We start from the raw sequence: 270000 nt of genomic DNA, 5'->3' as shown, positions 1-270000 counted from the left end.
TTCTTTTAACTGTATTTTATCTTTGCTGAATCAGTCTGACATCATGTCGAGCTGTCTTGGTTACAGCTAGCCGTATGTCATGTCAGCCCCACTGGTTTGATGGTGGAGGAACAGCTCAGCTTCAATGTTTGTTCGTGGCTGAACATGCGAACAAGCACTCAGTTGCTGTTGTATCAGAGATGGACGGTCTGGTAGTGCGTTTCCTGAGTACGGAGTCGCCTGGCAAAGATTTAGAAGAATCTATGATCTCTGTGTGATTGCTCTCAGGCATACATGGCGAACATTCAACCTTTCAAGCCCTTTTGGGAAAGGATCTCTCCCTCCTACAGCCCTTCCCCCACGCCATCTCCTCTGCTTCCGCTCCTCATCCCAAATATTGTGTGTATACGATTCGTCTCGGTTCGTACAGTCAAACATCAGAGAGGAAACTGCACCGAGGGACCCCACCAGCCTCTCCTCTCTGAAGATGATCAGAAATCACATCTGTATTATTGATGCAGACGGTGGTGTGGCAATGGTGTCAGCAGAAAACCGACTTTGACCTACATTTTGTGGAAAGACTTCCCCAGATCTTGTTTAATGCTAACATCAGAGGATTTTGGTTTATGTCACATTGTTTATGTTACCCACCCACATGCTTTCCCTACATGGCAAGAACTTCAATCAGTGCTTCTCCAGATTGGCAGATGAAAAGGGTGGTGTTTGACACATCCTGAGAATGTCTTGGTTATGCCAAATCCCCAAGTGTGTGACTAACATGATTTAAGAAGCTTTTGAGCATTTCCTCTTACTGCATCTTCATCTGAGTCCCTTTGATTCCCCCCCCACTCCCCCACAGCCCTGCCCTCATTCCATGAATGTCATCTGCAAGCATCAACCCCAGTGTTTTTAAAAACAACAAATTTGATTCAGAAATGATTGCATATTATTATTATTATTATTTTATTTTTTTTTTTTGTTTTGTTTTTTTTTGAGCATGTAGATCTGGCACCTGTTTATCTTTATAAAACAGATAGTTACTGAGGTGTCTTTAGCATTTTTTTATTTTTTTTTTGTCGACGGGCTCTACCTTTTATGATCTTGTTTCTTGGCAAAGATTTCATGTGTGCAAGATCAGGTGTACTGAGGAGGACAGGGTCAGACCATGTGTAGGTGACTGTTGCCCAATAAAACCCAGATTGAGAGGGCAGATGCTCAGCAGCTCTAATCCCATTCAGTTTAACAAGCCCTAAAAAGGATCAGGCTGTGTGCTGCCCTGTAGACTGTTTGGAAATGAAGAGTTAATGCTGTAGCTTGGTGCCTAAACATATCTGGGGTGAGATGCTGCACCAGCGTGCCCGAGTGATGAGGTGCTGCAGCTGGCAGTATGTCCTATTTATGTTGGAGATGAAACGTTTGCAGAAAGTGTTTAACCGGAATATTCTGTAAGAAATCTGCATTACGCTGATAATTTGGTTGCAATAATATTGTGGTACACGAAGTGTGCATCTCCTGTGTTATCACAAAGGCATAAATGAGGAGTTCTTAAATGCTGTGTCTGCTAAATTATTCATCAGTCTTTCTTTCATTACACTTTACGATGACTCAGATGAAAGGAAAGACGAGAGGAGGAGCAGTTGCGGAAGCGCGTGAGATAGAGGAGCAGGGGTTTGTGGTCTTGACCTGACTGCTGTGTACTGGTATCTCCTGAGGTTGATGGGGAATCTTCCTCTGCTGCTGGTTTCCTACTTGTTCGGAGCGTGGAAGAAAGCCGCAGCCTTTGGTCGCAGCGTAGAGGTGACATTGGTGCAGCCCACTCCCCACACGTCTTATTCAACTTTTCAAGATCTCATTACATGCGGCAAGATCTCCTGTTTCTGCCAGTGGGGATTCAGAGAATCCTGAGTAGGATTGGCAGAGATATCTTTGGGTTTTTGTTGTAAACCCCAGTGGTGAAGAGTGGAGGCAGGGAATCTGAGAACAAACGGGAGAAAATGAGACTAATAAATGCTTCCTTTGGTTTTCTCTCTCTCTCTCCTTTAAGCTCCATGGTTGTACTGTTGGGAGACAGAGGTGCCTGACAGGAGACTAACTCCTCTTCAAGGATCAGCGAGAGCTAATATCACAGGTGAGTGTGTTAACACATGTTCACTGTATCAGACTGTATTTAATTTACTGTCTCACAAGCTAATACAGCTGTTGATGTTTCAACAGAAGAACACATTTGTAGTCTGTGAGCTGCCAGGGCTTGCTTCAAATTTATTTCATGTTGAATTCTAGTTATTAAAGAGTACTTTATTTCTGTGCTTTATCACAAATTTACAGCTAATTTTATTGCTGGCAAATTATTTGGTAAATATAGTTTGCTCCATGAAATTTTACAGATGTTGTGAAGCACGCATGTGCACAATGAGGTGTTCAAAGTCTACCTTATACCATGTGTAGAACAGTGTCCCCGCTGACTCTTGTTGACAAATCAAGTAAAAACACTGTAACTTTAACTAACATTAGTACTGGCAGCAGGCACAGTAGACCTGTTAGTGTTGTCTTACCTATCCAGTAGATGTGCAGTAAAATGTGAAAATGTCCACAGATTTTATTCTGAGTTCTTCCTAATGGACAGTGTGGTCACATATGTTTACTAGCTGTGTTTGCCGTTTTCTTTCAGTTGTACATAATTTTTTGGCGATTTCAGTCAACAGTGTTTATTCGGTTCTATGACAGACAAAGTTTGCCATCTCATGGTCGACGTTATCCTTTTGTGACACTCTCCTTTGTATATAAGGAAAATAATTTGGGGGGGATATGGAATGTTTCTAGATGACTTGCTGCCAAAATGTGTTAAATCTTTATTCAGTTTTTAGGAAAACTTTAACAGATTTTAGCTTAGCTTCAATAGCTTGCTGTGGTTAATTACCTTTTCACAGCGTAGCACTTTCTCAGCACAAAGCATTTGCTACCCAAACCATTACTGGGGAGAGTTGGCAGCATCACCTTACCAGAACATGGCACCTTTTCACACATCAGGTGACCACCAAAGCTAAAGAAACATGGAAGACGGGTGTGTTTTCCATGTTGAAATTAAATGTAGGGCCTGGAAGGTTTGTGTAGTCAATTCCATTATTCACAGACACTTTTGTGTTTTTTGGTGACTGTTTTGGTCTGCTTGTCATACAGATCGATGATATGTAACCTTCAGCAGTTACATAACATACTGTGGTGATTATAGTGGGACTGTTATGTGTCGGACGCGGGCAGAGGACCGGCCAGCGTTTGAAGGACCCAGTATAAAATAAGCAGAGCACGGTTCAAAGGATAACAGAATTTAATAAACATAACAGTGATGTGCTGAATTACAAACAAATAAGTGCGCGGTCTGGCGAGGTGGAAAGACGGTGCGCTCCCAGCAGCACAAACAGTCCGGAGCCAGAACAGTTCGGACCCAAGGACCCCGTCGACACCCCCCAGGTGGCCGCGACCAACCGAGTCTGTGAAAGAAGAAACCATCATGTGAGTCCACCACTCCACACACAGAGAGACCACTCAAAGGTGTACATAAACAGCAAACACTTCCTGGCTTAATCACCAATCAGCTTCCCACCCTGCAGGCATGGAACACCCAGTTCACATTCTCCACTGCAGTGGAAGCTGATTACACGACTAACATAACAGCTCAATATAATAAGGTGTGAGGGACACCACATTTACTGACTGTACTCATGTTAGTCACAAAACCTAAAGTACCTCAGAAAGTGTGCTGACGAGCATGAGACCTCACCCCCTCCTCTTTCACAGACCATGGCATCAAACCTGGTACGGTCGCTGCGTCCATGATGATGAGATGGCTCTCTAGACGACGATCTCACCCGTCTGGTCACAAGGTTGAGTCTCTGGCAAATACACACTGTGTACTCCAGACTTAAATGCAACCATGCCCCAATCCATAAAGATGCACCACAGCTGTGAGTCCTGACGAGCTGCACATGACAAGCTTCAGGTGATCAGGGTGAGGTCCTGATAACTCAGCCACACAGCCACTCAGTCCTGAACGCATGCCACCTGGAAGGAAAAACAAAAGACAGAACAGAAGACAGAAACAAAAGGCAGCCAGGCACCCCAGCCATACAACAGGGACCAATAAATCCACAAGCCAATGTAATTCACCAATATGAGCTACTTGCAGATAAATCGGTATTGCAGTTTATAAATGACAAAAAGAAACCGAGAGATGCAGAGATTATGGGATGCAGATATTTCAGTGTGCCTCGCATCACGGATACATTAATTTTTTTTAAAAGAAAGCATCTAGAACCTCCTAAACATAACATACTTTTTTATTATGAAATATTAACCTAAAAGTGCACAGATGCACATTTGTGTTGAAGTGCTGTCACCGTATTCAGTCCACTTTGCTGCCACCAGCAGCAGCACACAACGCCACCAAGCCAATTACAAAAGTTGTCGTTTTGTATGGAATACTAACAGTGTATTAACTGAGTGCAAGGTCTGCACAGGAAAATATCAGACCAAGGTGTTGACAGGAAACAGGGCTGATATTTTCTTGTACAGACCAAGTAAGCGAGGATAATAATTAATTATATGGCTGTTATACATATATACACACACACACATAATATATATATATATATATATATATATATATATATATATATATATATATATATATATATATAAACACGACCTTCCGGTGTCACCGACCAATCGATCCCCCTGCCTTCGCTACGCATGCGTCATTTCAGAGCATCAGCAGCGATCATCTATCTTAGCGACGGACATCTGAAACTTTTGTACAACAATCATTTCCACAGAAATTCAGCATTATTTCATAATTAAAGACGGCGGAGCGTGACAGCAGCACATCTGACATGCTGCTTCATATACATAATTTCGGAATGTCAGTAGCAATTCACCTATCTTTCTGGTTTGTATTGAAGTTTTCAATCTGTTCTTGATTATTTGGACCTGTATTTTCGTCTTGGAATTCATTTTGCACGCCCAGTTCAAGCTTGTTTGCTGTTAATTTCTCCATTTTCTTTGTTTGCTTTTTGTGTTGTTTTATTTTGTGCCATGAAAATTGTGAACAAAGTCGCAAATCTGATACATTTGTCATGGTAACAGTCTGATATGGAAAATATCAGACCGGAAGTCTGCCAATCAGAGTGTGCGTACCATCATAGTCATATAATAAGATTTCATGGATGGGATGTTTGCCAAATATCACAGGTTTGCTTAATTAATTTAATCCAGTGATTCATAACACATTGAAAAGCTCCCGTACATGTTCTTAAATGCAATATTCAGACTGCCTTCATGTGAGTTTACAGCCACCATCAGCAGCAGATGAGAATGTCTGCAACCTAATGACAAAAACTGACATTTCATATGAATTAATAAGACTTCACAGATGGGATGTTCATCAAATAGTGACACCGCCTATGATGATTTTAAAATCTGTACAGAGTGATGTTTCATGTCATTTGCGCTTAATCAAAAAAAATGCAATGTTGACAAAATATTGAAGGTAGTCTGGCGCAATGTTCAAAGGACGTCAAAAATACTTGCTAAACACAGAACGTTCATCCAACACAAATGTCGAAATGTGATCCATCCATCTTCCAGCGCTTAGTCCAATTAAGGGTCGCGGGGGGCTGGAGCCTATCCCAGCAGCCATAGGGCGCGAGGCGGGGTACACCCAGGACAGGACGACAGTCTGTCGCAGGGCCACAAACAGACAAACAAACACAGACACACCCACACACACACCTAAGGACAATTTTAAAGATTCCAGTCCACCTAACCTGCATGTCTTTGGATGTGGGAGGAAACCAGAGCACCCGGAGGAAACCCATTCAAGCACGGGGAGAACATGCAAACTCCACACAGAAAGGCCACGGGAATTGAACCCACGACCTTCTCGCTGTGAGGCAACAGTGCTAACCACTAAGCCACCGTGCTGCCTGAAATGTGATCCAATTTATTAAAAAAAAAAAAAAGAAAAATTATTGGAAAAAAAAGTTTACATTCACACTCTGTCATGCAGTGCTCCAGTGCCTGACTGAACTTGCTCTGCTTTCTTAGAGTAAAACTACTGTAAGTTAAATACTGTAAGGTACTTCATTTGAGTAAAGCTACTGTAAGTTAAGTACTGTAAGGTGCATCATTTGAGTAAAGCTACTGTAAGTTAAATGCTGTAAGGTACTTCATTCGAGTAAAGCTACTGTAAGTTAAGTACTGTAAGCTGCCGCGTTTGAGTAAAGCTACTGTAAGTTAAGTACTATAAGGTGCTTTGTTAGAGTAAAGCTACTGTAAGTTATGACATTAAGCAAATACTATATCCATCCAATCACAATGTTTTTAACCTTTTGAACATTGTGACCTATGCATAACATCAAATGACTTGAAATATAACATAATGTAAAATTTGCATCATATTTAACTTTTACTTAAATTGGTTCAAGTTTACTCTTAGAATAGATTAAGAAAAACCGTGACAAATCTTACAATAAATTCTATTTAAAAATAATATATATGGAATAAAATTCTATTTTTGATTATTATTTGATTATTGATGTACTTGTATTTTTATGCTGTGTTATCATAATACCTATGGCGTAAAATGGTCTTTAAACAACATTGATAATATCATTATTATTGTCGTTTATTATCATATTTTTTGAGGCATTATATTGTTTGGCAAAATTTATTACTGTGACAGGCCTAATTTACACTGTGAAAGCAGCATTAATGCAGAAATGTACATTGAGATTTTAAGAGCAACATCTCTTCCAGGTATGCCCATGCATTTTTCAACAAGACCATGCAAAACCACATTCTGCACACATTAGAAAGGCATGGCTGCAGAAGAAGAGGTTATTGTTACTGGATTGGCCTGCCTGTAGTCCTGATTTGTCCCAAATAGAGAATCTATAGAGAATTTAGAAACAAAAAATGTACCAATGACCCCATAATTTTGTGCACCTTAAGATGTGTTTGCGTGGGTGGCATGGTAACTTAGTGGTTAGCACTGTTGCTAACAAGGTCATGGGATCGCTTCCCACCTGGTCATTTCTGTGTGGAGTTCGCACATTATTTTTGTGTTTGCATGGGTTCCCTCAAAGTTCTTAGGCTTCCTTCCACTACCAAAGACATGCAGGTTAGGTGAATAAGTGATTCTAAATTGTCCATAGGTGTGCGAGCAAGTATGAATGTGTTTGTCCATCTATGTGTGGCCCTGCAAGAGACTGACATGCTATCCATGGTGTACCCCACCTCACACTCTGTGCCTGTTGGGATTAGGGCTGAAACGATTAATCGAGTAACTCAAATAATCTGTTTACAGAAAATGTTTCTTCACTTTGAGGCTTCATTAATGCTGTAGTATATACAGGGGGCCTGTATGTGGCGTTGTAACACTCCCACAACTACGAAGAATATGTGGCACATGTGCATAACCATGTAAGGAGCTAAACAATGTAGCAGCAGAAGCTAGGAATTTACAACGTAGCACACTGAGTAAAATAAACAGTTTTAAGAGAAAGTGGGTCTTTTAAAAGGCTGACCATCTGAAATAGACGTATGCATATTTAAAGCGGATCATTATGTTAGTGTATAGTTGGAAAAGAAAACATGCCGCTGTGTTTTGGTCCACTGGCTGCTCTCCACCTCTGACGAAGCAAAAGGATGCGCACTTTAAGAGAATCAACTCTTCCAAAAATGCCTGTATTTGGATTCCATCAGTTTTCATCAGCAGGGTGAACATGGATTTATCAATGTGGCTTTTGCAGAAAAGCTGCAGTCTGCAGCCTTTTTTCAAAGGCTACAATCATGTTCACACGCAGCCTGTGTGCTGACTGAGGATTTCATAGTCTGAGAAAGCTCCGAAACTCGTAACGACATGAAAAAATAATTACCCAGAAAAACAGAGGGAACACCCTAAATTTGAAAATCTGCATGATGCTGCAGCATCTAGTGCTATTGCTTAGGGAGAGCACTGGCGCTATTGATATTGTTGTTTAAAACTGCAAAAGTGCTTTTTGTCTGATTAATCGATGGAATATCCTATTCCAGAAATGTTCGATGGCTGCAGCCCTAGTTGGCATAGCAATGGAATGAGCAGCTATAGACAATGAATGAATGAAAAGTGTGTCTGCAGGAAGAATGAGACAAAATAACACCTGAAACACTTTATCGTTTGATAGCTTCATTGCTGGTATGGCAAAATCAGATTTTAATCAATCAATCAATCAATTTTTTTTTTATATAGCGCCAAATCACAACAAACAGTTGCCCCAAGGCGCAAGATTTTAATAAATGCCTTAGTGTCCCACCTTATTTTGGATTATGCTGCAGGCCTTAAAGTGTATATCACTGATACATAAAATGTCAGTTGAGCTGACTAGTCTAAATAAATAAAGGATTATGAAAATATTGATGTATTGCATTTTATTTTTGGTGTCATATGCCCTGAGAAATTAAGCCATAAACATTGGGAAATTAGCCTGATTTCACCTGCTGCTGATAAACACTCAAGCGTCAGACTGTGAGGAATGGTCTTTGATGACATCATGTAATTTTAAGCCCCCTCCAGGCCCTCTGTTGAAATGAACAGGGGGATTTTTTTTTTTTTTTTTTAATAATGTGAAATCAGTGGGGGTTTTTTTTGTTGTTGTTTGTACTTTGACGGTGAATATATTAAAATGGTTAAAACGTGTATTTTGCAAGGATGTAATCACATGACTAGTGTTGCTTATTAAGTGGACAGATTTTCCAAAGTTAATATTTTGAGGAGGAAAGTGGGAGATTTTTTTTTTTCTTTTCTTCATAGTGCATCATGTACAAACACCAGAAGTGAAGCCTAGCACAGCATGAGAATAAGCCATCTCACAATTGCGAGTGCGCATGCCTGGGAAGATTTACAGCACTTCTGGGTGAACAGTCACGGGACCCAAGCAACGGTTTGCTGCAGACTTAAACAATACAGCCGGAGTTTGCATGTCTGCTTTCTTCTTCACTACTGTCACAATTACCCATGTTATTACTCAATCTCGTGTGGCCACTTGTCCGTCTAAGAAGCAGATGCCAACCACACGGGAATGCATAACTAGTTAGCATGCCGGAGTCTCATTCGTTATTGGAATTAACCAGACAAATCACTCCACCAACTAAGAATGATGAGAATAAACACTGACAAGAGCCGGTGGGAGCCACAGAGCAATCAGTCTGTTCATCCTTTCCGTGTCCGGGCCAGGTGAGGTTTCCCCTGTTGAGACAAATTGATCCGCAGGCTCTTGGTGGTGCCCTTCCGTCTCCCCAGTCTTCCCAGTGGACGCTGCGCGGGGGGTCATGGGAATAATGCCTGAGAGTGTGAGATGGCTTATGGTCTCCAACACATGGATCTAACCACGGATTTTATCCTTTCCTTTCGTGTGGCCAGGAGAAAATTCTTAAAACATGTTTCCTCTCCCGAAAGTGTGAAACTGGCAGTGTTTGTAGTTTGCGCCGTGGCATCACATCACGCCAAACTTAAGTTATGATGCTACGTGCAGGACACCAGCGAGTCTCGCTGCTTCTGTGATCACGGAATCCAACAGAACATGGCGATGAGTGACTGCTGTTAATAGGACAACTGTGATGTGAACCACTTTCCAGCCCTTTCAATTGTTGGCTAAGCTGAGCTAAACTCATGGGAAAGCTAAGCTAAGTGCTTAGTCAGTGACAGCGGCAAGACTGGAAAAGAAGGTTGATGGTCGGGCGTTCTTTTTCTTTGGACAAAAGACAGCGCCACACAGCGGAACAGTAATTTTACATGAATTTGTGCGAACACAGTAAGAGTGAAATCAGAGATACCACTTTCACAGTATGTAATCAGTATTATTCAGTCTTATTGAGACGTATGGAATGTTTTTTTTTTTCTGAATACACTACGGTTTGCAAAGAGGCGGAGGTGGACATATGTTGATCGCAAAATACAAGAATTTTATTTGAAAGCCAAATTAAAGCCACATTCAAATCAAATCAATTTTATTTATATAGCGCCAAATCACAACAAACAGTTGCCCTAAGGCGCTTTATATTGTAAGGCAAAGCCATACAGTAATTACGGAAAAACCCCAACGGTCAAAACGACCCCCTGTGAGCAAGCACTTGGCGACAGTGGGAAGGAAAAACTCCCTTTTAACAGGAAGAAACCTCCAGCAGAACCAGACTCAGGGAGGGTCAGTCTTCTGCTGGGACTGGTTGGGGCTGAGGGAGAGAACCAGGAAAAAGACATGCTGTGGAGGGGAGCAGAGATCAATCACTAATGATTAAATGCAGAGTGGTGCATACAGAGCAAAAAGAGAAAGAAACACTCAGTGCATCAGGGGAACCCCCCAGCAGTCTAAGTCTATAGCAGCATAACTAAGGGATGGTTCAGGGTCACCTGATCCAGCCCTAACTATAAGCTTTAGCAAAAAGGAAAGTTTTAAGCCTAATCTTAAAAGTAGAGAGGGTGTCTGTCTCCCTGATCTGAATTGGGAGCTGGTTCCACAGGAGAGGAGCCTGAAAGCTGAAGGCTCTGCCTCTCATTCTACTCTTACAAACCCTAGGAACTACAAGTAAGCCTGCAGTCTGAGAGCGAAGCGCTCTATTGGGGTGATATGGTATTATGAGTTCCCTAAGATAAGATGGGACCTGATTATTCAAAACCTTATAAGTAAGAAGAAGAATTTTAAATTCTGTTCTAGAATTAACAGGAAGCCAATGAAGAGAGGCCAATATGGGTGAAATATGCTCTCTCCTTCTAGTCCCCGTCAGTACTCTAGCTGCAGCATTTTGAATTAACTGAAGGCTTTTCAGGGAACTTTTAGGACAACCTGATAATAATGAATTACAATAGTCCAACCTAGAGGAAATAAATGCATGAATTAGTTTTTCAGCATCACTCTGAGAAAAGACCTTTCTAATTTTAGAGATATTGCGCAAATGCAAAAAAGCAGTCCTACATATTTTCTTAATATGCGCATTGAAGGACAAAAATGACTCTAAGATTTCTCACAGTATTACTAGAGGTCAGGGTAATGCCATCCAGAATAAGGATCTGGTTAGACACCATGTTTCTAAGATTTGTTGGGCCAAGTACAATAACTTCAGTTTTATCTGAGTTTAAAAGCAGGAAATTAGAGGTCATCCATGTCTTTATGTCTGTAAGACAATCCTGCAGTTTAGCTAATTGGTGTGTGTCCTCTGGCTTCATGGATAGATAAAGCTGGGTATCATCTGCGTAACAATGAAAATTTAAGCAATGCTGTCTAATAATACTACCTAAGGAAAGCATGTATAAAGTAAATAAAATTGGTCCAAGCACAGAACCTTGTGGAACTCCATAATTAACCTTAGTCTGTGAAGAAGATTCCCCATTTACATGAACAAATTGTAATCTATTAGATAAATATGATTCAAACCACCGCAGCGCAGTGCCTTTAATACCTATGGCATGCTCTAATCTCTGTAATAAAAGTTTATGGTCAACAGTATCAAAAGCAGCACTGAGGTCTAACAGGACAAGCACAGAGATGAGTCCACTGTCTGAGGCCAAAAGAAGATCATTTGTAACCTTCACTAATGCTGTTTCTGTACTATGATGAATTCTAAAACCTGACTGAAACTCTTCAAATAGACCATTCCTCTGCAGATGATCAGTTAGCTGTTTTACAACTACCCTTTCAAGAATTTTTGAGAGAAAAGGAAGGTTGGAGATTGGCCTATAATTAGCTAAGATAGCTGGGTCAAGTGATGGCTTTTTAAGTAATGGTTTAATTACTGCCACCTTAAAAGCCTGTGGTACATAGCCAACTAATAAAGATAGATTGATCATATTTAAGATCGAAGCATTAATTAATGGTAGGGCTTCTTTGAGCAGCCTGGTAGGAATGGGGTCTAATAGACATGTTAATGGTTTGGAGGAAGTAACTAATGAAAATAACAGAACAATCGGAGAGAAAGAGTCTAACCAAATACCGGCATCACTGAAAGCAACCAAAGATAACGATATGTCTTTGGGATGGTTATGAGTAATTTTTTCTCTAATAGTTAAAATTTTATTAGCAAAGAAAGTCATGAAGTCATTACTAGTTAAAGGAATACTTGACTCAATAGAGCTCTAACTGTTTGTCAGCCTGGCTACAGTGCTGAAAAGAAACCTGGGGTTGTTCTTATTTTCTTCAATAAGTGATGAGTAGTAAGATGTCCTAGCTTTACGGAGGGCTTTTTTTTATAGAGCAACAGACTCTTTTTCCAGGCTAAGTGAAGATCTTCTAAATTAATGAGATGCCATTTCCTCTCCAACTTACGGGTTATCTGCTTTAAGCTGCAAGTTTGTGACTTATACCACGGAGTCAGGCACTTCTGATTTAAGGCTCTCTTTTTCAGAGGAGCTACAGCATCCAAAGTTGTCCTCAATGAGGATGTAAAACTATTGACGAGATAATCTGTCTCACTCACAGAGTTTAGGTAGCTACTCTGCCCTGTGTTGGTATATGGCATTGGAGAACATAAAGAAGGAATCACCATATTAAAAACCATATTAAAGACGTATTACATTTGGAGAAAAAAAAAAACAATGTCCTGGAGTAAGTCATGAAGTGAATGCAGGTGGCGTGACTTTCAGGCAGGTAATAATACAATAACATGCTTTTGGAGGGCAGTATGCATTTTCAGAGGCCCGACGTCCATGCCCAGTTGCCCAAAATGCGCGGAGGGACTCAGGAAATGCATACCGCACAACAACAGCATGTTATTTGCATTATTATCACTTACTGAGATACACAACACATGGAATCACATTAACAATACTTAATGTCATTTCAAAATGCACGACACCCAGCAAACGCGTACATCAAAAGTTGGCTCACTTTAACTTTTGTCATGTCAGCTGACGCGCGCTGCTCTCCAAATTTGCCAGTGTGTCCTTTATCAAGCTGGCTGCTTTGGCAGCTGTTCATTGTCATACTATCATGATAAAATCATCCGGAATATCCATATTGGGACCAACACACACTTCTCGCCTTTTCATCTTTTCCTCTGTGGACAGTTCTTGGGCTGCGCTTGCGTAGTCATTTGTTTACACACAGCGGGCGGGTATGCCGATACTCGTTCGCTACTGTGGGCGGGTATAGCCAGGTAGCGTCGACCTAAATCTTCACTACCGGCCTAGCAACGCCTCGGTAAAGTGATAATAATGCTCAGCACCCGAGTTTATGTCCCTTTTATGGCGAAAAATAGCTCTGAATCTGTGCGCGTTTTTCAGATGCCGTATGGACAATTCCATTTTTATCACTTACATCAGGACTTGCACAAGTTAGAGTTGGACGTAATGATTCATGATTTTGAATATAATTTAAGAGAGTGTTAATTGGAGTGTGATGTGCCCTTTAAATGCAGAAATGGATGGATAACAGATTACGTTGACTACATGAAATATCTTTGGTTCATTCTGTCTTCTATAAAATTAGTCAGAGTAAATGGATGTGCTGGGGGGAATCTGTATTCCCCCCTACCACACACACACACACACACACACAAACACTAGAAACTGTGAATGTCGCTGCACTTTGACGCTCACTGTCTGATTTAGTGTCTGTGTTTAGAGATTGCTGCATTTTGAGATATATAACAAATGCCTTCACCGACATTGACCTCTACTCTTATCTATTTGCTGGGAGGTTTGTTTTTTGTTTGTTTTGTTTTTTTCTTTTTTGCCTTCTTTCGTTTTGACTTTTTATTATGAGCTAACTGCGTCATTTTCCGTCTTCCTTTTGTTTATGTTTAATTAAAGGTTTTGCAAGTCTTCTGTGACTGACTGTTATCTTTGGTGCAGAAATAATATGCTGATAATCGCACTTAGGCCTAGACTTTATATTTGTTTGAGTTGGTACTTCCACCAAGGAGGACATTCTGTTCTTTGTGTAGTGTCAACCGAGCCCCAGCCTCCCCTCCTGTTAAAGGTAGTCAACAGAAATGGAAACTCTCGCAGGTCTGTTGAATGGTTGCTTGAGGCAAATCACTCCCCATAGAAACGCATGTTAAATTTTCTAACTTTACAGCACAAATAAACATGTTTAGAGCCTGGTCCCCTCCCCAAAAGTGCAAACCTCCGTCAACGCTAGTTTCCAGTTCCAATTCCTTGGAAAAAAACATTCAAGGTCAAAGTCATGTTAGAAGTGGCTTTTCATGAACTAAATTAGATGTGATCAAATGTCAGGAGTACATGTTTAGTTCACACACTTGAATCACTTTTTTTTTCTTTTCTTTTTTTTTTGTGGTGTTGTCAGGGTTTTTTTGGTTTCTGTATTCTTTTTCAGATAATTTTAACAGAACATTGGTTATCTCTGCTATGCACAATTTGTCATTTTCACTTTTTGCCAATTGGTTTCTTTTGGATAACTGGAAGATAGACAGGAATAAAATTGGAACCTCCATCCATTTGTGGTGGTGTAGATAAATCCATAACAAAAAATGAGAGTGACTGAGGCATTTTTGATTGAGATATAATGCAAAATGTACACCAAATGGGCTTTTCAATGTTAAATTCAAATGTCCTCAAAATCCACAATCCAGATCAGATCCAGATCAAACTTTGTTAGGCGATTGTGAGTGCCAGTCTGTGCTTCACTTTCAAATATGAGTGTGATTGGGGCGTGTTTGATTAATACAACCCCTGGCAATAATTATGGTATCACCGGCCTCGGAGGATGTTCATTCAGTTGTTTAATTTTGTAGAAAAAAAGCAGATCACAGACATGACACAAAACTAAAGTCATTTCAAATGGCAACTTTCTGGCTTTAAGAAACACTGTAAGAAACTGTAAGAAACCAGGAAAAAAAATTGTGGCAGTCAGTAACGGTTACTTTTTTAGACCAAGCAGAGGGAAAAATATGGACTCACTCAATTCTGAGGAAAAAATTATGGAATCACCCTGTAAATTTTCATCCCCAAAACTAACACCTGCATCAAATCAGATCTGCTCATTAGTCTGCATCTGAAAAGGAGTGATCACACCTTGGAGAGCTGTTGCACCAAGTGGACTGACATGAATCATGGCTCCAACACGAGAGATGTCAGTTGAAACAAAGGAGAGGATTATCAAACTCTTAAAAGAGGGTAAATCATCACGCAATGTTGCAAAAGATTTTGGTTGTTCACAGTCAGCTGTGTCTAAACTCTGGACCAAATACAAACAACATGGGAAGGTTGTTAAAGCAAACATACTGGTAGACCAAGGAAGACATCAAAGCGTCAAGACAGAAAACTTAAAGCAATATGTCTCAAAAATCGAAAATGCACAACAAAACAAATGAGGAACGAATGGGAGGAAACTGGAGTCAACATCTGTGACCGAACTGTAAGAAACCGCCTAAAGGAAATGGGATTTACATACAGAAAAGCTAAACAAAAGCCATCATTAACACCTAAACAGAAAAAAAACAAGGTTACAATGGGCTAAGGAAACGCAATCATGGACTGTGGATGACTGGATGAAAGTCATATTCAGTGATGAATCTCGAATCTGCATTGGGCAAGGTGATGATGCTGGAACTTTTGTTTGGTGCCGTTCCAGTGAGATTTATAAAGATGACTGCCTGAAGAGAACATGTAAATTTCCACAGTCATTGATGATATGGGGCTGCATGTCAGGTAAAGGCACTGGGGAGATGGCTGTCATTACATCATCAATAAATGCACAAGTTTATATTGATATTTTGGACACTTTTCTTATCCCATCAATTGAAAGGATGTTTGGGGATGATGAAATAATAATTCAAGATGATAATGCATCTTGCCATAGAGCAAAAACTGTGAAAACATTCCTTGCAAAAAGACACATAGGGTCAATGTCATAGCCTGCAAATAGTCCGGATCTTAATCCAATTGAAAATCTTTGGTGGAAGTTGAAGAAAATGGTCCATGACAAGGCTCCAACCTGCTAAGCTGATCTGGTAACAGCAATCAGAGAAAGTTGGAGCCAGATTGATGAAGAGTACTGTTTGTCACTCATTAAGTCCATGCCTCAGAGACTGCAAGCTGTTATAAAAGCCAGAGGTGGTGCAACAAAATACTAGTGATGTGTTGGAGCGTTCTTTTGTTTTTCATGATTCCATAATTTTTTTCCTCAGAATTGAGTGATTCCATATTTTTTTTTCCCTCTGCTTGGTCTAAAAAAGTAACCGTTACTGACTGCCACAATTTTTTTCCCTGATTTCTTATAGTGTTTCTTAAAGCCAGAAAGTTGCCATTTGAAATGACTTTAGTTTTGTGTCATGTCTGTGATCTGCTTTTTTTTCTACAAAATTAAACAACTGAATGAACATCCTCCGAGGCCGGTGATTCCATACTTTTTGCCAGGGGTTGTATATAATGTAAAAATATACATTAAATGGGGTTTTCAATGTTAAATTTAAATGGCCACAAACTCAGTAATCTGGATCTGATCTGGATCAAATTTTGTCAGTCGATAAAGGATACCATCCTACATGTTGACAGTTCTGAATTTTTGAAAAGTTGTTCAATGTTACATTGGGATTTTTCCTGATGTTGACACTTCACCTATAACCTTGAAAATTGAATAAGTTATTGCCTACCAGGATATGAATCTTGAGGAAAGATTTCTTAACAATATATGAAAATATAATGATATATGTAAAAGAAACAGGGGCGAAAACATAACCTCCTCCAACTTCATTGGTGGAGGTAAAAGTAAGTCCCTTCGGCTGCTCCCTTGTTTGCACTTGGGGTCGCCACAGCAAATCCAAGGTGGATCTGCATGTTGAATTGGCACAAGTTTTACGCCGGATGCCCTTCCTGACGCAACTCCACATTACATGGAGAAATGTGGCAGGGGTGGGATTTGAACCGGGAACCTTCTGAACTGAAACCAAGCGCATTAACCACTTGGCCGTAAAAAAAGCAAGACAGTTTTGGTCAATATAATTAGTTTCCTCCTTCATGACAATTGTGTGGTGGGTGATTCCCCCCTCTCAGTTTAAGCCATAAAGTTATTAATAATTGTGGTGTGGCCGCTTTGACTGACAGCACTATGACTGAGTTGGCTCCATTAGCAGAGGCTCCTCTCTCCTGTCAGCTCGACACGGTTGAGCCAAATGTTTGTTCTTTCTGAACATTTTATTCCAAATATCTGCAATAATATGGTTTACTGTGCTGTTAATTGTACTAATGGACCACCAAAGATGTTTGTGATCCAGTATTTCTGTTGTGTGACACTTTATGATTATTTAATTTATGTTAGCACTGTTAGCATCAGGTTAGCACAAATTAGCAGATACCTTGGTAACACTGGATGCACAGATGGCATTATGGTTATGTAGGCAGTGTGCTGGTCATTTGATGTAATTCCCACCCAAAAGCCTGCCTTTATGAAAACCATCACCCAGTCCACAAAAATGTCTGTTTCAAACAGCCAAACCAAAGTTAATCTGTTAGCTGTAGTTTTGCTTGTTTTAGAACTGCAGCTGGGGGAAAGACGCTCCCATGCTTAATTCATCCTACCTAATTCATGCTGGTTTTTCCCATGTGCCACCTTTTTGCCCATTTATGGGTTAACTGGGAGTTGAGCAGAGTGTAGTACTGCCTTGGTGGCGGTCTCCAGAGCCCCCTGCCCCCACCCCATTTGAGGATCAAAACTGCTCTTCATGATGTCACACAGGGTTTGTCAAGTATATATGCAGTCTGTGGTGGAGACAAACTAATGAACCACTTTCATGAAATACTGCAAATATTAGGGCCCCTTCACACATAGCACGAATGAAGCCAAATGGTGCACGAAGGAGGAATCGTATGCCATTCCTGATAAATTGGAGCAGCCTTTAATGCCTCGTGCACCTGTTGCCAGAACTATCTGCACACCAGTGGCTGAAAGACAGAGTGTGCCCTGCGAGTGCCCATTCGATCCCTCTCTCGGCAGGTGTCGGCCAAATTCCAGGTGCCACACACGAACATCCAACACCACTCGCGGAGCACTTAGAAAAGGCGGGGCTATTCCCTCAGCCAGCACAAAAAAAGTGATCAGGTGACTACTTTCGAGCTGGCTGTGAAAATTTTCAAGTGCCCCCCAAGTGTGGCGTTGCCAAGCAACACACGTGGCGTGCCAGAGTGTTGGCTCCCCTCTCAACACATGTGGCGTGCATGTATTGTGTGTGTGTCTCTGAACGGTTTGATCTGACTTGAAACTTGGCTGTAACACACTTTAGTAAATTAGAGACAGACTCTTTTGACCTCAGTACTTCAATCAGTGCCCTTGTAGTTTTATTGTTTTTACATTTTCCTTTTGAAATATTTTTTTAACTTTTTTTTTTTGTAACCTAAGATTTTTGAGTTTGTGTGTGTGTGTTTTGATTATGCAGAATTAAAAATTTTTTTTTTTTTGTCATTTTGTTTTGCACAACTACATGAATTTACATATTTTTCCTGCTCTGTGTTTCATCAAATGGCCCAAGCAGAGGGTCACCCCTTTGAGTCTGGTCTGCTTGAGGTTTCTTCCTCAAATCATGAGAGGGAGTTTTTCCTTACCACTGTCGTCTGTGTGCTTGCTCTAGGGGTTGGACAGGTTAGACCTTACTTGTGTGACGTGCCTTGAGTCAGCTTTGTTATGATTTGGCGCTATATAAACAAAATAAATTATATTGAATCAAATGTGCAGTTGTGTTTATGAGTATGGTTTGTATAATCAGGTTGGTTAAATGTAAATAAATGCGCACTGCACATTGTTATCACACTTTCAACTCGGAGTGAGATTCGTACATCACAGGCTTCAGGCCAGTGGGAAGTTACACACTGAAATGAGGTGTAATGCTGTTTATTTCTTAGTGCACTTGGATGTCTGCAGAATATTGCGTTGTTCCTGTGTTGGATAGGGGAGTGTGAAAAATCTGAGGGGACTGTTCCTCTCAGCAGTATAATCTGCAGAGCAGCAGCAGCGTTAAGTTGCCGTGTATGCCCCTCGTTGGCGTCTCTCTGTATCACGCTCTGACAGCACCAGTGTCTGCAAGTCTGGCAGCTGAGCTCTGTGGAAGGAGCATCATGGTACAGCAGGTCCACTGGGACCCGCTGAGCCTCTGCTTCACCCCGTCAATGGACCCCTGTGTCTCCCATCACAGTCTCTTAGACCACCATGATGATAACACTGCAGTTAACAAACCAGACTTCAGCGCGATCGCAGTTTTTTTTTGTTTGTTTTTTTTCCCCCTCTCTCTTTGTCCTTACAGTTGTTCTGAAGAAGTACCAATATGTGGCTTTTTTTTGTTTTGTTTTGTTTTTTGTTTTTACTGGAAGACCACATTTTTGAATGAAGATGGACTTTTTTTCTTATTATTATTCTTTAACAGTTATTTAACAAGAATAAAATTAATGGTGAGTTTATTTTATAAACAAAAGTAGTTGAAACAAGAGCAATCTGATATTTCTGACATCCGCTAAGGGTTGATGAGGACTCATAATAATGTGATTCACATTGTGACCCGGTATCACCGACCGAACGGTCCCCCCTAAAAATCAGTCTGCCTGCCTTCACTGTGCATGCGTCATTTTGGAGCGTGTGCAGCAATTAACTGATTTATTGCCTCGTTTCTGCTTAAAATTGTACTCCCCAATGACAGATATCTGAAGCTTTTGCACAACAATCATTTCCACATAAATTCACCATTATTTTATAATAAAAGATGGGGGACCGATCAGAGTCTCATAGCAGCACGTCCTTCACCCAAAGCAGTCAAAGGGAAAAATGTGATTATTAACCATCAGATGATAAAGTGAATGAATGAATTTATTCAGCACAGACAAAAATGACAAATTAACCTCACAGCAAAAAAAAAAAGAAAACAATCCGACAAGGCACCCATGTGACTGAAAGGATGTGGGCAGAAGCAAAAGCTTATAAACGCCCACCCCTTTAACCAAAAGAACAAAAAAATGTATATAATATGTATACATATATACACACCCATGATAACTGATACAAAATTTAAAGTAATCACTAAACTTAGATTTCCAAACAAACTTGCCAACAGCAGTGGGCCATGTACAAACCCAAAAAACCAAAACAAAATCGATAAACCTAATTCATCATGCTATAATAAGTAATTAAATGATTTTTGAAGAGCCTTTCGAAGCCAACCAAGTTACTGAGCGACTTTGTTATCCGGGCACAAATTCCAAATATTAACACCTTTAACAGAAACACAATGACTTTTTACTGTAGCTCAAATCTTCGGTTTTTGAAATAATAATGTTCCTCGCAAATTATGACTGGAGTCCCTCACTTTGAACAGGTCCTGGACATACAGTCAATCAGGTCCCAAAATTTTAAAATGTTTAAACAGACAAACAATGGATTTGTAGGCTCACAATCTGGTTTATTACTATTAATTCTTATGGCTTTCTTTTGTAGTAAGAATATTGAGTTTGTATTTGTTTTGTAGGTGGTTCCCCAAACTTCAATGTAATAGGTCATGTATGGAACTAGTAATGAATGATACAAGGTAACTAATGACCATAGTAGTATAGAGGTAGAGGTAGAGTTAGTAGTATTGTGCTTTGTACAAAATGGCAATGGCTTTTGACATTTTTGATTTAACATAAGTTTCATTTACAAGTTCAACTTCAATATCGTGCACTAGTAAATTCCTACAGAAATTCCTGGGTTTATTTCCAAATATGATACACTTAGTTTTACCAAAATGAAGAGATCATTTATTTGAATCAAAGCATTCTTTGACCTTCTGTAGCTCCCTCTCCATCAAGTCCAGGACCTCTTCCAAATGATCCCCACTACAAAACACAGTGATGTCATCAGCAAACAAAATGCAACTCACAAATTTTGAAACCAATCATATGTCATTAATATACAAAAGAAACAACAAAGGCCCAAGCACTGAGCCCTGGGACACCCCACAAGTACACCTCAAAAATTCAGAATTTATCCCACCAACATGAACATACTGATACCTATTGTGCAGATAACTTGCTATCCAATTGTGAGCTAGTCCTCTGATACCGTACTTCCACAGTTTATTCAGTAATAAGGTGTGATCTATGGTATTGAATGCTTTCTGTAAGTCAAAAAAAAAAAAGCTACAGTATATTGCTTGTTTTCATTTGCATTCGTCATATGTTCCACAAAATCAATCACCGACAATGAAGGAGTCCGCTTTTTTCTAAATCCATATTGTTGCTCAATTAGTATGTGATGTTTAGATATAAAATCACATTAACCTCTTAATAAATACTTTTTCCAAAATTTTTGAAAACTGAGGTAACAATGAGATTGGCCTATAGTTTGAGAAACATGTTTGTCATCAGATTTGAACAGTGGTATTACTTTAGCTATTTTCATTTTGGAAGGAAACTCCCAGTCATTTATGACAAATTACAAATATAAGCTAGAGGCTTAGCAACACAATCAATAATATTTTTTATCAAAAACATGTCAAAGTTTTCGCAATCTGTAGATTTTTTTCCTTTTAGTTTATGAACTATATCAATTATTTCATATTCATCAGTTTCTCTGATAAACATTGAATCCGAAGAGTTATTTCTTATTGTACTGTTATCCCAAGAATGTATATTAGAAGGAACTATTGAATTTCCCACATTAGCAAAATAATTATTAAAATGATCTACTATGGCTTCCTTTTCCTTAACAATTGTTTGAGTATTTGTGTAAAAATATATGTTGTTGTGTAGTCTTTGATAACTCTTTTATTTTTGATGATTTTGTTTAATAGCTTCCAAGTAACTTTAATGTTTGTTTGTTTTTTTTCCCCCAATAAATCACTATAGTACTGCCTTTTGCAAGATTGCATAATATTGGTAAGCTTGTTTTTGTATGTGTTGTATTTGCTCTTGGCCTGAAATGTTCTGAGTTTTAAGAATTGCTTGTACAAAAAACTTTCTTCTTACATGCATTCAGCAGTCCCTTGTGATCCAGGGTTTAGCAGCATTTCGCGCTTTACCAAGTTTTAACATCAATGGACAATGTTTATCATATAAATTGGAAATAATGGAGATAAATGATTCGTATGATTGATCAATATCCTCAGTATAAGTGTCACGCCAGTTTTGGTGCATTAAATCTGTTCTTTTTTTTTACAAACTTTATTTGGTTTTTAACAGGAATTGCACAGCCATACAACCATTCACAATGTGATACATATAAAACAAACCATACAATTCCCTTAGGTAATAAACAAACACACAAACAAACAACCTCCAATCGCTCCCAGGCAATAAGAGAAAATGATAAGGAAAAAAAAAAGGAAATAAAGTAAAACTAAAATACAAACTGCAATGCCCAGAAGAAAGTACAGTTTGTACCAAGGATTAGCCTGGGATAGAATGAAAATCAACTTGACCAACCAGTGGCTGCCAAATTTCTGCAAATTTGTCAGAGGAACCCTGTAGTGACATCCTAATTTTCTCAAGTTTAAGAAAATAAACAATGTCCCTCAACCAGTGTATAAAAGAAGGAGGTTGTGGTGATTTCCATTTAAGAAGGATTATCCTCCTTGCAATAATGGTCATAAAGGATAAAGAATTTTCTTGGGAGGAGGACAAAGGAGACGGCGCTGAAAAACCCCCAAACACAGCACTCTGAGGATTCGGATCAATTTTTCTGCCAACCACATCTGATATAACAACAAATACCTCTGTCCAAAAACTCCTGAGCTGAGGGCACAGCCAAAACATATGTATGAGGTTCGCAGGAGACTGTTGGCACCTATCACAGACTGGGGAGACAGTGTTATAGAATTTAGACAGACGAGCCTTGGTATAGTAAACACGGTGCACAAGCTTGCATTGAATAAGACAGTGCCTAGCACATATAGAAGACTTATGCACTCATATTAAAATACGTGACCAGAGCTCATCAGAAATAGCCTCTCCTATGTCCTCCTCCCAGAGGGCCTTGATTGAACTCAAAGACTTCAAGCAGATCGAAGCTATGCAATTATAAAAAATTGAAATAGATCCTTTCAGCCTAGGAATGGGCAGAAGCAAGGAGTCAAAGTCAGAGTCCTCAGGCAGCCTAGGAAAAGTGGGAAAATTACTACGAACAAAGCTGCGAACCTGTAAAAATCTAAAAAAGTGATGTGATGGAAGAGTAAATTTGGCTGAGAGTTGTTGAAAGGTAACAAAAACACCATCAATAAATAAATCCCTAAAAGTCTGAATGCCCAGGTTTGACCAAATCACAAAGGTTTTGTCTGTGAGAGAGGGAGAAAAGACATGATTATTCGCAATGGGAGCATATGGAGATAAGAGCTGTAGACCAAAATAACGCCGAAATTGGGTCCAAATCTTAAGAGAGGTTTTAACTACTCTATTCTTTGTATAAGCAACAGTCGAAGATTTAATTGGCGAATACAGTAAAGCCACGAGAGACACAGGTTTTGCCGAATTCATCTCCATAACAAGCCAATCAGGAGAGGAAGGACCACACCGAAGCCAGGCTAAGACCCTAATATTGGAAGCCCAATAGTAATATCTGAAGTTCGGCAGGGCCATCCCCCCGAGCGGCTTAGGTCTCTGTAGATATTGCCAAGACAATCTAGGAACCTTCCTCTCCCAGAGAAAATCTGAAACAAGAGAATCTACCCAACTAAAAAAGGAACTGGTTAAAAAAATCGGGACACATTGGAAAAAGATACAAAAAGCGGGGGAGAACATTCATTTTAACACAATTAATTTGAGCTACCAGAGACAACTTAAGGACCAGCGCTCAAAATCTTCTTTAACTTTCAACAATAAAGGAGAAAAGTTAGTATTAAATAAGTCCTCCTTTTTCTTTTTTTTTTGCCTCCTTGCTCTCGGCCGAGACTGTCGCATTTTTCTCTTCTCCCTCCCATTCGGGAGGGAGGACCCGACCTGTCCTGCCGGGACACATGTGATGAGTTACGTGATGGACAGTTGGAGGAAATGGCAGGTCATGTGCCTTTACATGCTGTCTGTGGAGGATGTCGAAGATGTGTATATATTTGGCATGGTGGTGACCGGGTTCCTGCTGTGTGGAGTGGGCATAGCGCTGGTTTACTGGACAATTAAGAAAGTGGAAGCGGCAATAAATGGCCCGTCCAGGCTGCCCCACATGATTGATTTGATTGGAAGGGCAGTGTCTGCTCAGTCGACGGGTGTTAACCGCGCGTTGGAAACCATCTCTGGTAGGATCGCTGCACTGGAAAACCGCATTGATCGTCAGTAATGACCACATCTCCTCTCCTAATTCAGATGTATTGGAAGCCACTCTGTCTCAGACTGTGGAATCTTTCAGGCGTCTGCTAATCTGGATTTTCATTCGGCTTCCCAAAACACAGCTGCACTTCAAGGCCGCTGTGATAAAAACCTCCTGGAGAAGAACAACGCTCATGCCTCACCCCCCCGGTCTTCCCCCACCCTCAGCTTCTCCAGCTCTGACGTTGACTGTGGACAGTGGACTGTTCAGGGCTGGGCCCTTCCTCCCTCCAGAACGGACGAGCAAGGCCGTTGATGGCGCCTAAAGGCGGCCTCCGGGTGTTCTGTCTGATAACTGGGCTCTTACAAATCTCGGTCGTTGTCTCTCGTCCTGTTGTTGTGTGTGATCATTGTTCATTGTGCTGATGGGTTTTTTCCTGCATTGCTGCTGCATGATTCAATACAGCAGCAATGAAGGTTTTTCTTTCCCAAGTCTTACCTTGTGTGTGCTTTTTATATGTGTTCATGTACCGGGCTGGCTTATGTGTGTTGTTGTGTGTGTCGTTTGTCGTCATGAGGCCGGTCATGGTTTGCTCAGCCCTGCTGTTGACCTAAGGCAGGACATACATCTGGAGCTGGTCCCCGGGCGCCTAAAGGCAACTTCTGCTCCTAACTGGCAATTAGGATGGGTTAAATGCAGTAAACACATTTCATTGTGCAGGGAACATGTTCCTTTGTGCATATGACAATAAAATTCTTTTGAATCCTTTGAATGTCTATGCATAACTTGAACTCCAAGATATGTGAAACTGTCATTGGCTACCTTAAAATGAAAGCCATGCAGGGGAAAAGCCCTAGCAGCTGAGTTGATAGGAAACAATTCGCTTTTACCCAGGTTCAGCTTATACCCCAACAACCGGCCAAAGTCCGAAAGCAGCTGCAAAGCAGCAGGAATAGAATTATGCAGATCTGAAACGTATAGAAGTAAGTCATCGGCGTAAAGTGAGACCTTAGCCTCCAAACTATGTCGTCGTATGCCCACAATAGTTGGACTCGAACGGAGCATGATGGCGAGCGGCTCAATAGCCAAGGCGAATAAAAGGGGACTCAATGGGCATCCCTGTCTTGTAGAGCGATGAAGGAGAAAGTACCCCGACCGAGTGTTATTAGTCCTAACTGAGACCTGTGGGTTAGAATAAAGCAACTTAATCCAAGACAAAAAAGCTTCACCAATTAAATCCGTTCTAAGTTTTGCCATAGATTCCTGTTTTTTTCTTTTTCTTTTTCTTTTTAAAATTTGTGATTTCGGTATGTTCAATTTTGTCAACTGAGGAATTATAAGCAACGGAGATTGGCAAGTGATCACTAATGTCACTAATAAGCAACCCACCCATTAAATTCCCAACAATGACTTTTGTCAGTATATTATCAATAAGTGTCTGAGTTTGTAGTAATCCTAGTTGGATGTGTTATTACTGGATACAGTCCCATACAAAACACAGAGTCTAGAAATTCAGCTATTTGTATTTGATTATGAGGATTTGGAAATTCTATGTTAAAGTCTCCACAGACAAACAAAAGCTTATTATTTTTAACTGAGTTGTACAATTCCGTCAATTTCTCCACAAAAGCACTTATGTTAGAACCAGGAACTCTATAGATGCAACTTATAAGTATGTATTTGGATTTTTCACATGTAATTTCCACAGTAACACATGAATGAATGAATGAATGAATGAATGAATGAAAACTGTTTATTTCGAACATTTGATACAACAACAATTACAAGATAGATCAGTAAAGACAACAACAAAAAAGTTCCTACTGTGTACCCAACATGTCCGAAAAGGGGTAGGGTGAAGCATCAGCTTATTTATCCCTACCCCTTCTTCCCCACAACCAGTAATACCCTTTGCCACATATACACATAAATTCCTACACACCTAAACCGATATCAATATATATATATATACATATATATACACATACACATACATATACACATCAACATACATACACATATACATATATACACATATATATACACAAACATAAATATACACCTACACATACCTACTTACATACAAAATACTATATATTTACAAGCCGAAGCAAAAAACAAAAACACCCTAACCCTCATTACCCTTCCTCCTCCCTATACCCAGAAAAAAACATATTTTTGTACCGCTGTTTGAACTGGTTCATGCTTGGACATTGCTTGAGCCCCACTCCCAATCTGTTCCACATCCTCACCCCACAGACAGAAATACAGAAACCTTTTAATGTTGTTCGTGCCCACTGATGCTTTAAATTAAATTTCCCCCTCAGACTGTAATCCCCTGATCTGTTAAAAAACATATTTTTAATATTTGCTGGAAGTAAATTGTTTATTGCTTTATACACAATTTGTACTGTTTGAAAATGAACCAAGTCTGTGAATTTTAAGAATTTGGATTGTAAAAATAGTGGATTTGTATGATCTCTATAGCCAGTATTATGAATAATTCTTATAGCTCTTTTCTGCATTACTGATAGTGATTGTGTTGTACCTTTATAAGTATTACCCCATACCTCTGCACAGTACTGTAAATATGGTAAAACCAGTGAGCAGTAAAGAATGCGGAGTGAGTTGTGGTCCAGAATATGTTTCGCTTTGTTTAGAACTGAAATGCTTCTTGACAGTTTACTTTGTATATGTTTTATATGAGTCTTCCAGTTTATCTTATCATCTGTTATCACCCCCAGAAACTTATTTTCATGTACCCTTTCAATATCTACCCCCTCGACTTGTAACTGAACCTGTATGTCTGTATTACAATAGCCAAATAACATGTATTTTGTTTTACTTAAGTTTAATGATAATTTATTTCTGTCAAACCATATTTTCAATTTTCCCATTTCTATACTGATCCTCCTCAGTAACTCCTGCAAATCCCCCCCTGAACAAAAAATGCTTGTGTCATCTGCAAATAATACTAATTTTAATATTTTGGAAACATTGACAATATCATTTATATAAATTAGAAACAGTTTTGGACCCAATACTGACCCCTGTGGGACGCCACAAGCATTGTCCAAGCATGATGATGTATATTCCCCCAACTTCACAAACTGTTTTCTGTTACTTAAGTAGCTTCTTACCCAGTGCAACACCAACCCCCTAATCCCATACTGTTCAAGTTTATTGATTAATATGTCATGATTAATTGTATCAAAAGCCTTTTTAAGGTCTATAAATATTCCAACTGAATGTAATTTGTGGTCTATGGCGTTTGTAATCTCCTCAACTGATTCTATTAATGCAAGTGATGTTGAACTATGTGCTCTGAATCCATATTGACTATCAGTAAGTAATTTATGTTTATTTATGAATTTGTCTAATCTATTATTGAATAACTTTTCTAATAATTTGGAAAATTGTGGAAGCAAAGAAACAGGTCTATAATTTGTGAAGTGGTGTCTATCCCCAGTCTTATACAGCGGCACAACCTTAGCTATTTTCATTTGATTGGGAAATTTACCGGTTTGAAATGATAAGTTACAGATGTATGTTAATGGTTCTACAATCCATTCAATGACCTGTTTTACCACCACCATATCAATTTCATTTAAATCGGTAGATGTTTTATATTTACAATTATTCACAATGTCTATAATTTCATTTCCATCCACTGCTGTGAGGAACATTGAACAGGGATTTCTTTCTATGAGATTATTATCCCAATCCTCAGGTTGGGAATCGGGAATTTTTTCTGCCAACCTTGGTCCAATATTTACAAAAAAATTATTAAAACCGTTGACTACCTCATCCTTATTTTCCTTCTTGACATTATTATCAATGAAATACTGAGGGTAACTCTGTTTTTTATTACCATTTTTGATAATGCTATTTAATATATCCCATATTCCTTTAATATTGTTTTTGTTATTATATAATATGTTACTATAATATTCCTTCCTACATACCCGTATAATATTAGTTAATCTATTTTTGTATTTCTTATATCTATTTTCTGCCTCTTTAGTCTTTAGTTTTATGAATTCTCTATACAGTGTATTTTTCTTATTACATGCATTTCGTAACCCTTTCGTCATCCATGGTCGAGCTTGGATTTTTTGTTTTCTGTAGTCTTGTTTAATTGGACAATTTTTATCATATAATGATGTAAATATTTGTAAAAAAGTTTCATATGCACTATCAACATCACTTTCACTGTATACCTTTTCCCAGTTTTGCTCCTGTAAATCCTTCTTTAGTGTGTTCATGTTTTCCTCTGTCCGCACTCGCCTGTATTTTATTTTCTCCTCTGGCTGATTCCGCCGATGGTTTCTATTATAAACGATGAAAACTGGTAGATGATCACTAATGTCATTGATTAATAATCCACTCACAGTGTTATTCTCAATATCATTGCTGAATATATTATCAATTAAGGTGGCACTATGGGATGTAATTCTGCTTGGCCTGGTGATTTTTGGATATAAACTCATACTGTACATTATACTGATAAATTCATCTGTTATTTTATGCTTATTTGGATTGAGCAGATCAATATTTAAGTCACCACAAATGAACACAGTTTTTTGATTAGTTTTTGAGAACATTTTTCCCATACAGTCAGTGAATGTTTCAATACTAGATCCTGGTGCTCTATATATACAGCTGACTAATACGTTTTTGCTTTTTTCTTCACATATTTCAATAGTTATACATTCTAATAAGTTATCAATCACAGTTGTCATATTGTCTACTATTTTATAATCCATGTTCTTATCCACATACACAGCCACTCCTCCTCCACTCTTATTTTTTCTGTTTACACAATTAAATTCATATCCATCCAGTTCAAAATCCATTCCTTTATCTTCATTGATCCATGTTTCTGATATAGCAATTATGTTAAATATTTTTTTAAACTGACTTAAATATTCTTTAATGTTGTTAAAGTTTGCATATAGACTTCTGCTGTTGAAATGGATTATTGATAATTTGTTATCCGTTTTAATGATCCGATTAAACTGTTCATCTGTATAATAGCAACAACTGTCATTGATATTTGAGAAGAAATTATTGTCCGGGTCTATATCGTGCTCCAAGTCCAGTACATTGTGGTCTGTGTATTTAAATGTTCTCAGTTCTACTTTTCCATGATCAGCAATCCTTTGAGTTATATCCTTCTTGTCTCCAGATGTAGATGAATAGGTAGTAGATGAATAGGTTCCTCTGGTCTGTGTCATGGTGTTGTGATGTGTTTGTGTCCTCATACCTTATTGGTCATATTTGTCCAGATCCTCACTTTAAGAAACACTATTGTTCATATTTGTCCAGCTCCTCGATGTTCCTTATTGCCATGACTGGACAACACATTCCTTTGTTGTCCAAAGAAAAGGACATATTGTGAACAATTTCATAGTGATGACTAGATCTAACATAGAGTGCCACACCTCCACCCCGTTTATTCACCCTATGTTATGTTTCGGACGCGGTCGGAGCACCGACCCAGCGTTTGAAAGGACCCAGCATAAACTAAGCAGAGCACGGTTCAAAAGGTAACAGAATTTAATAAACATAACAGTGAGTGAAGTGCTAAACAACTAAAAAGTCCGCGGTCTGGTGAGGTGGAAACACGGCGCGCTCTCAACAGCGCAAACGGTCCGGAGCCACAGCAGTTCGGACCCAGGGACCCCGCCAGGTGGCCGCGACAAACCAAGTCTGTGAAGAAAGAAAACATGGAGGTGAGTCCAACTCCACACAGAGAGACACAACTCAAAGGTGCACGCAATCAGCAAACACTTCCTGGCTTAAATCTATACATCAGCTTCTCACCCTGCAGGCACGGAACAACTCAGTTCAAATCTCCACTGCAGCAGAAGCTCATTAGACAATTAGTATAACGTGACAGCTCGATACAACAAGGTGTGAGGGACACCAAATCCACTGTCATTACTTCATAAAAGTCACCAAAACCAAATTACCTCAGGAAGTGTGCTGAAGAGCGTGAGACCTCACCCAGTCCTCCTTCACAGACTGTGGCGACAAACCTGGAGCGGTCTCTGCGTCCGTGATGGTGAGATTGTTCTCCTGACGTCGATCTCACACGTCTGCTCACAAGGTCGAGTCTCTGGCAATCAAACACTGTGCATTCAAGGTTTAAATGCAGCAATCTCTGATCAAGACAGAATACACCACAGCTGTGAGTCCTGATGACCTGCACGTGAAAACAAGCCTCAGGTGTTCAGGGTGAGGTCCTAATGCTCAGCCACTCAGTCCTGAATGCATACCACCTGGTGGGAGAAACAGAAAACAAAAACCAAGCCAGCCAAACACCCCAGCCCACAACAGTACCCCACCCTCACGGGAAGCCTCCCGGCGACCACACGGACCTGGGCCAGAAAAAACAAAGCCCCCCTCCAGGGACCATGGCTGGAATTTTGGCTGGGAACAAAAAACACCTCCTGCAGCTTCAGTTTCAGCTCCTTGTGCTGACGATCCAGCTGGGAAAGGCCCGTCTCCAGGAGCTGTGCGTTACTGTGCTCTGACGACAGCTCCATCATCAGCTGCTCAACCTGCAATGTTAATTTCTTCATGCAGTCATTGATCATCTCAATGTTGAGCTTCTCTAGTTCTTCCTTCAGCTGGATAATGCACGCTTCCAGCTGCCTCTTCTCTGCCAACAGGGAACTTTGTGCCGAGACTATCACTCTCATCCTGGAGCTCATCCTTTCTCACCCTGAGCCTGTCTGCAGTAGACTGCTCCGCAGCTGACACTCCAGTGCAGAGATATCCTTTGTTGACTTTAATGGTCTTGCCCTCTGTTTCATTTAGCAAACCTGTTAGTCTCCACCTCTGACTGCATCTTTGCGTTCATTCTTGTCGACTCTTACTTTAGTTGTTCACTTTGCATAATTTTGGCCAGGAGTTCTTGAACCTGTGCACTCAGCCTTCTTCCGACTGTGTGTTAAAGTCTGCTTAGTCATAAAAAAAAAAAAGACAAACACAAACAACCATACCAACCCCCCCCTCCCCAGAGGACCGTCCCATCAAACCCTGGGAAGAGGAGAAAAGAAAAAACACAACCCAAACTTAAGCTTGCAAAAAAAAAAAAACCTCTAACAATTTCATTTGCTGCTTCTTGCACAAAGTGATAAATGTGACTTGTACGCCGGAAAACCAAAATCATTTCAGTTTTGTTTCCAACTGAATCCCTTGAAATGTAAAGCTGTCTTGTCAAACCGTTCCAGCACCCTGAATGTTTGTGGATCTTTACTCTGCGTTTCCAGTTAGAACAAAAAAAATAAACTACATGCATAAGGAAAGACCCTATGCAGTAACATTTCTCTGGTACTGTTCTGCAGACCTTTTCACTTATCAGAAAAATGATTTTTAATGTAGTGCCACAACTAAGATAAGCTGACTGCATCCAGGAGAAACAAGTAAAAGTGCTTTTTACATTTCATTTTATTAAGAAAAATAATTTCACTAACATATAATGTTGTTTATATTTTGGACTCAAACATCAAAATGACTGGGTTACTTTTTGTTTTTGATTTTCTTGAACAGACGCAAGTTGTACTTGTGTCCTTATTTGTTGAAGATTTAAAAGCCAGTTGGAGTCTACTTAAAGCTTACACAGCATGTTCCAAAACACGGTTCTTCCTCCTTTTGGTTTCAGTGAATCTTGTGATGTTAAGTCAACATAACAAGGGAAACCACAGCTCCACAAACACCTCTTATATTTAGCATCACTTTTGTTGTTTTTCAGTCCCCACTGTAATTTTCACGTAAATGTTCATAATGTGTGCCTGTCTACCCTCCTGCCCAGAGCCGTAATGTACATTAGTGCAGAGAAAAGCTGGTATTTATAACCGCTCAGTAACGTTTCTACAGCCAAGGTCAAACGGGTGGCTAATGTCTGCTTCCGTTCTTAGATGGGCTTCATTGATCAGCCTTCCATTATACGTGCAGATTTGGCCCTGTTCAGTCAATCTCAGCTCAATAATCGCCCCACACTTTGAATGATGCTGTTTTTGTCCATGGAGATTCACAGGCCAATTGAGCTTGTAAACTTCCTGTAAACGCTTCAAAAACAGCTCAAGTTACACAAAGTCTCCACTGATTTCATTTATGATCCTGTGCATTATGTAGGACAAAGTCCCTCACTAACTCTATCGTCCTATACAGGTATTTTTGATGTATGAGCCCAAAATATATAAATATTGCACACATTGCTGGAAACCATAAACCTCAAGATGAAAAGGCTTGAAAAATATTAAAAGTACTTTTAGCTGCTTTTAGAATGCATTGTTTTTACAGAGCCAACACAACATGGCTCACCTGATGAACTAACCAGGAGTAAGACAGCTCACGTCTCATGCCTGTTCAGTGGTACACATCTGCAGTTCTGTGCTGGGGGTCCTGAAAAAACATGGTAAAGGTTAATGAGCTGCATTAATTATGTGAGTGAAACTTTCCTGTTATGCAGTTTGTTGAAGATTTGAGAGCAAGTTGTTGATGGGGCTGTTTTTTTTTTTTTTTTTAAAGGCATGAGCCTCCTTGAGTTCTCCTGAGTCAGGTCAGGTCTTGGAGCATGTTTTCAGGGCTTGACTATAACACTTTCCCACTCGACATTGGCGAATGTATGATATTATAGTGGTGCACCACGCTTCTTGCCCAACATGGCAAGTAATTTTTTTTTCCTGGGGTTGTAGAGGCATGTTCTCTTTATTGTTGTTTGCTTTATCGTTGTTGTTTTGTTTTTTGAGGGATTTAGGATAAATGAAACACGATTATCTAAAACTGTACACATTTCTGCTCACTTCGTCACATATGCGCTGTCATTGGAATGAGAAGGCAGGCAGCTCTGTAGCTGTGTTCAGCACAGAGCACACTGGGGATGTTACAGATCACAAAACCCACGGTTCAGATCAGCTACATATTTTAAGCTGTGTATTGCATAATTTTTGTCAGATCTGAAAACGGGTACTACTTTCCATTTTCAGGCATGAGAATGAAAAATCCTGAAAGTTTTGTGGTAGGACTGCAGTCAGGTCTGGGGTGAAACTCTAGTCAGGGGGACCAAGGGTTCCTTGGTCTGTTGGAAGTAGTTTAATGTATGTACACATACTTTGTTAAATTAGTTTATTTGGCATGGTGATATGACCCCCAACTAGCCCGGCATGGCAAATAACCTCTGGGGCGGTGGATGCAGCAAACATGCTGCACCCACCACACGATGGAAGGTCCTGGATGGCAACCTCCCAGTCAAACAACTGATCCATCTGCACTTGTGGGAAATAATCATCTATCTGCCACAGCCAGGTGAAGCATAGGCATCCTCTTGGCCTTCTCCTCAACACTGAGACACCTGGAGAAATGCACCACATGACCAAAATGATGTTCCCCACACTCCAGTCAACAGTATCTTTTAAAAAATTGTATACCAGATTACATGTCCTGTGAGACTTCATCACGGAGGCGCTGTTGCTGCGCCATCAGCTTCGTGCCGATGAATTTCGCCGCCACTCTTTTCATGGCAAAATCTTCTTTCACAGTGGAATGTGCCGAAAAAGTGCTGATGTCCACCTCTTCCGCAATTTCTCGGATAATCACACGACGGTCCCGCATCACCACAGCGTTCACTTTGGAAATGATCCGGTCGTTTCAGCGCGTTGATGCCGATCGGAGCGTGGCGCGCCCTCCACCGTTGTGCGGACGTCTTTAAACCGGTTGTACCGCTCCTTAATCTGTGTGATGCCCAGAGGATCGTCACGGAAAGCCGTCTGAATAATCCGAATGGTTTCCACCTGACTATTGCCCAGTTTGTGGCAAAATTTGATGCAGTCGCGCTGCTCCAGTCGTTCCGCCATTTCCTTGCAAAGAAAAAACGACGAGAGACTACACCCATCCTCGCAAATGACGCAACCAACAGGCGTGGAAAAAATCACGCATGCGCACGAAGGTTCAAGGTTGGCTCATGCAAGCACACGTGATTCAAATCCATCAGGTTTTTGAAAAAAATAAAAAGGTCCGATACTTTTCTAACAGACCTCGTATATTGATCCAAAATCATGGGCAGGGTTGGTAGCCAAGTTTGGATGCATTGTGGAAGGTTCCGGGTTCAAGCCCCACCCCTGCCACAGTTCTCCGTGTAATGTGGAGTTGCGTCAGGAAGGGCATCCGGTGTAAAACCTGTGCCAAGTCGACATGCAGATCCTCATTGGATCTGCTGTGGTGACCCCGAGTGGGGAAAAAAACGGGCAGCCGAAGAGACTTACTATTGATCCATAATCATGACGTAATATCAGGCACTGACTATTAGCTGCCTGAAAGTCACTCCGTCTGTCTCCAGTTACATTCCATTTCATGACTTACACCAGTACACAGTCAATTTGGGATGTTTTTGTCTACAAATGTAATATGGCTTTAATTTGGCTTTCAAGTCAAATTCTTGTATTTTGTGATCAACTTATGTCCGTCTCCACCTCTTTTAACTTGCGGTGTATTCGAGGGAATCACACGCGTCTCAGTAATACTGAATAATAATGATTACGTACCATGAACACGACGTCACTGATTTCACTTCTGTGTTCACACACAGAGCCATGTAGAATTATTGTTCCGCTGTGTAACGCTGTCATTTGTCCACAGAAAAACTGCATTCTTTCTCCAGATTTGCTGGCTCTTGGTAGCTTAGCTTAGGTATCCATTTACCTCATCTTAGCCAATAACACAAACGGCTAGCTGCTCCACATCACGGCTCTCCTGTTAACAGCGGTCACTCGTTGTCATGTTTGGTCTGACTCCGTGATCACAGATGCGGCTTCCTCTGCGAGACTCACTGGTGTCCTCCACATAGCAGCTTAGCTTATCATGGTGCGATGCAATGCGGCGGCACAAACACAACCAGTTCCACACTTTCAGGAGAGGCAGCAAGCTTTGTTTGAGTTCTCCTGGCCACACAAATGTAAAGGTCTGTGGTTAGATCCGTTTTTTGAAGACCGTTCTCGCGCTGTACTCGACTTAATTTCTGCAGTCTGTCCAAGATTCACTATTTTAAAAAATCAGTTTCAAAGCAGACATTTTGTAGTTTTAGGAATTGGTTAAATGAAGTCTTTGTGATGTTACATGACTGATTAATTAATAGAAACATGATGAAAAACAGAATCAGATGCGCCGGTGCATCAGTTGCCCTCAGAGGGTGATGAGCAATTTATCAGAAGGCACATGGGAGACTCGACCCAAAACTATTGTCTATTCCACTGCACCATGAAGGTGTGACTTGTGATGAAATGGATAAAACTTACACATGGACATGCAAGTTTATCTTTATAATGGCACTGAATGCAAAGGTCTTTCTTTAAGCATTCAAGTAGGGCTGCAGCTATCAGTTATTTTAGTAATCGAGTATTCTGTCGATTTTTCTGGCAATTAATCAAGTAATCAGCTAAAAAGTACTTTTGCATTTTTAAACAACATCAACAGTCCAGGGCTCTTCCTAAGCAATGGCACAATGTCGCTGCGCCAGCATGCAGATTGTCAAATTAGTGTATCCCTTTCTGTTTTCCTGGGTAATTATTTTTTCACATCTTTACAAGTTTTGGATCTTTCCTGATGTCAGGAGTTTAGCCAAAGTCTTGACATTTTGCTGAAATGGTAATGGGATGTGGCTTTCTGTTTTTTGTTTATCCCTACTTGTAAAATGTAACCGTCTTTAAGTTGTTGTTGTTGTCTTTGTTTTTGTTTTTTTTTTAAGGTTGGTGGACAGGGTCCCTACGTGATTTTTGTTTTTTTAATCTCTTTCTTTGCAATTCAGCAGATGCATTTCAGCTGGAGATTGAACATGCAAGCCTCACAGTCACTTTTTAAATTATTATTATTTTATTTAAGTGGCCGTGCTTGTGAAGCGTTGTATGTTGCCCAAAAAAGCAAAACAGTCAGTGCGAGTCTGAGCAAAACACAGAAGAAAGAGTGAACTTCTTCCAGAGACTGTTTGTCCGTGTGGCCGGGGACGGAGCTGTGACCCACCCGGTGTGAGGGGGGTGCTGAGCCCCTCACACCGGGTAGAGAGAGGCAGCAGCCGGCCACGGTGTGAATAGCCACTCCCCACATAGAGCGGAGAGCAGCCAGCGGACAAAACAGTGTTTTGTTTTGTTTTTTAAACAGACAAACGCACTGCTTCGCTTTAAATGCACAGTAAGTCTATTTCAGATGATCAGCATGGACAGTCCTTCTCCTAAAAGGCTTTATTTTTACTCTGTGTGTAGTGTTGGAAAGCTGTAGCTTTTGTGCTAAATTGATTAGGACTTACATGGCTATGTGCATGCTCTATGCTTCTTCTGCTTTTTTTCTGGGGACATTACAGCTCCACACACAGGCCTGGCATATATACTACAATGTTAAACGGAGCTTCGAGGCACAGAATTTGCCTCAAGTAAATCAGAAAAGACACGCACATCCAGGATGTATAAAAAAGGCATGCTGGATCAAAGAAGACAGATCAAAATGGAAAAAATGGAATTTGCCTCAAACATTTTTTGTACAACCCCAATTCCACTGAAGTTGGGACGTTGTGTGAAATGTAAATAAAAACAGAATATGATTTGCAAATCTTCTTCAACTTATTGAATACACCACAAAGACAAGATATTTAATGTTCAAACTAATAGACTTTATTGTTTTTGTGCAAATATTTGCTCATTTTGAAATGTATGCCTGCAACACGTTTCAAAAAAGCTGGGACAGTGGTATGTTTACCACTGTGATACATCACCTTTCCTTCTAACAACATATAATAAGCATTTGGGAAGTGAGGACACTAGTTGTTGAAGTTTTGTAGGTGGAATTCTTTCCCATTCTTGCTTGATGTACAACTTCAGTTGTTCAACAGTCCGGGGTCTCCGTTGTCGTATTTTGCGCTTCATAATGCGCCACACATTTTCAGTGGGTGACAGGTCTGAACTGTAGGCAGGCCAGTCTAGTACCCGCACTCTTTTACTACGAAGCCATGCTGTTGTAACACGTGCAGAATGTGGCTTGGCATTGTCTTGCTGAAATAAGCAGGGACGCCCCTGAAAAAGACGTTGCTTGGATGGCAGCATGTGTTGCTCCAAAACCTGGATGTACCTTTCAGCATTGAAGGTGGCATCACAGATGTGTAAGTTGCCCATGCCATGGGCACTAACACAACCCTATACCATCACAGATGCTGGCTTTTGAACTTTGCGTTGGTAACAATCTGGATTGTCTTTTTCCTCTTTTGTCTGGAGGACATGACATCCATGATTTCCAAAAACAATTTGAAATGTGGACTCATCAGACCACAGCACACTTTTCCACTTTGCGTCTGTCCATTTCAAATGAGCTCAGGCCCAGAGAAGGTGGCAGCATTTCTGGATGTTGTTGATGTATGGCTTTCGCTTTGCATGGTAGACTTTTAACTTGCACTTGTAGATGTAGCGACGAACTGTGTTAAGTGACAATGGTTTTCTGAAGTGTTCCTGAGCCCTCGTGGTAAGATCCTTTACACAGTGATGTCAGTTTTTAATGCAGTGCCACCTGAGGGATTGAAGATCACGGGCATTTAATGTTGGTTTCTGGCCTTGCCGCTTACATGTACAAAGTTCTCCAGATTCTCTGAATCTTCTGATTATATTATGGACTGTAGATGATGGAATCCCTAAATTCCTTGCAATTGAACGTTGAGAAACATTGTTCTTAAACTGTTGGACTATTTTCTCATGCAGTTGTTCGCAAAGTGGTGATCCTCGCCCCACCTTTGCTTGTGAACGGCTGAGCCTTTTGGGAATGCTCCTTTTATACCCAATCATGACACAAACCTGTTTCCAATTAACCTGTTTACCTGTGGAATGTTCCAAACAGGTGTTCTTTGAGCATTATTGCCCCTGTCCCAGCTTTTTTGAAACGTGTTGCAGGCATCCATTTCAAAATGAGCAAATATTTGCATAAAAACAATAAAGTTTATGTTTGAACATTAAGTATCTTGTCTTTGTGGCGTATTCAAATGAATATAGGTTGAAGAGGATTTGCAAATCATTGTGTTCTGTTTTTATTTACATTTAACACAACATCCCAACTTCATTGGAATTGGGGTTGTAATCGAATTATTAAATTTACATTCAAGGCACCTTGTATTTAACACTCTGATCACCAGTGGAGGACTTCCCAGTGTTTTGCTTGACATTAACGACAGTGGCAGCATGGTGGATTAGTGGTTAGCACTGTTGTCTCTCAGTAAGAAGGTTGTGGGTTCCAAGCCCACCTAGGGCCTTTCTGTGTGGAGTTTGCATGTTCTCCCTGTGTTTGCATGGGTTCCCTCCGGGTGCTCAGGCTTCCTCCCACATCCAAAGATTTGCGGGTTAGATGGGTTGGAAACTTTAAATTGACTGTAGGTGTGTGTGCGGGTGTGAATGTGTGTGTTCTTCTCTTCTCCCCCCAATAATCAGAGTAAGTGGGTATAAAAATGTATGGACTAAACAGTGGCTCAAAAGGTTCACTGAGATCATTTGATCTCAGTGAACTCTTAAAATTTCCTTTAAAGAGTTTTATATCAGCAAGTTGATTTTAGTGTCATAACAGAATGAACAAGATGACGTGGCACCATGGAAATGCAGCAAAATGTGTTTCACATCATTTTCAGTTTAAGAAAACTTGTCAGTGATGTGGATGATATTTTAGGCTCAAACATCAACATGTGAGAGTGATGGGAAAGTGACTTTGTGAATCTTTCTCACTGTGTGTACACTAGCCACTTGAATTTTCAGTAGGGGGCCAGGTAGAGATCAATTGAAGATTTACACAGGGGTCAAAATTTAAAATGCTCCAATCAAATTGAAAACTATACTACATTATTTGTCTGATCATATCTATTTTAGAAGACTCGTAAACACCACGCAAATGCCTCTAAACCGTCGCAGTAACTCACAAACACAAACTGCGTCATGCTGTTGTTGCTAAATTTTGAACATCTTGAAATTAGCGCCACGCTCAGAGACGAGCCTCGTTAACTGAAGATAATGCCTCTAAGAGCCTCTCAGAACCACGAAACTCCCACGATAGTTGAAGAAACCCTCTTGTAGCAAAGAAAACATGCTCAGGCCCATTATTTATCCTTCATTATTCGGTGGGACCCAGGCTTTAGTTACTATGTTACAGGGTAACATATGTCAGATGTCATAGAATCAAATGGAGGTTGACCTTGTTTGACCTTTTACTTTGGACATCAAGCATTCAACATAGTCAAAATTATTCAATTTATTAATCCTATTAGCTCAACCAATAATTAGCATCTTTTTTTTCTTTTTTTTTACTAAAATTAGAGCAACTTTAACTTTTGACCCCTATGCTGACCTTTGCTGTTTTTACCCCATAACTCCTGAACATTCAGTCATAGATAATCCAAACCATACCTTTTTGGAATTGTTATGATCAAACAAATAATGTACGAGTGTGTGTAGTGTAGTTTTCAATTTGATTGGAGCATCTTTTAATTTTGACCCCTGTTTAATTCTTCAATTGACCCCTACCTGGCTGCCTATTGAAAATTCAAGTGGCTCGTCGGTTTTTTCAAGAGTAATGTCTAAGGAGTATTTGTGCCGTCTTTGGCGCTTGTATCACAATTTGCAGGTTTGTTTCAGTTATCTGCTGCACTAGTATGTTTTATTTAATGATCATTAAAGCTTGAACAAGCTGCCAGCGCATAATGTCATGACATTACAGTTTAATCATTTCTGTGATTATTGTTATGTCTTCATATAAAAATTACTTTACAGCCACTTATATCTAAGGAAAGTATTTACCAGGTGTTTTGACTCACTAGAAAAGAAAAAGACATACAGTTACTGGCTGCATCATCTCTATCTCAGCGGTGCTGATCAGAACTGTGCTAAAATGATTGATTAATCACCAAATGAATAATTATTTAGCATTATTTTTTGTTATTTCATGATTTTGGGGGTGTTCTTTTTTGCTGACATCATTAAAAAAAATTCTGGCTTATTCAGGGGTCTGTACTATCAAAACTGATTTGTCATCATGCTGACTGTATTGACCAGTCCATATTGTGGTGCGCTGTCACACTGGTGATAACTACGGTACCGGAGTACCACACACACACACCCTGTTTGTCTGTCACATTTATTGCTCCTACAAACTGTGCTGGCTGCTGGTTGGACTCTCGCCACACAGGCTTGCTTATCTCGTCTGCTCTAATGACTCATTAAGGCGTCACTATAAGACATGTGTCCACATTGACACCCTGTTTCAGCTGTCTGCTGTCAGACACACACCTGGAGCTCTGCTCACCGGGCCGCTTCTCTGCCATTTGGCTTGCACTACATCTTGCTCAATGACTGAGGCAGTGCTTGGTGTTTGACCCACACGTGTTCACAGCGAGTCCAAGAAAATTAGCTCATGTACAACCCAGGAACATTGTACGATAGATGGATTAATGCTGTGCACACTGATTCAGTTATCCTCAAAAGTACAGTCGATACAGCGAGGTACAGTTGCCACCTCTGCTCTACATATTTACATGTCACAAATCATGTCAGCCACCAACTTCTACAATAATGTTGTCATGAAGTGTTGTGGCTGTTAAGTGTGAAATGGTGGTGATAATGTTAAGGTCACTTCTGCTGAGGAGGACAGAGTCTGGCATGTGAAGCAAAGTTTGGTTAAGTGGAGTCCCCACAGTTTGTTTTGGTGCATTTGTAGCATGAGATGAACGGAGTTTACTACAGTGGCATCATTCAGATGTGCTCAGCGGTGCTATATTTGACAAAATTACTTCAGATGGCTTCTTGTAACAATCTCTCATTGTTACCATTTTCAGGTGTACATTGTAACAATGTGCAGGCAGATTTTAGCTAATTAGTATTTAGTCATGGCACCGTGGTAGCCAAGCGGAGAATGGAAGGTTCCTGGTTCAGACCACCCCTAGCCATACTCCATCTAACATGGAGTTGCATCAGGAAGGGCATCCAGATTTATACCTAGGCCAAATTTTCATTTGGGGCCTGTTGACTCAAAGTAAAGTCTCTGACTTCCATGCAACATTATATAAGTGTGTCAGCCATGACAGCCCAACAACATCCAGCCCCTCTCTAGGAGTTTGGTTCCAGAGCCCGTGCTGTGTGTCTTGTTGAGCTTTAACTATTTCTACTTGGTATCGATCAACCTTCCACACAAGTTCAGGGTCCTTTCCCACTCGAGAGATGACATCCCCCTTTCCAAGAGTCAAGTATCACAACAGGGTGTCCGTCTGTGTGGGCATTTTCCCGCTACCCGTAAAGCAGTGCAACAAAACCCTTTACACACTCCCTGTGGGTGGTGAGTCCACATGGAAGTGACAGTGTTTTGTTTTTGTTTTTTGTTTTGTTTGTTTTTTGTTTGTTTTTTTAGGCTGAGCCTGACCAAGTCTCATGGTTGTAGACCCGGCCACCAGGGGCTTGGATATGAGCCAAGCCGCCACCCCGGCTCCTGAATTATATTGTAACCCATCTATCTAGCTGTGTATCATTTTATAAGGTAGAGATGTACAGCTCTGTTGACTACAGAGTAGGCATGTGAATCTCATCACTGACAACGATTCGATGCGCACCTCAATACACTACGATAATTTGATATGATACATATAGCAGTACATGACTATACTGACAATACGATGTGATGCGATTCACCCCTGTTCCCAATTCGATGCAATTTGATATGTATTTGATGGCGATTTAATTCCTCACAATGTGTAATGCGATTTGGTGTGATACGATGTGATTCAACATGACACAGAGAAATTATACCAAAAATTTAAATAGGAAATAGAAGCTGCAATTGAGTATGGTACTATGGTATTCTTCTTCTGATTCTACTAGAGGCGGAGGACTTGTTTTACTTCTTATAAGCAACACATTTACCAGATTCAACATTAAGGAACAGGAATCAGTTCACTCATATGTGGAACCTGTTTCATCACACTGTCAGAACTGGAACAGTACAGTAAACGGTTAGACAACATCACTCTCAGTGAGTGACTTAACGTGAGTCACTCATTGACAGAGTACCACCTTGCAAAAGTAATTTGAGATATTTTTCTCACCAGTTTTGCTGGAGCTTGGTTTACATTCTGAGGAATCTGAGTGGAGCAGTAGCAGCCGTATGGTTCAGCAGCACGGCATTCTTTACAAACAACCTGTGTCTTGTCAAGTTTCCCATCTTTTTTAAAAAAGCCAAAGTATCTCAAACGCCAAGGTGCATCAAAAACCTCTTCCAACCGTTTGCTGCTGTTCTCACATGACCTCTATGTTTGTTGTAGTAGAAATGTGCTTTCTGGTTTCATCCGTGGTAAAAACATGTGAATCAGTGATGGTGCATTCAGTGTGCCTCGGAAAAAAATCGATGCAAACACACAGCGAGCGATGCATCATGATTTTGCCCGTCAATTGAATCGATGTGCACTGAATGAATTGATACACTGGCATCGCACACGTTTGTATCCAGATACCGATTCGTATCGATTAATCTCCACATGCCTACTACAGAGCTGACTACCCCCCCCCCCCTTCACATTCATGGTGTCTGTACACTGACTCTTTGTCAAAATGTGAAGAAGAACAGATCAGCAACAAATAAATAAATGAAAATTGATATTTCTATAGAGCAACAATTCCTGAACATCAAGTCAAGTGTGGCCTCACCACATCCACGACACCACTGAACTGCCATAGGTCCTAGATGGCAACCACCCAGGCAGACAAATGGCCCATCCCCAAAGCTCTAAAATAACAATTTATCTGTCACATCCAGGTGAAAGGTGGGTGTCCCCTTAGCTTTCTCCAGCCACTGGGGTCCTCAAGGCTGTCCGACGTGTGTGTGGCTCATGCAAGGAGAAACGTACCGCATTGCCAAAATGTTGAAGCTGACGCTCCCCCACAGTGCCAGTGATGGATTACGATGCATTGTCCTTTCATTCAGTGGGGATGACCACCTTTCACTGCTCCTGAAAAATTGAGCTAAAATGTCTGTCGACCTCAAGTGTCGGGTTTGAGTACAAATTATTAACCCCACCTCCCCCGTGTAATCCTGTTTTATATGACATCAGTGGCCAAATATATTTATTTTGACATAACTAGCTGTCATCCTGTCTGGGTGGAGTTGTAGACTGTAATGTGTTTCACATTACAGAGTCCTGGGTATAAACACTGACACCACTGGCCCTCAGGTCCTGTGCAGCTCTTATTTGCTAATTAAATAGCATTGTGTTTTGTTTTTGTTTTTGTTTTTTTTGGTGATGTCATCTCAGCTGACTACCTGTCAGTGACTGATATTTCTCAACACATGTTTGTGATCAGTGTTGGCTGTCAAGGTTGTGACACTGACAGTTATGATGTCACCTTCTCTCTTGCAGATGATAACAATGTCTGATGAGATGGAACAGAGAACATGCAATGAGGAGTTTGGCTCAGATGAGGAGGGGGAGGAGGCAGACGTGGAGTCTTACCTGGAGGATAACAGCAGTGAGCTTATGGACCGACTGAGAGAGCTGGAGGTGAGACCGTCTGGATCGCAAGTTGTCTGTGAGTTACAGGATTCTACCTGGAGTTTGTGTTCTCAAAAAACTGTCACACAACAAAACGGCAACTTTTCAGGACCAAACTGACAGGGTCAGTTTAGGGTGGTATATCTATTCTAAAGTAGAAATGTCCCAAACTACTGAGTATTACTACTGTTGTGAGAGCAGATGTTCAGCTCATGTTATGGTGATCAGCAACAACATGAGCTCATTCTCTCTATGTATCATCAGGAATACAGACACACCAATACGTAATTTAAAAAGCTGAGTTTTTGAAATCAAAACCTGTTTATACAATAAACATATCCATAAAACCAAGAATTATTAGTTCAAAATAAATGTCTCTACTCAGAAAGCTACAATAACATTTAAAGGTTAATCACAAATTATGTACAAGATGGTAGAAAATTTCATCTTTGATTCAAGGGGTTTTTTTTTAAGTATAATATTGCATTCATGAATTATAGTCATTTTTATTTTTTATTCATTTTCTTTGACCTTATATTTAACCAGGAACAAAGAAACTGAGAACAATTTATCAGCTGAAAAGACCAAGAGGTGTCAGCAAAAGCAAGAAAAACACAGTCCCTCCATTTTCTCTTCCCATAAGTAATTGAACAAACTTCTTAATATTAATAGAAATAATCACTTTTACAGTCAGCTTCCTTTAAATAAGTTAGGGGACATTTCCAAATCACTGAATGTGTCTTGGACTCTGTTCACATCAATCAATAAGAAATCTAAACAGTATGGTATCTGTCTGGAGTAGGCAGTTCTCAGAAATGTGCAAGTGTGTGTGGGGGAGTGTGTCTGTATGTGTTGATTCTGTTCACTTGCTATTTCTTAAAAAAAATTAATAAAAAGCAGCTGAAGTTGTCATTCAGCTGAAGTCCAAATCAGGCCCTGTGTGGGGTTTTTTTTTTTCTTTATCTTACTTTTCTTGTCAGGCGGAGAATTCTGCCCTGATGCTGGCCAATGAGAGTCAGAGAGAGGCGTACGAGCGATGTTTGGATGAGGTAGGTTCGTGTCACACGATGGATTTATTTGTAATTAATGTAAACACAGTTGGTCAGCCAAAGTTAATGGACTTGTTTGCTGTACAAGGCCTAAAGAAGTAGAGTAAACTACTTCCTGTGCTTGATTCCAGCATGGAAGGTCCCTGGTTCAAACTCCACCCCTGCCACATTTCTCCATGTAATGTGGAGTTGTTTCAGGAAGGGCATCCGGCGTAACACTTGTGCCAAATCAACATGCAGATCCACTTTGGATCTGGCGACCCCGAGTGGAAAAACAAGGGAGCAGCTGAATGAACTTACTGTAGTTACCCTTAACCTTAGTCTGGCCATCCTCTTTGTTGCTGTTCTGGCTGTCCAACAAAGTGCAAACAAGTCTAGTGCAGAATAGTATGAAGGTTATTCCCTCTCTTGAAGTTTTGTCTTTCAATTTGAGAGCATGATTTATTAATTCCATTCGTTCTCTGACACCCACCACGTGCTCCTCAGTCAGATCTTCTTGTTTTGTGGTGGTTGGCATCCATGTTAATGGTGCATTACCTTTACCTTCTGCTCAGCTTAGACAGCTCAGATAACTATACAAGAGCAGCTTGTCAAGCATGTTGACTGTGCTATCTTGTGGCTGTAGATTATATAATACAGTATAATTTTAAAATGTAAGTCACTTCAAAATAGAAGTCACAGGACCAGCCAAACAAGTAAAAAACATGACACATAGTCCAGGAAATATGGCCATTTAACTAATAATGGCAGTTACAGATTTGACTCAGGTGTTTCATGCTAGAAGAGGTATTAACAAGCTGTCTTTACTGTTGTTAGGTGGCCAACCATGTGGTGCAAGCTCTGCTAAACCAAAAGGTAACCCAGCATTGAAATGTGTGCATCTTTGCATTTGCAAAGTGGAGCCACAGTGTCACTGACTGACTTCATATTTTGCTGCTTTTTGTGGCACTGAGCAGGATCTGAGGGAGGAGTGCATCAAGCTGAAGATGCTGGTGTTTGACTTGGAGCGACAGAACCGAGCACTCTGTGAGCTTTTTCAGCAAAAACTGCCCAATCATCCCACTGCTCACTACCAGGTAAATACTCATATCACAAAAAATATCATATTTATTCTCAACATGAAAACAACTTGGTCTATATTAAATGAAAATACATTTCTACATCATACATTTAGCTTGACTAAATCCATCATGCTGTGTACTCTCTCCATGTATTCAGCCCAATATTTCCCATTGACTACTGATTTTTTTGGGGGGGGGGGCTGGATACTATCCCAACAATCATATGGTGTGAGACGGGGTACAGCCTGGACTGGAGGCCAGTCTATCACAGGGCCAACCTATGATCATATACATATATCAGGGATTTTTGTAGGAAAATTTACCAAGGAGGTGACACCAGATGCGAAGGAGCAGAGCAACCAAGTGGGTGGGATGGCCTTCCCCCCACTTCCACACTGTGGAGCTTTTGAAAGTTTGAGGTCAAAATAGGGCATTCTGAGGGGCATTCTGGGATCTCTACCATGATCCAGTAGAGACCCCGAACATGCACCAGTACGAAAATCGTGGCAGAAGTGAGGGGTTCGTCCAAATCCCTCCTGGGTATGGGGCCAGACAACAGAGCTTGGGAGCTGTGTGAAATAGGACAGGTTTATGCGTTCTTACTGTCATTTTACCACGTTTTTAGTATTTTGGAAAGAAATATGGTGTTTATTACGAATAGGCTTGGTATTTCCTGGCATCAATGTTATGTATTTACGGAAGAATCGATCGCTGAGGGGAAGGCTGTATGCTAGGAATGACGCTTATATGCGCGCGCACACACACACACACTTAATTTGCATGTCTGAGGGCCCAGGGCCAGGCATCCACCCACCCCCTTTTTTTGAAGAAAATTGGTTGAATGCCCACCTGAAATAGATTTATTCTGTGACCCTGCCTCCCAAGGGAGGTGTTCCAGGCACATCCATCTGGGAGGAGACCCCGGGTAAGACCCAGGACTAGGTGGAGAGATTATATCTCCACACTGGCCTGAGAACGCCTTGGGATCCCCCAGTCAGGGGTGGTTAATGTGGCACGGGAAAGGGAAGTCTGGGGTCCTCTGCTGGAGCTGTTGCCCCCGTGACCCGAACCTGGAAAAGCGGTTGAAGATGAATGAATGAATGAATTAAAGGGCATACTGTAATGTAAAACAATAATCCAAGTATGAGTTTGTTTGTTTTTAATGACTAATTTGGCAAAGGGTACAAAAATTCTGCATCCAAGTGTACATGATTGCCCATCTCTCAGCTGCGGCTTGCAGTCATCCAGTTCAGTCTCACATTCTGTCAGTCTAGGAACTGATCTCAGTCTGTTCACCTCTGCTCACTGTTGTTCCAGCAGAGGCCTGACAGTGTAGCTCCTATTTGGCTGTGATGTGTACAATGTGTGTATGATTGGCTCTTGACTCTCTCGCTGCTTTTGATACTGTTGACCATAAAATTTTATTACAGAGATTAGAGCATGCCATAGGTATTAAAGGCACTGCGCTGCGGTGGTTTGAATCATATTTGTCTAATAGATTACAATTTGTTCATGTAAATGGGGAATCTTCTTCACAGACTAAAGTTAATTATGGAGTTCCACAAGGTTCTGTGCTAGGACCAATTTTATTCACTTTATACATGCTTCCCTTAGGCAGTATTATTAGACGGTATTGCTTAAATTTTCATTGTTACGCAGATGATACCCAGCTTTATCTATCCATGAAGCCAGAGGACACACACCAATTAGCTAAACTGCAGGATTGTCTTACAGACATAAAGACATGGATGACCTCTAATTTCCTGCTTTTAAACTCAGATAAAACTGAAGTTATTGTACCTGGCCCCACAAATCTTAGAAACATGGTGTCTAACTAGATCCTTACTCTGGATGGCATTACCCTGACCTCTAGTAATACTGTGAGAAATCTTGGAGTCATTTTTGATCAGGATATGTCATTCAAAGCGCATATTAAACAAATATGTAGGACTGCTTTTTTGCATTTACGCAATATCTCTAAAATCAGAAAGGTCTTGTCTCAGAGTGATGCTGAAAAACTAATTCATGCATTTATTTCCTCTAGGCTGGACTATTGTAATTCATTATTATCAGGTTGTCCTAAAAGTTCCCTAAAAAGCCTTCAGTTAATTCAAAATGCTGCAGCTAGAGTACTGAAGGGGACTAGAAGGAGAGAGCATATCTCACCCATATTGGCCTCTCTTCATTGGCTTCCTGTTAATTCTAGAATAGAATTTAAAATTCTTCTTCTTACTTATAAGGTTTTGAATAATCAGGTCCCATCTTATCTTAGGGACCTCGTAGTACCATATCACCCCAATAGAGCGCTTCGCTCTCAGACTGCAGGCTTACTTGTAGTTCCTAGGGTTTGTAAGAGTAGAATGGGAGGCAGAGCCTTCAGCTTTCAGGCTCCTCTCCTGTGGAACCAGCTCCCAATTCAGATCAGGGAGACAGACACCCTCTCTACTTTTAAGATTAGGCTTAAAACTTTCCTTTTTGCTAAAGCTTATAGTTAGGGCTGGATCAGGTGACCCTGAACCATCCCTTAGTTATGCTGCTATAGACGTAGACTGCTGGGGGGTTCCCATGATGCACTGTTTCTTTCTCTTTTTGCTCTGTATGCACCACTCTGCATTTAATCATTAGTGATCGATCTCTGCTCCCCTCCACAGCATGTCTTTTTCCTGGTTCTCTCCCTCAGCCCCAGCCAGTCCCAGCAGAAGACTGCCCCTCCCTGAGCCTGGTTCTGCTGGAGGTTTCTTAATGTTAAAAGGGAGTTTTTCCTTCCCACTGTAGCCAAGTGCTTGCTCACAGGGGGTCGTTTTGACCGTTGGGGTTTTACATAATTATTGTATGGCCTTGCCTTACAATATAAAGCGCCTTGGGGCAACTGTTTGTTGTGATTTGGCGCTATATAAAAAAATTGATTGATTGATTGACTCTCCTGTTCCAGGTCCAGGCGGGTCCCCTCCCAGACTACAATGCACAGCTGCACAATGACTCTGCCAAACAGGTGGAGCCAGCACAGACTGAAGCACAAGCCAAGGTGATTATTCCAAAGCAAAGCATTTCAGAAGATAAAGGGTAAAAAAAAAAAAAAGTGTGTACATCAGAGACCCTGAATGAGGCCACAGTCCCATCTGTGTGTGATGTCGTACCCGCTGGTACACTGACATTTGCTCTTTTCCACTATTGTGCTTGAACGCAGCTTCAGTTGCTAATCTCTCTTGCACTCATTTCCTGTGCATGTGTTTTCAAAGGTCTGTATGAGCTGCATTGTGTTGTTTGGCTCTTGCTGAATTGTTTGCTGATGGAGATCTCTTTCTGTTCAAAGGGAAATGGCTACCGCACACAACATGCCTCGCCTGGCCCGCGTGGCCCCGCCACCTCCATGGAGGCTCTTTCCCCCTTCTTTAAGAAGAAAGCACACATCCTAGAGGTCCTTCGCAAAATGGAGGAGACAGACCCTCTCAAGTTCCACCCCTCCACTGCTGGCATGTCTTTCTGTGACTTCAGCCAGGTGCTAATGTCTACAGAGGCTGTTTTGGCTACTGCAGACCCTCTTCCACTCCAGTGCAAATCCCACCACACACACTGCCACTGCTCCCACAGTGACACTGACACACAACAGCATGTCAACAGCGAAGGAGCAGTGAAGTGTGAGGGAACAAATGCCTGCTGTTTACACTGCAAGAGGAGCCCAGGAAGTCCTCCAAAGACATGCAACCATGTCTGTAGTCCTTCAGTAGCCAGCTCAGCCACCCAGAGCCACGTAGTTCCTGCGGCTGCTACAAGTGAATGTCACAGTAAGAGCAGAACTGCAGAGTTTGTTCCCCCGTCTAAACAACGTGTCAAGAATGATGGCCACCAGCAAACGGCAGGCACCATCAACCTTCCGTCTGTTAACAAAATAGCCGATCAGATGGTAGAGGTGATGGCAGTGGAACAGGAGCAGAACGACATGGAGAAGCTTCAGAACACCAGTGTCTTAAACGAACTCACTGGTTTCTGTCCCTCCTCCCACCTGATGAGTTCTGTGAAGGAGAGCGGAGAGATCTCCCAAAGTCACACTAACTGTGTTCCCGATGGCTCATCACTCTCCACAATCAACAATGCCATATCAAATGACCCCTCAGCTGTCCCAGACAAAGACACAGACCAAGAGGCCTCCTCTGTGAGAGCCGGGGCCTCTGTCAGCCCAAGCTCCTCCTGCCTCACCGATGTCAAAACTGCTGCCATTAACTCTCCATCCAAATTGCTAAAATTTTTGAAGATCCCCTCAATAGGGGAGAAGTCTCAGGCTTCAAACCCATCTGTCCGGCTGAGCCCCCAGCTCACCCGCAACTCCAGGATCCCCTGTCGAACCAATAACTATGAAGTATACCATTCTCCTGTTCCTACTCGCAGAGCCACCACCACAGAGAGGTGCAGGCAGCCCCCACCGCCACCCTCCAGGTCTGAGTCCTACCCAGCCACACATTCTGCTCCAACATCCCCACCACAGCATGAGGATGCTTCCTCCACACCAGCTAAGGAAATAATCTACAGCAGCCTCTCTGCACCTAAAGGCACAGCTTACTCCAAAATTGGCCCTGCTGCTCCTTCCTCCACATCCACCTCCTCACCAAAAGGATCTCAAATAGTCCCCCATTATGAAAACATCTGTGATATATCGGTGGCCTCAAGAGAAAAAGGGCCAACCCTGGGTCTTGAGAAGAGAACTACGCTGCCCTCACAATCAAAGGCAAACTGTGGTGAGAGGAAGCTGGTTAAATCACTTCCAGAAAGTGTCCTCAACACAAGTCCTCAACAAAAGCAGTCATCTTCCTCAACATCAGAGTCCACATCAGATGATGAAGAATATTCAGATAGTCCAGTGTGGGTAAACCACCGTGGCCTGCTCAACTCATCCGCTCTCAGCAAAGCTCAGGGCAGAGCTAACTACTCACAGACGACGGACACAAGGGAGGCTACTGTCACAAACTCTGAAGTTGCCCAGCAACCACCTTCAGCCAGGAGGAATGATTCCTCTTCCATTCCCAAGTGGCCTGGGACTGGTTCAGTGAGATCTCAGGTTGATTCTAGTCACCATGCCTTCAAAGACAGGCTGGCTGCACTTGGAAAACTGCGGAGCTCTGAGGATTTACAGGTCAATCTGAGGTCAGTGGATGTAGTCAGTGCACAATGCAGTGAGAGCAGTATCACCTACGGCGATGAACGCAGTAAGACCACAGAGAGACCTATAGAGCACCTCAAAGAGGAGCAGAGACATTCTAAATACACAGACTCTTTGGATAGTAAACCCAAAGGTGCTAGTAGTGGGTTAAAATACCCGGGGCAATCACATGTGTATGAACCCGGGGTGAAATCTTCTAGTCCTAATGTGGTTAAACCAGAATTGTGTGTGACCAAGACAGAAGTCTCCAAAAGTAAAACAGGTCTGCCTTCCCCCAACACAGATGCTCCCCAGGTGCTACGCAACAACATGAAGTGTCCTGGCTCCTTGAATCTGGTGTATAATATCAAACCTGGTGTCAGTCCCCACAGCAGCAACAGCCCCAGCAAAGTACCCCCCAAGTCACCCTCCAAACCTTGTCAGGGACCGTCCGTCCACAGAGGAGGGAAACCAACAGACGCCCCGCGTTACTCATCCAAATCAGAGGAGAGGACCAAGATCGGTGGGAAGGGGAAAAAGAATCCTATGTATGGAGACAGCCTCCCCCCTCCTCCTCCAAGACCTCCAACATCTGAAACCCATGGAGACAAGCCATTGCAGCCAGTCCTGAGCCTGCAATCTGCTATTGAGCAGAAGGTGATGAAAGGTATAGAAGAAAATGTTTTGAAGCTCCAGGAGCAAGACAGAGGAGGGCAAAGCAGTGAGGTCAAGCAGAAAGCCTCCAATGGCATCGCAAGCTGGTTTGGCCTGAAGAAGAGCAAGCTGCCGGCATTGAACCGCAAGACGGACGCAACCAAAGCAAAGGACGAGAAGAGGGAGTGGAAGATCAACATCCCTTCAGTGGGGAGGGATTCTGTGAAAATGGCCACCAGGTGCAAAGAAGGAGTGGAAGGTCTGAACATCTCCACTCTGATGGAGAAGGCAGAGGGGCTGAGGAGAGCGCTGGAGGAGGAGAGAGCGTATGTGGAACGCTCAGGCAGGGGTCACTCCTGTGAAGTGGTGATGGACCAGGCTCAGGGACAGCTGGCTGTCATGTACAGGGGAGCGCGCTCTGACAACTTTATGCAACAGCTGCTAAACAGGTGGGAACTGTACCTAACACTAATTGTAGCTTTTAATGAATCAATCCCTCCTGACAGATAAAATTGTCAGTGTTGGTGTTCCTGTGGTGTGCTGTAGGGTTTTCAGGTCTCAGTTGAATTTTTGTTTGATAAATGCAGAGTGGATGGGAAAGATGTTATCGTTCCACAACGCCGGCTCTCGTTTGATTGTAAGACCTCCAAGCAGGTGTTTAGTCAACAGAGTGATGTCATCACTCACACCACCAGCAGTGACGACATGGACAAGGTACGGCTCTGGTCACATTGCCACTTTTTTCCTCCATCTGTGTTGTTTTTGAAGTTATAAGATTTGGTATTTGCTGTAGGAAACGAGTAATTAGACAGAAGAGGATATTTGGCTGTATGCTGTGCCTCTTGTGCAACTTCTGAAATCCAACTATAGAAGACAGACATTGAATTATCTCCAGATTGTCTACGATCAAGTAAAATCTGACTTCTCTAAACAGTTTGGGATTCACTGTCCACTACAAATGCAGAGAGACTGGAATGTCCTTTTAACCAATTGGCAAAGCTTCTGGGGAAAACCTGGTCTTGTTAGGAGAGACGGCATCCATCCCACTTTGGATGGAGCAGCTCTCATTTCTAGAAATCTGGCCAATTTTCTTAAACCCTCCAAACCGTGACTATCCAGGGTTGGGACCAGGAAGCAGAGTTGTAGTCTTACACAGCTCTCTGCAGCTTCTCTCCCCTGCCATCTCCCCCAATACCCCATCCCCGTCTGACTTAGTGCTTAGCTCAGATAAGATAATTATAGTGGGCGATTTTAACATCCACATAGATGCTGAGAATGACAGCCTCAGCACTGCATTTAATCTATTATTAGACTCAGTTGGCTTTGCTCAAAATATAAATGAGTCCACCCACCACTTTAACCATACTTTAGATCTTGTTCTGACTTATGGTATGGAAATTGAAGACTTAACAGTATTCCCTGAAAACCCCCTTCTGTCTGATCATTTCTTAATAACATTTACATTTACTTTAATGGACTACCCAGCAGTGGGGAATAAGTTTCATTACAGTAGAAGTCTTTCAGAAAGCGCTGTAACTAGGTTTAAGGATATGATTCCTTCTTTATGTTCTCCAATGCCATATACCAACACAGTGCAGAGTAGCTACCTAAACTCTGTGACTGAGATAGATTATCTCATCAATAGTTTTACATCCTCATTGAGTACAACTTTGGATGCTGTAGCTCCTCTGAAAAAGAGAGCCTTAAATCAGAAGTGCCTGACTCCGTGGTATAACTCACAAACTCGCAGCTTAAAGCAGATAACCTGTAAGTTGGAGAGGAAATGGCGTCTCACTAATTTAGAAGATCTTCACTTAGCCTGGAAAAAGAGTCTGTTGCTCTATAAAAAAGCCCTCCGTAAAGCTAGGACATCTTTCTACTCATCACTAATTGAAGAAAATAAGAACAACCCCAGGTTTCTTTTCAGCACTGTAGCCAGGCTGACAAAGAGTCAGAGCTGTATTGAGCTGAGTATTCCTTTAACTTTAACTAGTAATGACTTCATGACTTTCTTTGCTAATAAAATTTTAACTATTAGAGAAAAAATTACTCATAACCATCCCAAAGACATATTGTTATCTTTGGCTGCCAATTAGTTAAACTGCAGGAATGTCTTACAGACATAAAGACATGGATGACCTCTAATTTCCTGCTTTTAAATTCATATAAAACTGAAGTTATTGTACTTGGCCCCACAAATCTTAGAAACATGGTGTCTAACCAGATCCTTACTCTGGATGGCATTACCCTGACCTCTAGTAATACTGTGAAAAATCTTGGAGTCATTTTGATCAGGATATGTCCTTCAATGCGCATATTAAGCAGATATGTAGGACTGCTTTTTTGCATTTGCGCAATATCTCTAAAATTAGAAAGGCCTTGTCTCAGAGTGATGCTGAAAAACTAATTCATGCATTTATTTCCTCTAGGCTGGACTATTGTAATTCATTATTATCAGGTTGTCCTAAAAGTTCCCTGAAAAGCCTTCAGTTAATTCAAAATGCTGCAGCTAGAGTACTGACAGGGACTAGAAGGAGAGAGCATATCTCACCCATATCGGCTTCTCTTCATTGGCTTCCTGTTAATTCTAGAATAGAATTTAAAATTCTTCTTCTTACTTATAAGGTTTTGAATAATCAGGTCCCATCTTATCTTAGGGACCTCATAGTACCATATCACCCCAATAGAGCGCTTCGCTCTCAGACTGCAGGCTTACTTGTAGTTCCTAGGGATGCACTGAGTGTTTCTTTCTCTTTTTGCTCTGTATGCACCACTCTGCATTTAATCATTAGTGATTGATCTCTGCTCTCTTCCACAGCATGTCTTTTTCCTGATTCTCTCCCCTCAGCCCCAACCAGTCCCAGCAGAAGACTGCCCCTCCCTGAGCCTGGTGATGCTGAAGTTTTCTTCCTGTTAAAAGGGAGTTTTTCCTTCCCACTGTCGCCAAGTGCTTGCTCACAGGGGGTCGTTTTGACCGTTGGGGTTTTTCTGTAATTATTGTATGGCTTTTGCCTTACAATATAAAGCGCCTTGGGGCAACTGTTTGTTGTGATTTGGCGCTATATAAATAAAATTGATTTGATTTGAACCATGTTACAGTGGAGGTTTCAGCTTATTACAAACTGCTTTCTTTGAATAACCCATAAAGTACAACCCCTGGCAATAATTATGGAATCACCGACCTCGGAGGATGTTCATTCAGTTGTTTAATTTTGTAGAAAAAAAGAAGATCACAGACATGACACAAAACTAAAGTCATTTCAAATGGCAACTTTCTGGCTTTAAGAAACACTATAAGAAATCAGGAAAAATAATTGTGGCAGTCAGTAACGGTTACTTTTTAGATCAAGCAGAGGGAAAAAAATATGGACTGACATGAATCATGGCTCCAACACGAGAGATGTCAATTGAAACAAGGGAGAGGATTATCAAACTCTTAAAAGAGGGTAAATCATCACGCAATATTGCAAAAGATGTTGGTTGTTCACAGTCAGCTGTGTCTAAACTCTGGACCAAATACAAACAACATGGGAAGGTTGTTAAAGGCAAACATACTGGTAGACCAAGGAAGACATCAAAGCATCAAGACAGAAAACTTAAAGCAGTATGTCTCAAAAATTGAAAATGCACAACAAAACAAATGAGGAACGAATGGGAGGAAACTGGAGTCAACGTCTGTGACCGAACTGTAAGAAACCGCCTAAAGGAAATGGGATTTACATACAGAAAAGCTAAATGAAAGCCATCATTAACACCTAAACAGAAAAAAACAAGGTTACAATGGGCTAAGGAAAAGCAATCGTGGACTGTGGATGACTGGATGAAAGTCATATTCAGTGATGAATCTCGAATCTGCATTGGGCAAGGTGATGATGCTGGAACTTTTGTTTGGTGCCCTTCCAATGAGATTTATAAAGATGACTGCCTGAAGAGAACATGTAAATTTCCACAGTCATTGATGATATGGGGCTGCATGTCAGGTAAAGGCACTGGGGAGATGGCTGTCATTACATCATCAATAAATGCACAAGTTTACGTTGATATTTTGGACACTTTTCTTATCCCATCAATTGAAAGGATGTTTGGGGATGATGAAATCATTTCTCAAGATGATAATGCATCTTGCCATAGAGCAAAAACTGTGAAAACATTCCTTGCAAAAAGACACATAGGGTCAATGTCATGGCCTGCAAATAGTCCGGATCTTAATCCAGTTGAAAATCTTTGGTGGAAGTTGAAGAAAATGGTCCATGACAAGACTCCAACCTGCAAAGCTGATCTGGCAACAGCAATCAGAGAAAGTTGGAGCCAGATTGATGAAGAGTACTGTTTGTCACTCATTAAGTCCACGCCTCAGAGACTGCAAGCTGTTATAAAAGCCAGAGGTGGTGCAACAAAATACTAGTGATGTGTTGGAGCGTTCTTTTGTTTTTCATGATTCCATAATTTTTTCCTCGGAATTGAGTGATTCCATATTTTTTTCCCTCTGCTTGGTCTAAAAAAGTAACCGTTACTGACTGCCACAATTTTTTTTTCTTGATTTCTTATAGTGTTTCTTAAAGCCAGAAAGTTGCCATTTGAAATGACTTTAGTTTTGTGTCATGTCTGTGATCTGCTTTTTTTCTACAAAATTAAACAACTGAATGAACATCCTCCGAGGCCAGTGATTCCATAATTTTTGCCAGGGGTTGTAGATGTGTGCAGCTCTAATGCAGTATTGTTTATTGGTAAAAAAGGATTTATTAACAAAAGGTTGTAGTCATGTTTGTTGTGTTCAGAATGGTACTTGTTTTGTATAATTTTGCACCACAGGACTAAAGGTTTATGGCAAAATAGGTTTTGAGATGTCACATAGAATCCAAGAATCGGACAGTTCTGATCTGAATGCAACATACTAGGTCACTTGTTCAAGTGGTTTCACAGACCATGTATCAGTGCAGATTTATTGCAGTTGTGAATGGCCAGACTGTACATTAATGCTGCCTCGAATCATTGCCATCTGAAATCCAGTACAAAGAACATGAAGTGACATAGTGACACTACGGCCTTGCTGTTCATTGGAAGGCCCATTTCAATAAAATGTCTGATTTCATCACTGATAAAAAAAAAAAATAATAATAATGATAATAACCACAAATGACTCACCCGTTTTTGTCCTGTACAAATCCTGTTCTTGTTCATTAAATGTGTTCCTTGTCAGCTGATGTCTGGCAAGTCCATGGGAAAGTTGTGTGTGTGTAATCAGACAGAGAACTTTCCCCATGGTTGCACGTTTGTTTTGTCCTGTACTTGTTCGTAGCTTGCCAGTGGAGGTCCAGTTGATGTTAATCTTTCGTGTCGGCAGCAGAAAAACCATCACGGTAGAATTCCGTTTGCAGTAGAAGAATTCCCTCTACAGTGGCAGACTTCAGGAGATGATATGAGGCGCAGTCATTTTTCAGTGATAACGACAAGGACATTTACTTCATTGAAACATTTTGCACAGCATAATAGATAAGTCGTTATTTCTGACTTTGCATTGCAAATCACTTTTTAACACACTGGTTTCTCCACTGGTGTTTGTTCCGTCCATTGCTCTTCTTCTTTGAATTCCAGCAGAAAGCAGCGACCAGAAACACTGTTGGCTTCTGGGCCGTGGAGTTCTTTTGATTTGCATTACAGTGTAGGCTTACTGAAAGAAAACTACAGAATTGCAGCACTGGTCCTTTGTTTTCTTTTTTTCTGATTAGTTGGTTCCCGGTCCCGTCTGCTCCCGTTAACTTTTTATCCTGTACCGTCCCAATCACGTGATGAATAGTAAAGTTGACTCCCATCCCGTGGGAATCCCACTGGAATTGCGTGACCCGTGGGATTCCCAAAAAAATGTCAGCCTCTACTGCAGACTTTCAAATTAGCATCATTGTCATGCAACTACTAAAGCGCACACTGATTACATAGTCACAGGTAAGGCGTGGAAGAGATGAGAAAAACATTGTGAAAACTCATTATTTATTGCTTTTATAACAATGTATTGGGGCCACAAAATTATTTAATTTTGGGTGGGTATTTAATCAACTTTAAGTTAGGGTTACCTTTTAACCAGGTTTGGGTATAAAAAGGATGGCCTGATGCTTAAGGAGGGTCAGTCCAGTGCACAGATATGGTGTTTACTAGTTTCCTGAATTGTAATTGTGAAAGGAGGCTGACAGATGGAATCAGACAGGAATCTCCATGGACTATCATGTTTGTGCATGACATTGTGATCTGTTGTGAGAGTAGAGAACAGTTGGAGACAAACCTGGAGAGGTGGATGTATGCTCTGGAAAGAAAGGAAATGAAAATCATAATGAGCAAGATGTGGTACATGTGCTTAAATGATGAGAGCCTCAACACAATGGTGTGGTCACACGGGGGTAGAGGTGGTGATGGAGGATAAACTTAAATCCTTGGAGTCAACTATTCAAAGTCACGACAATTGTGGTAGTGAGGTGAGAAAAAGTTGGGCAGGCAGGGTGGAGAAGAATAACCAGTGATTTGTGATAGAAGGGTATATGGAAGAGTGAAAGCAAATGTTTACAAGACAATAAATGGAGATGAGATGTGTTGTATGGCTTAGAGGTGGTGGTGCAAACAGGATATTGAGCTGATTGTGGCAGAGGTGAAGATGATGTGATTTTCCTTAGGAGTGATGACATTGGACAGTATTAAGTATGAACATGTAGGGGAGACAGCACAGGTAGGACGCTTTGGAGACAGTCTGAGAGTTGAAATGGTTTGGACATGTGCAGAGGAGGGATCCAGGGTATACAGAGAGAAGGATGCTGAAGATAGAGCTGTCAGGCAGGAGAACAGGAAGGCCAAAGTCATTAATAGATGTAATGAGGACATGCAGTTGTTTGGTGTGACAGAAGATGCAAAGGACAGGTGAGATGGAGACAGATGATCTACTGTGGTGACCGCCCCTAATGAGACCATCCAAAACAGGTGTTGTGAAAAAGTAGTCACCCTGTGATTTCACTGCTCGACTTGGTTTTTGTTATTCCGTGCAGGAATCAGGTCGAATTGGAAACGTGACATCAGATGAGAACATTGCAGACTCTGTTCACTCGCAACACTTTGCAGGTAAGAAGAATGTGCAGGTTTTTGAAGAAAACGTGGTGTTATTGTGAGACAAAAAAACAAAACTTTAAAATAAATGAACACGTGTGTGTGTGTGTGTGTCTGTGTATATGTATATATATATATATATATATATATATATATATATATATATATATATATATAGTAGTGTTCAGAATAATAGTAGTGCTATGTGACTAAAAAGATTAATCCAGGTTTTGAGTATATTTCTTATTACATGGGAAACAAGGTACCAGTAGTTTCAGTAGATTCTCACAAATCCAACAAGACCAAGCATTCATGATTTGCACACTCTTAAGGCTATGAAATTGGGCTGTTAGTAAAAAAATAAGTAGAAAAGGGGGTGTTCACAATAATAGTAGCATCTGCTGTTGACGCTACAAACTCAAAACTATTATGTTCAAACTGCTTTTTTTTAGCAATCCTGTGAATCACTAAACGAGTATTTAGTTGTATAACCACAGTTTTTCATGATTTCTTCACATCTGCAAGGTATTAATTTTGTTGGTTTGGAACCAAGATTTTGCTCATTTACTAGTGTGCTTGGCATCATTGTCTTGTTGAAACACCCATTTCAAGGGCATGTCCTCTTCAGCATAAGGCAACATGACCTCTTCAAGTATTTTGACATATCCAAACTGATCCATGATACCTGGTATGCGATATATAGGCCCAACACCATAGTAGGAGAAACATGCCCATATCATGATGCTTGCACCACCATGCTTCACTGTCTTCACTGTGAACTGTGGCTTGAATTCAGAGTTTGGGGGTCGTCTCACAAACTGTCTGCGGCCCATGGACCCAAAAAGAATAATTTTACTCTCATCAGTCCACAAAATATTCCCCCATTTCTCTTTAGGCCAGTTGATGTGTTCTTTGGCAAATTGTAACCTCTTCTGCACGTCTTTTATTTAACAGAGGGACATTGCGGGGGATTCTTGCAAATAAATTAGCTTCACACAGGCGTCTTCTAACTGTCACAGCACGTACAGGTAACTCCAGACTGTCTTTGATCATTCTGGAGCTGATCAGTGGGTGAGCCTTTGCCAATCTGGTTATTCTTCTATCCATTTTGATGGTTGTTTTCTGTTTTCTTCCACGCGTCTCTGGTTTTTTTGTCCATTTTGAAGCATTGGAGATCATTGTAGATGAACAGCCTATAATTTTTTGCACCTGCGTATAGGTTTTCCCCTCTCCAATCAACTTTTTAATCAAACTACGCTGTTCCTCTGAACAGTGTCTTGGACGTCCCATTTTCCTCGGGCTTTCAAAGAGAAAAGCATGTTCAACAGGTGCTGGCTTCATCCTTAAATAGGCGACACCTGATTCACACCTGTTTGTTCCACAAAACTGACGAACTCACTGACTGAATGCCACACTCCTATTATTGTGAACACCTCCTTTTCTACTTTTTTTTACTAATAGCCCAATTTCATAGCCTTAAGAGTGCCCATATCATAGATAATTGGCAAAGCTTCTGGGGAAAACCTGGTCTTGTTAGGAGAGACGGCATCCATCCCACTTTGGATGGAGCAGCTCTCATTTCTAGAAATCTGGCCAATTTTCTTAAATCCTCCAAACCGTGACTATCCAGGGTTGGGACCAGGAAGCAGAGTTGTAGTCTTACACACCTCTCTGCAGCTTCTCTCCCCCTGCCATCCCCTCATTACCCCATCCCTGTAGAGACGGTGCCTGCTCCCAGACTACCAATAACCAGCAAAAATCTATTTAAGCATAAAAATTAAAAAAGAAAAAATAATATAGCACCTTCAACTGCACCACAGACTAAAACAGTTAAATGTGGTCTATTAAACATTAGGTCTCTCTCCTCTAAGTCCCTGTTGGTAAATGATATAATAATTGATCAACATATTGATTTATTCTGCCTTACAGAAACCTGGTTACAGCAGGATGAATATGTTAGTTTAAATGAGTCAACACCCCCGAGTCACACTAACTGTCAGAATGCTCGTAGCACGGGCCGGGGCGGAGGATTAGCAGCAATCTTCCATTCCAGCTTATTAATTAATCAAAAACCCAGACAGAGCTTTAATTCATTTGAAAGCTTGACTCTTAGTCTTGTCCATCCAAATTGGAAGTCCCAAAAACCAGTTTTATTTGTTATTATCTGTCGTCCACCTGGTCATTACTGTGAGTTTCTCTGTGAATTTTCAGACCTTTTGTCTGACTTAGTGCTTAGCTCAGATAAGATAATTATAGTGGGCGATTTTAACATCCACACAGATGCTGAGAATGACAGCCTCAACACTGCATTTAATCTATTATTAGACTCTATTGGCTTTGCTCAAAAAGTAAATGAGTCCACCCACCACTTTAATCATATCTTAGATCTTGTTCTGACTTATGGTATGGAAATTGAAGACTTAACAGTATTCCCTGAAAACTCCCTTCTGTCTGATCATTTCTTAATAACATTTACATTTACTCTGATGGACTACCCAGCAGTGGGGAATAAGTTTCATTACACTAGAAGTCTTTCAGAAAGCGCTGTAACTAGGTTTAAGGATATGATTCCTTCTTTATGTTCTCTAATGCCATATACCAACACAGTGCAGAGTAGCTACCTAAACTCTGTAAGTGAGATAGAGTATCTCGTCAATAGTTTTACATCCTCATTGAAGACAACTTTGGATGCTGTAGCTCCTCTAAAAAACAGAGCTTTAAATCAGACGTTCCTGACTCCGTGGTATAACTCACAAACTCGTAGCTTAAAGCAGATAACCCGTAAGTTGGAGAGGAAATGGCGTCTCACTAATTTAGAAGATCTTCACTTAGCCTGGAAAAAGAGTCTGTTGCTCTATAAAAAAGCCCTCCGTAAAGCTAGGACATCTTTCTACTCATCACTAATTGAAGAAAATAAGAACAACCCCAGGTTTCTTTTCAGCACTGTAGCCAGGCTGACAAAGAGTCAGAGCTCTATTGAGCTGAGTATTCCATTAACTTTAACTAGTAATGACTTCATGACTTTCTTTGCTAACAAAATTTTAACTATTAGAGAAAAAATTACTCATAACCATCCCAAAGACATATCGTTATCTTTGGCTGCTTTCAGTGATGCCGGTATTTGGTTAGACTCTTTCTCTCCGATTGTTCTGTCTGAGTTATTTTCATTAGTTACTTCATCCAAACCATCAACATGTTTATTAGACCCCATTCCTACCAGGCTGCTCAAGGAAGCCCTACCATTATTTAATGCTTCGATCTTAAATATGATCAATCTATCTTTGTTAGTTGGCTATGTACCACAGGCTTTTAAGGTGGCAGTAATTAAACCATTACTTAAAAAGCCATCACTTGACCCAGCTATCTTAGCTAATTATAGGCCAATCTCCAACCTTCCTTTTCTCTCAAAAATTCTTGAAAGGGTAGTTGTAAAACAGCTAACTGATCATCTGCAGAGGAATGGTCTATTTGAAGAGTTTCAGTCAGGTTTTAGAATTCATCATAGTACAGAAACAGCATTAGTGAAGGTTACAAATGATCTTCTTATGGCCTCGGACAGTGGACTCATCTCTGTGCTTGTTCTGTTAGACCTCAGTGCTGCTTTTGATACTGTTGACCATAAAATTTTATTACAGAGATTAGAGCATGCCATAGGTATTAAAGGCACTGCGCTGCGGTGGTTTGAATCATATTTGTCTAATAGATTACAATTTGTTCATGTAAATGGGGAATCTTCTTCACAGACTAAAGTTAATTATGGAGTTCCACAAGGGTCTGTGCTAGGACCAATTTTATTCACTTTATACATGCTTCCCTTAGGCAGTATTATTAGACGGTATTGCTTAAATTTTCATTGTTACGCAGATGATACCCAGCTTTATCTATCCATGAAGCCAGAGGACACACACCAATTAGCTAAACTGCAGGATTGTCTTACAGACATAAAGACATGGATGACCTCTAATTTCCTGCTTTTAAACTCAGATAAAACTGAAGTTATTGTACTTGGCCCCACAAATCTTAGAAACATGGTGTCTAACCAGATCCTTACTCTGGATGGCATTACCCTGACCTCTAGTAATACTGTGAGAAATCTTGGAGTCATTTTTGATCAGGATATGTCATTCAAAGCGCATATTAAACAAATATGTAGGACTGCTTTTTTGCATTTACGCAATATCTCTAAAATCAGAAAGGTCTTGTCTCAGAGTGATGCTGAAAAACTAATTCATGCATTTATTTCCTCTAGGCTGGACTATTGTAATTCATTATTATCAGGTTGTCCTAAAAGTTCCCTAAAAAGCCTTCAGTTAATTCAAAATGCTGCAGCTAGAGTACTGACGGGGACTAGAAGGAGAGAGCATATCTCACCCATATTGGCCTCTCTTCATTGGCTTCCTGTTAATTCTAGAATAGAATTTAAAATTCTTCTTCTTACTTATAAGGTTTTGAATAATCAGGTCCCATCTTATCTTAGGGACCTCGTAGTACCATATCACCCCAATAGAGCGCTTCGCTCTCAGACTGCAGGCTTACTTGTAGTTCCTAGGGTTTGTAAGAGTAGAATGGGAGGCAGAGCCTTCAGCTTTCAGGCTCCTCTCCTGTGGAACCAGCTCCCAATTCAGATCAGGGAGACAGACACCCTCTCTACTTTTAAGATTAGGCTTAAAACTTGCCTTTTTACTAAAGCTTATAGTTAGGGCTGGATCAGGTGACCCTGAACCATCCCTTAGATATGCTGCTATAGACGTAGACTGCTGGGGGGTTCCCATGATGCACTGTTTCTTTCTCTTTTTGCTCTGTATGCACCACTCTGCATTTAATCATTAGTGATCGATCTCTGCTCCCCTCCACAGCATGTCTTTTTCCTGGTTCTCTCCCTCAGCCCCAACCAGTCCCAGCAGAAGACTGCCCCTCCCTGAGCCTGGTTCTGCTGGAGGTTTCTTCCTGTTAAAAGGGAGTTTTTCCTTCCCACTGTAGCCAAGTGCTTGCTCACAGGGGGTCGTTTTGACCGTTGGGGTTTTACATAATTATTGTATGGCCTTGCCTTACAATATAAAGCGCCTTGGGGCAACTGTTTGTTGTGATTTGGCGCTATATAAAAAAATTGATTGATTGATTGATATCATGAATGCTTGGTCTTGTTGGATTTGTGAGAATCTACTGAATCTACTGGTACCTTGTTTCCCATGTAACAATAAGAAATATACTCAAAACCTGGATATATATATATATATATATGTCCCAAAAAATCATATGTCTAGGAAATACATTTATGGCTAGATAGAAAGCTGAAAGGTTGACGTTTTTCATGCCAATGTCAATATTGGTGTAGCGACTTTATGCTAGACTGACAAAATGCAAACTCAGTCATTTTTGTTCACTGCAGTATGGTTAATCTTGGCATTTTCCTGAGTCTTGCTTGGCATCAACATAAACTTCAGGGTCTCTGCAAGTAAAAAAGAAACATAAGTGATTAAGTTTGTAGCATTTAAGGGTCAAACCGAGTGTTTTAAATGTTGTATATTTTTTGATATATATATATATATATATATATATATATATATATATATATATATATATATATATAAAACCCCTGGCAAAAATTATGGAATCACCGGCCTCGGAGGATGTTCATTCAGGTGTTTAATTTTGTAGAAAAAAAGCAGATCACAGACATGACACAAAACTAAAGTCATTTCAAATGGCAACTTTCTGGCTTTAAGAAACACTATAAGAAATCAGGAAAAAAAATTGTGGCAGTCAGTAACGGTTACTTTTTTAGACCAAGCAGAGGAAAAAAATATGGAATCACTCAATTCTGAGGAAAAAATTATGGAATCATGAAAAACAAAAAAACGCTCCAACACATCACTAGTATTTTGTTGCATCACCTCTGGCTTTTATAACAGCTTGCAGTCTCTGAGGCATGGACTTAATGAGTGACAAACAGTACTCTTCATCAATCTGGCTCCAACTTTTTCCGATTGCTGTTGCCAGATCAGCTTTGCAGGTTGGAGTCTTGTCATGGACCATTTTCTTCAACTTCCATCAAAGATTTTCAATTGGATTAAGATCCGGACTATTTGCAGGCCATGACATTGACCCTATGTGTCTTTTTGCAAGGAATGTTTTCACAGTTTTTGCTCTATGGCAAAATGCATTATCATCTTGAAAAATGATTTCATCATCCCCAAACATCCTTTCAATTGATGGGATAAGAAAAGTGTCCAAAACATCAACATAAACGTGTGCATTTATTGATGATGTAATGGCAGCCATCTCCCCAGTGCCTTTACCTGACATGCAGCCCCATATCATCAATGACTGTGGAAATTTACATGTTCTCTTCAGGCAGTCATCTTTATAAATCTCATTGGAACGGCACCAAACAAAAGTTCCAGCATCATCACCTTGCCCAATGCAGATTCGAGATTCATCACTGAATATGACTTTCATCCAGTCATCCACAATCCACGACTGCTTTTCCTTAGCCCATTGTAACCTTGTTTTTTTCTGTTTAGGTGTTAATAATGGATTTTGTTTAGCTTTTCTGTATGTAAATCCCATTTCCTTTAGGCGGTTTCTTACAGTTCGGTCACAGACGTTGACTCCAGTTTCCTCCCATTCGTTCCTCATTTGTTTTGTTGTGCATTTTTCGATTTTTGAGACATATTGCTTTAAGTTTTCTGTCTTGACGCTTTGATGTCTTCCTTGGTCTACCAGTATGTTTGCCTTTAACAACCTTCCCATGTTGTTTGTATTTGGTCCAGAGTTTACACAGCTGACTGTGAATAACCAACATCTTTTGCAACACTGCATGATGATTTTAAGAGTTTGATAATCCTCTCCTTTGTTTCAATTGACATCTCTTGTGTTGGAGCCATGATTCATGTCAGTCCACTTGGTGCAACAGCTCTCCAAGATGTGATCACTCCTTTTTAGATGCAGACTAACGAGCAGATCTGATATGATGCAGGTGTTAGTTTTGGGGATGAAAATTTACAGGGTGATTCCATAATTTTTTCCTCAGAATTGAGTGATTCCATATTTTTTTCCTCTGCTTGGTCTAAAAAAGTAATCGTTACTGACTGCCACAATCTTTTTTTCTTGATTTCTTATAGTGTTTCTTAAAGCCAGAAAGTTGCCATTTGAAATGACTTTAGTTTTGTGTCATGTCTGTGATCTGCTTTTTTTCTACAAAATTAAACAACTGAATGAACATCCTCCGAGGCTGGTGATTCCATAATTTTTGCCAGGGGTTGTGTGTATATATATATATATATATATATATATATATATACATACGTATATATATACATATATATATATACACACACACAGTTTCCATGATTTTCCTTTATAAATCATTGGTTGTTTGGATCAGCAATTTCAGTTAAATATATCATATAGCAGGCAAACACAGTGATATTTGAGAAGTGAAATGAAGTTCATAGGATTTACAGACAGTGTGCAATAATTTTTTTAAACAAAATTAGGCAGTGCATAAATTTGGGCACCCCAACAGAAAAAAAATACATCAATATTTAGTAGATCCTCCTTTTGCAGAAATAAAAAAGTAAAGTCCCTTCGGCTGCTCCCTTGTTTTCACTCAGGGTCGCCACAGCAAATCCAAAGTGGATCTGCATGTTGAATTGGCACAGGTTTTACGCCAGATGCCCTTCCTGACGCAACTCCACATTACATGGAGAAATGTGGCAGTGGCGGGATTTGAACCCGAACCTTCTGAACTGAAACCAAGCGCATTAACCACTTGGCCACAGCCTTTAAAAATGCATCCTATAGCTTCCAATGAGAGTCTGGATTCTGGTTGAAGGTATTTTGGACCATTCTTCTTTACAAAACATCTCAGGTTTGTTGGTTTCTGACCATGGACAGTCCACTTAAAATCACACCACAGATTTTCAATAATATTCAGGTCTGGGGACTGAGATGGCCATTCCAGAATGTTGTACTTGTTCCTCTGCATGAATGCCTTAGTAGATTTTGAGCAGTGTTTAGGGTCGTTGTCTTGTTGAAAGATCTAGCCCCATTGCAACTTCAACTTTGTCACTGATTCATGAACATTGTTCTCAAGAATCTGCTGATATTGAGTGGAATCCGTGTGACCCTCAACTTTAGCAAGATTCCCAGTACCTGCACTGGACACCTGGAACCACCTCCAAATTTTACTGTAGGTAAAAAGTGTTTTTCTTGGAATGCTGTGTTCTTTTTCAGCCATGCATGCCGCCCCTTGTTATGTCCAAGTAACTCAATTTTAGTTTCATCAGTCCACAGCACCAGTGGTGGTTCTACACTAAATTACTCCCCAGGCAAGACCCCCTCCGAGCCCCCCCACGGCCACAACATTGTGCACAAACAGCATTTTTTTTAAATGATTATTTTATTAATAATATTTTAATATTTATTATAATATAATATTTAATATTCATATTTAATAATTTAATTTTAATAATATAATTATTTTAATAATAATGTTTTAATAATATTTCAGCTTCTTGGCCACTGGAATGATTGTGGCTGACTTGAAGCACGGGGGGACGACGGCCTGGTTGAGTGAAGTGTTGAAAATGTCTGCGAGCATGTTGGCCAGCTGGTCTGCACATTCCTTGATCAGCCGACCTGGGATGTTATCCGGGCCTGTAGCCTTCCGTGCATTGACCTTCCTCAGGACTCTCCGCACAGCAGTGGTCTCGAGCCTGAGGGCCTGTTTATCGGTGTGGGGGGTAGCCCATGACAGTCTGTATGCCTTGCCACAGTTGTCTGGTGTTGCTGAGGTCATAGAAGAAAGCCTGGATGTTCTGTCTGTGGGCTCCCTTTGCTACCTTGATGGCACGGTTCAGATTGGCCCTCGCTGATCTGAGTGCCACAGCATCACCAGACTTAAAAGCAGCATCATGCTCCCTCAGTCTTGAGCGCACCTCCTTTGTCATCCAAGCTTTCTGGTTGGCACAATTTACTATTGTCTTTGTTACTGTGACCTCCTCCATGCACCACTGGATATAGACGCTGCATGCTCCTCCACATTTGTGTGCTGACTGTCTGTTGCCGCCTCCCTGAACACACCCAGCTCTGTGAACTCAAAACAGTCCTGCAGTGCAGACATAGCACCCTCAGGCCACAGTCTCACCTTCTTCGCTGCAGACTTTTCTCTGATTAGCAAAGGCTGGTATGCTGGAATTAACATAACAGTGAGATGATCTGAGGAGCCAAGGTGTGGATGTGGGGCTGCTCTGAAGGTTTTCCTGATGTTTGTATAAACCTAGTCCAGTTTGTTTTCCCCTCTAGTAGCAAAATCTATGTGCTGATGGAAATGTGGAAGAACAGTTTTCATGTTGGCCTGGTTAAAGTCATCTGGTGGACTAAATGAGACCTGCTCCAAAGACCTACAACATGATCTTGCTGCAGATAGTGTCTCTGTGCATCATTGAACTATACAGCGCACTTTGCACAAAGATATGCTGTATGATGCTGTAATGCAGAGGAAGCCTTTTCTGTGTACATGCCACAAACAGTCACTTGAGGTATGCTAAAGCACATTTGGACAAGCCAGCTTCATTTGGGAATAAGGTGCTGTGGACTGATTAAACTAAAATTGAGTTATTTGGACAATAACAAGGGGCGGTATGCATGGCTGAAAAAGAACACAGCATTCCAAGAAAAAACGCTTGCTACTGACAGTAAAATTTGGAGGTGGTTCCATCATGTTGTGGGGCCAGTGCAGGTACTGGGAATCTTGTTAAAGTTGAGGGTCACATGGATTCCAGTCAGTATCAGCAGATTCTTGAGAACAATGTTCATGAATCAGTGACAAAGTTGAAGTTGCGCCGGGCCTGGATCTTTCAACAAGCCAACAACCCTAAACACTGCTCAAAATCTACTAAGGCATTCATGCAGAGGAAGAAGTACAACATTCTGGAATGGCCATCTCAGTCCCCAGACCTGACTGTTATTGAAAATCTGTGGTGTGATTTTAAGCCGGCTATCCAACTGTAAGTTTATTATACATTTGTAACATGTATACAGTGTGCCAATGAAACACAAACATTTTAGATTAATTTCACTTATCAACAATTCAGCAGAGTCAGACCAGAAACGGTACTAAATTGCCTGAGGACTTCAGAACACAAGGTTGGCTCGGTCCCAGAGTGCCGCTTCGGGTGCTGATTGTCAACAGCACAGCTATACTAAAAAATTCTGGGGAGAACCCTGTAATAATAATTTTTAAAAAAGCCTACTGTGGCTTTGTGGGGTGTGGGGTTGGGAGGGGGCAGTGGAGGCAGGGTGGACCAATTTTTAGGGGTGGACCATTCGGTCTGCAACGCCGGTATGAAAGTGTTTGTGCAGATCATTTTTACATTTGGCATCTGGAAGCTGAAACATTTTGAGGTCTGAAAGTTGAGTTTCAGCTGCAAAATTGTCCCCTCACTGCGACACTGGATTGCACCTCGCCCCCATCCTCCACAGCCAGACAAGACTGGTCCTGCCCGCTGTCCCTGCCTGCATGACAGCTTGTAGCCAGACCGGCTGCAGAGCCCCTTGGATGGTGTCTGCTGGACTCGTTTGGCTGAAGCGCTGTTTCTCTCCGATCATATAAAAGGAAGAGTGTGCCATCAACCCCTGACAAGTTGTCTCACATATTGAACACTATCTGGCTCACAGAAACTAAATTCAGAAGGGTTCACCGTATTTTGAGAGAGAATGTGTCACACAATTTTTTTTAACTGTTCAAAATTCAACCGACACGAGAGCAATGCCCTGTGCCTCACACGAGGATAATGCAATCCCTCACACGAATTTCGGGAACTCCCTCATGAATGCTGTTGGCAGTCTGTCGCAGTTAAATACTTCCCTAAAGGAGTGTTAGCTGAAATCTTTATTGGTAAACTACGTAGTAAACGAGAATTAACAGACAACTGAATGTTAATAAATATTTTTGACATAAGCTTTGGCAAAATAGCAACAAACATACTCTCCCGCGCGCCACTAGCTTATGGCAAGACAACAGTGGGCGCTCTCATTTTGGCCGAACAACAATATGCAGTTTCTGTATTTTCTGTGTTAGTACACGGCCGACATGTTTGATGAATTTTTGTGCAAAACGTAGTTCCCAGACCTGCGATGACAGTGTGTTTTCATAGGTAACAAAAAAACATCAGGAGGATATTTGGCACAAGAACTTGTGTACAGTGGTCCCTCGCTACAACGCGGTTCACTTTTCGCAGCCTCACAGTTTCGCTGATTTTTTTATTTATTTATTTTTTTTTTTTACAGCGCATTGTGTTCTGCGTCCTCATCAGGCAGGCCGGTCGGCATCACCACAGTTGCTCTCACTGCCTCCGATGCGCTTACTGAGTCTGCGGGCTCGGTAAACGCCGCAGCGGGCCACTCACACCGCTCCCCTCTCTGCTGTGCGGAGTTGCGGCCAAAATCTGGCAACAGGTCCAGAGACTACGCTCGCTGTTTTGATGCAGAGCGCTCCAGCAGCCCGCAAGGATAGAATTCTTGTGGAAAATTCCGCAGCGCTGCATGGTCTCGGTAATCGCAGCCGCAGAGCTTCGTGGCCACTGAGAGAGGTTTGTATCTTTTTAATGACTTGGATTCTTTGCGGGTCCTGCATCCGTCCCGCAACTGTAACACCGGAGGCAGTGAGCAAAGAAAGAGTACGCGCATTGTGTTCTGCGTGTGTCTGTTTATAAGAATCTTCTTGCCCAGAAGAAAAAAGAGCACCAGCAACTACCCATAACTGTGTTCCTCACTCAGAAAAAGACACCTGTCCCGAGGTGTCACTCAGTGGAAAAATACGCGACAGCGGAGTGGCTCCAGGACGAAGACGTGCGATCAGAGTAACTGTGAAATACTGGTCAGTCACTATTAATAATTTCTTGTGTGTCCAACCTCGCAGGTTGATCGTTAAAATTCAGTTCATTAGTTCTAAAAGCCATCATAATTATTTATAGGAAAACGTTCTATTTTGATTTCTCAAACAAATGTTTGGGCCTGAAAACAGGTTTTGATCTTTCGTTTCATTCTATAATACTAGACTTATTTTTCTACTAAGGTTTGAACTTTGAGAGTGTTTACACAGGAGAGAAAAGTGAGAAAATGTTAATGCCTGTTTGAGAAAAGTGTATAAAGTGTGTAGTGAGGGGTTTTACAGCCTTAAAACATCTATAATAATTTTAAAAAATAACGCTACTTCGCAGATTTCGCCTATCGCAGGTTATTTTTGGAACATAACTCCCGCGATAAACGAGGGACCACTGTATCTTGTGTTTTTACGGCTAAATGATCGTATGTCAATACTCACACTCATCCAGTAGCATCTTCTCATGTCGGCAAAGTCAGCACTGGGTCAGGCGAAAGTCGTCCTGCGAGCTACCCCACAATGCCAAAATAGCAGAGATGTTGCTCCGAGAGCAGCACACTGAGCAGGGTGGGCAAGAAATAGTAGGGTATCATTTTCACCGGTGTGTGTCTGTGTACACGTTAACTCAAAAACAGCTGGACGGATTTCCTTCTGAAAACGTTTTGTACGTGTGTATATTTCAACAACCAAGAAGCCTAAATGGATGATGTAAAGCATATATTGATAAGCAGAATATTTTGATTGGTATGAATGACTTCAAAGAGAAATCATATGATAAAAACAAACATAGTAAAAAAATCAAATAAAAACATTACAGACATACGTATGTATATTTACCTGTACATTTATATTGTGGGGTGTAGAGCATGCACGGTGTACATTGGCTTCCTGATGTTTTTCATATTGTAAATATATAAATACACTCCAGTGAGTTTATAATTTAGCCTTGCCAGGCTTTCTGGTACTGACCTCTGTGCCGTTAATTTCTGTGCAGGTTCTGGTGCTTCCACATACACCCTAGACAGTGGCATTGGTACGTTCCCTCTGCCTGACTGCAGTAGTAGTGGAGCAGGAAGGGGAGTGTCCAAGGCAAGGGTCGGGGCGGAGCACCATTCCTCGGGCTCTCCAGGGAGAGCTGGGCGACGTGCTCGCACCCTGGACAGGGAGCTGCCGCCACAGGATGAGAGCATTGTGCCGCACAAGCAGCTGATACCCACAATTCAGTACAGCTCGGTGCTGGAGGGAAGAAGCTCAGCCGGCATTATCCATGAAGGTGCCAATAAAACTGCCCCATTAACACGCAACAGCTTGACAAAATCAGGTCATTCAGAACTGTGTTACAGCTACAGAATATCAGATAAACTGGAGCTTGCTCTTGTAGTGGATAACTTTCAAACATTTCAGTAACCAGCTTTAAATCAGTGTGGCCAATTGTCTGTGGCTAGACAGTTTTGTTTACCCATGTGTAACCCATGAATAACTCCATCTGCAGACAAAGAGGCCCACGGAGGCAACATGTTCTCCACTCGCACCAAGACGTGGACCTTCCCCAACCTGAAAACCCCAGCAGGTCCTGCAGAGGTGTACCTGGCTGTGGAGGAGGAGGAGGAAGAGGAGGAGGTGTCGTTTGGAACGCCGTTCAGAGGGGTAATGTGCTTAATGAGCAAGTACATTTGAATAAAAACTGCATGGAACATGAATGAAATAGACGCTTATTAGTCACCTGAGTAAGACTCAGAGTTGGATGTTTGATTGTTGTCCTTATGTGCAGTTGTATTCAAAATAACAGCAGTGTTTAAAAAAAAAAAAAAAAGGTGAGGAAACATTCAAAATCCTTACAACAGCTCTACCCCCCCCCCCCCCCCCCCCACACACACACATATATGCACTGGGAACACTGCACATTCTGTTCTAAATCAAAACAACCTAAAATTATTACAAATGTATCAAATTTATTACCCTACAGAAAGTAAAGAAAAAGGACTATTAGGCTGTTAAAAAAACAAAACAAAACAGCATCTGCATTTTTCTTTCTGTGACCCTTATTTAAGGATGAAGGCAGCAAATGTACATGCTGATTGTCGTGCATTTCTCTCTGAAAATTGGTCTAAAATGGGTCGTTCCAGACCTTGTTCAGAAGAACACTTTGTCAGATGACTCCCAAAACCTGAATTCAAGCCACAGTACACTGTGAAGACAGTGAAGCATGATGGAGCAAGCATCATGATATGGGGAAAGAAAAATGCACAGTATTTTTTGAACAGCCTAATATGCCTTTAGTAAATTTAAATTTTTCTTCATATTTTGATTTGGAATCTATTGTTTAGTATTCACAATGGATGTGTGTATATGGAAATATAAGCTATTATAAGGATTTTGAGCTTTACTCACTTTTTAAACACAGTATTATTTTGAACACAACTGCAAAAACAAAATGTGGCTTAAATATTTTTCATCTCTGCATCCTTTCAGAGCATGAAGACGGATGGATCCTCTTCCAGCCGGGGGGTTGACCCAGCCAGTCTACCTGTCCCTGCACAGATAGGCATCAGCCGCAGGGGAAAAACTCGTACTCCCAGTGTCCCTGAGATGAGCCGGGAGGCAGGGCTAGAGCTGCTTAGAGAGCGGCCAGAGGAAGCTCTGTCCCCAAGCCGCCCTCAGGTCCTAGAGACCCCCGAGTCGCTCAGCGACTCGCTGTACGACAGTCTGTCGTCCTGTGGTAGCCAAGGATGATCCATCCAAGGACGGTGGGGAGGAAGCACCTGCTGGTGAGCGTCCATAAGACCCAGCATCCTCCTGAACACATCTTGTCGTTTCTGGCTGCAGTTTCGCTGCTGACCTTTGAGTAACACATCAGAAACTGAGCCACAGCTCCAGTGCTGTCTCATTGTGTCTCAGTTGCAACTGGAAAGACGGCCTGATGGGCTTCTCCTCAGGATTTCCATTAACCGTAAAGCCAAAACGCCACCTGCTGGTTGGACACTTTTTCCACAGGCTGTGGAGCGCTCTCTAATGTGTATAGGAAAAGCATGGCCAAGCTAATCGTTAGCACAAAGACTGTCAGAAAAATCCGTGTTCAGCTTTTGCCCTCGTTGTTTCAGAGGGATCTTTGTTATGGAAGTGTTGACATACTGTACCACCACATCCACTCCGTTCCACATTTCACCACGTAATGTACCAAGGAGAGGGAAGGGGGAAAAGAGTTTGATTGCTAAATTGATGCATCACAGTTTGAAATGTATAAACATTTCACAACCGGTGAGGTTGTTAATGTTTAAGTCATAATACATTTGAAGGTAATATATACCAGCAATAATAGATAAGAGAAATGGCTACACTATTCAGTTATGTATTTGTATTATTTATTTTAAATGTACATCTTTTCTTGTCATTTATAATCTTCCAATGAATGTTGCTGTTTCTTCACCTTAGTATTAGATTTTGTTGCTGTTTGTTCCTTAGCTAATAGAAATCTTGCGCACCGACTGCTGTTTTTCAACTTTTTAATTAAAACATTTTGATTTATTTGTGCATTGCTTTTTGTAGTACTAAGGAACACTGTGCATTTCTGGAGTCACAACAGCAGTTATCTCAGTATGTTCAACACATTTATTTCAGCAAAAATGTATCAAATTATTAGTTTCAATTTTACATCAATAAAATAAATTCTTCACAGTATTGGGGGGGGGGCGAGGATGTTGACATCACATTTGGCAACCTAAAATCTAAACTGATCTTTTGAGATGTTTGAACAGATGGTCCTCCAACAACCTGAACACCAAGTGGTCTTTAATCCACCTGAGGAAGTGGGTCAGGGACGGGGGAATCTGACCATGAAGGAGTCTGCAGGATTTGCTGCCAAACAGTTGCCTCAGCCAGAGAAGTCATTAACTCGTCTGTGGAGTTGACTGCTGACTGGTTGGAATGAAAACCCACAAACAGCTTCACATCCCTCATGATGATCACACCTTCTTTTAAAGCAAAGCTATTAAAACTAGTAGTGACAACAAATCATCTGCAAGAAACTCAAAGCAGGATCTTAAGCCAGACCTGGTGACAACTCAGGGAATTCAGGAAGATTCTACCATAACTTCAAAGCATCAGTCTAGGAAGTGAGGAGCCTCTCATTCTTCTTTTATGGCACGAAACAGTAGATAAGAAAATAGTCCTGCTCTGAGAGCCTCCACTGGGGAACGCTCCCCCTACAGGCAGATTATGATCACTGCAGGATGCCCATATTCCACTCAGTCAACAGGCGCTCCAGCGAGAGTTAACCTTAAACTTACTACATTCAACCTCTGCAGGTTGAAAAGTAAAAGAAACTTCAATAATATAATAAGACCACAGAGTTAAATCAACAAATGAAGACTAAGAGAAAGCACCAAGTGCATCGTAGGGTGTGCCTTGATTCTGAAAATTCTGGCTACTGGAACATGCTCTACTTCTTCTCTTTCTTCTTTTCCTGAAACAGAAAAATAATGCTTTTAGCATAAATCATCTTTGTAGCATCACACTTTACAGCTGTAACACAATCAAAACATTAAACTCCACAGTACAAACACACATCAGGCCACACGGCTGATAAATCTCAGAGAAACATATTCTCAGAATAATTTGGAATAATTTTGTTTTGTGCACTTGACAAAATCAGAGGGGTGTATCACTGCATTACTTAGTACAGTGTTGTCAGTGATCAGCTGCAATTTTTACCAACAGAATCTGAAGATGCGGCTGAGGGTCCGTGCTGTGTTGTTTTGATAGAGTGCAATGTGTTGATGTGCCTGTAACGTCGGCATTAATTGTTCTTTCTTTGTGATTTACACCCTCGCTGGCTCCAGGAGCAATGATTTTAGAGAACGTTGGAACAGCATTGGCATCACAGACCAATATACCAGACGCTGGTCGAACACTTTGAGCCAACCGCCCACACCGCAAGTGTGATTCAGATCCTAGTTACAGGAAAACTAGCAAACTGCACAGCAGCATGTGTGTGGAGGAACTGTGACTGCATCACAGGGCTCATGAGATGAATTCGCATTACAGCAGTTCAAACTAGTTCCAAACTTCAGCCAAGTGTCTGTTGTGGGTCTGCACGACATAGCTTCAGCAGCGCCTTCATGACAGGCAAGAGTGCAATGGTGGCCTCGCCGGAGGGGTGATTAAACATGTCACCCAACAAGTGTTTTTCTTGCTTGATACAGCCGGTTAAAGTAAGTACTGAACACGTCACCATTTGTCTCAGTAAATATATTTCTAAAGGTGCTATTGACATGAAATTTTCATCAGATGTCTAACAATCCAAGTAATTGACATACAAATAAATCAAACCATAGCTGTCCATAAATTATGTGCAATAATGTGAAATGACAGGGAAAAGTACTGAATACCTGAAAAAAAGGTGCAAAAAGGCATAGAAAGCCAAGGCACCAGCTAAGATTTGTCAGTAATTAGAAAGCAGTCCTGTCCCCTTATATCAGTGCAAATATATTCAATGCGCATATTAAACAAATATGTAGGACTGCTTTTTTGCATTTGCGCAATATCTCTAAAATTAGAAAGGTCTTGTCTCAGAGTGATGCTGAAAAACTAATTCATGCATTTATTTCCTCTAGGCTGGACTATTGTAATTCATTATTATCAGGTTGTCCTAAAAGTTCCCTGAAAAGCCTTCAGTTAATTCAAAATGCTGCAGCTAGAGTACTGACAGGGACTAGAAGGAGAGAGCATATCTCACCCATATTGGCTTCTCTTCATTGGCTTCCTGTTAATTCTAGAATAGAATTTAAAATTCTTCTTCTTATAAGGTTTTGAATAATCAGGTCCCATCTTATCTTAGGGACCTCATAGTACCATATCACCCCAATAGAGCGCTTCGCTCTCAGACTGCAGGCTTACTTGTAGTTCCTAGGGTTTGTAAGAGTAGAATGGGAGGCAGAGCCTTCAGCTTTCAGGCTTTCAGCTTTCCTCTGGAACCAGCTCCCAATTCAGATCAGGGAGACAGACACCCTCTCTACTTTTAAGATTAGGCTTAAAACTTTCCTTTTTGCTAAAGCTTATAGTTAGGGCTGGATCAGGTGACCCTGAACCATCCCTTAGTTATGCTGCTATAGACTTAGACTGCTGGGGGGTTCCCATGATGCACTGAGTGTTTCTTTCTCTTTTTGCTCTGTATGCACCACTCTGCATTTAATCATTAGTGATTGAGCTCTGCTCCCCTCCACAGCATGTCTTTTTCCTGATTCTCTCCCTTCAGCCCCAACCAGTCCCAGCAGAAGACTGCCCCTCCCTGAGCCTGGTTCTGCTGGAGGTTTCTTCCTGTTAAAAGGGAGTTTTTCCTTCCCACTGTCGCCAAGTGCTTGCTCACAGGGGGTCGTTTTGACCGTTGGGGTTTTTCCGTAATTATCGCCTTGGGGCAACTGTTTGTTGTGATTTCGCGCTATATAAATAAAATTGATTTGATATCTTTGTATGTGTGGATTACTTGGGTTGTTACAGACATCTGGTAAAAATTTCATGTTGTCGATAGCACCTTTAGAAAAATATTTACATTCTTGAATTCAGAGGTTTGTTACTTGTTTATGTATTTACTAAACGACACACAGATGCTGCATGACATGCACACCGCTACTGGTCAAACTTGTGCACAGTCGGGTGGTTCTTGGAAATAAGACTTTACATGTAGGACTTTTATTGTGAAACATCAGAATGGGCCTCCTTTGTGCAGTATTTGACTGTGAAAGCAGCTCTGTGCAGCAGAGCGTCGCCTGGGGCAGAACTGTGCAAAAACAGCTGAAAGACAGAGATGTCCAAAAACAGCATGTCTGTTGTGTGGAATTAGTTTTGTAACAGAACGGGTGATGCTGACCAAAAACAGGCAAGTTGTCAAGTTGTTATACAATGCTTTTTTGTTTTGTTTTAAGTTTTATCTTCTGGAGGTTCTCCCACAGGATCACCCTTATTTGAAAATGAAGGATTCTTTGCAAACAGCTATTCAAGTTATGTGTTAAATTTCCTCTATTTTTTACTCGATGGCACAACATATAACCACACAGATGGAAGATAATAATATTCATGTCAGTTTTAGTTATCATGCAGGCTGAGTCTGGTGCCATGTGTCTCATATATGGGATCACATCATGACGTGTACTGCATGGTGTTACACGCACGTCATTACAGGCACAAACATGGGCTGTGGGATATATAATCATGCATGCTACAATAAAGCAAAGTTTAGCCAGGGAGGCCACGAAGTAAAGTTACGTTATTACCTTATCATTCATGGCGAGGATGACCATCAGTTTTCTAAAGATGGTGATAAAATCCAGGAACAAGTCCACACAGTGCCTACAAAAAGAAAGTTTGCATCAAACGGGTTTTTTTTTTGGGCCCTTCAGTGTAAAAATGGAGAGCAAAAGGCAGATGGGGTGTGGATGATGTTCTGAAAACAGCTGAGTTCTCACCAGATGTAGTCCTTATCTCCGCTCTCTGCTTTCTCAATGATGAGCTGAGTGTCAAACAGAACGAAACCGCACATGACGAGCAGGCCGAGGTACATGTGCACCTAAAACACAATCAAACAAACAGAGTGAATGTCAGCACAAACTGATGGAGGACACCAAAATGTCAGAGAGGAAACAACAGCTACCTTAAAGAGCATCACAGACCCAAAGAACATGTTGATCAGGGACATCAGGAACAGGACGGACAGACCCGACATTAGAGTGCCTCAGAGGAAATACATAAATGTCATCATCTGGCCCATCCTGCACACAGCCTCCACCAGACAAAGCTGGTTTCATTTCAGGACAAGAACATTATTAAAGCAGCTTTACCTCCGAGAAACAAGTAGCTCCGGCGTTTGGCGTAGAGCGCGCTCAGGGTGAAGCAGATGAAAATGACCGAGGTTCCCATAAAAGCTGTCACGATGATGCTGCCCAAAGTACAAACAGGTTCATTACAATCACAGACAACACGTGGTTGTGGGTTCTTGTTCTTACTTACCTTGGATTAACAGCAATGATGAAGTCCAGCGTGGGGCCGAGTCCGAGTCCTGTAGGGGGTAAAAAAAACAAAAAAAAAATTGCTTTTGGAAACTGTGGTGATAATAAACCCACTGACGACCTGTTAGTGTGAATTAACGCTCTGCAGCTGACCTGTGAGGAAGGCAAAGCCTGCGAGGATAGCCAGCCTCTTCTTCTCCGTCTCAGGGCTGTGAGGAGTCATGGCGAGCCACAACATCATCCCCACAGAGCCGAGCACGGACAGCACGCCGCCCTGACAACAACACATGCACACACTCAGCTGAAGAGACTCTTATGAGGACTGAAAAGCATCAAGTTAGATTTTTAGTTTCAGACCCATGCCATGCTAAAAATCACAATATCATCCTGTGACAGTAAGTAAAAAAAAAAAAAAAATGCGTTGAGTTGGTGCATTCACTTTTATTTGGAGCCCAGCACAGATAAACTGAACTGACAGATGGTGCTGAGTTGAAGGTGCACATCTGTGTAGCTGAGGTCCCACAAGAACACCACCACAAGATCAACAGATTCATCTGCAGATCTCAGACACTGGACTGTGTGAATGCACAGATTTGGAGAAATACATGAAACTATTTCTACACATCTTAGTGTAGACCACCAATCTGACCAATCAGAGAGAGGCCAGGTGACTGAAAACCAGCCGTCACTCCGCTCAAGCGGCAGAGAACCTTCTGTGGAATATCTCTCCTCACAGAGACTTCGAAAGGCTGCCTGGATTTTACATGTGGAGGTGACATGAAGCTGCACTCAGCCAACTCGGAACCTTAACTATCCAATTTCTAGATGTACAGCCCGAGCGCTGACAGAGACTCGGATCAGAACCAACAACCTCATCTTACAACGTCACCCAGCAACAGCTGAAGTCTACATTGTGCACAGTCAATAATCACTGGGAGCTGAATAAAGCAAATTATAGCATGAAAGAAAATATATACATCAGCTGATGTCAAAAAATTATGCCGTTCTCCAGTTACACAACAACAGGTTGTAAATTCTGAGTAAACTGTTTATGTTTGTTTGTCTTTACATCAAGTTGCCGGTGTTGCCAACTGAACGGTTCCCCCCTAAAAATCGGTCCACCCTGCCTTCACTGCACATGCGTCAATAGCCGCAGTTCACCGATTATCACCTCGTTTCTGCTTCAAACTGCACTCCAGTCATCATCTTTCTTAGCGACAGATATCTGCAGCTTTTGTACAACAATCACTTCCACATAAATTCAGCATTATTTCATAATAAAAGATGGAGGAAGCGATGAGAGCACCGCGGCTACACAAGCCACTAGCTGCTGTGTCCATAGACTGTCATTTCAAAGCGTCACAGATTATCGCCTCGTCCTGCTTAAAACAGCCTCGTTTCTGCTTAAAACTGACTTCACAATGATTTAAGAGGTTTTACCTTGTCATCTGATGATTAATAATCCCATTAATGCATTTGATCATTTTGGGTGTAGAGAGTTTGCCTCAGATGAGCTGCAGTGGTCCGAAATGATGCATGCGCAGTGGAGGCAGGGCAGACCCAATTTTTAGGGGGGACTGTTCAGTCTGTGACACCGATATAAAAGTGTTTGTGCAGATCATTTTTTCATTTGGCATCTGGAAGCTGAAACACTGAGGTCTGAAGTTGGTAGTTTCAGCTGCTATATTGTGCCCTCACTAGGGGTCTATACCAGATCATGGAATTATTGAAGTATCGGTATAAGATGTTCAGTACACATACTGGGTAATTCCTTCCACGTATGTTTGATATGTCAGCACTTGATGTGGCAAGCAGTCCGCTGCTTCTGCAGCAGCTCAGACTTGAAAAAGCAGTTTGCATCATCACTGTGTCTCACTGCGTGGTGACAACATAAACAAGAGCAGCACTAGGCATGGGCTGGTATGAGATTTGGACAGTATGATAACTGGGCAAAAATACCGCGGTTTCACAATATTATGTATACCTTTAAAAATGTGCTTTAACAACATTATGGCTATTTGCATATGAAGCGAGGGTGATTCAGGCGCACTAATTGATGCAATGTGTACCACTACGAGCACTATAACACTGCTAACTTTAGAGAAAATACCAAAATGATAGTCTCTCTTTTAGACATGTAGCATCTGCCCGTGGGAAACATGACTTACTTGCTTAGGGAGAAACGTGGCTGGAATAACGTCCGGAACTCCGGATGCTCTATACTTGGCCCATCTTCACCAGCAAAGTGCACGGAATATATATACAGTAGTGTTCAGAATAACAGTAGTGCTATGTGACTAAAAAGATTAATCCAGGTTTTGAGTATATTTCTTATTGTTACATGGGAAACAAGGTACCAGTAGATTCAGTAGATTCTCACAAATCCAACAAGACCAAGCATTCATGATATGCACACTCTTAAGGCTATGAAATTGGGCTATTAGTAAAAAAAAAAAAAAGTAGAAAAGGGGGTGTTCACAATAATAGTAGTGTGGCATTCAGTCAGTGAGTTCATCAATTTTGTGGAACAAACAGGTGTGAATCAGGTGTCCCCTATTTAAGGATGAAGCCAGCACCTGTTGAACATGCTTTTCTCTTTGAAAGCCCGAGGAAAATGGGACGTTCAAGACATTGTTCAGAAGAACAGCATAGTTTGATTAAAAAGTTGATTGGAGAGGGGAAAACTTATACGCAGGTGCAAAAAATTATAGGCTGTTCATCTACTATGATCTCCAGTGCTTTAAAATGGACAAAAAAAAAAAAAAAAAAACAGAGACGCGTGGAAGAAAACAAAAAACAACCATCAAAATAGATACAAGAATAACCAGAATGGTAAAGGCTCACCCATTGATCAGCTGCAGGATGATCAAAGACAGTCTGGAGTTACCTGTAAGTGCTGTGACAGTTAGAAGATGTCTGTGTGAAGCTAATTTATTTGCAAGAATCCTCCATAAAGTCCCTCTGTTAAATAAAAGACATGCGCAGAAGAGGTTACAATTTACCAAAGAATACATCAACTGGCCTAAAGAGAAATGGAGGAATATTTTGTGGACTGATGAGAGTAAAACTGTTCTTTTTGGGTCCAAGGGCCGCAGACAGTTTGTGAGACGACCCCCAAACTCTGAATTCAAGCCACAGTTCACAGTGAAGACAGTGAAGCATGGTGGTGCAAGCATCATGATATGGGCATGTTTCTCCTACTATGGTGTTGGGCCTATATATATCGCATACCAGGTATCATGGATCAGTTTGGATATGTCAAAATACTTGAAGAGGTCATGTTCCCTTATGCTGAAGAGGACATGCCCTTGAAATGGGTGTTTCAACAAGACAATGACCCCAAGCACACCAGTAAACGAGCAAAATCCTGGTTCCAAACCAACAAAATTAATGCCTCGCAGATGTGAAGAAATCATGAAAAACTGTGGTTATACAACTAAATACTAATTTAGTGATTCACAGGATTGCTAAAAAAGCAGTTTGAACATAATAGTTTTGAGTTTGTAGCGTCAACAGCAGATGCTACTATTATTGTGAACACCTTTTCTACTTATTTTACTAATAGCCCAATTTCATAGCCTTAAGAGTGTGCACATCATGAATGCTTGGTCTTGTTGGATTTGTGAGAATCTACTGAATCTACTGGTACCTTGTTTCCCATGTAAAAATAAGAAATATACTCAAAACCTGGATTAATCTTTTTAATCACATAGCACTACTATTATTCTGAACACTACTGTATTTGTCCACTTGACATGTTTGTGGGAGAAATTTCGTTGACCACAAGCACTACTCGAGTCCACCGCTTGTACTTCTCAGTGGTTTCAAAGATGGGATAAAGTTTATTCCTTCCATGTAATCCTTTGCAGGTATCTTGAATTGCTGACACAGGCCATAGCTACGGTGCTTTGTTGCCACCGTTTTTAGTCCACCAGCATATTTTGCATGTTGGACGACCACCTTCCTTCAATTTGTTGGAGTCTGCCTTTTTACGGTAGCCAAAGTAATCCCATAAAGCAGGGGTGGCCAAGTTCGGTCCTCAAGAGCCACCTTCCTGACACTCTTAGTTGTCTCCCTGCTCCAACACACCTGAATCCAATGAAAGGCTCATTAAAAGTCTGCTAACAAGTCTTTCATTGGATTCAGGTGTGTTGGAGCAGGGAGACAACTAAGAGTGTCAGGAAGGTGGCTCTCGAGGACCGAACTTGGCCACCCCTGTCATAAAGCCAACTTGGTCCTTTTAGATGGAGGGAAAAGTTCAGTGCAGGCTTCGCCTCCTTCAACCATGATGCAGAGCTTGCTAACGTTAGCTGCCTGTTTGTAAACACAGACAGAGGTGCGCACCAGGGGGAAGGGCAGCAGCGGCCACCTCCACTCTGCCTGTCAAGAATTCTCATAACCCGCTCATACTGTTGGGACGGCATAACGGAAAATTTTAGTGGTTCTGATACCGTGGCTTTTTCATACCATGGTATACCTTGAAACCAGTTATCGCCCCATGTTTAAGCAGCACATCCGCCTGTTTAACAATTGTTTTCTTTCAAAGTCTGTGCATGTCCTCTGGCTGTGTTAGCATGGCTTAAAGGGAAGCTAAAAAGAGCAGCACATACACAGCAAGTAAAAAAAAAAAAAAATACTAATGCCACTTACGCCCAAAGTCTTTCTAAGGATGGAACAAGATTAAAGCATGGATAAAACCTTCTTACTGGTCAGTCAAGTAGTGCTTTCTACATAAATACACAAGTTCTCCATTCTTAAAGCTAACTGCTCAAACCAGGGGCTCATCCAGATGGAAGATTTATGAAATAGCCCCCACAACACCTTTTGAGTAAAGGTCCACTTTTGAAGACATTTTGTAGTAGTAGTATGGAGGTGATGGTCTAGAGGTTAAGCGGTGGGCTTGAGCCCAAAGGATTCTCGGTTCAAACCCCCATCAATCTGGAAAAATCACTAAAGACCACTGGGCAAGGTCCTTAATCCCCAAGTTGCTCCCAGTGTGCGGTGAGCATCATGCATGCCAGCATGATGACATGTGGGTGAATGCGACAAAGCGCTTCTGGTGCAGATGGAAAAGCGCTATATAAATGCAGTCCATTTACAAATCATAATATTTTTAACAACTAAAATGTTTAACCAATGTTACTATGTTGCTAGGTTTTACTACAATTCTGAAGTGTAACTGATGAGCCATATAAAAACATTTACATTAACTTAGCTAAAGTGGGATATGAAGAGGTATCTCTTTCTTTTTAAATCAATGTCTATATATATATATATATATATATATATATATATATATATATATATATATATATATAACTGTATAAATGGTTCTGTTTAGGGTTCTAGCTTTAAAATCAGGTCAGTTGCCATAAATCTGAAAATGATTAAGGCTCTTGGTGTTGGTAATCATGTACAAAAAAAAAGAAAACGTAGGGTGTGATCACTGGAATGGGGTAAAAGCAGGGTGAAAGTGTGCAAAAAAAAAAAATACTACTACTACAACACACCAAGAATGCATTTCAATAAAATTAATAGAAGCGGTATTAAGCGCAGAATATTGTGACACCTATCAACTACTGAACAGCCAATGTATTCACATTGAGCTTTGAGAAACAATATAGAGTCATCGCACTTTGTGGCACAGTGTAATGCAATGACCTCAAACTATACGACTCAGCTGCCCAGAAGTCTCCGTTCCAACCAACCACAGCAGCAGATTTACATCTTTTAAAAAAAGGGCACTATAGCCTCAAAATTCATTCATTTTCTATACCTGCTCACTCTAATTAAGAGCCACAGGGACTGGAGCCTGTCCCAGCAGTCATAGGGTGTGATGTGGGGTACACTCTGAACAGGACCCCAGTCTACTGCAAGGCCACATGCAGACAAACATTCACACCTGCACGCACACCTATGGTCAATTTAAAGTATCCAATTTACCGATCATGCATATCTTTTAGATGTGGGAGGAAGCCGGAGCATTCGGAGGGAACCCACGCAAACAGGGAGAACATGCAAACTCTACACAGAAAGGCCCCAAGTGGGAATCGATCCCACGACCTTCTCGCAGTAAGGCAGCAGTGCTAACCATTAATCCACCGCGCTGTCAGCCTCAAAATTATATCACCATATTTCAAGGAAATTTGAGGTGAATTTATAGAAAAGAATACTGCACAACGGTGAAACTGACAGGCTTTCTGTGAGTTTCAGACATGACTGGGCTTGTGTAATCATGTGCTAGGGAATATAAATGCAAAGTTTTGACCTCTACTTTCTGCCTCTCCCCTGCGCTCTCCTAAACAGCTGACAGAAACAGGGAAATGTGACACAAGCAGAAAAAAACAAAACAAACAAAAAAACTCCACTAAATGGTCTCACAGGCAATAATGCAAGCAAACCAAGAGAGGAGAAACATTGCCAACCAAGTAATAGCACATTAAAACAACAAAGAACAAGAGCAGACAGCTTTCCGAACACCTACACCATCTTGCTACTCTCTTAAACTGTAATACAATCCCAGCTTTTTATATCAGAATTTGAAACTATCACATAAAATTCATACTGATACTACTCTGGACAGTATGCTATGGCACAGCCCTAGTATCGGTATCAATTTTGAAATTATAGTATCATGGCAACCCCTAGACTAAACAAAACCATGGACTAGTACCTCTGTACTCATCAAGGCTATGCTGGATTACACAAACAGAAGAAAGTATTCTTGCTAACCTCTTGAAAGCATGGGCAAAAAGACAGAATTGCATCAAGATCACCCTGACACTTTGTGCTTTATCAGTATGATTAATAAGACACAGAACCAGTGATTTGAACAGCTGATCATACAGATGTCTCTGTCACAACCTACATGTTTGTTTAGTAAGATTACTAAGTAGGTGCAACCTGACTCCAGAAAGGGCAAAGAGAGTGCAGATTCCTTTGTAATCACCGACTCCACCAGGTGATTTCATTGATGAACTCATCCCGTCTGCTGTTAATTGGTGAAATCACCAGGTGTAGTTGGTGGTTACAAAGAAACCTGCAGAGCATTAATCAATTTTCAATAACTTTTCCATTTTCAATAATCAATAACCAAAACTGACCTGATTTTAAAGCTAGAACCCCAAACAGACCCAGCTATGCCATACCTGTGTGTGCCCACAAGGGGCGATTGAGAAGCTTTGAGTCTGACCCAGAAAAAGTAAGGCATAGTTCTACATCTTCTGTTCTGCATTCTGAGAAACCAATATTTCTCAACACTGCACTTGAAAACTTCTCGAACTTCACACTCGAGTTGAAGTTTGAGAAGTCCCCGGCCCCAACATGTTGATGTTGGGGGCAGGGGCTGTTCCGTCATCTATGTCCTCTGGCTGCACCAATGGCCTGCACAGTGAGCAGTGAACAGTGTACTTATGTGGAAAGCTCGTCATGACTGATAGGTAGGAAGGTGCTGTCTGTGCTTTTTTTCCCTCAGGCATCCTCAGAAAGTGACTTCACATATTTGGAAGGGGGGAGGAGGGGATGCAGTGTTAGTATATGTATTTTTTACACTCACCATGGGTGTGGTGCTGCTGTTTTAGCTGCTGTTGGCTTCGCACTAACATAGCCAGATGACATGCACAGACTTTGAAAGAAAACAAAGCGTAAATATATTTGTTTAAAAAAAAAAAAACTGTGGTTGTGCTTCTTTTGTTCACTACATCGCCACTGCGCTATGAGACACAGTGAGTGAGATGACGCAAACTCTTTTACAACACATAATGGAACCAAACTGGGTCTTCAATGACAACTACAAAAGGTAGAGAAACAGTCCATCCCCATCTATTAAAAGTACCAATCAATCTGCCACAGTCAGGTGAACTCTGAGCATCCCCTTGTCTTTCTCCAGCCTCTTCAGTCCTCAACACTGTCATTCCAGCGATACACAAGGACCCAATGAAGAGCCGTAATACCAAAGATGACTATTTGTTGCGTTAGGTCACTGGTTAGCATCCAAATCTCACAAATGGCAACAATTCACAACTTGGCCAGAAATGCCAAAACAGTTAAGTCTATCAAGCAATGTGGAATAATCAATAATGCCAAACTAGAGCTGCACCAATTAATGAACTGTTTCGGCAGAGGAGGTGAGGCACATCTTTAAGTCTGTGAACACTAGGAAGGCAGAGGGGCCTGATGGAATTCCAGGAAGGGTGGTTAAAGACTGTGCCCACCAGTTGGCAGATGTCTTTGCGGATATTTTTAACAGCTCTCTCTTTAAAAGGTACTGTACCAACTTGCTTCAAAACAGCCACCATCATTCCAGTGCCTAAGCAAAGTAACATCAGAACCATGAATGACTACAGACCGGTGGCCCTTACTCCTATTGTGGCTAAGTGCTTTGAGAGGCTGGTGATGAAGCATTTAAAATCTGTCCTTCCCCTTAATCTGGACCAGCATCAATATGCCTATAGGGCAAATAGATCCACAGAGGATGCTATCATCACAGCTCTCCATACAGCTTTAACACACCTCGACAATAAAGGTGCAAGTGTGAGACTGCTTTTTATAGATTACAGTTCTGCTTTCAACACAACTGTACCCAGTAAGTTGGTCACAAAGCTCCTCAACCTAGGCCTTAGCAATACCTTATGTGCATGGATTAAGGATTTCCTGTCTGACCGCCCACAGGCAGTCAAACTGGGTCCACATCTATCCTCCAGTCTGTCTCTTAGCACGGCGCACCACAAGGCTGCGTGCTAAGGCCGTTGCTTTATTCGATCTATACATATGACTGTATTCCCACCCATCCCTCAAACATGATAATAAAATTTGCTGATGACACTACTGTGGTGGGACAGATCTTTAACAGCAACGAGGCAGCCTGTAGAGATGAAGTTGAAAGGCTAGTTGAATGGTGCACAGAAAATAATTTGACCCTGAATGTCAAGAAAACCAAAGAGATCATAGTTGACTTCAGGAAGTGCAAGGATGACCCCTCTCCCTTAACCATCAAAGGTGAGGTAGTAGAGAGGGTCTCTTGTTTGAAATTTCTGGGCACCTGGATCACTGAGGATCTTAAATGGGAAGTTAACACATCTGCTGTGGTCAAAAAGGCACTTCAGAGGCTTTATTTTCTACGAGCATTGAAGAAGAACAACCTGTCGGCTGAGCTGCTCAAGGCCTTTTATCATTGCTCCATCGAGAGTGTTTTAACCTATTGCATTACAGCATGGTTTGCAAACTGTTCTGAAAACAACAAGAAATCCATCAGACGAGTCATAAGAACGGCAGAAAAGATCACTGGTCTCCCTCTGCCCTCATTGGATGATGTTTTTAGGACTCGCTGCCTCCGCCGAGCAAGCAGTACTCTGCAGGATGGAACACACCCCTCACATCACCTTTTTTCTTTGCTTCCATCCGGCAGGCGTTATCGGGCCTTCAAAGCCCACACCACAAGGCTGAAAAACAGCTTCTTTCCTCGAGCTGTTACAGAACTGAACAGACACGCCCAAGCTTCAGTTGAAACAACTGCATTATTCTAATTAAAATAAGGACGGATATGTGCAATAATTGTTTTAATTATTTTTTTAATTTTAGGTATATTTATTACTGTTTTTATGCTATTTAAGGGGTTTTATTAAGTTGGGTATTTTTACTGTTAATTGATGTTTTAGAGGGATACGTGCAATATGGGACATGTGCAGCATGGGATAAGTGTAATATGGGATAATGACAATGTGGGATTAGTGCAATACGAGTTATGTTTGTCTCCGAGCTTGATTACTTCTCTACAAGAGTCAAGACAGAAGTCAGACTACCAGAGCAAGAATTTTAGCTGAGGAAGCTTCTGCGATTAGAAGCGAAACCTCCTCGCGTCAAGCAACCCAGTCCAGTGGCAGATTCAAGCTTCTCTACTATGGAAATCACCTGAACAACTGAGAGCCTTCACAGAAACATTACTCAAAAATGTAATTGATTGATGATTTGATTACAAAAAATTAAAAAATGTCTGCAGCCCTAATAAAAAGCTGCACCACAGTCCAACAACAGCAGGACTGAAGTGATATCTCAGTCCATCGCAGCTGGAAATCATGCACTTCAGTCTGTGCGGTTTCTGTATAATACATCCTCAATTTAGACTGTAAATACTGTTATGGGAAAAGTTACACAAGTTGCTATAAAAAAATTTTTTTTTTCAAGAAATGTATATTCAAAACCCATTTGTACTTAGCCTATAATCCAGGATCAAGGCTAGATTTCTTCAGAAGAGGTTTAAATCATATTTATAAAACATGAAGAAACAGCGCTCACTGTAACAGATTAACAAAATGCAGCCTAAAGATGGACACAAATGCTTAAACAATTTAGCTGGTATTGGATTAAAAAAAAAAAAAAAAAGTGTTTTTAGATGCTATCAACTCAAAAGTCATAATGGCAATACTGGTTTCTATGTTACCTGAAAGAGACGCGTGACAACATGGACATAGGATCCAGCTGCAGCCACTAACATGCAAACTGCCAGACTGGAGTACACGTTCTTCAAGTGCACCTGGGTGGAATAAGAACTGCGGGAAGGAAGAAAAAAAATTTAAATAACCAGTTGCGAGCTGATGGGACCGTCACTGATTTTTAGTTGACAGAAGTACATGACTGCAAACACTGCACAGCAATCTACATCACAAAAAGCTTTCATACATTTGTGAGAACTTGAAGAGAGCATCAATATTGATGTTGCGGTCAAACACGTTCATGGTGGAATCGGTTCTGAAGAGATCTTTGATTGGATGACTGCACCTATGAGGGGAAAAACAAAGGCAAAAGGCAAATAAGCTGTTAGAAATTTTATTCTGTTGTGCTAAAATGCTGGGTTGGTGGACAGCAATAGTTAACTGTTTAAGTGATTTTCTAGGGGAAAGACTAACAGGTTACAATATTTAAACAAACTGTCCACAAGTTGGGACTCGAGAAGATTCCCATCCATTTGGAGTTTTTATAATAAATTGGGCTACTGCACCCCACATGTTCGGTATATACACCCACTTTTAAAATATCAATTTTGCCTTGGATTCTAATGCTTATTGTATGAAATGCTAATAACACCTCCTCCACGAAAAATTAACATTTCTGTTACCAAGTACCCTGATAAGCAGTAGAAGCAGCCATATCTCCACCTCACACACAGGCTTTATGGAAGCCCAGGCTGTGAACTTTGCCCATGAGTGAGTGTCCTGTATGTTGTAATTTAGGCCATTGCCAAAAAATACCATGAAATTTGGTGACATCATTTTTAGTCTTTATCATCCATCTGTAGTTTTCAGTATGGTCATTAGGTCAAGGAGGTTTTTTTGTGATTCCTTTAGATGAAAAATTTGTGACTGACCTAGAGCCAGTTCTGTGTTTTGTTTATTTATTGGCCTACTGGTTTTTGTCAAAAATGTGTTAATCTTACAAGTTAGGTACATCAGTTTGCTTACCAATGATGTAGCACAAATAGTTTCTACTGAATTTAATAATATCACCAAAAACATAAATTGCAAGGACTCATACAATACAGAAATGTGGTTATAATTACACAACATAATTAAGGTACAGAAAAACACTGTCTGACATTAGATCTCTACTGGTGGGTGTGTGATTGATACCCATACATTTTCTTTTATAGCAATTTTTTGTTAAAACAAGACTTCTCTCATGCCAAACAACTGTGAAAAGCTTGATTGCTTAACACAACCAAGGTTGTAAAAAATGAGCTAAAAAGTTAAGTGCAAAAACACAAGTTTGGGTTATGCTGTCTTGGGATGCAAGTCATCAACATTGGGATTGCCCCCCCAAAAAAAACAAAAACAAAAAACAAAACTCCATTATTGGATCAGCCCATGTGAACTCACCAGAGACATGTTGACTGACCCTCTCCAATTTGCCTCATACTTTCACAAACTAATGTTATTATTCCCAGTAAACACCATGCAAAATTTCAGCCTTATGTCTATTAGTTTTTGAGGTATTGGGCTTTAAAAATAGGTTGTCACAGATTTTACTCTAAAACCAGTTTTATTGTAAAAGATCCTATAACTTCTGAACTATTCATGCTACATGAATGAAATTTTCAGGACTTGTACTGTACTAAAGGTCTTTAACTACTATTAAAAAAATCCAAGTTATATATGTAAGTTTATAGCTTGCTGGAAACAGCAAAAATAAAGAAATAAATAAAATTCTGTATATATACAGTTGTGATCAAAGGTTTACATAGCCTGGCAATTTTTTTTTTTTTTGGCCATTTTTCAGAGAATATGAATGATAACAAAAACCTTTTTTCCCCACTCATGTTTAATGGTTGGGTGAAGCCATTTATTGTCATTTATTGGACTGTGTTTACTCATTTGAAATCATAATGACTAGGGGTGTCAGAAAAAAATCAATTCACATCCGAATCGCGATTCTTATTTATTACGATTCTGAATCGATCCAAAATGTCCAAGAATCGATTTTTAAAAAGCATTTTATTAAACATTTTCTTGCTTACTCGCTGCGTGTACTGTTTGTCAGGCAACGGCTTCCGTACTACAGCATCTCCGCAAGGGGCGGGGGGTCCGGTGTGCTTCAAACATTCGTGAGCTGCAGCTTAGCATGGCAGATGAAGAGCTAATTCAGCCAGCACCGTCTTTGCTGAAGGCAAATATTTGAGCGCATTTTGGATTTTATTATTTGCTGCGTAAGAAGGAGCTTGACATGACTTATGCAGTGTGCAAAATCTGCAAAATGAAAGTCAAGTACTTTGGAAACACTTCAAATCCGCAAGCCCACATGCGACGCTATCACCCAGCACTAAAAGAGGGGAGCAGCGGTCTCTGCCGACTACTGACCATTGCTTCGCTAAACTGCCAGCCAACTCTGAATGAGCAAAGCAGATAAGTAAATTTACATCTTTAGAATCACTTGATTAACCTTGTAAAGCTGCATTTTCTTAAACATACGAGGTCTGTTAGAAAAGTATCCGACAGCCCACAGCTGCTGAGAGCGCGCCGCGCTCCGAGCGCCGATCGACAGGCTGAAACAACCAGATCATTTCCAACTTGAAGGCTTTGTTGATCCGGGACGTCGTCTGACTTACACAAAAATGGCAGGAGACATGGACATCAGTACTTTTTTGGCACATTCCACTGTTACAGGCGTTTTTTTCATGGAAAGAAAAGCGGACGGATGCGCCACCATGCCGCGGCACAAACCACCTCCGTGTTGGTCTCACAGGACGGCTTTGAGATGGCCGTCAGTGGGTTTTCAGTCGTGTGACTAACCGAGAAATTGTGGATGAGTCTGGACATGCCAGAACATGTCCTGTGAGGCTTCAACACGGCGTTGCTTTGCGCCATGCGGCTCCACCGCGACGCGCGGAATTCCTCCGCACATCTGTCTCAATGTGCCGAAAAAGTGCTGATGTCCACGTCTTCTGCAATTCCTGTGCTAGTCAGAGGACGTCCCGGATAAAACACAGCATCCAGTTTGGAAATGAAAGGCACATTCCACTGTTACAGGAGTTTTTGTCATGGAAAGAGGAGCGGAGGAATTCCGCGCGTTGCGGCACTGCCGCATGGCGCAAAGCAATGCTGTGATGAAGCCTCACAGGACATGTTCTGGCATGTCCAGGCTCATCCACAATTTCTCAGTTAGTCACACGACTAAAAACCCACCGACAGCCGTCTGAAAGCCATCTCAAAGCTGTCCTGTGAGACCAACACGGAGGTGGTTTTGTGCCGCGCCATGAGCCGTACGGTGGCGCATCCGTCCGCTTTTCTTTCCATGAAAAAAACTCCTGTAACAGTGGAATGTGCCAAAAACGTACTGATGTCCACGTCTCCTGCCATTTTTGTGTACGTCAGACGACGTCCCGGATCAACAAAGCCTTCACGTTGGAAATGATCTGGTTGTTTCAGCCTGTCGTTCGGCGCTCAGAGCGCGGCGTGCTCTCAGCAGCTGTGGGCGGTCTTTAAACCGGCTGGAGCACTCCTTAATCTGTGTAATCCCCATAAAATCGTCCCTCAAAGCCATTTGAATTTTCCGAATGGTTACCACCTGGAGGTCTCTCACAGTTTCTGGAAAAAATTGATGCAGCAAAGCTCCAAATCGTTCAGACAATTATTCGTAATAAAAATCCGACGAGAGGGGTGGACCACTGCTCACACAAAGCCTGCTCACAGGCGAATGATGCAACCGACAGGCGTGAAAAAACTCACGTATGCGCACGAGGGTTCAAGCTTGGCTGACGCAATCACACATGACTGAAATCCATATGGTTTTTGAAAAAAATAAAAAGGTCGGATACTTTTCTAACAGACCTCGTAAACATTTTTAAAGTAATATAACTATGTGTCAGAGCTCTTTGAATCGAAAATCGATTCTGAATCGAATCGTCACCCCAAGAATCGGAATCGAATTGAATCGTGAGTTGTTGTACGATTCACATCCCTAATAATGACAACAGAAACTACCCAAATGACCCTGACTGAAAGTTTACATACCCCTGTCCCTAATGCTGTGTATTGCCCCCTTTAACATCAATCACAGCTCAGAGTTTTTTGTGGTAGTTGTGGACGAGGCTTTCTGATGGTAAAGCTTCCACTAAATGCGTCTTGGACTTTATTTACAACAATTACAACAAAATATAAACCGCTATCATGCACAGAAGTTTTTAAAGTTTCACTTGAGACAGCTGCTGATGAACTGAGTGAGGGAAGAAACAATGAAGCAGCAATTCACTTTGCATTTCATTTTTCACGTGTGGAAAATAATGTTGTCCTTCAAAACTCATATCACAAGATGTGAGGAACTGGAAATGCAGCCAGACCTGTTTCCCTGATCGTGCAGCATATAGTACCTGCGTAATGTGCACAAAGCCCAGTGAAGTGGTTATTACCTCCACTAATGTAAAATAAAAAAGTTTTCCTATCTGCAGAAATAACATACCGATATGTTTGTGAAAGTCTTATATTGGCTGATACTATCGACCAATATGTCAGTTGGGCTCTAGTTTTAAGTAGAAATAATACAGGTTTTTTTGTTTGTTTTTTTTTTTTTGCCTTGAGGGTCCTAATGACTTAACTTTTAGGTTCTGACAAAAGGAGATTTTGTTTTGTGGATCTGAACAATACTCTTCTCTTCAATGTCAAGTATATTGTTTAAACCTATTCAAATAGGATTTACATCTCAATTTGAAAATCTAGATTATTTAAAAAACAAAACAATATATAACTTATTTTGTGCAATACACCACTCCCCATAGCACACAGTTGTTAGTTTTATGAAGTTGATAGTGTTAATGGTGTCACAGTTATGCAGCTAGCATAATTGATATTCTGTGACTATGTGTGTTGTAAACTCTTCATTGGTATAGTGTATAGTATCTCAGCTTGTCAAACAGGATACTGGGTTTGATTCATATCAACCAACATTTCTTGTTTCAGTTATTCTTTGGGTTCATGTATCTCGGTAAAATTTGGGTTATTTGGGCTATTAAGTTTAAAGTTAGGGTAAGGGTTACTGTCATAATAACCTACCATTACCACGATATCTAGGGCCTTAATTTTAATCTTTTGGTTTCACTTTCAAATATGGCTCACGTAAATAACCACATCCAAGTTCATATGATCTGAGTGAACATCCAGCAATTTCCATTAAAAAAATAAATAAATAAACACACATATGAAATTCATCTTTTTCCTGACGTACTACTGTAAATATTTGTATAGTTGGAATTTTAAGCAATTAAGTAAGTTCATCTTTTAACTGTAACTGAAATGTGTATTTTGTAACATTGTACAAATAACCAACATATCAAACGTTCATTTACATAATGGTTCTGTTGATGTACTACCCTAGTCTTCACAACTAACAGCCCAAAACAAACAAATTTAACAAAAACAGATCGCGGATCAGATTATAAAAGAACTGCACAGTTCAGAACAGTTTATATCAAGATGCGTTACACAACAGCCACCGCTTGTCAATCATATTAACGGAGCGCAAAGGAACCCAAACTCAAAAGGTTTAACTGATATAACCAACACTGGTAGATATCAGACTAACCAGTCGGACAAAGGGTTGTTTTTTTTATTCTAAATCTCCAAATAACACGACGCGATCAGATTTAGCTACGCTAAGCTAACTAATGCTGCCAGCTAACCATTGCTATTCTGTCAACATAGCTCGACGTCTTGTCCACTTGTAGACCCAAATAACCAAATGCCAACGCCGTAAGTTATAACATAGTCACCTGTAGGCTCTCTTGAATTCCAAACTGCGGCTCTAGCTGTTTTTATTTTCGGCAGTTAGCTAAGCACTAAGCGTCCGTCAGCTCGAACCAGACCGTAGACTCCAACTGGTTGCTGATGTCACCGAGGCCACGCCCACAGAAGGCTGTTGTCGCAGAATAGAATTTTAAAAACTCGATATTAATAATATAATTGGGGGATCGCTCTTCCCATTTATAGAAGGAGAAACAAAGATTCTTACTCTATACGGGAAATAAGTTCAAATGAATATCGTGAATTAAAAACACTTCCTGGCATTTAAAATGGCCGACGGCTGGCGTTTAACCCACTGATCTGTAGAATCAAACATAATGTTCGATTTTTAACGCGTAGAACCCACATAGCCTGAATATATATAACATAAAACCACGAGGTTAAAAAGAAGCACACATCGAGCCTCAAGTAATCTTGATATAAAAATACAATCTTTTGTACCATATAAACTTAAACTGAGGTGGTATAATATCTGTCATAATTTTAAAAGAATTTACATCAGGTGAGAGTACAATGTGTTCAGGGAGGCTGTTCCACAAACATACAACTCTATTACTAAAACTAAACTTTCTAATATTAAGACGTGATCTTTTCACTTCCACAGTGAGTTCATGGCCTCTAAGGACAAGATATCTTCGTCTGGTAAATAAAGTATTGGGGTCTATTGCCTCCAAAACCATGTAGAATTTTATACATTTCAATTAGGTCACCCCAAACTCTTCTATCCTCAAGAGTTGTTAAACCTAATTCACTTAATCTTTCCTCATAACTCAAATTTTGCAACCCAGGTACTAATTTGGTTGCACGTCTTTGAACCTTTTCCAGTAACAAGTTATCTTTTTCAAAATATGGTGACCATACTTGTACACAATACTCAAGATGTGGTCATACATAACTTTTATACAAAACTAAAAATGACTCTTTGTCAATAAATGTAAATGCTCTCTTAATCATACCTAGAACACTATTAGCCTTAGCGGCAGCTTTGGCTATGTGTTTTGAGAAAGACAATTTGTTGGTAATTAAAACTCCTAGATCTTTTTCCTCACTTACAGAATTTAACATACTACCATTCATAAAGTACTCATGACATGGATTTTGATGACCTACATGTAATACTTTACACTTATCTTCATTAAAACCTAATAACCATTGTTTTGACCATAACATTAAATTGTTGATGTCTTTTTGCAAATTTTCTGAGTCAGCTATGGACAAGATTGGATGATACACCTTGGTGCTGTCTGCAAAGAGTTTACATTTAGTTGATATTGCACCAGGCAAGTCGTTAATAAATAGTAAATTAGGACCGATCCCTGAGGCACCCCACTAGTTACACTTAACCATTTTGACTTTGCATTGTTAACACATACCTGTTGTTTCCTGTCTCTAAGGAAATCTTCAACCCAATAACAAAGTTTACCAACAGTACCATAGGTCTGAAGTTTATAAATTAATCTATTAAAACGTGTCGACCACATACCCACAACTATGATGTATGGGAGAGGAAATGAATGTGTTAAAATGTATGATGACGTCTGCATTTTAAGGGGTCAACCAGCATGTTTTTCTCATGATTCAAGTATCCTGAAAATTTGGTTGTTGGTTGTTTTATGTCAGTTAGTCTGTTTTTATTTTTGATATACCAGTTTGAATTTAGCTTTCATATAATTATTTTATCCATTATTTGAGACGATGAACTGTCTGCCAGGAGCTAGATCTCAACAACCACTGATTTCCTAGAAATGAACCCTGACATGCATGCAATTTCAATAGATGGCACTTGTGTTATTTTTATCTAACTAAAAGCATGACATTTTCAGATGGTAAGATCTCAGCACTCATTTCATGGAGTTCCTTCAATATTTGATGTTATTCTGTAATGTCATCTGTCTGGGTGGTTGCAATCCAGAGCCCTCTTTTATCAGACTCTGCGTTGAAATGGTTCTAGATTCTGCTGTCAAAATAAAATTTAGTACTATGTCTCTAAGTACAAAGAAAAGAAAAACTCACACTTCTGTAGAAGAAACACCTTCAAGCCAGACTGAACGCTAAGGACAACCTGGAGAAAGATTATGCATAATGGAAATGTCCTTTTAGTGCAGCAGATAACTGAAACAATCCTTCAGTTGGTGATACAAGCATCAGATTTGGCATGAATGTTCTTCATATATCAGTGTTTAAGAAAAAAAGTGCTAGCCATGGCGGAGGAATCATAAAAGCAAAACTGGGTCTGGGTCATCGCTTTGTCTTCCAACACAACAACGACCCAAAATATACGTCACTCCTGGTGAAGAACTACCTCCAAAAGACCAAGCTGAACGTTATTGATTAGCCTGCACAAAGCCTTGACTTGAATCCAGTCTGTGAGGTGAGCCAAAGACCAAGGTCCAAGCCAGAAGATCATCAAATCTGGAGGAACTTGAGAGATGAGTCAAAAAAGAATGGGCTGGGATTCTTCATGAGACATTTCTGAGACTTGTTGAAAACTACAACAAACAGCTGCAAACTGACATCCAGCAAAATAATGCATAATTGACTATTAGCTTCAGGGGGTTAATAATTTTGACCCTGGTAATTTTTGTTTTTTATGAAATAATTTTATTTATGTGTGCAAAGTAAAATAATATAAGCTTCCAAAATAAAAATAGGATGTTTAGAAATGCTGTGTTGAAAATTCCTTGCTCTGTTAAAAAACCAGTTGGGGAAATTTTGAAGAAACATTAAATTTCATAGGGGGAGGGGAAGGGCTAAAAAATGTATTGTTCTCATGTGAATGCCTAATTGTTTTCTCTTTTTCCTGTACAAAATCACTCTTTAGATTAGAATTAACACAAGAAAGTTTTTGCTTCTGATATTTTGCTTGGTACAGTTTGAGAAATGAGCAACAAACATTTCAACAAGATATTACAGAATGTTATTTATTTGCAGATATTTGCTGCTGCACTAATAACTGTCACATATGGAAGTATTAATATTAAATAATTACTTAAGAACAAATTATTTAGCAATAATAACATATATATATATATATATATATATATATATATATATATATATATATATATATATATATATATATATATATATATATATACACACACACACACACACACACACATACATACACACATAACTCTCTCCACCACATGTGGATGGTGACATTTGGTTGAACAAGATTTTAGTCCAATAAATACATTATAATAAATAAAGTTCAGAAAGTACAGTGCTTCACTTTTTCCACATTTTATGTTTATTCCAAAATGGAGTAAATTTATTTTTTCCCTCAAAATTCTACTCACAACACCCCATAATGACAACATGAAAAAAGTTTTTTTTTTTTGCCATTAAAAAAAAAAAAAAAACTAAGAAATCACATGTATATCAGTATTCACAACCTTTGCTCAGTACTTTGTTTATGCACCTTGGCCAGCAATTAGAGCCTCAAGTCTTATTGAATATGATGCCACAAGCTTGGCGCACCTATCTTTGAACAGGTTTGTCCATTCCTCTTTGCAGCACCTCTCAAGCTCCATCAGGTTGGATGGGGAGCGTCAGTGCACACCTACATTCAGATCTCTCCAGAGATGTTCAATCGGATTAAGGTCTGGGCTCTGGCCGGGCCACTCAAGGACTTTCACAGAGGTGTCCTGAAGGCACTCTTTTAATATCTTGGCTGTGTACTTAGAGTCACTGTCCTGTTGAGGTCAACTGTGCTCTGGAGCAGGTTTTCATCCAGGATGTCTCTGCTGCATTCATCTTTCCCTCAATCCTGACTAGTCTCCCAGTTCCTGCTGCTGAAAAACATCCCCACAGTATGATGCTGCCACGTTTCACTGTAGGGATGGTGCCTGGTTTCCTCCAAACATGACGCTTGGCATTCACACCAAAAAGTTCATTCGTTGTCTCATCAGAATAGAGATTTTTGTTTCTCATGGTCTGAGAGTCCTTCAGGTGTCTTTTGGTAAACTCCAGGCGGGCTGCCATGTGCCTTTTACTAAGGAATGAGCTTCTGTCTGGCCACTCTACCATACAGGCCTGATTCATGGATTGCTGCAGAAATGTTTGTCCTTCTGGAAGGTTCTCCTCTCTCCACAGAGGAATGCTGGAGTACTGACAGAGTGACCATCTGGTTCTTGGTCATTTCCCTGACTAAGGTCCTTCTCCCTCAATCGCTCAGGGTGACCAGCTCAAGGAAGAGTCCTGGTGGATCTGAACTTCTTCCATTTATGGGAGGCCACTGTGCTCATTGAGACCTTCAAAGCAGCAGAAATATTTCTGTACCCTTCTCCAGATTTGTGCCTTGAAACAAGCCTGTCTTGGAGGTCTACAGACAATCCCTTTGACTTCATGCTTGGTTTGTGCTCTGACATGCACTGTCAACTCTGGGACCTTACATGTAGACAGGTGTGTGCCTTTCCAAATCATGTCCAATCAACTGAATTTATACCAGGTGGACTCCTATTAAGCTGTAGAAACATCTCAAGGATGATCAGTGGAAACAGGATGCACCTGAGCTCAATTTTGAGCTTCATGGAAAAGGCTGTGAATACTTATGCACGCGTGATTTCTTAATTTTTTTATTTTTAATACATTTCCTAAAACCTTTTTCACGTTGTCATTATGGGGTATTGTATGTAGAATTGTGAGGGGTGGGGATGTAATCAAAAAGTGAAGTGCTGTGAATACTTTCCGGATGCACTGTAATACAATATAAGATAGTGACCATCAAAACTCAGACTTACACTGGGACAAAAAGTCTGGCAAGTATGGTTATTTGATCATAAAGAATCACAAATAGGATGTCAAGGTGTTAAATGTTTTTTTAATCACATTCTCTGCTGAATTTTTTGACTCGGAGCTAAATTTTTTCATCTTATTTCTAGCGAGTGGGAGGAGTCAATTACTACAGTGCAGAAGCAGAGAGAATAGCTGCTACACTGGCACTCCTGGCAATTAACCCTCAGAGTATGGGCCATGGACCGCAACCAAATTATAGATGCTTTTACTTTTAACCACAACAGGCGCATTATGCTGTTATGAAGACATCAATGGCAGGTGAAAGATTTCCTCTCTGCCTGCCGTTGGCATTTTTTTTTCCCCTTAGGCTATAAACTATGTGTAGGTCTGTGGATATTTGTATTGAACAGTACCCTAGTTTTGTGTGTGATTTTGCTCATTCTGCCTGTTGTCAGTGATTGTCACAGATGAGAACACGCGATGTGTGTGGTCTGTCCAAAAAGTATCAGACCTTTTTATTTTTTTCAAAAACCATATGGATTTGAATCATGTGTGCTTGCATGAGCCAACCTTGAACCTTCATGCGCATGCGTGATTTTTTTCACGCCCGTCGGTTGCATCATTCGCCTGTGAGCAGGCTTTGTGTGAGCACTGGTCCTCCCCTCTCGTTGGATTTTCATTGCGAGGTGGAACATTTGGAGCTTTGCTGCATCAAATTTTTCCAGAAACTGTGAGAGACAGCCAGGTGGAAACCATTCGGAAGATTCAGACGGCTTTCGGTGACGATCCTATGGGCATCACACAGATTGAGGAGTGTTACAACCAGTTTAAAGACGGCGCACAATGGCGGAGGGTGCACCGCGCTCCGAGCGGCCATCAACAGGCTGAAACGACCAGATCATTTCCAAAGTGAATGCTGTGTTGATCCGGGACGTCGTCTGACTACCAGAGAAATTGCAGAAGAGGTGGACATCAGCACTTTTTCGGCACATTCCAGTGTTACAGGAGATTTTGTAATGAAAGACGTGCGGAAGTTGGAAGTCTCACAGGACATGTTGTGACATGTCCAGCTCTTACACAATTCCTCGGATACTCACTCAACTGAAAAGCCACCGAAAGCCGTTTGAATCTTCCGAATGGTTTCCACCTGGCTGTCTCTCACAGTTTCTGGAAAAATTTGATTCAGCGCTGCTCCAATCGTTCAGACATTTTCCTCGAAATGAAAATCCAGGCGAATGACGCAACCGACAGGCGTGAAAAAACTCACACATGCACACGAAGGTTCAAGGTTGGCTCATGCAAGCACACATGATTCAAATCCATAAGGTTTTTGAAAAAAATAAAAAGGTCTGATACTTTTTGGATAGACCTCGTATGTGCCCGTGAACATGGCAGAGCCGTCGTGACACATGAGCCCTTATTTCATAGCATCATGAAAATGTCAAGCTCCCCCATAGTACCTGCAGAAAAGAAAATCTCTGGAGCCGCCACTGATTACTACCTAAACCCTAATCAGAAGCAGACTTCTGAATTCCTAAGTAAATTTCACAAAATAACTAACCATAGAATGTACGGCACTTCAGACAAACAATAAACCTTATCGGAGTACTCAACTAATACACCTCGTCAGAGCTTTGTATTATTACTGACATTTCTAAGTGCAAGTTGGTAAATTCCACACACTATGTGCAAACGTTCATACACACTGTTTAAACACAAATCTGTGCATAGGAACAGTTGATAAATGAGGCCGTATAACTCAAGGTAGTTCTGTGGTGTCATGGATGTGGCTTCCAGATGTGGGTATTAATCAGGATTTAACAAGGCCTTGACCTTTTTCAACTTTAGTATAACCACTTAAAAAAAATAACGAAGCATAAATAGTTCAACATCAAGTCTTTGAAACAGAAAAATGCTTATTTGATGGTTCATGAAATATTTATGTTTTTAGTGTTATAGCACAAAAAGGGCAGTAAAATATAACTTTTCTCATATAAACTGGTAGCACCTTGTGTTGGATTATGGTCTGATTAAATAGACAAAATGATTTTTTTTTTACTTATTTTTATTGCAAAACAGACAAAATGTAACTCTCTCGATATATTGGCCACCACACCTTGTACATATTTTTGATTTTGTGTCAATTTATTGACGAATATCCTGGAATTGCATCAGACATTTAACCTCGTACAAATACCACAATATCCAGCTGATGAATAGCTAACACAAACACAACCTTGTTGATGCCTGCATCTTAAATTTTGGGCTCTTTGATTTATTATAATCTATTGAATTACCTGCGTCCAAAATACAAGTTTTTTGACACAGATACAATGGCATGGTTAAACAAAACAGCAGCCTCAAAGTAGACATGACTGAAATACAAAATGTTAAGTACTCGACAATACAGGGTTTGGCCAATAAATATATATATAAAAAAGTCTCACATAGTTTAAAAACATCTTATGTGACATTTTGAAGTGTTGTGCTGCAAGTACCACAGCCACATGGCATTACACTTGCTCTTGACAGTGTTTTCTCATGCTCAGCATGACACATCAGAGTGTGTAGGCATATAATCTCTGTTTAAGCAAAGCACTATTCTCTGAAATTCAAAGGCACAGTTTTCAGTTGTCGGACTGTCACTATAACACAATCACAAGTTTTGTCATAAAGCAATAAAAAACATAAGAGCAATTATTAAAACTAAACTGAAAACTGAGGCATTACTGATCAGTCTGTGTACCAACTTATTCCAGCGTCTCTGCTCTCAGTCTTTAAAGAAATTCTGCAGGAAAGACTGAGCCACTCTGACAACTATCAATCTGACACTGACTGTAATATCAATCCTATGGAAATTATAATGCTCAAAATAAAGCACAAACGAGTAAAAGACATTTGTTTAGCTGCTCATTTAAAGATAAATATAAGGCTAATGTTTATAGTTACTGTTGGGCTACTCAGTGGGTGCTGTCCATGCCATTACAGACCTATTTTACATAGAAAAACCATGTTAACCATTTAAAAATAGATTTCCTTATGAAAGTATAGAAAATTAAAACAAATGTATAAAATCTGTTGAAATTTCAAAATCTGATTTCTTGTTGTTCTTTAAAGGCACAATAATGTAAAACTGTGGCCACTCAGACCACACGCACCTCTGCCAAAACTATCAGGTTATCAGCAGGATAGACGTTTGATGTCTCAAGGCAGATTTTTGAAACACATCTGATCTCACAGTGAAAGAAAATAAGTGGCTGGTCCAGATCACAACCAGTGTGTGAAGTCAGGGCAGGAAAGCCACAAATAACTGCTTTAATAATCATAATTTAGCACCGTTCTCGCTTTCACAGATATGCATTCTGGCATGTGATCGTCACGGTTTCCTACGCATATGATCTAGCGTACCATGTTATGATGTAATGCACTAAGCTTGTACCATGTGATGCGTACAAAATAAACAAACAAAAAACATGTTTAGGGAACTATTTTTTGAGAAGGCCAAACAGCTGTGTAAGCTCTTTAATATCTCTGATTTTTTTTTTGGCCAACAATTATATCTATTGCTTCTGAGACTAGTATGATCAAAAATTTATGATTGCTGAGGTGAATCATGTTACTATTTCACATCAAATTCAGATTTTGTAGCAAAATACAACAATTGATCTAAGTTAACTTTTTATGTGTGCTATATGCATATGCATGTTGCTATGTTACCATAGCAACATGCAGTGTTGCTATGGTAACTCTCACCGAGTCTGTCTGGACCAGCTCTTCTCTGCTACTCTTTCTGTGCGCTGCTCCTGTTACAGACGTTGTATTTAAGATAAAAGTAGCGCGTGGACACCGTATACTTTTACACGATTCTCATTTGTTGACTGAGCTTCATTCATGAAGTCCATGGTGTGACTGAGTAACACAGTGAGGGTCAGTGTAATCTGCGAACAACAGCTCAGTTATTTAAGGCGCAACATTGAAAAAAATTTGTCAGTCTTGCTGAACACTTTTAATCACTAGACTGACAAGATTTTTAACTAGACATTTGTCTAGCAGGGGAAAATATCAACTAGACATAGGTCAAAAGTTACTGGTCCATATCTTTGGACCAGTGGATTTCTCTACTCCTGAACCCACAACAGAAGAGTGCCCATGCTAACACATTAACACCGAGGTGAGTACAGAAAACCCCCCAGTGATGTTACAACAGGTACAACAACGTTTTGGGTCCAACAGAAATGCAAAGTTTTATCAAAGTATGTCAAAGATCACAACAAAAACAAGATTTTTTTTTACATGTCCAGCCACAGTTAAAAGAAGACCAGAGTGCAAAGATGGAATATGGTTCGCCGAGGTTGCGCTCCCAAACCCTTTAAGATTTTTCAAGTTGAAGACAAGAATTTAAACCTTGGGATCCATATCCATGAAAGCGAGAACGGAGTTTTAATGAATTGGTTGTGGGACATTGGATGGTGTTCACTACTGTTTGTCAGCACTGAGCATCAGCGACAAGGCCTCAGACTGGAGTCTACAGTTTGGCTTAAAACCACAGACTTTGTATGTCAAACACTTGGCAATTCACAGACTCAGCAGAATTACAATTTTCCAAATAGTCTGTAGATGCTGGTTCCAAAAACAAAACAAACAAAAACACCCAAGTATCTATTCTACAACTATTATAGTTGCAGACATTTCAGGTTGCAGTTCTAACCATATTTCAGCATGTCCATTTAGGACTAATGTCCTCTAAGCTGGTCTAGTCGTGTGTATATGTTATCAGCTTGACTTAGTTCTTCAAACACAGGCAGAAGGTTGAGCAGTTCAGCGTCATCCACATCATCAAACCATGACACCACAGGAACCTGTGAAAAAACAAAACAAAACAACACAGCTTAGTAACACCTAAGACTCAACAAACTCTACACATAAACTATATACAGTGCATCCAGAAAGTATTCACAGCACTGCACTTTTCCCACATTTTGTTATGTTACAGCCTTGTTCCAAAATGAATGAAATTCTTTTTTTTTTCCCCTCTCAAGGTGGTGTGTGTGAGATGTAGCAAATGTCACTTTGCCTATCAGGGTTTGTGTTTTTTGAATACAGCTGTAATCGTGGGACATTTCTGTGTCAGTCATAAATTCTGCTAAAACAAGGAGAATATACATTTCTCCATGTAATGTGGAGTTGCATCAGGAAAGGTATCTGGCATAAAACTTGTGCCAAAACAACATGCAGATTCATCCTGAATCTGTTGTGGCGACCCCGAGTGAAAACAAGGGAGCAGCCAAAAGGACTTGCTATATATTAAATATCAAATATTTGAAAATGTAAAAGGCATTACAAATTGATCTGGCACAATAAGATCTCTTTAACAATTATAGGGATACTGGATAAAGGGCCATTTCATTTTTTAAAATATGCCCACTGAACATTAAAATCTGGATGAAATATCATTATACAAACATTTTTAGATGGTTTTAATCCTGTAAGAGTGCCATGTGGCTGTTTAAGTAATGATCTTTAAAGTCTAATTAGCATCAGAAGAGATGTTTACACACAAAATTTCCACATTTGAGATATAACGATGACAGTTATTAAAGCAAGTTACTTTACTGTGGAAAGTGTTTAACACCTACGTGTGTTGCTGATCAGGCAGAAACATTAGGCTCTTTTACTGCTTGTGTTGGAGAACATTAAGACAATCCATGTGTTGTGGATGTACTGATCGCACTATTTTTCCTTGGTGCCATTTAAAAATAAAAACCTTCTGGTCTGCTGCTGTTGTTTAAACCGTGCAAAAAAGATTCCAAAGACATCTAGACCAGTTATTGCAAAATGATCAAAGTGTGATTAATCTAGCTTTTAAAAAATTAACGCATTACAGGTGCTGTATTTGCTAAATTTTGCACACACACACAGCGACTAAAAAGATTTACTTTTTTATTATGTTGTGTTAATGAATGTTAAATTAGGTTAAATTAATTTTTACACATATATTACACACACTCACTCATCTTCAACCACTTACTACAATTAAGGGTCACGGGGGGGGGGGGGGGGGGAGCCTATCCCAGCAATCATAGGTGATGAGGTGGAGTACACCCTGGACAAGATACCAGTCTGGGCCACACATAGACAGACAAACACATTCACACCCGCACACACACCTATGGACAACTTAAAGTTAACTATAAGGCAACAATACCGCAGAAGCAGTCAGACGAGTAACCATTGTCAAATAGATCCCTTTCCATTTGTCTTTTTTACCCATGATGCATTGCGAGATGCCATTTTGTTGGGTAAGCCGCTGTAAAGCTGAAGCTGGAAAGTACAAAGTGTCTTGAAAAAATGCTGTCAATGCCCCACGTACGCGATCAAGATTCTTTGGATGAAGCTACATCTACTCGCTACAATGAGAAGCTGAAGGCGAATGATTGCATCGATTGTTACAAGATAGAAGCTGATCTAGATGGTCACAGACTCACTAAATCATTTGTGCAATTGTGTCTGCTGATCACAGGTGGGTGAAGAAGAAAACAGACAAACAAAAAACAATAATCAGAGTGCTCAAAATGGAATGGTAAATGGAGAGTTAAATGGCCAAATTTCAGTTTTCGAGCTTGCAATTGTTATATTATTACATCATATATTACTTTAGTCATTTCAGAATTATCAACAAAAAATACATACCTGAGATGAAATGCTCAGAGCACACTTTGTAAAGCTGTTAGCTCGGATGGGGTTGAAATTTGCTCCGTTGAGCCGAACTAACCACAGCCTGCGCTTATTGCGAGAAAGCTCCTCGGTCCTTTCTCCTTGATGTGTAACAATTCTTGGGATGTGCAAAAAATTTGAGTGAACTCTTGTCTGTATTGATCACCCATAAATTAAACAGTGTCTCACTTTAGCACTACCTGGCGCTTCACGGATCACCGGTGCTCGCTTTCCGTCTATGATCACTGCCACACAACATGGCAGCTCACTAGAAATCATTGGTAAGCATGTCCAGAATGGAAAAAGGTCTATAAGCCTGCCTTCAGGAACTGCCCTATTGGGATCTCCTTAGCATCATCATTTTGTTTTATTCTGTTTGTGACTTCCAACTTGTGTGTGCTGATTTTTTTCTGCAGACCTTCACATATATTTTAAAAGACTCAAGCTATGACACTTCCTTTGAATGATTTGAATAAAATGTCAGTTACTCGTGATCACAAACAGCACGTCTTTTTTCTACACGGAGATGACGGATCATTGTGTAGGAAATCAAATGAAAACTCACAGCATTTTTAGGATGAAAGATATAAGAGGCAGGAGAGTTATCCAGGATGAGTGTCTTGTGGAGGTCTCTGCCCAACCGACTCAAATCTTTCACATAGAAGCCCTGGTGGAATACACATGATTCTCTGAATAATCGGGCTCGGAATACACCACAGTGATCCAGCAGGTCCGTTACTGGGTCTGCATACTGACAGAGATTGGAGGAAAAACAGAGAGCCGGTGAGGCAAAGGCAAGAGAATGTTTGGTTTCCTGGGTACAGTAGTGTTACACTAATAGCTTAGGGAGAAAAAAACATTCAAAATTACTCATGAAAGATTTTACAATGAAAGAGGGTGTGTAGTCTCAGCATGTTAAGCAAAAACAGGGCATGTAGTCATCAAAACAAATCTGACAGATCAAATCAATCAATTCAATCAATTTTATTTATATAGCGCCAAATCACAACAAACAGTTGCCCCAAGGCGCTTTATATTGTAAGGCAAGGCCATACAATAATTACGTAAAAACCCCAATGGTCAAAACGACCCCCTGTGAGCAAGCACTTGGCGACAGTGGGAAGGAAACATTACATCAATCCAAAGGGTGTTAAGTAAAGTATGAAGTACTGTTACAGGATCAGTCCACAGTAAAGTACCTTGGCAAGACTGGCTGTAAACAGCACACATTCAAACAACTCTCCCATTCTCTGCAGGAACTCATCCACATACGGCCTCTTCAGTACATACACCTGGAAAAACAAAAGCACCTGCTATAAAGTTTTCATGCTACACCTGTAAATAATTGGCGTTTAAGTTGTTTGCTTGCTTCAATCCAAATGCTGAACTTATGTCCAACAGCAGGCTGCTAATGGCCCATTCCTGAAACAAGTAATCAAGAATAGGCCGTGCCAGCGTTAACCAGCCTATCCTGGATTACTTGAACCAGGCAGAGGCCCCACAGAGAAGTCCATAGTAACGGCAGTCAAATAAACAGTCCGATGCTATTTAAACATTTTTCTCAACATGTTCTTCATTAAGAAAGCCACACATACAGCATCATTTAGTCATGAAATTTCAGATGAGCTTGGCTGAAATTTGTCCTTTTCTTGCTGATGCCTCTGTGTCCATGTTCAACATCTGGCCAGTAGAGGTCTCCATGAACCCGCAATAACAAACCTGGCTGATTGGTGGAGACCCATCCCTTTTCAGCTCAGCAACCGCTGCGCACACACACATATATAGGCAAACACCAGCTCTCCTCCCATCCACAGCAAATACACATATGTATGTATGTATATGCATGTGCTCCGTGTTTTACCTGGTGTGTGGTCCCCTCTATCTCCACTGGAACGATGAAGTCTGCATTACTAATGGGCTGCAGGGGGGAACAGAGAGGGAGATGGTTGGCATGCTCGTTCACATGAGCTGCGCCGTGTACATTCACATGGCATTACATAACAGCTGAACACGGAAACAGACTCCACTCTGCTGCCATAAATCAGTGCACAGCCTACACAAACTGAATACAAAACTCACTTGTTGTCCTCTCACACTTGTAACAGTTTTTCTGAAATTGACAAAACTCTCAGATTAATAATCAATCGCAGCAGATCCAGACTGGTGCACCGCTTATCTTAACAGAACTTTCCCAGATGTTACATAAGCATGTTTGTTATTTAAAGCAAAACATAAGACGCTTACACCAAAACTGAAGTTCCAGCAGTACACCCAAGCTACGGTGTCAAAAATAGCATTACTAAAAACACAACAAAAACAAAATAAAGGTTTTATAAATAAATAAAACTGAACAAACACACGACTGCTTTGATACCTTAAATGAGCTGTGCACCAGAGTCTCATCCAGATCTATGACCACACATATCTTGCCTTGGTCCTGGACCTTCACCTCAGGCAGGAGGCTGGGTTCATACTGCTGAACAGACACACAAACACTTTAATGGTATGGAACTGCACATGGGCTTACATCATTTCTCATGCCTCTATCACGTGGGATTCATACGCTAATAAAATCTTATGACAAGTACCCATGAGAAATTAAATAAAACTCTGGTGTGAAGGTGCCTGGTGACTCTTTGCTGTCTTAAATCTATTTATTTATTGTTTTGTGGCAGCTGTTGATTCACAATGAGAGGCAAACAGGGGGTTGGGGGTGCCTTATTTTATTTATGATACATGCCCCTATGTTCCAGTCATATGTGTCACATGCTATGACATTAATTTCCTATGGTTGCTACAAGCTGACAAGGAAGAAGGGAACTGACAATCTGGTGAGAAGTAACAACATCCAAAATGGTGGCAGCTATCATTACCATGCCATGTTGTTTAAATTCTCCCTTTCCAAAGTAAAAAAAAATGTTCTAAAAATAGATCATTAGAGTTTGCAGTCAGTTTTAAGACAGTACTGGGTCATAAATAAGTTCCCATCACATAATTCTTAGGGGCCTTACTAGTTAGTTAACTACCACGGTCCAGTCACCACAGTGGCACACCATGCTAGCTTATTACTATATTAGTCCATTCTTGATAACTCTGCCATACCAAAGTATAAATATATAAATTGTTTTAAAAACAGAGCTAGGCAATAACTGGCCTAGAAGAGCTAGGCAGAGTCAACACATCTCATTACGAGCACAGGTAAAATTAAATTATTTATTAATATATTACATAACACAGCCTTGACAACGAGATCAGACTGTGATAAAGACATAAACAATCCCCCAACCCACACAGACAATTTTCATTAAAACAGAAAATATAGCTTAATCTCATCAGTGGCGATGCTTATTTAGCTTGTCATGGGCAGTAGTGTGCAAAACAATAACTAGGTACTACAGATGCTGTTTCCTGATCAGCTCTGACAGTCCTCAAAACCAACAAACATGAAATCTCATTAAAGTGACCCTTGGTTTGTATTGGAGCTCTAATCAAACTGACAGTATTACCGGCACGGTCAGCCATGCACCGCGTGGTTCCAGGCTTTATTTTTTCCTTCCACCTCAGCAATTACGAGGCAAACAATACACCAATCTCTACCAGCTCTTCCAGCCTGCTTAAAGAATTGATAGTCACTCTGTTTTATCTTTCCTGGAGTGATTCAATATCAGCAAATTGTAGTGGATAGCTTTCAGAACACCTGCCATGGTGGCTTTAAAATGCCGTCAGATAAAGAATAAGCGCATTGTCACAACAGCATATTTAGCTTAGAACAAAAGACATGAAAAGTCTTCAAACATTTTCTTTGGTGTATGTGTGATGTGGAAGTAAAATGAACAAATAAGGCAGGACTCAACTGTATTCAGATTGTTTTCAGCAGTGTGAATACCACTGGGATAAGAACATGGTTACCTTGACAACCGCACCATTTTCCTGTGACTCCAGCAAGGTCTGCTGGGAAGGTGGCGATGGTTTTGGTGGTGGTTTGGGGCCATCCTGAGCTTGGAGGCAACACAACAGTGCTTTGAAGATGTTACAGCTCCGTGGCTGTTTCAGGGCAGACCGGCTCACCTGCCCTGTTTGGCAATGACACACACACACACACACACATACACATACACACACACAAAAGATTTAGATAAGAAAATCAATTATACTATATGGAGTGAGCACTCAACCTACACGCTACACTGACCTCGTATCACCTACTATTCATTTTTAACATTTTCTTTTTCACCACAAAGAATGAAAACCTGATGCAAATATTCCAATACAAATATTGATCTCTAAAGACAAATCAGCTGCAATGGGAATGGGACTTGCATGAAAAATTCAGCAGGAGCTTATTTTCTTTCCTAAAGGCATCCAACCAGATGTCTAGAGGGATGGCACAGCCTGCACATGAAATCTGTTTTTAATGGGCCTGCCTCTGCTGCCGCCGCTGCTGCTGGAAATGGCTGGTACATGTTATATAATCACAGAGGGCGGGAAAACCCACAGTACCTTCAATAGAAAACACAGACAGAAAACATTCCAACCATTTTTAACTCCAAGACCTTTCAGGAACTGCTTGGCAGGCTGAAGCCAACCAAATCAGCCAAGCAGTCACACTTCAATACCCTGTGCTCGGCTTTGATCAGTCGTGGCAACAATGGGTGTCAAAGCTGCATGCAGTAATAAATGAAAGAGGGAAACATTCTTGATGGGTTTTAGCCATGCAAGCCCCATCCAGTGCATTTGGTGCGAGGACGGGCAAAAAGAAGCAGAATTTACAGCCTTCAATAGAATGTAGTCAGAGAATGTAAACTGGATCTGACCTTACTACAAATTGAAACTGTTGATACAGTGTGACAGGCACATATGCCCTCAGATTACAAGATGTTTGGACTATAATCCACAATGTTCACATAACCATCAGTGCTCTGAAGACATAATGCAGCCACATCAATAATCATGTTACATAACAGCATGTTTAAGGGACAGAAAATACAGGATCCCGATTTACTAACACTCCAGATGCAAACCACAGCCTTTCTTTGGACATGACGATAATCTTTAATGCAACCCACCTCATATGTAACCAATGAACGTGTCTCATAACTGCCAGCCACTGCAAATCTGAGGTGATTTCCCCAGAGTAATAATTATTAGTGCACATCTCTCGGTGCATGCAAAAGAAGCAATCCCGCTCAGAAATAAAACAGGACTCAAACACAGTGTGTTATTTAATCTAGCAAAACAGTCAGTGCAAAAATACATTATAGATTGATTATCCAGCCAATCACAGCGTGCTTTAAGCAAAGCACACCGTAATATTACCTGCAATCACGCATTATGCTCCTAAAGAGGAGAGGAGTTGGAATCAATGAGCAAACAACGAAATCTTTGAAACGGCGCTACAATGGGCGTGTGCAGAGGGTGTGTGTTTGTGCATTCCGCTGTCAATACCGCAGCACCTGGTGTTCTTCTAAAGCACAAAGCATATCCAGCACACATATGATCCACGCCATGCACACAACCTCTGCTGTTTATCGATTAATCAACACAAAAACAATGCAACAGTTTTCTGTTAATGCCACTCTCGATGACATGTTTAACCACTCAAATAATAATAAATGCGAACAGGGCTTACCGTGGTGTGCCAGGTAGTACAACAATATGGGATGGTGCCAACTGAACACACTGTTCCAGATCGAGAAATTTATTACGAACAACCAGGCACACGTTTAAAAAACAAAAGCAAAACCAACACAAAACAATATAGATTTGTCCAGAAAGAGGCCTAGCTGCAGAATCAAACTGACAAAATGGGGATTAGAAAGAACTGTGCGTATAGGGGATGTCAACTTGTGCACAAGTTTTATGTCCACCACTGAACGCACAATTTAATCAGCAACAAAAGCAGAGTATCTCCAGTGTTCGAGGATTATTTTAAATATTGTGTTGTTGGCGCGCGCGCTCAGCTGTCACACTACAACAGGCTTTTACGACTATTAAAAAAAAACAAAAAAAAAAACGATCAGCTGAAATAAGAATGGCTTTGATCCCATTTTAAAACACAAACGCGCCGCGTTCCTCACCTGTTTTCGTTGACACTTGGAGGTCTTCTTTCTGCACTTGGGTGATAACAGAACTTTCCATCTGACAATCACGGAGCCCTCACAAGCCTCAAACGGTGTCCGCGCGCACCGACGGGCATCCCTCATTGGCTTTTATTGACAAACAAACAGACTCGATTATTCACCGACAGCAACTCTGCTTATCCGCAGGCGCGCCTCACAGCAACCGTTTAGCCGCTTCTTCTCCTCCTTTCTGGGCTCCTCTCGAGGAAGGCACTCGGGTAAGAGGCGCGGTGTGTTTTGGGGAGTTTATCGGGTTTCCCTTGATGTCCACCGTCCTCAGTTTTTTGCACCAACAACATGGAGAATCCAGGCGCGAGGAGGAAAACAACCGAGGAAATGGGGCAAGGGAAGCCGGTTTCAAGACCGCCCTTACTACAGATAAACAACATCGTCCAAAATGTCATAAACACCGGCGAAAAACACCAGGAAATGGTCTCTAAGCCGGGCTTCGTTATAGAAAATAGGATTCCCAGACGCACCTACGTATAAAATGTTAGTTTTGTTAATCTCCGAGGCTTTGTTTTTCTACTGTAGGGACTCCGCGGGCGCCTTGAAACCGTCTTTACCACTGATTGGACGGCTGGGGGGAAGGTGGGCGTGGCCAAAGCATTCCTCCCCGTGCTGCGCGCTCTGCACCGGGCACATTCCAGCGCTGAGATCACGTTTATGCGAAATGAACATTTAACATGCGTAAACCATACATGCCACAACAGCAATCCTTTTATTTTTTTTATCTTAAAATCATACACTAGTTTTACGATTTAAATTTTTATTCATCCTTAATTGGAGTAAGCGAGTATAGAAAATAGATGGATGAATTTTTACTCGCTTTCTTCGTATCTGTTGATCTATTTTCAAGTTGTATTTTTATTGTATTTATGTTTTTATTTTTGTATCTTTTATAAAATGTTTTTAACAAGATATTAATTTTGCATTGACGCCTATAGTGAATATTTTCCTCAGCGGGACTGTGCAGCATTTTGTCATTTTGGATCTTGCCAAAGTCCAAGATGGGAATGAGAGTAAATACTTATTTCTTGCAAACAAAACATTAAATTAACACAATGCATTAAATTGAAATATAAAAATAAAAACGGAAACACTGGTGTAGAATAAAAAGACACTTGGAAATACTGAAGTAAACTATTAGTGTGGATTTTTTTTAACTTGTTGAATGTAAATTCCAATACAGTACAAATAATATACAAGCAACTGTGTCATCGGTGACCACTCCAACCCTGTGATTAGTAACAAGGCTTCACAAACTAATTAGTACATAGGTGTCAACCTGACTCCAGAAGGGGCAAAGAGGGTGCAGGTTTCTTTGTAACCATGCACTAACTCCACCAGGTGATACAAAGAAACCTGCACCCTCTTTGCCCCTTCTGGAGTCAGGCTGACACCTATGTTAATAGCTCTGTCTGTCTTTATTTCATGATCATTGTGCATGTTAAAAGATGGCAACATGCTCGCTCCTCCTCACTCATGTCAGAACACAAAGTTCAGAATGGAATATGCTGCAGGTTTTACAAAACTAGAAATTTTGGAGACACTGACTGAGTCAATTATTCCTATATGTTTGCCCTGTTAGTCTTATATGTTAATGCAAGTGTTCTCAAATTACTGACAGTCCAAAATAACATCAACAATTTGCACTTTTTTGACATTCCAGCCCCTCATTCTCTTTCTCATTTATTTCCTTTGATAAAGCCTCATAAGACAGTAACAGTCAAGGTGTGTTGTGCCTCACTTATATGTTCTTCATTTAAAATGACAGTGTAAATCACGGTCTTCAGTTAAATACATTATTTTTGTGATGTTGCCTCTGTTTGCCACCACAATGGAGTTGAAATTAAATAATCAAGAGTGAAAGGAGACAAGACTGTTAACTTTAATTCAAGAACTTCAACAAGAATATCATGTTAATATGTACAATCACTCCATTTTCAGAGTACATAGGTACAAATGAATTATGAGGATCATTATCCTGAGTGTCAGTGAAAAGGTGATAGCAGGGTATTGTTTTCAATCACAACGTGTGTCTATGGACAAGATACTGGAACTCAAAAATGGCTGGATGGATTTCCTTCAACCTTGGTAGGAGAGTGACTTGGATAAATTATCTAGAGGTAATCAGATTTTGGAGTTTTGTCAGTTGTCAAGGCAAACTTGGACCACAAACAACACATTTTTATGTATGCATATGGGCACTTTCACATTAAACGGTACCCAAAATGTGTCACAGAGGGCCAGAAATAAAGTATACCCTGTTTAGAAAATGTTACTTATCATAGAAAAAAAATTCCTAATAAAAGCAGAAATGTATATGCCATTGGACTACATTCATCTCCCCCAAAACCCCTTCCGAAACTGGTGAAATGTGAAATGTTTGAAAAGGGGACATCGCAGCAATAATTAAGACACATGATTCTGACCTCAGGTGAAACCATGTTCCTTCCACTGTAGCCAGGAATGTGTGATGTGAAGTGTCTTCCAAACCATCAGTATGTACAATGAAGCAAATAGGTATTTGATCCACTGTTAATTTTGCAAGTTTTCCCACAAAGAATGGAGAGGTCTGTAATTTTCTACCATTTCTCACAGCATTTCATGATTTCACATCACAAAATATACATTAATCTATTGGTTTATGATATTGTAATGAAAAGTGCCACATTTTCGTAATGGGAGCACAAATTCATTCTAATACATTCTGTGATGGGAGCGTGAAATGAAAAGTGATGCGGGGGGGGGGGGTGTCTGGAGAGGTTATGGTTAAGGTTAGGGGAAGGGGTAGGGATGGGGGTTAGGTTATGGCTATGGTTAGGGGTAGCGTTAGTAATTGTAAGATAAAATAAACAACCCTGTCACAAAAATGTGACTAATTTCATGACAGGAGCACAAAAAAAAAAAAAACCTTGTGAGACTGGGTTGGTAAATTTTATCAGAGGTACACCTTAACTGTTAGAGACAGAATCTAAAAAAACTCAGAAAATTCCATTGTATGATTTTTAAATAATTAATTTGCATTTTATTGCATGAAATACGTATTTAATCACCTACCAACAAACAAGAATTCTGCCTCACACAGACCTGTTAGTTTCTCTTTAAGAAGCCCTCCTATTCTGCACTCTTTACCTGTATTAATTGCACCTGTTTAAACTCGTTACCTGTACAAAAGACACCTGTCCACACACTCAATCAATCACACTCCAACCTATCCACCATGTCCAAGACCAAAGAGCTATCTAAGGACACCAGGGACAAAATTGTAGACCTGGCTGGGATGGGATACAGGACAATAGGCAAGCAGCTTGGTGAGAAGGCAACAACTGTTGATGTAATTATTAGAAAATGGAAGAAACACCAATCTTCCTCAGTCTGGAGCTCCATGCAACATCTCGCTTCGTGGGATAAGGATGATTCTGAGAAAGCCCAGAATGACACAGAAGGAGCTGGTCAATGACCTGAAGAGAGTAGGGACCACAGTCACAAAGACTACATTAGTAACACACTACACCGTCATGGTTTAAAATCCTGCAGGGCACGCAAGGTCCCCCTACTCAAGCCAGCACATGTCCAGGTCTGTTTGAAGTTCACCAGTGACCATCTGGATGATCCGGAGGAGGCATGGGAGAAGGTCAAGTTCCACCTTAGAATTGGAATATAATATATAAGATATACCTTACTGAATTTTCATGTGGTCAGATGATACCAAAATAGAGCTTTTTGGCAACTCCACTCGCCATGTTTGGAGGATGACAACAACTCCAAGAACACCGTCCCAACCGTGAAGCATGGGGGTGGAAACATCATTTTTGAGGCTGCTTTTCTGCAAAGGGGACAGGATGACTGCACCGTATTGAAGGGAGGATGGATGGGGTCATGTATTGCGAGATTTTGGCAAACAACCTCCTTCCCTCAGTAAGAGCATTGAAGATGGGTCGTGGCTGGGTCTTCCAGCCTGACAGTGACCCCAAACACACAGCCAGAGCAACTAAGGAGTGGCTCTGTAAGAAGCACTTCAGTGTCCTGGAGTGGCCTAGCCAGTCTCCAGACCTGAACTCAATAGAAAATCTTTGGAGGGAGCTGAAACTCGAAACCTGAAAGATCTGGAGAAGATAAAGAGGACGAGTGGACCAAAATTTCTGCTGCAGTGTGCAAACTTGGTCAAGAACTACAGGAAACATCTGACTTCTGCAACTGCAAACAAAGGTTTCTGTACCAAATATTAAGGTCTGTTTTTCTATTGTATCAAATACTTATTTCATGCAATAAAATGCAAATTATTTAAAAATCATATAATGTGATTTTCTCAATTTTTTTTTAGATTCTGTCTCTCACAGTTGAAGTGTACCTACAATAAAAATTGCAGACCTCTCCATTCTTTGTAGGTGGGAAACTTGCAAAACCGACAGTGGATCAAATACTTATTTGCCTCACTGTACGATGCATTCAGAAACTATTCACAGCGCTTCCTTTTTTCACATTTTGTTATGTAACAGCCTTATTTCAAAATGGAATGAAATTAATTTTTTTTTCCCCTCAAAATTCAACACACAATACTCGATAATGACCATGTGAAAAAGTTTTTTTTATTATTATCTTTGGCAAAATTATTACAAATAAAAAACAAAGAAATCACATATACAGACGTATTCACAGCCTTTGCCATGAAGCTCAAAACTGATCTCAGGCGTATCCTGTTTCCACTGATCGTCCTTGAGATGTTTCTACAGTTTAATTGGAGTCCATCTGGGGTAAATGTATTTTATTGGACATGATTTGGAAAGGCACACACCTCTCTACATACAGTGGTATGTAAAAGTTTGGGCACCCCGATGATTTCCATGATTTTCCTTTATAAATCATTGGTTGTTTGGATCATCAATTTCAGTTAAATATATCATATAGCAGACAAACAGTGATATTTCAGAAGTGAAATGAAGTTTATAGCATTTACAGAAAGTGTGCAATAATTCTTTAAACAAAATTAGGCGGGTGCATACATTTGGGCACCCTAACAGAAAAAATACATCAATATTCAGTAGATCCTCCTTTTGCAGAAATAAGTCTCTAAATGCCTTGCTTCGATTGAGAGTTGGATTCTGGCTGAAGGTATTTTGGACCATTCTTCTTTACAAAACATCTCTAGTTCAGTCAGGTTTTTTATGGTTGATGTTAGAATTGGGACGACTAGTCATAATAGTCGACTACGACTAGCTAACATCTGACTATTTGACTATTTTTTTATTCGGCGACTAGTCAAGAGCCATTTATTAAGTTCATTTAACCCTTAAAAGAATAGACCTTCTGGAGCTACCACCACTACCTTCACTCAGTGAAGAAAGTGTGTGAACCCCAGCAAGTGAATTAGTCAGCTCAAATGGGTCATCTGTGCCTATTAAATGAGTGCAGGTATAATCTTCTATTTGTGATTTTGTGCTCATATTTGTTAAAAGAAATGTCACATTTGAGTTTCACCATGAAGAATCAAAATTGGCTTAATTCATTCAATGTCAAATTTAGTCGCCGACTAGTTGATGACTAAAGTACCTGACTGGTCAACTAATGATTTTCATTAGTTGTCCCAAGACATTCAGTGAGTTCAAAATATTCATGCATCATCTTCTGACATGTCTCAAGAAAATTGACTGTAAAAGTGACAGATTAAAAACAACCCTAATGTGATATTTTTCTTAAACCCACTGAATTAAAGATGAAAGGCTACAGTACAAGCACATTTTGATCCATTTAAACTCCATTGCGGGCAAAATGACAAAAACTGTATCACTGTCCAACTATTTGTGGACCTGACTGTATCAATGCACTGTAAAATATAATAAGTTGACTCTACTAAAAAATCATATGCAAACTTGCTGCCTTAAAAAAGTAATTTATATTAGCTTAAATGAATCAGATTTGATTAACTTAATTATTGTGAGTACTGTTAGTATTGTGCAGTGCTCAAATTAATTTAAATAACTGGATAAAAGTAACTTGTTCATTTTGATTTAGTAGTACTCAAAGAAACGTAAAAACCTAGATTATAATAACTTGTTTATTTTGAGTTTGCAGTACTGAAATAAATTAGATTCCAGTAACGTATTTACTGTGAGCATCCAGTACTCAAGTGACAGCTTAATTCTCTTTAGTTTTGCTCATTCATCATATTCAGGCCACCTTAATTTTCCTGAAGCTACAGCAGAAGCTACAGCTAACCGCTAACTTTTAGTATTGACTCCAGTGCAGTCAGCTACTGACAACCCAGTTTTGCGTTTAATCATCGCCAGCACTTCTGAGTAAAATCAAAGGGGATCACAAACCCAACACAAACAATGAGTCAGAGCTTCTGTCTTTGAGCACCCTGCCCACTGCTGTAAGGAAGAGTCATTTACTTTTAACATGGAACAGTACTGATGTGTTGCAGAAGACATTAAAAGCAAAGCAGTTTTGACTTATGGTTTTGATTTATAAACCAAACTAATTCCAGAGAGTTTATCAACAATGAGTGAAAAACAGGTTGGAGAGAGAGCACTGGTAGTCCAAACATGGGCTCACCATGAACATGTGTGGGTGGTAATGCGCAAAGTAAATGAGGCAGATCTGCGCATGTCTGAAAGAACGCCCCAAAGACACTGGGTACGAAAAATTAATTTTTATAATTTGGCTTAAATGAGCTACATCAATTAAAGATGTCTTCCAATCTCAAAGTACTACTTACTTATTTAAAATGAGTGTTCATAAGAGGTTGATGAAAACTGAGTTTGGTTAACTTATAATTAATTTGTATGTTAGCATTTACAGTGTGCCTTCAGGCTGTCCTGTGGATAATATTAAAATGAATACACACGTCAGAACAGCTCTATGTTAGTGAACATGTCACTTTCAAATTTTTTTTTGTTGTTCATTCAGACTTGCTTTTTCTGAGTTATTGACAGAGGTTTGAGAACAGTCGGGGCTGTGCTGACAATGGGGTCGGTAGAGTCAAATGAGAAGCATACCCTCCTTTCATTTTCTTTTTCCTTTTGCTTTCACTTATTGAAATTATAGTGAAACTAGCTGAGTTACCTGTTCTACGTCGAGAAGAATTTTAACCATGTCATTGTATATTTCATGTCACTTTGGTTAAGGTGTAGTAAGTTGCATTGTGTGTATGTTGTCATCATTAATTTTAATAGAGCAATTTGTAACATTCATGATACTCAAGTGAATGATGATAAAAGGTCACGTCATATCACAGCAATGCTCTGGTGTGCCGCACACAGCAGTTATTTTATTTGAGGAAATGCAGGCCTTAACTCGCACGCAGCATGATCAGATTGTAATTAAAGTGCACCCTAGCCAGCCAACTTATGTAGTAAGTAAAGTGTGATGCTTGCTACCTGACCTGAGTACCACATGAACTGCAAAAATAAGAGCTCCGCTGAGCGGATTGTGATATAATATATAAGGCTGACTGTGTATGTGTGTGTGTGTTCGCACACATACGCTTTCAACCTAAGGGCCCCAGTGACCTCTCCCTTGGTGCCCCCAGTCACCATACCAAGTTTGGTGTTAATTGCTTGATTACTGTGGCTGTGCATAGTGAACACACACGGTCAGTTTTATATATTAGACTAGCAGGTAATACCCACTGCAAAGCAACTACGCTCCAAGAAAATATATCTCTTCCATTACATAGGATAAAGCTTGAAAGTTGGTTTTGTGTCCAGCAGGAGCCGACAAAGGCAATACACAGGCAACCTTAGATAATCCGGATCATCCCATAATCCGAATGAAATTTGTGGTCCCTTTCCTAGACCATTTATTATGGTTTAATCTTATGCTGTAACCTGGATTGATTTTTTGGGTCCTCACTCACACAGATTATGCAAGGTTACCTGTATTGCCTTGGCCCTGTAATACTACAGGCCCAGGTCTGAGGTTGCCTGGTTAAGGGTTCAAATAGTTTTGTGCATGTGGTGAAAGCGCAATTCCACGACCGTTCATCTTGTTGCTATGTTATGTACCTGCAGGCATGCTACAGAGGATGACAGAACCCATGGGCACATTACACATAAAATGTACTCAGGAATTTTGCTAAGTGTAGGAGTGCATGCCCTGAGAAGCAGTTGGACGTTTTTTTGTTGTCGTTTCATTTTTCTTCCTTTCTTTCTTCTTTTTTTGATGGGTTCACTCCTTTGCTTAAGTTTACAGTACAATATGTTTAACACATGGGAACATCTCATTACTCTATAACATCAATTACAATAGTCATCTTACTGTACAATTGTGAGAAGTCTGAATTCCAAAAGTCAGGTATGTCTCTGAATGAGTGTTATGCGAACTGAATCCCAGTTTCCTGAACCTGTACAGATACTTTGAAAAGTAATGGGCAAAGGGAAGCCGTTTTTTTGAAATGTGAATTGGGCATCACTTGCTTTGTCCAGAAAATCAATATTCTAAACACTTGCCAATTATTTCGACCCTTCCAGGTACTGCAAAGTAAATGGGAAAATGTTAATTAGAGGTGTGAATTCTGCATTACTTAATTGATGTAGAAAATCCAAATTTATCCAAAACCCAATGAAATACTGCTAATTGCTTCGGCCCTTGGAGGTACTCCAAAGCAAAAGGGCAGACATTTGAGATATGAACTACATACCATTTTTTTTCCTTTTTTTTTTTGATGGGTCCAATCCTTTTTTTTCCCAACACCACAGGAAATATACAGACGTCCACTGAATAGTTGTAGATTGCATGTCAAATAAGATACTTTAGAAGGTGAACTAAAAAATACCACCGCTCACGTGAGTATTTCTTAAAACATACCTATTATTGTGAAGGTCCCACATACCAAACATGACATGTTTCAGGCCACACAACGCAGAGTTCACCCCAAACACAAACCGTGCCACATACACACATAGATTACCTTTTATATTTATAGATGTGACAAATGTGTTTGGCCTGAAAGCTGTTGTAGAATCATTACTTTATGGCACTTATTAAACATTCTCCACTCATGCGACATGACAATGACATTTTAAATCATAATATTTAATCAGCGCTGTTAAAGGTGATTCTTACATTAAAATAAATGAACTGTTATGTTTGTATGAAAGAGAAAAATGTCCCTCCAACTGCAAAACAACAAAAACTGTATTTTTGACTAATTTTCATGAAACTGAGTGCAGAGCGCAGCTGGAACTAAAATATGTACATTTTATCCTTTATAAAGAAAAGTGGCTTTGACATCATGTTAGGCAATATGGTCAAGCAGTAGGTCTCAGATATTTACAGCAGAGAGGGTTTTGAGGTTGTGCATCCCCTCTTTATCCCGTGGAAGCTAAACGCAGTGCACAGGGAGCAGCAGACATATGGAAGAGCAGATCTATTGTGTCTTAGCTCACAAATATGCACACGAGCAATCCCATCAATAATACAAACTTAATGTCTCAGGGTTTGGCTGCAGAAAACACAAAAGCTGTTCATCAATGCAAAGCTGCAGCGTTAGTACAAGCATCCCAAACACATGTGGGCCCATTACAGTGTAAGCTCAGTCTGCGCCCACGCCGGCCACAATGCAAGATGTAAACAAAAATGGCCCTGCTGTTTGCATTCCTGGTGTCAGACATTCTAAGGCAGCACTGACAGACGTGTATAAAAATATATACAAAGTAAGTATGGACCACACGGAAAACTGCCACGATGGTGAATAAATCTACTCAGAAATCTTTGCCTTCGGAGGCATCTCAGCCTGTTCTTCTGGTAATGTCGTGTGTGCATTCCACAGAGGAGACAGATGGACACAAAGAGCAAGGGGGTCAACGTTTGAGGAGGCCCGAGGCCGAGTACTGCAGTCCTAGTCCTGTGTAACACTCCGCCCAAAACACCAGACTGCAAACAGCAGTGAAGCAAAACTAACCATCGAAGAGATCAATGCACGGCTACAGAAAAACAATTAACAGAGGAGAAAACCACAATCCTTGTCTTTTATAACATAATCTCAGAATACACTGATTTCAGTCTCATGTTATGGTTTATTGCATTTTTAGTGACACCATCTGTTTACAATTTAAATTTGAATTTTTCTAATACGAGAAATCAGCCAGTTGTAAACAAAACTACTGCATTCTCTGTCCTCCACAGAAGGTAATCAGTTATTCTTACATTCCAACATCACCCACATGACATCAAATTCGTACATTTACAAATGTATATAACTGTGTCATAATAATAATAATAATAATAATAATAATAATAATAATAAAACCATCTGTAAATTTACTGAACCCACAGATGACCTTCCTCATCTTCCTTAATGTTAATTTACCTGAACAGCCATCTGGCAAAATGACAAAATCTCTCACACACACACATACATGAAGTTATTTCTATCTATTGTGCATCGCAAACATATCTGTGGGTAATGTTGACATTACTGGCAACAAATCACATTACTCACACACATATAAACACCATCCATGGGTTATTGTGGTTCTACTTGTAATTTTCACACCTGGGTGAAAATTACAAGTAGAACCACAATGAACTGAACTGGGTGTGCACAGCGTCGACTTACAGCCCGGCTCTGTCTTTCTTTAACAACATCCAATCACGCTGATGAAAAACTAGCTGTTGAAATGCACTCGCAGCATCACAGCAGGGCTGCAAGTGTAGGGTCTATAATCATGTGATTTGCTGGAAGAACCCTGCCCCTGAGTGGCCTCTGCTAGGCTATGTTTCCAGGAAAGGGGCCTACCGGACAGGCTGTGAGGCCTAGGCAGGGAGACATTGGCTCATTGAGAAAAACAAAAACAGAGAGGGGCGGTGGGAAGTCTCTCCCCTCTTACATAACTCAGCCTCCATGACAGGAACAGAAAAAAAGTTCCCCACCACAATGCAAAGAAAAACCTGTCCATCCGCCTCTCCTCAGCCTGCAAAGGCTGAAGTACTTTAGGACTGGAATTTGAGCAGCACTGAAACCAGCAGTGGCTGTCAGCAGTTACACAACAGTCACAACTCAGGCACAGCACCACCACAGGCATGTCAAAGAGCAGCCAGGCTCCCATCTCAACGTACGTTTGGTTTGTGTAAGGCCATTTCTGCACACGTTACTGTGCAGCTCCAACAAAACACAGGGTGTGATGTAACACACATCATTTAATCCATGTTATGTTTACTACAGTGAGACATTTACAACATGTGAAGCACCTTCCATTAGCTTGTACTGCCTCCCTGTGGTAAAAAACAATGTGCATGGATGTACAGCACCATAATGAGAACAGATTTAAAAAAAAAATAAAAAAATACATTCACTCTTCATCACTGAAATAAAATGTAAACAGCACTCAGATAAAAAAATATCCAAAATCAAATCATTATGACATATAACACAGAAGGACACGCACATATGTTTAATTCATTTAAGGGTAAATCATGAAAAAAGGCCAATTTCAAATAACCGCAGTATTTTTATAGCTTCAACATTAAATTTCCAGAGAAATTTTAATGTATATATATATCTACTGTGTTTGATTCTCCCATCTTGAAGTTCTTGAACAGGCTAAGGGTAAAAGGCTACCTTTCGTTCGGGTGTTTGATTGATGCATATTGCTGTGGACTGGGCAGTAGTTTTCATAACGGGTGGCTTGGATGCGGGTATTAAAACGTAGTATGACTGGCATATTGCCTTCATAAAAAGGGCACCATCAGTAGACCTACAGTAATGTACCTCAGCTGCTGATACTATCATACAAATTAAATTATACCAAAATTTCAATAAACAGAAATACTGGACCACAGACCTATGGTGATGGTCCACTAGTACAATTAACTGCACAGAAAGCCATATTATCTTAGATATTTCTAATAAAATACTCAGAAAGGAAAAATCATGGTTGGTTCACAGCAGCTAAGTGTTACCACTAGCTGGCGCTGTCTACGGGGCTCTGAACTCAGGCTAGACCTAGGGTCCACTGGTCCTAACCTCTTTATATTATGTGATGGTGAATATTACAACCCCAAACTGATTTTAAAGTTCACAAATAAATGTTATAAAGTAAAACTCACATTTAATGGATTCAGGTGGACCAGCGAATTTTGTCCATTTTAATCGAAATCCGCTATATGTATAAAACAGACAAAATCCGTTATATCTATGTAACAGATTAGTTACAGTCAGGAGGTGCCAATCGATCTACACTACAGGGAATCCCCATCACCAATTAGGCTTACGTATTTCCTCTATTGAACATCTGACCCTGAATAGGGTCCGGCCTCGTTTAATGACCGGGCCAAAACTTTGTCTGAAAAAAATTAATGCCTGCCGGGCATTATGTGCATTAAAAAGAGTACATTTTGTCGAGTCACTCGTTTTTCTAAGTCTGCTGCAGAGTGGTACCTTAAAATCCTAAAGCCTGATTTATGCTTCCCCAGCTCCATAACTCCGTGGCCATGCAATGACATTGACGTGTGCGTGACCCTTTTAAAGTTTTCTGTCACGTTGGTGGGTGTCTAAATGCAATTTACTGCAGGAGCAGTGTTTTTTTCTGGATCAGTTTATCCCCCAATGAACTCCACTTCATTATACAATCATCAAACTCCAAACCAACGATATGTACGTGCAATTTCCCTCCATGAATTGTGGGTCATTTGACCGTCTTTGTAGTTTTAGACTCCGTGTTGTAAAGCTGGTCATATCTATGGACTTTTCTGCCAAATGTTCCCCTATTTGTTCCCTGATTGAAATGTAATCTGCGTGTGCACTGCAAAAACCTTAAAAATATGACAGGAGAGGAAGGAGTGAAATTGGAAAATTGACCAATCACAGCTTTTGCGATCTCCAGAGAGGGTTCACAGCCATGCAGAGGGCTCTGATCTAAAGCGGTTATTTTTTGTTTGTCGCACCCAGGGATATGTGTGAAACTTAAGCCCCGGTCACACGACACTAATGAAGGACACCGAAAGCAAAACAAAACAAGAAATCTGAACTTACGTTGACTTTTGGAGACATCGTTTAACTGTTGTCCAGCCTTGTTTCTGTAGCTGGCGCTTCGTCAGAATTTTCAAACTGTTGAAAAATGTGAACCAATCCTGATGACAACCTCAGTTCATCTGTATTTTGTTTAGTTTTCTGTCTTGATGGTTCCTCATCATTTGCGTAGTTCCCGTACCATCAGTGTTAGATTGTCGTCCAACTTCGTCCAACCTCCAAAGTCCAATGTCTTGCATGAACATTGACAACATCTGAATGGATCAATAACTAAAGCTCCGATGATCTGAACATGACTCGTCCATGTATGGGACAAAAAGCAACGTTTTCATACAGAAACAATAGCGGCAAGAACATTTGATCAACTACTTTAACTATTTATGCATGTTGCAGCCGTCTCTGGCTGCAACGTGCATGTGCGCGAACACAATGACAAACCTACTGTCAAGACAACAAGCTCTCACAGCTGAAAAGCGTAAAGATCACCATTTGCTTCCTTTTCCGTTTGTTTGTTTGCGCTCTGCACTCGCAGGCTTTTTGGTGATGAGAGAAGTACCGGCTCATTCGCTCACTTTTTCTCAACGATTTGTGGCTTTGTGACTTTTTTCCTTCGTTCAGCTAACGCCGTGTGCCATCTGACCAGGCCCTTAACACCAAATTACATTGCAGGCAACAAGCAGCATTTTGTTAATAATCGCCGGCCTTGAATTACACCCTGCCTCATTTAGGTGCCGGGTGTGAGCACGGTTTGAAAAAATAAGTGCCCGGTCTTTTAATCAAGGAAATACGGTACCCAGTTTCCTTGAATCGGCGCGTGTCAGTGCTGAACTTCATTTCGTAACTCTGTTGTGACTGGGCATGTCCACACTGCTCTGTTTGGTACATGCGAGGGGTTTTTAATACAAATGCATTGTGATGGGATAGGATGGGACGTTTTGTCTGATGCAAGTGGAAATCTGTTATACAAAATCCGATATATATGGTGTTTATTATATGGAAAACTATACAAAAACTTTGGGACATTTGCTTTTGTCCAGTGAGTGCGAATATCCGGTTTATACGATGATGGTTTAGGTGAGTTTTACTGTACTTTCAAATATATATCAAACCATATCCAGTTTTGTTGAATGTACAAACATAAAACATATGATGCCTGTTAATATACACCATTAATCACCTTTAACTGTACTGTTGTTTATAAATTTGTTGAATTGAAAATCAACCAATAATGTTAATTCACCAAAGCGAAATAGTTTTTTTAATTGCCACATTTAACATTAACCTACTTTCATGCAACATATAGCCTACCATAAATGTAATAACTTCAACTTGCTCTCCTTAATACTAGGACTACTGGACCCTAGGACTAGTGGGAAGTTCCTGAACTTGGCACACACTAGCTGTCATTTACACTGACTGAAAGTTCTCAGTTCAAAGCCACCCCAAATCATTCTCCACATACTGCAACGTGGAGTTGCTTCAGGAAGGGCATCCGGAGTGAATCTGCTGTGCTTCCGAATGAAACAAGGGAGAAGCTGACTATTAGTCATTGACTAGTTTAATAATGATTTTCATTACTGTCCCATCCATAGTTTAAAGTGTATAATGCAAATATTACACTCCTGTTCCATCTACATTCAGATAGGGGGTCGCAGCTCTGTTCCATTTAAAGCAACTGACAGAAACAAGTTTTTCTGAGAGTCCAGTTTCTTAGTTTGTTTGCTTTTTGGCTGCATCACATCAATCTCTAAGTAGCAGTTATGACTTCAACCTTTAATTGGTTTCCTGAAAAAGTTAATAGGACTCTTTTAAGTCTTCCCTTGCTAATATTAATTAAAAGCTAAATTGTCATAAAATGTATTTTACTTTAAAAATAGTTATTTTCCCTGCCATCCCCAAGTTTCTTAAAAGCAGTTTTGTTTTGTTTGTTTTTCATACTCTTGATGGCAAGGAACACTTGTAGGCAAAAAGATAACCTGATGGTCAGACAGATCAATCAGTCAGAAAGATGACAAAAAGCGCTGGAGCCATAAAGATGAGTAGAGCAGCACACAGCCGGAACATGCTTGATTCAGGGGTCAAACTCTGGCTGCTGCTCGATCAGGATGGTGGAATCACTGGCTCTCCTTTTGGCGGGGTCCAGACAGGCCACTCCCAGAGATATGAGACACAACCAAGACTGTCACACACAAAGACACAGCAGCTAAACAATCTGAGTATTGCCACAGAAAATACACTGAATGGTTAACACTTTGAATAAACACTCTATTACTTATAGTGTATCTGGAAAGTATTCACAGTGTTTCAGTTTGTCCACATTTTCTTAGGTTACAGAATTATCCCAAAATGGAGTAAAATTATTTTTTCCTCAAAATTCTACTCACAACACCCCATAATGACAACATGAAAAACATTTTTCTGAAATTTTTGCAAATTTATTAAAAATAAAAAACTAAGAAATCACATAGTCATAAGTATTCACAGCCTTTGCTCGATACTTTGTTGATGCGCCTTTGGCATTCAACTCTTCTTGAAGATGATGCCACTAGCTTGGTGCACCTATCTTTGTCCAGTTTTGTCCATTCCTCTTTGCAACACCTCTCAAGCTCCATCAGGTTGGATGGGGAGTGTCGAGTTCTTGGCGACCATCAGGTTCTTGGTCCCGTCCCTAACTAAGGTCCTTCTCTCGCGATCGCTCAGTTTAGATGGGCCACCATCTCTAAATAGAGTCCTGGTGGATCTGAACTTCCATTTATGGATGATGGAGGCAGCTGTGCCCACTGGGTCTTCAAAGCAGCTGAAATGTTTCTGTAGCCTTCCTCAGATCTGTGCCTCATGACAATCCTGTCTCGGAGGTCTACAGACGAATCCTTTGACTTCATGGTTGATTTGTGTTCTGACATGCACTGTCAACTGTGGGACCTTATATGTAGACAGGTATGTGTCTTTCCAAATCATGTCCAATCAATTTCAATTTATTTTCAATTTATTTTAATTTATATAGCGCCAAATCACAACAGAGTTGCCTCAAAGCACTTCACACAGGTAAGGTCTAACCTTACCAACCCCCAGAGCAACAACTGAATTTACCCCAGGTGGACTCGCATTAAGCTGTAGAAATATCTCAAGGATGATCAGTGGAAACAGGATGCACCTGAGATCAATTTTGAGCTTAAAGGAAAAGGCTGTGAATACTTATGAACATGTGATTTCTTAGTTTTTTATTTTTAATAAATTTACAAAAAAAATTGCAAAAAAAAAAATCACATAGTCATTATGGGGTATTGTGTGAATTTTGAGGAAAAAATTAATTTCATGCACTTTGGAAATGTGGAAAAAGTAAAGTGTTGTGAATACTACAATACTTGTAGTTCCTAGGGTTTGTAAGAGTAGAATGGGAGGCAGAGCCTTCAGCTTTCAGGCTCCTCTCCTGTGGAACCAGCTCCCAATTCAGATCAGGGAGACAGACACCCTCTCTACTTTTAAGATTAGGCTTAAAACTTTCCTTTTTGCTAAAGCTTATAGTTAGGGCTGGATCAGGTGACCCTGAACCATCCCTTAGTTATGCTGCTATAGACTTAGACTGCTGGGGGGTTCCCATGATGCACTGTTTCTTTCTCTTTTTGCTCTGTATGCACCACTCTGCATTTAATCATTAGTGATCGATCTCTGCTCCCCTCCACAGCATGTCTTTTTCCTGGTTCTCTCCCTCAGCCCCAACCAGTCCCAGCAGAAGACTGCCCCTCCCTGAGCCTGGTTCTGCTGGAGGTTTCTTCCTGTTAAAAGGGAGTTTTTCCTTCCCACTGTAGCCAAGTGCTTGCTCACAGGGGGTCGTTTTGACCGTTGGGGTTTTACATAATTATTGTATGGCCTTGCCTTACAATATAAAGCGCCTTTGGGCAACTGTTTGTTGTGATTTGGCGCTATATAAAAAAAAATTGATTGATTGATTGACTTTCCAGATACACTGTACACAATAACAGTCAGAATAATGGAACACAGTGAAACATGCACGGCATTTTGCCCTACAGGCAAAGTTACCTACCAGATATCCCACAAAGGTGAGGTATGCTATACAGAGGAATGCTGCCAGCACATACAGCCACACGCTGGTCAGTGTCATCACATACACCACAACAAAGTACATGTTGATGGCACACACGGTTAGGATCACCAACCCGCCTCCTATTTTAAATATGCTTTAAGAAGAAGACAGACAACTGAGTAAACATCTTTACAGAACAATAAAGGAAATCACCGAGATACTGTGCCTCTTAGAAGGCTTAAAAACTTACAGTCCATTGGCAAACTCATTCATGAGAGATGGCAAACTGGTGAAAGTGAGGATGGGAATAAGTGCAAACGGCAACTGTGAGTTGACAAGAATGCATATAACATATCATGCCATTATACCATTTCACATGAAATAAGACGAGAAAAAAAGACTTCTAACACAACTCGATGTACAATCAAAGAACATATTCCACCTCTACCTAAGGAATAACAAAATATAACATTAATACCTCCATCAATTACCAAACAGGTGGTAAACATGCAGACCTGTTTTTGTGTGTGTCTGTCATGTGTTCTTGTGTGGAGACTTCTTACAAAGATTTAGTGTAAACACTAAATCACGGTACAGTAACGATGGAAATCTATTTTCATAAACAAGAGAGAGAGAGAGAGAGAGAGAGAGAGAGAGAGAGAGAGAGAGAGAGAGAGAGAGAAATCAATGATTAATTGATTAATTCTTGGCCCATAAGATATCAAAAAACATTGAAAATTATCATTGGTTTCCAGAGGCCAAGACAATGCCTTCAAATGTCTTGGTTTGTCCACAACCCAGAGATATTCAGTTTACGGCCAGATAGGGGGAAAGGAATATGTAAGAAAACCCAGAAAATATTCACATTGAACAAACTGAAATTTGTGAATTTGGATATATACATATGGATAAACAGAAGCTCAAACAATTAATTGATGACACTGGCAGACAAATTTTTAATTTTTAGAAGTTGCCTGCTTCAGAAAAAAAATGTTCTATTTATTATGAATTTTGGCATGCTGAATTTAAATATGACAATAAAATTTGGCTGATTGGCTACTATGTCCAAGATATTAAAGTTTTTTTTCATGCTCTGAGAGTCCATCAGGTGTCTTTTGGCAAACTCCAGGTGGGCTGCCATGTGTCTTTTACTAAGGAGTGGCTTCCATCTGGCCACTCTACCATACAGGCCTGATTGGTGGATTGCTACAGAGATGACTGTCCTTCTGGAAGATTCTCCTCTGTCCACAGAGGAATGCTGGAGCTCTGACAGAGTGACCATTGGTTTCTTGGTCACCTACCTGACTAAGGCCCTTCTCCCCCGATCACTCAATACAGATGGGTGGCCAGCTTTAGGAAGAGTCCTGGTGGATCCAAACTTCTTCCATTTACAGATTATGGCAGTCACTGTGCTCATTGGGACTATCAAAGCAGCAGAAATGTTTCTGTACCCTTCCCCAGAGTTGTGCCTTGAAACAATCCTGTCTTGGAGGTTTACAGACAATTCCTTTGACTTCATGCTTGGTTTGTACTCTGACATGCACTGTCAACTGTGGGACCTTATATGTACACAGGTGTGTGTTTTTTCAAATCATGTCCAATCAACTGAATTTACCACAGGTGGACTCCAATTAAGCTGTAGAAACATCTCAAGGATGATCAGTGAAAACTGGATGCACCTGAGCCCAATTTTGAGCTTCATGGCAAAGGCTGTGAATACTTATGTACATGTGATTTCTTAGTTTTTGATTATTTTTTAATAAATTTGCAAAATTCTACTGTAGCCAGTCTGCTCTGTGTAAGCTTGATCCCATCAGATGTCAGAAGCTAAGCAGTGTGGGGCCTGGTTAGTACTTGGATGGGAGAAAAAAAAATCACATTGTCATTATGGGAGTATTATGGGGTATTGTGTGTAGAATTTTGAAGAAAATTTTTTTTTATCCTTTTTGGAATAAAGCTGTAACATAAAATGTGGAAAAAGTGAAGCGCTGTGAATACTTTCCAAATGCACTGTATTAACATAGTAGTATCAAATCTTACAAAATGGAGCCATTCAACAATTTCAAACATCATTTTCTCTCTCAGTGGCTCAAAATTAGTAAAATTTGACTATATTTACTTCTGAAGCATTTCGGCTATAGACCAGTGTTATCAAAATAGTTGTTAACTAATTTAATAGTTGATTAATAATGGATGAATCATTGCAGCTCTACAGCACAGTGGAAATATTTGTTTGGATTCAGCCAGCATGTGGAATATCCCACTACAGATCACAGCTGAATTGTGGATCACATTGATGTAAACACCAATACATGTGTGTGATTAGTGTGAGCTTCATATGTCATAAGGTATTTGATATGCTAGAATAAAAAAATAAAAAAAATCCACGAACCAGAATGAGGAGAAAGTGAGAAAAGTAAGAGTCCAATATTCAGAAAGAGTGAAGGAGAGTAGCGCCACCTAATGGAGAGCAGTATCTATACAGACTGTCTTATTGATTGTCAACTGTTTAGTTTTGTACTGTTGTGTCTCAATGTTTTCACACATTTGTGTTGTGTCAGGCGGTTATGTTTTTATCGGCAATCTATTTTGTTAGTTCTATTGGTTGTGTACTGTGTGTGTTTATTTATAAACAACATATACGGTCCCAGTCAAAATGATTGGCACCCCTGAATTTTATTACAGAACGTAAAATATGTTCAGAAATCAAATGAACCAACTCAGTAAGTAATTGAAGCAATTTTGTATAATCTGAAATTATTGCCTTTAAATTCAAACTGAAAACAAATCTTTGCAACATGATATCATTTAAATAAAAATGATCAGCCAAATAATGGGTTGAATAAATAACAGTACCCTTTAGTATAAGAAGTAAATCAGAATTTTTATGCCAGTTTTCTTTAGACAAGTCCGAAGATGGATATATGAACATTTCCAAGTCACTGAATATGTTTTGGACTTCATTTAGATCAGTCATGAAGAAATACAAACAGTATGGTTCTGTACATTAAATCCCTTTCCTGTGCTGGACACATGATGCCAAGAGGAAAAACCTCACAAAATATACATGGATGAAGACCCTCAGTTGGGTAAAGCTCGCTAAAGGCTGCAAAAGGCAACAGCTCATCTGGCGTAAGGACGAAATTGCGTTGACCAAAATCTTGTGTTTGTGTTCAAAACACTTTGATCCAGAAGACTTAAATGCAGATGGAACTACTGCTGGTGCTTGTGAACCAAAATATTTCTTTTGGAACAACTATGGATTAGGAAGAGTGATGTGTAAACCACCAATGGAGCAAACACTGTTGCCAGCAGACAGGAAGAAATGCTGTGGTACAGCCCATCGATCACCTGGGAGATTGTGGCGCTCTTCATCGGTCTGGAGCCCACGCCAGAGGCACCAGTGCAGGGAAAGGTAGATCCAGTCCCTGTCGGACTCTGGTGTTGGTCTTTTCTCATTTTACTACCACCGTTGTTGGGTTTGTTTGCTTCTTTGTTTGTATGTTGGAAATAAACCAAATAATTTTGAGTGATTTTAAATTATAAATTAGTTTTATTTGTTAAATGATACCACATCTTGCAAGAAATTTTTTCAGCCATGGGAGCGCATTATTCCTGAAATTGTTGTCTCCGTCATCTTGACAGACTTTGAGCTAACACACGTGAAAGTAACAGTGAACAAACTCTAATAATTAATAAAAAATAAACCAACCAGTCTTAAAGCTAACTTAAAGGAAAGGTATTGTAATGTGGGAAATGTAGGATATCTGGATTAACGAAGACACACTTTGTGAAAATTAGTGTTTGTTGTCTTTGAGGTTAAATATCTTTGAAGTTTCATGTCAAACATGCTTTAATGCCAACTATTCCATATTAGCACATTTAAGAAAGAAGCTCTTCTGTTAACCCTCAAATGACTGAGTGGGGTCATTTATGACACTGGGTTTATATTTTTTGTGAACCATTTTTCTAATTTTAATCGGAAAAATGTTTCCTACTGTTGTGTGGGCTGCCGAAGAGGAGGTACTGCTGGCCCACCACCAGATGGCGCCCTGCCATGTTGGCATCTTTTTGCCTTTAGAGGGCGCACCTCTCGGCTGTCATCAGCTGCTCATCATCATCTCATCATTTCTTCCATAAAAGCCTGGGACAGACATCATAACTCTGCCGAGTTATCAGCGTACCAAACAGGTAAACTTGCTCAGCCGTTTTTGTGCCGTTTGCACATTCATTGCTACTGAAATCTTTGCAGTTGTGACCTTTAGTATACTTGCAGCTTGGAGCTGGGTTTGTGGAGATTTGGAGGAGCTGGCGTTCCACTCCTCACTTCTAATTCTAAGTATAACTACTGGTACTGCATGTTCTCAGTTTTCCTGCTCTCTGGGAGTAGTGGATTTTTCCCTCGGGAAAGAACTGTGTTTTGCTGACTGTTTGCTGGGTGTACACACACCCATCTAATCTGTTTTTGCTCCTGCCAGCAGTACCGGTCCAACAGCCTCGAGTGGTGGCCACCTGGGGGTACCAGGACTTGGCGGCTCTGGTGTGTTGCAGGCCTCAGGCTGGCGGTGGAACTTCGTGGGTCCCGGCTCTTCTCTGGATAGGCGTCTCCTACCCTCGGGCCTGCCCACGTGTCATCATTATTATTAATTGGACTCAGCATATTTGGAATCTGTTTGCACCTTTTGCATAATAAATTATTTATTGGTATTCCTATTGACCGCTCATTTACGCCCCCTAACATGGGTCCGTGCATTCACTTTCACAACACCTACCATGAATTTGTCAACATATTTGTCTTGCTTTTGTTCATAGAATTGTGCAAGGATCGGTCAATCCATGTGGCAAGTATAATCCAAAATTGTTCGGGTCACTTATGACCCCGGGAACATCTATGAGATTTTTGACATTCTCGCTTCAGATGTTACTGTAATTTGCCAACTCTAGTCATTATATTTTACTGTTTTGCAGGGAAGCACGGCCAACAGACCTACAATAGCAAGACTGATTCTCGATGCCCAAAGTGAAGATGAAAAGGATGATGAACAAAGATATTAGGGAGTGAAACCCTAAAACAATCATTTATATAGAAGTATTCCAATATAAAGTCAAAGGGGTCATAAATAACCCCACTAGCTCGGCTGCTGGAGGGTTAATGAGTAAAATTTAGACCTGAATGGCTTGTTTTAGACTTTTTGTGATTTATGTTCCAGACGTCATCAGAACTCTTGCGTGCACTGTGCACTTGTGTGACACAACCACATGGAGGGGTTCAGCCATTATAGGGGCTGAGCGAGGAGAACTGGGGTGCAGCAGCTACTTTCCACTTAAAATAGCAGACACAGGTTGTTTCATCAATGAGTGATGTTGTCTTTCTAAATAATTTATTTAACTTTTCAGTCCATGTCACCTCAGTGCCTGTGCCAGTACCTGGTGTTTTTTGGCCATAAGCTACCTTGTTGGCTGACAGCAACATGCTGAGAAGGTGTAGGCCATGACTCCTCTGAGCGGTGGCTGAAGCTGCTGGCTCACTTGCATGCTCTGCAGCACATTGAGGAAGTCGTTCATGCCCGTCAGGTGCTGGACATCCTGGAAGACGGCCACCAGTAGGGTGGGAGTGATGGCGATGGAACGTGTCAACACACGTGCAAAACGTGACCAGCGTAAGTTCAAGAAACCCTGCAGGTGGGACAATGCGTCAGTGTGTGACGTGTGACTGTGTAGTTATCCACACTGGACACCTGCATGCAAAACTACCAAATCAGTAAATTATTTATTTCATGAACCATGTGACCGCTGTGATAACACATGTGAGGACAGGCTGAGCAGAGGAAGTGTTTTCAGTGGCTGCATTTTGTGTTTGTGTCTGAACTGTGTCACACTGCAGATTCCTCGTTCTTCCACTGACCTCCATGACAAACTGTCCAGAGTATGTTCCAGTCATGGTGGAGCTCTGACCAGCTGCAAGGATTCCTACGGCCCAGATGTAGAGTGCTGCAGGCCCAAAGAAACAGCCCAGCACCACTCCCTACCACAGACACGCAAACACAGCAGGCAGTCAACAAAACAACCTCAGCAGTGTTGCACACACCATAAACCAAACTCTGTCCTGTGGTCCTCCACAGAAACACAAAAAGCCCCACTGGTGCAAAGCAGCCTAAACCCCAGTGCAAGTGTCACCCCTAGTTTACACGCACAGAAGATGTCATTTTTTCCCCCAGCACATGCATTGTTTAAATTTAAATAGGAATACTACTTGCGCTGATGTGGGTGTATTGGTCTCTAAATCAAGTGCGATCAAGCGCAGAGCTGGCGCATTGATTATGTTCCATCACTAGAAAGAGTTTGCACTTTGGACCACCAAAAATTTAATCCAAGTCCAGCACTGTCTACTGTTGTATGAAAAGTGCAACACTCATCGAGTTTTACATTAAGCAGCTTCACAACGCAGGTACATTCTGTCTGCCTGCACATATCATCACCGCTCACCTACAACAATGTAATATTAATATGACAGAGTATAACAGCAACTGAAAGCATGAAAAAAAGGGGGAGAATGGAGAGGAAAAAAGAAATTTTACAACATTCTCTTTCACTCTTTCTCCCTCTCAGACAACGTTAAAGGTCTGATTAATTAAGATCCCAACAACCCCACAAAGTAAACTTTCTGTGGGTGATTTACAAGGTGTAAATGCACAATTGAAAGTGGGCTGTAATGTGACATGGCCAGCAGAATGCAAATGAGGATTTAGCATGTGTTAATGATCATAAGCTCAAAATAAAATTAAATCAGCCACTTAAAATGCATATCTCTGGTAAATGAAATGTCAAATGAGATGACTATTCTAAATAAATAAAGAATTATGAAAATATTGATATACTGTGTTATTTTTGGTGACATATGCCCTGAGAAATTAAGTGATAAACATGGTGTTATGTGTCGACGCGGGTTGAGGAGCGGACCTGCGTCAGACGGAACCCAGCGCTACAAATAACCAGAAAAGCGGTTCCAAAACAATATATTTATTTCACCCGCTGGTGCATAAAAAGTGTAAAAACAGAAATAGCATCCTTCTGGTGGAGTGAAGGCTGGCACGCTCTCCAGCGCCCAAAAGGATCGAAGCCCGGCGCTCCTGGACCCACTACCACCGCCAAACACCCCCCAGGTGGACACGAAAAACCGACTCTCTGCGAAGCATAGAAGAGGTGAGGTAAGTTAGCAGTTACAACTAATATCCTTCAAAAGACACACACTATCAGCAACACATTCAGGTCTGTATTTTTAACTTTATGCAAATGAGCAGCTTCTCACAACAGGTGGAGGATCACTCGTCCGCACACCACAGCAGTGAGAAGCAAGCTGCACAATTCTCATCTCAAATTCAAATATACTGCGTAACAAAATACCAAGTTACTATCAACAATTAGTCAAACACTTAATCACCTTTGATGTGTGCTGACAGCATGTGTCCTCACCCTTCCTTGCTTCACAGGCTCAATGTGTCAAACCCAGGCGCGGTCCTCAGCGTCTCACAAATGAACATCACAAGGTCAAGTTCCCGGCAGTTCTGCTTGAATCACACATGACTTAAATGCAGAACGCCATCCAATTATCTGCTTCAGCTGAAAGTCTTTAAGGTTGCATGTGAGCACCATTCACAGGTGCTGCACATGATGTTGATAAGGGTGAAGGATTCTTCAGCCAGCACCTTCTCCACAGACAAATCACTTCTCATGCCACCTGGAGAGCAAAGAAAAGAAAAGAACACCAAAATATCCAGCCACACCCCCCAACACACAACACATGGGGAAATTAGCTTTATTTCATCTGCCGCTGATAAATGCCCAGAGATGTGAGCCTGTCAGAAATGTCTACTTCAGTGACATCATGTGATGGATGCACCAGCCCCTCAGAGACATTTCTGAAATGAATGGGAAAAATTACATTTTTTTTGTTGCAGCTTGATATCTGTGGTTTTTGTGGACTTTGCCAGTGAGTAAGTCGAAATGGCGAATAGGCGTGTTTTGTAAGGGTCCATCATAACCAGTCATGGTATTTATTAGTTGTGCAATTTTCCCATTGATAAAATCTTTGAGGGAGAAGTGGAAGAGTTTTGTACACACCTCCCGTAAAGAGTGAAGAAACAGTCAAGCACAGCATGAGAACTGCGCTTCAATAAATACTTTGAGCCAAAGCTGGGGAGAAAGAATAATTTTATCAGTGTGTTTAAAGGTGAGAGCACAGAGACTTTGAGCACAAGTGACTGCTGCTGCAATCTTAAAGCACGTATCATTAGTAGGTAAAATGTCAAATGAGCTGACTATTCTAAATGAAGAATTCTGAAAATATTGACATATTGTGCTTTATTTTTGGTGCCATGTGCCCTGAGAAATTAAGTCATAAACATGGGGATTTAGCCTGATTTCACATGCTGCTGATAAACACTCAGAAACATGAAGCTATGAGGAATGTGGACTTTGATGACATCATGTAGGGTAAATGCCCTTTGAGACCCTCTACTGAAATGAACAGGAAAAAATGAATTTCTTACAGTGTGAAATCAGTGTTTTTTGTGAACTTTGATGGTGAATATGTCAAAATGGTTAAAATGTGTGTTTTAGGAGGATGTACAGTCACATGACACTGTTTATTAGGTGGACAGATTTTCCAAAGAAAATATTCTGAGGATGAAACTGGGAGTTTTTTATTTTTATTTTTATTACTTCCGCCAAGGATGTAATAAAATCACTGGCATTTATTTATTTGTCTGTCTGTCTGTGTGTCTGTCAAAACTACAGCCGCAGATGCAATTAACGGATTACACCTGTAGTTGACCCTGCCAGTCTCGGATCGGTACAGCAGAGACTTGACCCATCATGGACTTTTCTTCAGCCAAGACAACAAATTAAATTATTTTCAGATGTTTTCATCAAACTAAAGATGATCTCACTGAAACGGACAGGTAAGACTATATTATTTACGCCTTGTGTGAATAGTTTTAATATTTAATAATAATGTATTATGCTATTAACTTACAGTACACTAACTGTATTCAAGAAGGAAACAATATTTTAAAAATGGCTGATATTTTCAGTCCCTCGTGACATTTTACAGATTTGAAATGTACAGTTAGGAAAATAAGTATTTGAACACCCTGCGATTTTGCAAGTTCTCCCACTTAGAAATCATGGAGGGGTCACAATGTATGCTTTTTTAATAATTTATTTGTATGTTACTGCTGCAAATAAGTATTTGAACACCTGCGAAAATCAACGATAATATTTGGTACAGTAGCCTTTGTTTGCAATTACAGAGGTCAAATGTTTCCTGTAGTTCTTGACCAAGTTTTTACACACTGCAACAGGGATTTTGGTCCACTCCTCCATACAGATCTTCTCCACATCTTTCAGGTTTGGAGTTTCAGCTCCCTCCAAAGATTTTCTATTGAGTTCAGGTCTGGAGACTGACCAGGCCACTCCAGGACCTTGACATGCTTCTTACGGAGCCCCTCCTTAGTTGCCCTGGCTGTGTGTTTGGGGTCACTGTCATGCTGGAAGACCCAGCCATGACCCATCTTCAATGCTCTTACTGAGGGAAGGAGGCTGTTTGCCAAAATCTCGCAATACATGACCCCATCCATCCTCCCTTCAATACAGTGCAGTCGTCCTGTCCCCTTTGCAGAAGAGCACCCGCAGAGTATGATGTTTCCACCCCCATGCTTTATGGTTGGAATGGTTTTCTTGGGGTTGTTCTCATCCTCTAAACATGGTAAGTGGAGTTGATTACAAAAAGCTCTATTCTGGTCTCATCTGACCACATGACCCTCTCTGGATCATCCAGATGGTCACTGGTGAACTTCAAATGGGCCTGGACATGTGCTGGCTTGAGCAGGGGGACCTTGCTGCCCTGCAGGATTTTAAACCATGACAGCATCATGTGTTACTAATGTAATCTTTGTGACTGTGGTCCCAGCTCTCTTCATGTCATTGACCAGGTCCTCCTGTGTAGTTCTGAGCTTTCTCAGAATCATCCTTACCCCACAAAGTGAGATCTTGCATGGAATCCCAGACCGAGGGAGATTGACAGTCATCTTGTGTTTCTTCCACTTTCTAATAAATAATCATAACAGTTGTTGCCTTCTACCAAGCTGCTTGCCTGTTGTCCTGTAGTCCATCCCAGCCTTGTGCAGGTCTACAGTTTTGTCCCTGTTGTCCTTAGACAGCAACTTGGTCTTGGCTATGGTGGACAGGTTGGAGTGTGAGTGATTGAGTGTGTGAACAGGTGTCTTTTCTACAAGTAACACGTTCAAACAGGTGCAATTAATACAGGTAAAGAGTGCAGAATAAGAGGGCTTCTTAAAGAAAAATTAACAGGTCTGTGTGAGTCAGAATTCTTGCTGGTTGGTAGGGGGTCAAATACGTATTTGCAGCAGTAACATATAAATAAATTATTAAAAATCATACATTGTGATTTCCGGATTTTTTTTCTTTTTACATTATGTCTCTCACAGTGGACATGCCCCTAAGATGAGAATTTCAGACCCCTCCATGATTTCTAAGTGGGAGAACTTGCAAAACAGCAGGGTGTTCAAATACTTATTTTCCTCACTGTATGTACTCGTTTCTCAGGAAAAAAAATTATAAATAAAAAATCCACACTTCCTCATCACTTTTTTCTGTTGACACAGATAGTAAAAGTTTTTTTAATCGGTTGATTATGACCAAAGAGCTGGCAAAAATAAATAAATAAAAACAGTTCATCTCCATGCCGAAATCGCCTGCATTATTTATTTATTTGTTTTATAATCACCATTCTGTGTTCTGAACTCTGCCAATATCTTCACTGTTGTCAAACTGAAGGTTTTCCTCCAAGGTTTAGTCTCTCTCATTGTGGTCTAAATAAGGCTCAAAACCATAAGGCTGTGTCCCCACAGCTGCTTCAGAATCACCCTCAGACTGGAAAAAAAACCCCAAAAAAAAAAACCCTCCACACTAGAAAAAAAAAAATCGTCCGAAAACAGCTCAACCTCCACCGCATTTACAATTGATTTGGGCTTGAATCAGCAGGTGCCGTTCTGGTGATGACATACCAACAATATGGTCGTGGCTGCAGGCTGAAATAGAGTGGAGGCTTCAGATAGCTGGTCTTTATCCTTCACCTGTGCCCTTATAATCGACTTTTATTGTTCAGGATTTTTTTTTTAAATATAAACATTTCATCATTTTTAGTGATTTTTATGCACATTTTTTTTTCGTGTGACCTACACTTTAATGTCTTATTTTAAGTGTTATGCTCATTATTTCTAGATTTAACAATATTAATTCAAGACATTTTGTCAAGTGAAATTATTTGTCATTGCAGCAAGATAATTTCCCTCAAATTTAGTGCTTTTATCATGGTTTTAGACACCCCTTTTTTGCAGTGTAGATTTACTTTTGTCAGCTTCATCAATGCCCGCACAAGTTAAAGACTTGGTAGAAATGATTTATAATCTGGTATATAATTCTTTAAAAGGTAGCATTTACTGGAGTAAGATATGCACTTTAAATGACCGGAAGCAGGTGCAAGGTCCCTCTTTATCCAGATCTAACATACATGGGTGACAACTTAATACTTGAATAGAAGTATATTTTATTGATGTGCACAGTAACGCACACAGCTGCATGCACACAGAGCGCGTACACATGTGCGTGCATCATCCCACATAGACACACATGGCACAGCTGTTTTGCACACACAGGGAGTTGTACTCAGCGGTGGAAATCACACAGGTGGCCAGCAGAATGCAGCTCTGTGCACCCACCTTTTTATGTGTTTCACCAGCTGAATGCACACAGCAGAATGCACATGCAGCGTGCACAGTTATGTGTGCATCATACTACACACACCCAAAAATGTGCATGTGTTCTTTATTTGTGTGACAAATCAGTGACTGTAATTATCATGAGTTGCATCAAAATGTACTCTTGTCCACCTGTTACACAGTTTGAATGGTATTAAGATCTGTCCAAAGATAAAACTACCATTGTGTAATATTGTGAGGAATCTGGAAAGTTTTAAACATGTTTAAAAAATGTGACATCAGGACACATCATGATACACAACATCTGAATAATCAGATGTAATATGTACTGATAGGGGGCAATATGTATCTGTTGCTTTAATTTTACACATGGCTTTGGTTTTTATTTCATAAGTGCATCTTTTTCATAACATCTGCTTGAATTTAGATTGGGCAGCTCAAATATTTTGATGCCATGCTACAGTGTAAACTAAAATTAAAACACAATGCAGATTGTGTTATTTTGAAGTGAGTGGTGGGGGATTTCATTGCAGTGGGATGAAACTGACCAGACTGGGCAGCGAATCATAGTGGACAGTGTGTGCGCAGGACAGCGTGTTCACAGACTCAGTGTTCATTGAATTAACTCTCCTTTGGAAATATAATATACATCCACAATCCTATGAAAAGCATGCCACACTCTTCAGCAGAAAACAATTTTCAGATATTAAGAAGTGCATTTTATCTTTGTGGAAAAGTCTTGTGCAGACAGACATTAGTGCCTAAAAGCTCCCGTGTAATGGAGCTATTCAATATTGCTTGTAATCAGCACTAACCTGGTATATAAGACTATGACAAACAACTTTAGATTGTTATTGTAATAAATTAAGCTTCATTTTTGAATTCATGAAGGCAATCAGGGCCATAAATCTACAGTGGGACATCGCTTAAACTGAAATTCAAAGTCCTTTATCCTCTGCAACTGGCTTGTTAAATACCTTGTAGTGGTAGTTTTTAAGTGACCTTAAAATTTGTGAACTGCATTTTCAATGATTAATGTCTCCACATAATTTCTTTCTCATTGCTTAGCACATATGTTGGATGTTGTTAGACCGACTACAGACCAAATTTCCCTGAGTGGAAGAAATAAAGTTGTACTGAATTGAATTAAGTGAAGACTGTTGGTCTGAAGCTTGTAATGACACCTGCTCTGTGCATTGCTTTGATGTAAGCAAGGGCCCAGCAACCAGTGCTGTTATAATGTCAGAATACTTACGTCTTTGTAGATGTCCACCTGAAGGGTTTCATTGTCCAGAGGGAACAGATGTGAATGAGGACTGCTTGTTTCATTGCACACATTGTACTAGAAAGAAAAGAAAACAATACATATATGGGAACCTTGTTGTAAACATTTGACATATGTCATAATTGTTAAAATTCAAAGTTTTATCTATATTACAATAGCCAAGTGGCCTCTATGCATGCGTGCGCGTGTATGGGTTCAATCATGCAGAAAACTGGGGAGAGCTGACATTTGCATTTTTGGTATGCTTATGTATTTTGGGTTAAGGATGAACGCTGCAAAAACAGAAAGTTGATAGGACAAATATTTTTTTGAGAAATTTGCAATTTTAGCTAACCAGTAAACAATGATGTTGTGTTGCAATGCACCATGTGAGTTCAGGGTTTGGGGTATTAAATGTTGTTATTGTGGTTCATGTTAGTTTGATTTAGGTGTTTTTGTACGTCCATTGGTTTAGTCAAGTGTCATGTTGCTGTTACCATGACTGAGTTAAGTGTTATGTTGCTGGTACCATGAGTGAAATGTGTGTTGCGTTTAAGGTCTTCTGCCAACATCTGTGTTCATGTCTAAAAATAGAAGCACCTGCTTGCGACAGAATGCGGAAAACACAAGAACCTCTCCGCACATGCATGTGTATAACTTCGATCATGGACAAACAGAGCACAGTTGACATTTGCTGTTTGGTATGCTTATGTATTTTGAGTCTAGGATGAATGCTGCCAAAACAGAACGTTGATAGAACTAATATTTTTGGAGAAACTACAAATATAGCTAACATTGCTAATTATATTCTGGACTAATACACCATTCCAGCAGGGGGTGGTAAATCATCTTTAAATTAAAAGTGTGAGTATGTGCATGCATGATTTTATTTAGCAAACTCAGTGTAAGTACAAAATATAACTGTAAACGTGTAAAAATACATGGATGACACAAGAAAGTGAAAACACTTATTTCCATTGTGGTCCATTTAAAAATCAAATGACAAAAAAGAAGTAAAAATAAAATAAAATAATAATAATAATAGTGTGTATATGATGACAAGAACCTAAACAATTTATAAATACATTAAGACAGTAAATTAACATTAAATTACGCAATTAACAGGAAAAAGGGTCAAGTTCTTCTAAAAACTGTTGAGGTCTAAGATCTAAGGTTCTAAAAACGTTCTGGGCTCACACGCCATTCCAACTCATTATATAAACTTTGCACAATTTATTACTATGCTTGAAAAATGTCAACTACTTATTTTATAACCATTATAGAGCCTGGGGATCCCTATGTGCAACATGCTAGTATATATATGTATGTACGAGTATGCATAAACACACATAAGTATTTGGTAATTATTTAGTATCATCATTGCAAGCAATCAGCAAGAGAAACATTTCAGTTTTCATTGGAAGAATCAAAATCCCTATGTCTAAACTTATGACTGATGGATAAATTAACAAAGTGTACATTTCTTGATGTAGCTGAAAAGACACTCACCACCTCAATATTTGTGCGTCCATAGAAAGCCTCAGCAAAAACAGCCACCACGAACACATTAATGAGGAAAGAGACAAACAATGCGATGCTTGACTCAATAAAAAAATACTTGTTGGCTCTTTGACTTCTTTCTTGTTTGACCGGTTCACCTCTCTAGACTGAGAAGACACATGGATCAGGTGACACAGTTTCACACAACACATTATAAAAGAACTATCATATGAAGTTAGATCTATGTGCTATATATTTGGACACTGACAAAGTTTCTGTTATTTTAACTGTCAATCATAGCATATTAAAACTGAATGCAAATGATGAGAATGAGCTCATAGTGCTGCCAGTCTGTTTTAAAGTAAAGGGAATTACATAAACATAAGGTTAACAGGGGAGGAATTCCAGCACATTTTGTGTGAAGATCCACTTTTAAAGTAGAGTAAGTCCTATACAGGCCCTGCGGCCCATTGGTTCAGAGCTTAGCATAAAACAGACGAGAGTCCACAGCTCCTCCTGGATGGGAGACCAGTCTTCAGCCAAGGCCAGTACCCGAATACAACTGGGTGGACCGGGGTGATACCGATAAAAATGTCATTTCCAAATTCTTAGACAGGCAGTCTGAAGTGGATACACCTGGAATCCAACTGTCGGTGAGTTCTAAGAGTCATTCAAATGACATGTCATTCCAACAGAATTTGTTTCATACTTCAATTAAATAATGTCAATGTAAGCAACCACTAGTTTTGGGCTTTTATATCTTCTTTACTTTCTGAGATATGGAGACTTAAAAACAAGGCATAGCGCTGGTGGAAGGGACAAACTTAGTAATGATAATGAGGGACAAACTTAGTGATGATGATGACAAAGTACAGTTGTGAAGATGACGATGATGAGGGACAAACTGTTATGATGATGATGATGATAAGGGACAAACTTAGTGATGAGTATGATAAAGTACAGTAGTGAAGATAATAAGGACAAACTGTGATGATGATGATGATAAGGGACAAAGTGATGATGATGAGGGACAAATAGTGATGATGAGGATGAGGATGATGATGATAAGGGACAAACTTAGTGATGATGATAAAGTACAGTAGTGAAGATGATGAGGGACAAACAGTGATGATGATGGTGATGATGATAAGGGACAAACTTAGTGATGATGAGGGGCAAATAGTGATGATGATGATGATGATGAAGAAAATGATAACAATAACGGGCAAACTGAGTGATGATGTGAAAGTATAAAAGTCATGATAATGATGATGATGATAAAGTACAAAAGTAGGGATGAGGATAAATTATAAAAGTAGTGATGCTGCTGCTGCTGATAAAGGATAAACTTAGTGATGGTCATGATGAATGTAAGGGACAAAGGCAGTAAGGATAATGATGATGATGATGATGATGATCAGGACAAAGGTAGCAAAGATGGCTGAAAATGAAAATGCCAATGAAGAAAGGTTGAGATGAGAATAATGACAACGACCACAGATAGTCATGATAAAGACGATGATGATGAACCAAAGCAGGGAAACGAGTGCTTCAACACAATGAGGAACAGGTAAAAACAAATTCAGCTAATAAACAGAACAGAAGGACATGGCCACATCAACAGAAGACAGCACATATCAGACAAGCCAAATTTTTACACATCGGTTGTTGGGTAGAATAGAATGACATCATTTATGTGGCATATGAAGCAAATCCAAGATGGTCAGAAAGTTTTTGAAAATCTGTTGATTTGACATGGAGTAGTTACATATATACCACAAAGCCACCTGCTCTAAAAAATATTTGAGGGAACAAAAGTAACAGGACAATTCGCAGCTGAGCTGTTTCATATCCAGGTCTGTTACCTTATTTAACTGGCAAATCAACAGAAATATAAAGACTATGATACAGTATGATATGTCTGTTTTCAGCAGGTTGTCCTCAAAGGCAGTGATGAGGGAGTCTAGTGAAGGCAGCCACAAAGACAAGGAGCTACAAGCTGCAGTGGCTGTGACTGAAAAGACTACATATCCAACTTCTGTTTGTTCACAGCAGTGGTGGGCACATATAAACAAAAAATTAACTTCGATAACAGATAACTGAAAAGTTATCTTTGATAAAGATAAACCGATAAACCTGCCTATGGGACATTTGCAGTTACTAAAGAGCTGAAATTGATTTTTAACACGATTGCTTTTGAAAGTATCAAAAGCGGTAAAAGACCTAAAGAATAACCAAGAATGTTTGACCATACAACCCCCTGCAGGAAACAGCACAGGCAAATCCTGAGAGCACCCATGAAATCAACTCTTTACTAATCATAATCATTTTTCTTTCAACACTCTGCCCCTGCTGGAAGCTCTTGTTTAGAACAGCACTCCCACCAAAGAGACACACCGAGAGCAACTATAAAGCCAGCTCCCTATCAATTTCAACACTCCGGTCAGGCGGAGGTCTTGAAAAATAAAGTCATACTAACTTATGGTTTTTTGAAAATACTGATAGAATAACTCCATTAATGTCAATTCTGTCATTTGTACAAAGTTAAAATATAACATATATCTTTTAATGTTGAATAAGGCACTAATTCTGAGGTTTTGTAACAAACACAGACCGCAAAGCATTCTGGGTAAAAGTGCTTGTCGTGGTCCTTCTTTTTGGTCGTCTCAGGATGTCTTCTTTAGATAACACAAACTAATTGCAAGTGGTTTGCAAGAAAAGGACACAACACTTTGGAATAATTCAGCCTTAAGCAAGATAAAATGCACAGAGTTTTTAAGTTTATTTAAGCCTTCGACACAGAGCTTATACAAACTGAGTCCTCTAGAGAGACTGAATATGCGACGACCACGCTCATCTATATATAGGAGACCCGCGGGCATCGCTCCTCCTTCGACTTTTTTATTTATTTTATTCCCAAGACATGGTTTTCTATTGGACGCGTCCTCTAGTGAACCCTAAGCAGGTGTTAGGCCATTATTTCAATGTGACAAACGCTCCAATTAAAACTTGAAGGATTTACAACTGATTTTTTTAAAAACACCCTCTGCCACAGGTGCAGCTGGCCTGAGGCCCACTGCACCTGGCCTGTGGGCTCATCACTGCTGGGATATCAGCCAACTTGGCTGCCAACTTGGAAAGTACCTAAGAGGCCTTGGAAAGTACCTAAGAGGCCTTGGAAAGTACCTGACAGACCGAATGACTAATAGAGCCCTTTTTTGGGTTGAACACCTGCTAGTTCAGCCAGAGGACATATAGTTCAGATCAGGACACTTGATAGTTCATCATAGTTCAAATAAGGACCTAAAAAGTCTTCTACAGTCCCTCCTCTGGGACTTGAAAGAGTCCCATTACATCAACTATACTCTTGGGCTGTTTACTGACAAGACGTCCTCATTTGTGTATTGCAATAAAAAAAGAAAAACACATCACTCGAATTACTGAGAACTCTGGTGCGGATATGAATATAAGTGATACTTCACACGGTAAATATATTTAAGTGCAGGTGAACCTACATACTAAGGCACAAGGTGATCAATTAGCTGGATTATATCAACGCAAGGTGACATTCAAACATTGAGTTTTGGTGTAATTCAAGGCACTTAAAATGGCCACATAAAACAAGTTACAGCAACCTCTTAATCATGGCAAAGTAAAGGCATTACATTGACATTAGTGCAACCAATCATCTTCTGGCATCTATTGTCTCACTCAACCAGAGGCTCCAACCCATTATACTTGGTTCTACATATTATTTTGTTAAAGCGTCACACATTTATTATTTAAATGCATCAAACAACCTCTTCGTTACCACTATTTAGTCAACCAATCAAGAAACTATTCTAAGGTTAGCGCAACTATATCTAGATAAATGATAAACACAATAAATGGTTTCCCTTCATGTCCGTCCTTAAGTCATTTGCCTTAATCAATCATATAATGGTTTTCATTATAGGCCTTTTCTCAACATGTTCCACTTTGTTTTTCTTCTTTTTCAGCTTGTTTTCTAATGCCCTTTTTGGCCAGATGCCAAATTTAGGCGATGCATGTCTCTTGAGGCATGCTATAATTTAAGAAAAAGGGGTCCCTATGACGCCACTAGTACCTACTTCCCAGCCATTCCGTGTAAGGGTCCCCTTTTTATAAATTTGCAATGTGATATCTATGTGTATGCATTTAGCTTTATCTGTGTTACGCAGATGATGGTAAGGACAGACATTTATCAGACCTTCGTTACTAACATCCACCCTTCTTCGTTTTTATTTACACTCGGATTTCTGAAACCAATCCATAATCCAAACTCAAGAGCCAAGGTCGTTGCCCTAGGTGTTCCCTCTCCATATGCTCCATCATGCTGGCTAGCATGTCCATACTAGACTGAAGACAACACAGTTGAGTATGGAGGCCCTCCTGAGCACAAGAGATGTTGGCATTGTCACGGTGTATCCTTAACAGGTATGCAGCTGTCTGACTCAGTTGTGGCATGATTTCATCAAATAGCCCATGGGGAATGTGATTTGTGAGGGGCAGGAGCTGGTCCAAGGTTTTTGGAGCAGACTCTTGTGGAAGACGAAGCTCTCGAGCCAAGATTGCCATGTCCAGTGGGGTGACTATGACCAGATTAAGGTTGTGCAGTCCAGGGGACAGGAAGTACAAGGGGGAAGGCATCTCGTGTGTGGGGGGGAGTATTGTTGATGTCGCACGGGCAAGTGGTTGGAACACTCTGGGCATTTAGCAGCCTGTACAAAGCTCCCCTCTGTCCTGGTGGGTGAGTTCGGCTAAGGTCCACCCCTGCCGATCCTCCTCCAGAGGCACTGGGCTGATCGGAATATCTCTCCTGCCTTGGGGGAGGAAAGCTGGGGACAGGTCCTAGTAGTAAATTGGGTCTAGGATGCACTCGGGCGGTTGCTGCATATGGCCGACCTTGGCTGCCTTCCCTGGAGGGTATCGTTGCCACTGGCACATGTGACTGTCTCCATGGCATCTGCGGAAGGGGTGTGTTCCTGAGTCCAAAGGGTCCTTCAGATGATGGTGGAGTCCTCGGGCCGACTCTTGCTGTAGGCAGATTCTGTGAAGCCGTCATCGCCAGGTGCTGGAACAATGAGGATCCTTCTGTTGCCAACTGGTTTAGCTGCTGGATGGATGGCGGCTGTGGCGACCAATCATGGCTCGACCGTCCCTCCAGTATATCCTCTTCTCCAAACAGTTCTGAGAGTCCAATCAGACTTGATAGAGGCAGATCAGGCATAAGTCCCTGATCAGGGGAGTCTGGTCTCTCAGCCATACTCCTGTGTCCTATTAATATACATATACGGTCATTATTACTGCTTCATGTCATTCTTTTAGATATTGTCTATCCTATCCCTCATTGTTGTGGGTGCATGTGTGTGAATGTAAATGTGCGTGCATGTCTTCTTCCTCGTCTACAATATCACCAAGCACGGTCCATCCCAGTCCTCCCTATCTGGGGTATACACCACAATATTAGGTAGCTGGGGGCTGTCGGGAGGATAATTGGTATTTCATCCATTTCCATATATTCTGGTTCTTTGTCTATTTCGTTTGTGCTTTCTTCTAGAGCTCGGACGGCTAACAGTGGGAGCTGTCCTACTGTGGATGCAATCAATTTATTGACCAGAAATTTTATCAAGGGAATACCACAACATATTACCAGCAAGACCGCCACCCCTGTTAGTGCCAAGACTACTCCTATCTGATATAACCAGTCTTTCCATGATATCCACCCTCTCCTTAGAGCCCCAAATAGTGTAAATAGTGGGCCAATATTCACTCCATTCCCTACGATGTATCCAGAATCGTCGGTTTCATTTCTCCCTCCTATGGAGTTACTTAATAGTTCCTGTTGCATCTCTTCAAGTGTGATTAAGAGCTCTGTCAAATTTCCGTCTTCCCCTGTACGCATGGGAATAGCTGTGCAACATTCGGTGGCTTTGATCATAATACAAACTCCTTGTTCATCAGCCATCATCATCTCAATAGCTAATCTATTTTGCATTGTCATTAGTGAGGTGGCGTGCAGTTGTTCCGTTAGGGCTCCTACAGCTGCCAATGTCCAATTCAAATATCTTTGTTGATTATACCACAAGTAATTAATCCACTGCACCTCCTGGAACCTAGAACGGACTTTTGGAGTAACCCCGAACAGAGCCAATGCCAATCCCTATTTATCCCCATCTTCATCTGCTTTAACTCTGCTACTGTCTATGGCTTCTAATTGTCGGGGTATCCCTTCTGGTATCCCGTTTCTTACTGTGACGTTGTAGTCTGTTTTAAATGTCATTATTCCTCTTTTCTTACGAAGTTTCTGTGGCCTGGGTTGTATTGAATTTGGCATTTCAATTACTGTTATTGCTCCTGTGAGCATTACGGGAGCACAAAGGCCTTTCCAATTAGGGGACAGTGATGACAGGAGTTTCCTTCTTTGTCCGCATATCCAAAAGATGTCAGCCAAGGGTACCGTTCCCTTAGCTAAATCTGGAGTAGATACCCATGAAGCATGGGTGAGATTCAGTCCAATTACAGACCCCCCTGTGGCCGGTACTATTTGTTCACACTGTATGCCTGCTGCTGGCAGGGTGTGACATACGGTGATGTTCCATGATGCTTTGGCCGGTTTATATTCTTGCTGCTTTTGCATACACTGTATGTGGTGTTTTGACTGGGTCTTCCCTACCTGCCAATTGCTTATGTATTGTGCTACTAAGCCTTTAGCTATACAAAATGGGTGTATCATCCCTTTCTCTATTTTAATCATAGGTGGAACGGTTCCTTCTGTACTTAGAGGCACTGGACAAAGTTTATTGTCGACAGCATATTTTTCATCCCCTACTGCCATTTTCATAACACATTGTGTATAGCACTCTGCTTGTTCTGAGTTATGTTGGGGACTCCTATAACAGTTGTTGATATCAGGTAGGGGTTTAGCCTGAGTTATCACACCCTTCCAGTGACAGGCTATGCAAGGCTTTTCACTGATCTGCCTAGCCGAAAATTTCAACCATTGGTAAAATAAATTGGTCTTCAACCCTTGTGTGCGGGCTAGGTCTGTACTGGGATCCCATCTCCCTAAGTGACTGCTTGTTTCTAGGCTTCTAATTGTCCTCTCTTTCCTTGGTTTGATTTTTACCCATTTTGAGGCTTCATGTACTGTAACAGTTACGTCTTGCTTGGTTTCCCTGCATCCTCTTTTATCACAAATTACCTCTATGTTGAGTGTTCCCTCCTCTTCACATTTGATGCTAATGGCTTCGCCTAATATGTAATCCCCCAGCTTTCCCTGTATTCCTATGTTCTTGTAGGCTTTTGATTTAATGTATACCAAATTATATGTTTTTCCTGTGTTTAGAATGCCTTGTTTAGTTGCTATTGCGGCCATGGCCACGGCACAGTCCGTTGTATGTTTTGGATGTCTATTTTCTCCCATATTAACCACCAGTAGTATTGTCAATCCCTTGAATAATTCCTTAATCATTGTTCTGGTGACTGTTGAGATGTGCTACTAGATGTGCTGCTGAGTGAGCCGTCGCTAGATAAGCTGTCACTAGGGATTTGTGGTGTATCTGTGCTTTGTCTGGGTTGTACTTCCTGCGGTTCGTCTGTCGGTAAATCTGCTGAGTTGCTGTCCGAGTCTGATGTCTCCTGTGGCCTGTCTATCTGTCGGTCTGTATCTCTGTCTGTCTGTTGGCCTGCGTCTCCAGTTGTTTCTGAGTCTGCATCTGAGTCTGTCGCTGCTCTATCTGGCAGGGATCCACTACTCTCTGAAGCTGTGCGTCGTCTTTGTTCAATAAGTCTCTGTGAGCGCCTTGGCCGGTGTTCGCCTGGCTGCAGGGAGGCGTGGCCTTCCCTCGGTGCTGCTTCTGGCTGCAGGGAGGCGTGGCCGTCCCTCGGTGCTGCTGTAGGGTCTCTGGCTTCTCTTGCTTCCCCCCTTGGCCCGGCGGCTCTGCCAAGACGAGCTTGCCGAGGCCGCAGGGGCGCTGGGCCACCAACCCTACAGCAGTGGTTTAAATGAAACCAAGTGTCCTTACCGTCTACTTTGACTGCTGTACGTGAGGCAAGAATAACTTTAAAAGGACCTTCTCGGCGGGGCCTATCCCACTTCTTTTTGAACACTTTGACGTAAACCAGATCACCAGGCTGGATGGTCTGATTTTCAAGTGGAATCTCTGCTTCTCTGTCTTCTGTAGCACCTTTGACCTGCAAAAAGATAGTTTTGTGTATTTGGGTTAACTGTCTCAGATAATTATGCCATTCGTCTTGTAGCTGCTCCAGCGATGGTCCTTCGTAGGGTCCTCTCAGGTATGGAATAGGCATCGGCCGACCTGTGAGAGCTTCAAATGGTGTCAAATGGGTTAGTTGGTTAGTTTGTGAGCGCATTGACAATAGAGCAAGCGGCAACGCATCCAGCCAGGTTAGTTTGCCATTGCTGTCTGCTATGATTTTTGCTAGTTTGTTCTTTAAAATGCCATTAGCCTGTTCCACCGCCCCATTTGATTGGGGGTGATAAACACACCCAAATTTCTGTTTAATACCCAATTGTTTGAATGTTTCTTGTGTAACCTTGGCTACAAAAGCCCTACCGTTGTCAGATGAGATAGTATCTGGAATTCCAAATCTTGGAAAGACGTCTCGGCACAAGAATTTGGCTACCGTTTTATGGTCTTGATTTGCAGAGGCTACTGCCTCAATCCATCGGCTGAACCTGCATATCACTACCAAAACATATCTCATTTGTTTAACTCGGTTTTCAGTTCCCATGTCTATGAAATCCATCATAAGATGTCTGAATGGCCCATCAGGGACCGGAATGTGGGCTAAAGGGGCTGTGAATGATTTCCGGACATTGTACTGTGCACATACCTCACACTCATTCAACAAACGGTCCACTGTAGCTGCCATATATGGTGACCACCAGACAGTTTTTAGTTTGTTCATAATTTGGACTCGCGAACAATGATCGGGTCCGTGGGCCCAAATGATTGCATGTCATAATAAATTGGTGGGTAACACAAAATGTCCATGACTACTGCGCCACAGCTTGTTCGCTGGCCCCTGACTATGTGTCTCAATAGCACCTCGTTTAACCCACATTCGTTTTTCTTCTCCACTGGCCCTACTTTGAGCCACTATCAGTGCGTCAAGTGAAACCAGTGGGGCACAATCTTGGATGGTTAACAGGGGAAACATATTTTCCCCTTGTGCTCCTTTGCGAGCTGCGTCATCTGCTAGGTTGTTCCCTTGAGCTATGATGTTATTATTCTTTTGATGACCTGCACATTTAATGATGGCTACCTCAGACGGTAATTGGAGAGCTTGTAACAGTTGGGAAATCGCTTCTCCATGAGTGACAGGGGTGCCATCTGCTCTCAGGAATCCCCTTTGTTTCCAAATGTTTGCATGTACATGACATACGCCATAAGCGTAGGCCGAGTCTGTGTAGATATTAACACGTTGATCTTTAGCTATCTGGCAAGCCATAGTTAAGGCTTTGATTTCTGCCAGTTGGGCTGAACAAGGCTGATCAATTCCTTGGGACTCCAGTAATTCAAAGGTCTCGCCATCCGTGTTTAGTTTAACAATCCCCATACCCGCATGCAATCCCGCGGCATCCCGAAAGCATGAGCCGTCCACGAACAGGGTTAGATCTGCATCTATGGCGTGATTATACAAATGTTCTCTGGCTCTCAAAAATTTCTCTGTCTCTGCCACACAGTTATGTGGAGTACCATCTAACGGTGTGGTCAATTTGGTGGCGGGATTCACCGTGTGACAACGTTGTATTGTTATTTCTGGAGCGGACAACACAACTTCATATCCAGTGCGTCTAGCTTGTGTTAAGACAAAACGTTGACTGGTTAGCAGGGCATGTAACTGATGCGACGTGTACAACGTTACTGCATGTCCCATGATTATGGATGATGCTTTTTGAAATGCAAAGGCAGCTGCTGCTAGACCCTGATAGCATGGTGGCAATCCTGTTTCAATGTTGTCAAGCTTTGTACTATAATAGGCCAATGGTTGTTTTCCTTCATTTGTTTCCTGCATTAATACAGCACAAGCATAACCAGCTTTTTCAGTAACATACAAATGGAAAGGTTTCCCATAATCTGGGTTACCTAACGCGGGAGCAGATTGCATGTCTGTTTTTAGGGCCTCAAAAGCTCCCGTTGCCTCATCTGTCCAGACGAGGAGAGCTGCATTGCTTGTTTGCCCCACTGCTCTAATCATGGCATGCAGAGGTGCAGTTTTTATAGCATAATCACAAATCCACGGCCGACTGTACCCTGCCATCCCAAGGAATGAAAGCATCTGTCCCACTGTTTGGGGTTTGGGAGCCTTGATTATAGCCTCCACTTGGCTTGGGGCTATACATCGCGTGGTCCCACACAACTGTCTTCCCAAGTATTCTACTTGTTGTTTGCAGAACTGCAATTTGTCCTTACTTACTTTATGACCTCCATCTGCCAATGCATGCAATACAATTAATGAATCTTTTTCACACTGTTCTTGAGTCTCTGATGCAATAAGGAGATCATCCATATATTGCACCAATGTACTGGGTATGTCAAGGTGTTGTAAATCTTCAGCCAGGACTTTGTTAAAGATGGCTGGGGACAGGTTCAGTCCCTGAGGTAGCCATGTATACGTTAGCTGTTGTCCCAGAAATGTGAATGCAAACAAATGTTGTGAATCTGGGTGCACAGGCACACTGAAATAGGCTGAACACAGATCGATTACTGTGTACCATTTTGCTGCAGCGGGGATGCTTGATAGTATAGTATGCGGATCAGGTACTATAGGTGCATCCATTTCTATTATTGCATTGATAGGACGCAGATCATGTACCAACCAATACTCTTTGGTATTGTTTTTAGGGATAGGATAGATAGGAGTACTGCATGGGCTTGCAGTTTTTATTAAAACTCCAGCTGCCATTAGTCCCTTAATTACTGGTTTTATGCCTTCAATAGCCTGAGGTTTTAATGGATACTGCCTTTGGTGAGACAGTTTTGCTCCCGGTTTTACTTTTATTTTTACTGGTAAGGCTGTTTTTACTAGTCCTACATCTGTTTTGCTTTTGGACTACACCACTGGTGGTATTTGCTCTAACAATTTCTCTTGTTGGGCCGATAACACCATCTGTCCCTCTGGTCTAGGATTGAGCTCCACTTTTTGAGCTATAGCCTCATCATTTACTTTTAAGTTAATTCGTATAAACTGCTGGTCTTTTGACAGATGTACTTGTGGACTTTCCATGTTTTGCCATTCTTCAACTTCTGAGGCTGTCTTTACCATTGGACCTAGGTCATGGGATTCGTACTTTTCTGAGACTAAAAGGGTCACATGAGGCGTGGCATTCGGCACTTGATACCATTGTTGTTCAGCGGGGCCTAAATAAATTTCTGTGGTGGTTATGTGAAACAGCCGTTGACTCATCAATGCATCCCAGCAGCATGCATAGTCAGTCTGTTCTTGTTTGGTATCGAACATCAGGGTGACATGTAAAGGTAAACTAGGTGTATATACTGCTGTATAGTGTTGTTCTGCCCAGGGCTTCCATTTTTCCCATTCTAGTTGAAGATTTGAATTTTCTGGTTGTAACTTCAGCCAGTATACCATGGGTTACACAGTTCAGACCTTGTTTTCCATGTCCATAAGCACCATAATGTTGGCGAGTGCTTCGTCAGGAAAGTGTATTTGCAGTCCTTGATGGGTACACACTATCTGGGTTTGTAGCTTACATAAAATGTCTCTTCCCAGCAAATTCACAGGTGTATTTTGTGAGTATAACAGGGGTGTTTCAATTGTTTTTCCTGCAATCGTTACAGGAAGTGGGCGTGTAAAAGGTATTATTTGAGTTTTCCCAGAGAAGCCGATGGTCTTAATTACAGACCCAGAGAGGGGGAGATGAGCGCCCATTTTCCCTATGCAAGAGTATGTTGCCCCTGTATCCACCATGAAAGGGAAATCTCTGTTTTGTATATTAACGGTGACGGTTGGCTCTTCCTTAGGTATCATAGAAATCGCCAATGCCACCGTTTCCCCCTCTGTCTTCTCTAGGCCCCCCTATTGCCAATAGGCAGAGGGTCCAACCCAAGGTCGGGCTGGACAATTTCTCATTCGATGTCCAGGTTGTCCACAGCTCCAACACTCATTAGAGGGTTGATCCCCTATTGGGGGTGTTGGTCCCATAGGCGGTCCCGCTTGACTGTTCCTGGGAGCTGAGTTCTGGAATCTGCTTCCAAATGGAGGTTGGCGAGATCCTCTTCGCCACCCTCCTCTTTGACCCTGAAAATTCCGTGACTCTCCTCTCCACCCATGACTGTAGGTGAGTCCATTCCCGGGTGTGCCAGTGCTATGGTAGTGATAGTGATGCTCCACTGGTGCTGAGACTTCTCCTGCAGGAGTGCTCCCTGCTGCTCCTTGGGGGCACTGTGTGGCTGTTACCACAGGTGCCTGTATGGTGGCAGCAGTGTTTGCCATAGGGCCTGTGCTTGCCGGCTCAGAAGGAACAGGGGTCATCATTGGTGCCTGGGTCTTTATTTTTTCTTTCTTTCCTTTGGTTAGTTCTCCCAACTGCATCTGCACCAATTTTTTCGTTAGGGATTTTGCTGCATCTTCTTCTTTTTGTTTTTCTTTCTTGTAGATTTCAAGATGGTGACAAATATGCTTTTCAGTTGCTGGAGAATGGTTCCATGCATTTCCTGTTTCCTCCGCCCATCTCTTCTGGAATCGGTGCAGGAACTTCTTTGGGCACTCTTCAGGGGTCCACTCCTCATCACCCAATTTAGAGGTATCCAAGACCTCAGGGTACTTTCTTCTCAGTCCTTCCCACATGGAGTTTCTATAGCGATTAAAGAGGACTTCATCATGTTGATTAGTGCCCATCATCTGTGTTAGTCCAACCTTTCCTGCTAGTTCTTCAGTGTCATGTTTTCCCATTACATGCATTAGCAAGGCTTTTATGTCACCTAAAGACAAGGTTACCCCTGCAGTGCCCTCTTCTAAGGCAGTTATCCATCTCCCAGCTCCTTGGGTGATGTCTGGCAGCCTGTTGGCCAGCCCCACCATGTCTGTCCAGCTCCATGGGGTATACACATGATGACCATTTCTGACCACCAGTGGGCATATGAGGTCTTCGTTCTCCTCTTCGTCTGTGGGGGCTCCATACTGTCTTCCAGATCGAGTGTGACTAACTGGTCCCAGGCGGTCCATCAAGTTAGTTATGTCCTGTTCTAAAGCCGTTATGTCTTTGGCTACACCTTGTTATCTTTGCCTGAGTCGGGCCTCTTTTGCACTCTCAATGATGATCTCACCAGAAATCTTTCGGGTGGGTGGCTCTATAATGTGATTCCCTTGATTAGGCGTCGATTGTTGTAATATTCTTCTTTCCTCGGCGTCCCTATGTCTTTGTATTCTTTCCTTCGCTAGCCGAAGCTGCTCAGCTAGTTCTTCATTATCTCTTCTGGCCAGATCCAGTGTGTCACAGAAGCTCTTGTGCCACTCTTCGGAGCCTCTATAGCCTGAGAAGGTCCAGTCGGTTGACTTATGGTGGGAGGGGACAGTTTTCAGTGGACCTCAATGTGCAGGTGGAGCCTTCAGGTCTCTCTCTCTATCCTCGTTTGCCTCAGTGTCACTGTTATATGTGGCCTCCCCTGCTGGTCGTGGTGAGCAACCACTTACCTCCGGACTTGGAGACCTTGTATGATCCATTTGACAGACCGAGGACCTGTGTCCTTGTGGCTCCCGAGCTTTTAGTGTCAGTGTGAATTTGCCCTCCACATCCATGCCTTGGTCCTCTTCACGAGTTCCTAATACAAATTGTCCAGCTGTCCTTCCCATATCATGACGTTTATATGGGGGTGGCTCTGCTTCCCAGCTCGGTGCACTGGCTTTAGTCTCTTTGGATCTTTCCTCTGTCATTTTTTCTTTTTTCTGCTGTAGCCTCTGTGCTTCCTGCTTGAACAAGGCCAAAACGTCTTTTTCTTCAGTGCGTTTTTTGTTGTTATTCACGTTCTTCAGCTGATCTTTAATTTCTTTTTTCTGTATTTCTACCGCAACTGCTTCACACATCACCGGATCAAATGATCCCTCCAAAGGCCATTGCCTGCCCCCATGTGACCTTTTGTGCCACTTTCTCATACATTGGTTGGCCTTAATGCGTTTTCCTGGATACTTTCTTAGTACTAAGTCTAGCGGGGTACTTTCCCGACCTTGACCTTGAGAGTTACCCATGTAACCCTGACAAACGCTATGTGAGGTGTTTCTATGGTATTCTGGTAGTCCCTCAGGGGCTGTCCCAAGTCCTCCTGTTGGGTCTAAACGTCTCCTCCTCCTTAAAAAGAGAATACAATGATTTGCAAATCCTCTTCAACCTATATTCAATTGAATACACCACAAAGACAAGATATTAAATATTCAAATTGATAAACTTTATTGTTTTTGTGCAAATATTTGCTCATTTTGAAATGGATGCCTGCAACATGTTTCAAAAAAGCTGGGACAGTGGTATGTTTACCACATCACTAAATAAGCATTTGGGAACTGAGGACACTAAATGTTGAAGCTTTGTAGGTGGAATTCTTTTCCATTCATGCCTGATGTACAACTTCAGTTGTTTCAACAGTCCAGGGTCTCCGTTGTCGTATTTTATGCTTCATAATGTGCCACACATTTTCAATGGGTGACAGGTCTGGACTGCAGGCAGGCCAGTCTAGTACCCGCACTTTTACTACGAAGCCACGCTGTTGTAACATGTGCAGAATGTGGCTTGGCATTGTCTTGCTGAAATAAGCAGGGATGTCCCTGAAAAAGACGTTGCTTGGATGGCAGCATGTGTTGCTCCAAAACCTGGATGTACCTTTCAGCATTGATGGTGCCATCACAGATGTGTAAGTTGCCCATGTCATGGGCACTAACACACCCCAATACCATCACAGATGCTGGCTTTTGAACTTTGTGCTGGTAACAATCTGGATGGTCTTTTTCCTCTTTTGTCTGGAGGACACAACGTCCATGATTTCCAAAAACAATCTGAAATGTGGACTCATCAGACCACAGCACACTTTTCCACTTTGCATCTGTCCATTTCAAATGAGCTCGGTCCCAGAGAAGGCGGCAGTGTTTCTGGATGTTGTTGATGTATGGCTTTCGCTTTGTATGGCTGAGTTTTAACTTGCACTTGTAGATGTACCAACGAACTGTGTTAACTGACAATGATTTTCTGAAGTGTTCTTGAGCCCACACGGTAAGATCCTTTACACAATGATGTCGGTTTTTAATGTAGTGCCACCTGAGGGATCAAAGGTCACGGGCATTCAATGCTGGTTTTCGGCCTTGCCGCTTACGTGTAGAAAGTTCTCCAGATTCTCTGAATCTTCTAATTATATTATGGACTGTAGATGATGGAATCCCTAAATTCCTTGCAATTGAACGTTGAGAAACATTGTTCTTAAACTGTTGGACTATTTTCTCATGCAGTTGTTCACAAAGTGGTGATCCTCGATCCATCTTTGCTTGTGAATGGCTGAGCCTTTTGGGGATGCTCCTTTTATACCCAATCATGACACTCACAATTAGTGTCCTCAGTTCCCACACGCTTGAGTGTTGTTAGAAGGAAAGGTGATGTAACACATTGGTAAACATACCACTGTCCCAGCTTTTTTGAAACGTGTTGCAGGCATCCATTTCAAAATGAACAAATATTTGCACAAACACAATAAAGTTTATCAGTTTGAACATTAAATAAATGATTTGCAAATCATTGTATTCTGTTTTTATTTACATTTTACACAATGTCCCAACTTCAGTGGAAGCTTAAAAACATTCTAAAATGACCTTTTCATTTTATTATCATAGGGTATTGTATGTTGCTGGATGCAAAGGAAGACAAATTTAAATTAGAGGTCTAGGACTTCTGGAATGGCTAGCGACAAGACGGATGCATAGTCATTTCACTCCGTCTAAAACTGGCTTAAAATAACCCTCCAAACTCGAGAAATACGCTGAAACTTAACAGAGGATATTATGAATGGGGGTAAATCCAAAAAAGGACAGCGGAATCCAAGAAAAACGACAAATGAGGAGGATATATCTAAAATTGTGCACGAGGAACAACTCGAAGACGAGGAGGACGAAAATGGCGGCGGCGCGTTATCCGAGTCAACGGCGGATTCAAGCGAAGACTCTCCAACTTTGAAGGAAATCAGGGAGGCTATCCTGGGCATGAAAGCAGATATGGCAGAAACCATAAGAGCGGAACTTGCTGTATTTACTAAAGATTTGAACCAAAGGCTGACAGATCAAGCAGTCACTTTGGAAACACACGGCAAAGCCATAGCCAGTGCTGAGGAGCGCATTGCGGATTTCGAGGCTTGTGGCGTGGTGACAAGAGAAATGCTACTCAAGTTGCTGAAAGAGCAAAGAAAACTACAAGACAAAGTAATCAGTCTCGAGTCTCGTTCAAGAGGATCCAATATTCGCATATACGGAATCCCGGAAGACACCGAAACCGGCTCTATGGTGACTTTTGTGAATAATCTCCTCACCAAGGAGTTACCATTACCTGAAGGCACCTCTTCAAATCCAGCGTGCACACAGGTCATCGGCACGTAAACCTGAGTCAGGCTCACCTCTGCGATCAATAATAGTCAATTTTTTGCAGTTTGAGGTGAAGGAAATGGTTTTGAGACTGGCATGGAAGACAAAGGTAATGCTGAATAATAAACAGATCTACTTTGACCATGATTATGCGTTGGAGGTGATGGAGAAATGCAGATCATATGGAGACATTAAGCGAGTACTCAAGGAAAAGGGTATCCATTTCCAAACACCTTTTACGCGGATACGCATTCACTGGAGTGATGGGCCAAGAACATATAATGATGCGGAGGATGCTACGCGGGAGTTGCGGGCCCGAGAGCTGGAGGTGACAGTGGGCAGGATGAAGACGCCTCCAGACGCGGACATTGAGGAGAGAATCAACGCCGCATTCCCATGGCAACAAGTACACCCAGAAAGCCGTGAATCAACTGTCGAGATGAGAGTGAAAGAGAGACTTCAAGAGTTTCGCAGAGGAGAGAGAGAGATTTGTCGACGAGGAAATGAAAGACAGTATAGTTTTACAAGAAAGAAAAAAATAAGTGTATATGTATGGGTATGTATATGTATGTCTATGTATATATATATATATATGTATGTGTATATGTATATATAGGTATGAGTGTTTTGTTAGCTGTCTTTTGCAAATTGTTAAACGTGGCCAGTTGGGCGTCAGCGCAACTGGCCACAGTTTGTTGGACTTATTGTGGGGGATATATATGCGGGTCGGACATTCCGCCACAAGGGGGAGCCCTGACCATAGGGAGGGACCTTTCTCCCCACTTTCCAGCAAAGACATCCAGGTATTCAGGGATCCTGAGGAAAAGGAAGACTTTCTGATTTTATTTTATTTCATGTTGTTTGGTGTTCTTAATGTTCTTGATAGTTCAGTTTACAGTGGGTATTATGTGTATTGTAGTCATGAAACTCATACCGACAAGTTCAGGGTGTCACATAAAGGGTATATTCTCATCAAGATTTTTACCACACACATATGCTAAATTTTTTAACTCTTAACGTAAATGGGCTTTTGAGCCCCAATAAGCAAAGTAAAATATTGAGTAAATTGAAGGGGGAGAAAATTGATGTTGCATTTTTGCAAGAGACTCACATGGTCGGATTAGAGCATGAGAGACTTAAAAAGCAAGGTTATAAACATGTTTTCTTCTCATCCAATGGATTAAAACATACAAGAGGAGTAGCAATATTAATAACAGGAAGAGTCATTTTTGAACATATTTCAACAATCAAGGATAAAGAGGAGAGGTATGTAATGGTAATAGGGAAATTAGATGGAGAATTATTTACACTATACAATATATATATGTTCTCCCCCCCCGGCTCCAAATCAGAGCAATATATTCAAATAATAGAAAAAGCAGTAACTGAGGCAAAGGGGCTACTTGTTTGTGCAGGAGACCTTAATATGGCATTGAGACCGAGCACAGACTCATCTGGGAATAGAGCCTCTCAAACTCAAAAAATGACTAAAAAGATAAATTTAATGTTGGAAGAAATGGGCATTGTTGATATCTGGAGAAATTTGCATCCTGCTGATAGGAATTATACATTCTATTCATCTCTACATTTCTGTTATTCAAGAATAGATTTTTTTTTACATTTAAAACAGATATGGATAGAATACAGAGTTGCTCAATTGGGGCCATGGACATCTCTGATCACTCCCCTTTATATTTGTCTGTTTCCATGAATCAGAGTAGAAAAGAGACTTATTGGAGACTAAATAATAGTATATGAATAATAACATATGCGAGCAGCTATCGGCAGAAATATCAGAATATCTACAAATAAATGACAATGGTGAAAGTTTGGTGCACATACAACCCCTGGCAAAAATTATGGAATCACCGGCCTCGGAGGATGTTCATTCAGTTGTTTAATTTTGTAGAAAAAAAGCAGATCACAGACATAACACAAAACTAAAGTCATTTCAAATGGCAACTTTCTGGCTTTAAGAAACACTATAAGAAATCAGGAAAAAAAATTGTGGCAGTCAGTAACGGTTACTTTTTTAGACCAAGCAGAGGGAAAAAAATATGGACTCACTCAATTCTGAGGAAAAAATTATGGAATCACCCTGTAAATTTTCATCCCCAAAACTAACACCTGCATCAAATCAGATCTGCTCATTAGTCTGCATCTAAAAAGGAGTGAACACACCTTGGACAGCTGTTGCACCAAGTGGACTGACATGAATCATGGCTCCAACACGAGAGATGTCAATTGAAACAAAGGAGAGGATTATCAAACTCTTAAAAGAGGGTAAATCATCACGCAATGTTGCAAAAGATGTTGTTCACAGTCAGTTGTGTCTAAACTCTGGACCAAATACAAACAACATGGGAAGGTTGTTAAAGGCAAACATACTGGTAGACCAAGGAAGACATCAAAGCGTCAAGACAGAAAACTTAAAGCAATATGTCTCAAAAATGCACAACAAAACAAATGAGGAATGAATGGGAGGAAACTGGAGGAAACTGGAGTCAACGTCTGTGACCGAACTGTAAGAAACCGCCTAAAGGAAATGGGATTTACATACAGAAAAGCTAAACGAAAGCCATCATTAACACCTAAACAGAAAAAAACAAGGTTACAATGGGCTAAGGAAAAGCAGTCGTGGACTGTGGATGACTGGATGAAAGTCATATTCAGTGATGAATCTCGAATCTGCATTGGGCAAGGTGATGATGCTGGAACTTTTGTTTGGTGCCGTTCCAATGAGATTTATAAAGATGACTGAACATGTAAATTTCCACAGTCATTGATGATATGGGGCTGCATGTCAGGTAAAGGCACTGGGGAGATGGCTGTCATTACATCATCAATAAATGTACAAGTTTACGTTGATATTTTGGACACTTTTCTTATCCCATCAATTGGAAGGATGTTTGGGGATGATGAAATCATTTTTCAAGATGATAATGCGTCTTGCCATAGAGCAAAAACTGTGAAAACATTCCTTGCAAAAAGACACATAGGGTCAATGTCATGGCCTGCAAATAGTCCGGATCTTAATCCAATTGAAAATCTTTGGTGGAAGTTGAAGAAAATGGTCCAAGGCTCCAACCTGCAAAGCTGATCTGGCAACAGCAATCAGAGAAAGTTGGAGCCAGATTGATGAAGAGTACTGTTTGTCACTTAAGTCCATGTCTCAGAGACTGCAAGCTGTTATAAAAGCCAGAGGTGGTGCAACAAAATACTAGTGATGCGTTGGAGCGTTCTTTTGTTTTTCATGATTCCATAACTTTTTCCTCAGGATTGAGTGATTCCATATTTTTTTCCCTCTGCTTGGTCTAAAAAAGTAACTGTTACTGACTGCCACAATTTTTTTTCCTGATTTCTTATAGTGTTTCTTAAAGCCAGAAAGTTGCCATTTGAAATGACTTTAGTTTTGTGTCATGTCTGTGATCTGCTTTTTTCTACAAAATTAAACAACTGAATGAACATCCTCCGAGGCCGGTGATTCCATAATTTTTGCCAGGGGTTGTATTATGGGATGCTTGTAAAGCAGTTATGAGAGGAAGGATTATAGCAAAATCTACATATATTAAAAGACAAAGAACTGAAAAACTTAAGACATTACAATCTGAGTTGTTATTGCTAGAGACTAAACATAAGGGGACATTAGATGAACATACACAATTAGAGATAAAAAAAAGAAAAGAAATCAAATAGAGGAATTATACGACCAAGAAATCCAGAAGAAAATCTTATTTACTAAACAGAATTATTATGAAGGAGGCACTAAACATATGAAACAATTAGCTTACAAACTTAGAAAACAGACATCTGAAAACATAATTAGTAAGATAAAAGACCCTATAACAAAAGAAATATATCACCAAATAGATCAAATTAGAAATTGCTTCAAAGATTATTACAAAATGTTATACTCCCAACCACCCGTTGGCACCGATCAAAATATGGAGAAATTACTGAATTCACTCACATTACCCTCGGTCACAGAAGAGGAAAATAAAAAAATGATTTCGGAAATCACAAAGGAAGAAATACAATCTGCTATAGGTAGACTTAAATCCAATAAGAGTCCAGGCGCCGATGGATTCACAGCAGAATGGTACAAAAAAAAAATTAAGCACTGCTTTAACTCCAATTTTGTTGAAAACTTATAACTGGGTTCTTGGACGAGGAGAGATTCCTCTCTCATGGAACGAGGCAATCATTTTTTTAATACCTAAAGAGGGCAAGGACAAAACTGAATGCTCAAACTATAGGCCTATAAGTGTATTAAATATAGACTATAAAATATTCACATCTATTCTAGCCAGAAGGATGGAAAGGATCTTGCCCAGAATAATACATTTTGACCAAACTGGGTTTGTTAAGGCACGGCAAACTCATGACAATGTGAGGAGATCTTTAGACATTAGACATATAAATTTAAACAAAACACAGGCAATTTTATTGAGCTTAGATGCAGAGAAAGCTTTCGACTCAGTGAGGTGGCATTTCCTGTTTAAAGTTATGGAAACATTCAAATTCGATGAAGTGATTATGAGATACATTAAAAGCATTATATAGCAAACCCGTTGCAAGATTAAAAATAAATGGTGCTCTTTCTGATCCCTTTGAGCTTGAAAGATCTACGAGACAGGGATGTGGGCTCAGTCAACTTTTGTTTTCAATATTTATTGAACCTCTGGCTCAGAATATAAGAGAAAATAAAAAAAATAAAAGGTATTCAAATGACAGCAGGAGAACAAAAATTGGCTCTGTTTGCAGATGATGTCATGGTTTATCTATCAAATCCCACAGAGACTTTTCCAGAATTAATTGCAACCCTGAGAGATTATGGGAGTTATTCTGGATACAAATTGAATGAACAAAAATCTCAAGTCCTGTGTTTTAATTATTGCCCTTCCATCCATATGAGTCAAGCATTTAAATTTGACTGGAACAAAAAAATGTATTAAATATTTAGGTATCAATTTACCGACTGATTTGTCTAACCTTGAAGAATTAAATTATGATCCTTTAAAAAAAGAAATTATTCAGGAAGTTGCGAGATGGAATTTGATACCATATTTGAATATTACTTCACGAGTGGATACTGTAAAAATGAACATCCTTCCGAGAATGTTATATTTATTTCAGTCAATTCCAATTACATGACCAGAAGTATACTTTATAGAATGGGACAAAATTATTTCCAGATTTGTTTGGGCTGGTAAAAAACCCAGAGTAAAGTTTAAAACACTGCAACTGTCTAAAAAGCAAGGGGGGCTTGCTTTACCTTGCCTCATTGATTATTATAAAGCAGCACAACTCCAACCATTAGTCTGCTGGTGTAACCTAAGTTACAATTCAAAATGGAAGGAGATAGATCAGGGTTTAATGGCACAACGTCCAATTAGTACACTTATTGGAGATCCCTTGATGAAAAATGTAGTATTAGATATAAATAACCCAATTTTTAACAGTTCACTGAAGGTATGGAGGGACATCATCAAAAAATACGACATTTATGAGAAATTAGAATTTTTTAAATGGTTTGCTTACGATTCAGATTTCATACCAGGGAAAGTAGATTCAGGATTTAAAACCTGGTGCAGTAAGGGCCTTACTACATATTATACTTTGTTCGAGAAAGGTGTGATAATGAGCTTCCAGGATCTAAAAGAAAAGTTCGGACTAATAAATCAAGACCACTTCAGGTATTTACAAATTAGGGACTTTATTAAAAAAAAAATTCATTCATAAACCAATTTTTGAGAAAGGGAACATTTTTGATATCCTGTCGAGTGCATATAACCATGCCCCAATCCAAAAAATTATCTCCAAATTGTATATGGTGATTCAAAATTTACAAGGTAATGACTCCACACATTTAAAAGATAGGTGGGAAAAAGAGGGCAATTTTTCGTTAACGTTGGACAGTTGGGAGAGAATATGTCAGCAACAATGGTCCGTTACCAGTGCCCCTTCATGGAGAGAATTTTCTTGGAAAAATGCAATTCCTTATTTCCGTACACCAGCCCAACAGTCGAAATATTCAGACCAGATCGAATGCTGGAGGCAATGTGGTCAAACGTTGGCAGACTATTTTCATATATTCTGGAATTGTCCTTCTGTTACTCCATTTTGGGATGAAATGCATATTGTTTTGGAAACAGTTTTTAAAAAGAAAATTCATAGAAAATTTGAAATACTATATCTTGGAGATTTGTTAGAATTAAAACTTACGAAAGCTAACTCTATTTGATGAAAGTGTTATTGGTAGCAGGGAAAAATGTATAACCAGGCACTGGCTTCAGAAAGAAATACCAACTATTAATGAGTGGATTAACATTATATATCAGATTTTCACTATGGAACGGTTGACATTTAAGGTGAAACTCCAGACGGACGTTTTTGAAGAATTTTGGAAAAAATGGCTATCCTTTGTAATAGTAATTAGACCTGACTTTGTCTGATTTGTACTAAACCCCACTGTGTTCGTGTTCTGTTTTATTTGTATACAATCGAAAAAACAATAAAATGTGAATAACAAAAAAAAAATTAGAGGTCTAAAAACTTTGAAAACTGAAAAAATGCAGTGTATTTACAAATAATTACAAAGCACAGTTTCATACAGGTGAAGTAAATGTCTTCAAATTCCTTGTTTTGTCTGACATAGTGGAAAATCTAAGTGTTAGGTTCTGTCTCGGTTGGGGCTCATGTCATGGTTTGTCCATGTTTGGGGTTCCACAGGGGTCTGTCTTAGGCCCCCTGCTTTTCTCCCTTTATATAGCACCCCTTGGGCACATATTGCGGCATTTTGGGATTACCTTTCACTGCTATGCAGATGATACTCAGTTATACATGCCGATAACTGCTGGCAATCCCCTTCACATAAAATCCTTAGAAGATTGCCTTGCAGCAGTGAGAAGTTGGATGTCTAGAAACATCCTACTTTTAAACTCTGATAAGACTGAAATGATGGTTCTTGGTCCAGTGAGACATCGGCATTAATTTGACCAGTTAACGCTCAGCCTAGGCTCGTGTGTCATACATCACACTGACAAAGTGAGGAACCTTGGGGTAATTTTTGATCCTTCGTCGTCCTTTGGCCTCCACATTAGAAATATTACTAGGACTGCTTTCTTCCACCTGCAAAATATAGCAAAGATTCATCCCATCCTGTCTATGGCTGATGCTGAGACCCTGATCCATGCATTTAAGGGTGATTCTTAGACTACGGGCACTTATTATGTCCTTTGATCATATTGTATGAAAAACAGAAAAAAGGGGACTTTTTCACCTTTTTTCAGCATCATTATATGCAAATATTGCCGTTTTGTGCTTGTCCCACACCCAGACTTTTGATCTTCAATGATAAAAATGAATGGTAAAGAAATGTTTTTTTCTAATGTTTTAAAATATCTCTGAATAAAATATCAGTAAAATAATCAAAACATAATTGGGGTATTCAATGTCATACAACTGTTGTGATTTTTTTAAACAAAATGTAGTTGTCCCACACTATTGCCGTAATTTCCACCACAACACTGTAATATCCCTTTAAACAGTTTGTATGAAAGATTGTTTGGGTAGTTTCTATGGAGATAAACAGTGACATCAGAGCACATGTATATAGCACCAAATCACAACAAACAGTTGCCCCAAGGCACTTTATATTGTAAGGCAATGGTGTGGTGGAAATTACATTTACAAGGCCAATAGTGCCCGTAGTTAAATAATCACCCTTATCTCTTCTACATTGGACTACTGCAATGTTCTATTTTCTGGTTTACCGCAGTCTAGCATTAGGGCTCTCCAACTGGTTCAAAATGCTGCAGCCAGACTTTTGACACGAAGCAGAAAGTTCGACCACATTACACCCATTTTGGCGTCTCTTCACTGGCTTCCTGATCCAGTGAGATCAGATTTTAAGGTTCTGCTACTAGTCTATAAAATTATTCACAGACTGGCACCTCCCTACCTAGCTGACCTAATTAAACCTTACGTACTGGCCCGGGCCTTACGTTCTCAGGGTGGAGGACTACTTTGTGTCCCTAGGGTGAATAAGAAGTCTGCGGGTCACAGAGCTTTCTCTTATCATGCCCCTGTTCTGTGGAATGGTCTCCCTGCATCAATAAAACAGATTCTGTGGAGACTTTCAAGTCCAGACTTAAGGCGCACTTCTTTTCCCTTTCATATGGCTTGCATACTGCTACGGTTTTGTTTTACGCTTTTTTCTCTTTTAATTCATTTTATTAGTAATTGGGGCGGGCCGTGGCCTCAACTTTACCTAAATTCTGGGTCTTTTAGTGAAGCTCAGGGCTAGTGGCCGGCGATCACCTTAGTATTTCTTCTGTTTTTCTTGTTGATTAATGTTGGCAAATTATACAGTATTTTTTGTCTTTCTGATGCCTGATTCTGTTTTTTCTCTCTGTTTAAGGTGCAGCTCCATCCAGAGATGGGAGTTGTATTTGTGTTGGTGACCCTCCTGTCCTGTGCACCAACAGCATTTCTTGTATATTCGTCCGTGAATTGTTTCTGTAATTTATGTTTGTAGCATGGCCCAAGCAGGGGGTCACCCCTTTGAGTCTGGTCTGCTTGAGGTTTCTTCGTCAGAGGGAGTTTTTCCTTACCACTGTTGCTCTGGGAATTGGTAAAGTTAGACCTTACCTGTGTGAAGCACCTTGAGGCAACTCTGTTGTAATTTGGCGCTATATAAATGAAAATAAATTGAAACTGAAATTGTCCTCTGTCTGTGTCCATGTCCACTCTCTTTATTCTGTTGTCTGGCTCCAACCTTTGTTTATCTGTTTGTTATACTTTAGCCATATGTTGATTTCCGTTCTAGTTTCTGTGTCCGTGTTTCCTTTTATTAGTCTACTATCTGGCCCCGGTGTTGCAGACCGAACGATCCCCCCTAAAAATTTGTCCACCCTGCCTCCACTGAGCATGCGTCATTTGGGACCACAGCAACACATCTGAGACTGACTCTCTACACCCAAAGCGATCAAAGGGAATAATATGATTATTAAGCATCAGATGACAAGGTAAAACCTCTTAAATCATTCTAAAGTCAGTTTTAAGCAGAAACGAAGCAATAATCGGCGAGTCATTACTGATGTCCTGAAATGACGTAGGCACAGCACAGATATGCTGCTGTGGTGCTCTCATCGCGTCCCCCGTCTTTTATTATGAAATAATGCTGAATTTATGTGGAAATGACTGTTGTACAAAAGCTTCCCAGTTCGGTCGGCGACACTGGTCCGTGTTGATTTCCAGCCTTTAGTTTCTGGTTGGTCTCTTTTCAAGTTCTTACCTTTATTTTCCTGGGTTGATTCTTTGTTCCTTTCATGTTGGTAGTTTATTAGGCCTTTTGTTTTGGTATTTCCTTTGTAATCACTGTTGGTGCTGGGTGGTGTTACAGTTATGAATCATTCTTGCCTCTGCTTCTGTCGGTCACACCACATCTGACTGTATCCTCTTGTCTCCTGCAACCTGTCTTCCCTCTTCTTCATGTCCGATCACCCTCTCTTCCTGAACATTCTCCGCACCTGTCTCTCATTACGCCCTGATTGTCCACTGTGTCGTTAAGCCTTGTGTGTCATGTGTATCACTGCCAGTTCGTTGTGCTTTCCGCCTTGTGCTACAGCCCTCATTCCAGCCTTTGTATCATTGTCATAGTTCAGACATTGTTTTCTGCTTTGCCATGTATGACCCTGCCCTGTTTTTGGACCTTGTTGTAGTCTCAGCCTTGAGATAAAGCCTATTTTTACTCCTACACCTTCGTTGTGAGTCTACATTTGTGTTCAACTGTTTTCTGAGCCACGCCTCCATGCTAAATAATAAAGATGTGCATGTGTATATAAAATATTTAAAAAGCATAAATCCCTCAGTTTAACATTAATAATTGGTATTTTTTAATAAATAACTCATGTAGTTAATGGATGATCAAAATCCTTGATAACTTTCTCTTGATTAAGTATCAGATTCGTTAATTTTTTATACCTACTTATTCCAATAAGGGTCACAGGGGTGCTGGAGCCTATCCCAACAGTCACTGGGTGAGAGGCAGAGTACACCCTAGAGAGGCCGACTGTCCACAGGAGGGCCACACATAGACAAACACGTTCACACACTCACTCACAGCTGCGGTCAATTTAAAGTTTCCAATTCACCTATTCCGCCTGTCTTTAAAAGTGGGAGGAAGCTGGAGCACCCGGAGGGAACCCACACAAAAACAGGGAGAACATGCAAACTCCATACAGAAAGCACAAGGTAGGAAGCGATCCCAGGACCTTCTTGCTGTGACACAACAGTCACCATTAAAGCTCTGTATTGCCCAGCAAATATCAGGTCAATGCTCTAATAGTTACAGAAGTAGCAGACTGTAAATAAGCGTACCCCATATCCAAATGTAATGGCCATGATGGTAATAAGCAGACCAAAAAAGGCTTCCAGCTTCCTCAGACCTGCAGAAGGGGGTCAAAAGGATGCTTAATTTCATGATGGTTAATCAATTTAGAATGACTCAAACCAAGCCTGATAACTCAGGCCTGGTTTGAATTCAGCAGCATTTTCACAGGTGATAAAGAGCCTCAACTTCCACCCAATGCAAAGCAGCGCACAACATAAGATGATGAAATCCTGTGTGTATGTGGGGGGGGGGTTGCACTTTGTACATTCTTTATTTGACCCTGCTTAAAAGATTCATATACAGCAATTACTATTATTATCAACAATATTAACAGATTAATTAGTATTTATTAATTACTAATGCACAATAATGGGCTGAGTAAGAGCACAACTCAGCTGATGTTCACAAGAGCTATGGATTGGCAGCGTTTGGAGAAGCCTTCTCAATCTCCACAGTAATCCAGCAGGAAAGTCATGTCTGCATAATTGTGGGTAGGAGACGTCTTTTTGATATCTCTGATTTGTTTTTGTTTGTGTGTGTGTGTGTGTGTGCTGCAATAAATCATTTTCTACAAAATTCTTAAAATGAATACCATACCACAGACCAGTGTTCAGCCTCCACAGGATCTCTTTACAATCACTGAACGAGTGTCAAATACACCCCTGCATGATCCAAAATGTCTCTTACCCCTATATCACAATCTAATCTTGAATACATAAGGTATGAGTTGGAAAAAAAAAAGGTGTATTTTTTATTTAGTGAGTGCAGCTCCCTCCATATGTCTACCAAGCCTGATTGCTTAAGCATTTTTTATACATATTGCTTGTGGTTGAGACTTTTTAAATTTACTAGAAGAGTCCAGATAAGGATTTAAGTGAATGTTCCAATCTCCCCCACATATCAGTGTCCCAGATATTTCTGTTGCAATCAAGTCAAAAAATTCTCTTAATTAAATGGTCTGTACATAATGATTCAAGTAACTTTAAAGTAACTGGTCTAAGTACCCTTTAACCAGTATTTAACATCCTTCTTTGTCACTGACTTATTAGGAGAACTGGAAATTCACTCTGTTTGACAGTAAAATGGCAACTCTTCTGGAATTGCCTTTTATATGTGAAGAATAATACAAATTTTTAAACCCCATTTTACACAGTTTTTCATGTTCAATAGTAGAAAGATGTGTTTCTTGCAAAAAAATGTTTTGTTTTTCTCATTTCATTTTAGCAAGAGCTTCACCTCTTTTAATGGGGTTATGTAGACCATTAACATTAAGAGTAATTACACTCAACAAAAATATAAACGCAACACTTTTGGTTTTGCTCCCATTTTGTATGAGATGAACTCAAAGATCTAAAACGTTTTCCACATACACATTTTCACCATTTCCATCAAATATTCTTCACAAACCAGTCTAAATCTGTGATAGTGAGCACTTCTCCTTTGCTGAGATAATCCATCCCACCTCACAGGTGTGCCATATCAAGATGCTGATTAGACACCATGATTAGTGCACAGGTGTGCCTTAGACTGCCCACAATAAAAGGCCACTCTGAAAGGTGCAGTTTTATCACACAGCACAATGCCACAGATGTCGCAAGATTTGAGGGAGTGTGCAATTGGCATGCTGACAGCAGGAATGTCAACCAGAGCTGTTGCTCGTGTATTGAATGTTCATTTCTCTACCATAAGCCGTCTCCAAAGGCGTTTCAGAGAATTTGGCAGTACATCCAACCAGCCTCACAACCGCAGACCACGTGTAACCACACCAGCCCAGGACCTCCACATCCAGCATGTTCACCTCCAAGATCGTCTGAGACCAGCCACTCGGACAGCTGCTGAAACAATCGGTTTGCATAACCAAAGAATTTCTGCACAAACTGTCAGAAACCGTCTCAGGGAAGCTCATCTGCATGCTCATCATCCTCATCGGGGTCTCGACCTGACTCCAGTTCGTCGTCGTAACCGACTTGAGTGGGCAAATGCCTTGGTGTTCTCTTCACGGATGAATCCCGGTTTACACTGGTCAGGGCAGATGGCAGCGTGTGTGGCGTCGTGTGGGTGAGCGGTTTTCTGATGTCAATGTTGTGGATCGAGTGGCCCATGGTGGCGGTGGGGTTATGGTATGGGCAGGCATCTGTTATGGACGAAGAACACAGGTGCATTTTATTGATGGCATTTTGAATGCACAGAAATACCGTGACGAGATCCTGAGGCCCATTGTTGTGCCATACATCCAAGAACATCACCTCCTGTTGCAGCAGGATAATGCACGGCCCCATGTTGCAAGGATCTGTACACAATTCTTGGAAGCTGAAAATGTCCCAGTTCTTGCATGGCCGGCATACTCACCGGACATGTCACCCATTGAACATGTTTGGGATGCTCTGGACCGGCGTATACGACAGCGTGTACCAGTTCCTGCCAATATCCAGCAACTTCGCACAGCCATTGAAGAGGAGTGGACCAACATTCCACAGGCCACAATTGACAACCTGATCAACTCTATGCGAAGGAGATGTGTTGCACTGCATGAGGCAAATGTTGGTCACACCAGATACTGACTGGTATCCCCCCCCCCAATAAAACAAAACTACACCTTTCAGAGTGGCCTTTTATTGTGGACAGTCTAAGGCACACCTGTGCACTAATCATGGTGTCTAATCAGCATCTTGGTATGGCACACCTGTGAGGTGGGATGGATTATCTCAGCAAAAGAGAAGTGCTCACTATCACAGATTTAGACTGGTTTGTGAACAATATTTGAGGGAAATGGTGATATTGTGTATGTGGAAAAAGTTTTAGATCTTTGAGTTCATCTCATACAAAATGGGAGCAAAACCAAAAGTGTTGCGTTTATATTTTTGTTGAGTGTACATTATATTGGTGTTTTAATTCTGTCATTAAAATAAGATACAATGTGCCTATTAACCTCTAGATGCTCTCGATAAACAAATATGGGTCTGCAAAACAAAAGAGTAACATCAACCAATAACATATGTGGCTTCAATATGTGAGGTGTAAGTCCACCTCTAAAATAGTGAGGAGAGTCCTTGACGTCCCAGGCAGCTCCTCGCGGTGCTGCCCAACCTCTTCCACCTGTCATGGCAGGGCTGATGGAGAAACATTTTCCAGAATTACGGTCAAACGTAAAGCTACGTGCTTTTTAGAGGAATGACGTTCTCTCGGACACATAAGGAGGTTGTTAGGTGCTGCTGTCGGTACGCATGAATCCCTTGAGTTTTTTCCTAGATGTCTTTAACTAGCACTTCCTGGGTCCACCGTGAAGTCCCGCTCGGTTTTCCCCACGACGGCACTCTCGGCTTGGACCCACAGGCGAGCTCCAATGGGTCCTCCGCTCCCACTTCCATCACGTTCCTCTTCTTCAAATCGTCAGATGCATCTTGTGCGTTGTTGTAAATCATGGTGCCATTCTTATAAAACACATGCAGTCTGGAAGGATACAACCCCTGGCAAAAATTATGGAATCACCGGCCTCGGAAGATGTTCGTTCAGTTGTTTAATTTTGTAGAAAATAAGCAGATCACAGACATGACACAAAACTAAAGTCATTTCAAATGGCAACTTTCTGGCTTTAACACTATAAGAAATCAGGAAAAAAAATTGTGGCAGTCAGTAACGTTTACTTTTTTAGACCAAGCAGAGGGAAAAAAATATGGAATCACTCAATTCTGAGGAAAAAAATTATGGAATCATGAAACACAAAAGAACGCTCCAACACATCACTAGTATTTTGTTGCACCACCTCTGGCTTTTATAACAGCTTGCAGTCTCTGAGGCATGGACTTGATGAGTGACAAACAGTACTCTTCATCAATCTGGCTCCAACTTTCTCTGATTGCTGTTGCCAGATCAGCTTTGCAGGTTGGAGCCTTGTCATGGACCATTTTCTTCAACTTCCACCAAAGATTTTCAATTGGATTAAGATCCGGACTATTTGCAGGCCATGACATTGACCCTATGTGTCTTTTTGCAAGGAATGTTTTCACAGTTTTGCTCTACGGCAAGATGCATTATCATCTTGAAAAATTATTTCATCATCCCCAAACATCCTTTCAATTGATGGGATAAGAAACTTGTGCATTTATTGATGTAATGACAGCCATCTCCCCAGTGCCTTTACCTGACATGCAGCCCCATATCATCAATGACGGTGGAAATTTACATGTTCTCTTCAGGCAGTCATCTTTATAAATCTCATTGGAACGGCACCAAACAAAAGTTCCAGCATCATCACCTTGCCCAATGCAGATTCGAGATTCATCACTGAATATGACTTTCATCCAGTCATCCACAGTCCACGATTGCTTTTCCTTAGCCCATTGTAACCTTGTTTTTTTCTGTTTAGGTGTTAATTATGGTTTTCGTTTAGCTTTTCTGTATGTAAATCCCATTTCCTTTAGGCGGTTTCTTACAGTTCGGTCACAGTTGACTCCAGTTTCCTCCCATTCGTTCCTCATTTGTTTTGTTGTGCATTTTCGATTTTTGAGACATATTGCTTTAAGTTTTCTGTCTTGACGCTTTGATGTCTTCCTTGGTCTACCAGTATGTTTGCCTTTAACAACCTTCCCATGTTGTTTGTATTTGGTTCAGAGTTTAGACACAGCTGACTGTGAACAACCAACATCTTTTGCAACATTGCGTGATGATTTACCCTCTTTTAAGAGTTTGACAATCCTCTCGTTTGTTTCAATTGACATCTCTCGTGTTGGACCCATGATTCATGTCAGTCCACTTGGTACAACAGCTCTCCAAGGTGTGGAGTGTGTGTGACTAACGAGCAGATCTGATCTGATGCAGGTGTTAGTTTTGGGGATGAAAATTTACAGGGTGATTCCATAATTTATTCCACAGAATTGAGTGATTCCATATTTTTTTTTCCCTCTGCTTGGTCTAAAAAAGTAACCGTTACTGACTGCCACAATTTTTTTTCCTGATTTCTTATAGTGTTTCTTAAAGCCAGAAAGTTGCCATTTGAAATGACTTTAGTTTTGTGTCATGTCTGTGATCTGCTTTTTTCTACAAAATTAAACAACTGAATGAACATCCTCCGAGGCCGGTGATTCCATAATTTTTGCCAGGGGTTGTAAAAGTCTGAAAGCAAAGCCCTTTCTCTAGACCTGTTCAAAATGTCAAATGTTACAAAATCTTTTGGTGCCACATGTTGTTCCTGTTCCACTAATAAAATAAAAGATCTTTGCCAAATTCTTGTCGCTTACATGTAGAAAGTTCTCCAGATTCTCTGAATCTTCTGATTATATTATGGACTGTAGATGATGGAATCCCTAAATTCCTTGCAACTGAATGTTGAGAAACATTGTTCTTAAACTGTTGGACCATTTTTTTCACACAGTTGTTCACAAAGTGGTGATCCTCACACCATCTTTGCTTGTGAATGACTGAGCCTTTTGGGGATGCTCCCAATCATGACACTCACCTGTTTGCAATTAGGTGATTTTTGAGCATTCATCAACTTTCCCAGTCTTTTGTTGCCCCATCCCAACTTTTTTGTAATGTTTTGCAGGCATCCATTTCAAAATTAGCAAATATTTGCACAAAAACAACAAAGTTTATCAGTTTACATTAAATATCTTGTCTTTGTGGTGTATTCAGTTGAATATAAGGTTGAAGAGGATTTGCAAATCATTGTATTCTGTTTTTATTTACATTTTACGCAATATCCCAACTTCATTGGAATTGGGGTTATATTACTGGGCTGCAAACATTGTAAAATTTTACACTGGGTATTTACATATAAAAATAAACAGGGCATAAAATGGGTGGAAATGTAATTACTATGCAACCCACTACCTATACTCACCTCCCCACTGCCATATAGTCATAATATAGAAATAATAAATCCAGTAATTAAAGAGTAACTAAAAATTTGGCTTCAGTTCAGGAGACATTTTGGATTAAAACAGACCACTTGTTTTTTTGTTTGTTTGTTTGTTTTGTTTTTACAATAGCAAACAATCCTTTCTTTCCCCGTCTGTGTTGGATAATGCATTTCAACAATGGCATGGAAAGGGACTGACATTTTTCAGTGACTTGTTTACAAATGGCACATTCTCCTCATTTGAGACACTCAGGAAAGACCACAATTTATGCAACACTCATTGTTAGATACCTTCAAATACATAGGTTTACTAAGATAGTGTTCCTCCTCCTCCTCCTCGTTACCTTACCTGCCACCTAAAAGCCAATTAGATAACATTTTAGAGTTAGACCCCTTTGAGAAGAAACGTGTTTCAGTGATATACACTTTGATAAGGGGTTTAGATCAGATATCCTGGGAGAAAACTAAAACTGCATGGGAGGGTGATTCTGGGGTGGTACGGTCAGAGGAGGGGTGGATGGACAGCCTTTCCCGTGTACACACCTCTTCATTGTGGGTATACCATGGATTAATTAAATTTAAGGTACTTCATCGTCTCCACTACTCAAAGGACAAACTTGCCAGAATTTTTCTCACCACAAACTCTGCCTTCCTGAGGTGCGGTATTAGCCCAGCTCCAGTGGGACATATGTTTTGGGCTCTCTAAACAGTTATTGGGGCAGTATTTTTTTTATGTATTCTATCATATGTGTAAAAAGCCCATAGCTCCTGATTTTTACACAGCCATTTTTGGCATAGCCCCCCTGACTTGTAAGGTCACAAACTTACAGGCGAATGCTTTGGCATTTGCATTTGGCTTTGTTACTTGCCCGCAGACTGATTTTTTTTTTTTTAAGTGGAAGGCAAAGAAACCCCCATCATTTTTACAGTGGTTGAAGGAGGTGCTTTCCTTTCTGCCTTTGGAAAAGCTCAGACACAAGACAGGCAAAAGAAGCAAGGACCTGGAGTTCTTTTATGGACTACATCAAAGGTTCCCCCTTACAATAAGTACACAGTAAATTTTGCTGTGTAAAATATACTCTGCCGGGATAACATTTGTTCCCAGTCTAAATAAAGTAAAATACACTATTATAGAGTGAAATCAGCTCTACCATCTTGTCAAATCAAGTGTTTCTACTCCAATAAGAGTTGATTTTACTCTATGATAGAGTTGATTTCGCACTGTGATAGAGTATATTTACCTCTGTTTGGACTGGGACCAAATGTTATCCCAGCAGAGTAAATTTTACTCTGCAAAATTTACTGTGTACTCTGCTCATTTAGTGGTAATTGCCCTTTTTATTTTCTGGGCTCTATGTGGGAACAATACTGTTATATTTAAAAGCAAACACAGATTAATTGTAAGAAGACTGCCCAGTTTTGTGGCCTTTTTTTCCCCTAAGCCTCGGGGTGAATTTACATTTGTACTTTTTTGTTTGTTGTGTGAAAGTTGTTGGTACCTTGTGTATGTTCATTTAAAGCTTGAAAAGAGGAAAATAAAGTGTTTAAAAAATGACAGACCTCTCCATTCTTTGTTGGTGAGAAAACTTGCAAAATCGATAGTGGATCAAATACTTATGTAGCTCACTCTACATTAGGGTGGTTCTGAAAAACAAACTTCAACTTTTTCAAGGTGCTTCTTTATTTTTTGGTTCCTTTAGGGGTAAAAAATAAATTGTGTCAAATTTCATGAGATTTGAAAAATATTAACCACTGCCGCCCGGCCCCTGTTTTTTGTGACGTGTGAGTGACATTTTTAGTGATGGACTGGACACATTAGTTCATTAGTGGCAGATTTTGTTACATCTGCCTTAGGTCACATTTTTGAGGCATTCATGGACATCCTCATCAAGGAGCCCTCAGAGTGGGAGGACGACCCATGATTCCAGTCGTCACAGCAGGTCCTGGATAACACTGCTGAGCGAGGAGTTGCACTTATCCAGGATTACAATCAGATCCGAATGAAGGGTGAACAGCAGCACCAATACATGCTGCAAGTTGTTGAGTGGCATTGACGTCAGTTCCTGGAGGTGACGAAAATCTGAACCAAACGCCACTCCCCATGACTGTTTTCACCAAATAGGCAGTGGTGGGCACAGATAACCAAAAAATTAACTTCGATAACAGATAATCAGATAACTGAAAAGTTATCTTTGATAAAGATAAAACGATAAACCACCTAAAAATGTATCGGAAGTTACAGATAACTGATAACCGATAAATTCCAGTACTGTCTCTGGTACATTTGCAACTACTAACAAACTGAATTTGAGTTTACCACCACATTCGCTTCTGGTAGTATCAAAAGCGACAACAGACCCAAACAATGATCCCGCACTTCTGTCTTTGAAAATCTTGCCCACTGCTGGAAGCTCTTGTTTACTACATGGCTTCCAGCAAAGCCCAGCTCTATACCCAATCACAACGCTCCAGTCAGGCGGAGGTCTTGGAAAATAAAGCCCTGCTGAGTAATGGTTTGGTGTATAAATAAAATGAATACTGATAGAATAACTCCATTAATGTCAATTCTGTCATTTGTACATAGTTAAAATATAACATATCTTTTAATGTTGAATAATGCACTACTTCTTAAGTTCTGTAACCAACACAGACAGATCGCAAAGGATTCTGGGTAAAATGTGCCTCTTCTGCTAAACACTGAATGATTGAGTCATTCATTATGTAAACCAACACGTTAATGTGACGTGTGTTGGTGTTTACAGATAAATGTGCTTTTGTAAAATATTCCATTTTTTTATTTGTAAAAACAGGCATTTTTATGGAGCCCTGGAAGTGTCATCGCAAAATGTTTTGCATGTGGAGAGAATGTGCGCTAATTTTATTATATTGTGCGCTCATTTTATTATGTTGTGCGCACATTTTATGATGTTGTGCGCACGTTTTATTATACTGTGCAAACGTTTTATTATACTGTAAAACGTGCACTCAATATTGTCTTGACACATAAATGTTGGCTATTTGCCCTATTGATGTTTCAAATCCCGCAAAATCTCAGAGAGGTCGGCGTGCTGCGAGATCTCAGTAACATTGAGAACTGCACTGAGACACTCTGATCACGCTGCACTTTAACCGCTGCACACGGACAACACCATTAACATCGCAACATAAAACAATTTTTATATTGTGCCTAAAACTCTTGTGAATATATTTTCTGGGTTTTTAGACGTTGTTATTGCGTTTGTTTTATGTAAACATGGGAGAATCACAGGCTGTCTCTCCGTTATTTTCAATGGGAGCTGCTGTGAGCTACACTCACTTCCTGATCATGTCGTTCTGGGGGAAAGTGAAGTTTGCTCTTTACGTCTTGATTATTGTTCATTACAACACTGTTTGTCCTCTTTGTTTGAGACTAATACATATGTCTGAAATTCGGTTTGCGTTTATTAAATTCCATGCAGATTAAATGTAACAGACACGGATTATTTGTTATAATTGTGTTAACAGGTTTTCAGGGTATCATTCAGCAGTCTCTTATTACCATGATGAAAAGCATTAAAAAAATTACATTTTTGTAGTATAATATTAATTTACAACTGTCATCGTGTTGATTCTCTATATGTTGTTTGACTGCAGCAACTCTCTGGCACACAAGGGATTATGGGATACGTTAATAGGGCGAATGAACACTACTGGCCAGTAGATGGCAGTAGAGACCTTGAAAACTTGCCAAAACAAAATTCCAGATAATCTGTGTCTGCTACATTTAAGATGCGTGGAATTTAATAAACGCAGACACAATAACAACATCTATAAACACAGAGAACATATTCACGAGAGTTTTAGGCACTGGAGTTTAATGCTGTTGTCCGTAGAGCCTGATCGGAGTGTTTCAAATGCATTTCTCATGTTGTGAATGTACTGAGATTACCCTATCCTACCCATAATGCAGTGCACAGCATATATCCACACTAAAACCTTAAAAATTAGCACATTACTTTAAAACTAAAACATATATCTGATATCTTCACTTTATAAAACTTCAGACATGACATTAATTTAAATAACTTGTCCGAAATTAGTTTGGTTAAAAGTTGAACCATAACTTAAAAATGTATGTCTCTAGATGACTTGGGTGATATTGCCTGCGTTTCAGTATGGGGTTAAGAGAAATGAGGGTTTTTTTTGTGGGACCAGTTCTCCTTTGTCTGCAGAGGATAGAGCGGTTTCTTCTTAAAGCAGCTCTTCTCTGTTTTGCAGAGGGTAAAACTACACATCAGCTACGAAACATTTAGCAGGTAGGTGCTCAACTGATTTTAAGTTTTGTAAATATTTATAGCTGCTCAGCTTTATTCGCCACGTTGTCAGTCTAAAAATGATCGGACAAAAATTTATCGCAAGATAATTAGTCCGATAATGGTTTTTAAAATTATCTAAAAAGATAATCCAATAATGAAAACATTATCTTCGATAATTATTGGTTATCGGAACTGTGCCCACCACTGCAAATAGGTAGACAGTGACATGTACTATTTTTTTTATCTCTCCTGTATGGTCAGTTAAAGAAGAAAGGATTGTTGTTTCAATTTGTATTTTATTTGTGAACAGGTACATTACTATTGCTGGTTTGTGGTAACAAACCATTGCAGTTTCTACCCCGCGTGCAGCAGTGGTTAGAATAGTTGTACTGAAATAAAATTTTTCACAAAACATTTCCTCATCAAGATGAACAATTCTGTCAGGAAGCACCTTAAGAAAGTCACGTTTTTATTTCTGGCATACTGTAGAGGACCACCCTAATGTACATGTATCTCCATGCAGCAGAACACTTCCTGATATCTCAGATTCAGTTTTTAATTACCACAGTGTTAAAATGTGATGGTCTGTTACGTGGCCCCACACCAGGCCTTTGAACTAAACAGTAGCATAAGCAACACACTGCCGGAGTGCACCGTGCAAGGAGTATTTTATATGTTGTTTCACATACAAATAACGACTTGCCACCATCCTTCATTTCAGCACTCTCTAGCTGACAATCCTTAAAGCAGATATTCATTGCTGCTGAAGTTGGTCTCACAACATTAGCTCCACATCATGTCAATCAATCATTTGCAAGCTGCCCAACCCTAGTTCCCACAATTATGGTATTCGTGCCCAAAATTCAGTAAGGTATATCTTATATATTATATTCCAATTCTAAGGTGGAATGCCACCCCTTGTTATGTCCAAATAACTCAACTTTACCTTCATCAGTCCACAGCACCTTATTCCAAAATGAAGCTGCTTGTCCAAATGTGCTTTAGCATACCTCAAGCGACTGTTTGTGGCGTGTATACAGAAAAGGCTTCCTCTGCATTACAGCATCATACAGCATCTCTTTGTGCAAAGTTTGTAGAAAAGCTGTCCCCTTAAAATGTGTTTATCCTGAAGGGCCATTCCATCTCAAGCCACCAGAGGCTCCCAGGTCACCCCTCAGTTCTGGTCTGTCAGTTTGATATTTTATTCTTATTACAGAGTTATGGTGAAATGCCAAATATTAGGTCTGTATCTTGCAAACATTTGAAGTTACAGCCTTTGGAAATTTTGGTTAATTTTTCACATATCATGAAAACGGTGTTTTGCACAAAATTTGCATGTTAATAATAAGCTCCCTATATGTTTCACAGCTTTAAAACTGCTCATGCCAGGCTACCTTTTGGTGTGGAGTTTGGAAATGGCAGTTTTGGTGTATCTATTGTGATCTGCCTTCCACAAAGGCTTCAAAGGCTGTGGCTACGGGTACAGACCCATATCTACAGAGACCGATCTAAAGATACGGAGCAATAAAGCAATAGAGCAATAAAATCATTACATACCCGTAAACAAGTCAGCTGGTCTGAAGATTGTAAAAGTCCAACTGTAGAAATTATTGCTTTGTTGTAAACAGGTCAAGATGTCCAGTTATTAGTGTTGTTCCAAGTGTTGTTTTATTGCACCCATGATACGCATGCGCAGGCGGTCAGGGTTAGGGGAAATCTCTTTGCCGTAATTCTCCTCGGCCTGTACCTATAGCAGTCCCGCAGAAGATATGGATGTATGTATCCTTAGCCACTTCTGGCCTCAAAATGGTACAAAATCCAAAATTTTACATGTTAGTAAAGTTCAAAATCAAAATAAAGTTCATTAGTTCAAAATCAAAGAAATATGGTAGCTATGGCTATAGAACTTTTTGTATGATAGTTTGTGATATAATGGAACATATTTACACATTTAAATGATACACCAGGTTGTATTAACAAAATTTATAGCTGCTGAAAAAAATGATAATTTAAAAAAGTGCCAAATATGCCAATTTTCATCACCCCAGATGCCAATGTGGACAGCTTTCCCAGTCTTTTGTTGCCCCATCCCAACTTTTTTGAAATATGTTGCAGGTATCCATTTAAAAAATGAGCAACTGGAACAAGTTTATCAGTTTGAACATTAAATATCTTGTCTTTTTGGTGTATTCAACCGAATATAGGTTGAAGAGGATTTGCAAATCATTGTATTCTGTTTTTACATTTTACACAACGTCCCAACCTCATTGAAATCGGGTTGTATTTTGGGAAAAAAAGCATTAGTGTATCTTTTCATACTCCAATCTCAGATTTGCCCCTGGTGTTGCAGTCTTAAAAGCTCTGTCTCTCAAGCCAGTTTGTGTGCTCCCTTTTAGTAATCATTGTTTATGGTGGGGAGCAAATGACACTGAGGTGTCACTTTGGCCTAACCTTACCTTCAGCCAAAACACAGACCTCAGACTGTTAACCTGATAGTAAAGGTGGAATCCAATGAGTTGCTCACCTTATGAAATGCAATGCTTTATTACATATTGTCATTTCACTTCGGAGAGTTTGCCGCGCTGCGAGATCTCAGTAACATTGAGAACTGCATTGAGACACTCTGATCACGATGCACTTTATCCGCTGCACACGGACAACACCATTAACATAGCAACATAAAACTATTTTTATGTTGTACCTAAAACTCTTGTGAATATATTCTCTGGGTTTTTAGACGTTATTGCGTTTGTTTTATGTAAACATGCAAGAATCACAGGCTGTCTCTCCGTTATTTTCAATGGGAGCTGCTGTGAGCTACGCTCGCTTTCTGATCATGTCGTTCTGGGGGAAAGTGAAGTTTGCTGTTTAACATCTTGATTACTTGCCCTTGACAACACTGTTTGTCCTCTTTGTTCCAGACTAATATATATAATATGTCTGAAATTCGGTTTCCGTTTATTAAATTCCACGCAGATTAAACGTAGCAGACACGGATTATTTGTTATAATTGTTTTAGCAAGTTTTCAGGGTATCATGCATGCAGTCTCTTATTAACGTGATGAAAAGCATAAAAAAAATTACATTTTTGTAGTACAACCCCTGGCAAAAATTATGGAATCACCGGCCTCGGAGGATGTTCATTCAGTTGTTTAATTTTGTAGAAAAAAAAGCAGATCACAGACATGACACAAAACTAAAGCCATTTCAAATGGCAACTTTCTGGCTTTAAGAAACACTATAAGAAATCAAGAAAAAAAGATTGTGGCAGTCAGTAACTGTTACTTTTTTAGACCAAGCAGAGGGAAAAAAATATGGACTCACGCAATTCTGAGGAATAAATTATGGAATCACCCTGTAAATTTTCATCCCCAAAACTAACACCTGCATCAAATCAGATCTGCTCACTAGTCTGCATTTAAAAAGGAGTGATCACACCTTGGAGAGCTGTTGCACTAAGTGGACTGACATGAATCATGGCTCCAACACGAGAGATGTCAGTTGAAACAAAGGAGAGGATTATCAAACTCTTAAAAGAGGGTAAATCATCACGCAATGTTGCAAAAGATGTTGGTTGTTCACAGTCAGCTGTCTCTAAACTCTGGACCAAATACAAACAACATGGGAAGGTTGTTAAAGGCAAACATCAATCAATCAATCAATCAATTTTTTTTTATATAGCGCCAAATCACAACAAACAGTTGCCCCAAGGCGCTTTATATTGTAAGGCAAGGCCATACAATAATTATGTAAAACCCCAACGGTCAAAACGACCCCCTGTGAGCAAGCACTTGGCTACAGTGGGAAGGAAAAACTCCCTTTTAACAGGAAGAAACCTCCAGCAGAACCAGGCTCAGGGAGGGGCAGTCTTCTGCTGGGACTGGTTGGGGCTGAGGGAGAGAACCAGGAAAAAGACATGCTGTGGAGGGGAGCAGAGATCGATCACTAATGATTAAATGCAGAGTGGTGCATACAGAGCAAAAAGAGAAAGAAACAGTGCATCATGGGAACCCCCCAGCAGTCTACGTCTATAGCAGCATAACTAAGGGATGGTTCAGGGTCACCTGATCCAGCCCTAACTATAAGCTTTAGCAAAAAGGAAAGTTTTAAGCCTAATCTTAAAAGTAGAGAGGGTGTCTGTCTCCCTGATCTGAATTGGGAGCTGGTTCCACAGGAGAGGAGCCTGAAAGCTGAAGGCTCTGCCTCCCATTCTACTCTTACAAACCCTAGGAACTACAAGTAAGCCTGCAGTCTGAGAGCGAAGCGCTCTATTGGGGTGATATGGTACTACGAGGTCCCTAAGATAAGATGGGACCTGATTATTCAAAACCTTATAAGAAGAAGAATTTTAAATTCTATTCTAGAATTAACAGGAAGCCAATGAAGAGAGGCCAATATGGGTGAGATATGCTCTCTCCTTCTAGTCCCCGTCAGTACTCTAGCTGCAGCATTTTGAATTAACTGAAGGCTTTTTAGGGAACTTTTAGGACAACCTGATAATAATGAATTACAATAGTCCAGCCTAGAGGAAATAAATGCATGAATTAGTTTTTCAGCATCACTCTGAGACAAGACCTTTCTGATTTTAGAGATATTGCGTAAATGCAAAAAAGCAGTCCTACATATTTGTTTAATATGCGCTTTGAATGACATATCCTGATCAAAAATGACTCCAAGATTTCTCACAGTATTACTAGAGGTCAGGGTAATGCCATCCACAGTAAGGATCTGGTTAGACACCATGTTTCTAAGATTTGTGGGGCCAAGTACAATAACTTCAGTTTTATCTGAGTTTAAAAGCAGGAAATTAGAGGTCATCCATGTCTTTATGTCTGTAAGACAATCCTGCAGTTTAGCTAATTGGTGTGTGTCGTCTGGCTTCATGGATAGATAAAGCTGGGTATCATCTGCGTAACAATGAAAATTTAAGCAATACCGTCTAATAATACTGCCTAAGGGAAGCATATATAAAGTGAATAAAATTGGTCCTAGCACAGAACCTTGTGGAACTCCATAATTAACTTTAGTCTGTGAAGAAGATTCCCCATTTACATGAACAAATTGTAATCTATTAGACAAATATGATTCAAACCACCGCAGCGCAGTGCCTTTAATACCTATGGCATGCTCTAATCTCTGTAATAAAATTTTATGGTCAACAGTATCAAAAGCAGCACTGAGGTCTAACAGAACAAGCACAGAGATGAGTCCACTGTCCGAGGCCATAAGAAGATCATTTGTAACCTTCACTAATGCTGTTTCTGTACTATGATGAATTCTAAAACCTGACTGAAACTCTTCAAATAGACCATTCCTCTGCAGATGATCAGTTAGCTGTTTTACAACTACCCTTTCAAGAATTTTTGAGAGAAAAGGAAGGTTGGAGATTGGCCTATAATTAGCTAAGATAACTGGGTCAAGTGATGGCTTTTTAAGTAATGGTTTAATTACTGCCACCTTAAAAGCCTGTGGTACATAGCCAACTAACAAAGATAGATTGATCATATTTAAGATCGAAGCATTAAATAATGGTAGGGCTTCCTTGAGCAGCCTGGTAGGAATGGGGTCTAATAAACATGTTGATGGTTTGGATGAAGTAACTAATGAAAATAACTCAGACAGAACAATCGGAGAGAAAGAGTCTAACCAAATACCGGCATCACTGAAAGCAGCCAAAGATAACGATACGTCTTTGGGATGGTTATGAGTAATTTTTTCTCTAATAGTTAAAATTTTGTTAGCAAAGAAAGTCATGAACTCATTACTAGTTAAAGTTAATGGAATACTCAGCTCAATAGAGCTCTGACTCTTTGTCAGCCTGGCTACAGTGCTGAAAAGAAACCTGGGGTTGTTCTTATTTTCTTCAATTAGTGATGAGTAGAAAGATGTCCTAGCTTTACGGAGGGCTTTTTTATAGAGCAACAGACTCTTTTTCCAGGCTAAGTGAAGATCTTCTAAATTAGTGAGACGCCATTTCCTCTCCAACTTACGGGTTATCTGCTTTAAGCTACGAGTTTGAGAGTTATACCATGGAGTCAGACACTTCTGATTTAAAGCTCTCTTTTTCAGAGGAGCTACAGCATCCAAAGCTGTCTTCAATGAGGATGTAAAACTATTGACGAGATACTCTATCTCCCTTACAGAGTTTAGGTAGCTACTCTGCACTGTGTTGTTATATGGCATTAGAGAACATAAAGAAGGAATCATATCCTTAAACCTAGTTACAGCGCTTTCTGAAAGACTTCTAGTGTAATGAAACTTATTCCCTACTGCTGGGTAGTCCATCAGAGTAAATGTAAATGTTATTAAAAAATGATCAGACAGAAGGGAGTTTTCAGGGAATACTGTTAAGTCTTCTATTTCCATACCATAAGTCAGAACAAGATCTAAGATATGATTAAAGTGGTGGGTGGACTCATTTACTTTTTGAGCAAAGCCAATAGAGTCTAATAATAGATTAAATGCAGTGTTGAGGCTGTCATTCTCAGCATCTGTGTGGATGTTAAAATCGCCCACTATAATTATCTTATCTGAGCTAAGCACTAAGTCAGACAAAAGGTCTGAAAATTCACAGAGAAACTCACAGTAACGACCAGGTGGACGATAGATAATAACAAATAAAACTGGTTTTTGGGACTTCCAATTTGGATGGACAAGACTAAGAGACAAGCTTTCAAATGAATTAAAGCTCTGTCTGGGTTTTTGATTAATTAATAAGCTGGAATGGAAGATTGCTGCTAATCCACCGCCCCGGCCCGTGCTACGAGCATTCTGACAGTTAGTGTGACTCGGGGGTGTTGACTCATTTAAACTAACATATTCATCCTGCTGTAACCAGGTTTCTGTTAGGCAGAATAAATCAATATGTTGATCAATTATTATATCATTTACCAACAGGGACTTAGAAGAGAGAGACCTAATGTTTAATAGACCACATTTAACTGTTTTAGTCTGTGGTGCAGTTGAAGGTGCTATATTATTTTTTCTTTTTGAATTTTTATGCTTAAATAGATTTTTGCTGGTTATTGGTAGTCTGGGAGCAGGCACCGTCTCTACGGGGATGGGGTAATGAGGGGATGGCAGGGGGAGAGAAGCTGCAGAGAGGTGTGTAAGACTACAACTCTGCTTCCTGGTCCCAACCCTGGATAGTCACGGTTTGGAGGATTTAAGAAAATTAGCCAGATTTCTAGAAATGAGAGCTGCTCCATCCAAAGTGGGATGGATGCCGTCTCTCCTAACAAGACCAGGTTTTCCCCAGAAGCTTTGCCAATTATCTATGAAGCCCACCTCATTTTTTGGACACCACTCAGACAGCCAGCAATTCAAGGAGAACATGCGGCTAAACATGTCACTCCCGGTCTGATTGGGGAGGGGCCCAGAGAAAACTACAGAGTCCGACATTGTTTTTGCAAAGTTACACACCGATTTAATGTTAATTTTAGTGACCTCCGATTGGCGTAACCGGGTGTCATTACTGCCGACGTGAATTACAATCTTACCAAATTTACGCTTAGCCTTAACCAGCAGTTTCAAATTTCCTTCAATGTCGCCTGCTCTGGCCCCCGGAAGACAATTGACTATGGTTGCTGGTGTCGCTAACTTCACATTTCTCAAAACAGAGTCGCCAATAACCAGAGTTTGATCCTCGGCGGGTGTGTCGTCGAGTGGGGAAAAACGGTTAGAGATGTGAACGGGTTGGCGGTGTACACGGGGCTTCTGTTTAGGGCTACGCTTCCTCCTCACAGTCACCCAGTCAGCCTGCTTTCCCGGCTGCTCGGGATCTGCCAGGGGGGAACTAACGGCGGCTAAGCTACCTTGGTCCGCACCGACTACAGGGGCCTGGCTAGCTGTAGAATTTTCCACGGTGCGGAGCCGAGTCTCCAATTCGCCCAGCCTGGCCTCCAAAGCTACGAATAAGCTACACTTATTACAAGTACCATTACTGCTAAAGGAGGCCGAGGAATAACTAAACATTTCACACCCAGAGCAGAAAAGTGCGGGAGAGACAGGAGAAGCCGCCATGCTAAATCGGCTAAGAGCTAGTAGCTACGCTAAGCTAGCGGATTCCTAAAAACACGCAAAGTGAATAATGTGTAAATAATTTAGAGGTGATTCAGCAGAAGGAGTGCTTTAGTTAAGGCACGTAAAGATTACACTGGGAAACAAATCGTAATCTAGATAACTAGATCAATCTAACTGCGCAGATTAAACAGCTAACAGATACAGAAAAACACCGCTGTGCTCCGGAACAGGAAGTGATACAATACCGCAGTGAGAGCCAACCACCAGTAGAGGCCGGTCACTAGATGGCGATAGAGAACAATAAGTTCGAGTTGATTCAACTCGTTTCCTGGTAAAAAACATACTGGTAGACCAAGGAAGACATCAAAGCGTCAAGACAGAAAACTTAAAGCAATATGTCTCAAAATCGAAAATGCACAACAAAACAAAAAACAAAAACAAATGACAAAACAAATGACGAATGAATGGGAGGAAACTGGAGTCAACGTCTGTGACCGAACTGTAAGAAACCGCCTAAAGGAAATGGGATTTATATACAGAAAAGCTAAACAAAAGCCATCATTAATACCTAAACAGAAAAAAAAAAGGTTACAATGGGCTAAGGAAAAGCAATCGTGGACTGTGGATGACTGGATGAAAGTCATATTCAGTGATGAATCTCGAATCTGCATTGGGCAAGGTGATGATGCTGGAACTTTTGTTTTGTGCCGTTCCAATGAGATTTATAAAGATGACTGCCTGAAGAGAACATGTAAATTTCCACAGTCATTGATGATATGGGGCTGCATGTCAGGTAAAGGCACTGGGGAGATGGCTGTCATTACATCATCAATAAATGCACAAGTTCATGTTGATATTTTGGACACTTTTCTTATCCCATCAATTGAAAGGATGTTTGGGGATGATGAAATCATTTTTCAAGATGATAATGCATCTTGCCATAGAGCAAAAACTGTGAAAACATTCCTTGCAAAAAGACACATAGGGTCAATGTCATGGCCTGCAAATAGTCCGGATCTTAATCCAACTGAAAAATCTTTGGTGGAAGTTGAAGAAAATGGTCCATGACAAGGCTCCAACCTGCAAAGCTGATCTGGCAACAGCAATCACAGAAAGTTGGAGCCAGATTGATGAAGAGTACTATTTGTCACTCATTAAGTCCATGCCTCAGAGACTGCAAGCTGTTATAAAAGCCAGAGGTGGTGCAACAAAATACTAGTGATGTGTTGGAGCGTTCTTTTGTTTTTCATGATTCCATAATTTTTTCCTCAGAATTGAGTGATTCCATATTTTTTTTCCCTCTGCTTGGTCTAAAAAAGTAACCGTTACTGACTGTCACAATTTTTTTTTCTTGATTTCTTGTGTTTCTTAAAGCCAGAAAGTTGCCATTTGAAATGACTTTAGTTTTGTGTCATGTCTGTGATCTGCTTTTTTTTCTACAAAATTAAACAACTGAATGAACATCCTCCGAGGCCCGGTGATTCCATAATTTTTGCCAGGGGTTGTATAATATTCATTTACAATTGTCATCATGTGGATTCTCTATGTTGTTTTGACTGCAGGGACTCTCTGGCGCGCAAGGGATTATGGGATATCGCAATAGGGTGAATGTGAGAGGTTCCACTTCCTGGGGTCATCGACATGACTTTCTTTACATTAGATCTCGAGAGTAGGTGGAATGAAGGTTATCAATACATTTTTACTGTAGTGATGGTCATCCTTTGGTCTCATAGATCCATTCATATTCACGGTGTTTTCATCAACAGCGAGAACATCAGCACTGTTTCCTCACCTGCCAGAGGAGCATAGCCGATGACCTCCTGCATATCTGAGCCAATGATTGCCAGCTCCACCATCAACCACAGGATGATACGAGGCACCTAGACACAAAATTATAAACTTTACGCATGCAGTGTAATGTTAAAAATGTGAAAATGAAGGTATCTTAGTGTTTTAAATAGGAGAAGGTTGTGTCATTGGGGGTTGTATACCTTTCGTACATTAAATTTCCAACAGTTTTGTCAATTTGGTTGATACATTTTAATCAATAAAATAGACACTTTTGCTTTTCTTTTATGAAGTATTTTGAATACACATACACACAAAACTCATACACATTATAAGAGTTAATGTTTTAATGGACACGCATATAGCTAATTTTTCCTGTCTTCTTCTATATTACGAAGCAGACCATGAGTGAAAAAACAAAAACTTCCATTCATATACAACCCCTGGCAAAAATTATGGAATCACCGGCCTCGGAGGATGTTCATTCAGTTGTTTAATTTTGTAGAAAAAAAGCAGATCACAGACATGACACAAAAGTAAAGTCATTTCAAATGGCAACTTTCTGGCTTTAAGAAACACTACAAGAAATCAAGAAAAAAAGATTGTGGCAGTCAGTAACGGTTACTTTTTTAGACCAAGCAGAGGAAAAAAATATGGAATCACTCAATTCTGAGGAACAAATTATGGAATCACCCTGTAAATTTTCATCCCCAAAACTAACACCTGCATCATATCAGATCTGCTCGTTAGTCTGCATCTAAAAAGTAGTGAACACACCTTGGAGAGCTGTTGCACCAAGTGGACTGACATGAATCATGACTCCAACACGAGAGATGTCAATTGAAACAAAGGAGAGGATTATCAAACTCTTAAAAGAGAGTAAATCATCATGCAATGTTGCAAAAGATGTTGGTTGTTCACAGTCAGCTGTGTCTAAACTGATGACCAAATACAAACAACATGGGAAGGTTGTTAAAGGCAAACATACTGGTAGACCAAGGAAGACATCAAAGCATCAAGACAGAAAACTTAAAGCAATATGTCTCAAAAATCGAAAAATGTACAACAAAACAAATGAGGAACAAATGGGAGGAAACTGGAGTCAATGTCTGTGACCGAACTGTAAGAAACCGCCTAAAGGAAATGGGATTTACATACAGAAAAGCTAAATGAAAGGCATCATTAACACCTAAACAGAAAAAACAACATTACAAGGAACATGTAAATTTCCACAGTCATTGATGATATGGGGCTGCATGTCAGGTAAAGGCACTGGGGAGATGGCTGTCATTACATCATCAATAAATGCACAAGTTTATGTTGATATTTTGGACAATTGAAAGGATGTTTGGGGATGATGAAATCATTTTTCAAGATGATAATGCATCTTGCCATAGAGCAAAAACTGCAAAAACATTCCTTGCAAAAAGACACATAGGGTCAATGTCATGGCATAGGGTCAGTGTCAATGAGCAGATCTGATTTGATGCAGGTGTTAATTTGGGGGATGAAAATTTACAGGGTGATTCCATAATTTTTTCCTCAGAATTGAGTGATTCCATATTTTTTTCCTCTGCTTGGTCTAAAAAAGTAACTGTTACTGACTGTCACAATCTTTTTTTCTTGATTTCTTATAGTGTTTCTTAAAGCCAGAAAGTTGCCATTTGAAATGACTTTACTTTTGTGTCATGTCTGTGATCTGCTTTTTTTCTACAAAATTAAACAACTGAATGAACATCCTCTGAGGCCGGTGATTCCATAATTTTTGCCAGGGGTTGTATATATATATATATATATATATATATATATATATATATATATATATATATACATATATATATATATATATATATATATATACATATATACATACATACATACATACATACATACATACATACATATACACACACACACACTTATGATTGGGTTTTTTGTGTCTGAAAAGTTAAAATGTCCATCTTTCATTAGGTGAAGGGAATTTGGTGATACCACACTTTTTTTTTAGAGTAAAACAGATTTTTGTGGTAACCCTTTTTTGGCACTTTGTAGATGCTCCCTGCTTATTCATCTTACAGCGGGCCATACAGACATCAGTATCTGTCCATCATGGAGGACAAGTTTGGTTTATCTTATTATGGTTGGAAACAGGCATCTTTCATATCTTTTACAATGTTTCTGTTATGATTTATTGATGTGGGAAGTTAAAATCTATTAATTTCTTCCCATTTTGCATCACCAGTTACACGGCTTCATGATGAAGTGGTACAGAGAGGAATTTTTGTTAAAAACAAACACCCCCCCCCCCCCCCCCAAAAAAAAACCTATAAGTGTAGATTTGATCTGTTTTGTTGAAAGAAAATTCTTCTCTTCTCCACTTCACTATGAAGCTATGAACAGTGACGCTAAATTCAAAACTTGCACTATGCATAATTTCTCCAGTCGCAGCCACAGAAGAAGGGTGTGTTGGCAGCTTTCCTCAGTCGTCTCCTTGCACAGTCCCTTAGTTTTTGAGAACTGTCTGCTCCACACAGATTTACCATAGAGTGCCATACTGTTTGTATTTCTACATAACTGATGGAAATAAAGGCCAAGACATATTCAGTGTCTTGGAAAATTTCATGTATCCATCCCCTGACTTGTCTGAAGAAAACTGGCAATAAAGGTGATTATTTACAGGTATTATACCAAAGGGGCCCATTACTTATGCAACCATAATCTTGGCTTTTATATTTTTGATTAATTTATATCACGTTGTAGAGATTTGTTTTTGGTTTGAGTTTAATGAACATAATTTTCCAAATTTTTATATTGAGAAGCCTGATTTCCTTTTTGCATTTGAAATGCCATAAACAAATTAAAATGCGTGAAATACCAAGGGGCTGAATACTTTTGCAAGCCACTGTATCTACATGTGATTTCTTCATTGATATATAAATTTGCAATAATAATAAAAAAAAAAAACTTTCACATTGTCATTACAGGGTATTGTGTGTAGAATTTTGAGAAAAAAAAAATTCATCCATTTTTGAAAAAGGTTGTAACATAACAAAATGAAGCACTGTGAATAATTTCCGGATGTATTGTACTCCCGCATTTCTTTTTATCAAAGGGGCAGAAGACATATTGGGATTAGAAAAAAGAAGATATATATATATATGGGTTGATACACAGTTTTGAATTATGTCTATGAAGAAGTTTGTTAGAAAAAGTATGACCCAGTTTGGACCAAACATGGCATAAGTGACTTATCCCTCATTTTGTGCTAGATTTTTACAAAACATATATTTAACATTGAACTCTAGCTTTTTAAAGCTTCTGCTTTATGAGCCAGTGCTGCCACTGTGTATCAGAACGCAGTGCACAAACCTTCACACTATTTGTACTAAAGACAATTGGTAATGATAAAGTCACAAACTCACAGTGTGGTACTGCTGGTTGCAGACTTCAGCCAGGTGCATCCCGGTAACCACGCCCAGCCGAGCTGCCAGCCTATGAAGCAGCAAGCCAATGATGGTAGCTAACAGCAACACCCACAGGAGCTGATAGGACAAAAAGAAAAGCATTGTGTCTCATGTTCTTATTTTAATTTGTCAGGTTTTACTTGAAGCTGAATTCAATAATGCAGGTACAAAGGCACACAAAGAACAAAATGCAAAAATAAAAGTGTTTATTATCAAAACACAGAAAATGTCACAGAGTCCAGGTTTAAACAGGCATAGTCAAGTGACAACACAGGAGTCAGAGCAAACAGGGCAAATAAACCAGGATATTCCAGCAACACCAGTGTGATGTGGAGGAACATCAGGCTAAGTCAACTGAGGGGTAGGAAAGGACAAAGTGTAAAACCACCAGTGAACATGAGAGGGATGTAGAGAACAGCAAAACAGAGGAATAATTACAGTAACAACTGATCATGCAAACACATGACGTATTAAAACCATAACGTATCTGTTGTTGTTGTTTCAGATGAGATAATGTCTTGCTTAACATGATAATGAACCTTGGACAGGGTTCTCCCCAGACAACAGAATAATGGAACCGCGCAGTTATACTGCCACCCAGCGCTGCTATACTGTGGCATACTTGGTGGGAATCTAACTGCGTGCAAACCCATTTTTACGGGGAAATTTCACATAAACAAGACCAGCTCTTTATTTTATCCTGTTTACATCCAGATGGCAAAAACCATGACAAAAACACAAGCGTTAAACAAAGCCCGATGATCAGAGGACGATCGCTGCTTTTTTAGTTTTGTCTTGGCGGTGACCACAGCGTGTGGGGCGCTGCGATCGGTGGTCCGTCTGGGTAGGAGGCATGCGTCACGGAGGCTGACACCAGTGTACAGCAGACTCGACTGATGTTGTCAGTCACGGAATCGATCAGATCAGACGCTAACAACAAACAGGGAGGCTTTTATGAAGAAAACGGCAGAACAGAAATAAAAATTCTTCAGGTATAGAGACACACTTTCATTCTTTGAGATTTAGGTGCTAGATAGCAGCATGCATTATTTCCATTGTTCTATGTTTTAAAGGGCATGTTGCACCAAAATCATAACATTTCTGAGTGTTTCTGACAGTTTATGTAGCTTTAAGGAAATGTCCCAGCATACGCTTGAATGGAATGTAGCTGCTAACATTAAGAACAGAGCCACAGATTAATTACAAAATTTACATAAATGTGATGCTGTGTTATAATGACTCGTTTTTAAGTGATAACTGTTCATTTTGATACAGTCACAGTAAAAGGAGCAGTCGCTTTCCACTGTGAGAAAACTATGCGCATGCATGTCCATTAATGCAGCCTGTTAAGAACAGTCTACTAGAGTCTCAGTTTTGTGCACGCTTAAAACTGTTGTCACCGATATAACTGAAAAATCTAAGAAATACATCTGTGTGATCAGACAACGTGAAAAACAGTGGAGAGGGCCGCATGCACGTTGCACGAGTGTGGTGCATGATGCTCTGTTACAGAACAGACTCACATCAAGACAGACTCTTTCAAAGCAAAATAAAAATAAAGCCTACCAGCTCCACTGAGAAGAACAAAATAAAAACTGAATAGGGCACTCACCTACTTGTAGAATGAGTTCCAAGATTAAATATGTAAAATCCACTCCACCAAAGAAGCCCCCACGCAGCGATCGCCAGTCAGTGTTGTGGAGGTCCTCACAAAGTTCTGTCACGATTCTGGCACATTAGATAGAAAGTCCATTACCTCCTGAAAATAACGTATTCTGACTTTATTTCCAGTGTAAGAAATCCATCTGCGTGTCCACACAGCCTGTAAAAAATGGTGTCACGGAGACATTTCACATGCAAGGTCTAGGCAGGACTAAAATAGCATCCTGTGACACAGACAGCAGCTTCACCACATGTTAGGATCCAAAATTAAGTTAAGAGTTTCTGCCTCTTCCCAGCTGATGATGGGGCCCTGGTGGAGTGGTCTGCCGCCACCATGGATAACATCACGGTTCCGGATGGGTCATCTGCCCCCGAGTCCTACGATCTCAGTGATCCAGAGGACCAAACAGCCCCGAGGCTCGGGGGTGTTTTTGCTCTGACTGCGCCTTCTGCCTCTGAGTCAGACAGTGTCTCTTTTCCAGAGGGGCTGTCTGCCCCTGCACCTGACGACATTGGGGACCTGGAGGAGCCAGATCCAGCATCCAATGACATCAGGATCCCTGAGCAGCTGTGCTCAGAGGCATCTGTGCTCTGATGGAACCGTCCACCCCAGGATATGGTGACGTCCTGTTTCAGAGGATCCATCTGGATCGGTGCCTGAGGACGTTGGTGATCTGGTGGGCCATGCAGCCGCCCTCCTGGTACTGCTGTGGACTCCTGTGAGCCGTGTGGCCGCTTACCTGGTGTGGCTGTGGACTACCATGGTAGAGGTCTGACCATCCAACACTGTTGTGGAACCCTTTGGGCTGTCAATCTGACTCTGTCATGGCCCCTGTGGGCTGTCCATCTAACTCTGTGGTGGAACCCTGTGGGCTGTCTGGCCATGCTCCAGACTCTACAAATGTAATGTGAAGTTCTTTGTTACTGTCCAAAGTATGTCTCTTACTAGCTTTCAGACACTGACAGAACTACATTTCCATGGGCACCGCAAGCCTGCTGAAGTTCCTCTCATGCTTGTCATGCTGTGATTGGTCCATTTCAGCTGTTTTTCGTGGTGTTGCTGCATGGGTAATATTTTGTCAAAGTAATGTGTTAAGATCACACCTCATTCATTCATTTTTTTCCCCAACAGACCAAAACACACGCAATGAAAAATAATTTTTAATCAGCAAAAAAAAAAAAAAAAACACGTCAGTTGCACTTTGAGTCTGAGAGTTGTGGTAATAATGTGAGTAAATATGGGTTAACTGTGAAATTGGCGAGGGTGTGCTGTCGGCTCACCAGCCAGATGATTATTGCTCATTTGAAACTCGTTTACCATGTCTTTTATGTGCAACACAGCACATTTAACAATTTTTTAAATTAGGTCTGTCTATAGTGATACCAGCAAAGAAAAAACTCAAGGTTATTGACGCATTTGTTTGAGATGTCTGACAAAATAAATAGCAAAAATTTTTGAAACTGGGAGAAATAAGTTGTCAAATGGACATTGTCTGTGACTAGGTGTCCATGCTTCCTCCAAAAAATTGTACTTTATTTTTAGGACTTGAGCAACAAGAAGAAAAATAAACACAAAGTTCAGTTGGTCAAAAATCCCTTTCATGGAAAATGCCTCCTGAATTCATTGTGACCAGAATATTCTGTCAGGTTTTGCTTGCAGCTGAATCCAAAACTGCAAGCACAAAGGGAATAAGATGCAAAGACAAAAGGTATTTCTTCTCAAAATGCAGCAAATGTCACAAGCAGAGTCTAGCCTGAAAAGGGCAAGAGGTCAGGGACAACACAAGAGTCAAATGGAGCAGAGGGGGTGAGGAACTTAAATATTACCGGGATAACTGGCTAACTCATTTCAGGTATGGAAAAATACAGTTGTGCTCAAAAGTTTACACTCCCTGGCAGAATTTGTGATTTTTTTTTTGGGCGATTTTTCAGAGAACATGAATGTTGTTGTTGTTAATTCTCCTGCTCCCACTTGTTCGAGGTCACCGGATGCCCTTCCTGATGCAACTCCAGTTTTACCTGGAGAAACACACACGGCCCCTGGTGTTCCAAAAGAGGTCTCCCATCCAAGTACTAACCTGGCTCCACACCGCTTAGTTTCTGAAATCTGACAGGATCAGGCTCACACAGAGCAGACTGGCTGCATCCCAAAGAATATGAATGATAACACAAAAACTTTATTTCACTCATGGGTAGTGGTTGTGTGAAGCCATTAATTGTCAAACAACTGTTTACTCTTTGTAAATCATGACAACAGAAACTAACCAAATGACCCTGATCAAAAGTTGTAATGCCCTGGTAATTTTGGCCTGATAACATGCACACAAGCTGACACAAACAGGTTTGAATGGCTACAAAAGGCAACCATCCTCACCTGTGATCTGTTTTCTTGTAATCAGTGTGTGTGTCTTTCATTCAGAGCTGCACTGACGTTTCTGAGTCATAGGTAAGGAAAAGAACTGTTAAAGAAAAGGTAACTAAACTGTATGAAACAGGAAAGAGATATAAAAAGATATCCAAGGGACTGAGAATGCCAATCAGCAGTGTTCAGACTCTAATTAAGAAATGGAAAATGAGGGATTCTGTTGAAACCAAACCATGGTCATAAAGGGAACCCCAGAATGCAAGTAATCTGGACACAGAGGTGAGTTCCAACAAATAACAAGAGTTTATTGTCCAAGTATTGCTGCAAAAACAAGATTAGGGACAGGTCCAACAAAAATACATTCTTAACCCACTCAGGGTGAGGGAGACCAGGACATGAACAGGAGTGAGGAAGGAACAAACGAAAATACAATCTTCACTCTAACCATGGATGAGGAAAAAACAAGACCAAGAAGTATACAAATAGTCTAAACAGATGTACTCACAATCAGTGAAGGAAATAGCTGACACAGCATGACCAGGACACAACATAAGAACCAACACACCATGTAATGGGCCCCCAACAGCGGGGCAAACAGAGGAGGTTTAAATAAGCAGACTAATGAAACACAGATGGAATTAATTAAGCAGTGACAAAGATGTGCATTACACAACAGAAACCACAAGAGGGCAGCAAATAGATACATAACAGGCCACTGAGGAACATAACACATGACAAAAGAACCTTCAAGAAAAGACATACCAGCATAAAATGATAACTGAACAGCTATCCAATCCCAGAGGACCCAAGACAATTGGATAAACTACATACAAGAATAGTTCTCTTTACTGACGGCTTTCTCGAAACATGTCAGGGGAAAAATACATTAACATGTTCACTTCACTGAAGACTGACTTCATTTCCATCAATCATACAGAATCACAAACGGCATGGCGGTCCCTGAGAACTCCATCTGAAGAATGCGACTCTCAAAACCCGAGTGCGGTACTACTGTAAACAGTATTGTGCCACAAGGAGGCCAAAGACCAGGAGAGTGAGGAAACTTCAGGACATAACTGAGGGAAGAAATCCTAAAGCATAAACCACATCAAACTCAGAAGTAATCTCATGCACAAACAAGCGAGACAGGTAGGTGAGGACACGATCAACACACATGACAATGACACAGGACACATGACTGACACGATGACAACGTGACACCCCAGACATGCAGAGTGGGCAGAGACCACGTACACGGCACCCACACGCGAACACACAGTGCACATGAACACCACACAGACAAGCACACAACTCATAGCAAGGAGGGGGCGTACACGACACAGAGACCACCACCTGACAGACAACAGGAGACACGCCCACAAGCAGACAATGGCAGGAAGGTAAGTGCACACAAAAGGACACACGACTGACAGAGATACTGCCAGCTGACGCGGACACAAACATGATACACAAAATAGATGAAGAAGACGTAATATTTAAACAAGATTCAAATCTATACAGGACTCACAAAAAAAAAACCCTGACTCAGACAGGTCAGGTAGACCAACAAAAAGTTCAGCAACAACTGCCAGGAAAATTGTTTGGGATGTAAAGAAAAACCCACAAATAACTTTAGCTGAAATACAGAACTCTCTGGAAAAAAAAGTGGTGTGGCTGTTTCAAGATGCATAATAAGGAGGCAGTTGAAGAAAAATGGTCGAGTTTACAGAAGAAAGCCATTATTACGCAAATGCCACAAAGTATCCAGTTTACAATACGCCAAAGATGCACATTAAGGAGGCAATTGAAGAAAAATGGTCGAGTCGCCAGAAGAAAGCCATTATTACGCAAATGCCAGCTTACAATATGCCAAACAGCACAGTGCACAAAGTCATTTGGAGTGATGAGACCAAAACTGAACTTTTTAGTCACAACCATAAATGATACATTTGGAGAAGAGTCAACAAGGCCTATGATGAAAGGTACACCCTTCCTACTCTGAAGCATGGCATTGGATCGCTGATGTTTTGGGGATGTTTGAGCTGCAATTGGACAGGGAACTTTGTCAAAATTGTTGGCAGGATGAATGCAGCATGTATGTTATCAGAAAATACTGGAGGAAAATTTGCAATCATCAGCCCGGAAGCTGCGCATGGGACGTACTTGGATGTTCCAACATGACAATGATCCAAAACATAAGGTCACAATGGAATGGCCATCTCAGTCTCCTCAATATCATTGAGCCACTCTGAGGAGATCTCAAACATGCAGCTCATGCAAGACAGCCTGGGAATTTACAGGAACTGGAGGTTTTTTGCCAAGATGAATGGGCAGCTTCACCATCAGAGAAAATAAAGAGCCTCATCCACAACTACAAGAAAAGACTCCCAGCTGTCATTGATGTTAACAGGGGCAATACATGGTATTAAGAACTGGAGTATGTAAACTTTTGATCAGGGTCATTTGGATAGTTTCTGTTGTCATTATGATTTAAAAAGAGTAAATACGGTTGTTTGACAATAAATGGCTTTAACCAACCACTAAGCATGAGTGGAAAAAAGGTTTTTGTGTTATCATTCATATTCTCTGAAAAATTACCAAAAAAATTAAAAATCCTGCCAATGTATGTAAACCTTTGATCACAACTGTAAGTGAAAAAGAAAATCAAAAGGACAACGTTATACCAACAAAGGACACCAGAGGAAGGCAGAGAACAGAGACACAGGAATAATGACGGCAACAATCAATCACACACACCCATGAGACACGGAGTACAAACACACACACACACACACACACACACACACACACACACACACACACACACACACACACACACACACACACACACACACACACACACACACACACACACACACCAAAACAGAACTGAGGAAAGCAGACACTAGGAGACAGACATCAGGATTGTGACAGTTGAACATACTTCTGCCTCTTACACGTTTATTTCAATTAAAAGCAACATACTCACATGAATCCCATATCTGCATGAAGTTTGAAATGTTTGTAGCAACCAATAATGTAATAATGGCCAATAATGTAATACCTGCCAATAATGTAATAATTTTGGCCATTTTAAATGTAATAAATCCAATAACATAATAACTTGCCAACAATGTAGTAACGTTTTTGAGCCAATAAGGTAATAACATTTTGCCAATAATGTAATACGTTAATACATTATTGGCTGGTTATTTCTTTATTGGAATAGCATTAAAAATCATTTGAAATGTAATAACTGCAGCTACTAATGTAATAATACATAAATAGGACTGCATTTTTTGTAAATAAAATATTTTTGTGTGTTTTTTGTGCAGTTTGCTCTTCAAATGTAGATATTGTGGATGCCATAGTCCTCATATTCATTCATCAAGACTGTATTATGCAGCACTCTCTATCCTTAAATATGGTTGTTAGAGGCAATTTGAGAATTATTTGTTGTATAAAATCTATATTTTATAGATATTTATAATTTTTTTATTTGCTTAGATATGTACATTCAGAATTTCATGTCAGTGCCTCTGTTTGATGTTGCAGTTTACCAAATTGATTTCTTGGAAAGTATTTTTCAATAGAACATTTCTCTTTCTCCAGGGAAAACAATTCAGTTCTCACTTAAAACTCAAAACTGCATTTAAAAAACTGGAATGCCACTACAAGGCACTATATGGTACTTAACCTCAATATACAACACAGAACAAGAACACTCATTTACAAATGTAAAAAGTGTTGAGTTGAACTGAGGGAAAAACATCAACATAAAATTGGCATTACTTCTTCCAGTATATGTCCTTAACTTTGTACTGCCCAAAAGGACATCACCAAGAAGAATCCACGCTTTCATCCATCATCTGTCATTGCCAAATAACTGCTTTATTCATATGCTTAGACCACTGCTGTGTCCAGCAGCCTTGTAGAGCTTCATAATACGAATGGAACAGTCATCTTTTTTTGTCCAGTTGTAGGCTCTCATGTATAGGTTGGGATGAAATGCTGCTGACAGTTCACTGAATAAGAGTGAGACTCGACTGAATGTCCCAAGCATTGACATATCTTGCTTGAGGGAAAATTCAATGATTCTTGATAAGATCTATGAAGGTAGGTATTGAATTCCATGCTCATTGCCAGCATCCTCAACCACATCAAGCAAAGGGTTAGCTATAGACTGAACATTAGCATTAGGTAGAAACCATGGTTCAGGCAGAGACAGAAGGCCAGGTTCATCATCAGGCTTGTAAAATACCTGCAATGGTATTAAAGACAAAGTTATTCCCTTTTTCAACTCTAAACAGTGATCTGAAAAGAGTCTGTATACAACGCACAGGCCCAATGTAATTGTTAAAGTTGATATTTTGTAGTAAAGCATGTTGATGAACTCAGTAGATTAGTGTACATTGGTCACCAAGCTATTATTTTGTCATAAGGGACCACATTAACCACCTCTGACTGGGTGATCCCAAGACGTGCCCAGGCCAGTGTGGAGATATAATCTCTCCACCTACAACTCCTGGCAAAAATTATAGAATCACCGGCCTCGGAGGATGTTCATTCAGTTGTTTAATTCTGTAGAAAAAAAGCAGATCACAGACATGACACAAAACTAAAGTCATTTCAAATGGCAACTTTCTGGCTTTAAGAAACACCATAAGAAATCAGGAAAAAAAAAATTGTGGCAGTCAGTAACAGTTACTTTTTTAGACCAAGCAGAGGGAAAAAAATATGGAATCACTCAATTCTGTGGAATAAATTATGGAATCACCCTGTAAATTTTCATCCCCAAAACTAACACCTGCATCAAATCACATCTGCTCATTAGTCTGCATCTAAAAAGGAGTGATCACACCTTGGAGAGCTGTTGCACCAAGTGGACTGACATGAATCATGGCTCCAACACGAGAGATGTCAATTGAAACAAAGGAGAGGATTATCAAACTCTTAAAAGAGGGTAAATCATCACGCAGTGTTGCAAAAGATGTTGGTTGTTGACAGTCAGCTGTGTCTAAACTCTGGACCAAATACAAACAACATGGGAAGGTTGTTAAAGGCAAACATACTGGTAGACCAAGGAAGACATCAAAGCATCAAGACAGAAAACTTAAAGCAATATGTCTCAAAAATCGAAAATGCACAACAAAACAAATGAAGAACGAATGGGAGGAAACTGGAGTCAACGTCTGTGACCGAACTATAAGAAACCGCCTAAAGGAAATGGGATTTACATACAGAAAAGCTAAACGAAAGCCATCATTAACACCTAAACAGAAAAAACAAGGTTACAATGGGCTAAGGAAAAGCAATCGTGGACTGTGGATGACTGGATGAAAGTCATATTCAGTGATGAATCTCAAATCTGCATTGGGCAAGCTGATGATGCTGGAACTTTTGTTTGGTGCCGTTCCAATGAGATTTATAAAGATAACTGCCTGAAGAGAACATGTAAATTTCCACAGTCATTGATGATATGGGGCTGCATGTCAGGTAAAGGCACTGGGGAGATGGCTGTCATTACATCATCAATAAATGCACAAGTTTATGTTGATATTTTGGACACTTTTCTTAGCCCATCAATTGAAAGGATGTTTGGGGATGATGAAATCATTTTTCAAGATGATAATGCATCTTGCCATAGAGCAAAAACTGTTAAAACATTCCTTGCAAAAAGACACATAGGGTCAATGTCATGGCCTGCAAATAGTCCGGATCTTAATCCAACTGAAAATCTTTGGTGGAAGTTGAAGAAAATGGTCCATGACAAGGCTCCAACCTGCAAAGCTGATCTGGCAACAGCAATCAGAGAAAGTTGGAGCCAGATTGATGAAGAGTACTATTTGTCACTCATTAAGTCCATGCCTCAGAGACTGCATGCTGTTATAAAAGCCAGAGGTGGTGCAACAAAATACTAGTGATATGTTGGAGCGTTCTTTTGTTTTTCATGATTCCATAATTTTTTCCTCAGAATTGAGTGAGTCCATATTTTTCTCCCTCTGCCTGGTCTAAAAAAGTAACCGTTACTGACTGCCACAATTTTTTTTCCTGATTTCTTATAGTGTTTCTTAAAGCCAGAAAGTTGCCATTTGAAATGGCTTTAGTTTTGTGTCATGTCTGTGATCTGTTTTTTTTTCTACAAAATTAAACAACTGAATGAACATCCTCCGAGGCCGGTGATTCCATAATTTTTGCCAGGGGTTGTAGTCCTGGGTCTTCCCCGGGGTCTCCTCCTAAGATGGATGTGCCTGGAACACCTCCCTAGGGAGGTGCCCAGGGGACATCCTTACCAGATGCCAGAACCAGTTCAGCTGGCTCCTCTCAATGCAAAGGAGCAGCGCCTCTACTCAGAGCTCCCCACAGATGACTGAGCTTCTCACCTTATCTTGAAGGGAGACACCAGCCACCTTCCTAAGGAAGTCCATTTCGGCCACTTGTACCCGTGATCTAGTTCTTTCGGTCATGGCCCAACCCTCATGACCATAGGTGAGAGTAGGAACAAAGATTGACAGGTAGACTGAGAGCTTCGCCTTTTGGCTCATCTCCCTTTTTGTCACAACAGTACGGCAGAGCGAATGCAATACCACCCTTGCTGCACTGATTCTCCAGCTAATCTCATGCTATGTTGTCCCCTCACTCGTGAACAAGACCCCGAGGAAGTTGAACCCCTTCACTTGGGGCAACACCGCATTCCCTACCCAGAGTAGGCAATCCATCGGTTTCCTGCTGAGAACCATGGCCTCAGATTTAGAGGTGCTGATCCTCATCCCAGCCACTTCACAAGCTGCGAACCGATCCAGTGAGTGTTGGAGGTCACAGGGTGATGAAGCCAACAGGACCACAGCATCTGCAAAAAAGCAGTGATGAGACCCTGAGCCCACCAAACTGGAAGCCCTTCTCCTCCGACTACGCCTCAATATCCTGTCCATGAATATCACAAACAGGATTGGTGACAAGGCGCAGCCCTGGCGGAGGCCAACCCCCAACGGAAACGAGTCCGACTTACTGCCAAGCACCTGAACACAGCTCTCGCTTTGTGAGTACAGAGATTGGATGGCCCTGAGAAGGGACCCCCTCACTCCATACTCCCGCAGCACCTCCCACAGTGTCTCCCAGAGTACCCCATCATACACCTTCTCCAAGTCCACAAAACACATGTAGACAGGGTGGGCATACTCCCAGGCCCCCTCCAGGATCCTTGTGAGAGTGAAGAGCTGGTCGGTTGTTCCACGACCAGGACGGAACCCGCATTGTTCCTCTTCAATCAGAGGTTCTACTATCGGCTGAACCCTCCTTTCCAGCACCCTGGAGTAGACTTTACCAGGGAGGCTGAGTAGTGTGATGTCCCTGTAATTGGCACACACTCTCTGGTCCCCTTTTTTTTCAATATGGGTACCACCACTTCAGTTTGCCACTCCTTAGACACTGTCCCACACATCAACGCAATGTTGAAGAGACATGTCATCCAAGACAGTCTCTCCACACCCAGACCCTTTAACATTTCTTGACGGATCTCATCAACCCCCGGGGCCTTGCCACTGTGGAGTTGTTAGACTACCTCAGTGACTTCCACCAGGGAAATTGATGATAATCCTCCTTCAGCTTCCACCTCTGCCCCTACTATAGAGGGTGCTTCAGTCTGATGCAGATGTTCCTCAAAGTGTTCCTTCCAGCGGCGGATTACATCCTCAGTTTAGGTCAACAGAGTCCCATCCTTACTGTAGACAGCTTGGATGGTTTCCCATTTTCCCCTCTTGAGGTGCCTCACGGTCCGCCAGAAGCACCTTGGTGCAGGTCGAAAGTCCTTCTCCATGGTTGCTCCAAACTCCTCCCACACCTGCTGATTTGCCTCCCCCACAGCAGAGGATGCTGCCCTTCGGGCCTGTCGGTACCTTGCAACTGCATCCAGAGTCCTCCGAGATAACATATCTCCGGGAACCATCACCTTATCGTGGTGGAGAGGTTTGTGTGCCCCTATGAACCTGAGAGCTGTGTTGTCTGGAGCCTTTGTGCTCCTGGTAGGCTCTTCCATGGCAAATTGGTCTCAGGTGGGAGGCCAGACTAAGAATGGTTCACAAGACACCATGACAGTACGAGACAGAGGAAAAGTGACCCAGCCCAGGGGGAGACCGGAGCCCCCGTCTGGAGCCAGGCTTGGATGAAGGGCCTGTCAGTGAGCGCCTGGTGGCTGTGCTTGCCACAGAGCCCAGTCAGGGACAGCCCAAAAAGGCAACATGGACCTTCCCTCTCCACCCTGTGGGTTCACCACCCGCAGGGAGAACCGCTGCTGTCGGGTGCGGTGTCCCATGGGTGGCAGTGAAAGTTGAGCGCCTCGGCGGACCAGACCCGGGCGGCAGGGGCTAGCTCTGGGGGTGTGGAACTTCACCTCGCTGTGGGGGAAGGAGCCAGAGATTGTGCGGGAGGTGGAGCGATACCAGTTAAATCTGGTGGGCCTCACCTCCACGCATAGCCTCTGCTCCGGAACCACTCTCCTTGATAGGGGTTGGACCTTATTCTTCTCTGGAGGTGCCCAGGTTGTGAGGCGTTGGGTGGGTGTGGGGATACTTGCGAGTCCCCTGCTGAACGCCGCTACGTTTGAGTTTACCCCAGTAGGTGAGAGGGCCACCTCCCTGCGCCATTGGGTAGAGGAAACTCTGACCGTTGTTTGTGCATATGCACTGAACAGCAGCTTGGAATATTCGGCCTTCTTGGAGTCCCTGAATGGAGTCCTTTAATGGGCTCCAGTGGAGGACTTCATTTCTGCTCTGGGACTTCAATGCACATGTGGGCAATGACAGAGACACCTGGAGAGGCGTGATTGGGAGGAACAGCCTCCCCGATCTAAAATTGAATGGTCACTTGTTATTGCACGTCTGTGCTAGTCATGGACTGTCCATAACAAACACGTTTGAACATAAGGATGCTCATAAGTGTACATGATACATGAGCACATTAGGCCGAAGATAAATTTTGTGATTGTATCATCTAATCTGAGGCTGCATGTTCTGGACACTCAGGTGATGAGAGGGGCAGAGCTGTCAACTGATCACCATCTGGTGGTGAGTTGGATCAGAGGGTGGGGGAGGAATTTGGACAGACCTGGTAAGTCCAAATGGATAGTGCAGGTGAACTAGGAACGTCTTGAGGAGCCCACTGCCCGACAGATCTTCAACTCAAACCTCCGGTGGAGCTTTTCTAACAACCCTGTGGAGGTTGGGGCATTGAACCAGAATGGGCTATGTTCAAAGCTTCCATTGCTGAAGGTGCAGTGGTGAGCTGTGGCCTGAAGGTAACCGTAGTGAACTGGTTAATTACTTACCTTTCCACATGTTTGAAGTATGGACATTTGCAGACAATTAAGGTATGTCTAATCAGTCTAGTCAGTCACATGGCTTTGCTAGCTTGACATGAATTAGCTACTCCATTGCCATGTGATGGTGACATGTGAGTGCTGCAGAAAACATTTCCCTTTGTGCATGTGACATTTCTACATTGTTTCTGCACAGAAAATAAAACCCAATCAATATAATCAAGTCCTTTCAGCTGCTCCTTTGTTTTGCACTCGGGGTTGCCACAGCAAATCCGAGGTGGACCTGCATGTTGAATTGGCAGAAGTTTTACGCTGGATGCCCTTCCTGACAAAACTCCACATTACATGGAGAAATGTGGCAGGGTTGAGATTTGCACCAGGAACCTTCTGCACTGAAACCATTTGCATTAACCACTTGGCCACCACCCCTGCGCCAAACAAAACATGATACTATTATATAGATATTATTACCTCATTACCTCCAGTTGTTACATTTTCATCTAACACCAAGCAAACACACTAAGAAAATTATCAAAATTCTAAATATAGATTTTGTACAACAAATAATTCTCAAATTCTCTTACAACATACCTAGAGAGAAAGAGAGCTGCATAATACATACCTTTGATGAATGAATATTACGACTATGCCATCCACTATATCTATTTTTGATGAGCAAACTACAAAAAAAAAAAAAATTATTTCCAAGAAATCCAGTCGTATTTATGTATTACTACATTACTGGTTGCAGTTATTACATTTCAAATAATTTTTTTAATCCTGTGTCAATAACATAATAACCAGCCTATAACGTAATAGCTTATTACATTATTGGCAAAATGTTATTACCATATTGGCTGAAAAACTTCATTACATTATTGGCAAGTTATTAGGTTATTGGCTTTATTACATTTAAAATGGCCAAAATTATTACGTTATTGGCAAGTATTACATTATTGGTCATTATTACATTATCACATTATCGGTTGCTACAGTGTTCTTTGTCAGGCAGTGTCACTATGTAACCACGTAGTCACCTTCCCTTTCCACACATTTAATGCTAACGCTGGGTAAGTATTTGCAACCCATTGGTGAAGAAATTGGGTATTTTCTCTTGGCACCAGCGATGCACAACTTGCACCTCTGCATCATTAGTGTAACAGTCGAAGGGCGCAACATGCAGTGTACAGTGGGTGTGGTAAGATTTGAGGTGCTGCAAAGCACCCTGTTTTTTTTTTTTACTCCTTTGTGGACAAGTACATTCATAACGAAGAATTGTATTTTTTCCAGGACGAACCCGCATCAAACGTGCGTGCAGCTTTTGCAGATTGTCCACATATCAGCTGGAGTTGACAGTGTTGCCATGTTCCAAAAATTCTTTGAGGACTATGCCATCACGCCCACACTTGGTGCTGTGCATCTGTGATTGTTATGGGGCGCCCCCTACAGGCCCTGTCATGCAGAGCCCTCATGGCTGCATTTTCACCCTTCACACTCCTTGTCCACCTCCTGACTGTACTGACATCCACACAGAGGTTGCCATTGACTACACTTGTTCGTTGATGAATGTTCACGGGTGCAGAGCCCTCCACCATGAGGAATTCAATAACATCACAGTGTTTCAAATGCATGTCCATGTACGTCGCCATATTTTATCGACCACTGTGCACTTGTGTTACGGGCCGGCAAAGGTGATTTTGTGCATATCTGAAATTACAGGCAAATGCTGACATCCACACAGATTAAACTTGATATTGGGACAGATGTTTAAGAGTTTCTGGGATTTTGGTCATTTTGTCCTAATACAATTTGCATGGCATTTACCCATTCACTCAGTTTAAACACACTGATAATAGGACACAATTCTCCAGACTTAATTTTCATTCATTCATTCATTTTCTCATGCTAATCTGGGTCGGGGTCCTAGTAGACTTAATCTGACTATTTTAAATGAAAGAAATAAAGAAATGATCTGCTCACCACTTCCAGATGATGATGATAAATGATTTCTCACACTTGCCTTCAATGATTCATACCATGTGATTGTACAAACACGTAAGGGCTTCGGTCTCATTTGCACAATTCTCTGTGAATACTGGCTCCACCTATCATTCACATCCAGTGAAGTCCATGCAGGTGTTGAAATCAAGAATGCCTCTTTTCCAGACAAAGTACATCTGTGGTAATTTTTAAACTGCAAATTAGTAACACTAAACTCAACCATGAGGAAAGTATTCACACAATCGCACAGTGAAACAACAGCAGGAGACATTGTGCTGCTCAGCACTGGATGCAAGGACACAGATAATGGGAAACGAAAGTAAAGTAGGATTTGGTGGTGTGTTCCTTTTCTCAGGCTATCAGGGTGATCAGATTAACTGGAAAAGCTCCCATTAAGCTCACGGCGTTGCTTTGCGCCATGCGGCTCCACCGCGATGCACGGAACTCCTCCACACGTCTGTCTCAATGTGCCGAAAAAGTGCTGATGTCCATGTCTTTTCACAATTCCTGTGCTAGTCAGACGACATACCAGATCAAGACAGCGTCCAGTTTAGAAATGAACGGCACATTCAACTGTTACAGGAGTTTTTGTCATGGAAAGAGGAGCGGAAGAATTCCGTGCGTTGCGGTGGAGCTGCATGGCGCAAAGCAACGCCGTGATGAAGCCTCACAGGACATGTTCTGGCATGTCCAGCTCATGCACAATTTCTCGGTTAGTCACACAACTGAAAACCCACCGACAGCCGTCTGAAAGCCATCTCAAAGCCGTCCTGTGAGACCAACACGGAGGTGGCTTTGTCCCGCGCCATGAACGGCACGGTGGTGCATCCGTCCGCTTTTCTTTCCATGAAAAAAACTCCTTTAACAGTGGAATGTGCCAAAAAAGTGCTGATGTCCACGCCTTCTTCCTTTTTTTGTGGAAGTCAGACGATGTCCCGGATCAACAAAGCCTTCACGTTGGAAATGATCTGGTTGATTCAGCCTGTCGATCGGCGCTGGGAGCACAGTGCGCTCTCAGCAGTTGTGGGCCGTCCTTAAAGCGGCAGTAACACTCCTTAATCTGTGTAATCCCCACAAAATCGTCCCTGAAAGCCATATTAATTTTCCGAATGGTGTCCACCTGGAGGTCTCTCACAGTTTCTGGAAAAAAATTGATGCAGCAAAGCTCCAAATCGTTCAGACATTTATTCACAATAAAAATCCGAGGAGAGGGGTGGACCACTGCTCACACAAAGCCTGCTCACAGGCGAATGACGCAACCGACAGGCGTGAAAAAACTCACGCATGCGCACGAAGGTTCAAGCTTGGCTGATGCAATCACACGTGATTCAAATCTATATGGTTTTTGCGAAAAATAAAAAGGTCAGATACTTTTTGGACAGACCTCGTATGTGTGTGTTAATGTTCAAAACTTCAGAAGTAGTGCATTATTTTAAAATTAAAAGATATGTGTTATATTTTAACTTTGTAAAAATGACAGAGTTGAGATTAATGTAGATAAACTATTCAGATTAATTTGGTTTATAAATCAAAACCATAAGTCAAACCTGCTTTGCTTTTCATGACCTCTGCCACACGTCTGCGGCACTGTATGTTGAATGTAAATGACTTTTTTTCTGTAGCAGCCTGGCAGCCAGGCTCCTTCTGCTGGGGTAGGGTTGAGCTCAGCTCCTCACATCTGCCTGACTGCTGCAAAACAGGTAGCAGACAGAAACCAACATGTATGATTTCAGGGTTTACAAATGTTGTTGACCATTACTAAGGCCTGGTTCACACGGCAGGATAATTAGGCCGATATCGGACCCGATCTTCCCCTTCCGACAATCTTAAGGATGTCCTGACAATCATGATGATGTTAAAGATAATCTTATCAGATATTCCTGCTGTGTGTGGTGTGTTCAGAGCACTCTGATCTACTCGGAAGGGCGTCAGGAGTGCTCCGATCGCAAATCGGGGATATTCAACATTTTGGATTGTTTTGGCCCGATATTGGAGTGTGTGTTGTGTCCTCCAACCAAAACGAGCATGCAGCCTGCTGAATGTGACGTGCAGCCAATCAGAAAGCAAGGTGACAGACGCACGGAGCGGAAAATTTTGGAAAACTAAAGATAATTTTAAAATCCTGTCGTGTGAACCAGGCTTAACTATGCCAGCAAAAAATGTTAGCAGACGAAGTTAGCAGAACAAAATTGAGCGGAAGCTAATTGGTCCACTAATGGTTTTTGAAGTTAGCTGAAAAGCTAATCCACTAACAAAAAAGTTAGCTTCGCTAATTAGCGGTTAGCCGATTAGCAGAACTGTGCTCACCACTGTTTAGTGTGCACTGAGACCATATCAGTCAGTGCCAGTGGGCACCTGTGTGGAGTGTGAAGTCTGAGGTCATGGTACTCTGCTGGAAATGCTGGATTATTCCTAACAGCTAAGTGACCTCTCGATAAAATAAAGAGTTTAGATATGTTGATGTCACTTTTAGATACTGAAGATTTAGTGGCGCATGTGAGTGACAGGTGGTTGGAGAGCCGGCTGTGATAGTTTGGATGTCTGATAAACATTCCTCTTGAACAAATCCCTTTGGATATATCATGGGTAAAGCCCTCAGTGAACTCAGCAACTACTGGATGAATGACATGTACCAAAGATGGAAATGTCTTGGGATCCCCTCAGGTGGAGCTTGAAGACAGAACTGGTATGAGGGACATCTCAGTGACCCAACATAGGCTGGCCAGAATACACAGTGGAAAATGGATAGGCAAAAAAGCGGATTTAATGTGAACAAATTTTAATGTGACAATGGTAGATAATAAGGAAAAGCTATTACTTGCACAGACACACACACACACACACACACACACACACACACACAGGCAGGTCTATAAGTATTTGGACAGTGACAATTTTTGTAATTTTGTGGTAAATCTATCTGGAATAGGCAGTTCTTAAAAACTGAGTAACCATACAAAATGGAGACTAGTGCCACCAAGACAACCATGAGAACTGTGAAGGAGCCACAGCTTTCTGTGGCTGTAATTGGAGAAACTGTGTACATTACAAATTTTGTCTGTTTCATTTCCAGTTGTGCAGCTTCATGATCACTGATAGTCTCATGCCTATATTTGACCTTTTTTCTTGTATTAAAACGTTTCTTTGTTCCAATCGACCATTAACCAAGTTCTTGGTGAATAAACTCAGTGGACTATCCTCTTGCAACATGGCCACAGGTCAAAGTCAAGTCATAGGTTCTCATCTAAAATACATTAGCGACCATACCTCAGGAGCTTGATGACATACTGAAACAGTTTCTGCACAGACGTCTGCTCTCTTGGGCAAACAAATGTATCAGATTTCTGATGTCAGTGATGACATGAAGCCAAGTTGTATGTCAAAGAATGAACATCCAAACAAACACAATCCCACGCAACTTAGACTTCTCACACGTGTGCTTCACACACGTTACGTCATGATAATATTGATCTGATACTAGACTATTCATACAGAAGTATTCTTCATGTTTAATATCACATTAAACTGATCCAACTGCTGCATCATTATACACTCAACAAAAATATAAACGCAACACTTTTGGTTTTGCTCCCATTTTGTATGAGATGAACTCAAAGATCTAAAACTTTTTCCACATACACAATATCACCATTTCCCTCAAATATTGTTCACAAACCAGTCTAAATCTGTGATAGTGAGCACTTCTCCTTCGCTGAGATAATCCATCCCACCTCACAGGTGTACCATATCAAGATGCTGATTAGACACCATGATTAGTGCACAGGTGTGCCTTAGACTGCCCACAATAAAAGGCCACTCTGAAAGGTGCAGTTTTATCACACAGCACAATGCCACAGATGTCGCAAGATTTGAGGGAGCGTGCAATTGGCATGCTGACAGCAGGAATGTCAACCAGAGCTGTTGCTCGTGTATTGAATGTTCATTTCTCTACCATAAGCCGTCTCCAAAGGCGTTTCAGAGAATTTGGCAGTACATCCAACCAGCCTCACAACTGCAGACCACGTGTAACCACACCAGCCCAGGACCTCCACATCCAGCATGTTCACCTCCAAGATCATCTGAGACCAGCCACTCGGACAGCTGCTGAAACAATCGGTTTGCATAACCAAAGAATTTCTGCACAAACTGTCAAAAACCGTCTCAGGGAAGCTCATCTGCATGCTCGTCGTCCTCATCGGGGTCTCGACCTGACTCCAGTTCGTCGTCGTAACCGACTTGAGTGGGCAAATGCTCACATTTGCTGGCATTTGGCACGTTGGAGAGGTGTTCTCTTCACAGATTAATCCTGGTTCACACTGTCCAGGGCAGATGGCAGACAGCGTGTGTGGCGTCGTGTGGGTGAGCGGTTTTCTGATGTCAGTGTTGTGGATAGAGTGGCCCATGGTGGCGGTGGGGTTATGGTTACGGCAGGCGTCTGTTATGGACGAAGAACACAGGTGCATTTTATTGATGGCATTTTGAATGATACCGTGACGAGATCCTGAGGCCCATTGTTGTGCCAACATCCAAGAACATCACCTCATGTTGCAGCAGGATAATGCACGGCCCCATGTTGCAAGGATCTGTACACAATTCTTGGAAGCTGAAAATGTCCCAGTTCTTGCATGGCCGGCATACTCACCGGACATGTCACCCATTGAGCATGTTTGAGATGCTCTGGACCGGCGTATACAACAGCGTGTACCAGTTCCTGCCAATATCCAGCAACTTCGCACAGCCATTGAAGAGGAGTGGACCAACATTCCACAGGCCACAATTGACAACCTGATCAACTCTATGCGAAGGAGATGTGTTGCACTGCATAAGGCAAATGGTGGTCACACCAGATACTGACTGGTATCCCCCCCCCCAATAAAACAACACTGCACCTTTCAGAGTGGCCTTTTATTGTGGACAGTCTAAGGCACACCTGTGCACTAATCATGGTGTCTAATCAGCGTCTTGGTATGGCACACCTGTGAGGTGGGATGGATTATCTCAGCAAAGGAGAAGTGCTCACTATCACAGATTTAGACTGGTTTGTGAACAATATTTGAGGGAAATGGTGATAGTGTATGTGGAAAATTTTTAGATCTTTGAGTTCATCTCATACAAAATGGGAGCAAAACCAAAAGTGTTGCGTTTATATTTTTGTTGAGTGTAGCTGGTGGTGGTGAGGGACGGCAATCACCTGAATGCCTTGCTAGCAGTAGAATGTGTTACCTTGAAGTCAGCTTTAGCACCAGATTGCAGGTCTGACTCAATGTTTCCAGGGTCCAGGTAGGCTATGCTCATCAGAAACCCTGGGCCAGTGAAGGCCCACAGCTTAAGGAAACTGAATCCCATCTACAGGAGGGGGAGGCAGGAAAACACTCATCATATACTGTGCTACATGATCATATGACCAAGTTTTTATTAGAAAATCTATTAACAGCCACAAAAAAATTAACCCAAATTACATCACAAAATGCATCAGAATATTGGTTTCACAACACAATATTTTCACACAATGTACACTGAAAAAACAGCCAACTTAATACTTTGTTTCAGCTGGTAACACCTAAATTAATTAAGTTCTATGAAATTAAGTTAGTAACTTACTAACTTAACACTTAATTCTTAATTTTTCAAAGACCTTAATTCAATCAAGTGTTGCCACCTGAAACAATTCAGTTAAGATGTTTCAACAATTGTCTTTTTTCGGTGTATAAAATACTTAAAATGTAAGGACCAAAGAAATGAAAGGCATCAGAGCGCTGATACAAATTGCACATTGTGAAGACACATGAGTTCCTTTTATGACTTCCTTGTCATTTCATCATGACACCACTAATACCAATCAATCACAAATATTTTGTTGATCAAAATAAACTAGATCATCTTTCTAACCCTACTGGTCGTGTAGACTAAAACTGAGCATCAAGATTTCTGGACGTGTCAATGTTTTGACTTTCTGCATCAGACTTGATTTATTCAGAAAACCAAAATTTCAGTGTCATACTGAGTTCGGTGCATATACAACACTGTGCAAAATATTTTGGCCTCATTTTTAAATAATGAATAAAATAATAAACACACACGCACATACATACACACACGCATATAAGTGCTAAGCATTAAAGACAAAAGATGTGATGTGATTACCCATTATCTTTAAAAAGGATTTATTTTCAGTAAACTATCCCAATGTTTTACAACAACACTATATGGATCAATTAATTATTCACTGTTTGTAGTCCAGGTGGAATCATACATTGGGCTGAAAACTTACAACATAATCAAGTTTTTCTTAATCTCAAAAGACGTATTCTTTTATTTTAATATCCTACGTTAATCCATCCTCCCATCAGTCACCGGGCGAGAGCTGGGGTACACCCTGAACAAGGTGCCAATCTGACACAGGGCCGACACATGTAGACAGACACATTCACACACAGCTACGGTCAATATAAAGTCACCAGTTCACCTAACCTGCATGCGTTTATGGAGGAAGCTGGGGCACTCAGAGGGAACCAATGTGAACATGGGCAGAACATGCAAACTCCACACAGAAAGGACCAGGACAGAAGCGAACTCGAGACCTTCTCACTGTGAGGCAACAGTGCTCACCACTAACCACCAAGCCACTGTGTTGTGCAGTAATATTAATATACTGTACACATAAAAAGATAGATTTCTCTGTAACATTTGATTTCTTTTACAATCAACATTTGGAGGCTGCACAATGGCTTAATGGTTACTACTTTGCCTCACAGCAAGAAGGTTGTGGGATCGCTTCCCACTTGGTCCTTTCTGTGTGGAGTTTGCATGTCCTCCCCACGTTCACATGGGTTCCCTCTGGGGGCTCTGGCTCCCTCTACAAGGACATGCAGGTTAGATGAACTGGTGGCTTTATATTGACCACAGTGGTGTGTGTGTGTGTGTTTGTCTGTCTATGTGCAGCCCTGCGATAGACTGGGATCCTGTCCAGGGTACACTCTGCCTCACACCCTATGACTGCTGTGATAGGCTCCAGTCCCCCCTGACCCTTGATTGTTCTAAGTGGGTGTATAAAATGAGTGAATCAACATTTGGAAATTCCAATTTATTTATTTATTTATTCATTTTGTTGTTGTTGTTTTACTGACATGGTAATGAGAAAAACAAACGGGTTTGCACAGTACTACTACAAACATGGCAGTCATACTTTCAAACAATACCTTACTGTTGTCCTCTGGAACAGGAACTTTTTCATCAAAGTAAGTATTTCAAACCGGTTCCTTCTGTTGTTGCTGGAAAACTGAGGGTGTGTGGGTGTGTGTGGTCTGGATCACAGCTCCCTCTGCAGACACATCTGCCCCTGAAAGATGAAGCAGACAAGTGTGCTCACAGTGACGAGAGACTACAAAAACTAGAAGATTACATCTAATCTCACAGTGGTAATTAGTAGGATCACAAAACAATCCACAGTCCCTGGGAATTACACAAGAAAGCAGCAAAATACACATAACAACTTCATACTGTTGATCTAAGAAAATCTACAACCCCAATTCCAGTGAAGTTGGGACATTGTGTAAAATGTAAATAAAAACAGAATACAATGATTTGCAAATCCTCTTCAACCTATATTCAATTGAATACACCACAAAGACAAGATATTTAATGTTCAAACTGATAAACTTTATTGTTTTTGTGCAAATATTTGCTCATTTTCAAATGGATTCCTGCAACACATTGCAAAAAGCTGGGACAGTGGTATGTTTACCACTGTGTTACATCACTTTTCCTTCAAACAACACTCAATAAGTGTTTGGGAACTGAGGACATTGTTGAATTGTTCAATTCATAATTGTTGAAGCTTTGTAGGTGGAATTTTTTCCCATTCTTGCTTGATGTACGACTTCAGTTGTTCAACAGTCCAGGGTCTCCGTTGTCGTATTTTACACTTCATAATGCGCCACACATTTTCAATGGGCGACAGGTCTGGACTACAGGCAGGCCAGTCTTGTACCCGCACTCTTTTATTACGAAGCCACACTGTTGTAACACGTGCAGAATGTGGCTTGGCATTGTCTGGTAGCATGTGTTGCTCCAAAACCTGGATGTACGAGGGTAGGCTGAAAAGTTCTAAGGCTGACTATGATGCAGTTGTCGAATTGAACAAATTCAGGGTTATTTGTCTACATAGTCTCCCTGAAACTCCACACACTTCTTCCAGCGGTGCTTGAGTGTTTCAATTCCCTTGGCATAGAAGCTTTCATCTTGAGAGTCAAAATAGTCCTCAACGGCAGCCATCACCTCATCATTGCTCCGATAGTGCTTCCCAGCTAAGTTTTTTTTCAGGTTTGGGAACAGATGAAAGTCCGAGGGTGCCAAGTCAGGGGAGAATGGTGGGTGATCTACCAGTTCGAATCCACACTCATGGATAGTGGCCATGGCCACAGTTGACTTGTGAGCTGGGGCATTGTCTTGATGGAACAGCACCCCTTTCGTCAGCTTTCCTGGTCGCTTCTTTTTGATAGCCTCATGCAACTGTCTCAGTAGGTTAGAATAGTACTGTCCGTTTATGGTTTGTCCCTTTTCAAGATAGTCCACGAACACAATGCCCTTGGCATCCCAGAAAACTGAAACCATGACCTTCCCCGCAGACGAAACGACCTTGGCCTTCTTTGGAGGTGGTGACCTTGGGTGTTTCCACTGCATTGATTGTTTTTTTATCTCTGGTTCAAAGTGGTGAACCCAACACTCATCCTGGGTAAGAAAACGTTCCATGTAATTGGCTGGATCCTCTTCAAATTGTGCCAAGTTTGCCTTCGACATGACTAGCCTGGTGCCTTTCTGATCAGGCGTCAGAAGACGTGGCACCCACCGAGCTGACACCTTTGACATTCGAAGTTCTTCATGCAGAATGTGTTCAATTCTCACACGGGATATTCCCACAGCATCTGCTAGCTGATTAATCGATGATCGTCTGTCGTCCATCACCATTTCATGAACAAGGTCAATGTTTTTCTGGGTTGTGGCTGTTGCAGGCCGCCCAGACCTTGGGTCGTCTTCAAGGTTCTCTCTGCCCCTCTTAAATTCAGCTGCCCACTTCTGCACTGTAGATATGGAGGGAGCCTTCATCCCCTAATGTAGCAACCATATCCGCATGAATGTCCTTGGGCTTTAACCCCTTCTTATGCAGGTACTTAATCACATCGCGATGCCAGATTTTGTCCATTTTTGCCGTTTCCCTCTACCACGAACATTCAAACTTGGCTATGAACCACAAACTACCTCACAACCTGGAATAAAATAACACAGTTAGTCATCAGAAGAGTTGAACTCAATGCATGCCAAGTTTTATTGAAATGGCATTTCGCCTTCTTGGTGAGCCTTAGAACTTTTCAGCCTACCCTCGTACCTTTCAGCATTGACAGTGCCATCACAGATGTGTAAGCTGCCCATGCCATGGGCACTAACACACCCCCATACCATCAACGTTTGTTATGTTTTCTTTTGGAATGATTTTTGGTTGTGTGGTTGGAACTGAATGAAATAAAATGAATGAAATGAAATGAAATGAAATCTGAACTTTGCACTGGTAACATTCTGGATGGTCTTTTTCCTCTTTTGTCCAGATAACACAACGCCCATGATTTCCAAAAACAATTTGAAATGTCGACTCATCAGACCACAGCACACTTTTCCACTTTATGTCTGTTCATTTAAAATGAGCTCAGGCCCAGAGAAGGCGGCGGCGTTTCTGGATGTTGTTGATGTATGGCTTTCACTTTGCATGGTAGAGTTTTAACTTGCACTCGCAGATGTAACGACGAACTGTGTTAACTGACAACGGTTTTCTGAAGTGTTCCTGAGCCCACGCGGTAAGATCCTTTACACAATGATGTCAGTTTTTAAAGCAGTGCCGCTTGAGGGATTGAAGGTCACGGGCATTCAATGTTAGTTTTCGGCCTTGCTGCTTACTTGTAGAAAGTTCTCCAGATTCTCTGAATCTTCTGATTATATTATGCACTGTAGATGATGGAATCCCTAAATTCCTTGCAATTGAACATTGAGAAACACTGTTCTTAAACTGTTGGAATTTTTTTTTCATACAGTTGTTCACAAAGTGGTGATCCCCACCCCATCTTTGCTTGTGAACGGCTAAGACTTTTGGGGACACTCCTTTTATACCCAATCATGACACTCACAATTAGTGTCCTCAGTTCCCAAACACTTATTGAGTGTTGTTAGAAGGAAAGGTGATGTAACACAGTGGTAAACATACCACTGTCCCAGCTTTTTTGAAACGTGTTGCAGGCATCCATTTCAAAATGAGCAAATATTTGCACAAAACAATAAAGTTCATAACTTTGAACATTAAATATCTTGTTTTTGTGGTATATTATATACAATTATAGACTTTTGATGAGGTGTACCCATGATTATCCTGACCAGGTCTGCATAATCATTGTTGTGTGGGCCGCTGAAGAGGAGGTACTGCTGGCCCACCACCACCAGAGGGCGCCCTGCCTGGAGTGCGGGCTCCAGGCACCAGAGGGCGCCGCCGCCTCACGTGAGCAGCTACGATGACAGCTGTCACCCATCACCTGAGACAGCTGACGGCAATCATCTGTGGGGTATATCAGCAGGACGGCACCTCCACCTCATTGCCGAGATATCGTTTCTACCTACGAGGTAACGTATCAAAGCTGACAGAGTGTATCCTTTTGGATTAGTGTATAGCTTGTGGATTACTGTTCCAACGAGAGGTGGAGGTAACTTCCCTGCTGTTCGGAGTCTTGGGTGCAAACGCGCCCCCATCTAACTGTTCTTTGTTCCTCGCCAGCAGTACCAGGTCCGACACGCGGAGGCAGTGGCCACCTGGGAGTTCGGGACTTGGCGGCTCCAGTATTTCCGGGGTCCTGTGGCGGAGGAAGCCGTGTGGTTCGGGTCTTACCTTGGAGAGGCGTCTCCTATCTTCGAGCCTGCCCACACGACACTTTTGTGAATTGACTGTTGTCCATTTCGTGATTGGTTGTATTCGTTGTGCACATTCACAACAGTAAAGCCTTGTTATTTGACTTTCTCCATTGTCCGTTCATTTGCACCCCCTGTTGTGGGTCCGTGTACTGACACTTTCCCAACAGGATATCTCGGCCAACGTCATGGATCCCGAGGGGCGTCAACCGGCTGTTGAACGGCCAATGGAAGAACAGGACGCGCAGGCGTCCGCGGGAGGGGTAATCGGTGAGTTGCAGCGGATCCTCACCGCTTTCACGACTCGGTTGGATTTCATGACCGAGCAGAACGTCCTCCTGAACCGCAGGGTGGAGGCTCTCGCTGCTTCTCTCCCTCCCGTAGATCCTGTGCGTAACGTTGACGTTCCACTGGTTGTTCAACGACCTCTCCCTCCTTCCCCGGAAGCATACATAAGCCCTCCAGAGCCGTACGGAGGCTGTGTGGAGACGTGCGCGGATTTTCTGATGCAGTGTTCGCTCGTCTTCGCACAGCGTCCCGTTATGTACGCGACCGATGCTAGTAAAGTAGCTTATGTCATAAACCTGCTTCGCAGTGAGGCACGCGCTTGGGCTACAGCGCTCTGGGAGCAGAATTCACGGCTCCTTCTGACATACGATGGGTTTGTGAGGGGGCTCAGAACCGTGTTCGATCACCCTAATAGGGGCGAGACCGCTTCAACCGTGCTACTGTCAATGAGACAGGGGCGCCGGAGCGCAGCTGTTTATGCAGTCGACTTCCGCATCGCGGCTGCGAGATCCGGCTGGAATAACGCTGCCCTCCGCGCCGCCTTTGTAAACGGACTGTCTTTGGTTCTCAAGGAGCAGCTGGTGGCTAAGGACGAACCGCGGGATTTAGACGGGCTTATCGATCTTGTCATACGGTTGGACAACCGGTTAGAAGAACGTCGGCGGGAACGAGACGAAGGGCGTGGCCGGGCACGCGCCGTCCCTCTCCCTTCCGGTTCCGACCGCGCTCCGCCTTCCCCACGCTCCACGGCCCCTGCGCTCCGTGGGGCCACAGCTCCCCCTACTGACGAAGCTATGGACACGAGTAGGGCAACATTTAGGGCACCAGCTGCACAGAGGAGACGGGCCCATGGAGCTTTTTTTTTCTTCTTTAATATTTATTTCATTCATTTAAAAGAAAAACAGAAAAGCAAAAAACAAAAGCACCACAATACCAGAATGAAAAGGAGCAGAAAGAAGAACAAGTCTTATGATTTCTGCCCCTTTTAACAATACAATCTTTCAATATACAGCATCATAGTCAACATTATTTAACAGATTGCATTTCTTTAACTTGTCACATACCACTGACCCATTTCATAATTATGACCATTAATTAATAGATTACATCACTGACAGGTTACATTTAAACTTAAGACACTCCAAACATTATTAACAGTTTACTTTTTTTTTTTTTGACTTTCTTGCAGCCCACTGACTTACTTCATAGTTTCATACTTACTTAATACATCTAATTTAATATGTTTTTTAAATAATTTAAGCGACCTTAATTCTTTAATTTCTTTATTAAGATTGTTCCATAATTTGACACCATTTACTGCAATACTCCTTTCCTTTACTTTGGTTCTAAATCTTTTTTTAAAGACTTCTATTCCTTTCAATTTATAACTACTTACTCTTTTTTCAAACATATTTTGAATGTTTGTTGGTAAAGTATTTTTATTAACTTGGTACATCATTTGTAATATTTTCAAATCAACTAAATCATGAAATTTAAGTACCCTATACTTAATAAACAATGGATTAGATGAATCTCTAAAACCACTGTTACTAATCACTTTTAAAGCTCTTTTCTGCAAAATAAATAAAGGTTGTATATAGGTTGTATATGTTGATCCCCAGATTTCTACACAGTAAGTTAAATATGGGACAATCAATGAATTGTACAATGTTAATAAACCATAACTATTTAATTAATATTTTACTTTATGCAAAACAGCAATGGCTTTCGCTATTTTTCCTTTTATGTAATTTATGTGTGACTTCCATGTAAGATCTTCATCAATCATGACTCCTAAAAATTTCATTTCTTTTACCCTTTGTATATCCATTCCATCTATTTGTAATGACACATTATTTTCTTTCGCTCTATCATTAAACAATATGAAATTTGTCTTATTAATATTTAGTGACAATCTGTTTATATCAAACCAATGTTTAACTTTTTCCAACTCTGTATTTATCACTTGTGCTACTTCCTGTATATCTGATCCAGAGTAAAACAGCGTTGTATCATCAGCAAATAAAATGCTGCCAAGCACATTGGATACATTCACAAAATCATTGATATACAAAATAAACAGTTTGGGTCCAAGTACCGATCCTTGTGGTACTCCATAAATAATGTTACACAATTCTGATTTGGTATTATTTATCTGAACAAACTGTTTTCTATTTTCTAAGTAGCTTTTTACCCACTGATGTGCAACACCTCTTATTCCATATTGTTGTAACTTGTGGAGCAATCTTGAGTGGTCTATAACATCAAAAGCCTTTTTCAGGTCAATAAAAATACTTACAAAATAATCCTTATTATCTATTGTTGTTGATATTTTCTCTATTAGTTCCATAATTGCCATAGCTGTCGAATGTTTTGTTCTGAATCCATACTGAGCATTATTTAAAATATGATGTTTCTCAATAAATTTATCCAATCTTGTTACAAAAACTTTTTCCATAATTTTAGAAAACTGTGGAAGCAATGATACTGGCCTGTAATTAGGAAAAATTATGTTTGTCTCCATTTTTATATAATGGGACTACCTTAGCAATTTTCATTTCATCTGGAAAAACCCCAGTTGACAGAGACAGATTACAAATATAAGTAAATGGTTCAATAACAATTTCTATTATACTTTTTACAGTCATCATGTCTAAATCTTCATGGTCAGTTGATCTTTTGCTTACAAAAGCTTGTTTTGTTTGTGGTGCACTAGAGCACCATGTGAGAGACTGCCCCGAGCGGTTACAACACCAACGCCCGCCCCTAGAGACTGGGCTAGGGGTGGGCCGAGACATTCACGTGGGACACACCCACATTGCTACACGACTCCCAGTCATGATCCTGTATGAGGATTTAACCCTGAAGGCCCCAGCACTGGTGGACACAGGCTCTGAGGGGAATCTGTTGGACTGCAGATGGGCCAGGGAGATAGGGCTCCCTCTGGTGGCGCTTACCTCGCCTGTGCAGGTTCGAGCGCTAGATGGCTCCCTGCTCCCTCCGATCACACATAAGACACCACCTGTAACGCTGGTGGTGTCAGGTAACCACCGGGAGGTGATCGAGTTTTTTGTGACTCAGGCCACTTCCCGTGTGGTTTTAGGCTTTCCCTGGATGTTGAAGCACAATCCCCGGATTGATTGGCCGTCCGGGGTAGTGGTTCAGTGGAGCGAGACCTGCCATCGGGTGTGTCTAGGTTCCTCGGTTCCTCCCGGCTCCCAAGCTAAGGAGGAGGTCAGAGTCCCGCCCAATCTGGGGACGGTGCCAGTGGAGTACCACGACCTTGTCGACGTGTTCAGCAAGGATCTGGCGCTCACACTCCCCCCCCACCGTCCGTACGATTGTGCCATCGATTTGGTTCCAGGCAGTGGGTTCCCGTCCAGTAGACTGTACAACCTCTCACGGCCTGAGCGCGAATCAATGGAGACCTACATCCGGGACTCGTTAGCTGCCGGGTTGATCCGAAATTCCACCTCCCCGATGGGCGCAGGTTTCTTTTTCGTGGGTAAAAAAGATGGCGGACTTCGTCCATGCATCGATTATAGGGGGCTGAACGAAATCACGGTTCGCAACCGATACCCGTTACCCCTGTTGGATTCGGTGTTCACGCCCCTGCATGGAGCCAAGATTTTTACCAAGCTTGATCTTAGAAACGCGTATCATCTGGTTCGGATCCGGAAGGGAGACGAGTGGAAGACGGCATTCAACACCCCCTTAGGTCACTTTGAGTACCTGGTCATGCCGTTCGGCCTCACAAACGCCCCCGCGACGTTCCAAGCCTTGGTTAACGACGTATTGCGGGACTTCCTGCTCATCTTTTCTCCGGATCCTGAGACTCATGTCCGGCATGTACGTCAGGTCCTGCAGCGGTTATTGGAGAACCGGCTGTTTGTTAAGGGCGAGAAGTGTGAGTTTCACCGCACCTCTTTGTCCTTCCTGGGGTTCATCATCTCCCCCAACTCTGTCGCACCTGATCCGGCCAAGGTTGCTGCGGTGAGAGACTGGCCCCAACCCACAAGCCGTAGGAAGCTGCAACAGTTCCTCGGCTTTGCGAATTTCTACAGGAGGTTCATTAAAGGCTACAGTCAGGTTGTTAGCCCCCTGACAGCCCTGACCTCACCAAAAGTCCCCTTCACCTGGTCGGATCGTTGCGAGGCCGCGTTCAAGGAGTTGAAACAGCGTTTCTCGTCTGCACCCGTTCTGGTACAGCCCGATCCTAGTCGCCAGTTAGTGGTTGAAGTGGACGCCTCGGACTCAGGGATAGGAGCTGTGCTGTCCCAGAGTGGGAAGACCGATAAGGTCCTTCATCCGTGTGCCTATTTTTCCCGCAGGTTGACCCCGGCTGAACGGAACTATGACGTCGGCAACCGAGAACTCCTTGCGGTGAAAGAGGCTCTTGAAGAGTGGAGACACCTGTTGGAGGGGACGTCCGTGCCATTCACGGTTTTCACTGACCACCGGAACCTGGAGTATATCAGGACCGCCAAGCGGCTGAATCCCAGGCAAGCCCGCTGGTCACTGTTCTTCGGCCGTTTTGACTTCCGCATCACCTACCGGCCCGGGACCAAGAACCAGAAATCGGATGCCTTGTCCCGGGTACACGAAGACGAGGTCAAAGCGGAGTTGTCGGATCCACCAGAACCTATCATCCCGGAGTCCACTATCGTGGCCACCCTCACCTGGGACGTAGAGAGAATCGTCCGGGAGGCCCTGGCACGAAGCCCGGACCCCGGGACTGGACCAAAGAACAGACTTTACGTCCCACCAGAGGCAAGAGCTGCAGTCCTGGACTTCTGTCACGGCTCTAAGCTCTCCTGTCATCCAGGGGTGCGAAGAACCGTGGCAGTTGTCCGGCAGCGCTTCTGGTGGGCGTCCCTGGAGGCCGACGTCCGGGACTATGTCCAGGCCTGTACCACCTGCGCCAGGGGCAAGGCTGACCATTGCAAGGCTCCGGGACTGCTACAGCTGCTGCCCGTGCCTCATCGCCCCTGGTCCCACATCGGCCTGGATTTTGTCACGGGCCTCCCGCCGTGTAGGGAAACACCGTGATCCTCACGATAGTGGACCGATTCTCCAAGGCGGCCCACTTCGTGGCCCTCCTGAAGCTCCCAACGGCCCAGGAGACAGCGGACCTCCTGGTCCACCATGTCGTCCGCCTGCATGGGATACCATCAGACATCGTCTCCGATCGCGGTCCCCAGTTCTCCTCGCATGTCTGGAGGAGCTTCTGCCGGGAACTGGGGGCCACGGTCAGTCTCTCGTCCGGGTATCACCCCCAGACCAACGGGCAAGCAGAGCGGGCCAATCAAGAAATGGAGCAAACACTGCGTTGTGTGACAGCCGCGCACCCGGCGGCCTGGAGTACTCATCTGGCCTGGATCGAGTACGCCCACAACAGTCAAGTGTCAGCAGCCACCGGCCTCTCCCCCTTTGAGGTGTGTTTGGGGTATCAGCCCCCATTGTTCCCGGTGGTTGAGGGAGAGGTCGGTGTGCCCTCGGTCCAGGCCCACCTGCGGAAGTGCCGTCGGGTGTGGCGTGCCGCCCGTTCTGCTTTGTTGAAGGCCCGGATGAGGGCGAAGACCCATGCAGACCGGCGGCGGACCCCGGCCCCTACGTATCGTCCCGGGCAGGAAGTGTGGTTGTCCACGAAGGACATCCAGGTGGCCTCCCCAAAACTGCAGGACAGATACATAGGACCGTTTAAAATTCTCAAGGTCATCAATCCCGCCGCAGTGAGGCTTCGGCTTCCAGCCTCACTGCGGATCCATCCGGTATTTCATGTGTCAAAGCTCAAGCCCCGTCACACCTCGCCCCTCTGTACACCCGGTCCGGCACCACCTCCTGCCCGGATCATCGATGGCGAGCCGGCTTGGACAGTGCGCCGGTTGTTGGACGTCCGACGGATGGGCTGGGGCTTTCAATATCTGGTGGACTGGGAGGGGTACGGTCCCGAAGAACGCTCCTGGGTGAAGAAGAGCTTCATCCTGGACCCGGCCCTCCTGGCTGACTTCTACCGTCGCCACCCGGACAAGCCCGGTCGGGCGCCAGGAGGCGCCCGTTGAGGGGGGGGTCCTGTTGTGTGGGCCGCTGAAGAGGAGGTACTGCTGGCCCACCACCACCAGAGGGCGCCCTGCCTGGAGTGCGGGCTCCAGGCACCAGAGGGCGCCGCCGCCTCACGTGAGCAGCTACGATGACAGCTGTCACCCATCACCTGAGACAGCTGACGGCAATCATCTGTGGGGTATATCAGCAGGACGGCACCTCCACCTCATTGCCGAGATATCGTTTCTACCTACGAGGTAACGTATCAAAGCTGACAGAGTGTATCCTTTTGGATTAGTGTATAGCTTGTGGATTACTGTTCCAACGAGAGGTGGAGGTAACTTCCCTGCTGTTCGGAGTCTTGGGTGCAAACGCGCCCCCATCTAACTGTTCTTTGTTCCTCGCCAGCAGTACCAGGTCCGACACGCGGAGGCAGTGGCCACCTGGGAGTTCGGGACTTGGCGGCTCCAGTATTTCCGGGGTCCTGTGGCGGAGGAAGCCGTGTGGTTCGGGTCTTACCTTGGAGAGGCGTCTTCTATCTTCGAGCCTGCCCACACAACACTTTTGTGAATTGACTGTTGTCCATTTCGTGATTGGTTGTATTCGTTGTGCACGTTCACAACAGTAAAGCCTTGTTATTTGACTTTCTCCATTGTCCGTTCATTTCAAGCATCCGTCTGTCATAAGTTTCAAAGTTGGGCGCATGTCCCTTTTCAGTGACGTACTTGTGAAACAGGTTGGCTGCTCACTGTGTATTTCTGTGGGTGTTCTTCGCATCTTTTTCATGTAAAATTTGTTTTAAGTCAGCTAACAGACGCAAACCTATCTTCTGCCATCCTGTCAACAAACTGACAGCCAAAGTAGGCGTTGTACTGTTATCTGATTGGTCTTTATCGATAGAAGGTGTCGCTCGATTAGCTAGCACTACGCTGCACGCGAGGTGTACTCGGCTCCACCAGTGGTCAACTTGGCATGTGGTACAGCTCAGAAATGTCGAATGGACCAATCAGAAGTTGGCAAAATCCCATATCATATAATAAAATTGAATATAGGTTGAAGAGGATTTGCAAATCGTATTCTGTTTCTCTTTCACACAACGACCCAACTTCACTGGAACTGGGGTTGTACTTTCTGTGGAGTCTACACAAACATTCCTTTGCAGGTCTCTCTCTCTCACGCACACACACACACACACGCAGGCAGGCAGCGAAGTCTCTGAAGGCTTCAGAACGTTCATTAAACTTTACCTTAACATGACCTGCTTAAATTGCAGAACACTGTGGCTATTCTTACACACTGCCGAACTTGGTTTCAAATGAAGTGTAATCATTCAGTGTATGACAGCACTGTAATTAATACATACACACATATGTGGGGATCCATGGGCTCTAGATTTGGTAGTGTTTGTAAAATAGGTAGGTGACATTTTTCAAGTGTGGCAATAAATTGTGCAAAGTTTCTATAATGAGTTGGAATGGAGTGTGAGTCCAGAATGTTTTTAGAACCTTAGACCTCAATGGTTTTTTGAAGAAGAATTCAAACTTTTTATTTCCTATTAATTACACAATTTTAAATGTTAATTTTCTGTCTTAATGTATTTATAAATTGTTTAGGGTCTTGTTATCATATATGGGTGATTCTTTAACTATGGCACTATTGGCCTTGTAAATGTAATTTCCACCACACCATTGCCTTACAATATAAAGCGCCTTGGGGCAACTGTTTGTTGTGATTTGGCGCTATATACATGTGCTCTGATGTCACTGTTTATCTCCATAGAAACTACCCAAACAATCTTTCATACAAACTGTTTAGGGACATTACAGTGTTGTGGTGGAAATTACGGCAATAGTGTGGGACAACTACATTTTGTTTAAAAAAAAAAATCACAACAGTTGTATGACATTGAATACCCCAATTATGTTTTGATTATTTTACTGATATTTTATTCTGAGATATTTTAAAACATTAGAAAAAACGTTTCTTTACCATTCATTTTTATCATTGAAGATCAAAAGTCTGGGTGTGGGACAAGCACAAAACGGCAATATTTGCATATAATGATGCTGACAAAAGGTGAAAAAGTCATCATAGACTACTAGAATAAATTTCTTAACACACTTTCATTGTAAAGATAACTATAAAAGTGTGAAATTTCCCCTTTTTTCTGTTTTTCATACAATATGATCAAAGGACATAATAAGTGCCCGTAGTCTAAGAATCACCCATACACACACCACTGTTATTATTATTATCATTATTATTTATTTTTACTTCTATTTTGTCATTTGATTTTTAAATGACCACAATGGAAATAAGTTTTCACTTTCTTGTGTCATCCATGTATTTTTAATGTATTTCCAATTATATTAGGTACTTGCATTGATCTTACTAAATAAAATCATGCATGCACGTACACATGCTTTTAATATATAGATGATTTACCACCCCCTGCTGGACTGGCGTGTGAGGCCAGAATGTAAATATCAATGTCCGTTGTTTAGTGTTGTTAGCTCATATATATAGCTTCTCTAAAAATATTAGTCCTATCAATGTTCAGTTTTGGTGGCATTCATCCTTGACCCAAAATAAAAAAGCATACCAAACTGCAAATGTCAGGTTTCCAGTTTGTACGTGATCAAAATTGCACACACACACGCATGCATGACTTCTTGCCTTTTCTGCAAACTGCTGTAAGCAGACTAGAATAGAGCCTTTATTGCCATTGCACATACATACACACAACCAAACTTGTCCTATGCATTTAACCCATCCTAATTACAGTTAGACACAATCTAACCACTAGGAGCAGTGGGCAGCCACAGTCCAGCGCCCGGGGACCAGCTCCAGGTGTAGACACTGCCTTGGCAGAGAAAGGAGAAGACCCTAAATAAGCATGTTTTTGATTTGACAGAGACAGTGGCGAAAGGCATTAAAAGCAATACACATTTCAGAAAAGGAGAAACACCAGTGCAACACAGAAGTCTGTGCAAAAAGTGTATTAAGTCCCTGCAGAGTCTAGGTGCTGCAGGATGTAATGCAGTCCCATGTTGACTGCATGCTCAACTCACCTGTTTGCCTGGTAGGCAAACTGCAGGGGGTCCAGCAGAGGTCCTGTGATGTCCTTTTTTTTATTTTTATTTTTTTATTAATATTTATTTCATTCATTTAAAAGAAAAACAGAAAAGCAAAAAACAAAAGCACCACAATACCAGAATGAAAAGGAGCAGAAAGAAGAACAAGTCTTATGATTTCTGCCCCTTTTAACAATACAATCTTTCAATATACAGCATCATAGTCAACATTATTTAACAGATTGCATTTCTTTAACTTGTCACATACCACTGACCCATTTCATAATTATGACCATTAATTAATAGATTACATCACTGACAGGTTACATTTAAACTTAAGACACTCCAAACATTATTAATAGTTTACTTTTTTTTTTTTTTTTTGACTTTCTTGCAGCCCACTGACTTACTTCATAGTTTCATACTTACTTAATACATCTAATTTAATATGTTTTTTAAATAATTTAAGCGACCTTAATTCTTTAATTTCTTTATTAAGATTGTTCCATAATTTGACACCATTTACTGCAATACTCCTTTCCTTTACTTTGGTTCTAAATCTTGTTTTTTTAAAGACTTCTATTCCTTTCAATTTATAACTACTTACTCGTTTTTCAAACATATTTTGAATGTTTGTTGGTAAAGTACTTTTATTAACTTGGTACATCGTTTGTAATATTTTCAAATCAACTAAATCATGAAATTTAAGTACCCTATACTTAATAAACTGTTGTGTGGGCCGCTGAAGAGGAGGTACTGCTGGCCCACCACCACCAGAGGGCGCCCTGCCTGGAGTGCGGGCTCCAGGCACCAGAGGGCGCTACCGCATCATGGGAGTAATCTGGGTGACAGCTGTCACCCATCACCAAACACAGCTGTTTCTACTCAGCACCGAGGTATATCAGGAGGACGGCGTCTCCACCTCAGTGCCGAGATATCGCCTAAGACCAAGGTAACATTCTCTGCAGCATATTCTGTGATTGATAAACTTGTTAAACCTTTCAGGACTGGTGACTACTGAGACCCTCCTTCTTTGGATAAGTACTCACCTTCCTGCTGAACTTTGCCAAGAGGTGGAGGCGGCTTCTCTCCTCTCTGTACTGGGTGCGTTCATCCACTCCTGTGTGTTCTTGCTCTCTCCTGCCAGCAGTACCGGATCCGACGAGCGGAGGCAGTGGCCACCTGGGAATTCGGGACTTGGCGGTTCCAGTATTTCCGGGGTTCGGTGGCAGTGGAGATCTGGGTGGTTCCGGTTCGACTGAGACGGACGTCTCCTATCTTCGAGCCTGCCCACACGACACCAGCGGATTCGACCCTAAACATTGTGTTTGTTATACTACTCGTGCTTGTTTCAGTAGTAAATCTTGTTTTTTACTTCCTCCATTGTCCATTCATTGCGCCCCCTGTTGTGGGTCCGTGTTCCTACACTTTCACAACAGGATATCTCGGCCAGCGTCATGGATCCCGAGGGGCGTCAACCGGCTGTTGAACGGCCAATGGCAGACCAAGGCGCGGCGGAGGCTTCGGGAGGGGTAATCGGTGAGTTGCAGCGGATCCTCACCGCTTTCACCTCTCGGATCGATTTAATGACCGAGCAGCACGTTCTCCTAAACCGCAGGGTGGAGGCTCTCGCCGCACAAGTGGAGGCACGCCCTTCGGGCGCCGCTGCGGCTCTCCCTCCCGAGGACCCTGCGCGTGAAAGTGACGTTCCACTGGTCGTTCAACGGTCCCTCCCTCCGTCCCCAGAAGCATACATAAGCCCTCCAGAACCGTACGGAGGCTGTGTGGAGACGTGCGCGGACTTTCTTATGCAGTGTTCGCTCGTCTTCGCTCAGCGTCCCGTGATGTACGCGACTGACGCTAGCAGAGTAGCTTATGTGATAATTCTGCTTCGTGGGGAGGCACGCGCTTGGGCTACAGCGCTCTGGGAGCAGAACTCACGGCTCCTTCATACTTACGATGGGTTTGTACGGGAGCTCAGAACGGTGTTCGATCATCCCAACAGAGGAGAGTCCGCTTCAACCGCACTACTGTCCATTCGACAGGGACGCCGGAGCGCAGCTGCCTATGCAGTCGCCTTCCGCATCGCGGCGGCGAGATCCGGCTGGAATAGCACTGCCCTCCGCGCTGCCTTTGTAAACGGACTGTCACTGGTCCTAAAAGAGCACCTGGTGGCTAAGGACGAACCGCGGGATTTAGATGGGCTTATCGATCTAGTCATACGACTCGACAACCGGTTAGAAGAACGCCGTCGGGAACGAGGCGAAGGGCGTGGCCAGGCACGCGTCGTCCCTCTCCCTTCCGGGTCCGATCGAGCTCCGCCCTCCCCACGCTCCTCTGTTCCTGCGCTCCGTGCGCCTATGGCTCCCCCTGCTGACGAAGCTATGGACACGAGCAGGGCAACATTTAGGGCACCTGGAGCACAAAGGAGGCGGGCCCACGGAGCTTGTTATGTTTGTGGCTCGAGTGAGCATATGGCAAACGACTGCCCCGAGCGGTTAAACTCCAACGCCCGCCCCTAGAGACTGGGCCAGGGGTGGGCCAAAACATTCACGTGGGACACACCCACATTGCTACACGACTCCCAGTCACGATCCTGTTCGAGGACTCAACCCTGAAGGCCCCAGCACTGGTGGACACGGGCTCTGAGGGGAATCTGCTTGACAGTAGATGGGCCAGGGAGATAGGGCTCCCTCTGGTGGCTCTTACCTCGCCTGTGCAGGTTCGGGCACTAGATGGCTCCCTACTCCCACCAATCACGCACAAGACACCTCCAGTAACTCTGGTGGTGTCAGGTAACCACCGGGAGGTGATCGAGTTCTTCATCACTCAGGCCACCTCCCGTGTGGTTTTAGGGTTTCCATGGATGCTTAAGCACAATCCCCGGATTGATTGGCCGTCCGGGGTAGTGGTTCAGTGGAGCGAAACCTGCCATCGGGAGTGTCTCGGTTCCTCGGTTCCTCCCGGCTCCCAAGCTAAGGAGGAGGTCCGAGTCCCGCCCAATCTGAAGGCGGTGCCAGCGGAGTATCATGACCTCGCTGACGTGTTCAGCAAGGATCTGGCTCTCACGCTTCCTCCCCACCGTCCGTACGATTGTGCCATTGATTTGGTTCCAGGCAGTGAGTTCCCATCCAGTAGGCTGTACAACCTCTCACGGCCGGAACGCGAATCAATGGAGACCTATATCCGGGACTCATTAGCTGCCGGATTGATCCGGAATTCCACCTCACCGATGGGCGCAGGTTTCTTTTTTGTGGGTAAAAAAGATGGCGGGCTTCGTCCATGCATTGATTACAGGGGGTTGAACGAGATCACGGTTCGCAACCGATACCCGTTGCCCTTGTTTGATTCAGTGTTCACTCCCTTGCATGGAGCCAAAATCTTCACCAAGCTGGATCTTAGAAATGCGTATCATTTGGTTCGGATTCGGAAGGGAGACGAATGGAAGACGGCATTTAACACCCCCTTAGGTCATTTTGAGTACCTGGTCATGCCGTTCGGTCTCACTAATGCTCCCGCGACTTTTCAAGCGTTGGTAAACGATGTCTTGCGGGACTTCCTGCACCGGTTCGTCTTCGTATATCTAGACGATATACTCATCTTTTCCCCGGATCCTGAGACTCATGTCCGGCATGTCCGTCAGGTTCTGCAGCGGTTGATGGAGAACCGTCTGTTTGTGAAGGGCGAGAAGTGTGAGTTCCACCGCACTTCTTTGTCCTTCCTGGGGTTTATCATCTCCTCCAACTCCGTCGCCCCGGACCCGGCCAAGGTTGCGGCGGTGAGAGATTGGCCCCAACCAACAAGCCGTAGGAAGCTGCAACAGTTCCTCGGTTTTGCTAATTTCTATAGGAGGTTCATTAAGGGCTACAGTCAGGTAGTTAGCCCCCTGACAGCCCTGACCTCTCCAAAAGTTCCCTTCACCTGGTCGGACCGGTGCGAGGCCGCGTTCAAGGAGTTGAAACGGCGCTTCTCGTCTGCACCAGTTCTGGTGCAGCCCGATCCTAGCCGCCAGTTAGTGGTTGAAGTGGACGCCTCGGACTCAGGGATAGGAGCGGTGCTCTCCCAGAGCGGGAAGACCGATAAGGTCCTTCACCCGTGTGCCTATTTTTCTCGCAGGTTGACCCCCGCTGAACGGAATTATGACGTCGGCAATCGGGAACTCCTTGCTGTGAAAGAGGCCCTCGAAGAGTGGAGACATCTGTTGGAGGGAACAGCCGTGCCATTCACGGTTTTCACTGACCATCGGAACCTGGAGTACATCAGAACCGCCAAGCGTCTGAACCCCAGGCAAGCCCGCTGGTCACTGTTCTTTGGCCGTTTTGACTTCCGGATTACCTACCGCCCCGGGACCAAGAATCAGAGATCGGATGCATTGTCCCGGGTGCACGAAGATGAGGTCAAAACGGAACCGTCGGATCCCCCGGATCCCATCATCCCGGAGTCCGCTATCGTGGCCGCCCTCACCTGGGACGTGGAGAAGACCGTCCGGGAGGCCCTGACCCGTGTCCCGGACCCCGGAAACGGACCAAAAAACAGACTGTACGTCCCACCAGAAGCTAGGGCCGCAGTCCTGGACTTCTGTCACGGTTCTAAGCTCTCCTGTCACCCAGGGGTGCGAAGGACCGTGGCAGTCGTCCGGCAACGCTTCTGGTGGGCATCCCTGGAGACCGACGTCCGGGACTACGTCCAGGCCTGTACCACCTGCGCCAGGGGCAAGGCCGATCATAGAAAGACCTCAGGGCAACTACAGCCATTGCCTGTGCCTCATCGCCCCTGGTCCCACATCGGCCTGGATTTCGTCACGGGTCTCCCGCCGTCCCAGGGAAACACTGTTATCTTCACGATAGTGGACCGTTTCTCCAAGGCGGCCCACTTCGTGGCCCTCCCGAAGCTCCCTACGGCCCAGGAGACAGTGGACCTCCTGGTCCACCACGTCGTCCGTCTGCATGGCATACCATCAGACATCATCTCCGATCGCGGTCCCCAGTTCACCTCGCATGTCTGGAGGAGCTTCTGCCGGGAACTGGGGGCCACGGTCAGCCTCTCGTCTGGGTACCATCCCCAGACCAACGGGCAGGCAGAGCGGGCGAATCAAGAACTGGAGCAGACACTTCGCTGTGTGACAGCCGCGCACCCGACGGCCTGGAGTACCCACCTGGCCTGGATCGAGTACGCCCACAACAGCCAAGTGTCATCAGCCACCGGCCTCTCCCCGTTTGAGGTGTGCTTGGGGTATCAGCCCCCCTTGTTTCCGGTGGTTGAGGGAGAGGTCGGTGTGCCCTCGGTCCAGGCCCACCTACGGAAGTGCCGTCGGGTGTGGCGGGCCGCCCGCTCTGCCTTGTTGCAGACCGGCGACGAGCCCCGGCCCCCAAGTATCGTCCTGGGCAGGAGGTCTGGTTATCCACCAAGGACATTCCCCTACAGGTTGACTCACCTAAACTGCAAGAACGATACATCGGACCGTATAAAATCCTCAAGGTCATCAACCCCGCCGCAGTGAGGCTCCAGCTTCCGGCCTCACTGCGGATCCATCCAGTTTTCCATGTTTCCCGGATCAAGCCTCTTCACACCTCACCCCTCTGCACCCCGGGTCCGGCACCGCCTCCTGCCCGGATCATCGACGGAGCACCGGCTTGGACTGTCCGCCGGCTCCTTGACGTCCGTCGGGTGGGCCGGGGTTTTCAGTATCTGGTGGACTGGGAGGGGTACGGCCCCGAGGAGCGCTCCTGGGTGAAGAAGGGCTTCATCCTGGACCCGGCCCTCCTGGCCGACTTCTACCGACGCCATCCGGACAAGCCCGGTCGTGCGCCAGGAGGCGCCCGTTGAGGGGGGGGTCCTGTTGTGTGGGCCGCTGAAGAGGAGGTACTGCTGGCCCACCACCACCAGAGGGCGCCCTGCCTGGAGTGCGGGCTCCAGGCACCAGAGGGCGCTACCGCATCATGGGAGTAATCTGGGTGACAGCTGTCACCCATCACCAAACACAGCTGTTTCTACTCAGCACCGAGGTATATCAGGAGGACGGCGTCTCCACCTCAGTGCCGAGATATCGCCTAAGACCAAGGTAACATTCTCTGCAGCATATTCTGTGATTGATAAACTTGTTAAACCTTTCAGGACTGGTGACTACTGAGACCCTCCTTCTTTGGATAAGTACTCACCTTCCTGCTGAACTTTGCCAAGAGGTGGAGGCGGCTTCTCCCCTCTCTGTACTGGGTGCGTTCATCCACTCCTGTGTGTTCTTGCTCTCTCCTGCCAGCAGTACCGGATCCGACGAGCGGAGGCAGTGGCCACCTGGGAATTCGGGACTTGGCGGTTCCAGTATTTCCGGGGTTCGGTGGCAGTGGAGATCTGGGTGGTTCCGGTTCGACTGAGACGGACGTCTCCTATCTTCGAGCCTGCCCACACGACACCAGCGGATTCGACCCTAAACATTGTGTTTGTTATACTACTCGTGCTTGTTTCAGTAGTAAATCTTGTTTTTTACTTCCTCCATTGTCCATTCATTGCGCCCCCTGTTGTGGGTCCGTGTTCCTACACTTTCACAACATAAACAATGGATTAGATGGATCTCTAAAACCACTGTTACTAATCACTTTTAAAGCTCTTTTCTGCAAAATAAATAAAGGTTGTATATAGGTTGTATATGTTGATCCCCAGATTTCTACACAGTAAGTTAAATATGGGACAATCAATGAATTGTACAATGTTAATAAACCAACTATTTAATGAATATTTTACTTTATGCAAAACAGCAATGGCTTTCGCTATTTTTCCTTTTATGTAATTTATGTGTGACTTCCATGTAAGATCTTCATCAATCATGACTCCTAAAAATTTCATTTCTTTTACCCTTTGTATATCCATTCCATCTATTTGTAATGACACATTATTTTCTTTCGCTCTATCATTAAACAATATGAAATTTGTCTTATTAATATTTAGTGACAATCTGTTTATATCAAACCAATGTTTAACTTTTTCCAACTCTGTATTTATCACTTGTGCTACTTCCTGTATATCTGATCCAGAGTAAAACAGCGTTGTATCATCAGCAAATAAAATGCTGCCAAGCACATTGGATACATTCACAAAATCATTGATATACAAAATAAACAGTTTGGGTCCAAGTACCGATCCTTGTGGTACTCCATAAATAATGTTACACAATTCTGATTTGGTATTATTTATCTGAACAAACTGTTTTCTATTTTCTAAGTAGCTTTTTACCCACTGATGTGCAACACCTCTTATTCCATATTGTTGTAACTTGTGGAGCAATCTTGAGTGGTCTATAACATCAAAAGCCTTTTTCAGGTCAATAAAAATACTTACAAAATAATCCTTATTATCTATTGTTGTTGATATTTTCTCTATTAGTTCCATAATTGCCATAGCTGTCGAATGTTTTGTTCTGAATCCATACTGAGCATTATTTAAAATATGATGTTTCTCAATAAATTTATCCAATCTTGTTACAAAAACTTTTTCCATAATTTTAGAAAACTGTGGAAGCAATGATACTGGCCTTCAGGTGACTCAACACCAGCTGTTCAAAATACTTCATGACTACAGATGTCAGGGCAATAGGCATGTAGTAGGCATGTGGAGATTAATTGATACGAATCGGTATCTAGATACAAATGTGCGTGATGCGAGTGCATCGATTCATTCAGTGTGCATCAATTCAATTGCCGAGTGAAATCGTCATGCATTGCTCTGTGCCTGCTTGCATTGATTTTTTTCCTTGGTACATTAAATGCACCACAGACTGAAGCCAGAAAGCACATTTCTACCACAGCAAAAATTATGACATCAATAGCCTTTTTACTTAACGATTCCCTTTTCGGTCCTTCAGTTCGGGACACCTATCCATGGCAGTGTGAATACCAATTGCCACACATTTGCTATATGTGCTGAATCACACTTCAATAGAATTTTCAGTTTTCAAATGGCCTTTTTTTACAAATGAAAAAAACAACATATTTAGAAATACAGGTTTATTTGTAAAAACCAACACACATGTTGCAGTAACTTGTGTGTTGGTTTTTATAAACTGAACAACTACTGATGACAGGGCGCTCCATTTTCCTATAATGCCTTTTGGCATGTGTGTCTGTAAATGCTAACACCTTCAAAATTAGTGCATTACTTTAAAACTAAAACATATAGCTGATCTTTTCACTGTGTAAAAATAACGCCGTTAATTTCGATAACCTGTCCAGAATTAGTTTTTAAAAATTTAACCATAAGTCAAAACTGCATTACTGTGCATGACTCCTCTGACACGTCTGCATGGCTGTGAAAATAAATGATCTTTCTTTCTTTCTTTCTTTCTTTCTTTCTTTCTTTCTTTCTGTCTTTCTTTCTTTCTTTCTCCGTCCCTCCTTCCTTGTCACCAGGTCTCTTTTGCTGAGAGAAGGCTGAGCTGAAGGCCCGGTCCCACTGGGGAGAGGATTAATTGCGCATGAATTGAGTATACAAATTACGGGATTCGTTGTCGTCCGCAACAAAATTGGCCAAAAATGACAAATGTCTCAGTATGAATTATGGATACATTAATAATGTATACCGAATATATGAGGAACAATCACGGATGCATAAAGCATGAATTGAGGAAATGGATCAGATGCATTGTGATTATCACAGAAATATTACAGATGTATTGTGAATGCATTGTGCACGTGTGGTGGAAACAGTTGTGCGCAGTATTGCGCACGTGCGGCATCTGCATTGCGGAATAAAAGAAGCGCACACGGGCCTTTCGGCATCACTATTCACACCACAGCCTCTGGAGCAATTGCTGGACTTGGACACATTGAATGGTATGTTGTTGGAGGGCAGCAACTATCACACTATGTCTGTGGGGATCCATAACTACATCTGTACGTCTCCACAGCTGGACTGGCAATGACTGGCAGGTATGTCGATTTCTGTTTGTTATGCAGTCGCAAATTGTCCGCAAATCAGATGCAAAGCAGACATAATACAAACGCTGTATTCGTGGCCAATCTGTCAATCTGTAGCATTCGCTACAATTTATTTTAGTTTGTGATGTGGACGTGATAGGCACGCTATATATCCATTTTACACACTGTCCCAGTCCGCTACAAAGCCGCAATACCCCGTCAGTTGCGGCTATCAGTGGATAATGGCGGATATACAGTGCATAGATTGAGTATGTATTGAGTATGTAAGGCGGATGTCATCCGCAACCAAAATTTTTTGCAGCTCAAAATACTGGCAACGGAAAAACGTGCCTCTGCGGATAATTGCGGACGTGTGCGGGTGTCGGCTGACTCTTACAACATGTTTCACGGATACTGCAGATGTTTAGCAAATATAAACCACTTTTGTGCGCAATTCATATGCAAATCTTCGTAAACACCAGTGGGACCGGGCCCTTATACAGAAGCACTGGCTTGTTGTTGTTTTAATTACCTTTGAATTTACTCAGAGCTATCAATAGCTGCTAAAGTACTGGAGTCAAAACTAAAAGTTATTGGTTTAGCTTTTAGCTGTAACTAAAATTTTAGGGGTTTATCGGTTTAGCTTTATAAAAGTTAACATTGCAGTTAGTGGATTAACAGTTATCAAAGCTAACTTTTTGGTTAGCTGTGTCCATCACTGGTGATTTCACTGATTAACTCATGTGTGAAAATGCCCATCATCTGATGTCTGAAATTTTGTTGTTGGACCATGAACGAAGCTTCTGAAATGATTGCAGTGTTGCTCTGATCAGCCAGGGTTTTCATGTATCCCATAATCCCTTGCGTCAGAGAGTCACTGCAGTCAAAACAACATAGAGAATCCACATGACGACAATTGTAAATGAATATTATACTACAAAAAATTTTTATACTTTTCATCACGATAATAAGAGACTGCATGCATGATACCCTGAAAACTTGCTAAAACAATTATAACGAATAATCTGTGTCTGCTACATTTAATTGTGTGGAATTTAATAAACGCAAACCGAATTTCAGACATATTATATATATTAGTCTGGAACAAAGAGGACAAACAGTGTTGTAAAGAACAATCAAGACGTTAAAGAGCAAACTTCACTTTCCCCCAGAACGACATGATCAGGCAGAGATAACAACGTCTAAAAACCCACAGAATATATTCATGAGAGTTTTAGGCACAATATAAAAATAGTTTTATGTTGTGATGTTAATGCTGTTGTCCGTGTGCAGCGGTTAAAGTGCAGCGTGATCAGAGCGTCTCAGTGCAGTTCTAAATGTTACTGAGATCTCGCAGCGCAGCGAACTCTCCGAGGTTTTGCGGGATTTGAAACCTGAAAAGGGCGGATACACTTGAACTGGTTTACCTGCAAGCGTGTGTTCATTCTGTGTGCGTGTGTGTGTGTGCGCACGCATGCATTCAACAGAATGCAGTGAGTCAGTTTCTCAAATTTCATCAGATGTTTCTCCGCTTTTCAGATGATCAAGCCCCTAGTTAATCTTCAATTCACCAGTGTTTTATTAATCCCCATGTCAATTTCTGTTGCAATTTTTCTAATTAGGACACACAATGTTACACAGACTCCTCAGTTAAAATCAGTCATAACTACACAACCAACCCACAGGCTTGCACAAACATTTAACATAAAAAATATTCAGGAAACTGAGACAGACTGTGGTAGACTGTGATGCAGCAACAATTGTGCATTCAAAATAGTGAACTGTAATGAAATCAGTGATTGAGATGAGTGAAGCTGCACAGTCCATTATCAGTTATCATATTTAGAAAACTACTTAATTCCCATTAAAATGTAAATATACTCAACCAAACAACCATAAAATGCAAATCAATCTATCTAAATGACGGGGGAACTGATAGTGCCAGTATCTGGAGACTGCAGTGTATTTAGTTATGGTCACAAAAATGATTCCATCCTTATTACAGTTTTTGTCAACTGCTTACACCCAAAAAATGAATGCTTAGACTAAAACTTAAAATCCAAAACATCTTGTAATAATAGCTAAAACACAATGTGACAATACCTTAAAAACATTTTCTGCTTTGCACACAGTTGTTGCAGAATATTACACACAGTTTCCTACATCAGACACTGAACTCAAAGATAAAATACCTTGTTATCACTGGAAAAACACACACACTCATCTTCAACAGCTTAGTCCAATCGAGGGGCGCGGGGGGCTGAAGCCCATCCCAGCAGTCATGGAGCGCAAGGCGTGGTACACTCAGGACAGGACACCAGTCTGTCGCAGGGCCACAAACAGACAAACAAAGACATTCACACCCACTCGCACATCTACGGACAATTCAGAGATTTCAATCCACCCAACCCGCATGTCTTTGGATGTGGGAGGAAACCGGAGCACCCGGAGGAAACCCACGCAAACACGGGGAGAACATACAAACTCCACACAGAAAGGCCACAGGCAGGAACTGAACCCATGACCTTCTCGTTGTGAGGCAACAGTGCTAACCACTAAGCCACCGTGGTGCCCATTGGGAAAACACTTTTAATAAAAATGCAAAACACATCTGGCAATTGGAAATACTTAAGCACACATCTGAAAACATTCGCACAGAAAACTCATCACCAATCTGTGTGACCTTTGGGACTACAAACAGAGCTCACGTAAAACATTTTGTCAAATCTGCAATCATGGAGGCGATAACACCCAGAGAAAGAGGAAGAAGACAAAGAAGACAAAGAGAGATACGTGGACAAGGACAAAGAAGAGCAAGAAGGAGAAATGTTTCAGATGAAATTCAAGCAACGTTGGTGGACCATGTGATCGACCACGGCCTCACAGTGAGGGAAGCTGCACTCTAAAAAAAGTGCTGTCTCTATGAGAAAAATTGATGTAACAATTTGCATATATTTTTTCTTTTATTTCAATTTAGTTATTTCATAATACCACAAGACTTCTATAGTTACATAAGTTGAAATAACTTTACGTAGTTAAGTTACAGTAAAATAATGAAGGGAATCTATGCAAATTGTTACATCACTTTTTCTCATTGAGACAGCGGTTCATTTTTTAGAGTGTGGACAAAGGGTCAACTCAAAGTTGAGCCACCACACAGTGGATAGTACGGTCAAGTACAGTATCATTCTGATGTTACTGTACCATGTATGTAAACTACAGTACTGTAAACATTTGTTTTCACAGTTTTGATTTGTGTTTTGAATTTCAACTGTACAGTAGTCTGTCTTTTAGGCATTTGTAAGAAATTTCTATTTCTTTGTAAAAAATAAAATAAAATAAAAAAGGGAAATAACACTTTTGTTGCTAACTACTGTACCTTTCAGCTCTTGTTAGAGAAAAAGTAAATAAAAATATATTGACTACAGTGTTTTGTGTAAAACACATCAGTGTGTTGCTGTTGATTTGAAAGTGTTTCAAAATGGTGCATGTATCATTTTGTTGCTAGAATGACATTTTAAGAAGAGATTGTTAGGTTTTGACTGTAGGGTTTCATTTTGAAAGAGCTGTGAGGAGTTTTGTCTTATCTTGCTTGTATGTAGAGTTTTGACACAGCAAGCCAAATTTTGCAAAATGTGTGTAAGCAATTGGCAAAAACTGTAATATGCAAATATACGCATCAAACAAAAGCTAAAAGGTAATCACCTCATTTATTTTTCAGGGGCTACCTCCTGTATACTGTCAGTATGCAGTGTTTACCATGTACCATGTATGTTCGTATTGTTATGGCATTATAGTGTTAAGAACGTGTGTACGTAGACAACCAATCAGACGGAAGTGTGACGATGTTACTCATATTATGTATATAGAGGCAGGATATAAAAATGTTTCTATAAAATATACACGTGTTTACCTTCTCCTTCAGTTTGTCCTGGATCCCAATTTGCGGGAACACTGATGGGCACAGAGGAAATGCGGATGTTCTCAGGGAGGGAATGTCCAACTGGAACAAAAAAGTTATTACTGGGATTAGCGTGATTTAAATGATCACGGTGTACACAACCCTGTCTACACAGACCAAACCATGAGAAAAAAGTGCATATGTGTTCATCAAGAAGGCTGTCTGTTCAGTGTTCACAAAGATGAGTCTTAGTGAGATTCTGGATAGACAGTTTACCAGAGTGAACATTACACATAAATTGCTCCTGTGGGAAACGTATTGGGATATATTTGTGTACTACACAAAATCATAAATGTTAATACAACCCCTGGCAAAAATTATGGAATCACCGGCCTCGGAGGATGTTCATGGGTGATTCTTAGACTACGGGCACTTATTATGTCCTTTGATCATATTGTATGAAAAACAGAAAAAAGGGGAAATTTCACACTTTTATAGTTATCTTTACAATGAAAGTGTGTTAAGAAATTTGTTCTAGTAGTCTATGATGACTTTTTCACCTTTTGTCAGCATCATTATATGCAAATATTGCCGTTTTGTGCTTGTCTCACACCCAGACTTTTGATCTTCAATGATAAAAATGAATGGTAAAGAAACGTTTTTTCTAATGTTTTAAAATATCTCTGAATAACATATCAGTAAAATAATCAAAACATAATTGGGGTATTCAATGTCATACAACTGTTGTGATTTTTTTAAACAAAATGTAGTTGTCCCACACTATTGCCGTAATTTCCACCACAACACTGTAATGTCCCTAAACAGTTTGTATGAAAGATTGTTTGGGTAGTTTCTATGGAGATAAACAGTGACATCAGAGCACATGTATATAGCGCCAAATCACAACAAACAGTTGCCCCAAGGTGCTTTATATTGTAAGGCAATGGTGTGGTGGAAATTACATTTACAAAGCCAATAGTGCCCGTAGTTAAAGAATCACCCTTATACACCCGAGTCCTGGCTGCCTGCTTTTGGGGTCTATTTAGACTCTGTTCCTGGCTCCAATCCCAACACATCAAGGGTCAAATTGAAGGTCCAAGAGGAAGAAGTACCATCAGTCATAAACAACCCAGCGAAAAGTCTTGAAAAGTGGTACAATGAGACTTGGTCAGTATAATCTTATCTTGTGTGCATGTGATCCCGTAATTGGTTTTATAAACAAAATTCATGATCATTTACAAAATATTATTAAAAATGCATAAACACCTTGTTGTCCTCATGCTATTGTCCCAATCTTCTGAAAATTAATTCATTCTGATGGCTATTTCAGTCACTAATAATCATGTACAAAGGCACCATGCTCAGAGTGCTGCTATCATTGGACCGACATCTCTGCTATTTTAGCATTGTGGGATAGCTCTCACCCACAGCTTGAGCTCACCGGACTACTTTCGTCACCCTGCTCAGTGTGCTGCTCTCGTTGGAGCAACAACACACAGAATGTGTCTCTTCCAAGATAGATCTCTTTCAGTGCAGCTTCTTGGTCTGACATTAACACGAAGTTAACACCCAAGTCTTTCATCGCCAACTGTAAATAGCAATCAAACCATCCCAATCGTATCTTTCTGAACTTTTCCGCATAAAACTCCATCATGTCAGTGTTTACAATGTGCTTGAGCAATAACAGGTGAAGTTGCTCATAAACTTTAAGTTTCTTAAATATTTATTACAGCCACTCTTAAAACTACAGGTATCTTTATAATTTTATTACTGGTAAATTTTAGAATTGATTTAGATGAGATATACTCATTATCTCACAGGAATATATCAAAATTATCTGGAAACTACTTTTTGCTCAGGAATTCATCAAGCACGTCAGCTGTGGGCGCGTACTAACACAGATTACCCAGAAACTGGCTAGAAGTTCGGCCAAAAGGAGAGCGTCCACTTTTAGCTTGCCATAAGCTAAGCTAGTGGCGCTCGTGAGAGTGTGGTACAACGGCTTTTATAAAAGCTGGGCACTTGCTGATTTGGCAATTTTTGCCAATCAGGAGGCAGCATTTTCAGGCTCATTCCAAGCACCAGAAACTGCTTGAAGTGGCATTCTTCAAGTGCAACTGATCAAAGTGCAAGCCAGAGGATACACTGATGATGATGGTCTTCAGTGAACAGACCTATACCGATGCAAAAACTGTGACAACATGGAATCTACTAGATGCAGGTGAAGATGCAAATAATCCAACTGATGATTCTGATGATGAGTATATTTTTATCTGTAATTGTAGTGCATGCACAGCGCTACATACAAAGTAAATGAACATAATGCATGTGATGCCATGCATGGTCAGTTGATAAACTAAGCTTATTAAATAAAATTTTTATTTCATATTGGTCAGTCACATCTTGACCTGTATAACTAGTGTTATTGCAAGAGTAGAAAGGGTTCTGATAACATCTGTCATAGAAATCTGAAAGTTCCAGAAAATAAATATTTTGTATTCAGATCAACATTTATATTAACACATCAGCTGAGATTATTTTAAATATATCATAATGTTATGGCAACATAACATTTATACAGTGAGGCAAATAAGTATTTGATCCACTGTTGTACATTTTCTCACTGTAACAGTTAGTTAAGGTGCCCTGACACTTGCACGACTTTTATCCGCGCACTTGCATGCACTCTGCCATGCAGAAGAGTAAACTCGTTGCAAACCATGGTAAACTGTGTGTGGCTTTGTGCAAGTGTGCATAGAAAATTTTGAAATGTTCAAAATCTCCATCACGCATTAATTACATGAACTTCACGTGAACAAACAATTAAAAAACACTGTGTGTGAGTGTGAGTGATTACATCAGTGCACCGCATCAGAGCACAGCTCATCTGATCGATTATAATGAGATGTTAAATCTATCGTAAACATAATTTTACAGCTACTTATAAGAAGGAATGAACATGCAACTGTTTTACCAAGCCATTACAACAAAAATTCTTGAAAGGGTAGTTGTAAAACAGCTAACTGATCATCTGCAGAGGAATGGTCTATTTGAAGAGTTTCAGTCAGGTTTTAAAATTCATCATAGTACAGAAACAGCATTAGTGAAGGTTGCAAATGATCTTCTTATGGCCTCGGACAGTGGACTCATCTCTGTGCTTGTTCTGTTAGACCTCAGTGCTGCTTTTGATACTGTTGACCATAAAATTTTATTACAGAGATTAGAGCATGCCATAGGTATTAAAGGCACTGCGCTGCGGTGGTTTGAATCATATTTGTCTAATAGATTACAATTTGTTCATGTAAATGGGGAATCTTCTTCACAGACTAAAGTTAATTATGGAGTTCCACAAGGTTCTGTGCTAGGACCAATTTTATTCACTTTATACATGCTTCCGTTAGGCAGTATTATTAGACGGTATTGCTTAAATTTTCATTGTTACGCAGATGATACCCAGCTTTATCTATCCATGAAGCCAGAGGACACACACCAATTAGCTAAACTGCAGGATTGTCTTACAGACATAAAGACATGGATGACCTCTAATTTCCTGCTTTTAAACTCAGATAAAACTGAAGTTATTGTACTTGGCCCCACAAATCTTAGAAACATGGTGTCTAACCAGATCCTTACTCTGGATGGCATTACCCTGACCTCTAGTAATACTGTGAGAAATCTTGGAGTCATTTTTGATCAGGATATGTCATTCAAAGCGCATATTAAACAAATATGTAGGACTGCTTTTTTGCATTTACGCAGTATCTCTAAAATTAGAAAGGTCTTGTCTCAGAGTGATGCTGAAAAACTAATTCATGCATTTATTTCCTCTAGGCTGGACTATTGTAATTCATTATTATCAGGTTGTCCTAAAAGTTCCCTAAAAAGCCTTCAGTTAATTCAAAATGCTGCAGCTAGAGTACTAACGGGGACTAGAAGGAGAGAGCATATCTCACCCATATTGGCCTCTCTTCATTGGCTTCCTGTTAATTCTAGAATAGAATTTAAAATTCTTCTTCTTACTTATAAGGTTTTGAATAATCAGGTCCCATCTTATCTTAGGGACCTCGTAGTACCATATCACCCCAATAGAGCGCTTCGCTCTCAGACTGCAGGCTTACTTGTAGTTCCTAGGGTTTGTAAGAGTAGAATGGGAGGCAGAGCCTTCAGCTTTCAGGCTCCTCTCCTGTGGAACCAGCTCCCAATTCAGATCAGGGAGACAGACACCCTCTCTACTTTTAAGATTAGGCTTAAAATTTTCCTTTTTGCTAAAGCTTATAGTTAGGGCTGGATCAGGTGACCCTGAACCATCCCTTAGTTATGCTGCTATAGACGTAGACTGCTGGGGGGTTCCCATGATGCACTGTTTCTTTCTCTTTTTGCTCTGTATGCACCACTCTGCATTTAATCATTAGTGATCAATCTCTGCTCCCCTCCACAGCATGTCTTTTTCCTGGTTCTCTCCCTCAGCCCCAACCAGTCCCAGCAGAAGACTGCCCCTCCCTGAGTCTGGTTCTGCTGGAGGTTTCTTCCTGTTAAAAGGGAGTTTTTCCTTCCCACTGTAGCCAAGTGCTTGCTCACAGGGGGTCGTTTTGACCGTTGGGGTTTTACATAATTATTGTATGGCCTTGCCTTACAATATAAAGCGCCTTGGGGCAACTGTTTGTTGTGATTTGGCGCTATATAAAAAAAAATTGATTGATTGATTGATTGATAAACATTACAATTAATTACATTTTAGTCTGTCCCAAATGTGTTCTCCACCTCATGACGTGCAGGAAAAGAAAGAGAAAAAAAGCTGCAGATGAAAAGTCCTCTGTTATTCCGTAAGCGGTCAGAAGTGTTTTTAACAACCAACTCTGAGGAAAAATGATTAATCCACTACGAAATAATTATTTCATATACGCAGCGTCCAACGCACAAAGTGGAGCGTCCAGTAGAGCAAAGCACGGTATCCAGCTGGGAACACAGCAGGTAGGATTGTCACAACGAAATGCGTGCAACTGCGCGGATCAAAGTCATGCAAGTGTCAGGGCACCTTTAGACTATAAAAAAATTCAAGTATAGACCTTCTGAAATAGAAGCTGTTACTCCAATTTTTGTGCCAAAAGGCAATTGTCAGACAACTATTGCCTTCTGCCATGAATTTCCTCTGGGTTTCATGCCAAAAGGCAGTCATCTCACAGCAAATTCCTTTGTCGTCTAACAATTGCCTTTTGGCATGAAACACAGAGTAACGGCAGGTCTATACTTGAAATTATCATATATTACAATTGTACAACCCCAACTGCAGGCATCCATTTCAAAATGAACAAATATTTGCACAAAAACTAAGAAGTCTATTAGTTTGGAAATTAAATATCTTGTCTTTGTGGTGTATTCAGTTCCTCGGTTGAAGAGGATTTGCAAATCATTGTATTCTGTTTTTATTGACATTTCACACAACGCCCCAACTTCATTGGAATTGGGGTTGTAAATAAAAATTCCCCTGAAGGGGAAGTTTCATTTCCCAGCCTCAAAATTTTACTGTATTGTTTGTTCTTTGTTTCTAAGAAAAAAAAAAACAACTCCCCTCCCTCATCACTTTTTTCTGATGTCAAGGATGATAAAGCTAATCTTTTTGTTTTTTCTGGGGCCTAACAGTTAGGGCTTCATATTAATACTTCACAATACCTTTGCTGGTCTCATGACTTTCTCTGGAAATATCTGTTGTGAGTCTCTTTTGGTAGTAGGAAATTTTTCTCCAGTGTCAGAATTCCCTAAAATCAGATGGCGGCGGCGGCGGGGGGCATACTGCGGTCCAACCCCACCGCTGATACGCCACCGGAACAGCACCGTTTCCACAAAGAATTAAGTTTTATCTCACCTTTACGCCAAAAGGAGAACATCTTCTCCGGTGGCCCACGTACTGAGTCGTCTATCAGGTGTTCAGTCTTCCGTGCTCCATCTTTTGAGCGAATCAGTGATCCAGTTTACCGACAAGAACTTGTGACATCGTCCGTCCGAGTGAAGCGGTGACTCACCTGACAGGTAGCAAGGAGGAGTCAAGGAGCAAAGTCACATACGTCCGAACAAGAAGTTCCTCCTGCTAAACGAGCCGACTTACTGTGTCAGCTCGGTTTTTAGGAAATACACCTATTGTCACAGTTAAAAAAAAAAACTTTTAGGAAACCATATTCTCATCTTCTCTGCACCCGCAGCATTTTGACCTTGTACCAGAATGAATACAAGACTTCCAAATTGTATACTTTCAAAATAAAAGCACAAGAAACACATTCGGTTAGGTTTCAAAATTTTACGACGGAGTTTTAAGGCCACATTATCTCATATCTCAGAGTGTTACTGTTGGTACTGCACGTTTTCAGTGTTCCTGTTTTCTGGGAGTGGTGGATTTTTCCCTCAGGAGAGGAACTGTACTTTTTGCTGACTGTTTGCTGGGTGTACACACACCCACCTTTAACCTGTGTCTGTTCCTGCCAGCAGTACCGGATCTGACAGCTGGAAGCAGTGGCCACCTGGGAACTCAGGACCTGACGGCTCCCGTGTGTTGCAGGTCTCCGTTGGCGGTGGAACCTTGTGGGTCCCGGCTCTTCTCTGGATAGGCGTCTCCTACCCTCGGGCCTGCCCACACGTCATCTTTTGTGTAGATTGATTGACAGACTAAAAGCATATTTGGTTGTTGTGCACATTTGCAGAATAAATTGTTTGCTTTAGGACAACTCTGTGAATGTCCTTTAGTGGACCAGCCAGAGGCCAGATGTGAATCTGATTGAACATCGCTGGAGAGATCTGAAAATGGCTGTGCACCAATGATCCTCATCCAACCTGATGCAGCTTGAGAGGTGCTGTAAAGAGGAATGGACAAAACTGCCCAAAGATAGGTGCACCAAGCTGTACCAGAGAGCCACCTGATAAAGGGAGACAAAATACAATCATACTGATGAAGTTTATCTAATAGTCCATAAGTCACCTTGTCACGAGAATCCCAATTTAAACATTCTCATCAACCACTCCTCATAAGGAAAGGACTGTTTTAGCCGCCAATGCCTCAACTGAATCTGTTTAGTAGTGGTAAGAGACAAAACAATCAATCTCTTTTCATGAGAGGAAAAGTGAGAGTCTGAAAGTCCTGTGGTAGAGCTGATCACAGACAGTTTGGGTGAAATTTTAAATCTTTTGTCCAGAATACTGAAAATAACCTCTGAAATATTTTTACACCAATCCTGAAGTGAAGGATATGTAGAATTGAGGCACTCTGACCATTACATCTTCAGCAAGTTTCCATAGGTATTAAATCCACTTATGCAGTTGCTGCGGTGTTTGATGCCATCTGTGGATTATCTTTAATTGAATGAAACTGCTGCCTATTTTGTTGTACATGGTGTTAATATTATAGAGACACGATTCCCATTCATCTGAAGATATGTCCTCTGCCAGGTCTTCAGCCCAATATCCCTTAGCTTTAGAAAGAGTGTCAGGAAATTGTTCTTGCAGCAAACTGTAGATTTGAGAGGTAATGTTTTTACCAAGGGATGACCCTGAGAGCAATGCTTCCACAGGACTACCCGTGGGGCAACTGAGGGCTTCCTAGCCATTTAGTTAAAGAACTGCGCATTTGGACATATCTCCAGAATTGGTTAAGTGGCAGTGTATTTATTTATTTTTTGACAATCTGATCAAAGCTTAGAAACTGCTTGGTCTTACCATCAAATAAGTGAGATATATGGAAAATGCCACTTTTATACTATTGTGCCCCGTGAGCCGATGTCCCGCCAATTAAAATTCTTTTATTATTCCACAAAGGTGCCAAAGGCAACTTAATAAAGTCCCAGCGACCTGCTTGTGTATTTTACACCATATTGGTTTTGCAGTTGCAATTATAGGATGGTTAAGTTTATGGTTGAGACCAAACAACTTCAGCCAAACCAAATGGGTCTGTCTGGTGTAGTAGATAACATGATCACAGCTGTTTCACATTCATTGCCCAGTAATACCATTTGAAGTTAGGCAGAGAAAACCCTCCTCTCTTTGTACATGTTTGAAGCGTCTTAAGACTCAAGCGGTGTGGTGAATTGCCCCACAGAAAATTTACAATTCAAGCATCCAGTTCTTTAAAATAAAAATCTTGAATATGCAAAGGGATATTAGATAGTAGGTAATAAAGCACTGGTGCAGTCATCATCTTAATACAGTTAACTTTACCCCATAGCGAGAGGTGTATTCTAGACCATCTACCAAAGTCTATTTTTATTTTTTTCCAAGACTGCAGGGCAGTCTGTGGCGCAGCTGTGTACTGCAGCCTTCCACTGCGATCTCCATCCGCCACTCCTGCCTTGCAATTTTAATGCACACACTTTATTTCTACACATTTAGTAAACACCTTCACTAATTTAAAGTCGGGGTCACTAGGCGGTGGTGGGTTTGCAGGGCAGGCTGTGGTGCAGTGGAGTGCCGCAGCCGCCCACGGCAGTCTGTCACCTGCCGTCTCGTGCCCTGCTTTTAATGCAACACTTTGCTCACTTAGGGGGGTCGTACACAGCAAGAGAGATTAATTATAACAACTATGGTGGGGTTGGTAGGTAGGGTGAGTGTGGCATGTGGAGTTGGCCCTGATTGGATGTGGATGTCTGGAGCTCTGGGGTAGGGGGTCTGCCTCGCCGGTTTTGCCGTGGTCCCGTGGCCCTGCTCTGGGCCTGTGGGGCCCGGGATCCCGTGGCCCGTTGTGGGGGTGGGTGGTGGCGGTGGAGCGCGGGTGTTGGCACTGGGGGGTCGGCGGCTGCTGAGGGGTTGGGGGGCCGTGATCTCCGCGGGGTGGTGCCCCGCTATCGCTCAGGTGGTCTCCTGATCATGGGCTTTGGTGTTTGGGGTGGGATCCGGGGTGGGGGTGTGTGAGGAGCCCTGCTGGCTATGCTGGGGGGGCCTGGCTGTCAGGGGGCCTTGTGCGCTTCCTGGCCCCGGGGTTGGGCCTTGCCTCTTGTCTGGGGGCCCGGCCCCGCCCTCGTATGGCTCAGTGATCCCTACCTGTGCTTTGGTTCGGTTGCGGTTGCTCCTTTGCCCCCCATCCTTGCTGCTGCTCGCTCCCGCCTTCAGGGGCCGTGGCCCTGGTGGTGTGGTTCTGGGGCTCCCCTATTGGTGGGCTCATGCTGGCACCCTGTGTGCTTCCCTTGGGTATGGGGCTGCTCCCTGTGCCTCCGTGGGGAGGGGTGGTGTCGGGGGGGTGTTCCGGCACCGTCAGGCCGCTCCCCTGTTGGTCTGTCATGCTGCTCGGTGGCTCTGGGGTTGCCCTTCCTGGCCCCTGTGCACTTCCGCTACCCTTTTTCTACTGGTTTCTCCCGGGGCCCTGTGTCCTGGACCCATTTCCGTCGGTGCTCGTGACCGCCCGCATGGCTTCCGACATGCCGGAGTGGTCCATGTTATTTTCAGTGGGAGCTGCTGTGAGCCATGCTCGCTTCCTGTTCATGTTGGAAAGTGAAGTTTGCTCTTTAACGTCTTGATTATTGTTCTTTACAACACTGTTTGTCCTCTTTGTTCCAGACTTATATATAATATGTCTGAAATTCGATTTGCTTTTATTAAATCCCACACAGATTAAACGTAGCAGACACGGTTTATTCATTATAATTGTTTTAACAAGTTTTTAGGGTATCATTTATGCAGTCTCTTATTAATGTGATGAAAAGCATAAAAAATAGATTTTTGCAGTATAATATTAATTTACAGTTGTCATCATTTGGATTCACTATATGTTGTTTGACTGCAGCAACTCTCTGGCACGCAAGGGATTATGGGATACATGAAAACCGTGGATGTGGCAGAGTTGCACATGTATATTCATGCAACTCATGTTTATGTTGTGTGGGCTGCCAGAAGAGGAGGTACTGCTGGCCCACTACCAGAAGGCGCCCCGCCCTGAAGTGCGGGCTTCAGGCACGAGAGGGCGCTGCCGCCTCAGGAACAAGCCGTGGTGACAGCTGTCACCCATCATCCGTGACAGCTGTCACTAATCAACACATCTGGTATAAAAGCAGGAAGACACCTCCACCAAACTGCCGAGATATCATCTTCATCTGGAGGTAATACTCTCAGCCCCTTTTGTGAGATCGATGAATCTATTATTGTGTGTTTGCAGGAGAACCGGTCGTTTTTGAGGAGGCTGTGCAAGACGGCGCTCCTTTTCAGCTGAGACCGCTGCAACGCGCTGAGTGAGAGGTGGAGGTGGCATTCCCACCATTGTTACTGGGTGTTCACACACCCACCCTTTGACTGTCTTTTGCTTTCTGCCAGCAGTACCAGATCCGACACGCCGGGAAGGTGGCCACCTGGGGACTCCGGGACTTGGCGGCTCCAGTATTCCTCGGGTTCAGGTGGCGGTGGAAATCGTGTGGTTCCGGTTCGTTTCCAGACGGGCGTCTCCTATCGTCGAGCCTGCCCACACGACACCTTTTATTAATTGACTGTTGCACATTCTGATTCTGCTGTGTTTGGTTGTGACATTCACACCAGTAAAGTGTTATAATTTGACTCCTTCCATTGTCCGTTCATTTACGCCCCCTGTTGTGGGTCCGTGTCACTACACTTTCCCAACAGGATATCTCGGCCAGCGTCATGGACTTCGAGGGGCGTCACCAGGTTGTTGAACAACCAATGGGAGAGCAGGGAGCGCAGGCATCTGCAGGAGGCGTGATTGGTGAGCTACAGCATATTCTCATCGCCTTTACGGCTCGAATGGATCAAATAGCCGAGCAAAACATCCTCCTGAACCGCAGGGTGGAGGCTCTCTCCGCGCAAGTGGCGGCGAGCGCTCAGGGCGCTGCTGCAGCTCCTCCTCCTGTCGATCCTGTGCTAGATATTAATGTTCCAGTGGTGGTCCAACAACCCCTCCCACCATCCCCTGAAGCATACATAAGCCCTCCTGAGCCATACGGAGGTTGTGTGGAGACGTGCGCGGACTTTCTTATGCAGTGTTCGCTCGTCTTCGCACAACGTCCCGTCATGTACGCGTCAGACGCAAGCAAAATAGCTTATGTGATCACTCTGCTTCGGGGAGAGGCACGCGCTTGGGCTACAGCGCTTTGGGAGCAAAATTCACGGCTCCTTCACACGTACACTGGGTTTGTGAGGGAGTTCAGAACTGTGTTTGATCACCCTAACAGGGGAGAGACCGCTTCAACTGTGCTGCTGTCGATGAGACAGGGACGCCGGAGTGCAGCCGCTTATGCAGTCGACTTCCGCATCACGGCTGCGAGGTCCGGCTGGAATAACACTGCGCTCCGCGCCGCCTTTGTAAACGGACTGTCGTCAGTCCTAAAGGAGCACCTAGTGGCCAAGGATGAACCGCGGGAATTAGATGGGCTTATTGATCTCATTATACGGTTAGACAATCGGTTGGAGGAACGCCGTCGGGAACGAGACGAAGGACGTGGCCGGGCGCGCGCCGTCCCTCTTCCTTCCGGGTCTGAGAAGGGTCCGCCCTTCCCACGCTCCCTGGCCTCTACGTCCCGTGGGGCGACAGCTCCCCCTGCTGATGAAGCTATGGACACAAGCAGGGCCACATTTAGACCACCTAATAGAGAGAGGAGGTTTCCACGCGGGGCGTGTTTTGTTTGTGGCTCAATGGAGCATCAATTGAGCGATTGCCCCGAACGGTTAAACACCAACGCCCGCCCCTAGAGACTGGGCTAAGGGTGGGCCAAAAACTTCACGTGGGACACACACATATTGCCGCACGACTCCCAGTTACAATCCTTAGTGGGGATTTAACCCTTCAGGCCCCAGCACTGGTAGACACAGGGTCAGAAGGGAATCTGTTAGACAGCAGATGGGCCAGGGAGGTAGGGCTCCCTCTGGTGGCGCTACCTACACCATTGCAGGTGCGAGCACTAGATGGCACCCTACTCCCTTTACTCACACACAAGACACCACCAGTAACTCTGGTAGTGTCAGGGAATCATAGGGAGGAGATTGAGTTTTTTGTGACTCCTTCTACCTCCCGTGTGATTCTGGGGTTCCCCTGGATGTTGAAACACAATCCCCGGATTGATTGGCCGTCCGGGGTGGTGGTACAGTGGAGCGAAACCTGCCATCGGAGGTGTTTGGGATCCTCGGTTCCTCCCGGTTCCCAGGCGAAGGAGCAGGTCCAAGTACCCCCCAGTCTGTCGGCGGTGCCGGTTGAGCACCACGATCTTGCTGGCGTTTTTAGCAAGGATCGGGCACTCACTCTTCCCCCGCACCGTCCATATGATTGTGCCATCGATTTGTTGCCAGGCGTGGAGTTCCCGTCCAGCAGGCTGTACAACCTCTCCCGACCTGAGCGCGAATCAATGGAGACCTACATCCGGGACTCCTTAGCTGCCGGGCTGATCCGTAACTCCACCTCTCCGATGGGAGCAGGTTTCTTTTTCGTGGGAAAAAAAGATGGCGGTCTTCGTCCATGCATTGATTATCGGGGGCTGAACGAGATCACGGTTCACAACCGATACCTGTTGCCTTTGTTGGATTCAGTGTTCACCCCCCTGCATGGAGCCAAAATCTTCACAAAGTTGGATCTTAGGAACGCATACCACCTAGTTCGGATCCGGAAGGGAGACGAATGGAAGACGGCATTTAACACCCCGTTAGGTCATTTTGAGTACCTGGTCATGCCGTTCGGCCTCACTAATGCCCCCGCGACGTTCCAAGCTTTGGTTAATGACGTCTTGCGGGACTTCCTGCACCGATTCGTCTTCGTATATCTGGATGATATACTCATCTTTTCTCCGGACCCTGAGACCCATGTGCGGCATGTACGTCAGGTCCTGCAGCGGTTGTTGGAGAACCGGTTGTTTGTGAAGGGCGAGAAGTGTGAGTTTCACCGCACTTCTTTGTCCTTCCTGGGGTTTATCATCTCCTCCAACTCCGTCGCCCCGGATCCGGCCAAGGTCGCAGCGGTGAGAGACTGGCCCCAACCGACAAGCCGTAGGAAGCTGCAACAGTTCCTCGGCTTCGCAAATTTCTACAGGAGGTTCATTAAGGGGTATAGTCAGGTTGTTAGCCCCCTGACGGCCCTGACCTCACCAAAAGTTCCCTTCACCTGGTCGGATCGGTGCGAAGCCGCGTTTAGGGAGTTGAAACGCCGGTACTCGACTGCACCGGTCTTGGTGCAGCCCGATCCTGGTCGCCAGTTCGTGGTTGAAGTGGACGCCTCTGACTCGGGGATAGGAGCCGTGCTATCCCAGAGCAGAGAAACCGATAAGGTTCTTCACCCGTGTGCCTATTTTTCCCGCAGGTTGACCCCAGCAGAGCGGAACTATGACGTGGGCAATGGAGAGCTCCTTGCGGTGAAAGAGGCCCTTGAGGAGTGGAGACACCTGCTGGAGGGAGCGTCAGTGCCTTTCACGGTTTTCACTGACCACCAGAACCTGGAGTATATCAGGACCGCCAAGCGACTGAACCCCAGGCAAGCCTGCTGGTCACTGTTTTTTGGCCGTTTTGACTTCCGGATCACCTACTGCCCCGGGACCAAAAACCAAAGATCGGATGCCCTGTCCCGGGTGCATAAACAGGAAGTCAAGACCGAGCTGTCGGATCCACCGGAACCCATTCTCCTGGAGTCCACTATCGTGGCTGCTCTGACCTGGGACGTGGAGAAGACCGTCCGGGAGGCCCTGGCACGGAGCCCGGATCCCGGAACAGGACCGACGAACAGACTATATGTCCCACCAGAGGCCAGGGCTGCCATCCTGGACTTCTGCCATGGGTCCAAACTCTCCTGCCACCCAGGGGTGCGTAGGACCGTGGCAGTGGTCCGGCAGCGCTTCTGGTGGGCGTCCCTGGAGACTGATGTCCGGGCTTACATCCAGGCCTGCACCACCTGCGCCACGGGCAAGGCTGACCACCAGAAGGCACAGGGACTTCTACAGCCACTTCCTGTGCCTCACCGCCACTGGTCCCACATCGGTCTGGATTTTATCACGGGCCTCCCGCCGTCCCGGGGGCACACCACCATCCTCACGATAGTGGACCGTTTCTCCAAGGCAGCCCACTTCGTGGCCCTCCCGAAGCTCCCGTCGGCCCAGGAGACGGCGGATCTCCTCGTCCACCATGTTGTCCGGCTGCATGGTATACCAACAGACATCGTTTTGGATCGCGGTCCCCAGTTCTCCTCGCAGGTGTGGAGAAGTTTCTGCCGGGAACTGGGGGCCACTGTAAGCCTCTCGTCTGGGTATCACCCGCAGACGGACAGGTCGAACGGGCCAACCAGGAGTTGGAGCAGGCCCTCAGGTGCACGACCTCCGCACACCCAACGGCTTGGAGTGAACATCTGGCCTGGATCGAGTACGCTCATAACAGCCAGGTGTCCTCTGCCACCGGCCTCTCCCCATTCGAGGTGTGTCTGGGGTACCAGCCCCCTTTGTTTCCTGTGGTGGAGGGAGAGGTCGGTGTGCCCTCGGTCCAGGCCCACCTGCGGAGATGCCGTCGGGTGTGGCGCACCGCCCGTTCGGCCTTGTTGAGGGCCCGGACGAGGGCTAAAGCCCATGCAGACCGTCAACGGTCCCCGGCCCCTACTTACCAGCCCGGGCAGGAGGTGTGGCTTTCCACCAAGGACATTCCTCTCCAGGTCAAGTCCCCCAAATTGAAGGACCGCTTCATTGGACCCTTCCCCATCCTCAAGGTCCTCAGTCCTACCGCAGTGAGGCTCCAACTCCCGGCGTCACTGCGGATCCATCCGGTCTTTCATGTCTCCAGGGTAAAACCGCATCACACCTCACCCCTCTGTGCACCCGGTCCGGCGCCGCCTCCTGCCCATATTATCGACGGGGAGCCGGCTTGGACAGTTCGCCGGCTTTTGGACGTCCGTCGAATGGGCCGGGGTTTCCAGTATTTGGTGGACTGGGAGGGGTATGGACCCGAAGAACGCTCCTGGGTGAAGAGGAGCTTCATCCTGGACCCGGCCCTCCTGGCCGATTTCTATCGTCGCCACCCGGACAAGCCTGGTCGGGCGCCAGGAGGCGCCCGTTGAGGGGGGGGTCCTGTTGTGTGGGCTGCCAGAAGAGGAGGTACTGCTGGCCCACCACCAGAAGGCGCCCTGCCTGAAGTGCCGGCTTCAGGCACGAGAGGGCGCTGCCGCCTTAGGAACAAGCCGTGGTGACAGCTGTCACCCATCATCCGTGACAGCTGTCACTAATCAACACATCTGGTATAAAAGCAGGAAGACACCTCCACCAAACTGCCGAGATATCATCTTCATCTGGAGGTAATACTCTCAGCCCCTTTTGTGAGATCGATAAATCTATTATTGTGAGTGTTTGCAGGAGAACCGGTCATTTTTGAGGAGGCTGTGCAAGACGGCGCTCCTTTTCAGCTGAGACCGCTGCAACGCGCTGAGTGAGAGGTGGAGGTGGCATTCCCACCATTGTTACTGGGTGTTCACACACCCACCCTTTGACTGTCTTTTGCTTTCTGCCAGCAGTACCAGATCCGACACGCCGGGAAGGTGGCCACCTGGGGACTCCGGGACTTGGCGGCTCCAGTATTCCTCGGGTTCAGGTGGCGGTGGAAATCGTGTGGATCCGGTTCGTTTCCAGACGGGCGTCTCCTATCGTCGAGCCTGCCCACACGACACCTTTTATTAATTGACTGTTGCACATTCTGATTCTGCTGTGTTTGGTTGTGACATTCACACCAGTAAAGTGTTATAATTTGACTCCTTCCATTGTCCGTTCATTTACGCCCCCTGTTGTGGGTCCGTGTCACTACACTTTCCCAACAGTTTACTCTTGATACTCTCGAACTCATGATAAAACTTTGATACGGTACACACTGTTTGATGTTTTCATCACTATTTCTCTCATGGAGATTGTTGTTGTTTTTAAAATTAGTATTATAATCATCACTGTTGTTTTCTTTGTTACAGACTAAGTTAAGGAAAAAGAAAAGCAAAAAAAATGTTGGAATATTAAAGAAAAAGTACATATATTTAAAGCTATGAACGAACCGTGACTCATACTGGAGTATATAGAGCTCAGAGCGGGGAAAAATATGTTTTCATTTCTCAAAACCGCCTCCTAGCGTCCTCTGAAAGTGGTTCGTTACAAATGGGTGTAGTAAGATGGCCGCAGACATAGTTGGGAGTGAGTTGCGTTCAAGAGCACTGTGACAGCCGCATGTCGTGAACTGTGAATGTAGCTTTCTGAAGTCCGGTGGAGTCCCTGTTAGCTAGTTAACCTTGCACTGTATTCACGGTTTTGTCTTATAGTGTTGGACTTTGCGCAGCAGTCATAGCATAATTATAATTAAATGGCCAGTAATATTCGTTGACGTGGAATGTAAGTAAACACTGACAAAATTACTTTAATACATTGTTTGCAGTGAATGTGTAATGAGCTAATTTTAGCTAAACAAAGCTAGCACTATGTGATCATTGAGCACTGAATTAACACGTTAACTCACAATATGTCTAAAAAAAAAGTGTCGGCTTTGGTACTCTAATTAGTGCAGACTCATATTTGACAACCTGGTCATCAGCGCTTACTAGCGAAGTTAAACATTAGCAAACAGCGTCCACTGGGTCATGCTAACTGATGCTAAGCCCATAGCTTTGCACTGGATACATTTTTCATTGTTTTTATTGATGAATTTTCAGATTATTACGTCTAAATGGTGATAATGTCAGGCACAGCCACAGTGCTACAGCAGTTTGTCAGTGGGTTGAAGAGTCGGAATGAAGACACCAGAGCAAAATCAGCCAAAGATCTGCAGCACTATGTGACCACAGAACTCAGAGAGGTAACGCAACACGAGTGCTTTACTTGTGTGAGAAAAACACACGTGTCATCTCTGAAATATACATGCACTTTATCTCATTGACAAACGCGGGGAGTGACTATTGACCCGGCGGCCGGGCTGTCTCTCTCTGTCTGGTGTGAGAGGCTCAGCACTTCCCTCACACCGGGTGAGTCAAGGCTCCGTCCGACCACACTGACGAACAGTCTCTGAAAGAAGCTCCTCTCAGCAGAAGTCCGTCACTCCTTCTGCTTTTTGCTCAGACTCGCAAACTGAGTGTTTCGCTTTTTAATTTTCACTTTTTTGGAGGACACCCAACACTTCACAAACACGGTAACTGCAAACAAACAAACAACAACAACAAAGCAAACAAACAGTGACTGCGAGGCTTGCCTGTTAAACCTCTGGCTGAAATGCATCTACTGAATCTCAGAGAAAGGGATAAAATAAAATAAAAATCACGCAGAGACCCAGTCCACCAACCTTAAAAAAAAGAATGGTTAAATTTTACAAGTTAGGGGGAAAAACAAACAAACAGAAAGCCACATCCCATCGCTATTTCTCTTCAGCAAAATGTCAAGAGTCTGGCCCTACCATGGTCAGGCGAATAGACTATTTGTGCCTTTTTCAGCTGATGATCGGGCGAATAAACATTTTGCCACGGCTTTGCATCTCCATCCACCGGGCGAATAGACTCGCCGACACGCGCGCACGCAGGTTACTACTGTGACACATACACTGAACAAAAATATAAACAACACTTTGCTCCCATTTTTCATGAGCTGAACTCTCAAATATTGTTCACAAATTTGTCTAAATCTGTGTTAGTCAGCACTTCTCCTTTGCTGAGGTAATCGGCTGTGGCTACGGGTACGGACCCGTATCTACAGAGACCGTTCTAAAGATACGGAGCAGTAAAGCAATAGAGCAATAAAAGTCATTACATACCCGTAAACAAGTCAGCTGGTCTGAAGATCGTAAAAGTCCAACTGTAGAAAGTCTTACTTTGCTGTAAACAGGTCAAGATATCCAGTTATTAGTGTTGTTCCAAGTGTTGTTTTATTGCACCCATGATGCGCAGGCGGTCAGGGTTAGGGGAAATCTCTTGGCCGTAATTCTCCTCGGTCCGTACTTTAGCAGTCCCGCAGAAGATATGGATGTACGTATCCTTAGCCACTTTGGAGGTAATCCATCCCACCTCACAGGTGTGGCATATCAAGATGCTGATTATATGGTATGATTATTGCACTGGTGTGCCTTAGGCTGGCCACAATAAAAGGCCCTTCTGAAATATGCAGTTTTGCTTTATGGGGGGCCGGGGCAGAAAACCAGTCAGTATCTGGTGTGACCACCATTTGCCTCATGGAGTACAATACATCTCCTTTGCATAGGAGATTCATTTTGAACAGCTGAGATGAGTTCACCAGTGAAATCATCTGCCTGAGTCAATGGCTGCAAAGAAAGCCTGCACCCTCTTGGCTCTTTCTGGAAGGACACCACTGATTTAGATTAATTAATCCAAGACCTTGTAATTAATAAGTTTAATTGTTTATAATCATCTGATACCACTAGTCAAAATGATTACTGTTAATATGCTGTGCATTTAAGAGTAATCAAATGGGTGTGTTTTTTTTTTTTTCTGTGACAACTGGGTCTTCGATATTTGTGCATACAGTGCATCTGGAAAGTATTCATAGTGCTGCACTTTTTCCATATTTTGTTATGTTACAGCCTTATTCCAAAATGGATGAAATTAATTTTTTCCTCAAAATTCAACACACAATACCCCATAATGGCAATGTGAAGAGGATTTTTTTTTTTTTTTTTTAGATTTTTGCAAATTTATTAAAAATAAAAAAAATCTGGGGAAGGGTACAAAGACATTTCTGTTGCTTTGAAGGACCCAATGGTCGCAATGGCCTGCATCATCTGTAAATGGAAGAAGTTCAGATCCACCAGGACTCTTCCTAGAGCTGGCCGTCCATCTAAACTGAGCAATTGAGGAGAAGGGCCTTAGTCAGGGAAGTGATGAAGAGCCCGATGGTCACTCTGTCAGAGCTTCAGCATTTCTCTGTGGAGAGAGAAGAACCTTCTAGAAGGACAGCCTAATCTGCAGTCATCCACCCATCAGGCCTGTATGGTAGAGTGGCCAGATGGAAGCCACTCCTTAGTAAAAGACACATGGCATCCCACCTGGAATTTGCCAAAAGGCACCTGAAGGACTCTCAGAACATGAGAAACAAAATTCTCAGGTCTGATGAGACAAAGATTGAACTCTTTGATGTGAATGCCAGGCATCATGTTTGGAGGAAACCAGGCACCTTCTCTACAGTGAAGCATGGTGGTGGCAGCATCATGCTGTGGGGATGTTTTTCAGTGGCAGGAACTGGGAGACTACTCAGGATTGGGGAAAGATGAATGCAACAATGTACAGAGACATCCTAATACTTTAAAAGCAGTAGAAGATGATGCTCCCCTTAATCTGGAAGATATTTTATCCTTGATTAAATTGGTACAGACAGGAAAATCCTCTGGTCCTCATGGATTCCCGTCTGATTTATAGAAGTTTCATGTGAAACTAGCATGTTGCCTGTGGGGATGCATGGACTCTAGGGCTCATTGGTCAGACATTTGTCTCTCGATCTGCGTCATATGCAGTCCAAGAGTTCATGCATAACTTACTTGGATATGCCTCAGATTGCCTTTTCCCTTGGCAGACTTGAGGATTTAGGTATGGTAAAAATAACTTCAGGAAAATTCTTATGTTCTATTGAACAGGACATGTTCACAAGCTTGTTGCCATAGCAACTGATACCAATACACGTATTGGATTGACTGTACATAAGGAAAGGAGAATCAAAAGAAAATATCATCAGATCCTACATGCATTCATGTGGTAATTCATGCAGTTGGCTTAGCGTGCATGTGTTCAATGACCTGATTAAAAAGGATATCAAACCAGTATAAGAGGAGTCTCCAAAATTCTGCAAACTGTTATATACAGTGAGGAAAATAAGTACTTGAACACTCTGCGATTTTGCAAGTTCTCCCACTTAGAAATCATGGAGGGGTCTGAAATTTTCATCTTAGGTGCATGTCCACTGTGAGAGATATAATCAAAAAGAAAAACATCAGGAAATCACCATGTATGATTTTTTTTTTAAATAATTTATTTGTATGTTACTGCTGCAAATAAGTATTTCAACACCTGTGAAAATCAATGTTAATATTTAGTACAGTAGCCTTTGTTTGCAATTACAGACGTCAGATGTTTCCTGTAGTTTTTTACCAGGTTTGCACACACTGCAGCAGGGATTTTGGCCCATTCCTCCACACAGATCTTCTCTAGATCAGCCAGGTTACTGGGCTGTCACTGAGAAACACAGAGTTTGAGCTCCCTCCAAAGATTTTCTATTGGGTTTAGGTCTGGAGACTGGCTAGGCCACTCCAGAACCTTGATATGCTTCTTACGGAGCCACTCCTTGGTTATCCTGGCTGTGTGCTTCGGGTCATTGTCATTCAGTGCTTCAGTGCTCTTACTGAGGGAAGGAGGTTGTTCCCCAAAATCTTGCAATACATGGCCCCGGTCATCCTCTCCTTAATACAGTGCAGTTGTCCTGTCCCATGTACAGAAAAACACCCCCAAAGCATGATGCTTCCACCCCCCATGCTTCACAATAGGGACGGTGTTTTTGGGATGGTACTCAGCATTCTTCTTCCTCCAAACACGGCGAATGGAATTAAGACCAAAAAGTTCTATTTTGGTCTAATCTGACCACATAACATTCTCCCATGACTCCTCTGGATCATCCAAATGGTCAAGGGCAAACTTAAGATGGGCCTGGACGTGTGCTGATTTAAGCAGGGGAACTTTCCCTGCCATGCATGATTTTAACCCATGACGTCTTAGTGTATTACCCACAGTAACCTTGGAAACAGTGGTGCCAGCTCTCTTCAGGTCATTGACCAGCTCCTCCCATGCAGTTCTGGGCTGATTCCTCACCTTTCTTAGCATCATTGATACGCCATGAGGTGGGATCTTGCATGGAGCCCCAGTCCGAGGGAGATTTTCCATTTTCTAATTTTTTTTTCCATTTTCTAATAATTGCTCCAACAGTTGATCTATTTTCACCAAGCTGCTTGGCAATTGCCCTGTAGCCCTTTCCAGCCTTGTGGAGGTCTACAATTTTGTCTCTGGTGTCTTTGGACAGCTCTTTGGTCTTAGCCATGTTAGTAGTTGGAGTCTTGATTGTGTGGGGTGGACAGGTGTCTTTATGCAGCTAACAACTTCAAATAGGTGCTTCTAGTTTGGAATAATAAGTGGAGTGGAGGTGGACTTTTTAGAGGCGGACTAACAGGTCTTTGAGGGCCAGAATTTCTGCTGATTGGCAGGTGTTGAAATACTTATTTGCAGCAGTAACATGCAAATAAATTCTTAAAAAAAACCATACATTGTGATTTCTGGATTTTTTTATTGTGGATTATGTCTTTCACAGTGGACATGCACCTAAGATGAAAATTTCAGAGCCCTCCTTGATTTCTAAGTGGGAGAACTTGCAAAATCGCATGGTGTTCAAATACTTTTTTTCCTCACTGTAAAGTAGAGATGTTAGTTTATCCATCCATCCATCTTCTTCCGCTTCATCTGAGGTCTGGTCGCGGGGGCAGCAGCTTAAGCAAAGCCGCCCAGACCTCCCGATCCACACACACCTCCCCCAGCTCCTCCAGGGGAACCCAGAGCTGTTCCAAGCCAGCTGCGAGACGTAGTCCCTCCAGGGTGTCCTGGGTCTTCCCCGGGGCCTCCTCCCAATGGGACGTGTCCGGAACACCTCAGCGAGGCGTCCAGGGGGCATCCGAAAAAGATGCCCGAGCCACCTCAGCTGGCTCCTTTCGACGTGGAGGAGCAGTGGCTTGACTCCGAGCTCCTCCTGAATGACCAAGCTCTTCACTCTATCTCTAAGGGAGCGTCTAGCCACCCTGCGGAGGAAATTCATCTCGGCCACTTGTACTCGCGATCTTATTCTTTCGGTCATGAGCCAAATCTCATGACCATAGGTGAGGGTCGGAATGTAGATCGATCAGTAAATCGAGAGCTTTGCCTCCCTGCTCAGCTCTGTCTTCACCACAACGGTCTGATACAGTGACCGCATCACTGCAGATGCTGTACCGATCCGTCTGTCGATCTCACGCTCCATCCATCCCTCTCTCGTGAACAAGACCCCGAGATACTTAAACTCCTCCACTTGAAGCAAGGACACTCCACCGACCTGAAGAGGGCAAAGCACCCTTTTCCGGTCGAGAACCATGGCCTCGGATTTGGAGGTGCTGATTTTCATCTTGGATGTTTCACTCTCTGCTGCAAACCACTCCACTGCATGCTGAAGGTCCTGATTTGACAAAGCCAACAGAACCACATCGTCCACAAACAGCAGAGATGAGATTCTGTGGTTCCTTTTTTTTTTTTTTTTTTTTTTTTTTTTTTTTTTTTTTTAAACAAAATTTGCAGGAGTGGATAAACTAACAGATTCTAAACAGAATCACAATCTGTTAGTTTATCCACTCCTGCAAATGTTGTTAAAAAAGGCTGATGGCACGGGCCACCAGGCGGCGCTAAACTTACTCAAAATTGGGCAAGTTGAGTACTTTTGGTACTCCCTGGTGGCCAGCGCCATCAAGACCCTGATGTTTTTTCACTTGCATTTGATAGAGTAGGGCATATATTTGTTGATAACATTGAAATCTGATTGGGGTCTTGATGGTGCAGAGGTTTATGGACCTTTAAATACAGCCAATTTCACAAAATGACCAGACTTTGAGCGCCCCCTATATTCAGTGCCATCTGTTCCCCCAATCTAATATGTATGTAAGATGAAAGAATTTGCCTCCCTGTGTCATTTGACAGTTACGCTGGCTTGGGGACTTGATGGCGCTGAATGTTACACTACTTGCAAGATAGGAATTTAATGAAATATCAGTTTTTGCCTATTTTTGCCTTGAACTTTGATGATCCCTGGCAAGGTCACTGTTAGGTTTTCGGTCGAAAAATTTTGGGAAAGTTTGTTTCTTGGTAGGCTCCTTCTCTGAACCATGTGTCGTTGAAATCCAAGTCAGTTTAAATCACAGCCCACCTGATCCTTAAAAAAATTGGCTCTTAAATATTATTTTGTAGGGCCTATGGTTTTGGATGTTGTTTTGGTTTAGGACAAAGGAAATATAAATAAATGTTAAAAAAAGGTAGAATGTAGTTGCTATAGCACCACCCCCACCGCATTAACAACTTAAGAGCTTTTGAACTTTCTCAGTTAACTCCACAAAGCAGGAGATAGTTGTTTTTGCCTTTGTTTGTTGTGCTATTGGTTGGTTTCTTTGTAAGATGGATTACAAATATTACAAACATACATATGTATGAAGGGCAATAGCAGCAGTATGCATTCTATGCAGTGCTACTCTAGTTGTTACCCACATTCCTGAAATAGGACTTGAACTATGCAAATTTCTGTCAAATATTTTTACATTTATTGATTTGTTTGACAGGAACAATACATTACGGCATTGTTGCATTTAAATAAAAGATGCAGCTGATGCAGTGTATTTACCTGTAACTGTTTTTTTTGTTGCTATAGTTAAGCCAGGATGAAGCCACCACATTCTATGATGAGTTAAACCATCACATATTTGAGCTGGTCTCCAGCTCAGATGTGAATGAAAAGAAAGGAGGGATTCTAGCCATTGGTAAGCCTAAAACCATCAACTGTTGGTACTGCCTTCATTTATTCATGTTTTCTATGAACATATGTCTAATTGTGAGTGTGTAATTTTTTTCCAGTTAGTCTGATTGGAGTTGAGGGAGGGAATGCCACCAGGATCAGCCGCTTTGCCAATTACTTGCGCAACCTGCTGCCCTCCAGCGACCCAGTGGTGATGGAGATGGCGTCTAAAGCCATGGGCCACCTGTCCATGGCGGGGGACACCTTCACCGCAGAGTATGTGGAGTTTGAGGTGAAGAGGGCGCTGGAGTGGCTGGGAGCAGACAGGAATGAAGGCAGACGTCATGCTGCAGTAAGTAACAGCGACTGTGTTGTGTGTTGTTGAAGTGTCACGTGTTGCTGGAAGTATTTCTGTGCAGCAGCTGTACTGCATCACACAGTACCATTTTGATATTTCCTTGAAGTTACACTTGGCAGTGTTGTACAGCGTTTCTTTCCATGGATGAGGATCTCATTCTGTTTCAGAGATGGTGCTTTATGCTACTTGAACAGTGTTGAGGAGCACAAAAGTGAATGTTAAAATGAGTTCTTGTCATTCTACAAAATTAAAGAAAAGGTACCACATCAGCAATGTGAGGATATCTTAAAAGCAGTGAAACGCAGATTAAGATGGTCGACAAGACATGTAGGTCTGTTTTAACCATAGAGATGAAAAACAAAAATCAAAATGCTTGAGCTGATGTTGAGCTCAGATTTCCCTCAGATTTAGTGTTTTTATCTCGTTTTTAGACACCCCTTTTTTGCAGTGCACCCCTGCCACAATTCTCCACATAATGTGGAGTTGCATCAGGAAGGGCATCTGGTGTAAAGCTTGTTCCAAATTAATATGCAGATCCACCTTGGATCTGCTGTGGCGACCTGAGTGAAGACAAGGGAGCAGCTGAAGGAACTTAGTATTGTTATTGTTATTTTCCATGCAATTATAAAATTTAAATATATTGCAAGACCCATTTACAAATTAACCAGTTGTAACAACACATTATACCAGAGTAACGTCTTACGACTTCAGTGTATAGTTCCATTTTTATTCATCATCTCACTTTGAATACTTGGGCGCAGCCATATATGCATTTTTTTTAGGGGGGGACCACATGAGCCAAATTAGCAGATGTGATGACTACAGTGCTGCCTTATACTAGGCTTTAGTAGGCTATACTAGACTAGACTGTAATTTGCATGCATGACACATTATATTGCAAAATATTGACAACTTGGACTGTAGAAACAATCCAGACAGGACACAGTTCCTTAAGCTGCAGATGGAGCATCCTTTGTGTCAGCAATGGTTAATAAATGCAGTCAGCCATAGGGGGACATATTTAGGTGCACACGTTTATCATAAACACTTTCAGAGGGGTGACTACAAGGACTATAACACAGGTTGGGAATGGATTTGTATGACCTTGCCAATGAGAATTTTCACTATGTTTGATACTGCATTGTCAGGGAATAGTGCAGCTTCTCACCAGCACAACTGACAGGGAGAATTAAATGGAGAACAGGCCATACCAGGAAGTAGCTTCAATATTTATTTATTTTTAAAGGCAGGCAGATTGAATTATGGCTGTTTACCTTGTATTGCTTTACTGTTTACCAGGAGATCAGTATAACATTAAATTTCATTTGCGCTTTGAGGAAAGATTTAGGGGTGAATATTTACTTGACGTCAAAGAACTACACAGACAGCTACATAGCTTCAGCAGACTCGCCTTTGTCATGTCCTTCAATACCACTTACCCCATGCACAATACGCCGTCCTCCAGGGCGACATGTAAACAAAAGCAGTTCACATCATCCAGTGCATTTAGTGACGGTCTGTGCACCTCGGATGTAACGAAGTGCCACTCACTGGACATCTCTTCTTTTTGAGACCATGCTTTGCAGACCCTACAGAGCTTCAATTTTTCTTACTGTCTTTTACAGGTATTGTCTTTTACTAAAGTTGTCCTCTAATCTGAACTGAAACTGTCTGGGTTAACTTCTTTGAATGCCTTCCGATCTGTTTTAAGAGATCAGAAAGGAATTCTTTTGCACAATGCCTGCGCCTTTAAATTCTTGTGGTTTTTGTTATTAATGTTTTCTTGATGATGTTAACCTGTCTGTTATGACTTGTGCTACTGCCTTTCTTGGCCAAGTCACACTTGTAAAAGAAGTCTTGACCTCAGTGGGCTTTTATCTGGTTAAATAAAGGTTGTTATTGTTGTTATTATTATTATTATTATTATTATTACAGGTGTTGGTGTTGAGGGAGCTAGCAGTGAGCGCCCCCACCTTCTTCTTTCAGCAAGTACAGCCGTTTTTCGACAACATCTTCTACGCTGTGTGGGACCCCAAGCAGGCCATCCGAGAAGGGGCCGTGTCTGCACTGCGAGCCTGTCTCATCCTCACAACCCAGAGGGAGACCAAGGAAATGCAAAAACCCCAGTGGTACAAAGTACGGCGTTTCATCTGTAATCTGACATACTGCTTTATTTGCCCTTATTGAAGTCTCTCTCAGCATTATACTATATACTGTAGTAATCAGCTACATGAGTATTTGTGCTTTCTGTAACAGCAAACATTTGAGGAGGCAGAGAAAGGGTTTGATGAGACTTTGGCTAAAGAAAAAGGGATGAATCGTGATGACAGGGTCCACGGGGCACTTCTGATCCTGAATGAACTGGTTCGCATCAGTAGCATGGAGGGAGAGGTGAGGCATTCGTCCATCCAAAACAAACCTGTTGCATGTGCCAGGTATTTTCACAATCACAGTGTGAAGCTTGACTGCTTCACACTGTAGTTAGTATTCATCATGCTCCAATAAAACCACTTAATTGCACCACTCACGTCACTGCAAGTCTGGGGAAGCTCCCATGTGATCTTTGACATTGTGATCATAAACTGTAGGTGTCACTGCCTTAAGTAATCCAAGGCAACTTTTCTTGTGAAGTTTTCCCCCTCAGGGGAACTTTTCATTATTTTTTTTCTAAACAATGCAAATTTTGATCATTTTGGCAATGTCATATTATGAATCCCATATTTAAAGGCTAATAAATACATTTGTAGTGGTGCCAATCAAAATTCTTTTTCTGCCTTAAAGAGGAAAACTCTATAAGTCGCAATGGAGTATGAAGTTGCACCTTTTTTTTTCTGTATTATCAGCTATGTAATTTGGGAATTTATGTATTGGTGTAGTGCACTTTTTATTATTGGCATTTATTCTTTTACAATTGGAATTTATTTTGCTTAGAGTTTTGGTTCCTGGGAAAGACCTTTATAAATAGTGTAGTGGATATAAGTTGAAACGATATTTAATTAAATCTTAAAAAGCTCACTGGCCCTATACTTTAAATGAGCCTCTTTTATTTCTCACATTGGAGAACAAATAAAGCTAGTCTGTGCACTGTGGTTGTGCTGATAGTGTTGTTTTCAGGATGATCTGGACAGAATATTCCTGACTTTTTTTTTTAATACT

The 270000-nt window shown here is 41.7% G+C and overlaps 4 protein-coding genes and 1 pseudogene across 8 annotated transcripts in view; 2 read left to right on the top strand and 3 right to left on the bottom strand.

The window, feature by feature from the left end:
* nckap5l (NCK-associated protein 5-like) overlaps positions 1-74166 on the top strand; it is a 165796-nt gene extending 91630 nt beyond the window's left edge. For 2 of the 3 annotated variants that reach the window (XM_034172003.1, XM_034172002.1), the window contains exons 2-13: positions 2024-2107; positions 43636-43776; positions 44748-44816; positions 45633-45671; positions 45773-45892; positions 48810-48902; positions 49191-52114; positions 52253-52379; positions 58694-58766; positions 71636-71962; positions 72134-72288; positions 73114-74166. In XM_034172003.1, the coding sequence (XP_034027894.1) occupies positions 43636-43776; positions 44748-44816; positions 45633-45671; positions 45773-45892; positions 48810-48902; positions 49191-52114; positions 52253-52379; positions 58694-58766; positions 71636-71962; positions 72134-72288; positions 73114-73374 (4329 nt within the window). In that variant the 5' untranslated portion in view covers positions 2024-2107 and the 3' untranslated portion in view covers positions 73375-74166. The remainder of the gene's footprint in view (positions 1-2023; positions 2108-43635; positions 43777-44747; positions 44817-45632; positions 45672-45772; positions 45893-48809; positions 48903-49190; positions 52115-52252; positions 52380-58693; positions 58767-71635; positions 71963-72133; positions 72289-73113) is intronic. The other variant, XM_034172004.1, reaches the window with a different exon arrangement.
* Positions 74167-74230: 64 nt separating this feature from the next.
* On the bottom strand, positions 74231-95050 carry tegt (testis enhanced gene transcript (BAX inhibitor 1)). Its single transcript, XM_034172005.1, has 10 exons — positions 94894-95050; positions 89319-89417; positions 89080-89188; positions 78795-78915; positions 78643-78691; positions 78474-78571; positions 78287-78366; positions 78102-78202; positions 77910-77985; positions 74231-75103 (listed from the first exon to the last, which is right to left on the bottom strand). The coding sequence occupies exons 2-10, from the start codon at positions 89372-89374 to the stop codon at positions 75080-75082; spliced, it is 714 nt and encodes a 237-aa protein (XP_034027896.1). The 5' UTR covers positions 89375-89417; positions 94894-95050; the 3' UTR covers positions 74231-75079.
* Positions 95051-101726: 6676 nt separating this feature from the next.
* ctdsp2 (CTD (carboxy-terminal domain, RNA polymerase II, polypeptide A) small phosphatase 2) lies at positions 101727-112987 on the bottom strand. 2 transcript variants are annotated; one of them, XM_034172000.1, is made up of 7 exons: positions 112456-112987; positions 110288-110451; positions 108753-108851; positions 108240-108296; positions 107578-107670; positions 106944-107129; positions 101727-104523 (listed from the first exon to the last, which is right to left on the bottom strand). In XM_034172000.1, the coding sequence occupies exons 1-7, from the start codon at positions 112514-112516 to the stop codon at positions 104398-104400; spliced, it is 786 nt and encodes a 261-aa protein (XP_034027891.1). In that variant the 5' UTR covers positions 112517-112987; the 3' UTR covers positions 101727-104397. The 2 variants fall into 2 exon arrangements, with proteins under 2 accessions (XP_034027891.1, XP_034027890.1); XM_034171999.1 differs by having other exon boundaries at positions 108753-108854; positions 112456-112984.
* A 14202-nt stretch (positions 112988-127189) lies between these two features.
* Positions 127190-249092, bottom strand: LOC117511443 (annotated as a pseudogene).
* A 10070-nt stretch (positions 249093-259162) lies between these two features.
* The window catches only part of mtor (mechanistic target of rapamycin kinase), a 427661-nt gene continuing 416823 nt past the window's right edge, over positions 259163-270000 (top strand). For both annotated transcript variants that reach the window (XM_034171997.1, XM_034171996.1), the window contains exons 1-6: positions 259163-259322; positions 259640-259782; positions 266403-266511; positions 266606-266838; positions 268780-268980; positions 269101-269235. In XM_034171997.1, coding sequence (XP_034027888.1) covers positions 259654-259782; positions 266403-266511; positions 266606-266838; positions 268780-268980; positions 269101-269235 — 807 coding nt within the window. In that variant the 5' untranslated portion in view covers positions 259163-259322; positions 259640-259653. The remainder of the gene's footprint in view (positions 259323-259639; positions 259783-266402; positions 266512-266605; positions 266839-268779; positions 268981-269100; positions 269236-270000) is intronic.

This window comes from Thalassophryne amazonica, chromosome 6 (assembly GCF_902500255.1).
Source record: "Thalassophryne amazonica chromosome 6, fThaAma1.1, whole genome shotgun sequence".
Classification (NCBI taxonomy): Eukaryota; Metazoa; Chordata; class Actinopteri; order Batrachoidiformes; family Batrachoididae; genus Thalassophryne; species Thalassophryne amazonica.
This window is presented reverse-complemented; position numbering and strand designations above follow the sequence as displayed.

Excerpts from the sequence above, each read along its gene's own strand:
- tegt (XM_034172005.1), bottom strand. The coding sequence starts at position 89,374 with ATGAACGTGTTTGACCGCAACATCAATATTGATGCTCTCTTCAAGTTC. Across the intron at positions 78,692-78,794 it reads AGGCTTTGCCTTCCTCACAG|GACTCGGACTCGGCCCCACG; the intron begins GTCAGCTGCAGA and ends TACCCCCTACAG. Across the intron at positions 78,572-78,642 it reads ATCATTGCTGTTAATCCAAG|CATCATCGTGACAGCTTTTA; the intron begins GTAAGTAAGAAC and ends TACTTTGGGCAG.
- ctdsp2 (XM_034171999.1), bottom strand. The coding sequence starts at position 112,516 with ATGGAAAGTTCTGTTATCACCCAAGTGCAGAAAGAAGACCTCCAAGTG. Across the intron at positions 108,297-108,752 it reads TGGTGCACAGCTCATTTAAG|CCCATTAGTAATGCAGACTT; the intron begins GTATCAAAGCAG and ends TCCCCCCTGCAG. Across the intron at positions 107,671-108,239 it reads TAGAGGGGACCACACACCAG|GTGTATGTACTGAAGAGGCC; the intron begins GTAAAACACGGA and ends TTGTTTTTCCAG.